General features: G+C 39.2%; 8 protein-coding genes and 2 long non-coding RNA genes across 25 annotated transcripts; 5 read left to right on the forward strand and 5 right to left on the reverse strand.

The window, feature by feature from the left end:
* Positions 1 to 35,130: 35,130 nt before the first annotated feature.
* On the forward strand, positions 35,131 to 40,923 carry alkal2a (ALK and LTK ligand 2a). The gene is made up of 6 exons (XM_008397772.3): positions 35,131 to 36,306; positions 36,505 to 36,847; positions 37,013 to 37,066; positions 38,081 to 38,161; positions 38,282 to 38,364; positions 39,540 to 40,923. Exons 2-5 carry the CDS (start codon positions 36,589 to 36,591, stop codon positions 38,344 to 38,346), a joined length of 459 nt encoding a protein of 152 aa, XP_008395994.1. The 5' UTR covers positions 35,131 to 36,306; positions 36,505 to 36,588; the 3' UTR covers positions 38,347 to 38,364; positions 39,540 to 40,923.
* Positions 40,924 to 47,614: 6,691 nt separating this feature from the next.
* acp1 (acid phosphatase 1) lies at positions 47,615 to 59,608 on the reverse strand. Of its 3 annotated transcripts, XR_014085510.1 has the most exons (7): positions 59,501 to 59,593; positions 58,517 to 58,590; positions 57,351 to 57,464; positions 51,496 to 51,557; positions 50,635 to 50,740; positions 49,141 to 49,224; positions 47,615 to 47,988 (listed from the first exon to the last, which is right to left on the reverse strand). XR_014085510.1 is itself a non-coding variant. In XM_081602155.1 (6 exons), exons 1-6 carry the CDS (start codon positions 59,541 to 59,543, stop codon positions 47,911 to 47,913), a joined length of 477 nt encoding a protein of 158 aa, XP_081458281.1. In that variant the 5' UTR covers positions 59,544 to 59,608; the 3' UTR covers positions 47,615 to 47,910. The 3 variants fall into 3 exon arrangements, 2 of the variants coding, with proteins under 2 accessions (XP_081458281.1, XP_081458282.1); XM_081602155.1 differs by lacking the exon at positions 49,141 to 49,224 and having other exon boundaries at positions 59,501 to 59,608; XM_081602156.1 differs by lacking the exons at positions 49,141 to 49,224; positions 57,351 to 57,464 and adding an exon at positions 57,172 to 57,285.
* A 4,009-nt stretch (positions 59,609 to 63,617) lies between these two features.
* LOC108165740 (uncharacterized) lies at positions 63,618 to 76,393 on the reverse strand. Its single transcript, XR_014085511.1, has 3 exons — positions 76,281 to 76,393; positions 69,981 to 70,037; positions 63,618 to 69,845 (listed from the first exon to the last, which is right to left on the reverse strand). It is a non-coding gene; the product is annotated as an uncharacterized LOC108165740 (long non-coding RNA).
* On the forward strand, positions 71,284 to 73,329 carry fam110c (family with sequence similarity 110 member C). The gene has a single exon (XM_017302056.2). It carries the CDS (start codon positions 71,898 to 71,900, stop codon positions 72,906 to 72,908), a length of 1,011 nt encoding a protein of 336 aa, XP_017157545.1. The 5' UTR covers positions 71,284 to 71,897; the 3' UTR covers positions 72,909 to 73,329.
* Positions 76,394 to 76,494: 101 nt separating the features above from the next.
* fbxo25 (F-box protein 25) lies at positions 76,495 to 88,238 on the forward strand. 3 transcript variants are annotated; one of them, XM_008397773.2, is made up of 11 exons: positions 76,495 to 76,615; positions 77,899 to 78,082; positions 81,857 to 81,960; positions 82,721 to 82,770; positions 82,888 to 82,980; positions 83,082 to 83,175; positions 84,023 to 84,207; positions 84,375 to 84,557; positions 84,873 to 85,016; positions 86,457 to 86,483; positions 87,385 to 88,238. In XM_008397773.2, the coding sequence occupies exons 2-11, from the start codon at positions 77,955 to 77,957 to the stop codon at positions 87,472 to 87,474; spliced, it is 1,098 nt and encodes a 365-aa protein (XP_008395995.2). In that variant the 5' UTR covers positions 76,495 to 76,615; positions 77,899 to 77,954; the 3' UTR covers positions 87,475 to 88,238. The 3 variants fall into 3 exon arrangements, with proteins under 3 accessions (XP_008395995.2, XP_008395996.1, XP_081458280.1); XM_081602154.1 differs by lacking the exon at positions 76,495 to 76,615 and adding an exon at positions 80,888 to 80,910 and having other exon boundaries at positions 77,981 to 78,082; XM_008397774.2 differs by lacking the exon at positions 86,457 to 86,483 and having other exon boundaries at positions 76,496 to 76,615.
* Positions 88,239 to 88,445: 207 nt separating this feature from the next.
* si:ch211-225h24.2 (testis development-related protein) lies at positions 88,446 to 103,200 on the reverse strand. The gene is made up of 4 exons (XM_008397775.3): positions 102,748 to 103,200; positions 96,519 to 96,572; positions 91,985 to 92,100; positions 88,446 to 91,022 (listed from the first exon to the last, which is right to left on the reverse strand). Exons 1-4 carry the CDS (start codon positions 102,832 to 102,834, stop codon positions 90,584 to 90,586), a joined length of 696 nt encoding a protein of 231 aa, XP_008395997.1. The 5' UTR covers positions 102,835 to 103,200; the 3' UTR covers positions 88,446 to 90,583.
* An 8,788-nt stretch (positions 103,201 to 111,988) lies between these two features.
* On the reverse strand, positions 111,989 to 116,351 carry LOC103457550 (uncharacterized). 2 transcript variants are annotated; one of them, XR_014085585.1, is made up of 3 exons: positions 116,249 to 116,351; positions 114,757 to 114,936; positions 111,989 to 113,822 (listed from the first exon to the last, which is right to left on the reverse strand). It is a non-coding gene; the product is annotated as an uncharacterized LOC103457550 (long non-coding RNA). The 2 variants fall into 2 exon arrangements; XR_532449.3 differs by lacking the exon at positions 116,249 to 116,351 and having other exon boundaries at positions 114,757 to 116,240.
* A 30-nt stretch (positions 116,352 to 116,381) lies between these two features.
* cmtr1 (cap methyltransferase 1) lies at positions 116,382 to 125,792 on the forward strand. 3 transcript variants are annotated; one of them, XM_008397778.3, is made up of 24 exons: positions 116,382 to 116,513; positions 117,639 to 117,740; positions 117,980 to 118,140; positions 118,278 to 118,436; positions 118,530 to 118,622; positions 118,723 to 118,794; positions 119,100 to 119,194; positions 119,919 to 119,991; positions 120,093 to 120,291; positions 120,398 to 120,516; positions 120,647 to 120,743; positions 120,833 to 120,965; positions 122,085 to 122,264; positions 122,349 to 122,405; positions 122,496 to 122,553; positions 122,755 to 122,823; positions 122,919 to 123,050; positions 123,163 to 123,288; positions 123,383 to 123,474; positions 123,737 to 123,805; positions 124,012 to 124,059; positions 124,195 to 124,307; positions 124,400 to 124,508; positions 124,822 to 125,792. In XM_008397778.3, the coding sequence occupies exons 2-24, from the start codon at positions 117,644 to 117,646 to the stop codon at positions 124,955 to 124,957; spliced, it is 2,487 nt and encodes an 828-aa protein (XP_008396000.1). In that variant the 5' UTR covers positions 116,382 to 116,513; positions 117,639 to 117,643; the 3' UTR covers positions 124,958 to 125,792. The 3 variants fall into 3 exon arrangements, with proteins under 3 accessions (XP_008396000.1, XP_008395999.1, XP_008395998.1); XM_008397777.3 differs by having other exon boundaries at positions 116,400 to 116,573; XM_008397776.3 differs by having other exon boundaries at positions 116,484 to 116,755.
* Positions 125,793 to 126,738: 946 nt separating this feature from the next.
* hebp2 (heme binding protein 2) lies at positions 126,739 to 131,509 on the forward strand. The gene is made up of 5 exons (XM_008397780.2): positions 126,739 to 126,858; positions 127,019 to 127,172; positions 128,466 to 128,601; positions 129,140 to 129,320; positions 129,854 to 131,509. Exons 2-5 carry the CDS (start codon positions 127,098 to 127,100, stop codon positions 130,038 to 130,040), a joined length of 579 nt encoding a protein of 192 aa, XP_008396002.1. The 5' UTR covers positions 126,739 to 126,858; positions 127,019 to 127,097; the 3' UTR covers positions 130,041 to 131,509.
* Positions 131,510 to 134,166: 2,657 nt separating this feature from the next.
* nhsl1b (NHS-like 1b) lies at positions 134,167 to 229,414 on the reverse strand. Of its 9 annotated transcripts, none has more exons than XM_008397781.3 (8): positions 228,857 to 229,414; positions 155,173 to 155,325; positions 150,018 to 150,145; positions 146,494 to 146,698; positions 144,869 to 145,000; positions 140,008 to 143,172; positions 138,712 to 138,850; positions 134,167 to 135,712 (listed from the first exon to the last, which is right to left on the reverse strand). In XM_008397781.3, exons 1-8 carry the CDS (start codon positions 229,173 to 229,175, stop codon positions 135,067 to 135,069), a joined length of 4,887 nt encoding a protein of 1,628 aa, XP_008396003.2. In that variant the 5' UTR covers positions 229,176 to 229,414; the 3' UTR covers positions 134,167 to 135,066. The 9 variants fall into 9 exon arrangements, with proteins under 9 accessions (XP_008396003.2, XP_008396005.2, XP_008396015.2 ...); XM_008397783.3 differs by lacking the exon at positions 228,857 to 229,414 and adding an exon at positions 191,870 to 193,377; XM_008397793.3 differs by lacking the exon at positions 228,857 to 229,414 and adding an exon at positions 184,905 to 188,431.
* Positions 229,415 to 230,773: the final 1,359 nt, after the last annotated feature.

The raw sequence follows: 230,773 nt of genomic DNA on the forward strand, positions 1-230,773 counted from the left end.
CCATCCTTATTTGTTTTCTCAAGATGAAGCTGCTAGGCATAGGCGTACATAACCCACATCCATCTGTCAGGATGCGTTAGGTGCGGACATGAGGGATTGGGCAGCAGTCACTGGAACTTATCAAAAAGGAGGAGGGAGGAAGAGGAATGGGGCTGTTGTTCAGTGGATGGTGCTGGTGGGCCTGCGTGCTGGCAGGTCAGAGCCTCCATCCCTCGTGTGGGAGGCTCAGAGGAGGAACGGATCACTTCAGAAGACATTAGGCATATAAAATCTGCCTCCTGACCTCACACTGGCGCGCAAGAGCAGGTGTCGACATGCAAAAACAGACTCTCCCTGTGAGATCACTGACCACACACACACACACACACACACACACACAGGGTACATCCAGCAACATCAAGTATGTATAATTAAGCCATAAAGCTTCCCATGCTTGGACGTGTTCCCCTTTTCACTACGAAACTTGGACTAAACCTCATCTGCCAAAATCCTCTTCCATGACTTGGTGTCAAAGCGGCAGCCAAACGTATCACTTCATGTATCTCTAGCGCACTTTCCTTTTGTTCACGTAACGCAGCACGTTGCACAACATTCGGTCAGCTGCCGTCCCGAGTGTGAAAACACTTGGGATGAAAACCTGGATGAAAGCACAAACACCTGTTACGTGGAGGCCTGCAGACATAACTTTAAACGGTACGTTACGAAGAACAGAACCTACTGGACTTTTGAGTCAGATAAGCTGCAATGTTCAAATGAGGTAAAGTCAAGAACATGCAACGACATCTGCCAGGTGAGTCACCACCAGGTTGCTTCAACAATAAAGGAAATTTAATGGGGGGAGGGAAGAAGCTCTGTTTCAAAGACTTGCTGCAAAAATGTAATTTTCCAGCTACGTGTATAATGTTTTAAAAGTAATTGTTTGAAAAAAAAAAGCCTTTCCTTGCATTTATTAAACATTTTAAGAAGCCCTGAACAGAATGAGACAGAAAGGAAGGACTGGGAACTGAACTGGTGACAAGTGTGTTCAGGATTGCAGATGATGCGCCTGCTCTACCACTGAGCCATGTGGTGCCCCAAACATTAAATAAACTTTTAACAAGTCTTTTTTTTTTTCATTTTGAAGCTCTGCGATTTCTCATTTGCTTTTTAACCCTTGTGTTTAGAAACGGGGTCCAACCGACCCCACACCCGTAAGACTTGCATCATTTGCCTCAGTCCTCGCACGCGCAAGGGTTAAACAACTCATTTGATTGTCTCTTGTTTAGCAGAGATCTTATGGGTAAAAAAAAAAGAAATTTTTTTTCAAAATTCACCTTTTGATTGACCAGCTAATCCTGATTTGCATTTAGTTTAAATCAGTATCTAGAAAACCTTTCTGGTGCTGCTTTTTTGGCTTTCTGTGGCTTTTCTAATAACTACGTAAATTGACTAATTTGTTCAGATTTTTGTGTGTGGATAGCTGGTCTTTTTTTTCTGAATGACATTGTAAATGAATTTCATGTCAACAGAAATATGTTTATTGAGGAAAAAAATGTAATATTTATCTTACTCTCAGCATGGTAAAGCGATACATCTTTAAAATATAATATATCACTCAGTTTACAGCAAGCTTTGCTTTTCATATAAATATGTATCTTTGAATTTCGGAAGGTTTTTTTTGTTTTGTTTTGTTTTTGTTTTTTGCATCATAAACATTTTTCCCTTTAATATTCATTGTTCAGTTGGACTAAACATGAAAACCTTTCAAGCCATGCATGCATCTCAACAGATGTCTCTGAGTGAAGTTTGATTTGAAGCCCCTGAATCTCCAGACATTGATGCATGAGAAAGCTTTCTCTGAATGATGCCGTTGCATGTGAGTTAATATCTGTTGCACAAAGAGGAAATAAAGACATTTATTTTGTGCTGTCAAGCCACCCCTTTGTTCTTCTGATGGAGTTTGTGTTGGCTCCCACTGGGAATGTCAACATCTGTTGCTATCTAATGAGCTTGTGTGGGTGTTAAGCATGGACTTTGTGTTTTTTTCAGGGCTACACTCATTAAAACATATTCCAACCACCTTCTCATAAATCTTGCGATGGCTCTGAATCCACACTCCTGCGTGACTGAGGAGATGTAATATTATTTACAATTATTAAAAACAAAATGCAAGATCTTTCCTGTGGAGGAACACCAAATGTGCTTTATAAAGTGACTCACTGCTTAGAAGAAATTGCGAAATGGAAGCAGAATGGAACTATCAAAATCCAGCAAAAGCATACAGTTGAAACACTGCTGGATCTTTTTCTTTAAACTGAGTTGCTTGCATGCATTTATTAAGTATGTGGTAATTTTTTCCTTTAAACACCTGCAATTAAAGCATCCCAAGAGAAGTGTAAGGTTCATCAATGCTTTTGCAGAACAAGAGGCACAACGTCAGTGTTCTTTACTTGAGCAGGGGCTCCGATAATCGGAAACAACAAAAGTGCACATCTTAAAACGAACTTCAAAAATCAAATTGAAAGAAACATAAATAAAACGTGCATAATGGCTGTTTAAGTAGCTGTATTTCTCATTGCTCTTTTTCCTGAGCATAAACCATGCCTTTTAAAAGTATGACCGAAATATATAAATGTCTCAAAGTGGGTTTGCAAAGTTTAATGTCCGCTGAAAACTGGAAGCGACGTACGGCTGTCCTGGAAGGGGTGTCGTATATCAACAGCGTCTCGCCGCCAATTGAGTCACTGTGTTACTGACCATGCTCTGTAAATGCAATGAACCGAAGAAGCACAGAGCGATGACTCAATCGGTGTGTGCTTGTGAATAAGTCTGTGTAATATGCATGATTATACAGAAACATTTCAGTTGACATATTATTCATCGTATAAGAACACAAGTTCAGCCGTTGTCCTCGTGTGATTCAACATGCAGCTGCCATGTACCTGAGAGGTTATGCTTTTATTTATCACCAAGATAGTTTAAAACAATATACTGTGACATTTACAAGATACAAATTCTATCAGTCGATTGCACTAATGTGTTTTTATGCTTTTTCAGATGCAGTCTGTCTCCAGGAGTCAGACTAAAAGCCACAGAGGCCTCAAAGTCATGACTCAAACTCAGGCTTATGCTCAGTGAGTCATCAGTCAGCCTTTATCAGTTACTCCAGTCCACAGAGAGGATGACCACCTTCTTTCATCATCACTCAAATCCAGTCTCTAGTACAATAAAAAAATTAAAATAAAAAACACAGCCAGGGATAAACAATCTGTTTCCAACAACATGAGGAATTTCAAGAAAAACTGGCTACTCCAGAAAGATTGCTAAAAAAAAAAAACTTTACAGAGACAACAAATTAAAGCAAACAATAGCAAACAGCTGGAAACGTTAAATGATGGGATTCACAGTCATGCATGCAGAAAAACGTGTAGAAATGTTTAGTTAACAAACAGGATGTCGGTTTGAAAGATTGAGGAAATGGAATGATGTTAATAATGACGGTAAGGAGAGGTATGGAGTAAAACAAAAAAAAACTACTGCTCTACATACATTACCAACTGGTTGTAAAATATTTGGTCATTCATTTATTCAATATTTTAATCAGATGTCCCATCTGATTAAAATATTTGGTGCAATATTAAGCACCAAAATAATAAGCACCATCTGTCCAGAGGTGCCGTTCAGTGATTCTGGTTGGGAGACTTCTTCCTAGAAAAAGTTCTTATGTTATCCCTTCAAGCAGATGTTCATTCTTGGAAGGAAAGCTATATATGGATGTTTTTTTTTTCCCCTCCCCCTCCAAATCCATTTACGTTGATTCTGTAAGATTTACTGTGCAGATGAGATCAATGTCATGCATTCTTCCAAGGCATGTTTATGCTAGATGGAAGACATCTAGAACAACTGATATATTTGGGATTTATGATTTTAGGTGAGATCATGACGAAAACCCTTCTCCCTGGAGCTCCATCTGAATCCACTCACTGGGAGCATCCATCCACTGACATTCCCACAACGATTCCTCTGTCACGGATTTCCAGTCGCGTCGAGAATTGCTGCACCGCTTCAGACGTATGGACGATGATAAACTCCTTACATCATCAAGACTGTAAATAGACGCAGTAAAGATGAGTCGGAGGTGAATATGATTGTACTGTAGACCTGGCAGTGAAATTTACTGTTTGCAGTCCTGCTTTTTCTTCCAGATGCTTATTAAGCCATGATATACAACTCAAATATGTGCTATATAAAGAACACATGGCAATTTGTCCCGTCTGAAGTGAAATCCAAAGGAAACATTTTCCTTTTCAAATCTGTGAGGATTACCAAAATAGTTTTTGTCTGTTAAATGCTAGAATAATGACACAGCATTTCTCTCTCTCTCTCTCTCTCTCTCTCTGTCTCTCTCTTTAGATAACTGTGTCTTTTAATGATTTGGGAAAGTCTGTGTGATGATGTCATGGCTTTGAATTTGGGGGACGCATGTAACTATATGTTAACGCAAAACAGTACAATAAAAAACCCCATTTTCATTTAAAAAGGAAATATATTGGTAATCCAGAATTTCCGTTAATTGCCAGAAATATTGATGTGGAATTTAGCAAGAAAAAAAAATCTAACCAACCAACCACCTAACTCACGCCAGTCCATCACATGGCAACACAGAGACAAAAAGGACAAACAACCACGCAGACGTGACATTCACAAATAGGGAGAATTTAGAGAGACCCGAGGAGAAATCCATCCATCCATTTTCTTGCACCCTTTTTCCCTCAGTGGGGTCGGGAGGGGTGCTGGTGCCCATCTCCAGCCAACGTTTCGGGCGAGAGGCGGGGTACACCCTGGACAGGTCGCCAGGCAACACAGAGACACACAGGACACACAATCATGCACACACACACACACACACACCTAGGGGCAATTTGGACAGGCCAATTAACCTGACAGTCATGTTTTTGGACTGTGGGAGGAAACCGGAGTACCCAGAGAAAACCCACACACGCACAGGGAGAACATGCAAACTCCATGCAGAAAGACCCCAGGCCGGGAATCGAACCCAGAACCTTCTTGCTGCAAGGCAACAGCTCTACCAACTGCGCCACTGTGCAGCCCCTGAGGAGAAATCATTTTTATTAATCGCAACTGAACTCAAACGTGTCACCCGTATCTCACCTTAGCTGTAGATCTTTTGCTCTATGATCTTATCCATCCTGATTATGATTCATGATTACTGAGGTTCAACTGGGAGGTTAAGTTGAAAGACAAATTATATCTGGAACCGCAGAGTGGAAAAAATAAATAAACATGTTTCCATTGGCCAACTTAAACATGAATTCAGAAATGTTTAAATGCTTTTTTTCTTTAACTGCTACCAGACTGCAGCATTCATTCCAGTCCCAGGGATCTTTGTATAATCCTGAGTTTGATCCCCAAGACAGTGGAAAGGAGGAAACCCGGCCAGAAAGCAAACGGAGTGTTGATCAGACGGTAATGTGGAAATTCACAGCCCATAAAAAAAAAAAAAAAAAAAAGAAACATTTTTTATTTGGTATGAAAGAGGTCACGATACACTTCGAAGAATTCAAAATGTTAAAGATGTTAGATGTCACAGAGCGAGACTCTGCGGTCACCCCCCCTCCAGCTTATCAGAGGAAACTGCTGTTTTGTTGTATCGACTTCCAGAAAGATGCGGCCAAGAGTGTTAAAACTCCAGGCGTAATGTCATAAATCTATGGGTGGACTTAAACAAGCCTCCTTATAAAAACACACAAAAGATACAATATCTGAGGTCACTGACTGTGCATTCATGCAGAAGAAGAAAAAAAAAAAAAGAATGAATACAGTCAACTTTACTCTCAATCCCACAATCCTGGAAGAGAATATGTCGTAGAAAAGAATAAAAAAAAAGATGTGGATGGAGCGTGCATGCTGAATGAAATCCACCCATTAATGTCCATTCCCAAACATCTCTATCTGTCTAGTCAACGTGTGCACTCAAGGGGACACTGTCTACATTTCCACTTATGCCAATTTGGTGCTAGCATCTGAAATGCATGAATCACGGCCAATTATTGTAATAGGATTTTGTCAGTAAGGACGAAATGCCAAATCAGTTCTTCCGTGCAGCGGAAAGTAAGAGAATCTATCGTTTTGCTATTTCTCTCACTCAGTCTTTCCACCAAACTCTATGTCAACACATCTGCTTTTTTTTTTTTTTTGGTGTCGCTCTGAGCTTCCTTTGCGCTTTCGTTTTGGCGTCATATCCAAGTTGTTGTTGTTGTCTCCAGAGGGTCGTTTTGGTTGTAAATGTTATGTTTGTATAGTATGTTTAAAAAAAAATGTTCACGAAAGACAAAAGTTAACAGGAGAAGCGTGAGAACGATGGCGGCGTTTTCTCAGCAGTCGCCTCCGGTGTCGTGCTGTTCGGGTGTTTGGTGTTTTTGTCACGGGGTTTTATGTTCCGTAGGTTTATTCATAGTCTTTGCTTGCTTGTCTGTGGGTTTGGGTTCATAGAATGTTCCGTTGTCATGTTTTGGTCTTTTTTTTTTTTTTTTTTTTTTTTCTGTTTGTGTTTGTAATGTTTTATTCAAATTAGATTTTAGCCTCCTGCTTATCTAGTTCTCATGCCTCCAGACTTGGTTCTGCTCTAGGCTTGGTTATCGCTCTCCCTTTGCATCAAAGCGAGCTGTGGCTGCGTAAGTTAGTTAGCATGTTGAGTCCTTTATAAGCCAAGTATAAAGGACTCAGTCGCAGGTCAAAACGATATATCTTCGTACTGGTTGTGGATTTCTACAAAATTCCCTTTGTAAAGTCTTTTTCTTTCTCTTTTTAACCAAAGCATGATAAATGTGGATAAGCTGCTTTAGCAATAACATTCCTGATATCTGCCAGGATTCAACAGCATAAATAATTGATGATTTCAGTGACTGTAGTTGCTATTTCATAACATAGAAACATCTGTGCGCTACACCGTCCGTTTTCTGGCAGGTGGTATGATGTCTGCGAGCAGCCCGAACCCCTGTCTCCCCTCCCACCTGCTTTTATAGGTCGCGTTTATGCACTAAATTCATGAGAGGAGACTTTTATTTTGAAGGCGTCCTGAAATACAGAGTGTTAGATTACAGCTCATGTCTAACAGATCAGAAATGATAAGAAAGTACATCTATAAATGTCACCAGGGGTGAAACATGCAGTTTCACCCCTGGTGAGAGGTTTTAATATGACACTTGTAGATCCTCCACGTCTGACGGAGATCGAGATGAGTCACAGGTGGAAAGGAACAAGAAAGACCATTCAAATCTTCTACGGAAAACTGAAAACACTCTGAGTTGCATTATACATTTGTATCTTCCTTGTCCAGAAAGTTGATTATTTAAAGGGCAATTTGTTTTTTTGGGTGTTTTTTTTAAACAAGTTTTCATTATTGAAAAACACAATTCTGCATCTGGAGAAAATTATCTTAGTGATAAAAATGTTACTGTTTTTTTCTTGCTTTTGAATAAAGTCAGTTTTCGGATTGATTCATCCATCTGCAAATGCAAGTAAAAATGTATGTTGCAAAGATTTTTATTTCCAGCTCTCTTCATGCTATTGTGGTCAGGGTTGTAGCTCCGGTTATTTATATTAGCTTAAATGTCCAAAGTTTTAAAAATATGTAAAAAGTATAAAAGACAGAAACCGAGAACAAGACAGCCAAGCAAGAAGCTCAGGAGGAAGGAGTAAAAGAAAGTCTAATGTGATGTAATTTACCACTTTGGTAAATGATCGCAAATTATTAAAATTTGAAATCCAAATCCACAGATTTTAGTGAGTGAGGTAGAAATCTGCCTTAAACAAATCTCTGAAACTTTCTCTGCTCTCTTCACCCTTCCCTCTTGCTAAATTTAGGTGACAGATCTTTTTTGCTAAAAAAAAAAAACTGTTGGTGTTTATAATAAGCAAACATGCTATAATGTTTCATATGTACCGTCATTACTCGATAGTGGTGATTCCATGTCTAGAGAAGTACAAAAAGCTTTTTTTGTGTGTCAGAAAAGCATATTTTAAAATCAGGTTTGCTTAAACAATGAAAAGAGGAAAAACAACAACCGTGAATCATTTGTTTCACAGTTTTAAGACATTCAGGTCGTCTCAGCATCAATTTTCATGTTCTAATGATATTACAGGAAAAAAACAAAGTTAAGAACCTTAGAAACAAATAACTCTGAATCATATTATTTATTTTTATGCTGACTCATTTCACATTTTATCCAACTTAAAATTGAAATAAGGCATTGTTGACGTTTCGAAGGTAAGAAAAAATACTTCTACATTCACAGGATGATTGAATAGTTAACACTAAAAAAAAACCTGCTGTCTTTCTTTATTGGAGTTTTTGTAACTGATAAAACATGTTTGTTACTAAACGGAAAGCTCAAAACCGACTCGCTCTCTCTGCAGATGTTCGCTCGTTGGTGCAATCTACCATTTCCCATTGGTGAATTGTTTGAATAAAAAGTATTTAGTTCACTACAAGGTTAAATATATATAAAAATTAAATCGTTAGAGGAGGAAGCAACACTTCTGATGGTAAATCACTGAAAGATTAGATGCATTTTTTTTTTTTTTTACATTTTAAGTCAACACACCACAAGGAGAAGTCAACATTTCTTTGATCGAATGCCATAAACCATTTAGGGGTCTGCAGATTTTATGCATGGCCTGTGTCCAAAGCAAGCCTTATCGCTCTGAGTGTACAGTGTACATGCATCAAATATAATACAAAACTTATGCTTCCTTATTTGTGTTCAGTATTCATTTCACTGAGCCATGTTGATTATAGAGGGATGATGTTTTTGTACTGTCTGTATGAAGCCTGTGATCAACTTGTAAGAAAACAACGGAGTTGACAGACCCATGGTTAATGCGGCGTTGTGCAAAACTGGTGTGGAACAGAAACACATTTAAACCTCCACATGATGTTGTTTGGTTTGGCGCCTCACCTCCAGCATCGGCATATTCAACATATTTGCTGAATTATCAAATTACATTTAAAAAGTGAAAAACAGAACATCGAAATACTGATGCACTATTTAGCGTATGAGTTTAAAAAAAAAATCTTCACTTAATCTTTACTTAATAAAACATGGCAGAACTTCCTTAAAAATAATATTAAAAAAATAATGAGAGTTTGTACTTTTTATTTAATATTGAGTTTATTGCCCTGGTTTGAAGGGGATCCTTTAACAAAGTCCAGATCTTGCATTGTGCTCATTTCAACAAATATGAATGTGTTTTTTAAAATTATTTTTAGATACATAAAACCTAATGCATTTCATTTTAATGATTTGCCACAGACCGTCAAACATGCTCAACTGTGTTCCCACTGTGTGGGACCCCTCTGCTCAAAGCTCACTGATTATATTTACTGATAATATTTGCTCTGTTTGCACAGAGCAACCTTAAGTAATACCACAAATCTTTTTACCAAATAAAGTTTTGGCCTTTTAGGAGCAGTCAGTGTGTCTCCGAAACCAGAAATAAACAAAAAGCAGACAAGGACATGAAGCTAATTTGGAGTTTACATTTCTGTCTATGTAATAATTTAATATCAGCAGCACAAAAATAAAAATGACGCAGTCAGCGTACGTGTGTGCTGTTCTAAGGAACGGCTCACAACTCCGTCTTTCTCTTTCGTATGACTTTTACAAGACACACTCTTATCGTGATTTGTCTCTTGAAGACACGATGTTCACGACTCCTTTTGCACCGCAGGCAGAGAGGCTGTTTTTTTTTTTTAAGAGAGCTTATTTTTGAGCCACGTCAAGGCATGGAGAAAAGCTTTAGTCAAAGGAAAACAATAAAAAATGAAAAAAGTTCATAACAAAACTATAACAAAACACAGAAATTTTTGGGGTTCTGATCCCTGCTTGAGAAGAAAGCAGCTAATTTGACCTTAATCAAAGGGGCAAAAAAACCAAAAAACAAAAGCAAATAGCAGATGTCAAACATCAACAAAGTTCAACATAGTTAGAACATCCAAACTAGAAAATGTTGCAGGATTTCATAACATGGTTCAATAAGGACTGTGCCAAACGGTTTGTTCCCTTCCCCCACCACACCTCTAAGGATTATGAATAAATTACAGCAATCCTTTTTGACTTTTATTCCCCCTGTACAGCCTGAACTTTTTCACATTTCGTCACATTACATCCACAACCTTAATGCATTTCATTGGGATTTTTGTCTGGCAGTCCACTAGCAGTGAAAATGATAGAACCAGCCAATCGCCTTAGAAGTCACGCAATCAGGAAATAAGAGTCCACCCATGTTTAATCACAGTTTGGCTTAAATGCAGTTGTTCTGTGAAGAGTTCAGACGTCTGTTAGAGAACAATTGTTACTGAACCGAATCATGAAAACAAGGAACACGTCAATTTAAAACCAGAATTAGATTACTCATGTTCCAAATGTTGTATGTTATGGAGGCCATTATGAATAATAATTATTTACTCCTCCAGAGTCACCATTCGTGACGACTCAGAATGAATATTTGCAGCATTCTCCATATATCTGACCCTTATTGAAGATGTTTCTTTCTTGGGTTTAATTCAGAGATTAAAGATTAAATGGTTAAACTTCTGTGGTTGTTCATTTTAATAACTACAAAATCTAGTGCAAAATTGATCTTTCTTTCACTGAAAACAAGACTCAGAAGAAGGCCTGCTGCAGGTTCTGATTGGTCACAGAAGTGATAAACCTTTAAATGGTTAATAAATACAGCGATATAAATGAAGACGTTAAAAGTAGCAAAATGTGACAAACGTCCTGGCCTCACAAGTCTTTGCAGATGCATTTTCTCAAACAGCTCATGAATCTCAGATAAAGAGAAACGCATTTGCTTGGTAACTTGACAAATGGCTCATGAAAAATAAAAGCCACACGAAATGGGGTGTGTGGTCTGGCAAGAACATAAACTTAGGTTGTTGCACAATCTTTATCCTTCCGCACTAATCCTGGAACTTGGACAAAATGCCACATTTACATTGCTGCTCAGGAACCAGACGACTCTGACACTAAAGAGAACCAGGTCCCCTCCCATCGGTATTAGTGTTACAAAATAAAACATGTATTCCTGCTTTATTTGGTAATCACTTACAGCTTTCCTCTACCCCTGGAAAACAACTCTATGCTTGTTTCTTTCACCATTAATGATTCATACTGATTGTTGATCCATCTTTATGTATTGCAAAATAAGTTTTACATCTAGATTTCCAATGAGCGTGAAAGTTTGATTGAACATTTTTACTTCAGGTAACAGTGTAAGATATTTTATTATTTCAGAACTAGCTGATTTACATTTAACCAATTTGAATTGTGCTTTACTTCCTCTTGTGCTTCAGCAGTGTGGTATCCACTCTGGTAAGATTCCTACCAAGATATCGTGCCATCTAGCTTAGGATTTTATCTGAATATACTTTTTACATGGCCTAAGCTTGAAGAAATAAGACATTGCAAGTGATTTTAATTTTGTGAAGTATCACATACATCTGGACCAAACTTATAAAAAAATTTTTTTAAAATGGCGAATGGTGACGATGACATCACCACTGACAATGAGACTGAACAACACGTGGTTTAATTCAAGAATACGCTCAAGCCATAAAGGTATGTAATTACCAGAATATAAATTTCTATTAATGCACTAAATCCACAAGTTGCACGTTAGAAACGGACGGTAAACGGTTCTCACCATTCTACGTTCCCAACTTGGTTGTTATGCACACAGTCTTGAATGATACTCATGCAAATCAATAGTATTTTGAGATTTGATTTCAGTTCTCCTTTAGGAAGCTGTTATGTTAGTATGAACTTAAATGCTGTTTCAAGAAACCACAGGAAATGTCTCCAAAGCCGAGGGTCTTGACTGTGCTCCAAAATTCTAATTATTTAGGTAAAGTATGCATCTTAAAACATGACCCTAAACACTTTTCCACGTTCTAGAATCCATATACAATAACCATTGAAAAGAAAAAGGCATCTATAAAGGGAGAAGAACAAATCTGATTACATTAATCCCCCTGGGGAGGCGCTGGCAAGTGCTTTATTTAAGCTTCGCTCTGCAAGGTCGGAGTCCTGTCGTTCCCTCCTGCGTCATCGTCCTTGTTTGCAGAGGTTTCCATCTGGGCTGAGAAGATCTCCTCTTCCTGGCGGTTCTCCTCCGAAGACATTCCTGTCACCGGGGTAATTTCCCAAAACAAGACCGACTGCAAACATCAGTGACCTCAAACACCTCCAACAAAGCACGGTGTCTGCTTATGAAGACTGACATGAAAGGGGAGATGAGAAAGGGATGCACAGCTTTTTAAGTGAAGGAAGAATTTGTTTGAATAATGATAAGTAAAGATTGGATTCTATCTCACCTATTCAGGAGATGTATTTACCCATTCATCAGCCACGCGCATCCACTGAGCTGTACACACACACACACACACACACACACACACACACACACACACACACGCACACACACACACACACACACACACACACACACACACACACACACACACACACACACACACAAGCTACAAGCATGCTGCGCTGATGAATAGCAACATGAGTCTCTGTCTGTGGGTCTGTGGGTTCCACCTGCAGTTCTTTGTCATCCTGTCAAACAAAATTATTGGTTCTATGCTTCACCCTGCCTGTCACTTTAATTGAATCTCTTAGACTTAGATGATATCATTTTGGGAGAAAAGAGAGATTTCAACTTAAAACGAAAAAAATATCTAATTCAATTAATGACCAGAGCTGAATAAATGTCACTGACGATGAGGAAAGGCAAAAATACCCTGAAAAGAAAATAAACAGTGATAGCTCCTGAATTACAATTAATAAGCAGTTGAAATTATTCAACCATTGTTTAAACCTGCTTATTTAGGATTGCAGGGGAGGAGCCTGGGGCCGGGACATGTTGTCAGAGACACAGAGGACACACACTCATACTTAAAGACAATTTAGAGTATTCAATTAACATAACTGTTGGCGTACACGTAATGAAACCACCAACGCAGAACAGACTAGAATTCAAACTCAGGCTTTTTAGCTGCAAGGCCAGCTGAAACCATATTTTTACATATGTGCTTTACAAAAAAAAATAAAATATCACATTAACACCAGGTTTAGTTCAAATTTCAATACATAACTTTAACGAAAATGCAATTTTACATAAGAAAGTCATGATGTCCTGGACAGTTGAATGTGACACAGAAAATTTATGTAAAGATCTGTTTTGCTGCTTGTCCGCATGGTCCACAGAAACTATGATGTCATAGAAAAGTACACCAGGAGTAGGTCTGCATTGACAAAATAAAATTAAGAAAAAAATACGCCTTGTCCACTTTGACGCTGACCGATTTCTGTTTGACATTAACTAATAAAACAATGGACGTCAATGACCCCGACTGGCAGCTCGTTTGCCTTCAGGCTGGTCACGATGTTCACGTTATCATCAGGCAAAGATGCAGAACACCAGTGTTTGATGTCCTGCAAATGACAACAGATTGAGCTTGAGCTGGTGCTTTCAGATGGCAATTTGTTAGATTCACCCACATCCAAAAAGGAATAATAACATGCAAGGAAAACGTCCTCCAGAAATTAGTGCACTTTCAGTTTGTCTTCTGAATTAATTGTAAATAATTAAAGTTTTAGAGATTACATTTAGGTTATTAAAAAAAAACTTAACCGTGGATTCCCCACAAGAACAAACCCCGTGAAAAGCCTCATTAATAATAGATGGAAGAACACAAACACTTCAGGAAGTCAGGTAAACAGCAACTGTTATGAGAAGATGAATAATTCAAATGGAGTTTAAAGAAGGCTTTGCTGAAATATAAAAAAAGATGTTATCTCCTAGTGTTTTGTCTGTGCAACTTTTATTTCTGTTGATTCTTGTTTCAACGAGTTTTATAGGAATGTGAACAAATTTTAGAAAGATGGACTTTTAAGGTGATTAATGTGCAGTTTGGCACTATATGGTGTTTTGTCACCAAAACAGAAAACTTCCCTTTATTCCTTTTTCTTTAGAGTAATTTAGTTAATTAGAAAAAAAAAAAAAGAAATAGCTTAATTTCACATTCTGAATCAGTCAGCAGGGAAGAAAAGGAAAATTTGTCTCTTTATGGTCTTAGTATGAGTTGGTAGAAAAAATCGGCAGGTTACACTGTCCTAAAGAGCTGTCCTTTTTAGGACAGGTTACATCTTACATTTTGTCCCATCTTGGGGATTTCTTTCTATCCATCCATTATCTTCCTCTCAATCCAGGGTTTTATTGAAGGGCCGCAGCATAAAAAGTGGACATTTTAGCAGCAGCTAGTTATCTACGGTACATAGCATGCTTGAGTTCAGTTTGGAGAAGCAACTCAAGACAGATTTCTGACACTCTGAGCTTAAACGTTGCATTTTATTTCACAAGAAATGCTAACTCAGTCCCCTCATGTATGGGACTGAGTTAGCATCTGAAACAAAAACACATCTTAAAGAAAACACTCAAACACCTTCGCTGGAAGGAAACTATGAGAAAGGCTGTCTTAATTATCTTCAGTGCACAGTAGATGTGCAACTCAAATGACACAAATAATGTTTTAATCTTTTCATGAAAGATCATTTTGAAAAATATTAGCGAAATAGCAGAATTTTACTGATTTTTAATGAGTTTGTTTTAGGAAGTGAAACATTGAAACCCCCCCCAAAAAAAAAGAAAATGGTGATGCCTTTGGGTGAAGAGCACACTTTTCTTTGCAATGACTCAGGATAACAGCGACTGTTGTTACTCCCTAAAATTCCTGCATGTCATTGCACCTCTTTACTAAACGCCCCTGTATCATCACTTTTGTCTTACGTTTTTCTCGGTTTCAAAGGAAAGAACCCAGCGCTGAGTAACGTCCTTTGATTCCAAGGGGCTGACAAGGCAGAGAAACAGCATAAATTTATGAGATGAGTTGTATGTCATGAATTTTCTTGAGACTCCCACTCTCTCTGTCTTGTGCACTCCCACAAATTGTTGTAGGAAAACATTTATGACTATTAAGTGTGCGTGCGTGCGTGCGTGCGTGTGTTGGTTTTGTAGCTTTTGAATGAAGTGAAAGAACAGGTTAATATGGTCAGTGTCCATCTGATACACCAATTTCTTGCTGTTACATTTCTACTTTACTATAAAATTGGAAATCTGGAAGATAAATTAAATATTAAGAGAGACAAAGAAAGTTGGGACATTAGGTTTTGATTTTGTGGGGTTTTTTGTTCTTATATAAAGTTCTGAATTATGAGCAGTTGTAGAAGGTCAGAGTCACTTGAGAAAATGTTAGACTTTTTATTGCTAAGACCCAGTTAGACATAAGTCAATAGAAAAATAAAACATGAAACATGGACAAAATATTGGACCTGGTTTTTTAGGCATTGTATTAAAGGGGGGCTGAAATACAAACCAAACCACTTTGTTTTTGTTTTCTTAAAAGTTTGGATTTGAATTATACATTACATTGTCTTCAACTGTCACAGAAAATGCCACTTAAAAATGTGCGATTTCCACTAAGCAAAGCTTTAAACTACACATGCTGGAGAATTTGCTTCTTTCCCAATGACTGAGTGAGAAGATGAAACAAGGATACCAAATTGAACTTTTAGAGTTGAATTAAAGCTAATCAGCTACATCGCTGTAGATGGCATTTCTGTCTCCAGAGTTAAACATCTATTAACGCACACAGATTTTAAGTGGGGGAATGAAGACGTTAACTCTGAACAACGTTACAGCATTAATACTGCTCAACAAGGTTTTTGTTCATAACCAGGTGCTTATTCTTCTCACATAAGACACACATACAGTTTTATAGAGGAGATAATAAAAATCACCAAAGGAAAGTCAAAATACATTGTTTAAATGTATGATAGGAAGATTTTTGTTAAGACTTGGTCCACACTCTATACCCTCCTGTGGTGATAATGCTCTATAAAGATATTTGCTAACCACCATTAAACAAAAAGTAGAAGAAGAAGAAGAAGAAGAAGAAGATTTTTAACAAAACATTTATTTGACAATAATTTTGATAACAAGGTGCATTTTTTCACATATCTATCAGTTTCACAGAAAGAAAAAAAGAAAACTAAATAAAAACAGATAAATAAATAAATAAATAGTTATATTAGCATCTTGTTAAAATTTAGTTCTCTTTCGTCACCAATGTTGCACAGCACACCGTTAAAACCCCACAGTTGTAAAAAACTATTAAAATCCCCGGTGGCTCTGTGGAAGTAAAACTCTAATCTAATCCTTGCTTTTATATTACACTTCCACAGAGCCACCACATCGATCTGAGGTCCTGCCTGCATTTTGTCTCTTCGAGTTATGTAAATTGCCATTTTGGCTTCGGCGATTAAATAGTTTAAAATGCGGGATTTAAAACTGGTGGCTCGGTTGTAATGCACACCATAGATAAAAACGGAATTTGTAAAAACCATATTAAACAGGCTAAAAAATCTCATTATAAAATTTAAAAAATTGGTTAAACGTACACAATCTATAAAAACGTGAAAAACACTCTCTGACAACTTGCAAAAAGGACACTCATTTAAAACCTCAGAGTTGACAACCGATAAAAACGCATTCGTTGCGATCGCTCCGTGGAGGATCCTCCACTGGAGGTCGCCAGTCCTTTTCTTGATTGGAGGCTTGTATATAGTTCTCCATTGCGGTTTTTGTCCTTTAAGCTTGTCACTCCATACGTCGGTTGATCTTTTGTGGAGAGTCCTTTTATTTAATGTTTTCACGCAGGATCGGTATATGGTTTTTGAGCCTGCCCTACACAGGTCCAGATCCGCCACCTCCAACAGGGGGCCGCTGTCCTCCCCGAGGTCAGCCTCCAAGGTCACATCTGGGAACGGGTCGTTCTGGTCAGGCAGGTGTTCTCCTTTTTTGTGCAGCTGCAGGAGCCGCTTCTCCTCAGGTGACAATCGCTCTTTGACCCGCTCCAAGAAGCGCCGCACCAGTCTGGCGGACCGGACCCCGAGCAGTGAGCCAACCTCCTGGATGTTTGAGAGGTCCGGTCACCCGTACTAGCTGCTGTAACGTCACCGTCCCAGACCTGGTCAGCGCCTCGTTCAGGCCCGGCACACTGCTGTCCTGGGCATCCAGTCTTGCTCCGTTCACCATTGGTTCTGCTAAAAGCCAATGCAGAGAATTATGCGTTTGTGCTCTTTTCAATTTAAAAAGAGCGCAGGACTTAAAAACACCCTGATAAAATTGAGGTAACCCCTTTAGCTTTAAAAGACTAAAATCGGTTAGAAACAGAGCAGCATCCAGCCCCAGACAATTAACGCGTCTGAGGATACAGCTGGCCACGTCCCTCCACACAGGGGATCCTGTCAGGTACTTTTGTATGAATAAAAGGCGGAAAGTTGCGGTTCTGCTGGCCAGGTGGACAAGGCCCTGGCCCCCCTCCTCTCTGGTTAAAAACAAGACAGACTGTGGCACCCAGTGTCGACCGCTCCAGAAAAAGTTCACCATTTCTCTTTGTATATTTACCAGCAGGCCTGCTGGTGGGTCTAACACACACAGTTTGTGCCACAGTTGTGTTGCTACCAGATTATTTAAAATCAAAACTCTACCTCGGTATGACATTTGGGAATGTAGCCACTTCCACTTAGCCAGTTTCTCTTTGATTTTTTGCTCAGTGGTCTCCCAGTTCTTCTTTACAATGTCCTTATTTCCTAAAAAAAACACCAAGATATTTAAAACCATCTTTCTTCCACGTGAGGCCTTGGGGGAGAAGCGGGAGTCCAGCATTCCACTCGCCGATGGCCAGGGCTTCGCTTTTCCCCCAGTTCACTCTCACTGCGGACAGTGTGGAAAACTTTTTTGTGATTGTGGTTAAAACATTGATGTCTTGTTGGTCTTTTATAAAAATGACAACATCGTCAGCATAAGCGGATAAAACAACATTGTTAGTAAAACCGGGTAAAAACAAACCATGCACACACGAACGTATTTTCTGGAGGAGGGGTTCCAGGGAGAGAGTGTAGAGCATCCCAGAGAGGGCGTAGCCCTGTCGAACGCCTCTACACACCCTAAAAGGAGCACACAGGTTACCGTTGATCTTCAGCATACTCTCAATGTCACTATACAGTACCTGGACCTTGGCAATAAGCCCCGCGCTGAACCCGATCCCTCTCATGGTTTTCCAGAGGAAGCCGTGTTCAACGCGGTCAAATGCCTTTTCTTGATCTAATGAGACCAAGCCTGTTTACACCCAATGAACCGGAGACTTCCAAAACGTCCCGAATCAGGTAGATGTTATCTACCATGGACCTGCCGGGGACGCAATAGGTCTGGTCCCGGTGGATGACCTGCTCCATAGCTTTCCCCAGCCTCGTGGCCAGGGCCTTGAAGAGGATCTTATAGTCGGTGCAGAGGAGGGACACAGGGCGCCAGTTCCTTATGTCCTGCAGATTTCCTTTCTTTGGCAGCAGGGTAATGACTGCCCTGCGGCAGGACAAAGGGAGCGAACCGGTGGTGAGGCTTTCATTGTATACCTCGAGGAGGTCTGGGGCCAGAAGGTCCCAGTAGGCCTTGTAAAACTCTACCGTGAGCCCATCAACGCCCGGGGACCTCTGGCCCTGCATGCCGAGGAGGGCTGCATGGAGTTCTGGAGTCCTAGGGGACGCTCCATCTCGGAGTTGATCTCCTCAGAGACCTGGGGTAGTTCGTCCCGAACTCCCCAAACAGTTTCTCGTCTTCCCTATATCGCTTCTTGTACAGCGACTGATAGAAACCCACCGCCCTCCTCCTTATCTCACCTGGCTCGCTCAGCTGTTGCCCTGTGTCCGATAGCAATGAGTGGATTTGCTTCCTCTGCCCGTGCTTCCTCTCCAAGCTAAAAAGAAGCTAGAGGGAGCATCCATCTCTGTGATGTTTGGATCCGGGACCTGACCAGTGCGCCCTGGACTTTGCTCTCCAGCAGGTTTGCTAAGGTTAGCTTTTTGGCTTTGAGAGCTTCAATATGCTCTCGATTTCCTGTGGATACACAAAGTTGTTCTAACTCCACTATGTTTATCTCCAGATCTCTGATAGATCCGGTAATGTCGCGTGTAACGTTGAGAGTATGCTGTTGGCTTAGTAGCTTGATCTGTACTTTCCCATGGTCCCACCACTGTTTAAGACTAGTAAAATCAGATTTCCTGTCTAAAACCGCACCAAAAAAACGCTAAAACCTCCTTAAAACTCCGATGTGTGTAATGCCGCGTTAAAGTGCCAGTAGGCGCTTCTGGTAAATGTTTCTGGATAAAAACACTACCTAAAAGCAAAGAGTGATCTGTAAAAGCTACTGGTAAAATCTGGCATGTTCTAAACACATTAAAATTGTGCTTAAAACAATAAAAACGGTCGAGCCGGGCTAAAGAGATTTTGCCTTCACTAAGGTGGGACCATGTGTACTGCCTGGCACCTGCGTGCATCCTTCTCCACGTCCACCAGGCCATTGGACGAGACCAGCCGCAGCGCACGTTGGGCTGCTGGATGCGGCTCTGCGTGATTGCGGTCTAAAAATTCATTCTCAGTGCAATTAAAATCCCCACCTATAAAAACGTAATCTCCTGACCCACAATCACCCAGCCCTTCCCCAATTTTCTCATAAAAACGCTTCTTCTCTGCATTGGTGGTGGGAGCATAAATATTGATAAAAACTATACTAAAACCGTCAAAATTGCCTTTACTAAAAGACACCTCCCTTGTACTATGCTGTATCTCAGTGGAGTTCGGGGTGAACGCTCTTGAAAAGAGGAAGCCCACCCCTGCACTCTGGGAGGTGCCGTGGCTTAAAACAACCTCCCCCTCCACTCTCTAACCCAGTCTGTTTCTGTTTGCTGATCACTATGCGTTTCTTAGATATATTACGTCGATCTTTTCTGATTGAGCGTTTGATAATCAGTGCTCTCTTTTCAGCCTCCCTTGCCCCATTAAGATTTAAAGATGCTATTTTAAAGGAATCCATGTTGGGTAAAAAGAGGCTAAAAACAAGAAAATAAAAAAACTATACAAAATGATAAAATGCTCTGCATCATTAATCAAATTTGTTTTCGAACTTTGTCATGATTTTCTTTAGTCGGAATATATCTCTGTCAGAGAAACCGATGTATCTTTGTTCGGATGTGACTTTTTGCGAGAAGTAAAATTTTGATCAGGGAAGTAGCTCTCTATTTTATCCTCTAAACCCTTTGGTGTCTCTTAAAAAGTTCTAAACTCAACTGGGTATTTGGTGCTCTACTTTGTTTGGGTGGTGATATCGCTACTATCTGAGAAGTAATCTCAGCGTCACTGCTGTCTGCCTCGTTCTTTTCAACAGTTAATGAGGCCTGTTTGCTGGCTTTTCAGCCATTACCGCTTTTCTTTTCGCCTTTTTGGGGCTGAAACTTCCATTCCATGTTTCCTCGTTTCCTGCATTTTTCCATTCGATTTCAAAGTTAAACCTTCGCTATTCTCGCCTTTACTCTTTCCTCCCACCTTCGCCTCTCTTTCTCTCCCTGGTCTATCTCTGACTGCTCCTTGCTGCCTCACCTCCACCTGTGCTCCCTTGCACGCTCACCTTTCTCTCACTTCACTCTCTCCACCACCGTTCATCTCACCACCGTTACCGTTCTCCCATCACCACACTCCACCGTGCTCTCATTCTCTCACTCTTCATTCATTCCACACTTCACCTACCACCACCTCAGCTCTCCTTCTGCTTTCTTCTGTGGTGGGTTCCTCCGCCGCCGCGCTGGGTTCCTCCGCAGCCGCGGCGGGTTCCCCCGCAGCCACGGCTGGTTCCTCCGCAGCCGCCGCGGATTTCTCCGCGGCCGCTGTGGATTTCTCCGCCGAGGCCGCCGCGGGTTCCTCCGCCGCAGCAGCAGATTTTCCCGCAGCCGCAACGGACTCTCCCTCTGCCTCACCCTGCGGGTCCTCCACCTGCACGGCAGCAGCAGGCTGTTGCTGGGCTGAAATCGGTGGTGTTTGTCCCGCTCTGTTGGGGCACATTTTTGCAATGTGCCCCTCTTGGCCGCAGCCAAAACACTTCATACTTGAAGATGTTGCAAACAAAATGTAATCGAAGTCATCAACTCTTACCTGGAAGCTTAGATTTAGCTCTTCATCTCGCCAGTTTAGGATCATGAAGAGTTGTCTCCGGTGAGAGACAACATGCTTCAGTAGGGGAGACTTGCACCCTGATGGTACTTTTTTTACTTGTGAAACCACCTTTCCATGTCGCGACAGTTCTTTCACAAGGAACTCGTCGCTTATGAATGGGGGGACGTTCGACAGAGTTACCTTTGTTGAAGGTAAGGCGAGCGGGGAGACTTGTAGGAACAACCCGTTGGCAGTCACCCCCACCTCCACCAACCGTTGGGCCTGCTCAACCTTCTCCACGAACAACACCACCGCACCATTCATCCGGGCCGCAGATCTAATTGCCCCGTGTCCGATCAGTTTCCCGACCGCCAAGCACACTTCCTCCACGCTGCACGGAGTACCGGGGTTATGCCCAGAAAATACTTTTTCTTAATACGCATCCCCTGTCTATTCTCCTTAAATATTATTATAGTGATTTAAAACGTATACCATCAGTTCTTGGAGCTACTCTCATTATGTAGAAAAAGTTATTTCACTCTTAACTCTCTAATTATTAAAATTAGCACAGGGATGCATTTTTGGGCAATATGGATTTCCAGCCAGCCAAAATATGCATCCCCTCTCTATTCCCCTCAAATATTATCCAATTGATTTAAAACTTATAACAGCATTTCTTGGAGCTACTCTCATTATGTAGAAATAGTTATTTTACTTTTAACTCTTTATTTCTCAAAGTTAGCACAGGGATGCATTTTTGGGCAATATGGATTTCCAGCCTGCCAAAATATGCACCCCTCTCTATTCCCTTCAAATATTATCCAATTGATTTAAAACTTATAACAGCATTTCTTGGAGCTACTCTCATTATGTAGCAATAGTTATTTTACTTTTAACTCTTTATTTCTCAAAGTTAGCACAGGGATGCATTTTTGGGCAATATGGATCCCAGTGCTAATTTGAAGAATTGAAGAGTTAAGAGTGAAATAACTTTTTCTACATAATGAGGGTAGCTCCAAGAACTGCTGTTATAAGTTTTAAATCAATTGGATAATATTTGAGGGGAATAGAGAGGGGTGCATATTTTGGCAGGCTGGAAATCCATATTGCCCAAAAACGCATCCCTGTGCTAATTTGAAGAATTAAAGAGTTAATAGTGAAATAACTTTTTCTACATAATGAGAGTAGCTCCAAGAACTGCTGGTATAAGTTTTAAATCAATAGGATAATATTTGAGGGGAATTGATAAGGGATGCATATTTTAGCAGGCTGGAAATCCATATTGCCCAAAAATGCATCCCTGTGCCAACTTTGAGAAATAAAGAGTTAAAAGTAAAATAACTATTTATACATAATGAGAGTAGCTCCAAGAACTGATGGTATAAGTTTTAAATCACTATAATAATATTTAAGGAGAAAAGACAGGGGATGCGTATTTTGGCAGGCCATCTATATTGCCCAAAAACGCATCCCTGTGCTAATTTAAAGAATTCAAGAGTTAATAGTGGAATAACTTTTTCTACATAATCTGAGTAGTTCCAAGAACTGCTGGTATAAGTTTTAAATCAATAGGATAATATTTGAGGGGAATAGATAAGGGATGCATATTTTGGCAGGCTGAAAATTTGCCCAAAAACGCATCCCTGTGCTAATTTAAAGAATTCAAGAGTTAATAGTGAAATAATTTTTTCTATATAATCTGAGTAGTTCCAATAACTGCTGGTATATGTTTTATATCGATAGGATAATATTTTTGAGGGGAATAGAGAAGGGATGCATATTGTGGCAGGCTCAAAATCTATATTGCCAAAACATGCATCCCTGTGCTAATTGGGGGAAATAAAGAGCTGAAATGATTTAATCTCTTCTACGTAATGACACTTGTTCTCTGAGCTAATGCTATAAGTTTCATATCAACAAGACGGATGCAAATATTTTCAGGCTCATAAATTAAGTTGCATTTCCTCCTACATTAACAGACTAGAAGTGAAGCATGATATAAAATGTTCTACATAATGGTTCTCTGTTGCAATGCTTTTGAGCTATTATGATATCAAAAGACAAAGCAGAGAATTTCAAACCATTTGCGGAGAACGTTTACAACAGACACGGACTGAAAAAAAGTTCGACTCATTGTGTCAATAAAAGTGTAAAAACCGTATTTATTTCAAATAATTTGCGAAATAAAACCCACCGTATTAGGGATTACATGGTTAGGAAACGTGATAATGTTACAAATATCTTTAAAATTTCCTCTTCGGTCATATTTTTATCCGTTTCCTCGTCAATATGCGAGCGCTTAGAGCGATGCGCGCTCCCGCGACAGGGGATGCAAATTTGGGCAGGCGGGCTTTTCTGGGCATAACACCGGCCAAGCCAGGCACGCCTGACGGCCACACCCAAAAACGTAAAAACAAACAAAACCCCTAAGAACGTGACACAAAAAAACCTTAAACCAAAAAACCGACTAAACAATTACCATAAACCACCAAGTGAAAAGATAACAGTACGAAGAAATACAAAGATATACGACAATCACTCGCTCACTCTTTCTCTCCTCTTCCGCTCTCCACTCACCCTCCTCTCACACGAAGAAGAAGAAGAAGAAGACAGTGTCACACCTTACAAAAAATGTGTAAAATGACCAATCATGAGCCCATCAAAATACCGTAAATATCTTGTCAAGATAAGAACTTTTGAATTATACTGTGATAAAAAAAAATTGCTCAGATAATTCCAGAGTTTTGTGCCACTGATTAAATTTATCGGTTCATCACTACGAGAAGAAACAAAGAGTACCAGGGAGTAATAAAAAGATAAAATAAGCTATGACCTTTTAGGCCTGAAAACGGGTTCACAAATAACACTATTTGGACTAAGTGTTCTTAAAAAATATTTTAAAAGGTATTTAATGATTTAAAAGAAATAATCGGAACATAAATAATGACCAGTTAGTAGGCTCAAACAGTCACATTAAAAACCAGAAAAGATAAGGTAGCTTAACTTCAATATACTGTGGATTTAAGATAACAAGGAATCCAGGCGCTGAAGATGAACAATCCCACCACATGCACTCATTGTCCACTAAGGGTGAAGCCAGGACACAGAGCACAAGGTAAGAAAATGACAGGAATATAGCGCTGTGGATGATGAGGTCAGTGGAAGCTGGTGTGATAATGAGGAATATAGAACATTAGGTGAAAAGGGAAATGGAGATAAGGATAATATTCTCAGGAGATGAAAAAGCCATTGCTAATACTAACTTTTTTTTATTTATTTCCCCAACAGAAAAAAATTGTCATTTGTTAAATTATCTAATGTCTTTTAAATCACATTCCCTTTTCTCCCATAACTGTCCGTATTTAATAAAGTTCAAATGAGTGCTTATTTTGAGAAAGACCCATAAAATAATGAAGTCAAACTGTGCAACCTTTTACTCGAGTTCTTGAAACCTACTTTAAGAGATCAGTGTTTTCTTAAAGTCCTTGGTGTGCGATATTTTTCAATTATGCTTCTCACATATCACTTGATGACAAGAGCAATTTTCATTTTCCCAAACAGATCATAAAACACTTTATTAATCATGATGAGATCTACTCCCTTCAGGAGAGCTTTCGGGGACGTTGTGTTTTTTTTTTTTATATCTTCCAAAAAAAGAACAGCAGCCTCTCTGTAGCCACTATAATCAGCTCAGTCATACAGTTTTTTCACATTAGTCTGTTCAGAGTGTGATTCTTCATTTCAGGAGAATGAGCAGCAAATAACCGCAATTTTATGTGAGACAAGTTGCTCTGAAAGATACATCTCCTGATGGCAGAGGGATCACACTGAACCACCATGGAGATGCAATGGACGCCTGAGGGAATGTGTGTCTCACTGGTACGATAGCGGAAGCATTTACTCTATTACTCTATTCAAACAAAGCTGCTAAAGAAATACTATCAGCCATCATAAGATTAACAAACAGCAACATCCTGAGTTAGGTAAAAGCAAAACACTTTGGGTCTGAAATGTGCTATGCAAATTACCTTGATTTGCCATATATATATACTGTATATGCTTCTAATTTTTCCCCCCTACAACTAGTCAATTTCACTGATTAAAACATAAACTTGCTTCTTGCTATGAGATCGCAAAGCTGAAAATCTAGGAATTGTGACTTCACAGATAATGGTACCACAGTTCTTCCAGTGAATGCTGCGTGCTGAAGTAACTGATCCAAGCCTGAGTGCATTTTCCGCACAGTGATGGTGAGACCTTTTCTCGAGAATGCACTGTTGTCAAGGAAGAGGCTTCTAGGAATTAATTAAAGCCTCTGACCAAATCCAAATCAGATACAAATTGTATTCCTCCGAGAGCATTTCAGATTTTTTCTTTCTTCCTCTGCTTCCTATCTCTGGCATCCTTCAGATATCCACGGGTGCATGCAAGACAAAGGAAGGACACGTTCCTTTTTAATGTGATACAAAACAATACCACTTATTTTCTCTGGGGAAATTTCATTTTAAAAGCCTTCACTCTCAAGCGTTCGCAGTACAAGTGTTGAGATGATGCAAACTCATCTTTTGTTTGTTGCTCTCTCTATGTCTCTCTCTCTCTCTTTCTCTCTTTCTCTTTCTCTTTCTGAGGCTTTTAGATCCCATGTCAGCAATTCTGAGTAACCTGGGCTGGGGGCTGAATTAATTGTTCTTGTGGAAGAATGCGTGTTAATCAGGAACTGGTGGTTGTTGTCTTTATTTTCCTCAATCTGCTCCATTTTAAAATCAGAATTAAGCAGAAAAATATAAACCAAAAAAATTCAACCTCAACAAATCCTTGTTTAATTATCCAGATTATGTTACTGTTATTTTCATTCAACTGATTGGTAGCCTTTGTGTTAGACATCAGTGACTTTATTACACATTTTGGGTTGGAAATCTACCTCTGTGTTTCACACTAACCTGCTGACTTAAATCAACCCAGGACTGCAATGGCTCTTATTTGACGAGAGTTGGTCAAATAAAGAAGCTTGTTGGGATCCCAGTTTCCCCCAGTCAGCATTTTCAGGAGTTCTCCAGCAAGCCAAGCGTGTAAATCAGAGCGTATGGTTTTACATTTGATTTGAGTGATCACTAAGTCTGGAAAACTGCTACGCAAAAGCAGTTCATTGACTTTTTGAAATAAAGAAGTATTGCAATTCTGCCAAAACAAGAAAACTTCGCAGCCTTTTCTTGTCTGTTTTATGAGACATCACCTCAAGACCAACAGATTTTGGCAGAACTTTGACTTAACTCCCCTCTTGCTGATTTGTTGCTTTGCAAGCCAAGCAGTGGTTCTGATACGCCGAAGGCAAAATAAGTCAAGACCAAAGAAACGGCAGACGGCCAAAGCAAATCATTTCACTATTTGAGCTCTCTGAGAAACTTTTATACAGTCAGATATACTTTGTATAACTGTGATTTGTAAATCATTGTGTTTTGAGTTTTGTTAAATGTGTTTTTATTTTGTTTGGTCCTTTATTAAACTGCATTCTTTGTTGTTGTTTTTGTCTTGTTTGTTTTTCTGCCTGGTTTTGTTATCTTTAATCCACTTTATAACTAATTTGGTTGAATGCTTGGTGTATTGCATATTTGGAAGATAAATGTATGCCTAAGCTTCAGTCACCTCACTGATGCATTGAGATTGCTTCAAAAAATTTCCCATAATTATGACGCCATGTTTTTTGTGACATGTACCAGTCCCTCCCCACTTGCAGCAAAACACCCAAACAACATGATGCTGATTCCCCCATATTTATATTCGAGCCTAGCAGGAAAGGTTTGGTCTGGCTGCTAAATGTCAGATATTGAGGGAAACAGTGCATGGTTATACATCTTTCCATACAATGAGTATCTGGCTTCTACTTTACCCCTTATTGATAGACGGGTGCAAAGTGAGACTAGCAGAAGTAATGACATGCATCCTCATAAGTGATCTAAGATTTTGGCACAAGGGCAAAGATGAACTTGTCCAAAATGCGGCGGCATTGAACTGGGGAAACAACAATCGTGGATTTGGGCAGGACAACTATGTTGAGAGGTCAAGAAAGATGAAGTTTTTACCTCAGAGAAAATATCTGATCATTAGAAAACCAGTTTGATTATTTGGAGACAATGAGAAAACACAATGGAACATGACAGAATGTCGTACTGTCCAGAGAGTGCATTCTTATTGTGATGAATAGACCACAACTCAAAACTGAAGGTGTATTTCATCACAGACATAGCAGTCATGCCTGCAAAACAGAAGAGGCTGGAAACTATTTGTTTCATAGACTGATATTTTTCACCTACTTAGACGCCTATTATCTTATCTAGTTTCCCTGTGTGTAAAATGCTTCCTCCTGCGCTGGTCTAATGGAGCACAGAAGGTCAAAGTTAAACGGTGGTGTAGCAAATGTCATTGATTACCCATATCGGCTTAAAGTGAGTCACATTTTGCAATATTTGGAAAATCCATTCCAGGCGGAAAAGCAGCGTTGGTGGAGTGAGGATGGATGCAAATCAATGAAGGACTCAGGCAGGTGGCATGCCAAGAGAAAGAGGAGGACTGTGATGATTAACAAGACAGAAAATAGGGATTTTGAGGGAATTTGAGAAACTGTGCTAAACCTCGTCTTTGTTCATGAGATGACAACGAGCAAGTGCAGCAGATTGTCAGCAGCCTCTCTATAGCCACTATAATCAGCTCAGTCATACAGAGCTCACTGTTTGCAGATATTTCGGCTAAAATTGTCTGTTTTTCATGCCTTTTTATTTCCCGTTCACCGTTGCAAATGGCACAAGTTGAAGGGACTGCTCTTTTCTAACAGCAGCTCCTAACATCTTGCAAAACTGAAATTGTTTTAAAGGGTTGTCAAAAAAGGATCAACTAATCCACCCTTCAGATGTGCTAACTCTAATCCTGAGGTTTGCCTGCACTTTTGAGGTGATCTCTGCAGCTTAAACAGCTAAATGACCAAGTTTTTGTTTTTTGATATGGAATCGATGTTTGGGAGTTTTTGTTGAATGTGTCATCCTGGAACATTTATTGACTTTGAACTTATAAGCAATTATTTTGTGAGCATTGATGGATATTGATTAAAAGAATTAAGAAAATAAGGACCTAACCAAACCCCAGAATTATATTTATATTTTTGTTACAGGTTGGAAACAAGAGTATAAGTAAAAAAAAAAAAAAAAAAAAAAAAAAACAAACAAAGCATGTCTTAGCAATAATCCCCAAAAGCCTCCCTAATAACGTGCTGCAAACAAATGGTCCATTCAAGTGTGGGCCAAAGACAGGATCCCAATCAAGTCTGCAAGCAAGAACGTCATGTTCAGTCCAAGCATCGCACACATGCACTCAGTGGGATAATCTGATAATAGCAAACACACATTAGGGGTGATTATTCAAAGAAAAGCGGGGGGGTGGGGGGGGGGGAGAAGATAGAGTATAGAATGATCAAAAGAAAAAGGCAGCCAACCGACAACCGAAAAGGGAAATAGGACAGTTGGCTCAAGTGGAGATAATTTCCTCCTTAATGTTTTTAACTGGAGAAGACTGTGGGAACACAAGGCCCAGACTTGTGCTGCATAATGTCGGCAGTTGCGTCGACAAGCATGAAAGACCAGAATCAAATTGATATCCATGTACTGTCACAAGAGCTAAAGTTTACTTCAAAATCTAATATAGGGTGGCTTTCCCCAAATGAACACAAGAATCTTCGGACCAATAAATCAAATGTCATGATTCAAACCATCCCCAGACCATCACACTACCAACTCCATGTTTGACTATCAGCAGAATGTTCTCTTTCTAAAAATTACTGAGATTTTTTGCAGACATATGCACATGATGTTGGTAATCACAACTTACTAGATGGTTTCCAAAGCTTCAACTAGACAAGGACTGGAATTTATTTCCAAAGAGTAATTTTCGTCAGTGCCTAAACTGGATCTTGTGGTAAGCGAGAAAGTTGTGTATCTGTTTTGTAAAACTCTCATTTTCTTCAAAGCACTAATCAAGTTCTATCAACTGATAAACATGAATTTACTGTAATTTTGCAACAAGCAAACACATCTAGGAACACATTGACAACAAAAGGAAGGTGTACACATTCTGCAGAAATGCACTGGAGAATCTGATACCTATCAGGTAGGATGTTTGTGATAGGACCATGTGAAGGGAAAGCCAGAAAACAAGAATAAGATGGATTTTTTTTTTATGGTGAATACTGATTTCACTGACTGAATCTGCTCTGCAGCCTTTCTTTTTTTAGGTAGACTGGGGTTGTACAAAACCAGATATTTAAGCATATCCTTCCACCCTCACTTTCTGACATTAGATTAGCTCTTAAAGATTTATATCCATTACAGGTTATTGTTGTTATTTTTAGGCCTTTATGGTTGCATGACAAACTCCTAATCTTTGTGTATTTGGAACAAGCTACTGCACTTTCTCCTCTTTGCGAACCTAACTTCACTGTGTCAAGTATTAACACGTTGCCTGCATTTGGCCGGTTTTGGATGAAAAATCGTATTTTCATAGCCGTGCCAAAATTGCAACCACTTGCAGCCTGTGTGATTTTGCTATCAGAAAATGCACACTCATTTTTCATTTTGACATCAGACATTTATGTTAAGATTATTGAATTAGAAATACATCTTAAACAAATTACGTTTGCATGGAACAGTAACATGTCATATTGGGAAATTGACTGACCCTTACTGGGGAGTCTACTTAAACCCCCTTAGATCTTTCTGGAAGCTGTCAGTCAAACACGGCCCCTACTTCCCTCCACAGTTGCAAAAAGATCAATCACCTGGCATAAGTGAAAACAGAAGTGTGAAAATAGGTGGTCTATTAAACTTCCTTATAATGACTTAACAGACGACTATGCAAGACACTTATAGATAATTGTAAACATTCCCTGCTATGCATTAAATTTCATTTTTGATTAAACTCTGATTTGACACATACAGTGGAGGACTGATACAAAAAAAAGTTAACAGCATTGCGGCAATCAGACTTCTGACATAAAGCAAATCAACTTTTTCCTATGACTAAATTTAAAATATTTATTTCTACATTGGTGTAAAATATATAAAAATAAACAAATTAACAGGCCATTCATCTAGAAGTTCCTGAATGGTCACATCCAAAGAGACTATCAACAGACATTATATTGAATATTAGAGACTAAAGTGAAGCATGGTCCAAGCTTTATGACCAACTTGATTTAGTTAATTCAACAAAATGTCAAACTCTTTCTCAAAAGCCGTACATTTGACATACATATCAAGTTTTGAAAAACTTTAATTGTACATTTTCTTAATCCAGACTTTTTTTTTTTTGCGAGGTGAACCTAAAATAAAAGGAAAAGATTTTCAATATTACTTTGTCTTACAAAAATATTTTAAACTATTAACTATTCTCTTTATACTCCTACCACACCATTTTAGCTGGTCTATGAGATGTTAGCTTGAAAAAACTATGTTGAGCCTTCAAGGAGATATTTGGTCGTGATTGTTATGGATGTCTGTATAAAAACCCCGATAAACACAAACATGAACTTCCTGAAGCATGAGAGCAATGTAAAGTTCTACCTATTTCACAGAGTAAGAGTTGTGATATTAAACACAATCGCCATCTACAAGTCAGATTAAATTTCTGATAGGTGAAAATAACAGCAGAAAAAATTTATCACGGTTTCTTCGTCAACATTAAATCTTTGTCAAGTATTTTGACTATTTTTCTTTACACTTAGAACACATCTTTTGTTAATTTACATAGCACATAAAACGTTTGTTAGTTTGTCAGCAACAAACTTCTGTCTTTTAATTGTGAGAAAAATTTATTTCGGACTCTGGTTTCTATGGCAACAAATCATGCTGTTTTTTAGATAACTGAGAAGAATGAGCAGATGCATTTGTTGCAAACATATTAGGATGCTTGATTTATATCAAACATTATAACCACATTTCTGCAATGGCTCAAAGTTCCAAAACTTTAACTTTGTTTTTACTTTTTTGCAATCATTTCATATGCACACGTGAGGCTATAAAGTCTTTAAAGTGTTTGAGATCGCACTTTGTAATCAGAGAACTGATTGTTTATTTTGGTTAAGTTACCGCCAAATAAAGCAGGAATTTGCACTTAAAGAAAAATAAAAAAAACTCTCATGTGGAAGAAAATTGCTTCCAAGTGTATTATGCATAAATTAAAGCTTTTAAGACAACAAATACTTCAGGATAAAAGTCTCAGCTGCAGTAATAAAGACTTTGGGAGTGTCCAACAAGCAAGGAACATACAACAGAATCATGTTCCCACTACAGTGTGTGTGAAGGCATCTAATGAGATTTGAACTGAAATGCGCAGCAGCGCGCTTGCATCAATTCCCGCCATTAACACACACCAGAAGTGTTGCATTGAAATATGTCAACACAAAACTAACAGCAGGAGTTTAACTTTTTTTTTTCTTCTAAATTGGCTTCTTTCAAAAATACAAGGTTCCACACACAGAAGAACCGATCCTGCCAGGGAAGACATGGTTGAACAGCAGCACAATTAGCTTCAAGTAACTGAAACCATTTCAGTGAAATGGTTACTGTTAAAAGTAAAAACCATTCTACCATATCAGAATGGTAGAATGATGTCACACATCACAGAAGCATGATCTCACACCTCAAAGCATTCCAGAATGATTTTAAAAATTCAAGGTCGTGACAGCAGAGTCTTGCATGTCGTAAAGCAATCCAGTCACAGTTAAAAATCTAAATTCTGGAAACCTCTGACTTTTGCTGATGTCACAAGCAAAAGTCAAAAGTGATGTCACAGGTAATGGCCAAAATTCCAGATCTTTTTGGCCAAAGTCAAGGTACACACAATGTGATGTCACCCATTTGGAGAACGATGATGTCACAAGCATAAGGCAAGATTCTAGAATGTGTACAAAATTTCAAGGACATCATTGTACACTGATGTCTCTCATAACAGACAAATGATGTCACAAGTGAAAGCAGAGACTCTAGAATTGATCTGCAACAGTACAGGACAACATCGTAAAGTGACGTCACACAACACAGAGAATTTATGTCACGACGTTCCATGTTGTTTTTATGACAAAATATGTAAATCAGAGCTAGACCACCAGCTCTGATTTACATATCTTTCTAAATTGCGGGTTTGAATATTGCAATACTTTCCTATAACAAAATAGACCTGCAGAAAGAAATTACTAATAAAATATCTTACATATGCATAGTGTTATGCTCTATATGGAGATGTTTGTTAGCTTTGATTGTATATCTCACAATTTTGTAATTGTGAGATATACAATTACAAAATTGTATATCTCACAATAATAGTTGCTATTAACAAAGCAACTCTGAAAGCTGAGTGGCTTTGTTAATATTCTGTCCTAGAATGCGGTTAGATGTGCCCTTTTTTGTTGTTGAGCACCTGCCCCTTTAGTGGTCTCTGCACAGCCCTGCTTACACTCATTATCCTACTTTATCTATTCTGAACCAGATTTAATCTGTGTTTTGGATCTTTATGCTTTGTTATGTGCCGTATGGGCGGCAGGCATTTCAATTGTTCTGCCAGGGGCACCCTGAACAAGTTTTCTATTGCTTTTCTGCACGTGTCTGCAAGTGTTGAAAGGCACCCGCAGATTACTGGGATCAGGGTTTGTTTGCTGTTAATCACACGTTGCTATAACGTATTGTGAGGCACAAGTTATTCGTTAATATCTTCTTTTCCTTTAGGTAGAGTAGGTGAGCACAGCCTTTAGCTATACTCAAATGTAAACTTCTCACCCATATTGTATGCTTTTGCAAAACTAATTGTTTTCTACACTAATTGTGAATGATTCACATCACTTTTTATTTGAGAAAAAGAAAAACAGAAATGAATTGTAAAAACATCCGTTTATATGAATATTCTTTCCACAGATGTTCACTTTTTTCATTTTTACGAAACACCAACTCCTTTGAGAAACTAAAAGTTCATGTTTCCTGTTTTCATCTAATTTAGAAAATGTGTTTTCAAGACCAGAGTTCACTTTAAAAGTCATTATCATTAGTGCTGTGAGTTTAGCCAACCCCACAGATGAAGAGGGGCAGTGGGGTTGGGGGGGGAGCTGATACAAAGTTAAATAAATTTCAACATTTATGAAAGGATGGAACAGTTCTGTTTTCTCAAACTCCAAAAGAGAAAGAATCAACTTGGACAAGAAACAACCACGTTCCTGGACGAATGATAACATCCGCTCATGACAAGCAGATAAACTGCAGAAAGGTCATTTGGAAATAGAAAGTGTTATAATACGATGTTGAAAGAAGCAACACAACCCAATAGGATCTGGGAATTTTTACAGTTCATGGTTCACTTGAACTCACATGAGCCTGACTCACTGAATGAAACATGGCAGAGAGCACTGTTTCACATGTGACCACTAAGAAAAGTTGACTACGGTTATTATTGAGGTTAAGCAAGGTAATATTCAAATGGTAAGCCTTTCATAACTTATTTTGCATGTAAAAATGCAACCAATAAAGACATAATGAGAAACAGAATGGATTCTCAGACATTTCCAGCAGCTGTGAACTGCAAAATGCGTGATTCGAAGACCCTTTTTGCCCTTTTCATTCATTCAGAATGCTAGAAAAAAATAAAAATATGAACTTTGTTTGTCCTTATTTGTGATCTAATCCAACCCTTATCTGGTTTCTGTTTTGTCTTTCCAGAAAGGTCAGACAAAGTTTCCAGGTCTTGTGTCTCAAACATGTTTTTTTTCTTTACTTTGCATTTAAGTTTTTCAAACTTCTCACCCTTCCTATGCTACACAGCGACTTCGGTGAGTGAGATCTGTCATGATGCAAGGCGCACAGCTGACCAACAAAGCAGATGTGGATGTGGTGCAATTTGATCTGATTGGTTTTCACAATGGTACTTTGGTAATCCATTTGTATGTAAATATCTCATGAGTCAAATTTTCTCAAACATGCTGGCTCAGTGCACTGCTGAGGGTTTGCTACTGTGAACAGCATGAGTGTGTGCAGCAACTGCAGAATGACGCCCTCTGCTGAAACGGTAAATGTCTTCACTTATTTGTAAAAAAAAATAAAATAAAATAAATAAAAAATTATGTCCTAGGCCAAAATAAACAAAAAAATCTAAAAAAATTCTATCTATCTATCTATCTATCTATCTATCTATCTATCTATCTATCTATCTATCTATCTATCTATCTATCTATCTATCTATCTATCTATCTATCTATCTATCTATCTATCTATCTATCTATCTATCTATCTATCTATCTATCTATCTATCTATCTATCTATCTATCTATCTGACGTGTTAACACAAATAGAGAATCAGCCAATCACATGGCAGCAACTTACACCCTTTGGGATGTAAACATGACCTGTTTTTCAGCAACTGTAGATCTACCAGAAATTTCCAGAAGAACCATCTCACTAATTTACAAATAAATGTCATCGTTTAAACACCTCAGCTGATACATTTTAAGATTTTCAGCTGTCAAAAAAAAAATATAAATAAATAAATGCAGTCAGACCCCATTAACTCTCTTCGTACGCAAATCTCTGCTCAAAATCTGCTGATACGTGCTCATTGGAAAGCAAATATGTTCCTGCCTCAGTGTTGTCGTTTTTTCTCATGAGCCTTGAAATAAGTTTGACTACCGATTCCCAACAGAACAGGGTCGAATCTGCTGATGACGGTGTGAATCAGCAGGGAAACCAGATATCACCTATATTTTGTCATCGTTTATTTGTAAAGAGTAACTCTCTCCTCTTCGGCCACTACACTTCTGGCCACCCTTTTAAAAACTTTGTGCAGACTCCCTTAGCCAGGAATGAGTATTAAAAAATATAAAATAAAAAAGTACAGTTCAGTAAAGAACTTCGGAGAATGGTGACAGTGCGCTGTCCTTTCAGCACCCAGTGTTTGTTCTTTACAGCAAGGCGGCAAGGTCGTTTCCTCGCTGATCTTTGCAGGGAAATTACAAGACTACCTCCATAAAATGCTCTTATCCGATTTTGACAAAAAAAAAAAAAAAAGCAAACTATGCGCCAGATATTTGGGTTAATTTAATAAAGATTCCAAATATATAAGCTTTATGTATCCCGCTTTCTCTTATTAGGTAGCGAAGTTGGGGGGTGAATGAATATTTCTTCTCAAAGATATGTATCCCCTTGCAGGTTTGTGAGATTTTAAAGTGGTGGGCGTGGGAGACACTCGCACGCCCCGACTTTTAAGAAAGCTCCTCCAGCCCCAGCAGCAGGCCAGTGCACACTAATCTCCAACGAGGACGAACCTCGGCTAGAAGGCTTTGCACTGTCGAGAAACCCTCCGGCAACGAATTAAAAAAACAATAAATTTTCAAAGAATTGCCCCTAAAAGGTGCATAATTGGGTTTCAATTTTCCATGATGGATGTAAAGCGCGCAATGGCTCTAAATGAGGTTATGAGGATCCCAAGAAGGATATGGCAGCATTTCCACTAAGATGAGCTGCATCTGCGCTGCACGCTGGGCTGATTGGAAATTTCAGTGGAAGTATTAGTGGAAGACAGACGCTTCCTGTAACCGCGTATATCGCACAGATAAATGGAGTAACGGAAAGGAGCAGAGGGCGGGGGAGGGGGGCCTCAGTAAACTTGACACAGCATTCAAGGGATGATCGGACAACTCGTGTTAACGCTCCTCTTCAGGTACCGTTTCCTATAATTACCACATATATTTGTGGAGTAGTCCACAGGGGACAGTCCTCTCCCCCCGCCGTCGGGGAGATAGAATAAAAAGCGACTGGACGCACAAGAGGGGGCAAACTTGGAACTTGGAGAGCCACACGGGATAATATCAGCTTCTTCTTCTTCTTCTTCTTCTTCTTCTTCTTCTTCTTCTTCTTTTGCGCGTTCTCTTTGCACGCCCGACGCTTGGAGGATGATCACCAACCTTGAGCGACCACACATATGACTTCCGTAGCTTTAACTCTACGCAAACAGGAGCCGACTTTTTTTTTTTTTTTTAAAAAGTGAACACTTACTGGGATCAGGACGGGAACTCAACAGCGAGAGAGAGAGAGAAAAAAAAAGTTACGCACATGTGCATCGTTTTGGCAGGACGCACCGGACGCAGTCAGCGCGTAAGAGAATTTTGAAAAGGTAACGACACTTTTCACAACTAAAACTGTACTTATTAAAAAAAGTGTTAAGATTATTTTATGTTTTTCTTGATGTTAAGATGTTTGACCTGACCGCACGTTAGGTTGCATGTATTATGTTAGGCTTCTACTTAAAAATGTGACTCTGGTCATTTAAGAGTGCCAATATTTAAAATTCGTCCTCAATCTCATCTCTCAGGTCTTCAAAAAGAAGAGAGCTTACTTTGCCCTCCTCCCTTCCCCCTCTGCATCCACTTTCCACTTTCTTCACTACACTGGAGCTATGAGCGCACCGCGCAAACCCGTTGTTGTGGGACTGCTGTTACTGATGTGCGCTCTGACAGAGCACTGCGGCGAGAGCGCGCCCACCGCGGCGCCGCGGAGTTTGAGGCGGATGGTGGAGATCATGAAGCACGTGGAGCATAACCGGGGGCGACACGCAGCGAGAACGGAAGCCCCGCTGACGCCGCGGGCGGTGGGCAGTGCGTCGGTAGAGCAGAGGGACCTCCGCGGCAAGACGGACAAAGGGAACCAGGCTCTGGGTGAGTGGCAGGACCATGACCCTCAAATAAATCACTGTGACAATAGCATGGCGTAGAACTTTATTAGTGCTGGTGTTGAGGGATATCTAGGCTAACACCAGCACAAATAAAAGTTTAATTTTAATTACTGTGTAACCTTTTCTCTCGTTTTCTCTCCTCCCGCAGTTTTAACCCCTACAGATTACAAAATGAAAGAAAGAATAATTAAATATTTCACAGGTAAGAACCTGTTAAAATGTTCTTCTTTTCTAAGATGTGTTTTCAGTTTGAGTCTGGTATTTTTGCCACCGAGGGATTCAAGTGGTCTATGGCAAGCTATTTGTGCCCATCATTGCACTTCCTGTTTCGGTTCAGCCAACGTATTAAAATAAAACTTTAGGTTTTGGGGGAATAAAACAGCTTTTTTTGCTACTCAGAGGTAAACAAGATGAATGCATTGTTTTTATTTGGCTTTTTTTCTGCAGTTTGTAAATAAGTGTTAATTGTTGAGCTGCTAAGTGTAAAAAGTGGTGTTCATTGATTCTACTACACTGTTCTCTGCTGCTTGGAAGTAAAAGACAGCCATTGTCACTTTTCCTGCCGCTATTTAAATTATGTCATTTGTTAAGCTGCATGAGACAAAACAAAGCTCTATGTCATGCAGCTTTGTACTGCAGGTCATTGATAAAATTGCCAAGTCATTTTGTCAATGACTTGGTAAAATTATGTTGTTTTTTGCTGCTAAGCAACTCATGAAGCATTTTTTTTTCTTTTTTTTTTCGTATTGCTGCTCAGATGGAGTCATGTAAACTTCATCTCACCGGTGTAAAATACAGCAATCTGGCTGACTAAACTGCAATTTTTACATAATTTTGTTACTAGCCAGTTTGAAAAAAGCGCTAATATTTGGTCCTAATGGCTTGCCATACAATGCTCCACTTTTAGTTATTAGGTGATAGAGAACAGAGTATCTGGAGTTTTAGTGTTTTTGTGGCTAAACTTAAATTTAATGTTTGATTAAAAAGAGAATGAAGAACTGATCCTGCTTAGCATGTTTTTAAATGATATATTTCCTAGTTTCATATTTTCTAGTACACCAAAAATCCACCAATTTGCATTTTAGCTTATACTTCTTTATGCCACACAAAATGCATAGTTCCTAAAGTTGGACTAAAGCCACAAAGCAGATGTTGATGAAGATGGATGCAGATGTTAGAAATGTGTTCAAAGACCCTGTTCCTCCTTCTCTGTCAGGTCCCCTCGTGTTCAGCTCCAAGTGCAGGAAGAACGCGTACAGACTTTACCACCACACCAGAGACTGCACATTACCTGCATGTAAGCCACGATTGCCCTGGACCTCCTGCACCAGGAGGGAAAGCTATCACCGTCCAACGTCAACACACTGCGTGAAAAGAAAACGATTCAGTCTTTCTCTTTGTGTTTTCTCTTTCTCAGACTTCAAAAGATGTGCGCGACTTCTCACACGGCTCGCGGGCAGCCCGCAGTGCACGGAGGGGTAGCGCGTGCATACTCAAAAGGTACTACAATGCTTCAACTCATACACACACACAGCGAGCCTATGATATAAGCTAATGAAGTCACTGCTGCTTGAGCTAATGAAGTCACTGCTGCTTGAGGCGATCGAGCCTCCAGCTGTAAAAAGATCTAATAACTTAACTTCTGTAGTTACAGCTTCAAGAAAACGTAAAAAAAAAAATTCAAATAAAAAAATAAATCACAGAGAGGAAGGTATTTGTAGCTTGGCAGATAATGTTACAATCAAAATGTTGTCAGTAGTTAAATCACCCTGTTGCTTTTGTCTGTGCAACTGCAAAGCAATCAATCAATAATTGACAAATAGCCTTTCCTGCTCAACTTTTCTGAATTGCATTGAAACATTATACTCTGAAAACTGTCTGAACAAATGTTTACAAGTCAGATAAATGACTTTGCCTCCACAATTTGTTTACTGCTATTAAATTTGTAAATAAATAACTTGAATAGGAATTTGCTATGCTAACTAAAAGTCTGTTCAGATGATTATTGGTCCATTTTTAAAACCGTGATTTTGCACAATACAGAAAAAGGTCAAAAGGTTGTGATGTAATCTTTTTTTTTTCAGAAATGCTCCTCAAACCGTTGGATCACTGGTGTTTAAGTTCACATCTGGTCAGACTATTTATAGAAAAGAAGCACAACAGTTCTCCAAATCCCTCTGCATCATGTTACAAATGAACACACTAACAATATAATTCCCAGATATTTTGAGCTGAACATCATCTTAGTAGGTAGTGCTAAAATGATTCAAGAACTTGCCAAAGAAGAATGGATCAAAACCAGTTGGGTTTTTGCATGCAGGCCTTTACCGTGCAGTGGAACATGTCTAAAACTGAGGCTTTTTCTCATAAATGAGGTGCTTCCCACCACTCTGCCAAACACTTGTAAACAGCAAATGATCATAATCAGGCGTAACTCATAAAATTCAGCATGAATTGGAACTGAGTTCAGAGTGTAGATCGTTGCTCAAGAAACACTCAGACATTTGCTCTTGGTTTTAACATGCTGGCTGTATCAACACACACAGGCCCTTGTAGTTGCACAGCGAGAGCTTCACCTCTGTTACAAATCAAGTTTCCTCATTTATCATTTGTGATTGTTTCATGGCGTTGCTTGACTGAAGGCCATGCTGACTTTTGCCTTTTCTGTTTTGCAGGTTGAAGTCAAACATGTGTGCTTCAGAAGAAAAGATACAAAAAAAAAAGAAATACATTGGTGAAAAAGTGCCTTTGGACAGTGAGAGGGAAGCCTAAATCTGACCGGCCTGTCTGACTTTAGGCACAGCGTTTTTGCTTCACTCGCATCCCTTCTGCTGAGGCGAAAATTGCTGCCAATCTCCACTTTGGCTGGACCTCAAGGGTTAGCTGTCATTACACGGGAGCATCGAGGCGAGGAAAAACACAGAGCAGGTGAAGAGTGAAGAGAGGAGGAGCTGGCAAAGAGAAGCAAAGTGGGGGCTTTTCTTCCACGCTGCACTGGAATTCAAAAGGATGTTGCTTCAACAAATAATAAGAAACAAGAATCACTTTCCTTTTGAGACATTTTTGCCCTTGTTGAGTGTTTCAGGCTGACATTGGCCCTTCTTCTACTGCACTATCACGATCTAAAAACAGAAGTTCTCGCTGACCCCCAGCAAGTGACAGCGTTAGTCACCCACTTGTGCTCAGAATGAACTGTTGTTAAATTATTGCAAGAACATTTTTTTCCTGCAAAACTAAAAAACACAAGTGGTGGCTTTAAGCCACAGGCAACCTGTGGATAGACTAACCCTGGGTACTGCGAGGTAAAGACCGTGTTTATGTATTTTACTCGTCAAATGGCTTAGTGGTACATAAATCATAGGTCATGATCTGTCCAACCAGGAGTGTAATGTATATACGGTAAACACAACCATAGGAAGAATCCACCATTAAAGAACGTGGCTGGTCTTTAGCAAAAAAAAAAAGTGTTATATATGTAAAAGTGTATATCTATATATATAAATATATATATTTAAAAATGAGATATATTTAAATAAATTATGAGATTGTTACAAAATAATTTGTCTTTGTTGTGCTGTGCTGTGCTGTATTTTCTCTTGTGTTCCCATCTTAAAATGAGGAATGCTGCCTGAGTGAGCGCATGACTGGACTGAGCCCTGGGACAGCTGATCCGGTGAAATTCCCAAGAGCTGCTTCAGACGGAGATGCTAAAAAAGTTCAAACTCAAATGAGAGCCAAGGACTTTTTTTTTCTTTTTTTTCTCTCGTTTTGTTTGAAACAGTGTTGCAAAATCAGTTTATGTGATCACTTTCCAGGTTGCGAGTGAGAATATTTTTCAATGTTTTATTGCATCGACACTGTAAAACAACAGATTTCTGTTGAGGGTTGCTAACTTACTCATCGAGTTCCCTTTATATGCAGTGGCTTGAAAAACTAAATACACCAATCATTCTTATTATTAGTAGTAGCAGTAGTAGTAATATTTTTTGTTGTGACAGACCAACACAAGGTATCAAATACTTCAGAAGTGTTGGGAGAATGATAAAATGTTTAAAAATATGAATGGTGTGGCATGGATTTGTATTCAGTCCCCCTTACTTTGAAACCCATACATCTTGCACAAAGACATGATGGAGAGGACGGTATCGAACCAGCAACCCACCACACAATTGAGAGAAACTCATACCACCCATGTATTCGTTCTCTTACACTGAAGTGTGTGGTTGTAAAGTGACAACATATTTTAGAAAGTTTCAAAGGTAAGATAAAGACAGCAAAATCCAAACATTTTATGCCCTTAAATGTTGGCTAAGCCTACAGATGTTCTGCTGTAGAAATGATAGTGCAGGGATGGAAATGTTTTCCATGCCAACATGCTGTCAACAGTTGTCAGAGAAAAAAATCTTTTAAATAAAGTTAAATCCTTTGTGAAATCTATTGGAAACACAAGCACCTGTGGCAGCCTTAGGCTCATTTTGCTGAGGTGCTCTTGGTGTCAAGACATTTCCTCCAACAGCTTTTGGATGGAGCTGGCTGTAATTTATAACACCTGGCTGGTGCACTATAAGGTTGTTTGGTTCCCCTTGAACTAGTACGCTGTATCAGTCTCGAGGTTGTCCACCATTTTTTAGAAACGCTTTGATTTATTTATTTTTTTCCGCACTGATTGGGAATTGTGCTAGTGTCAAAATTAACATAAAAAAAAAAAGAATTTGATTAGAAATTTCATTTTACATTTGATTTCCAAGATGAACAGGACATCGACTCTAATATGTATCATTTGACAGATACATGAACAGCTCTGGTATTTCTGGTCCTACATTTTTCAATAGATGGAGACCGTCCAGTAAGCAGCTGGTTCATCTTTCCTTCAACCCCACCCACATATGATTTGCATCTGTTTTCCCCATGTCCAACTGTGATGAAATCATAAGTCTACCATGAGGAGGCTGATAAGTCATATGTGTCAGTAGTGGAAAGACATAGCTTGTGGGAGTAACACCAACACTGATGAATAAGCAGCGACTGACAAAAACAGAATAACTTCATGACAGTTAATGGCAGTGATTAATTTTCTTCTTTAATGGGAATTATTTTTATTTTTTGTTACCATTATTCCAGAATATAATTTGGAAGGTCAGACACTAATGTTTGAACAAGAAGATCTACCTAACAGCCGTTGCTCTACTTCATCCCAAAGGTCTAATCAGATCTGGGAAGCAGCTCCACACCAAACTGCTTCTCGTGTGAGTGTGTGCACATTGATGCTGGAACAAGAGGAAACCATCATCTAACTGTTCCCACAAAGTTGGGAGCATTCAAAGGTTCAAAATGTCTTGGTATGTTGAGGAATTGCCAGATCCTTTCACTAAAACCAAGGAGTGAAGCCAAACTCCTGAAAAACAGCCCCGTGTCAGTCTCCACAGCATTAAACTTCACACTTAACATAATGTAGTCAGACTAGTGCTGCTCTCCTAGCAACTGCCAAACCCAGGCTTGTCTATTGGATTGCAATGATTTATCACTACAGAGAACTCAAGTGACAACCTGCTTTACACCACTACATCTGACACCTTTCATTGAATTTGGTGATGTGAGGTTTGAAACAAGCTTTCCAGGCTCCATTCTTAAGTTAAACGTAAGGCCATATGAAGATGGGAGGTGCTTTGCTGACTGCAGAAAGTTGGCAACCTCCAACTACCCTGGACCTCAGCATCAACTCACGCCGTTTACCACAAACAGACGACTGCTAAATATGTAATAGTGGAAAAATGTCAGTATTAGACTTGCTGCACAGGAAGCCATGCTGGAGTTTACTGATCTCCTGAAAGCGACCCCTTGTTTCACAAATTTTGTAGCAGTAGCATCCATGTCTCAGCAGGGAGATACTTTGCCATTGTTTAATGGCAAAGTATCTCCCTGCCATTAAACAAGGAGATACTTTAGTAACCTCAGCAGAAGACATAAGCAATGTCTTCAAACAATATTACGAAACATTATATACATTATAATCCCCCGGTTGTGATGGTATTCCATCAGAATACTACAAGGAGTATATAGATATTCTTTCTCCAGTGTTACAAAAGGTGTATCAAGAGATTTTTGAGAGAGGACAGCTGCCTCCTACTTTTAATGAAGCTCTGATATCCTTGATTCCAAAATAAGATAGGGATAGCACAGACCCGGCAAATTATAGGCCAATTAGTTTATTAAATGTGGACTGTAAAATATTAACCAAGGTGCTGGCTGTACGCTTACAACAAGTATTATTCACCAGAATCAGACAGGCTTTATGAAAACCCGCTCCTCCTCTGATAACATTAGAAAATTGTTACACCTGATGTGGCTGAGTCAGTCAAAGGAGGAGCCAGTCGTTGCCATCTCCTTAGATGCGGAGAAGGCATTTGATAAAGTGGAATGGAGCTTTCTCTTTTTGGCTCTCAAATTTTGGATTGGGACTTTTTTTTATTAAATGGGTCAAAATATTGTATAAGGAACCAAAGGCTGTTGTCATAACTAATGGCACTATCTCATCCTTTTTTAATTTATCACGTGAGACCCGTCAGGGTTGTTCTCTTAGTCCATTGTTATTCATCATGTTTATTGAAACTTTAGCAGTGAGCATTAGGATAAATAAGGACATCAAAGGGATATTATGGTGACAAGAACACAAACTGCTTTTACATGCGGACGATAATTTATCACTTATAACACGTCTGCTTACATCTTTGCCGCACCTAATGGACACTATACAGATGTATTCGACGGTTTCAGGGTACTCAATAAATTGGGCTAAATCTGAAGCCATGCCATTATCCATCCATTTTCTTTCACCCTTGTCCCTCAGTGGGGTCGGGTGGGTTGCTGGTGCCTATCTCCAGCTAACGTTCCGGGCGAGAGGCGGGGTCACCCTGGACAGGTCGCCAGTCTGTCGCAGGGCAACACAGAGACACACAGGACACACAACCATGCACACACACACACACACTCACACCTAGGGGCAATTTGGAAAGGCCAATTAACCTAACAGTCATGTTTTTGGACTGTGGGAGGAAACTGGAGTACCTGGAGAAAACCCACGCATGCACAGGGAGAACATGCAAACTCCATGCAGAAAGACCCCAGGCCGGGAATCGAACACAGAACCTTTGTGCTGCAAGGCAACAGCTCTACCAACTGCGCCACTGTGCAGCCCCATGCCATTATCCTCTTAATGTAATTCACACAAAGATTTTAAATTCAAATGGGTACCTGAAGACATAAAGGATCTTGGGATTAGACTTGGTAGGGAGATGGAGGTGTTGCCTTCACTAAATTTTAATCCGGTGCTTTCAAAAATTAAAACAAACTTTGAGAAGTGGGAGAAGATAAAACTAACACTATGGGGTAAGATTAATGTTATAAAAATGATCACCACCCCTCAGTTTAACTATTTGCTTATGATGCTTCCTATTACAATTTCACTCGATATTTTTAAAAGGTAAGAAAATTTAATTAAACATTTCTTGTGGGAAGGTAAAAGAGCGCGAATAAAACTAGAAACATTGTATGCTCCTAAGGAAAAGGGCGGCCTAGGACTTCCGGATCCTAAACTCTATTGCTTGCCATTTGAGATGGCAAAATTAGTTAAACACTGGGAAGGTGAGAACAGGCAGAAATGGTTACATATTGAAAGGGATATTTGTTTGCCGTTTGACCCTAAACACAAATTATCTCAAAAGATTGACACAACAAACTCAGCTTATGTTCATTCTTGTAAAGTTTGGTCAAAGGTACACAAACTGTTAAAGCTTCCACATCAGGTAGAGAAATATGCGTCTCTCTGGAATAATCCTGCTATATGTATTGGTAAAATTCACGCGGCATGTGCGCCATTGGTGATTTATACAAAGACGAGCAATTTATGTCCTTCAATGAACTTACACATTTAATTTGGAAGGGAGAGCAAATTTTTGGAAATATCTACAGATGCAGGGTTTCCCCCATTGTATTAAGCCTGGCGGCCCGCCATGCTTTACTAGCACCACTGCCAGGCTAAGTCTTAAGTCTTTGTTTATTTTCTTTTAGGAAAATAAAAAAAACAAAAAAAAAAAACGCTTTTTTTTTTTTAAGCCGGATTGCAAGAGTTTCTGTTGCTCCGAGCGTTTCACTATCAGAGCAGATTTATTCCTAAAATATATGTTTATAGTTTATGCATTTAAAGCCGGACCAATCACACCGCTGGGCCTCTGCGCGCTGCAGCAGCTGGATGTCTAAAGTTAACCTCAGCGCGGATGCCACGCTCCTCCTTTCACTCGAACTGGACACAGGCTGACCGCTATGGATATTTACATCAACCCCCTGTGAGGAATTATGATTAGTTATGAGGAGTTATTGATTAAGGTAAGAGTTTAAACCCACCGCGTTAGCTCTGGTTGCGCAGCTCTACGTGAACCGCAGGAATAACTTGTAGTCGCGCTTTCAGAGGTGCTTTGAGGTGAGAATGATGTATATTTATGAACAAAACATTATGCGGCGTTTACATCTCAACACGCTGCCCAGCGTTTGGCCCCGTCTTCCCTGTAAAGTTTAGGTCTGTGTTCCCAGTTAGCCGGTGCGTTAGTGGTTAACGACCCAGTGCTAATCGCTCATCGTGGTCCTCACCAGGTTTAACCCGGTGAGGAGCTTTCGCGCTCTCCTCGCAGTCACGCATCACGCTGTTTTTATATTATTTTATCATTACTAGTATTATTTTTTCCGGTTACACTAAGCACCAGACCGTATCAAATGTTTTGCCCACTTAGTCAGACAGAGTTAATTTGCGCGGCCACCGGACATCTGAAAAACTCGTCCAGAAACTCGACCAACCAAAATAGTTTCTGTGTCCCCTTGTTAAAATCTCAACAGACACGAAATGAAAGAGCTGCTAAAGCCACATTAGCAGCATTGAATTAAATCGGTCCAAGGGTGTATGAGGCCTGGAGCAGAATCTGACTTAGGGGCCCCCTTTGTTGCTAAAAACATCAGCACCTCTAAGAGCTTCTGTGTTAGATTTAGTGAAATCTAGGACAGGGGGAGTAGTTTAACTGGCAAACCTAAAAAGCAATAAATTATAACTGCAGCTTACTAATTTGTATTTGTGAACAAACGGAGCTGAAACTAAAAGATTAAACTCACAGCATCATATTGTAGCTGTGGTAACAAACTAATCCTACTATGAATATTGTTCTTTGAACTTCTACAAAATAAACTTGCCAGCTCCTTAAAATCTTAAATAATTTAAAGTCTTTTAATTTATTTATATGCTGAAACCGTTATGTCAAATTTAGCAGCAATGATAATCTCAATAAACAAATGCTATATTTATATATCTGTGGTCTATGTTAAAATATTAGCATTTATGGGGCCCCTGAAGCCCTGATGGAGCCGCTGACTTAATTTGGATTTAACAGAAGTAGACATATTTATTTATTTTAATTGTATTTTTTGATTAGTTGTTTTTAAGACTAGTTGTGAGTTTATATAGCAGTTCACTGATGATGTTTCCCATAACATATAATTACCCAGTGATATTTTTTACTTTTATTGTCTACTTAACATCTTTTAATACAAAAACACGGTGGACTGCCTCGGCACCCTGACCACCGGGCTTAGCAAGTTTTCTGGGGGAAACCCTGAGATGAGACATTGTGTTACCTCAAAATTTAAAAAGATTGTAGAAAATGATATATTGAATTATATTAAGATGCCGCGTGAACGATACACTGCCTCTCAATTTTATAAGATGCCAAGTTATAATCTGAGTAGTGAATTGTCAAATATTAAACTTCTATGGCAGAAAGATTTGAGAAAAGAGTATACAAAAGAAAGATGGTTGAGTGTACTGTCAGAGAGTGGTAAATATGTGAAAGAGGCCAGAAGTAAATTTATACAGTATAAGGTGCTACATAGATATTATCATACGCCTACTAGGTTGCATAGAATAGAAATAATGTCAAATAATATGTGCTGGAAATGTAAGAAAGAGGTGGGCACATATTTGCATTGTTTTTGGGGCTGCTCTGTGTTTACTGGGAGACAGATCTCAAATGCCAAACACCCCAAAAGGGGCTTTTACAGTTGTGGTGGTCAGTCTGGTGACAGCCTGCAGGATCATCTTAAGACATTGGAAGACCACAAAGTGTCCCGAGCTAAATGAGTGGATTAAATCAATGACGGATACAGCTTCTTATGAAGCCATGCTCAACAACATGGAAGGGAACAGGGACATGGAATGGGATAGCTTTTGGGACTCATTGAAAAGAACTACGGCTTTGAGTAATGCATCTGAATGAAGCTCGATTTTCCCGGACAACTAACTTTCTCCCAACTACTTAATGTTTTTGAATTAACACTGTAACATACATGATATATGTTAGAGATTGATTCCAATTGCAGCCATTCATAGGAAAGCAGGACTTGGAAGCAGTTTGTATGATAAAGTCAAGACGAAGCACAGTTCCAATAGGTGTTTGCTAATTGCTGCTGCCGCTAATCTACGGGAGTCGTAAGTGTATGGCGTGGGGCAGAAACTTTATTGGGTTTACAGCCACAAGGAAGAGGTTTGGGTAAATAGGCAGTGCACTGCATGAACCTAGGCTAAGGAACCCAAACGACTACCACAGGAGATTAAAAATGTTCTCAAATAAAAGCAACACTTCATGTAGAGGGAATAACATGACAACATATAAAGTTTAAACTCTGATTTTTCATAGTAAACACCATAAACGTGTCCCTTTTCTCCACCCATTTTTATTGAGGCTTTAACAAAACTACATTTAACCTATTGCGGAAATTTACACATGTGAAGAAGATGGATTTGTGAACAAATGAAACACCTTTTCAATTAGATTGATTCATTTTAATGATCCAAGTAAACCAGAAGCAGCAGCACTGCTCTAAATGTCACTGGTAAGACAGTTATATTGATATATTGATAAGTGCTTTTGTGACAACCAAGATGTAACAGGTTGGTTGATTATGCAGGTTCTTCTCTTAGATTTAAATGTGCTTCAGGGTGGGATCTTGTTAGGAGCTCTTCTCCAGGAAAGCTTTGCAGCAGCGTAGGCACTGTTCATACACATTTTCAAAGTCTGCATCGCTTCCCTGAGGGATAAAACACAAGACGAGCTTCAGTAAATAACACATTATTATATGACGACTTGCATTGGGTTGAGAGTTAAAAATGGACAAACACACTCTTATGAATGTAAATGGGGAAAAATGTGAAATGACAGCAACCTTTTCAGCCAGAAAATTGTTTTTCCCTCTTTCTGAGTACCAAATTAACTCAAAGCAGATGCCAAGAGGTTTACTGAGTGGTAAAACCCACACACAAACTCAAGACACATTCCTACTTTTCCGACATAAAGCCAAAAGAGACGTTAGTGTTTCTGAAACTCTGGTCTCTTCAGTTCATGAGGGTTTTGGCACATGCCTTGTTTTTTTTTGTCTGTGTTTTGTTCTTTATAACAACTCAACTCCAGAAAAACAGGAAATATTTATAATATTTGACACATTCTCTGAACTTGTTTTAAAATCTCCACTACTGAGATTTAAACATACATTTGTTAAAGTAAATGTCTTCATTCACCTTAAACATTTTGTCACATAAAAACCACAACACAAAAATTCTTTACTGGGAGTTTTGTGTTATATCAATATAGAGTAGCACATAATTGTAACATGGAGAAAAAAACAAAAATAAATGGATATCATAATATAATATAAACAGTTTCACACACACACACACATATATATATATATATATATATATATATAGTTCCTGTCATAAATAAATAATAAAATATAATTGCAACTTTAGCATAAGGTGGTTTTAAAACATTTTGACTTGGAGGGACTAAATGCAAATACATGCCAACTTCAAAAAAAAAAAAAAAAATCAAAACAAAGTCACTGTTCCTTTACTTCACAACTATTGAAATTGTCTTTGTCTCTTACATACTATCTAAATAGAACACATTTAGGTTTGTGTTTATGACATGCTAAAATGTGAAAAAAGTTCAAGGAGTATGAATACTGTGAAATTACTGTGAAATTGCTCAGCTGGGAGAATTTTGCTCCAAACTATAGGTGGTGTCACAAGTCTTTATGATGGATGTTGGAGGAAAAGCTCAGACCACAAATATGTGAACTAATTTGGGTGCAGTTGCCATCTGACAAAACACAAGATTAGAGATCGCTATTAAATTTTGCACACCTAGTACACAATCTGTTGAGGAGCAGAACGTAACTGACCCAATTTGGATAATGAACAGCAAAACCCTAAAGGAGGAAATGATGCGCTTTGTAAGGCGGCTGCAAGGCTTATCCTCATCCCTCCTGCAGAGAATAAAGAAACACATGTCTCCATTTATTTTGACACGGTGACACTGATTGTCATGCTGCTAACAACAAATGGGTTATTGGCGGCAGTCCACAACCAAAGTGGTGTTAAATATTCAAAGGAAAACCACAAAGTATATCAGCAGCTCTGGTAAGTAGAGCTAGAAAGCCCCTGAATGCTGCGCAATAAAGCGAGGCGTCCAAACCACGCCTAATATAACTGTCCACATTTATATATTGAGCCACAATGTCTTCCTCCAGCCATGACCCTAACAACATGATAACCGTTTTATTTAGGGCTGGCGTTCCAAGTAGAGTAACTGAGCCGACAAAAACAGAAACAAACACATCATACACAGCCAACAAAGATCTGCAGAACTTCTTCAAGACCACACATGACATTAGTTATTTATTGTGAGATTATTCTAAATACTTTCAGGAAACATAAGATTTATCAGTCGTCAGCGATATGTCATGAAGGTATATCAGTGTGTTATCAATGCTTTTGTGTGCTCTGAAACCTTCCACGACTTCTGCCTTTTTTCATTCACAACCCTCAGGAAAGATAAAAAGGATTCAAGAAAACCCAGTCCAAATCATCTGGCTGGGATTCCCACTGCTGAGAGAGTATGTAAAGAACCAAAGAGACGAGCCAGCCGCGGATCGTGGAAAGCCAAACCAATCGGAAACCAAAAAAAAAAAAGACAAAGTACTTTTGTTGCAGTCCAAGTAATTACAGTTTTGGAAAAAAAAAGAAAAGAAAAAAAAAGCCACTGCAATGAGCACAGGTCTGGAAAGGTTGTGAAACATGTTTTTTGAAGCTAGTAATTGATCCGTTTTATAACCGTAGTCTGCACTGTTTTGCTTTGGAGCTGATTATTGCAAGAAACGTGCTTATAAAAGATTGAATGTCTCCCTTTAGACTCTGAATTCTCTCTAGAGCTACCACATGCACCTGAACACGGCAAAGTTCACCCAAAGACAAAAATACTAACAAAAACACTATCCAAAATGTTGGATAACAAAAAATAAAAATAAAAAAAGAAGCAGCCAGTAAATCATCAGTTTTGTACGTGGAGCAATATGGTGCACATGACTTTTCTTAATATATAGTGGGAAGGTAAATGTATAAAATTCAATAAGAGAGGATGTGACTGAATAATAAAGACGTATGAACCGTATTAGTTCTGTTGCTTTGTTTGCAGACATTTGAAGGCAAAAATGTACAGAGACAAGAAAAACAGGCCTGCAGCCACACTCGTTTGTTTTAAACAGCCGTGTTCAAGACACAACCGCATCAAATTTAGGAACAATTTAATACTCAGAAATCTTGAAAATAAAGCACATGAGCACATGTGATTTTGTTCTAAAACTGAGCCAGGGAAAACAATTTAATTGAATACTTACATAATATGGGTCTTTGATGATCCGCTGGTTCTGAGGATCATATGAACCGAGAAGCTCGATCTTTGCTGTGGAGTTTTTCACAGACTTGGCCTTCTTGTTCAAGTCACTGTAAAGAAAAAAAATGTAAACTCATTCGAAGCAGAGATGAATAAATCTAAAGGTTTCAGCATGCAGCCTCCTTATAATAAACATCCATGTGGTCAGTCCTGCCTGCCTGAAATCCTTATAGAAATTTTACAGTTGCTTTATGTCAAGGCAAACCTCTGTGCAAAAGTTAGAGAAAGTAATGTGCAACAAAAACAAAAAAAAAAAAAATCAATATCAACACATCTCTACTACTATAGAATGTCAAATCTAAAACAGTACAAACATGAAGACAAACAATTAATGAACTCTTTGTCAGACAATAAAAATATGTGGGAGGAAGAAGGAGGAAGAAAAAATGGCTAAAGAGCAAAGACGAGGCATCCAAAGAACTCAGTAAGCAGCTTACAGATCAGATCTGCCATAGGCATGTGATCTCAAAATGATCCCTAAACGTTCAAAGTAGCAAAAAAATATCCCTCCCTATGACCTTTCAAAAGAGCTTAAGAAAGGCTATTGCTCATTAAAGGGAGGCATTAACAGGGGAGTAAGTTGTAGCTCAAAGTTACCAACGTTTCTTTCTTTCTTTTTCTTTTTTTTATGTGAATGAGCAGCATAGATTCTCAACGCAACACAAGTCCATTCTGAGGGAGTGTTTTCTCACCAAGACGAGACACTTAAAACATGACCCGGTGTTTTCAGTGCCTGCGTGTCGTCAAGCTGCGATCGACACTCGGAAGGGAAAATAAACAACGCTGCGAGCCGGAATAACTGTACCTCAGGTTGCTCTCGTCCATGCAGAGTATGTATTCAAAGTTCATGAAGTCATCTTTGGTCACCTGGAAGTGGGACAGAAAAGCAGAAAAAGGCAAATGTTAGTTTTGGCTCTCAGTGGAAACACGGTGAGGTGAGAGAGGCTCCCGCTGGGCTTTCAGAGAGAGGGGAGAATCCTCAGCAGAAACTATCAATTATTGTTAAGCAAAAACTTCTTTCATCCATATTTCATAATAAAAAAATAACCCCACCCCAAGATTAAATAACTTAATTCACAGATTAAACACAGAAATTCAGTGATTTACACAGAAGCAACAGTTTTAAATAACCAACTCTATTCAGCAAAATCATCTTTACATTTTATTGTGCATGCAATAATTATTGGCTAAACCACCACAATAACTTGGTCAAGAAATTTGGGTTAATTTTTAAACACAGATTACAAAAAAAATCCCACACATACACTGCTGTGAAAAAGGATTCGCTTCATTACACATTTGTGCTTTTGTTCCCCCAGGCGTAAAAATTCTCTCTGTAATGCTTCCTAGATGTTAATCACTTTGTTTTTGATCTTAAATTTCTGTGTATGATGGCGCTTTATGTCAGACAATTTTAATATCTTGGTTGCATGGGTCTGGCAGCAATTATTTTCGGGATATGCTTAAATGGCAAAGAAAGGAAATGGCAACTGAGAAACAGGTGAAAAAGAAATATTTTCTTTTAGACAATGCTACTCATGTAGGAGGAAATTAATTGTTACAGCTGAATATTCAAACAAATGAATATTCTCACTCTCCTAAACCTCGTCCTCACACATGGTGGTAGTGTGTGCCTGTTGAGGTGTGAGCTCAAAGCTGACCAGGCGCTCTCACAGTTTAAATGAAGCGGTGATAATCCGCCGTTTAAGAAAGAAAGTTCTCTTTACAAGTCCGACGGGGATCTTGGACTGATTTGAGTGGAAAAAATGTGAGTGAGCAGGGAGGATCCTATTGAAAATAAGGAGTAAGTGGAGTAAGACATAAGTTTCAAACCGCTAGATAAAACTCCTGATAAAGCCATGCTGAGATGGTACTGCTCTGTGCAAAAATAAACCGGTTTGCCTTTTAAAAGTGAACTCTTTCACCTGCAGAGTTTAGAATAGCGCAAGTATAGGAAGCATCTTATTGTTTCAGAGCACTTGAACTGTCATCATAATGTATTACTGTTTTATTTAGAGTGATACAATCAGCTTTTTATATATATATAAAATGCAGTGCTCCAAAATTTTTCATGGGAAAACATTGATAGTAATTTGCATCTACCAGCAGAACTTGTCTGTTTCACTGAACTGGGCCTGCTTTAATAGAAAACAGAAAAAAATAAAACAAAATGGATTCAAAACATAGAACAACCTCTGTAAAATTAAATAAGACTCACAGATCATTAATCAAAAAGTGTCCATCTATCCAGAGATGCATCCAATGTGTAAGAAATGTCAGAATTTAGAATAGGTTTGTTTTTTGTCCAAAGCTTTAATGCTATTGGCATTTTGTTTTTGGAATTTCATATTACGCCTGATATTCATACATAATAAAGAACATTTTGACAAATCAAAGCAATCTGTGTTGCTCATAGGGGCAAAGAGATGGATCCCTACATGAGGAAGGACAAATCTGTTCCCTCTGTCAGAATCTGGACTGTAGACCTTGACGATAAACTTCACTTGGAGAGTACAAGACATTCACTGAAAGACAACTTTAGGCAATTTAAAGAATCTAGAAACCTATCAGATCATATCCCATGGTTACAATCACAACACAACACTGCCCTGCAGCACTCTAGGCTACCAGGAGGTTTGTCAGCAGATGGTCTCACTGGGTTGAGGCGGGCTGATAACGCCATCAACATAGATAACTCCTTTTCTGATTTACTCTGTTATAAATAAAAATTTTATTTATTGGTGTGAATCAGGATTATGCAGCACCAGGAACAACCTTTTAGATCAGGGGTCCCCAAACTTTTTCCTGTGAGGGCCACATAACTTTTCCCTTCTCTGGTGGGGGGCCGGAGTCAGTTTGTAAAGAAAAAGTGTGACGATTGCAGGAGTGCCTAAACGTAAAAATGTATTGTTTTCCAGAAAGCACAATCAAATAACCCTCTGGGTTCTTTAAAAAAAAAAAATCCAGGAAATAACACTATTTATTAAATAAATACCGTATTTTCCGGACTATAAGCCGCAACCCCAAAGTAAAAAAACAAAACAAAAACGGTAAACATACATATATAAGCCGCAGATATCTCTGCCGCTCCAGGTTTTCCACAACGATGTAGCAGCAGCAGATGGGGGCGGACACCCAAAATTTGAGTCATAACAGGTCAATTGAATATCACATTTATTACAGATGAAAAAGAAAAAGTTGTCAAGTTTAGTTTTAACTGAACTGATTACGGTAGTTTCCGAACGGTAAATGTAACAGTAAGTGTGCTGATCCTTCGTGTCTGCTACTAGCATGTGCTAAATAAAAATGGGCGCTTCCTTCTTCTTCTTTATCATTGTCTTCTTATTCTTCTTCTTCAGATTTCAACGGCAGCTTGCATCCATTATTGTTGCACTACTGCAATCTACTGGATCCTAATATCTATACCTCAAATTCTCATAATGATCCCAGTATTTAAAAAAACAAAAAATCTTCTTTTTCCCATCAATGCTATTTAACTGATCAACAATATTCTCAAAGTTCAATGTTCTATTAAAACCTAATTCCGCGGCTTATAGTTTGGAAAATACGGTATATGAAAAGAAATCTAAATTCTCTCTGGTATTGTTTAGGGGGCCGGACCAAATGTGGAGGCGGGCCGGATCCGGCCCGTGGGCCGTAGCTTGGGGACCACGGTTTTAGATGAAAAGCTAAAAGCCTTCAAATAAATTCAATTTTTACTGAAGTAGAATAATCTCACACTGGAAAAAAAACACACAATTTTGTGAAAAAAATATCAAGAAATTAGAGCACGTTACAAAAACCCAAAAGCTTCACAATTATTGGTTCCCCAGCTGTACATTTCTTATGTATCCCTCCTTTTGCCATCAGGGCAGCATTCGGTCTTCTCCTACGACATTAAACTATTTTAGATGACTATGGCCTCTTTCTTTAGATCTGGGACTGAGGTCGTCATGGAAAAAGGCTGATTCTGTGTCTCGTGAGCAACTAAATGGTCCCTCATTTTCAGTTCACTGGTGGATTTTATTTAAGTCTTTTTCTGCAATCACAAAGCTTGGAATCAATATATGGTAGAACATCAGAGTTTATCTATAATGCATTCACACTGTATGTTCACATTGCATTTAGCCAGTTAATTGGCCTTAAGCTGCCCTTAATGCCCCCAATACATTTATATTTTTAGATGCTATAAATACGGAATATTGGAACAATGGCAAATAAAGAATAAGAGTGTGGAAAATCATAATTTATAGTGTTATTGCATTGTAAATAACCCAGGATACATCATATTTTAGTGCTTTTTTTAAATCAACATTTATGATTAACTTCCATTTTGAGTTTTGATGCTTTTAATTTGAAGGAACTACTTTCTGCTCAACTGTTAGCGCAAAGGCAGCAGAACAGCAAACAAAAGACAAAAGTTAAGTTGTAACAGAGATTATAAAAATCTCTTATTAGACATCCCTGTGATAGACTAACAGAAAATGGCCTCTGATGTTTGTAAAAGTCTCTAAAAACTATAAGATAAAGAAGTTACTTATATTACAAAAAGAAGATGTGATTTTGTTACGAAAATAAAATGTTTTATTTCGGGGATTCTCTATCCATCTTTAGCAGAGGTGCCAATACATCTCTTTATCTGGAGCTGCTAAATCCTTCCTACCTATGACAAATATTTCAATTTAATTTTAGACATTTCAATACCACAGCATTAATAGAACCTCTCACCAACAGATGGTTTAATGATTAAAAAAACAACAAAAAAAACAATATTTGGTCAAAAACATATTTGTACTCTCGGTCGTGGTGGAGAGGAATCGACTCCAAAAAATATATTTGTCCAACATCAAAACTTAAAAGATGATAAGCAAAATTAATGTGATTAAGGAGGATCGTGGTATTTTGGCTAAAGTTGCTCATTCCTCAAATGTTGACACAATGATAACATATTAACAAGGACGGAATCAAAATTTCAGCTCTCCTAAATCTATAGTCTTGCTGTTTTTTTGATAAGAGAAAAAAACATTCCACATTACTTGTTGTAGATGTCATCTGAGAATGTTTGTCTCGTAAAGAAAGAAAAAAACCCTCTTGTTTATTTGGGGATGCTATGGTCTCCAGGCAATATCCCAATTGGCCAATTTGCTTATTTGGAGATAAGCCTTACCAGAAGTTCAACTAAGTAGAACGGTGGAAGCAAAGAGAAGTGAGAGAAATAGGAAGAACGGACTGATAAAGGAAAAAGAGAAAAAGCTTGTCGAAGCTCATTGTGTGGATTTGGTTGAGATTAAGCCAGCGGTCTAGCCTTCTGATTTAAGCAGATTAAATGTGAGCCTGACTGAATGGGTTTATTGTGGGACAACGCAAGGAGACAGGAGATCTCAGGCAAAGGGTCAGACACCAGAGATGTCTCACGACAGAAGAGGGGAAAAAAGTGTTATAAGGTGATGGAAGATGGGGATGAGCCAGCATCACATAAAGCTTAAAGTCCTAAGATAAGTTTATGACTGGTTTCTAACTTCTGCTAAAATTGGAACATTATTTGAAAAGGACGCAGCTAAGATGGGAACGACTATATGTCATTAACTCTGCAGATATGAACATACTGTATTGAGCAACATTTTAGCATGTCAACAAGATTTATATTTTTATAAACAATGGTTATAATAAGTATTTTAAGGTCTTCGCTGCAAAGTAGATTTAAATAAGCCACATCCCATCACAACCATGAATAGCCTATTGCAATTTACATCATAACATCTCAGTCTGATCAACTTTTTGATTTTTACCAGGTCACTCCATAAACTTTTGTTATTCTTTTCTTAAAGTATTCAGAGTTGGACTATTTGGTGTGCTTTGTATGACAATCTCCCTGAATTACTAAGTTCATGAACCAATAGCTGGACATTCCCCTTCAGAAGTGTGAAAAATCCTCCGGGTCTTTAAGCAGAAAGGCAACCCCAAGCCATAAATCTTCTACCACAATTTGACTATTGGTGGTAAGCCCTTTTCAAAAAAACTTTTGTTAATTTCATGCCAGATATCACAAGATGTGCATCATCAACTCATAGAATATTTTTTTAAAGTGTTGAGGATCCCTGAGGGCTTTTTTTATTTGCAGATATGGATCTCCCCGTGGATTTCAATGCACGAAGACCATTTCACTCCGGTCTCCTTTAATTATGAACACTGACTTCAGCTGAAGCAAATGAAGCCTAAAGTGTGTTATTATTTCTCGATGAGTGTGTTGATGCACTTTTGCAGTAATTCTGGTCAGCCAGATACTCTTCTGTAGGTTCACAGCTCTACTTTTTCTTCATTTATGGGAATGACACACACAATTAAAAAAAAAAGAAAAGAAAAAAAAACAATCTGCAGCTCTGCTGGTTGCTACTAATGTTACAGGAAAATGGCAAATAACAGAAAATTATCAGAAAACACACTAAAGAGGTGAGTGGCGCCACGGATCATCCAGTTGTACCTGTCGAGCCCTATGGCTTGTCTCAATGCCATGATTCCTCAGGCAAGCCAGACCACGGGTGTCCGGTGAGCTGCCTGTATTCCAGTCAGATGTGGCACCACTGTCTATGACCCACTGCAAGAACAGAGCACAGAAAGGGGCCGCTAGCTACCGCTACGTGTAGAAGAGCGTGGTCGTACCTGCCTGGCCACATGACTCATGGGCACACCATGTCTCTTCATGCAGGCTTGACCGCGGTGGTCTGGAGTGTTTCCTATTTCATAGGTGGAGGTGGCAGCACTGTCTATCCTCCACTAGGCAAATCAGGGCATGGAGAATAACAATAGATAAGAACTGGGTCATAATGTCAAATGAGCAGAAGTTGAAGATGGTTTAGAATTTGGTGTTTTGAATACCTATAAGGATCATTGATTCATTTTTTAACTTAGTTAAACAAGTACACAAAAAGTGTAGAACATTTCTGATGACATCTTTATCTGATTTATTATACAGAATACTTACATGTACCGTATTTTCCACACTATAAGGCGCACCTGAAAACCTTCAATTTCCTCAAAAGCCGACAGTGCGCCTTATATATGGGCCAATATTGAGCCACAACAGGTCTAGCAACTACATTAAGCAGCCGCCGACTTCATTTTCGCCCGTAGAAGAAGAAGCGCACTGTGCATGCTGGGATAGTTGTCAGAACTCCGGTTTGTTAATAAAGTTTAACTGACCCATCTACCTACCGACCGTCTAGAATCAGGTCGTCTGCAGGTCATTTAGCACCACGTTCTCCACGAACATGCTGTGCGCGAACGGAGAAGGGTGACCATTGTCCGGCCACGCCCCGGCCCAGTAGCAGAAGGCTCTCCTCGCCGACCGGAGTCAGACTGTTTTGTTGATATTCACTTTAGTGCAGCTCCATCTAGTGGATGCATAACGTAACTCCAGCCTCTCCTGCAGCGTCTATTCTATGCACCTTATAATGCGGTGCACATTACATATGAAAAAAGTTTTAAAATAGGCCATTCATTGAAGGTGCGCCTTATAATCTGGTGCGCCTTATAGTGCGGAAAATACGGTATAATAAATCATAAAAACATGAGGTCAATACTTCTTTAAGCTTTCAAAGGTATCGACATCTTCAACAAAATATGATTTTGGAGACAGTTAAAGCATCTGCAAACACTGTGAAACTAGAACATAGTTTGCACACTGTAATTCCTATAGCCAAATTACTAAAATATTTCAATATATTCCTTACTACATTTGCAATAGCAAATCAGCATAAAAGATGGATATTTTACACATTTTTTAAACAGTTGAAAAGAATGTATCAATTAAATGCAGATGACTTTACCTTATCAACCACTCCAGAATCTGTTGCCATTTTCCTAAACACAGCTTCGGCAATGGGAGACCTGCAAATATTCCCTGTGTAAAATTACAATGAGTATTAATAGGATGTTTCAATATTGTAATATCCTAATTACATTCTCTTAAAGAGTGTAGTGTGATTTGATCAAAACTTTGACTAACCCAATCCTATTTTCTGGCATCTGATGAAATATTAACCAAAAAACTATTGTTGAGTTCAATTTTAACAAAACCTGGTGTGGAAATTGTTTATTGTGGGGGGAAAAAAGCAGTCCAGTTAGTTATAAAAATACACAAACTTAATCATCAACAAAATGCATATATCTTTTAGCCATTCCTCCTCAAACAAAAGTGTACAAATATCAAACAATGAAACGAACAAATATGGGGTAATTATATAAATTAGGAGCTAAAATGCTGGACCATCATACTGGGTTTATGCAAGTAAACAGCAGCGTGACTTCCCGTAGGTGGAATGCAGAATGCTTCCTTGTCAATGTTGATTTTCCAGAAATAGGTTTTGGTCATGGTAAGCTAATTTACAGCACGAGTTTGGATGTGGCACTAAATTTTGTAGGGGATTTAAGCCTATAAACGAGTTTTATGAAAAACTGTAGATTAACATGTCAACTTAATTAATGTTCAGAGTGGCAATGAAAACGGTGAAACCAAAACTAAAATGTCAATCCGGTTTACTGTCTCTATGACATTAAGTTCAAAATGTTCAAAATGTAGTTATAACGTTAAAACGTGTTTTATGAGCAAAGGCTATTTCATGTAAGCTTTATGGCCCCGAAGAGCAACTTTAATAACAGTACAGTGGAGACAAGCTAGCTGGAAATGTGACGCTAACCCGGTTTTAAGAAATAAACAAGTGAACCAATGAAAGCATAGAAGTTTGCATTTATTCTATATGTTGTGTTTTATTTAAACATTGTTGCTGATATGTTGTAAAAGACGCTCTTACCCAGACAAACGAACAGAACTGACTTCGAACCGGTGGCCGCCATGTTGCTGAGTAGTCTCCTGAATTACGTGACAGTGGGTGACCAGCTTCTGCCTGAGCAAAAGTAAGCTCTCAGGCGAAATCACAAAAAACTAAATCTCTTATTTTGTGACGGGGGGAGAAGGTTGTTAATTTTGTATTTTGGTGGTAACCACATTTTTTTTTTACGAAAAACAAAGAAATAAATGTAGAAAAAAAGACTGAAAAATAATCATGACTTAATGTAGTGCATGCCTGAAGATTTGAAGAAAATGTACAAGTCCTCAAAAAATTTGCATAAATTTCATTATTTTCCATAATGTAATGATAAAAATTAAACTGTCATATATTTTAGATTCATTGCACACCAACTGAAATATTTCAAGTCTTTTATTGTTTTAATACTGATGATTTTGGCATACTGCTCATGAAAACCCAAAATTCCTATCTCAAACAATTCGCATATTTCATCCGACCAATAAAAGAAAAATGTTTTAATACCAAAAAAGTCAACCTTCAAATAATAATTATGTTCAGTTATGCACTCAATACTTGGTCAGGAATCCTTTTGCAGCCTTCAATGCGGCGTGGCATGGAGGCAATCAGCCTGTGGCACTGCTGAGATGTTATGGAGGCCCAGGATGCTTTGATGGCCTTAAGCTCATCCAGAGTTTTGGGTCTTGCGTCTCTCAACTTTCTCTTCACAATATCCCACAGATTCTCTATGGGGTTCAGGTCAGGAGAGTTGGCAAGTCAACAGTAACACCATGGTCAGTAAACCATTTACCAGTGGTTTTAGCACTGTGAGCAGGTGCCAGTTTGTGCTGAAAAATGAAATCTTCATAAAGCTTTTCAGCAGATGGAGCATGAAGTGCTCCAAAATCTCCTGATAGCTGCTGCATTGACCCTGCCCTTGATAAAACACAGTGGACCAACACCAGCAGCTGACGTGGCTCCCCAGACCATCATTGCCTGGGTACTTGACACTGGACTTATGGCATTTCCTTCTCCTCAGTCTTCCTCCAGACTCTGGCACCTTGATTTCCGAATGACATGCAAAATTTGCTTTCATCCGAAAAAAGTACTTTGGACCACTGAGCAACAGTCCAGTGCTGCTTCTCTGTAGCCCAGGTCAGGAGCTTCTGCCGCCATTTCTGGTTCAAAAGTGGTTTGACCTGGGGAATGCAGCACCTGTAGCCCATTTCCTGCACATGCCTGAGCACGGTGGCTCTGGATGTTTCTACTCCAGACTCAGTCCACTGCTTCCTCAGGTCCCCCAAGGTCTGGAATTGGCCCTTCTCCACAGTCTTCCTCAGGGTCCGGTCACCTCTTCTCGTTGTGCAGCGTTTTCTGTCACACTTTTTCCCTTCCCACTGAGGTGCCTTGATACAACACTCTGGGAACAGCCTATTCGTTCAGAAATTTCTTTCTGTGTCTTACCCTCTTGCTTGAGGGCATCAATGATGACCTTCTGGACAGCAGTCAAGTCAGCAGTCTGACCCATGATTGTGGTTTTGAGTAATGAACCAGGCTGGGAGTTTTTAAAAGTCTCAGGAATCTTTTGCAGGTGTTTAGAGTTACTTCGTTGATTCAGATGATGAGGTTCATTGCTCGTTCAGAGAACCTTTTCATGATATGCTAATTTTTTGAGACAGGGATTTTGGGTTTTCATGAGCTGTATGCCAAAATCATCAGTATTGAAACAATAAAAGACCTGAAATATTTCAGTTGGTGTGCAATGAATCTAAAATATGACAGTTTAATTTTTATCATTACATTATGGAAAATAATGAACTTTATCACAATATGCAAATTTTTTTAGAATGATCTGTAATTCTGGCCAATTCTGCATTTCTAGCTTGCAATAAATTCAAGATGCATTGTGATGGTATGAGGTTTTTAAAAAATGATAGGTTATAAAAAATTTTAAAATCCTCCCTGAAGGCCTAGGAGCACAAAGATATTTAAGAACTGATGTTCTAAAAACGAGTAACTAAAGAAAATTATTTGTAAGAACACCGACATTAGCTCCAAACATACTGAATCACATTCACCTTGGAAATCCTGTTTTACAATTCCAGATTAAAACTAATTTAAATCACTTGCAAGACTAAATGATTGCTTATAATAGCAGGAAGGTTTTACTTTCTTCATGATACAAAAACGTCACCGAGCCTTTCTTATATTTCCACTGCTCATTTTTTAAAATGTTGCCTATCCAAACAATTTTTGTTTTTTTATTCACGGTTATTGTCTGTCTATGCAACCTCACGTTGCTCCTTTATTTTATTTTTGGGGGTTGATGATTTAAAATACCTCCAGACATATTTTTGTCCAAATAAAAGAGGTATTGAGGTTCATGTGACCTTTTACTTAGAAGAAGAGCAGTTCTTTTTTATGAAGCAGAGGTTCATGCTACCCCTTGCCTCCTACTTGTAAGTTATACATCACTTTTCTTTGTTTCAATTTTGGTCACTCCAACTAAAAATATTTTCATATCTGTGAGTATGTAAAGAAGCATGATAGATCATTTCGAGACAATTTTTTAAATATTTTATATGCTAAAACTGTGTTTTTTTTGTTTGTTGCCTCAGGGCAACATTGCACAGTTAGGGCCCTTTTGCTCAGACAATATTATTCTAATACGATGATATGCAATTGATTACAAAATAATTATCGCAGCCAATTTTTTTACTTTATTATTGACTAACAGCAACAGGAGATTGATGCCAGGTCATTTCATGGACAAAATGTGCATGGTTCATAAGTTGGGGTCATTCTTGATGAAAACATGAGGATCTACTGTCCAACCATTATTTCATTGTTTGTTTATCATCAAAACTGACTTCAGTCCCAAAGAGTGATAAACTGGTCATCAATAAACAAATGGCCCCATTCCAAGGCAGGCAAAGACTGAAGCAATACCTGCCAAACCCAAAAACACGAGTCTGCAGGGCACTTTGTATGGCTGGTGCAGATGGTGTTCCTTACAACCTTATATCTGGTAGATTTGGTGGCCGTGCAGCCACCAAATCTACCAGATATGGGAGCTGGTGGAAATGTTATTCTTTGCTTGGTTCAAATTCTAACAAAGAATCAGAACTACAAACTCTTTAAAGAAGAACCTGCACCCCTAACTATAGTGACTGATGTGAATCTGGTTGCTACAACCCATAGATAATCAAATAAACAGATGGTGATTCCCAGGTACGCCAATAATCAAGTGCCAAAAATGTGATATGCACTCTTTTTCCCATCAGCAAGAAATTCCTTCCTGATGTAAAAGACTGATTTCAACATCCTTAGTGATTCTAACTCCACCAAATATACACACGTACAAACACACAAATGTATGTTTTAGAAATTTGCTTAAATGTATGTTAGTTGGTCATTTTATATTTGAGTTGGAACCATGTCTGATTTATTTTTGTCAAAAAGTTTTTTTATGAATATAGTTTTTGTTTGATTTGTATTATATTTCTCATAATCACTGTAGAAAACTTGGCGTTCTAGACCCCTTGTAGCACAATGTTGCCCTGAGGCAACAAATCCAAATCCGGTTCCGGGAGGTGTCAGGGTCCAATTTTATGATTGATATGTAATTAAGGGCCAACAAGCTCCCAAAGAATGCAGGAAAATATTTTTTCCCCGACAAAATACAAAGTCATGCCATAGAGGGCTAGTAACCATTTAAAAGTTCAAAGCAAGGCAAACATGCTATGTAAATGAAAATGCAATGTATTGAAAGCAGTTGTAAGAGGCGCTGAAATTAAAGATAGTCATGAGCCCTTACCTGCTGTTTAATCTATGTGTTTCCTTACAGCATTTGTCCCGATACCCCAGAGAACACAGTCGAAGGACACATGTCATAATGCTAAAAACAATTAAAAGGAGACATGGCATCTGGAACAGACATTAATTTCTTGATGAAAGCTCCTGAAAATAGATAAAAATTATTAGTGAACAACTGCATGATTGACACTTAAAACCTCACATGTTCAGTGTATTTCTATTCTATGAACAAGATGCATTAAGATATTTTTTAATCTTAAGAAATCTTGCTTGACTAAATGATACAATTTTTGTCTAAAGAATGCATTGGCCCTATGAAAATATTGCTTGGCAGGGGGAGGGAAATGATTGCAGATGCAAAACAAACAGCCTGGATTTTTTTTCTCTGATCACAGTGAAAATGAGCAGTAGCAACTTTCTCAAGCCCAAGACAAAAGCCAAATTTTCTGGAGTAACAAAATTACCTAATTCAGCTGATACCCATACGTGAGGTAAACTTCCAAGGTGACATTTGAGTTTAATTAAATGCAAATAAAAGAAAGACAGCATATAATCTCTTTAGTTGTCTGCAGTTGCCAAAGTACAAGATTTAACAAGGTTGCTTTGAAGTCCTTTGCTTTGCTCTTTATCCTTTGGGCAAAATGTAATAGATCCAACATGTCATTCAGTATGTGTAAAATATCAGATTTGATAATATGACATATCTGGTTCAATAACCAGATATGTCAGAGCCACAGGGAAATTATTATGCATTGCTATAGGTGATGTAACCTTTGCCCCTGACACCACAACAGATTCCTTCCATATGCTGGCAGCTTTCTGTTATTCCAATGAATAATAGAAGGAATATTATGAAGTATCAGGCAGCTGCATGGCAAAAGACTTCAGTCATTTTTCATTCTTTACCGACCAGGAAAAGAGCCTTTCCTCTGTTGCAGAAGAAAAACAGATTCACTGAAAATCACCTCATTAATTTTAATGTCCAAGCTTCTAGCCGCAGCTATTAACAGTAGGTTAAACTGAAAAATCAAGGTTATGAATATTAGCCATTAGCATCAAGTTTGATGGAATAATTTGTCAGGTTTTGATGAACAAACACAATAATTATTCTTTTTATTTTTTATCTTTTTGACAGCAGATATAAGGGTTTTTGTTCTTTTTAAAATTCTGCATTAAATCAGGTCTTTCATAACGTAACGCTGCAAAGTAAAGAATATATTTTCCCACATCTTGAAGAGGTAAGATGTGTTTTCCAGGCACATCCCTCAGTTGTCATAATATGCTGTATATATCAAATATGACCTGAAGGAAATTTGATTGCCCAATTTAATGCCTTGAAATTGGGCTCCTGTCTCTTTAAGAAGCTCCTGCTCTTTCCAACACTCCCCCTTCAGCATATCATTTCAATAGTGTTTCTTATTAGTGCACTTACAGCTATTCTTTGGAGTCTTTAAATTATACGCAGTTTGCATGCTAAGTTCAACAGACTCGACAGGTTTTTGCTAATTTTCTGCCTGTTGTCAGGAATGATGTGATTTGACTTTCAATGGGATTCTTTCCAGGAAAATAAAGTAAGTTCCATGAGGTAACCTCTACATTCAGGGAAAGTAGCTGCATAGCCATGGTTCGACATCTTTTACACCATGTGTCACTTTTTTAAACCTTCATGTCTTTGTCCACAAATACTTCCCTCAATGGAGTCATCCACATTTACAAATGGCCTAATACAAAGAATACATGCTGCTGTTTATTTTGAACCGTAACTGCTGTTTTCACTCACATATGTAAATGTATTAAAGTTTGAGAACCACATCTGTGTTCATTCCAGACTTGGATCACGCCAAGTCTGCTGTTTCCTCTATTCTTTGTGAAATGACAAGTGAAAGGCAAAAATGAACAATGACGTGAAAGCAGAACCCCAAAGGCGCATTAAAAGGATTCATAGGCTCATCTGTTAGAGACTTAACACTGGAAGATTTTGCTCTTGTTTACGTGGTGCATATTTATGCAGACACAAATCACCAGGAGGAAAACATTGGCAATACAAGCTAAACACTTGTCAGCATGTTCACCAGTGGGTGTCCTGTATTTAACAGGGAAACAGACATCTGTGATCTTATGTTTTGTGTTTGCCTTGTGATCAATCTGTTTGCTTTTTTCATTTTGCAAAACTATGTAGAAGAAGCTTCATTTTGCTTTTAATCTTTTTTTGCGTGTGTGTTGTGTACAGATGTGTATCTAAATTTGCCGTTTTCAGCATTGTGGCCAGGTAGCAACAAGGTTTCAGGTTCCAATCCCTGCTGTAGTTGGAATATTTTCTCTTTCTGCACACATGAGCTTTCTCTGAGTAATTAAGTTACTCTTATAATTAAGTTACATCCACCTTATGTGGGCCACGCCACTCACCCACTGGCTACTTCAGTCACCATTCTCTCTCCGTGAGCCTGCATATTGCATAGAAAATGGATGGTTAGATAGTTCTGAGCTGTTAAATATTTTTCTTCTCGTAATTAAAAGTAACACACAAGGTCCACACAAAGTAAATCATCGCATGACTGAAGTTTTCAATATGGACTACATCTCAGTTTCAAAAAATGTCATTACTATTTGTTCCTTTATCTCCAAATATGTTTAATTTGCTGTAAATTCAGATATTTTGAGAACTTGCAGTGGGCCATGACTCCTACAAACTTTGAAAAGCTTCAAATCACAATTGCAAGGGTCAAACAGTATACAGCCAATACTTCTTGGCTGTATACTGCTTAACATGTATGACTCCTGTCTACATACAGTATGTATGAAAAGTCTTCTATTCATTTGATCTCTTGTTTATAAAAAAACATCATTCAGTTTTTTTGTTTTTTTTTTGTCCACATTACTAGTATAATATAAACAACTCTCAGTTTCAGTCTTTGTATTGTCTGTTCCATGCATAAAACCCCCCCTGCAAGAATACAGTAAGACGATTCAGTGATAAATAGACTATCACTCACTGACTGGAAGTTGAGCTGATATTTCTGGTAATTAAATATGAATACATAATTACTAATTATTCCTTATTTTACATACTTAAAACAATAATTCCAGGCAAAACGATGGACACAGCAATTGCATCTAATAATTAGCAAACGGTTTTTAATTGAGTCAGACCATTTCATTCACGTCTCAGGGACGGCAGTTAATTGTTGTCAATGACTCAATGAGAAAACAATTACTGGATGATGTTGTCACATTAAAGAATAAAATATGTTTTTCCAGATAGTGTAAGGTTTGAATTAAAACGAAGCAAAAATGACTCAGGGGATGAACGGCTAAATGATGTCAGTGTGTTCATGTTTACTTTCCTTTGTTCTATCACACACAGGGCTTTTCTAACAAGAAACAGATTTTACAGTTGTCTCAGACATGTAAACATGCTTTTGCACCGAGTTTCAACTCTGATATTTAGTTCAAAACATGAGACAGAGCCCATTCCAGGATCGTGTGATAATTGCACCCATGAGGGCAAAGGCTGTCTCAGTGATGTTTTGCATCTGTTTTTGTCACACATTTTGACAAATATTAACTCTGACTAAACTTTCAACAAATTGTTCAAAGAAATATTTCACATTTTTATTGTGTTTTTGGCCTTTGTTAAAAAATGTGAGGGAAACCCCTTAAAATACTTAGTTCAATGATATCTGAATAAAACAAAATAAATATGAATGCTTATTTACACTGGGTCCACAGCAGGGTGGGGCTGGACTTTTTTGTTTGTTTGTTTGTTTGTTTTGTTTTGCTGTTTGTTTGTGAGTTGCTGTTAATGTTATAGAAAAACATTAGGACCATATTGAAAGTAGACAAAAGTCAAACCTTCTGGGATTATGCTATTTTCATAAATGAGCTTAAATTGAATTCACTGGACAGCAGAATGGAAAAGACGTCATTATCTAAATATAGCACTCCAGGATGGGAAACTCATACCAACTGTAAAGCATGGAGGTGGGAGTGTTATGGTTTGGGAATGATTTCTTCCAGATAGGCAGTTCACCATCATAGAACTCACTAAAAATTGTATCATGTATCAAAGGCATCTTAAGGAGAACGTGAGTCCATCTGTGAAAAATTTAAGCTGAAGCAGAATTGGAAACTGCAACACGACAACAACTCAACACACACAAGTAAACAAGGGCTGGTTGAAATTTAAGAAATGAAAAGTTCAGGACAAAGTCAAAGCCCACACCTTTCTCCTTGATGGTCTGTCTAGTATACAGCCATTACTTCTTGTAGTGCCATACTTCTGCTATTTTTGGATGATAGATGGGCTGCTCTGGAATTTAGTTAAAGGAAACAGATTAAAAGGGTTGAATACATACACACACTGCAATTTTAGATATTAATAAAAAAAACATGAAAATCACATATCATTTTCCTTGGTCTATCACATAAATTCCTATTAAATGCTATTAAAATGTTCCCAAATCTTTTGAAGTTCAATAAATCTGGCTGTGATACGTTTATGACATAGTTTGCAGCCAGACTCCAGAAATGCTTCGTTTTTTTTTCTTTTTCATTATTATTTTTGCAAATATGAGAATTTATGACCGAACACAGTTCTTACTTTAACATAGGTCAGAAAATTCTTTAAAAAAAATTTTAATTTTTTTTTAAACAATTATCTGACCTGTAATTTAATGATTAATAGACATGTTTAAAAAACATGTCTACTATGAAGGTAACTTAAAGTTTATACTCATAAACTTTAAGTTACAATCATAACTTAAAGTTTATGATTGTAGTATGCTAACTTGTGAAAAAGTTAGAAGGATTTAAATACTTTGGGAAAAGTCCTACATGTTTTGTTAAAAGACTCAGCATCATCATACTGCTTGGTGTCACTGCCATCATTATTTCAATATGCAGGAAAAAACATCTAAGCATACAACACATTTTTATTTTATTATACATATATATGTATTTTATTCAACATAAAAAATATTATGGTGAATACACCAACTTGTTTCATTTGTACTTTTGCCTAAACCAAGGCATTAAACATATGCATCATCGTTCCAAAAGCATTCATTGTGTTTTTTAACAAAACAAGAAACATTTTTGAAACATTTCAAACATTTGTATTTCTGTAACAGCATGAATGTCTGCTTTAGATTTGCAGTCCTGTCCTAAAAATTAGACTCTTATCATCCCTGTAAACAACCATTAATCATCGTGACACATTCTGCATGCCTTTTGATCTGGAAATCATGGAATCTATCTGAGGGCTATCATTATTAATTCAAATTGGAGGTCAAGAAGACTGAAAGTACGAGTGAACCCTGATGAATTCCCAAGAGAGGGATATTGGAGGGAATCCAATGAAAAGAAATCATGTGGCTGAATAAATGTAATCAACACTAAAAAGCAGATGTGGTATGAAAATTATGTACAAAAGTGGTCTTTGTTTTCTTTTAGTTAATTAAACATGCAGGAGGATGCAAAGTATTCCTTCTGTACAAATGAATGTGGTGAGATATGGTGCTAAGGCGTGTTTGTGGCTAGAAAAAAAGCACATGGAAGTTACATCCAGTTGGATAAGCTTCACCCTGACCTTCAGACTATCCATTCCAGTGCTGCCCTCTGTCTTCTCAACAAGTAAAGCTGGTGTGCACAACACAGGTTATGTTTAGATTTCTACTTTAATGCCTGTTTTCTAAGTGAAGCAAATAGACGCCTGGATATTAATATTGAAACTTTGACTTGAGATTTATTTTTGAAATGTACTGTTTAAGTTTGAAAGTTATGTACATATTGTAAATAGTGTTGGGTTGTCACTACTGATATCTGGCAAGGCATAATGCAAATGTTAATTGTATCAATACTTTTACTATACAAAAATATGAATGTGAGGAGCTTTACTGCTGCCTGTAGGTGCCACTATTCATTTGATAATTTCCGTCAAATCAGTCATTTACAATGGCTTTTTGAGGAGCAGAACTGTGCCAAAGTGTTTGTTGCACTAGCTTTTCTCTGTTGTTTTAAGCACAATTAAAGAAGCTGGACCCGTGCGTTCCCAGTTACTCGTGTTTCCCTGGGCATATCTAGTTTTGTTGTGACAAATTTCAAAATGTCTCAAAAGAAAAGACGGGTTCAGAGTAGCTAGTCAAATGCAGTCGTGACTGTAAAGCAAAACAAAATTAAAGCAGAAAATCTCAGTTTCAGTTTACTCAAATCAAGTTAGATTTTCTTAGAATGTTTCAAAGAGCATGCAAAGCAGAGGGGGCAAGCCAAAACAGGATTTGGACGAGGTCAGAAAACGGGCAGAATAGAAACAGAGGGAAAGCAGAGGCTGTCAACAAATACCTGGCTTATATGCTCAGAGGTAAACCTGAGGCTGTCAACAGGTTTAACTCCACCAAGACAAGTGGCAGAACAGAAACTGCTTTCCTATACAAATCAAACTAGATACATGTACATTTTATTGCCTTAGATACGGTGTAATCTCGGAAGCATTTGTTTCCCTCCTCTCACGCAGTTCCTAATTTTTACTTGGCCTGTGCTGGGGAAAGGTAAAAAGCCATTAAGACTGATTAGGAACATTGATATAGGTTGCTGGGAGTTATGACAGATCAGATGATTCATCTGGCAGGAAATGCAGGGAAAGGGGGAGTGGAAGAAAAAGCAGAACGATTACCTTCAACAGGAGAATTGCCTCATCTTCAAAAGTACACATGTAGTCAACACTGTATGCCTAATAAACAATAAAAAAATGTTGTTTTGCTAATAGTTTTTTATTTTTAACTTTGTGCTAACTGTTAGCACTGTCTCTACAAAGTGTTGTTTATTTTCAACAGCATTTAATAATCATATTATACCCATCTACCTTTCTAATGGGTTTCCATGTCTCTAATGTTACAACCACATAATTGAATGTGTTTTGTTAGGATTTTATGCCAATTGTGCAGAATTCTGAAGTTGATAGATATGGATGTGACGTTTACTCTTTGTATCCCAATTAAACCTGGGAAAGCATGGTGTGCATTTGAATTAAATTCCCTTAACCCACTATTTTAGAGAAGCAGAACCAGCAGCAAGGTTTTCCAACAACAAACATCAGTAGATTGGAAATGTGATTGCTTCTGCCTTGAACAATAGCACAAACAGGCCAAATTGGGCAGAGAACATCTGTAAGGAACAAGTTTTTTTTTTAACGTGTCCTGTCCCGCAGTGTGGCTCTCAGAATTGTTGTCTGAATGCCAAGATGAATCTCAACAGACTTACTTTCACAGCCGGAGCTCTATGGTTTTCTCTCCACTTGCATTGTTAGAAATTGCATTGGGTTTATTTCAAATGTAAAGGACATACAGATTGAAGAGAAAGGGGACAAAAGCTTAAAGAAAAACAAGCAGATAAGATTAGAAGAAAGAACAGCTAGAGTACTAGTACTACAAAATGTATAGTGATAATCGCAGCCAATCAGAAAATAGCTAAATCACCTGTGGGAGCATCTGTACATATGAGAGAAAGAGAGGATGCTTGTGTCTATAAGGTTTCTCCATAAGAATGTTCGATAGAAGGTGTGAGGAGCCATAAACCCGTCCCTGGTACACAAAGCAGACATGGGGGAGATCGGAGCCCCAGGCCTCCATAGGCCTATGAGGTTTTAGGCACATTTTACCACATTCATATGCTTCCAGACCGGTTCTGCTCCAATGCAGCACATCTTCCTTTAAATTGGTAACTTCTACATGTTGCAGTAAAGCAACATGGTACTCCAAATTCTGCTCTCTAATCCTCAAATGCTCAATCATTAATACATCAGGCTATTTACCTCTGAATTCCTTCATTATTAATTATTAAGATCAAATCAGTCAAATCTGTTAATTACTGAAAGCTTAGTCCCCAGGGTGAATGAATCACTTTGATGATTTTAAACCTTAAAGAGTAACAAAAAAAAATAACTTTTGAAAAATGTAAAGGAGCGAATACTCTTTTACAGCACTGTGGGTCACAAATACCACAAGAAAATGCTCTTCCTGGTATTGCACAATGATGTGTTAATAAGGCTCCAGTCACCAGTCACTACCTTCCTTTATTTCTTGCATTACTCATCACATCCCCAAGTCAAGAGTAAAATCTTTTTGCACAACATTTACCAGCAATGATGAGCGTAATATATATATTTTTTTGATTAGTCAGTTTTCCAGGTAAACACCCCAATAAGAATTGAAAAAAGAAGCTTGGATCAGGTGAAAACTGGTTTTCTGGGTGTTTATGAAGGTTTATGTTTTATGTTGAGCAACAAGTTAAAAGACCCGCATTTCCATTTCAAGAGAAGGTGGGGAAAAACGTCTGCAGCGGTTTCAGCTTTCATTGTTCTAAGTATCAGGTGTACTTTGAACAGGCTTGTGTTTGGCTAAAACTACTCCTGCGCAGGATGGGTGGGGTGAAGGGATGTGTGTCTGAGCAGACAAGGTGAAGTCTCCTGTTCGGATTCATGCTCAGGCAAAGAGCGGACTTGAATGGAATCCTGTCGCTGTGACTCTGTACGGTATACTCAGGGATATTTGACTCTTTGGAAATAACAGCTTGGAAAACTTGTGAGTATACAATGGAGACAAGCAGTGACACCACAAAAATTCTTGGAAAGGGTCTGGAATACCTTCGGAAGCAAATGGAACGGGAAGGTGAGACAAAGGGACGTATGAGTGCCGTGGAAAGGCTTGCTGCGAGTAAACCAAAGTACGTCAAAAGTCAGCAAGTGGTCAACTCTACCCAGGAGCCAGTGATCAGTCTTGGTTCAGCATCTTTGAGTAGCACCGGGTCTTCAAGCCAAAGCATAAACCGCAATGGAAATCTTGTCTCTGGGAGTACCTCACCAGTGAATAAAGATGTTCCACAACTCTGTTTACCGGGACAACAACATCGGCCCACTGTCAAAAAAAGACCAGACTCTATTCTGCTTTACAGGCAGAAATGTGACTTACTTCGAGGATCAGCACTCAAGAACCGAAGGCACCCCATAACTAGAAAGCCGCCACTCAATTCTGGGGATAAACATGTTCTGGCTGCTGACAGGGAATGTGATCATGAAGGCAGCGAGGAAAAAATCAGCACACCTGAAGGAAAAGCAAAGGAATGTAGCATCGGTGTAGTTATTTCTCAGTTGGACAACAAGTCTAATGGAGCAACAGAGGAAAACAGCGAAAAGCCAACAGCTGGTGGTCTTCTTGCAGTTCCTGACATTGAGAGGACGACTGGCAAGGGAGTGAGCCGTTCCCACTCGGATATCAGCTCCAGATACTCTAAAAACTTTGCAGACTTTGATGCATTTTTCAAGTACTGCGGCCTGGACGGTGAGATGATTGAGACCTTGGGGAGGGAGAACTTCTCGGCACGCTCTGAAGAGATTGTGATAAACATTAGGAGCGTCAGCATCTCCACATCCGACGATGGTTTCTCAAGAGATAGCGGTGACAGCGATGGGCTTCTTCAGGACGAGCTGCACAAAAAAATACAGCAAGGCACGTCGGTAATTGAGCGCAATGCGCGTATCATCAAGTGGCTGTACAGCTGCAAAAATGCTTCGGATGCTGGAAAGACGTTACGGGACCTTGACTGAATGTTACATAAAAGTTACAGATTTTTTTGGTGGAACCTAATATGATTGTGACTGACTTCCAGTTCTTGCATTCCGGACAGTAAATATCACCAACTGATGGATTCAAGATTGTGGCAACATGTGTTGCTGCCACGTTGTCCAAAATTGTATCTTGAGCACAATGTGACTGACGTATGTGAAAACGTATAAGAAGTTGGAGATGTTGTTGTACAAACTTTTTTTCTGTCTTGAGATTAACTCAACTGACAATTTTGCAAATTATAGCTATATTGAACAGTTGTGAAAATGCCTTTATCATACCACTTGGAAGAATTGTGGTAGAGAGTATAGGGCTAAAAGTCCACTAAGCTCAGCTGTGGTTTAGAGTAATTACCGTGTACCTTGTCATAATCTTCTAATAAACCACATTATGCATTTAAAATATGTGTGAAGTTTTGACAAACTGTAGTGCATACCCTCAAATGGAATTTCATTCTAACAATCATATATTTTAGTATTAAATTTGAAGTATTACTATGTCATTTATCCTCAAAACTAGTTCAATTTTTTTCCACCAATGTTTTAAAAAACTAATGGTATTGTGAATTGGTATGAGTAATTACATAAAGATGAAAGGCTTTTTGGATTTGTGATTTTTGTTGGACACATCTGTGGATCATGTTCATAATTTGTGGATTTTTCAGATTACCTCAAACATGAAAGGGGACTCAAATAACAGTTTACGTAGCGTGCCTTTAAGGTTCATAGTCTGATGAGTGCACTCCTCATTCTTCCTCGGGTGAAAGGTATGCAGTCAATCCTGCACACACACAGACAAAAGAAATACAAATAATGTCAGTCTGTAAGACAAGCTGCTTTCTTACATGTCACTTAAGTAGCAGCAATTAATAAGAGAGTGAAAAAAAAACAGGAAAGAAGTGATCATTTCCCCAGACAAGCTGTCAGCTGGACCTTTAAGATCTGGGTGAGAAGAATGTGGCTGGTAATCTGATGGGCTTATGTCCAGTGACCCGTTGAAACTATCTCTACTTACCTCCCAGTTTTCGCCTGCTTTGTCTCTTCAACACACACCCCATTTTCTGAATCCTTTCCAAATTTGCTCCAGTTAGTTTGACCCTCAGAGAGTGTAATTGAAGATGAAAAAAAACATAACATATTGACTAGGGGCTCAAGCAACATTAACCCACAGTTTTTTCTATTAATTTGGAAAGTTATGACACTAATATTTTATGGACATGAAAGTAGGTTCTAACTACTTCACAATTGTAAAAATATATTTCACTAACTTGGAAGGTGTGCCATAACAAATCACTTCCTGCCATCTCTACTTGTCAGCTGCCAGGTCTTAAAGTTGGTTGAAAAACTGATCCATTAATACCTTAGTGGCATTATGATTTTTACAACGTCCTGACTTTAACATAACTCAAATCAAAGTTAAACCACCATTCCTTAAACTTTTTATCCAGAATGTGTGACATTCAAACAAAGCAATTAATTACTTAGTTTCCAACTAGTGTGCTACATGTGATTTAAAAAATCCATTAATGATACAATAGAATAATCGACCTTGTTGGTGGCAGCAAGTATCTGTCTGTTTTATAAAAATTAACAAAACTAACTTTAGGTTTAATTTATTACTATAGTAACACATGGTATTGTAAATTGTTATTTATTCCTGAGAAAATCTGCTGTCTTAGAAAGATTTACAACTCGCATCTGATGACATCACATAGGGCATAAAGCAATATCTCATGCAAACCTCTTTTGAGGATGACCATTATTTATTGTTTTTCCCCATCTTTTTTTCCATGCTTTAAAGAAATCTCCTTTGTAAAAATTTACTTGTATTCCAAGCACCTGCAGCAAAATATTGTAGCCATATGTGGGAGTAGACTTCAATGCTTCATAAGCGACATCAGCATCTATAAGAAGTCATTTGTCTACCACTGTGTTTACAAATTGTCAAGCTGATCAGCTTGATTCTTGTACATATTGTGATGTTGGCAAGCCAAATAAGATTCCATGTGCTTTTAAAGAACTTATTGCAAAATCAGTTCTTTATTGCAAAATCAGTGGGCATAGTAAAACACTACTGTATATCTTTGAAATATAATTGAGATCCTGATCATTTTTATCATATGTGGCAACCAACTACAAAAGATTGTTTAGATTCAAAAGGAGGGCTGGTCTACCTTAATATAATTGCTTATCTGAGCAATAGATTTTCCATAGGGAGTGTCTTCTAACCTCATTCCTGATTTGTGAGAACCATGAAACAAACAGTGGATTACAATCTTCCTGAACTGGCCTGCAATTTTTCAATTGAGTCTGAAAATACCCTAACAATAAAAACCATCATCTTACCATAATACTGCTGCTCCCATGTTTCAATATGTGGGGTGATGTGCGATTATTCTTTTCTTTCACACATAAGAAAATGGTCCAAAACGTTGTTCTGGACCGAGAGAGAAAACCTTTTCCTCATAGCTGCTTTTTCTTCTATATTACTTTTTAAAAGTTTAAGTGAGATTTTTTTTATGTCTTTCTTCTTGTCGCACTTCCATGACGGCTGTTTTCTGGAGTGGAAAATAAACAGCTGGGGCTTTTTATGTTAAGGCTGTGGGGTTGCAGGTCCTACAGACTTATGGGTCTCTTGGCTACTTTTCTGATTTATGCTCTATGTCAGTTAAGGATGAGGGCCATGTCTTGGTAGGATTAGAGCTGTCCTGTTATGTTCCTGTTATGTTTTCATTTTCAGATTATTGATTGAACTCTGTTTTGTCATGTGTTGCCTGAACCTTCTTTGAAGCTCTCTACAATGTTATCCTTGCCCTGGTGGTTGAACTCCCTGGTCTTCAAGATGTTGTTTATTTACTGATGTTCTCTAATTAATTTCTGAGCCCTTCGTGAAACTATGTAAAAGGAGAAATTTTACATAGGTGGACTAGTTTACTTGTTAGGTACTTTCAGATGGCAGTTGGTATAGCTGTGTTTTGTTTTTTTAGGATGTTAGGGTAAAAGAAAGTAAAAATACAAGAACACCAAGGTTTTTTTTCATTGTTTTTTCCTCATCATTATAAATTACCAATAAAACACATTCAAGACTGTGTTGTAACATGAGATAGTATGATAAAGTCAGAGGGAAGGGATTTTTTTTAATGCAATCTGTGATTCTGAAGACAGACATACTGTCTTTTAATTACATGTGGAAAAATATTAATGCATAAATAAAGGTCTTTTATCATAGATGACAATGTAGACGTTCACTACATTAGGAGAATTAAACCCTTGCTGTTAAATAAAAAGTACAAAATAAGATGGAAAATATTGGAGTTCTAATGCACATGAAAGATTGCACAGATGTTGCCTTACCACATCACGCACTTAGTTGTCCGATTGTCCTGTCCCCATCCCCCCATCTGCAAAATAAAAACAGAAGTACATGTGCGCAGTCCTCAGTCACGTGTAGGAGAAAAACCCCAGCAAAACACGGGATTAAAAAAAGGCAATGATTGACACCGCAGATTAGCCAATCAGATGCGTTGCTTCGGGTAGCAACAGCGTAAATTCGAACATATTGTCCAATAAGAAAGCAGAGGGGGCGTGAACGAATTCTCGGGTTCCACACTGTATTTACTTCCGTCAATATTTCCAGCACAGCACTGAGAGAGAGAAAAAGACCACAAAGGAACTCCTCGGATATTAAGGTTTGTTCGGTATTTTTAGAAACCCACAGCTGAAGAATTTCGTTATTTAGATATTTTACTTTATCTGCTCTCGGAATGTGCACGTTAAATCGAGTGACAGCTGGCTTTCTTCTTGTTTTTTTAACGTTAAGGGTTGCAGCGGCGGAGGATACTATGCAAAGGCAGAACGCCGAAAAAAAATGCGTCATAAACATGTTTATGTGAGATTTTGAAATTTACCTCTACTTAATCACATTCCCAGTGTTGAACCTGAAAACCCTAGAGAATAAGCTCATTATTTAAAGGTTTTACAATCCAATTGCGCCCCTTGTTATGTCACTTAGTGTTCTTACAGCCTTAAAAGTGGGCATAGATGTAAAGAGATGCTGCTTCCCCTTTATGCAGGTATTCTAAATATTAGACTTGGTGCATGCATAAAAGAGTTTATTCTGGAAATTCTCATGTATTTTAAATATAAACAAACAATATTCATTAATAAATATTATTTTATTTAGTTTATTAGTTTATTGGTTATTTCGTTTATTGGTCTTTGCCCAATAAAGACAGTTGAATTCTGTCCATGAAACTAGTGACTGAATATATTGACATAAAAAAAACGACAATAAAGTGGCAAGTTCTTTTTTCCTATGCCAGATCTTCATTTTGCATTCTAAAATTATTGAAGCAACTTCGTGATTTTTTTTCACTTCAAACCTCAATTTCTTTTGCTGGTACTTTATTTGATAAACCAACACAATTGTTGGACTGATTCATATATATTGAATCATATATTTTGAAAAAAAGAATGTGAAAATGTGACATGCCCCTTTTTCCATGTCTTTCTTGAGAAAAAATATATGTGTAAATGACCGCATCAAAAAAGGAGAAGACAGTTATAAAAGTGATGGAGGAATACAACAGTGCGAACGCAAATTTTTATGATGCAAGAACTTTTTGGCCTTCTTGCAAAAGGTCATATTTGGGAGAAAACTAACACTGCATACTACCATCAACACAGTGTCCACACAGTGCAGCATGGTGGTGGGTGTATTATGCTGTCAGGAGGAATTTGTTCACATGGTGTAGTCTCAATGGAAAACCAGTACATTTCTGAAAGTGTTAGTCTTTGACATAAAATCCCAATAAATTACAATTAACCATACGTTTATAAGAAATGTGAAGAAGATAAATAGATACGAATAGGTCTTAAATGTTCTGTAAATACAAATAACACAATCTTTAATTGAATATTCAGAACAATTAGGCAGAGAAAAATAAACCTTGTTACTGATTAACCCTTTTAGGTGTTCGCCGTGGCTTCGACTCTTCTCGGCTCACAGTCCGGCCTTCCCCAGTTAATATGCCTTTCTTGGGCAAAGACTGGAGGTCGCCTGGATGGAGCTGGACAAAGACAGACCATGGGTGGAAGAGGATCGTTTTCTTCGGTCACGAGCTGGAGGATAACAACAAAGATATAGACCTAAAAGAGTAAGCTTGTAAATTGTTTGTCTTTGTGACCTGCCCTATTTTTGCATTTATACTAACATGTTAGCTAATGTATACACCTTTGTACAGCCGCTAATGCTCCACATTTGACTTATTTGTTTAATTTTCTAACTAAATTAAATCGTTTTTTTTTTTTTTTATCTTTTTCTAGTTTGCATAATTACGAACATAGTATTTGATCATACCCTGAAGGCCACTTCAAATTTTAACTGGCATCATTACTATCCTAACAGAAATTATTTTTCATCTAGAGATGAACCTATAAAACAATGCTTTGAAATATTTTTTTCATTTTTGGTTATGTGAAGTTTTACTTCACAGAAATACTTCACAGAGAGCATTGACTGACTGCCAATGCTCTCTCTAAATTACAACTTCTACAAAATCTAGAGGTAAGAGGATTAATTTTTACGTCACGAAAGTAAAATAAGAGGAGAGCAGACGGGAAATTAATGGAGATCGAACAGATACAATGACGTTATGTTTTGATTACATGGTCAGTGTCTCCAACCCTCAGACGACCACCCAGGTTTAGATTTCTATCAGATGTGGTTTCATTACAGATGTGCGTTGATTTTGCTCCATTTTATTGCTTATGTTTATGTCTAATCTATTTGTTATCCTTAAAGATTATACTGTAAAAATAAACAAATGAGATCTGTTTCAGAATTGTATATTTACAAAAAAGAAAAGAAAAAGAAAAACAGAGTGTAACACCAGAGGATTATCTTACATGAGTAGTAATTTTATCCACCTAGAGTGAGATCCAAAGTGAATGCTAAATTAAGGTTTTTAGAATATGATTGTTGTTTTTTGCACAACAACAAAAAAGCTAAGTGAACTTACAAAGCTAAGTTCACTTAGCTTTGTAACCCTAACTAAGTGAACTCCCACATCCAAGTTTGAGAAATCTGCTACTATCATGATCAAGGAGAAATTAATTTATACAAACAGTAACAACAATGGCACAAAGAATGTAATGATGAACTTAGTTATATTTTAGTTACTGTTTGTATAAACAGTAACTAATTAATTAATTAATGTTAATTAATTGAGCAATTAACAATTGCTCAATTAGTTAATCATAGGAGATCAGAGGATTTGGGCATCCAGAAATAGTGAAGACAACTTGAAGAAGTTAAAGCCAACCAGGGTTGGGTTGACCAAACATTCTTGCATGCTGAGTATGATAGTCCATCACATACTTCAGTCCAAGCATTACTTGAAATATAATATATTGAATTTGCTATGACACCTGATACCTGATGTAATGTGCAGCCCTTTTGTGCTTTTGTAGAATAGTTTATTAAGGTTGGTTAGAGCATTTTTTTTCCCTCACAGTAACTGTAGCTGTACATCTGCTACCAGCTTACGTCAGCAGCTTTTGTGAGGCACCAAGTATGGGATATCTGGATCATATAATGCTATACACAATGTCTGTTACAATAGCTGACATCACAGTGCCAGTTTCACGAACCCGCAACAGAAACGACACACGTCTCCCAGGAATCCCAGCGTCAGCTGGTGACATTTCACTCCGGTCGCACTCTTTCCTTTTGTATTGATCGGCCAGCTAACAGTGACTCACAGCCCTGCACTATGTGGTTTCAGACAATAACCAATGACATCACTCTTCAGACTGGCTGCTGTCCAATCCCAGTCCACTCTGATAACGAATGACATCATGCAACACAAATACAGTGTTTGTTGTGTGGTTGAGTTCAGAAAGAATGAGTAAAATAAATGTGTCACTTTTTAAATGATACAACTTTGATATTTAAACCTTCATTTCTTTAGCACTGTTTAAAAGAAGCAGTCAGCAAATGCAACTATAATGAAGCCATCAATAGAAACGAATGTCTGCTCTTGTGTTGCAAAACTTACTGAATCCGATCAGTTCAGTTTTCTTAGAAGAGTTTCACCAACCGGTAGTTTAAGCTGAACTAGACTGCAACACTTTATAAATAGAGTCTAATTATAAAGTGTGTAATTGACTTTGTTTCTGTCTTTATGATTAGATTGAATTAGTTATTTCTGCATACGGGTTGGATGTGTTTTTTAAAGCTTCTTGAGATTACATTTGTTATAAATTTGTGCAATCTGAAGGAACTCAATTGAATTTAAGATGTTGGTTTTCAAAACAACATGGATATGTTTGGTTCAAATTTATGTAAGATCAGTACAAATCAGTCCAGATTGTGGCACAGGACTTCTTTTACCTGCCTGAAAGTCTGGGATGAAATGGAAAAGATCAGTCCATCCATTGTCTTCCCACATTAAGGGTAGCTAGTGTTTATGTCCAGCAGTCTTTGAGGGAGAGGTGAGGGTACAACTTGGACAAATGGCCAAATCATGACAAGTCATGGCAATGTCTCACCATCAACCAGTTGTTAAAAAGATGTGCACAATAATTTTATTGTGTTTGCAGGATGTCTAATCCATCAGAGTGAAAAGCAGTGCTACCAACAGTTTTGATATAGTAGCAAAGACTGCAGTATGAGTTTTGTTTGGTGAGTTCCAGCTCCTAACACAGTGATGGTGTGAACTGAACGTGTTCAGAAGGAAAATGTTCCGAGATCCTCATTCTGAGCAGTTCTAAATCGAGAAGATTAAAAACCTGAAAGCACGAGGACGGTGGATTTCTTGAGAATAAATTAGTATTATTATAAGGGGAAGTTCTACATTTAACATTTAATTTCCGTTTAGGATCAATGAAGTAATGTTACTTTGAGTGCAATTAGAGCAAAATAGTCCTTATAACAAAATACATATTTCCCTGTCCCAAAGGTCTGCTTGGATGCTATGTTAAGGTAGGATATAATAGTTGAAGTGTCGTTTTCATGCTCTGCATATCTAGATCATCTAACATTTGGCCAGCTGAGTGGACGCTAACTTCCCTTAATGCTCTCATTAGGTGTATCTGTTTAGAGGCTAAGATGCTAAAGCCCATTAAAGTGCTGTGGACGCTATGTATTTATGAGGAAAGTAAAGTCTGGGAATTGCAATTTACATAAATTGTATTGTAGTTTAATATTTTTAAGAAAATATGCAGCTCTAATTTATATTTAAATCCTCAAAATATCCCAAAAAATTTTGTGTTTTGTTTTTCTAATAGATTTATATCTGTCTAGTACATGTAAGATGCTTCCTGTTGGTGCTTTTCAAACCACAGCCGATGACAAATTAAGGTCAGCTCCCACAATGTTCAGATTCTTTTAAAAACAATGCAACTGCTTTAAAATGTGTGCCAGAAATAACAATAGTCAGCTTGATGCTTGATATTTCTGGCACAATAGATCTGTTAATGTTTATAGCTTTTTAGTTGACATGTTTTGCCTGCTGTCTGAGAAAGGACTGAGTCACAGTTTCTCAGAGTCTCGTGTGTGTGTGTGTGTGTGTGTATGTCTGCCATCTGCAGTGTCTCCTCCATGGTGCAGACAGAATGACTCATTATCAGTTCCCTTTCTGATCTTTATGGCTTCTCATAGCTTGCATATATCCTGTGCTGTAAATCAATATTGCGAGAGTAGTTCAATGACACGCCTGTCTGTTGTGTTTTCGGCTTCAACCTCAACTGAGGCTATAAACTTTTAATATAGCAGAAGACTCAGCTGAAGCCTTAAGCAAATTGCCAGAGGAAACTGCTGCACATCAGAGTCTTCCCAGTGGTTTGTAATTACAATGTTGTGGATCTCCTGGTCAAACCTGTATTCTTTTTTTAACTCAATACAAAAACTGTTCCCTCTGTGTGAACAGGCTCTGCAGTGACAACAATGAGAATCTGTTTGTTGGAGAAGTGTGTGAGCTCGCCAACACCAAGAGGAAGAAGGAGTTCTACAATAACAACACCAAATCCCAGTGTGAGTTTCAGACACTGCGCGGACTTAGTGGGGAGTCTGTGGAATGAAAATTAAAGGTCTTGTGCATAAAGCTGCACAAAAGTAAGTTTTGAATGCTGAGTGCAGGACTTGCAGGTCATGGAATGACAAACATCCTGCACTTTTATAGGTTCCTCCATAGTTATCAGCACCCTGAGAAAAGATCTGTAAAGAGGATCAAATAAACTATTATTTTCTTATAATAATGTAATCTCACACTAAAAAAAATAAATGTAACTAAATGTAAGAACATATATTTGAGAGGTGAAATATTTCTGCCAAATCACCAGTAGGAACCCTGCTGGTAATATTTTTTTACAACCCATCTTTTTCCAGCAGGTTGACACTTAGTCACCAATTATTTTTGTTTTAAAAGATGTTCTTTTATGGATTTTTTTTTCAAATTAAATAAATATTCTCAAATGAAATGGTTCTATATTTGTCCTATCTGAGATTATGTTTTTGCAGTGGAAGGTTTTTTAGATATCTTTACCGAGGGTATGAAAAATATTGTGTGCCAATATAAATATTTGTTGTTCCAGAACATCATTGTGAAAATCCGCATCTCGCACGCTGAAATAATCACAAGAAAATGACTAATAACGAGAGTAAATTAAAGGATTCTGAAATTCATCTAAGTAAAAATAAATAAATAAAACTATCATAGTTTCCCTTCAGAGGTTTTGATGTGCAGTGTAACAGGAAACTGGAAAACTGTTAACATTTATGTTTTCTGTCGTAGTTGTTTTTAGAGATAAATGGATCTACGTGCAGAAAGGAAGCACGAAAGAAGTGAGTCCTGAAAACTTTGAATTGTTACATTTTTGTGTTGGACCCTGCTGCTTGTGTATACAACGGAATGTAATTTTCTCACCTTTGCTTTATGTTTTCTTTGTCCTTTGCCAACAGCGACATGGCTACTGCACACTCGGGGAGGCTCTCAACCGATTAGACTTTTCCAGTGCTATCCAAGATTTGCGAAGATTTAACTATGTTGCAAAGGTGCGCAATGACGATCACCTATAGTCAATCAGTGTTTTATTTCATGGCCTGTACTGGTGTATTTTCTTACTCCATTGGACCTCTCCTTCTGTTTTCTGCAGCTTTTTCAGCTGATAGCCAGGTCTCAGTTAACGTCATTGAGTGGAGCTGCCCAAAAGAACTATTTCAATATACTGGAGAAGATTGTACGAAAAGGTAGGAGGATGACACACTTATACTCGAGTGTTTTGAGTATAGAAACACTTGCTATTTAAAACATAAAGACATCTGCTTTTTGCTTTATATCTGCACCGCCTTCAGAGCAGATTACATCAGAGACATGCTAACATAAACATTCTCATTAATCCTAGTGGATGAGAGCAATGTGCAACTAAATTTATGTTAGTTTTGGTCGCAGTTTTTTGTTAGTCACAAACACAACAGATGCAATAAAGTGATCAAATTTTAAATAAAGAACTCCAGGCCCTGACCATGACAATTTTCTTCTAAAAACTTTAAGAACAACTGATTAACAGAACCATGCAGAAAAGTATTTTAAAATAAATGATAATTATTACTATAGGAACACATTAAATCTTCAAAGTTTCTATTAGAAATGAAAAATAAACATTGGGACTTCATAACTGAGGGCTAAATATGCACTTATTTGTTATCATCTCCCTACATCCCTACCCTAAAAAAAATCATTATTTCTAGACACAATTTAAGCATTTTATTTAGTTAGAAAAATTATTAGCAAAAATATCATAAAATACACACAGGATGAAATCTACCTTGTGTAACATCCCTGATGTTGGCACATACGGAGGATGTTTTATTCCCTTTTTATTTTTCTATCAAAATTATCAGCAATTTTAGCAGACAAACTGCCCTTGTCTTTGAGATTTTGAAGCTATTGGTCCTGTTTGTAATTTACATAATGATGTATGTGTGAAGGGTATGGCAATAGTTAGGTCAATAACCTTTTGAATGAATCATTTAATTAATTTTTTTTTTTTGTAAGCTTTATAGATGTCTGTTTGTTTTTCAACCTTGGCTTTAGTCCTTGAGGACAACTATAATCCACGCCTTGTTAAGGAGCTTCTGCAGGACCTGAGCTCCACACTCCACAGTCTGACCATCCATTTTGGCAGGTGTGTCCTCGTGGGCAACGTTAACATCTGGTTGTGTCGCCTGGAGACCATTGTTAAATGGCAACAGGAGCTCAACAATATGCAGATCCCAAAGGTAAAAACTCAAAAGGAACATTTTATATTCGGTTATAGCTGAGTTTTGGCTGAGTCATTGTAGCCTTACAGAACCATTTGTAACTGTGTTGATTGTTTGTATAGTGCAAAGTAAATAAAGTTTTCAGTTCAAGTCTTAATCAGTTTTCGTGCCGATTGTTTCCATAGCAATTGTACACGGGGATGTCTTTCAACGACCTGCCGCTGCACATGCAGAACCAAATCCTCTGTAAGTTATCCGACGCCTGTGACATCATCAACCTGGGTCAGGCCACGCCTACGTTGCACATACTCAGTGAGAACATGACGCTCTGGAAGAAACTCTGTCAGTTTCACTTCTCGGACAAACCGGTGAGGAAGTTACATGTTTATGTCTCCCAAGTTGAAGTTGGAATTTCACATTTATTTGCTTAAACTAGTTAAAAGTTGCTGTGATGGTTTATAAAGCATGCAATTTACATGTCAGCCACTAGAGGGCAGTGCTGGCAAAATTAAGCTTTCTCTTTTAGCTGGGAAATACACTTGCTCTGAAAAAAGAAGCACCACAGAAAGATTGGTGTTAATTATGAGTTGCTCCAGTTGTAATTCCATATTGATCTCCTGTGACATTAAATGTTTGCTCCATGCTTCCTGTTCTGCTTATGGGCTTCTGCTGCTCATACGCAGTTTTGTAGGAATTTGGGTCTAACCAGGAGTGACAACGTGGACTGGAAGCTGATGTACTTCACCCTGCAGAAGCACTACCCCATGAAGGAGCAGTACGGCGACACGTTGCACTTCTGCAAACACTGTAGCATCCTCTTCTGGAAGGTAAACGAGACAAGCAGCCCATCTGTGTCTGCCTTATCTCAGGGATTGGGTTTTTAAAAAAACGCTGAGTTGGTGATAAATTAAAGCCAGAATGTTGCAGATGGCAAGTAATTTAAACTACATAACATGCTTTATCGCAATATAAAAATATTTAGAAACTTTGAAAAACATTTTGTTGCTTTTTTTGGCTCTTGTTAAATTAAATGGCGACATATTTCAAAATAACTTTAAAAAATGGTTCATCGTTCATTTTGCTTATTTAAACATGTATCTGTAAATCTTAAAATATTTTAGATGTATGTAATGTTTGTCACTGTTCCAATGCGAAATGGTTTCAAATAAAATAATAGTTTACTGAAAATACACATAATCGATTAATTTGACCAATCAGAATTAGTTTTAAGCATCATCAGTCCTCATTGCTTGTCCCTTATGAATTGAAAACAAAATGTTTTGTTTATTAGTTTTAAAAAATTATCATTTCAGAGGCTAAATTTTAAGTAAATGTTCTTTTTTGACTTTTGTTTTAGGATTTTTAATATTTGTTGACAAAATGAAAACGGATACTAAACAAATGGCATGACTGGTTTAAAACTAGACATTTTACTCAAGCAATCATGTTGGTTATTCTGTGTTTTACACTTTTTGACAATACTTTAAACACTACTTGAAACATAATGTATCAGAATAACTCAAGCTAGACAGTATATTGGACAGGATTGTTTTGACTTTGTTTATACTGCTCAGATGGAATTGGTGCTCAAAATAAACCAAGTCTGCGGTGTTTAAAATACAGATTTTAAGTGTCTGTGAATCAAGTGTTTTTTCTCAGCTTTTTACCAAAGGTCTTGGTCTGATGTTTGCTGAAGATAAAACCGAGGTGAAAATCTGTACAACAGTTTTTTTTCCTGGAAATCTCCAAAGGCTGACCTTCGGGTTCAAAAGTTCAAATATTTTATTTTCAAAAGTAGAAGAAAGAGATTCTGTGTTGCTTTTAACCCTCCTTAAAAATGTTGTTTTTGATGTTTGTGTGATGAAGTGAATCACAAACATCGGCAAACGTGAGCTCTGCTAATAATCCTAATTCTTGTTAGTCATTAGAGTGATGGATTTTGTGAACTTTTGTGCTCACATGTAGAAATATCTCATTTCCAAACTATTATTTTTGACCTCCCTGCCCCCAAGTTCAAGTATTGAAATATCTTGCTTGTACTGATGGGTTTGTTTTTCCTGCAGTTCGAGTGAAATTACTTGGGGAAATATTTCTTGAATTTGCAGAAACATGCAGAACAGTACTTAGAAGGAACAATTGCACTGAGTCGGACCGTTTCCTTCTTTGGAGCAGTTACTTTCCTCGTCGGCTGCTCCCTGTTTGGTTTAACTTCTTCCTTCTCTGCATCCTTTCCCTTGCTTGGCACCTTTCCTCCCTGACTCCTTAAGGATCGGCATGTGGCTTTGTTCCTCAAGGTACTCCGTGTCCCATCATGCCTTTTGTTCTGCCTGTTCTGTTCTCTGTCGATCATATCATGATTTATCTGTTCTCATGAGTGGAGCTTTTTTTGCGTGAGGTTCCAGGTTTCTCTTGATGTCATCTTGTTTTTCAGAAGTGGCGTTCTTTTCGCTGTGTTCTTATCTTTTCACTTTGCCAACTTGTTTTTGTTAGATCTCGGTTTAAAAAGGCGGTCAGCTGCCTCCTAATCTAACATAAACACCAAGATAAATGTTTGTGTCTGCATGCCAATGTCCAAATTTGGTTTACGGTAACTAATTCTATCTCTACCACTGTATTTATTTAATTTATTCCTGAATGCTATTCGATTAGCTTCAAATCAAATCACATTTTAAGATATAAATGAAAAAACTTTATTTCAGGAAAGACTGACACCTCTTGTATATTTGCACAAAATTTCCTCTTTTTTTCTGGAGCGAAAACAAACAAGAAAATGTCTGAATATAATGCTGTTTTAAAAGTGTTTCATTTTCTTCAGAAATGTAGGCTGGCCATTATTTGAATCATTTCCCCATCAGATCCAACTGATTTAGATGTGTTCAAGTGGCCTCTTCACTTTTTTCAGGTGGTTTTGTGGTGAAGCATGTAGGAAAGAAGTTTAGGATTTTTAATATTTGTTGACAAATTGTTTTTTTACTGAAAACTCTAGAAGTTTTCAGTAAACTCTAGGACAGGTTGCAGTAAAAAACATGAAGCGTACCCTCATGATAATGAAAAATGTTATTGATGCATCTGTAAAAACTAATTAATTTTATATCACAGTTGAGTAAACCTATTTTTAGTGAATGTGTGCATTGTTATTACCCTCCTTCCTGGTTACCCGTCCTTCTCACATTCTGCTTGTTGACTGTTCCTCAGGACTTTGGCCACCCGTGCACCTCCAATGATCCGGACAGCTGCCTGATGCCCATTTCTCCGCAGCACTTTATCGACCTCTTCAAATTTTAAACCTTCCACGTTGTTCTCGGACACGTCCTTTACTCTCTTTCAGTGTGTGTTTTTTTTTTTTTTTTTTTTTAAACACCTCGTTGATGTTTACCCAAATAAAAAAGGGCTTAAATTGTATGAAAATACATTTTTATCGCACAAATATTTCCAAACATAGAAAGGACTAAAGGTGTGTGTGTATTTTTTTTGTTTGTTAGTTCAAAACCTTAAAAATATATTTCATGTTTCAGCACAGATGTTGGTTTTGAAAACAGAAAAAGGCTTCTCTCTATAGAGGGAATTACATTATGTAAATATATAAAAAGGAGAAAAAATATAATGATGGAATTTCTTGTGCAAAACATGTTTCAGCCTGATGTTGGTAGCTTAATATTCATTGATTGGATGTATAAAGATTTACAGAGCGCTAAAAGAAAAAAACTAATGTCTGGTATTTATTCAGTGAGGTTTAATTGCATCCCGATCTGTTTGTTTCTGGTGGTATTTTTATACAATAACAGCTCGTTTGTCATGTTTGACTCCGTTTACAAACCGTCTGTCCTTTGTCAATGTAAGCTGTGTTGAGTGTGCATGTTTTCTACTGCTGTTAGGCATCTGATGTGGCAAACCGAAAAATATAAATGACTGTTTTAAGAGGGAAAAGACTTTTGTAATTCTCTTCCAACTTTTGTAACTTCCCTTTACCAATCCATACTGTTGAAGGTACTGTTGTGATTTTTACAGTGTGGCGACTAGATATGAATTAAAGTTATTTCTAAAAACTGCTTGTTTTCCTATTTTTTTTTCCTTTTGGTTTGGTTTGATGCAGATGTACTGAGGTTTTATAGTTCAGATTAATCTAATTGATTTTGACAAAAGCATACATGGCGTGGACTGGCGATGGAAAGTTTATATACTTATTTTTTAGATGTAAACTTCATGGTCATACAACAAAAAAAGTTGTATCGGGATGCATGTCAGACCAATTCTCCTTCAAGAGACATGACCCAGCACTTTATTGAATATTTACTGTAGGCATTACAGGGAGTGGTGTGCATTATGCCTAAATTTAAAGCAAGCAAGTTGTTTAAACATCTTAAAAGAATGAAACATGTGAATGAATCCTTCTGAACTTCGTTTTCTCCCACATTTGTCCTTAAAGACAGTCCATTGGGTTGAAATTCAAAGCAAATTGATATTTCTATTCTATGTAGAGGCACGCAGTAAAGTCGAATTAATGTTAGTTTGCATTTTAACTTAGTTGAACTTTGTATATTTTCCCAAAGATTCAAGTAAAAATATGGTACTGTTCTTTCCTCAATTGTGGGATCGAGTGTGATTTACCAAATTTTCAAGACTTAACTTTTGCTTTTTTTTTTTTTTATTAAAGGACTGAAAGAATGTTCTATGATCATTTTAACAAAGCACCACCCTCCACAATTATAATTTGAAGACATGTAGAAAGCCTTAAAGAAGCAAAACCTTCAGTAAAGAACAAAGGACCCTAGGAAGGGAAGGACATAGACACAAGGAATAACAGGAGGCCAAAGTGTACCAAATGACTGAAGGATAGAAGTGAGATGGGAATGATATGAGCAAAAGAGGGAAGAAGGAAGGAAGTATGTGATGAAGAAATAAAGGAATGACAAGGAGGAAGGAAGGGTTAACTTAATCCCTACTGTGAGGGAACGTTGCATAATCACTAGTGGTGTGACCTCTACCTCCAATACAGCTCCAGAACTGGAGATGAGAAAACATATCCAACCATCTTTGACGTGGTTATTGATTTGCTTAACTTCAAAGACACACACACACAGTTTCAAAAGATTTTTTTTTTTTTTTAATGATTGCACAACCCATTTCTGAGCTTTTAAATTAAGGCTTCAGACAGTTTCAGGGTGCCGCATTTGTAAAGAAAGGATGTAAAAACTAGCTACATAAACTCTCAGTAGTACAACAAGCTTGCATAATATTTGATTGTCTCATTGGAGCGAGAAATTATCTTCTCGCCTGTTGGCAAAAATTGCGCATTCCAGAAATTAAAACGGACATTTTTACAGTAGATTAAGGCTTTCATTTCAACAGATTTAGCATTTGAAAGTTATTCACAAAAGTCCTTAAAAAAAAAACTCATTTCCTTCATACCTAAAAACCTTGCATGTAATATTTAAGGATTAGAGTAGCTTCCTGGTAATATGATGCCATTAACAACAGATTGCTAGCCAAGTTGGAGGCCTAATTGGAGTTTTTTTGTTGTTGCTGTAACCATCATGTCCCTCTGAAGGACCAACACCACACTGTTTAGAATGAATGAACAAAGTGACTAAAATGTCTTGTAGTGAAATTAACTTGCCATTTTAGGGAAAAGTTAAAGGACAATACCACATTAAAGAAACAGAAAACCTACAAATATTGAAAGTATGAATCACAAATAAATCAGTTTGGATTTCTATTGGTTTTTTAAGCATTTTCTGATACAAAAAAAACTTTTGAAGCTATACTCTCTACAACAGACAGGCAGTCCAACATCTGGACGATGACCCTCCAGATGCACGTGCATTCTTAGCAACTCGTGCTCAGTTTCTTTATTCTTACTGCTTTTAAGTACTTACTTCGGATTTCAGACATGGAAATAACGTTCATCACATACAGATGTGAACAAAATTAAAAAGGAAAAGTTGTAAAAAATTATGATATACAGTGGACCCGCAACTATTCATGGTTCAGTATTTGCTGAAAACTGTAGATGTTGACCTCTGTAGTAGTGCTAAGATGGTTTCCACTGTGCAACATTAATGCATATCAAGGTATATTTTGTGTTTGAACTGTTAAAAAAAGGCGGCTATAGGCGTTTTTTTAGAGCATTCGCCGGCAGAAAACACCCTTGAATGCCGGGGAGAGGGGCGGGGGGGGGGGGGGGGGGGGGGTCCACTGTATGCCCTTTAATGCTCTCAACAGACACAAGTAGGAGAATAAGAAATCCTGGCATCTACTGGCCACTACTGGTATAGCAATTTAAGGCACTGCCTCTTGTATGACAGTCTCTAGCATTACGTTTACGTTTTCCTTCTGGAGTTAGACTAGAAAGAGGCAGAAATCTGGTTCAGATTGTCTACTGAGCAAAACAATGCTACTGTTTAAATCCTGCCCAAGGGCTCTCCGATGCGATCCCTCTGCTCATTCTGCTGATGCCAGCCAGCTTGACCTTGGCACGGGACGTCCACCTCACTGCAGCTGCTGGGTCATTGGAGTCCGTCAGGTTGGCATAGCGAGAGGAGTCCTCCTCAAAGCCCTGGCCACCCCACGAAGGAATTTCCAAGGGAACGCTTAAGGAGTCGGGAGGAAGGGACAACGCCGACTCCCCGTTCTGACCGTTCTCAATGAGGGCTTCGTCAGGCACAATCTCAGACACAATCGCCAACCGTGGCGGCTCCCAGCCCTCCATCTTCTCCAGTTTTTTGGCAGGCGAGATTTGCCTCATCGTCATCGTAACACTGTCCCAGAAACAGTGCCCCTTTTCCGGCTTGTCCTTCTTCTCTTTCTCACCTTCCTTGAGCTTTTTGTTGGACCTTCGAAGGAACAGAGGGAGGGAGAGAAAGAGGTCAAAAGGTGAAGTTAGAGGGAACTTTGTGGACCGCCTGTATTGTCACCATAAATAGAAGCGACCAACTCGAGGAACCGGTGTTTATCGGAGATTTCAACACTGGAGACCGGAGTGTTCCCCCCCCCACACACTGGGCCATTATGGAGAAATTCCTTTATGTTTGTCACAACAAGGTCATTAATAAAGGTTTTCCTGTTCATACATGTTCCACTTCCTCAGCAGGTCTGAAAGATAACGTCTTGTAAAGGGCTTACATATAAACACATCCAAGTGGCTGGGTGTGACTCTGTTTTATCAAGTGGAAACTGTAAATGCTTTTTTTTGCTCCTGACACTTGGGCATTAATGACTGATATACCTGACAAAATCCTGAATACATTTTTATGCTCATTTTTGTAAATGAGTTTCTGAGTTTTCGTAAATGAGTAAGAATGCAATAAATTACAAGTTGTTTTTCCGTATATAATTTAATGAGCCATCTTTTGCTCTTTAGTGGCTATAGATGACTTAAATATATTTTTTAGGGAACATCATAATTATTGCTAATAATCCACAGTTTTTGCCATAATTTATAACATGTAGAAAAGGTTATGAGCTAGATTTTCTTATTTTTCAATAGTTTTCATCAATTGTTGTCCTACCTTTCTGAAAACCTGTCAATGTTTGAAATTAGACTTTGGCTGAATTTTTAGCTCATTTTCAATCCAGTGTATAAAAGAGATTTTCTTTCCCTTTCTTCTACAGCAGTTTATTCTGTCATGGTCGGGTAAAGAAAAAGGGGTGCTAAAATCCAAACTAACTGTAGAAGACCTTTAAGAATGCTGTAAAAATATTTGTTACAAATTACAAAAAAGAAAAAGTATAAATGAAAGTGTCATTGAAGTTTACTCAGTTTGTCATAATTAGGAAACTACAATCGCAAACTCACACTTTGCGCTCTGCCGCCTTCACCCCGGACAGCAACAAGTGCTCGTCATCCTTAGAGGACAGCATCTTTTTCTCCTTCCTCTCCTTCTTTGACACCATCTTTTTCACCTTTGCCTCCTGACAAAAATTAAAAAGAATGAGGAAAAATGAGATTTGATTTTAAACATCACAGCTAAAAAAACATTTACAACCCCCATGTGTTGAATGTTAGTTGTCACTATTGCCTTATTTTGCAGAGATATGTTGCAGTTAAACCATGATAGGAATGCAAAGAAAGAGCCATTCGTTCAGCCTGACAGTTGCTCATATTTTGCAAAATACTTGAAGCTTTTTGAGTGCGTTCCAGTGGGAGAAAACCCCTGATCTACTTGGCATCAGAATTCCTTCCTGCGTTTCATACATTCCTTATCAGCAAAGATGAAGCAAAGTTTTGACTTCCTTTCTTGCCAATGGAGAACTCCTAATCTCAGCTGTCAAGGTCTCGCCCTCTACTCCTCCTCCTCTTCCTCCTCCTCATATCCGTGCCGGCCTGCTCCCTCAGCGCAGAAAGGAATATTTGATTAATGGGTTTAACCTCTTTAAACCGCTCCTGTCGTTTCTTTATTCTGAGGTCAGGTTAAAACTCCAAACAAGGTGCACAATGTAGATCCGTTCACGTTCTGGACAGGAAGTTGCCTCAGCCGCTACAACAAGCAAGCAGCTTGTTTGTCCAAGAAGGCATTCTTTCCTCAAGCCAAACATGGACACCTTCAATCAGCTCCGTCACCGGATAAGGCTTCAGAACGCTGCAGCCAAGATTAAACAAACGTCCGCCAGTAAACAGGCCCTGCGTGTTTAACATTTGTTCAGCGCGTCCAAGAACAGATGATTCTGCTCGTGCTCTTCTTGTTGACGAGCGAAGAAACGAGTACAATCCTCTCACTTGCATGATTAACATATCCTGAAATAAATATTTAACCTCTCAGTCTAAGCTCCTTCAGGACCAGGTTTCTCTCCTGCCTCTATTGTTTCGCACCAGCTTGTTTCTTCAGTAGAATAAAGCTTCTCTTCAGCAGTCTGAGCTCTGAGGCAAAGGAACCAGATATGCCAAAACCACAGGGGGCAAGGGGGGGGGGTCCTTCTTATTGGACGTGAATGTGTGTGCAGCTGAATTCCACTCGCATGCTTGCACATACAGTGGCTAAACTACTCTCTGTCCATCTCGCCGGCCAAAAGGAGCTCCTTGATTTGCTGTGGGAGAATTACCTGCAGCTCCACAGACAATCCAGCTTTTATTTACCAGATTTGCGACATGAAAGCCGAGGGAGGCGTTACGCATTTTTTAAATACTCAGTTTTATTTTATACGATACAAGTCAAACAACTGTAGATGTATTTGTGTTTGGTGACGCAAATTAGCATTTGGATTTTGAAACAATATTTCAGAACTGACGTCTTATCAATCGAAATATTTTCTCCATAGCAGATCTACAAACGCTGAATTTGAAGACAATGACCATCACAGATTCATGCGTACATAATTATCCTTTTAGTGATATTTTCTGCCATTATTTAAAACTTGACATTTTGGAATACACGATCTGACACTGTGGAGTTAATGCACTCAAAATGCAGAGGAAGCACCATTAAAAATGCTGCTGCTATTGTGCCTTGCTAAAAATATTCTTCATTTTGATATTTTACTAAGTCACAACCATAAACTAATGTATTTTTGCTAAAACTGATGTGAATGAAGCTAAACCTGTCACAAAAACCAATTAATCAACTAATTGCATGATGAATTAAAATGAGCTTGATAATTTACATTAATAATTTGTTATGGGCAATTTTGTTTACAGAGACATAATATTTATTTTTTTATGGTTTCAGCTGCGTTTGGTTTGTACTTCCTTTTTATTTCTCATTTTTGGTGGTTATATTTTGTTTTGGATATTTAAAATGTCTTCCAATTCTAGGGAGGAGTGTTCTGTACAAAATTAAGGCTCATCATTCTTAGAGAGGGTTATGCCATTACCAATATATTACTTAGAAATGGTTTCAAAACATCAAAATGATCATTTATCACAACAATATCTGGGACAATGGCTTAGATAAAAACCTTTTCAGGTGTTAAAGTCTGACAATCTGTTGCCAGACTTGAAAACAACTGATGTTGATTAATGCTCTCCCCCCAGGATGACCGGTCTGAAGCTCTGGGGCAAAGAGGCAAAAACTTAACTCTCTGGAAGAGCGACGCGAGTAGAGACATCGATGAGTAGATTCAAATGCACAACAAAAATTAAAACATCCATTTCTTAAATAAAAAAATAAACAAAACTTAAATATCCAAAAAGTTTGTGGTTGTGATATGACAATGTGTGAAAAATGTCAATATGTATAAATATTTGCAAGACATCAATCGTTTACACAAATGTTGCCACTGTGTAGATTTTTAATTGGTTTAAAAAATTTTTTAAACAGTCACTACTTTGAAACCCTTTTTGAACAAAAGCCCAAAATAATTATCTTGTAAGCACTGAGGAATTAAAGTCCTTCCAACCCACAACCTCTTCCAGGACTCCATGACCACTTTCTCTGTCCAAGTGCGAGCATAAAACAACTAAGCATTTAAGAGTTATAGCCATTCGCACCAACCAAACAGCGTGCGGCTATTTTCGGCTTTGTTTTTCCTCCGCAGCAATTGTTCCAGTCCAAAAAAAACGCAGCTCCTCAAAAGAATGCTGCATTTCCTTCCCTTCTCCGGCCAACTACTCCCTCCACCTCACCAACAGGACACATCATCAAATATGCGCTTCCAACGAGGGTTGCACTTAGGAGCTGGAGGCAAAATGCAGCAGCAGGCCAGAGTTCAGAGACAACGCGGCACCCCGTGTTTGACTTGCAGTCAATCTTCACGCATGCGGACAACCACACCTCTGAGTGAGGACTCGCTGTCAGCACAGAATATGAGACGATACGCATCTCTCACGAACTAGGCGATGAGAGACAATCACCTGCTCAGAGAGAGGCCGACCTGTTTGTCAAAACGCATCAGAAATAAAACGTTTCAAAGGCACGAGGATGAAATCAGGGTTCTTATGCAGCTTTAAAAGTGTGGAATCTCAAGCTGAGTATTCTCCCAGTCTGGATATGTTTAGAAAATGAAAACAGTAATATGGACCACTGTAATTTTACAGATTATCCAATTGTCTATAAGCTGTCTGTCCTTCCATCTATCTTCCCTTTTTATTTCCTTCCCGACTTTCTTTATGGTGTGCTTAGTTCCTTGTGTGCTACTTTGCTTCCTAATATATGTCCTTTCCTTCTTTTTCCCCCGTCTTGTGTTGTTCCGTCTCTGCAAAACAAACTGGTCAACGTTTCATTATAAATGTTCAGAGAGAATTTTTTCATCCACTCTTTGCACTAAAGACCGAGAAGGTGGTGAGAAAGAGTCATTATTTCCAGCGAAACAAGTTTTATATGGACATGAGATGAAACGACACGCAACGAAGAAGCCATTATTCCAAAAGCATAATGGCTTTTGGAATTATGCTTTTGGGTAATTGTTTCCCCGATCCCAGCGAGGAAACAACTCGGAGAAAAATAACTTATTTTCTGGGGATCTCATGAAACTAAAATAGAAATGTTTGGCCATTCACTTCACAAAATAGAGAGCATCAGCAGCAACATTGCAGCGGCTCTGAAAAGATACCATTAGTAGAGTCAGAAGGAATGGACCAGAGCTCCAGCAAGCTGCTGTAGAACAGTGAAATTATTTTAACCAATTTAGAGAGTTTCGAAGTATTCCACTGAATACATATGGAAACTTTTCAATTTAAAGAAGAAAAAAAATCACCTAAAGAAAGTCAGATTATTTATTTAGCCAACAGAAATTATTTTAGTGATCCTAACAGACCTAAAGCTGGACATCAGTGTGTAAAAAGCTGTTTTCAACTGTATGTAAGAACTGTTGATATCTCCAGCTTCTAATCATACAGTAATATGGACATTGATAACTTTAGTACCCTAAATCAGTACTAATATGAGAACACTGTATGCAGTTGACAAAACTGATGAGGTGATTAAAAAGAGCAGCAATGTAAAAAAAAAAAAAAAAAAAAACATCCAGTAAATGACATCACCTATGGCCACATGTTTGCCAGGGGTAAAGAACAACAGCACAATATGCAAAGATAGGGACGATAGCTGGTTTGTTTACAGATAAACACTGCGGCCTCAGCACTTCTCTCACCCTGCAGCCTCAACTCAGTGGGACAGTGTGTGCTCACAAGACACCGTCTGACCCAGTTTGGACATTATGAATTTACCAGCCCCGATGTCATTTTAAAAAATTTCGACCCCTTTTGGCAACGCAAGATTGCGTCTGCTGGTGATGCTGCAGGGATGTGCGTGAAGAGATAAGAGACCGAATGTTTCGTCCGTATCTTCGAGGACCATCTGTCAAAGCTAAAACAGTTGGAACTGCGTGAATGTTTGGAAGCTGATAGTGTGTTTTCATCGTTGCAATGTGCAAGCAGCTGTGACGTTGCCATGTACCTTGGCTAACGCAGTGCCAGCGTCCTCCTCCTCTTCCTCTCCCAGGTCTTTGTCCTGCAACACACACACACACACAGACAAACGCAATCAGAGACAAAACACCAACAGCCACCCAACAAAACCAGCTTATGCCATTTACTTTATGCTGCAACGACGGCGCGTGTGTTTGTTTTAGGAGAGCGTGCACGTTTTCCTGCAAAAGGGAAGGCAACTGTTGGAAGATAAACACAGTTTTCAGAGGGCTAGATGGAGGCACGGCTGGAGGAGTAGGGAGGACACGAGGAAACCACCGAGCTCCGAGGGCAGATTTAAACAAAGGACAAAGAAAATAAACCTTCACCTTGGGCATGTACGCTGCATTGTCGGGATTTGAGGATTATTTTTGGTTCAATTGTGTTTGATAGCTCAGACCGATTTCCCCTTTTAACCTGATATTTATTTTTTTTAATTTCTATAGTGTTTTCATTTGATTGTTCACTTAAAATATTTGTTAAAAGTTCCAATGTCTTGTCTGTTAAAACAGCTCATGATGAATACCTACAAATCAATGCAATGTATTGATTTGTAGGTATTCAAATCAAATTGATTTGTAGGTATTGTAGGTATTTAAAGAAAAGCTTTAAAGTGCTTTTCTTTAGCACTTTAAAGCTAAAGAAACACCATGGTGTTCATGGATGAGGCTGCAGCTGGTGGTGTAATGGTCTGAGCATATTTTCTTGGCGCACTTTTGTTTCTTTGGTTCACTAAGCAACATATGACAAAATTCAAATAATCTTAAACTCTGCTTCCTGCACATGACAATGAGTTGATTGTTCTCCAACTGCCTCCAGAGCCACCAGCTCTCAATCCAACTGAGCAACTTTGGGACACAAGATAGATGCCAATATGGACCTAATCCCCGATGAACGTTCCTGAAACCTTGTTGAACTTAAGGTTTCAGGAACTTAAGGTATTTCTAAAAACAAAAAGGTGTTTGACTCAGCCCTAATGAGAAAATCCTTTCCTAAATCTGACCAGTGATGTTCCATTTTTCTGTTTAAATAACTAAAATGGTTTACATTTTACAAATTATTGTTTTGTTTTATTGACACTTTACATTTACTCTAGCCTTTTAGACACCATTTCTACCATCATTACTCCAAATCTCTGCAACTGCATCAGTTATTTTTAATGTTTTCCAGTAATTCTCCAATGAATGATGCAAATAAGATGTACATATACAAAAATAAGTGAAACACACACAAAAAAAACCTTTTGATTGATATTAACTGTGCTTAAAGACAAATCTGGTTTAGAATCTCACCCAAGGCATTAAAAGACAGTAAATGATAAAAGGCAGGCAGTCAGAAATCATCAGATGTGCAGTCAAGTTTCGAGACTCCTAAAACAAAGCCAGAACGTCTTCAAAAAGAGTCTAAACCCCAAACTCGGCTAACATCTAAGACCGCAGAGGCAGAGAAGGAGGAATAACGATGGCTGGACAAGTCTGAACAAGGTTTTTTGAGTGTGTGCCACAGAAGCTGATCAAAGAAAACACACACACTGATTACAGATTAGGGTTAAAGCCTAAAGACATTAGCAACTTTAAGATGAGGGAGAAGGAGGAGTCATGGTGGGAGTAGTATGTTAAATATCCCTAACAAGAATCAACAGAAGTTTGTTTACTGTTTATAAAGGAGAAATGAACATTTTTATTTTCACGTTTTACTTTCATGTTTCAAAAGGCCATAAAGACACACCTGTGCAATCAACACACACACACACACACACACACACACACACACACACACACACACACACACACACACACACACACACACACACACACACACACACAAATAGTATTTACTCACAGTTCTTAAATGCTTCACATTCTCAAAGTCTGGGCTCAAAAAGAGTTTCACCATCACACTGTACCACAGTGTGGACTAATTCAACATTTTGGAAACACACCATTGTTTAGGTACCTGGTTACAGGTTCAATACACCCAACTGGAAGAAGTCTCCATAACTACAAGTGCCTTACTGACCCTAACAATGAGCTTTGTGTATGCATCACCGAGGCCTTTTTATTGAATGGACCTAATCAGGTCGACACTCAGCTACACCAAGACTGACCAGAAAAAGTCAACTTAGATAACATTATTTGTTTTTCTGGGGAAAAACCCACAGCCTGTGCCTGTGTTCAACCCAACCATATATTATAAAGGTCTATCAAAAGCTACGTCTGTCTTTACCGTCATGGCTTGGCGTCCTCTATACCCGAGTACCAAGCAAATTACTAATAAGTTCAAACATATTTTGCATAACTTACCAATTTCTTTCCAAAAGAAAAATGTTGGGATAGATACATTTAGTTTTTGCATATTGTTTTAGTTCCCTGTTCTCACATCAAATTACAATTTTAATATTGTCATTATTGTTACTATGATTGTGTAAGCAAACAAAGTTACAGATTCCTCCATTTAAACACCATGAGCTTATTTCCCTCAACACCAAAGTATATTTATAATTTTAAAAAGATTAACTTGAATTTAGGAGATGAGACAAATCCTCATTTAACTTAACCCTCTTCCCTTCATCAAAAGATTAACTTTATTTAATCTTCTGTTTTCCTGCTTTAAAGCCTAATGCTTCAGATGAGAGGTCGTCTTTAAGTTTAGCTCAGTTCCAAGGTAATCTTTCGTGATCTGTGAGAGAATTGCTCAGTATTCAGGTGCAATGCGCTTCAAGCTAAAGGCAAATATTCCCCTTCTTCAGGTCTACAGCTGAACTTCAATAGCGAGTGAGTGATGAAGGAGAAAAACAGACAGAGGCTGTGCAGATGGCCCAGAGCGGGATGGAGGCAGGAGGAGAACGATGGTGTCTTTAGAGTCTGTGTTTTATCCTCACTTTACCTTTTATCTTCCTTCTTATTCTCCATCTCAGGGCGTTTCATCCCTTTACACATTGTCTGAACCTGCCTGCCTCCAGTGTTTAGTTCTGATCTAACACAAACAAGCCATCCGTTTCCAAAATTAATCCCCAAGACCGTTTTAACAATAAGCCCTAAGAGATTATTAATAAACTACATAAGAAAGGTGACCACTACTACCATAAGTAAATGTATACTTCTGTTAGTTTAAGATGAAGAGAAAAGTAAGCAAACAATATCATAAACCTCTACTAATTGAATAATGAAGTCAGACTTGATGGCTGCAAGGTTTCCAGAATCTGCAACTTAAAAACAATCTAAAGAAAAAAAGGTTTTGGGTTACTTTTATACCACATCTGACTTTCAGGTCAGTTTTGGACAGTTGGTTTTTGATCGTATAAATACACTTTGCTAAAGTTTTGTCATCTTACATGTTTTCATACTTTTCTGTTCTACAGTGCCAATTACATTCTATTTAAAAAAAATCATTAATCATCTAACTTCCTTGTTTTTGAACATTAATATGCATATCCATCTTTTTACATGCCTCATGTCCCCAATCCCTAAACCAGCTTTATTTCATTAAAATGTTGGAATATTTTTGTTGCAGTAATGCTCATTTACTAAATTATCAAAATATAGAATCCTTTTATAATCAACTTCTTACTGTGAATTTTGTTGTTATTTTAACCCCAACATCTTTGAGTTGTGACCCATTTCAACAATTTACAGAACAGAAAAAAATATATATGAACATTGAAAACTTCTTTTGATTCTTGTATTTCTGCACACAGCTTTCTCATTTGAATAAGTGGAAGGAAAAACACTGCCTTTCCAGACTGTGCTATCATAACTTCCATCCTGTATCCCTGACAGGGTTGGCGCTCGCCTCTCCGCTGTGTTTATGACATTTTACGATCCGACCTCTTGACCCCTTGGACATGCTTTACTGCCACGGTGACTCGAGGAGACCTCCCCGACGACTTTTCCCAGGACATCATAGTCAGAGTTGACTCTAACTCTGATCTCAGAACTGCTGCTGACAGGCAAGCAACTCTAATGGTCACAGGGCAAACTGAACTCGGGGACGGACGTCACAAGTGAGGGGCGCGTGTATTCGTTCCCAGGATGGAAGTTCAATAAAGTTCAGTCAAGGGTCTTAAATGTTGACATTAGCACGGCAAGAGCTGAAAAAAGATGATGAATCATGATGCAGTAGCCTGCAATATGATAAATACTTGTCTGCGTCTTTGCTGGATGAAGGAAAGATTGAGCAAAAATGGACGATGAAATGTCAGATTTACACTTTTGAAACTTAACACTTTGATATACTCAGTGTTTTCTCAGATTACTTAAAAATCTTCCAAAAAAAAAACAAACCTTGACTTATTGCATTATTTACGCCAATTTCTATGTCACAAAGTTGATTAGATAAGCGTTCACATTATTTTAACTGTTATGACGCAAACTAATCCAAGAAAAAAAAGTTCCATACGAGTTTCAGAGATTAATCCATCGACAGATAGGAAACTGGAAAATGATGACCTCCCTTCTGTTTAACTGGAATGCTAGCTAGAAGCGTGCGCCTAAGAATATCACACTTTTATTCAAGTCGATTTCAAATTCCACCAGATAAAAAAGAAAAAATATTATATACACAAGACTCCCAAAAGATAAACATGTCATCTTTCTTTTTCCTATGTGCCGGGACTGTTGGAGGCCTGTCCTCCTATTTAGGTGTGGAGTATTCTGTGTGTGTGCTTCGTAATCACCTCCTTAAAAAAGAAAAAGACAGGGCCCAACTGCTGGTTAGTGCTGATACAGAGACTTTTTGGACCTCAGCAATACGCAGCTGTGGCTCATCTGGGATACATGGACACGATCGCATCACATAGACACAACAAGAAAAACAGGCTTGAAATATCCAACCTGCCAACTAAAGAAAAACAACATAAACGGCGGAGTTATATCTTCAATCCAAATCCTAGCTTATGCTGTTGGTTAAACACCGTGTTAAAGGTGAAAAGGTGACAAAGTCTGGAAAGGTTAAGGTTTCAAAACTTTGAAAAACTTCCATCATGCCAATCCTGCAGCTTAAAGCCGTTAAAACAAGAGGCAGGGGAAAAGAGTGACCACTCAAGAGTTTTCAGTCAACTGAAGGTTAATATCAAAGCCAGCAAATATCAGCCAGCGTTGACAACTTAGCAACTTTGTCTTGTTTTTTTAGTGACTTTTCAGATGCTTCTGGAAAAAGAAAAAAAATCACTAGAGGCAAAAAAAGAAAAACGCTTTCTGATGTCATCAGCAACACAGAGTTAAAAGCACACAGGCATCTCAACTGTTTATGGCATCTTATTATCCACCTCTTTACCCTCTTTTGAGATACTTTTCTTCCTCCACTAGCAATATAACGTCACAACCAGCACATCCCGCTGGCAGCTTGCAAACTCTATTTTTAAGACCATGTTATGCTAATGAAAGTGTTGGCTTATGCTCTTTTGAAGCATAAACATCAATGGAAAGCTGAAGTTGTATTTTCTGCCACCAAGGAAGAAGCGACGCTTTGTTCATCTGCGCAGAAACAGGTGGGGGAGAGGCTGATCTTAATGAATGCTCCACACAGCCTAAGAAACTTACTTCATGTCACATTTACCACATTAACATCACATTTAAAGGACTTCCGTAGGAGCATATGATGGAAATTTGTTCCAGTTTTAGAATCTATACTTTTTAGAATAGAATGGCCATGTCCAAAAACTAAAACTAAAACTATCAGCTTGTCAAAAAGCATGAATTTTAAAACTCAGGTCAGTTTGAGTGTAATAGTTTAAATCCAAATATGCAAACATGATATCCTGTAAAGATATACATTTTTTACAATAATTAATTGAATACACTAAAACAACGTATTCTTGCTTTGAACTGACGCAGAATCTCAACCCAATTTTTTTTTTCCTTCATTTTTCGCTGAAGCACCTGCAGTTCATCCAATTAAAATGCCTTGAAAACTACTGGGGTTCAACTCGTGAGAAGTGTATCTTCAGCTGACCTGACATGGCTGAAGGCACTTGTTCACCTCCTCTTGCTTCCTGCCCATAACTGCTCTGCACGTTCACTTTTAACCAAGTTAAAAACAAAACGATCCTCAGATTCGGGAGCATGTTCTTAAATCTAAAGATGAAAATGCATTTAAATGGGAACAAAAAAAAACATTAATATAATTGGCTGAACTACTTTAAAGCAGCAACAAAGGAACCAGTTGCGTTAATGAGGTTATTGTTCAGACCGCTGCTTCCTCCCAGTCTGTTTCATTACCTTGTAGGAGTGATGATAATGCCAGGACATGTCGTCTTCCTCTGACGCATAATCCACCAGTACTTTACTCTTGGTTTTCTTGAACATATCTCCACTTGTCGCTGACAAGAGTAGCCGAAAAATGTCCAGGTAAGGCAACTGTCGAGTTCGGCACACCAGAGAAAAAGTTTACCCCGCTCCGTTTAGTGCCCGTTTGTTTTTCGGGTTTTTGTCGCAGCGCAGCACCACCGCAACGCGGCCAATTGTTTCGGGTCTTCCTCCCGCTGCAAATCCAAACGCCGTACTTTTCCCTCCTCTCTCCTCTGAAATCAGCCCAACAACAGAGAGCTGCGGCGAGGTGGTGTGTTTCGTGAGTGTTTTTGCCTCTTTTTTTTTACGCTGCGTTTTTACGCATTTTGGACCACCTGGACTTTAGACTTTAGCTCCTCCTATGTCACCCCCCACCTACGCCTCCAATTCTGGTTCCTTGAAGTTGCCATGGCAGGAGGAGGAAGGGGGTCACACTTCTTATCTTGTGCCTAAACAAACATTAGACCGATAATGCATGTGAAACTATTCAACTTTTTTTTTATATTATTATTTTAGAAAAAATACTTTATAAGTCCCTTTTAAAATATTGATACCCCTTGAATTTTTCTGAAAACATTTTGACCACAACCAGATATTTGAGAGTATTTTACTAAAACATTATGGAATAGTTAATTAAAATGGACATAATTATGAAGTTCGAGGAAATTATATATATATATATATATAAAAACTTGGCTATTTTTGCAAAAAGCTGAATTTAAAGATACATTTTTCTTTGATTGTGACTTTAGCATCTTTGCACATCTATAATAAAAGTTTTTCTGCATTACAAAATTGGATAGCGAATATCTGTGAAAATGAATATTCAAGTCTTGCAAAAGATTCCCCAGTGACGAGTCCAATGGCGCACGCTTTCATGTAAACCATCCCATCGTCACTCTGGCTGTGTGTTTAGAGATGCCATGCTGAAAAATGAGCTTCTCCCCCATCTCGAAACTTTAGCGGCTTGTATTTTGTTAATTTATCCAGGAACTCTGATCTTGCTGAAGGAAAACATGCCCACAGCCTGATGCTGCACTGATGGTTTCCAAGTCCACTTTATTTCTAAAGCACATTTGAAACACAGAAGCTTAAGCCTAAAGTGGTGCACAAAAATAGGACAAAGGAGAAAATGAAAATCCGGATCTAAAGCAACAATGAAAATGCTCTCATTAAAACACTTTCGTAAAATCAAAGAAAGACGATAAAAAGAACATATCAAGTCATACTGGACAAAACTATTGAAAAAGGTTTTCTGATCTAAATCGATTACTTATTTCAATGTGTGCTCTGTCCTCTAGTAGGTTAGCTGCTTTCACAAGCTTTTACCATTTTTTGTAGATGGACTGAACAATACTCTATAAGATGTAAGAAGATTGTTTTATGAGCTACCCTGCTTTCAAAAAGTATAATTTGGATTCATGATTCTGCTCTACCTCATGCTGCTCTTGCTTCCTTCTTCTAAGAAGATACACTATGATGTAGAAATGTGGAAAAAGTTCAAGGATTATTAATTATTTTGTATCAAATACCAGTGATAAAGTTTAGATTATGTGGCATTCAGTTTGTGAGACTTGCATTTAGATCAGTTATTTAGCTCAAAGCTGTTCTTCCAGAAATCTTTTAACAGAGTACAAACAATTTGAGATGTAGGAGCAGGTCCAAGCAAAGTTTATCGGTTCTTTTCTCTCTGTCCTTCCTTTAGAAGCCCTTGGCATGGAAAAAAACTGGATCACAAGAGTTTAAGGAGTCAGGTTGCATATTTACTATAGACAGAGACTGTTTGTTGTATAAAGCATAAGCCGCAGAATTTACAGTGCTGAAAATGAAATCCCTTTCCCCCTCTGTGAGAGGCCTCCAGAGGAAACAAATAACACATTATGCTGGAGGGCTGACCCCTTAAAATAGCCACAGTTCAGCCACCTCCTCGGCTAAGACCCCTCACCTGATCCAAAGATTTGTAACGTCCCACTTCCACATTCAAACGGTGAGTCATTTTGGAACATGCAGGGAAAATAAATGTTTCCAGAGCTCTTCAACACATCGGACAGGGGTTGCTTTGATGATCCAGGTGACGTGATGAAGTAATAAATTAACCATTTGTTTCTCTGGGATAAAGTTTTTTAGTGGTGTTTGTGCTTTTGTTGGTGCCAGTTGACATAAACCATGACTGCCTGTTAAGATGAGTCTATCAACGCACATTAAGGAGGTCATTGACCTTTAACCCTGAAGCCTTTAGAGCTCTTCAAGGTGCAGCATTCCCATCCCAGTCTATTTCAAAAAGGCCAATTTAAAGTTTACGTGCGTCTTGCTGTCTGAGACAACCATCCTTAATCACTTCTTTAGGTTGTCTTCATCCTTTCCAGTGATATGCCTTCCTTTTTTTAAAGAAAACACCCACCGTCCATCTGAACTGATGGCCTGTCAGTTCAGGTGGACGGTGGGTTTTTTGTTTTTGTTTTCCTGCTGTAGATGAAAGCTGGTGGAGACACGCTTCAGATTTTTATTTGAGAAAAAGTCTGAAAGCTGTCTATTATTCTGCTTCCACTTCACTGTTATGCAATACTCTGTGTCAATGTATGACATTCACCAAAGTTTATGGCTGTATGTGATGAAATGTGGGAAAGGAGATGTACATTTCTGAGCTCCAGATATTTGGATGTTGACTCTCATACAGCATATGCGTCATTTCCTGCCTTTATTTTTTTCTACACATGCGTCTTTAGTGAGTTCATTTGTACTTCATTCGACATTAATTTCCACAAAACATATCTGTGAAATTATGGCACAGATTTTTTTTGGTCGATCCTGCTCACTCAGAGTTCCATGTTTTTCTGTTTTGTGTCATTTTTTAGTTTTTCTGACGTCTTCTGGTGGAATTACAACAACCCCCACAAACTGTTTATGTTCTTCATTTCACCCTGCTTGAGTCTGCTCCTCTGGACAACTTCCCGTGCTTGACCTCCACTAATTTAATTATATTTGAATTTAGGACTGTAAACCGTGGACTCATGAACCCTGAGATAATGCTTCTGTTCTTGCCCATTTTCCCATGCACATATATATCATAGTTTTGTTATGTGATAAATTAGAGTAAATAAATTTGTGCAGAACAGGCTAACAGATTGCTGTAGGTTTACAGATTTCAGATACATACTACTTAAATACATAAAAGGAGAAAATCTTAAAAGTGTAATGTGTGGTAAATTTTTTTATTTTCACAAAAAACACAATTTAACAGTTTTTGTGAAAAATCCTCATTTCCTAAACAAAACCAAAGCAAAAGAAAGAAATAAAAACTGAAATATTCTTCAACTTATAAATTTTTTTTAATTATTACAATGGTAGGATGAGTTGTGATAATAGCCAATGAGACTTAATATTTCCAAACAACACATCTATTTCCTGATTACATTTTTTAAGAGCCAATCCTAAGATGGTTGTTCAAATTGGATTGCCAAATTTAACTTTAATGTGGATCTGTCCAGATGAATATTTAAAGTCTGTGTGACTTCATTGTCGTCAATTAAAATTAGACTACAGAAATGACTGTTCATGGTCGAGTGTAGACTTAAAATTTATTACATTTCAGCCTAAAGACTAAAGATGAACCTAAGTAAAAATTAACATTGGTTTTATGTTTCTTTTTACTAAGTTTGTGATAACAGGATGCCCTCCAGTTTCAGTTAAATGTAATATCATCCACTTTACAGATAACTTCATGCCGCTTTTAAATCTTGAATTAACGTCATCCAATCCCCAGAAATGTTAGACAATAGGACAACAAATCTTCACCCAAGGATCCCGTAGGGTTCCTGATTTGAGCTGTTCTGATCTCTTTGTGGATCTTCCTGAACCAAACGGGTTTCATAGGTGACATGTGAGCAACTCTGATGTTTGAGACGCCAGGTCGAATCTGGCAGGGTCAAGCCGCCATGGAGGAAACAAAGCTGGGATTGTCCGCTGTACTTTTACAGTCACACTCGGACAGATTTAACACACATGTTAAAGTTAGTTTTGTTTTGTTTGTTTTTTCTTCCAAAGCAGAGTTCGTCATCTTTTTGGCAGTGCAGTTAATTCTGTAGTTATTTACTTTTGCCTCATGAGGATCTTGAAAACTTAAGACGTCTTTGGCAAAACCAGGATATGGTCGTTAGAAGATGGCCTTGTAATTATTTTCAAGCTAGTGTGATTATAATTCTGTCACATGAGAATGAAATGGATAAAAGAACAAGGTGTAATTTTAAAGTTAAAGAAAAAAAGTCCAAGGACACGCAAATTATATGAACATGTATTCTGTCTGTAGCTTTAATGGACTTTTTTTTTTACTTTACTTTATTGTACATCTTGTTACATTACTAATGTTCATGTCATGCTGTGAACAGAAAGAGCGCCAGCTGAGATTAACTGTGACTCAGCAACGTCTTGATGAGATTCTCAGGTCATCACGTCGGGACGTCGTTAGCCAGGAAAAGAGATTAGAGCTTTAATTACATTCACAGGCCAAGTCACAAAGATGTTCCTCAGAGACTCGGTTAAGCTGCAGTGAATGGCTAGGATCTGCCGAGTGACGCTCCAGGTTTCACTGAAGTGATGCAGCACATTTTATAAATCATTGACTTATTTGTATTGGAGCTTGGCTCTGCACATCTTGTGACCAAAATAGTTGAAAATATCGAAAACCATCAGTCATTTTTCTTCAACTTTATATGTTACTTGGTGTTGGTCCACAATCAAACCTTGAGCTGAGGTTTGTGCCTGTAATGTGGCAAGTTGAAAACCGAACACTGTCCTATTGTACGTTATCAATAAGAAGATACACTTAGACTTAAGCTTCTCTTCCAGAACAGCCCTCCATAATAATTTGATAAAAACATTTTTGTGTACTTTTCATGACAGTTATTAAAGTTAACTGTTGTTCTTGTGACAATAACACATATTTCCTCTTTTTTTTTCTGGCAGGGAATCTCAAAGCTGAAGTAATGCTGCTGGATGTTGTAAAGACTGGAGAACTGAATGATGAACTAAAAAAACAGCTTTGCAGGAAAATAGCAAAAGGTCAGAGAGAGGCGGTGCAGTGAGGTGGTAGTACCGCTCTTCATGCAAAGGAACTTGGAAAATACGTGCTCTTTTACACATTTAAGCAGCTTTTTAAAGTAAAGGTAACTCTTTGTTCCATTGGTTAGTGAGGCAGCTGCCCACAGGGTTGAATGTGTCTTTAGTGGCTACATTCTTCCTCAGCATCTTTTCTAATAAATCCAACTGAGGGCATTTAATAAAAGCATTGACTTAGACATATAATCTGCTGGTTAAGCACAGGAAATGTCAACATTTACTAAGAGGTAATTTTGTGTCAAGCCTCATCAGTCGTGGACTGCAAACCCAAAATAGATTAGGTGTGTCTCAGCATATTCACCTCCTTCTTAGTGTTTGGGGATAAGATGTCATGTGGGATTGTAAAGAATTTTCCAGGCACATTTGGCCATTTTATAGCATAACCAAGTAACTGTGATACCTTCAATTGTCATGAAAATGCTGTATTGAAAATCACCTGAAAGAATTTTTTTTTTATTTTACATTATAGTCATCTGACAACTTGAAATTGGCCTCTGTCTCTTTAAGCACTATCTGCCGTTTTCTGACACTCTTCACAACAATGTCTCTCCATGCTGCCCACTGATGCGATTTACAACTGTTCATAGGAGCGTTGGACTGAGAAGTAGTTCCACCAGGTGTTTGCTAATTGCTGCTGCCGCTAGTCTAGAGGAGCTGTGTGGGGATGCTCTGTGGGACGGGAGCTTGACTAGGGACTAATAAGCAGCACATTTTATGAGCGTTTAAGGACCCCCCAAATGGCTGCTATAGGATTTCTCAAACATGCACGAATGATCAAAGCAACACTCTATGTATGCTTTTGATGAGGGAATAACATTATAAGTTGATTTTGAATAATTCCCCCCCAGCTCCCTCTTGAAAAGAGTTCTGAAGCAGCAGAACAGAAGAGTTGTCCTGGATCTTATAGGGATACTTGATCCTTGAAAATCTGGAATCGTAGGCTCTGCACAGAGCATGAAAGTGATACATCAGACAAACTCTTGCTTTTCACTGTGAACAACAAAATGACCTGCAGCAGGTTGAATGCTCTTTGACCTAAGCATATTGGTTATATTCTTCTCATTTTTGTTTCCATAAAGACTTTGAATAGCCTGACATTCTACCGGTGATTTTGTGCTATAATGTATAATTTAAAACAAATGCCAACACAACTTCACACTCACTCCTCTTCTGCAGTAAAGACATTCAGCTCTTTGTCGTTCCCTGCAAGGCAGAGTAACAAGAGCCTCCTGAATGAGTTGCAATAGAAACACAAAGGGCCTCTGTTTGTATGTGTTCACATCTGTTAGCATGGAGAGAGTGAAGAAAGAAGCTGTCTCTGTCCAGGACTCTTCTCTTACCTGAGGGAGGGGAAAGTTGATTAAAAAAAAAAAGAAAAAAGAAAAGTCTAGCTCTACTCGTGTCTCCACCTGCACAAACCACGTGGATCTACTTATGTGTCTGAGTGTCAACCGAGGAGCAGGTCACAGCCGACATCAGGAACTCATGCAGGTCATTCTCAAAAAATTAGCATATTGTGATAAAGTTCATTATTTTCCATAATGTAATGATAAAAATTAAACTCTCATATATTTTAGATTCATTGCACACCAACTGAAATATTTCAGGTCTTTTATTGTTTTAATACTGATGATTTTGGCATACAGCTCATGAAAACCCAAAGTCCCTGTCTCAAAAAATTAGCATATCATGAAAAGGTTCTCTGAACGAGCAATGAACCTCATCATCTGAATCAACAAAGTAACTCTAAACACCTGAAAAAGATTCCTGAGGCTTTTAAAAACTCCCAGCCTGGTTCATTACTCAAAACCATAATCATGGGTAAGACTGCTGACCTAACTACTGTCCAGAAGGCCATCATTGACGCCCTCAAGCAAGAGGGTAAGACACAAAGACATTTCTGAACAAATAGGTTGTTCCCAGAGTGTTGTATCAAGGCACCTCAGTGGGAAGGAAAAAGTGTGGCAGAAAACGCTGCACAAGGAAAAGAGGTGACCGGACCCTGAGGAAGATTGAGGAGAAGGACCGATTCCAGACCTTGGGGGACCTGAGGAAGCAGTGGACTGAGTCTGGAGTAGAAACATCCAGAGCCACCGTGCTCAGGCGTGTGCAGGAAATGGGCTACAGGTGCTGCATTCCCCAGGTCAAACTACTTTTGAACCAGAAACAGCGGCAGAAGCGTCTGACCTGGGCTACAGAGAAGCAGCACTGGACTGTTGCTCAGTGGTCCAAAGTACTTTTTTCGGATGAAAGCAAATTTTGCATGTCATTCGGAAATCAAGGTGCCAGAGTCTGGAGGAAGATTGAGGAGAAGGAAATGCCATAAGTTCAGTGTCAAGTACCCACAGTCAGTGATGGTCTGGGGAGCCACGTCAGCTGCTGGTGTTGGTCCACTGTGTTTTATCAAGGGCAGGGTCAATGCAGCAGCTATCAGGAGATTTTGGAGCACTTCATGCTCCATCTGCTGAAAAGCTTTATGAAGATGAAGATTTCATTTTTCAGCACAACCTGGCACCTGCTCACAGTGCCAAAACCACTGGTAAATGGTTTACTGACCATGGTGTTACTGTTGGCCTGCCAACTCTCCTGACCTGAACCCCATAGAGAATCTGTGGGATATTGTGAAGAGAAAGTTGAGAGACGCAAGACCCAAAACTCTGGATGAGCTTAAGGCCATCGCAGCATCCTGGGCCTCCATAACATCTCAGCAGTGCCACAGGCTGATTGCCTCCATGCCACGCCGCAGCAGTTATTTCTGCAAAAGGATTCCCGACCAAGTATTGAGTGCATAACTGAACATAATTATTTGAAGGTTGACTTTTTTGGTATTAAAACATTTTTCTTTTATTGGTCGGATGAAATATGTAAATTTTTTGATAGGAATTTTGGGTTTTCATGAGCTGTATGCCAAAATCATCAGTATTAAAACAGTGAAAGACCTGAAATATTTCAGTTGGTGTGCAATGAATCTAAAATATATGACAGTTTAATTTTTATCATTACATTAAGGAAAATAATTAATTTTATCACAATATGCTAATTTTTTGAAAAGGACTTGTATGTGTTACTTTCATTCAGTATATTTCCATGCGTTCACCTCTAATCTGTAGGTGGCAGAACTGTAACACTTGACATGCAAGCGTTCGGCCACAGAGTTTGCCTTTATTAAAGCAGCTTACGTCCGTAATTGGGTCAGAACTCCACGCCTAAGCCTCCAGTAGCGGGTGGCAGCGACTAGCAGCTCTGGAGCTGACTGCCTGGTGAGCAGATCAGCTCACTTAAGCTAAACTATGTTTAATCAGGCTGCTATTTAGAAACAAATGCATTTCCAAGGGGTCGCAAGAGGTCAGGTGGGGGCGGGGGGAACACCCAACTCCAGCTCCAGTCTCGAATAGTCACTATCCTGCATATTTTAGATACATTCTTGCTTCAGCACACTTGAATTAAGTCCTCATATCAGTCATCCAGCTCTGCAGAGGCCTTTTAACGAGCTACTCGTTTGAGACGAGTGGGTTGGAAAAGGGATGCTTCCAAAGGTTGCAGGGTGGTATAGCTTGATTACTGAAGCTGGCGGCGCCCACTGCTCTATGTTTTTTTCTGAATGCAATATTAGACATTATATTTAGCGGAAAATTGTCTTTTTTATGTCTGTAATTGGGTCAGAGTCAATTACAGACGTAATTTATTGCTGGATCACATTGACTACATTTTGCAGTACTGTTCAAATTTATATTATCTGTGCATCAAATAAATTAGACACACTTGACATTATAGATTCATATTCTATACTGACTTTTATACTTGGGCTAAAATTATTTTCTATTTCTAAAATTATAATATATATTGGTCCCCCTTTTTAAACATGTTTGTTTTATCTGTTTACTTTAATTTCTGTCAAATCTTTACACTAGTAGAGACAAATTATACACGTGCCGCATGCTGACATCTAGTGGACAAAGCAGGTACTGCTGCCTTCTTTCATGTAAGTTTTTGCAAACTAGTAAATAGGCCTATGTCTAGACACCGTATGTCACAGAAAACACAGTCACACCTTAGCTGAGGTTTTTAATAATTTATTGAAACATAAACAATTGTGCACAATGTTTATTAAGTGCATCGGGTCCATAAGGGCAAACCGATAGGCCATTCTGAAAAATTACAGTTTTTCTAAATGTACTTTATTTACTGCACATATTTCAGTAAACTTGCAATAAGTCTTATATTGGCTGTAGGAAACATAAACACTGTCATTTAAATCTCTTAGTGCAACAGTTTTGCTTTTAATATATGTAGCAAAGGCATTGTATGCCTTCATACCACAATCCTGCATCAAATACATTACTGCATCATCAAATACAACTTTTTTTTTTAAAATCACACAGTGTCCCTATAAATATACTACTTCCTTACACTTTTTTTTCCTCATGTCTCAGTTGTAAGATGGTCTTAAGATTGTTTATATCTAAAGAAGATCTTTAGGGATCTTTTACAGTCATGCTATTGACATAACCTCATTGCTTTTGCAAAGAGGTTTCAATATAATCATCATTACAATTACAGTCTAACTGCTCCTATTTACATTCATTGTGCTGTCAAAGTTCATTTTCTCCATTAAAAATCGCATCAAACACAAACAAGTACACAGCCACAAAAAGGTACATTTTTTGTTAAGAGACCTCCAACGGTCATTCATCTACATTCAGATTATGATATGTGGAGTGCAACTGAGAGAGATCCATGCGGATTCAAATGTTGACCCAAGGTGGCATCCAGGATGGCTGTCCTGGTTTCTCTGCTCGGCAACAACAAATGAGCCCGGCTGGTTGTCTCCTGGTCCACCTTACAAAATAAGGAGGACGGACTCAATGTCCTGCAGCACTAATCTCATTTAGTGTTCAAGAAACACATGCATGGCTACATATACAGGTAACGTTCACAAATAAGCGTAAGAGTACACATTTGTTAACTTTCAAAAATTTTGACCTGAATAGATTTTTTTTCTCTCTTCTGAGATTTTATGAGTCTTCACAGCATGGTGAATCTCTGACAGGAAGTCTTTGCTTCATCACATATTGAGATAAGCATCACGACTAATGTTTTCCTTTGTTTTTTGTTTTTTTTTTTGCAAAATTGCGACTTCTAAGTGAATAATCCCATGATAAGGCACGGGAAAACTAGAGAGCTGAGGGCCGTGATCCAAGTACAACATGAACCAAGTTCCAAAGAAACATCATTAGCTGCCTTTCCTTTTGTCTGTGCATCTTTAACATTCAACAAAAAAAAATAAATACTCTTGCTGTGCAGAAGAAATAAAGGTACCTCTTATTGGGACCCATTTAAACAAAACTGTAAGGCAACACGCTTGTCAATCCAAACACAACAAAATAATAATACTAAATTGTTAGAACTTTGGTAAATGTTGAGCCTGAATCAGAAAACGGGAAACCGCAAACAGCAACATAAATATATGATGAGTAAGTTTGCAGTTGTTGATATTTTGGGAAATAATCATGTTTAAGTTCATAAAACTTGTGACTCAAAGACTGAATATTGGAATAAAAGCTGCCAAATGGTAGAATACTTCTGTCATCAGTATCTCTAAAGATTTTGTCTGGTTTTGTCAAAATCCAGAAAACAACCATCACAAGGAAAATACTTTCTAAATAACACAGATATATATATGTATATATGCATATATATATATATACAAAAAAAACTTGGTGTCTCCTCCATCTCTTTCATCTGAAGAGGTGAGTGGATGGCTTGCAATGGAGTGTGAGTTGGCGGGAGCTGTAGCTGGACAAACCCACACCAAGCAGACCCATCAGGAGGGCCAGGCGTGGCGTGGCAGTGCTCTCCCGGCTCTGCAGCATCGTCTGGGCTGCCTGGGTCTAGGAAAAAAAAGAGTTTAGAAGTATAAGAGCTATCCATTTCCACGAATTCGCAGCTTTGTCTTTCCTGCCACTGGCAAATGAAGAATCTGAAAAATATGACCCTTCAAGATTAGTCTAATTCCAGTAGTGGTCTTTTCCTATGTCTATTTGACTTTGTTTATATGAAAATGGAAGATGCTTTGCAAGTTTTTGTAAGTTATTTCTGAAGCTTGAGCAGATGCAAGACACCAAAAAGCATTCCTGATTGTATTTTTTTTAATGTAAAAATGCTTGCTCTAAAAGCTAAATTCAAACCACCTCCATCTTTTCGCATCTCATCAGAACATACAACAAATACTTCAGTTCATTCATCCTCACTTATGTTTGATTCTGCATCAAATTTCAGAACAACATCTCAGCAACACAAAAAATAAACCGACCTTCCAATCTTTTAAATGTAAATTTGCATTAGAGCTCTAAGGTTCATCTGCATCTGTCTGAAATAACAATCAGGACAAATGGCTTGGATGCAACTGCAACAGAGATCCAATTAGAGGGTATTTGCCCGACCTGAAGACAACTTCAAATCAAATCCATTTGCTACTGTGGTTCTCTATCCTAATCCTGCCATGACTCAGACAAATAAGCTCTTTGGAAATCAGGGTTGTTGTTAGAAAGAAATTTCTAAAAGATGCTATGTCGATTACCAAAATTTGCATTTTTGGTTGAAAAAAAATTTACTTTAAATATGCATAAGGTGCATATTAGTAACAAAATGTTGTGTAGCATAATTTATTCACAGCCACATAATTCTTCATTTAAAACAATCAAAAAATATCAACTCCTGGACTCAGTGCAGGCTTTGTTGGAATTTCTGTCCAACAAACGGCGAAGTCTAAAGCGATCTGAAATCTATCCACACAAGAAGAGCATCTGAAAGCATCACACAAACCTGCAGATATCTTATATATCCAGGGGTCAGGCGAGGGATGCGAAAAAACATTCTTGCTCCCTTCGGTGCTTTACAGTCGAGGCCACAAAACTCCTCTGCAACTTGCCCTCAGGAGCTGCTGCGGGGCAACTGTATCCCACTGTGTCTTCGTGTGGAGGCAGCAACAGCTCTCCCCGGTGTCTACAGGCAAGAACACTTCAATCAGATGATCTGCTCTAGGGAAATCTAGTCCCTACAGGTTGTATATAAACCTTGGCTGTATTGTCATTGCGTAAGCTGGAAGGTTGGTGCGTATCATTGTGTGTGTGTGTGTATTTGTGTCACTGATGGATTAGCAGATCCACTGGCGACACGGTGGATTATTATACCTGGGGTAGATGTTCCAAGTCTTTTGTCCACCAATTAAGAGTAGGGAAATATACACTAACATACAACAAAGGATAACAAAGCTACACTTCAGTGACGTCTACTGGGACACTGCTAAGTAGTTTTAGCAATTAAGAACAATTAAAGTTTGTTTCCATTCTGAAAGTGGTACAGAGGAATCTGGCACAGCTGTCTGAAGCAACATTTTCTACTCCTATTCATCATCTGTGATGGCAGAAGTCCACCAGTCACTTCATACATATGAAAAAAAAACACAAACATAAATGTTGAGGAACAGTTTTTTTGTTGTTTTTTTTATCAATACAAACACTCAAAATATAACAAGACAAAATAGTTCTTTGCGCAGAAATTTAACTTTTTGACATTTAGATATAACCACAAGCATCAAGATATTTTAATGGAACTACTCCAAACTGTGACAAATATTACAAAAAACATACGTTTTGATCTGAAATAGTCCATCTGGCTGTATTGAACCTCTGCCCTTGTTAGAGGCAGCAAAGATCTTAAGTTTTTGCAGACTCTAACAAGTTACTATTATTGTTATAACTACTACTTTATTTTATAATTGTTCTGTATTTAGGCGCATCCATCTACCCATTTATCCTGATTAATACTGATTGCTGTCCTTCCTGAAGAAAGCAAGGACAGCATCACATTGTCAGCATGATGTTGACAACACTATTTCACGTGGGGATACTGTGATTATGGTGGTTTAAAGTGTTAGATTTTTGCCACATATAGCACTTCTGCTTGTACTTATATTTACTTATTTCCTCCACTTTAAAAATCACAGTCATATTACATTCAGATTTTATTCAAAGTTTCATTTATTTCAATAACTCGATTCAATTAGTTTCCCAAATATTCTCCCAAATACAAGTGTTATGAATATTTTTGAAAGGCAATTTGTAATTTTCAATGTAAAAAATAAACAAGTTGCAGTTTTAAATGATTCATAAGACCCAACATCACAAATACTTATCATAAAAAACTACAAGGAAAGAAACTAAAGTAACACGTTTTGTATCCAAGCAGTATTTTAAAACCACTGTAAATATTTTTGCCACATCATACGAGAATTTAGCCTTGTTTCACTACTTACTGCTGAGAAGTAATCTAAGGAAGAGAAAATTTTATGTTATAAACACGCTGTAAGAACAAAACACCTCAGTTTAAAAAAAAAAAAAACTCCATGCCGTTGTGTTGGGAGCCTTTCGGAAGTTACGTCATCTCTATGCGTCCGTCTTAGAAGAAGGACGCTCTGATTACGGAGAGCGGGCTAATGTTAACTTCAGAAACTGCTTTTTTGGCACATTTTTCTATTCAAAATAAAAGTGTTACTCGAACGTTTTGAAACATTTATGACAGTAAGTCCCAGTCGGTGTTATTTCCCCTCAGAAGAGTGAGGCTTTCCCCCCTCCGAGCTGGTAAAACAAAAATAGTTGGCTAACATTGCACGCTAACGGCTAATGCTGCGTAGTTTCATTTCATTGAAAACAGACTGCAGTAGCCCGTTACATTTGTTTACGCCTGTTGGTGTTTTCTACAAAAACATATCTCGGAGACTGACATGGGCCTGTACTCAATACATTTACCACATAATCGATAGGTAATGGTTTGCATTTGAAAGTGTTGACTGTTTGTTTGTGTGCAGTTCCTGGCAGGGATGTTGGAAGTTGTTGGATTGGAGGGAGAAGGGCGATTTTATTCCTTGTTTAGCTGCAATTAAGTAACACAAACAACCTTTAAAATGTGAAATTAAAATTTACTATTATATCATATATTCTGTGGTTGCAATCATTGAAACACATGCTGTTCTTTTATAACTATTTTCATCTTGGAAAATAAATAGTACATCCTTTTCTCTCAAACATGGCAGATAATTAGACTTAGAATATTACCTTGCTTTCATGAAAACTCAAAAATATTCATAAATATGTGTTATGTGAACTCTTAAATTAATTACATTTAAAAATAAAACATGAATAAAAAATTTATGTATTTGTTAGGATAGTCACAAGTCAGATCTAATGAAGGGGAAATTATGTAATTCCAATTGCTTGTCAATAAATTGGTGCGTCTCCTTTTCACTCTGCATTAGAACAACAGTCCCCAGTTGTGTCTCCCCATATTTACACACTCAGTCTTCTAACTGTGATGTCAATAGTACCATGGAAAATGGAGCAGGAAATAATATAATTTTACATACTACAAGTTTATTATGAGCAAAGTGTTTGGTTTCTATTTCAGTTATGTTTGTATTCAAAATTTAAATTGATTATTTATACTCATCCATAATTTTGCAAAGTGAATCAGATTAAAACGTCCACTCACAATTGTTCGTTGTTGGCCTGGTGTTTATCTGTTGAGGTTGTAATCCCATTACAGAGCTTTTTTCTTTTTTTTTCTTTTTTAGCAGTAATTTTTGGTTGAAATCACATTGACTTGAAGCAGTTTTTGTTTTCACCATTGCTCTTCTGTTTTGTTTTTAGCTATAATGAAAAGAAGAGCAGATGCAACATATTCACCTCTGCAGGGGACGAAGAGGCGGCTTGAAGAAAGCAGCTCAGATGAAGAGTCATTATCTAGACAAGGTAAGGAAATTTATGTTCACCATTAACGAACAAAATGTGTTCGCAGTTTAAAAGAATTAAGTAAAGTGCTCTTTGTGTGCTAACCGGACTAACATCATGTGTGCTTTTGGATTTGATGAGCTAAATTTGCCCTGGATATATGTCAATTCCAGATGTTTTTAAACAAAAAGAGATAATATCCTAAACCTTATAGACTGACACACACCTATTGTTCTATTTGTACGTGTCTTTTTGTCCAGACTCGAGCCAAAATGACTCCCTCAGTGACCAGGAGGATCACAGGCCGAGCTTCTCCATGCCGTCCATATCGGCATCCTCCTTTGATGCCCAAGACAATGACGACTCCGCTCAGACCTCCTCGAAGTTCTCCATGTACAACAGCGTGTCGCAGAAGCTCATGGTAATCAAATCAAAACCTCATCTTTTAGTTTTAGATATTTTGAGATCTCTGAAATCTTACTACTTTGTAGTCAGATTGTTCAGAAGAGTATTAAATGCTGTGTTTTAATAATGTTTCTATCATGCCTTCTTCCACAGGCAAAAATGGGCTTTAGAGAAGGAGAAGGTCTGGGTAAGTTCAGCCAGGGGCGCAAAGAGATCGTGGAGGCTTCCACCCAGCGTGGAAGGAGGGGCCTGGGGCTCACGCTGCAGGGTTTCCAGGGAGAACTCAATGTTGACTGGCAGGATGAACCAGAGGTCAGCAAAACCAGTGCTCACCTTTTGTTGTTTTCACCACTTTTACTTAAGACATGTTTCATTGGAACAAAGATCTCAACTTTGTCTTAACAGCCCAGTGCAACAGAGAAAGTCGACTGGTTTCCAGAATGCACCACAGAGACCCCAGATGCAGATGAGCTGAGGGACTGGTTGATTCTGGGACCGGTAATTTATCAACATTTATCAACTTTGACACTTTTATTCTTGTTTTTTTTGTTTTGTTTTGTTTTATTTAAATTTAAGTTTTTGTTTTATCTCCTGGCAGAGAAAATTAAAGATTGAGGATGAAACAGAGTTTTGTACAGAAGATCTTCTTCACACGCTTCTACGGTGCAAGGTGATATTGAAAATACCAGTTGTTTATTATGTCTGATGTAATATAAGAACTGAAGGAAATAAAAGTGGATTGACTAATTATGGGATACCCAGGTACTAAACTCAAAGAGACATTTTGTCCTGATAATTTATGTGTATTTCATCTACAAAGAACATTTCAATCTTTAAAGTTTTCAAACCAAAGCTGTCTTCAATAAAAATCCAAAATAAACATTTAGCTCTTTTTTTTCCCCCTACGCTTTATTGTTAAACTTTCATGGTGTTGGGTTCTTTTTTCGTCTTAATCCAAAATGTTGCGGTATGTAGACGGTGTTTGATGATCTGGAGGGCGAGGAGATGAGGAGAGCCCGAACACGCTCGAACCCTTATGAGACGATCAGAGGAGGAATCTTTCTCAACAGGTAAAGGTTTATTACTAGCTGCTTTTTTTTTTACTCTAGATAATGTTAAAATAATCTTTTTTTTGTATTTTTACTCCATTGAATAGGTTCAATTTGTGCAACTCTAAATACTACTAAATACTAACATACTTACAAATTCGAACTATCTCATTTGTCATTTAAGAAATGTTGTAATTAGATGATTTTTATTTCTAAAAATATATTTTTTTACTAATTGTATGACAACTAAGTGAAAGATCAAAGCTGTATGCTCATTAACGTTCTCTTTTTTTTTTTCATTTATATTCTCAACTGAATGCAGCATGTGAGAAAATACAGAGTGAAAGTGTAAAAGCCGGGCTGATAGAGAATTGCCATCTATAAATAGCACATGGTAGAAACCTTTAAGATGTGTCAAGTACAGAAAGTCTCCTCAAGAGATTTTGACAGTAGGATAAAGATGCCGATTTACGTTTTCTCTAAAAGAAAATTAACCATTCTGAGCCCAAAAAACACATCTACAACAGTGAGGCAAGGTTTATAAAGATGTTTCAGCTGTAGCCACTATGACAGATCCAAATGCCTTGAAAGAAAAAACTAAATGTAATAACTTTCATTACCTTTAGTAATTAAACAGTTATTCCACAATTACAATTTTAACGGCATAAAAATATTGAAAAGCAAAGAATTTTGTGTTTAAAATTGTTCCCGCTTTGTCATCTCATCACGTTTTCTCTGTATTTAGAGCAGCCATGAAAATGGCCAACATCGATCACTGCTTTGACTACATGTTCACCAATCCAAAGGATTCGCAAGGGGTGAGCGTATTACACGTAATGCACACGGTATTGAACTTCGGGTTACAAAACGCAGACCCACATAAGCACATCGATCAAATAAACTCTCTCATATTGTGTAGAAGTCCCTGGTGAAGGACCGCGAGGGCGAGCTTCTGTACTTTGGCGACGTCTGTGCCGGGCCTGGCGGCTTTTCAGAGTACATCCTGTGGAGGAAACGTTGGCACGCTAAAGGCTTCGGGATGACGCTGAGAGGGCCGTGCGATTTCAAACTGGAGGATTTCTACGCCGCGCCCAGCGAGTTGTTTGAGCCTTACTACGGTGTGTTGACAAAACCGTCACGTCTCGGAGGGCAGAAGAGAGGCATCTTATATTCGAGATCATAAATGATTCAGTGGAAGCTTGACCTGTGCCGTGTGCGTCTCAGGTGAGGGTGGAGTGGACGGGGACGGCGACATTACTCTGCCTGAAAACGTGACCGCGTTTCGTAACTTTGTCATGGAGAACACAGACAGAAGAGGGCTGCATTTCCTCATGGCAGACGGGGTAAGACGACTTCTAAGCAATAACTGCCTGAGGTTTTTTTCTTCACATGTTTCAGAAACATGACGTGAGCCCGGAGCTTTCAGTGTAGTCAGCTGGAGATCGGTATTGATGTGATTTCTGGCATTGGTAGGGTTTCTCTGTGGAGGGCCAGGAGAACATCCAGGAGATTCTCACCAAGCAGCTGCTGCTCTGTCAATTCCTCACTGCCCTCTCCACTCTCAGGACAGGTACAAGTGTGTGTAAATGTTTTCCGAAAACTCAACAAAGTAGTGGAGCTCTCTCTAAAGAAATCTGTTATTTTTCTTTTTCCTTCCAGGTGGACATTTTGTATGTAAAACCTTTGACCTCTTCACTCCTTTCAGCGTGGGTTTGGTGTACCTGCTCTACCTCTGCTTCGACAGGATCTCTCTCTTCAAACCCGTCACCAGCAGGCCAGCCAACTCTGAGAGGTGGGCTCAGTGGCAAAATGATCCAGACGAGTTTATTTGTGAAGAACTCAGGAATGAGGCGTCTAGATTGCTCATACCTGAGAAGCATTTAGGCCTCATGATAATTAATCTCTGTATAGATCAGTAACCAGATTTCAAAGTCGGGTTTTTATGGCTATAACAACTTAAGATCCGCAGAGGTATTTTTTGTCTTCCTGCTGTTGGCCAGGAATCACGCAGCAGCATTGTAGATGAATTGCAGCTGTCTGATTGATCTTTTTTTTATTCAATGACACCATTGTTTACTTTAGTTTTAACCCCATTGAGTGTAGTTCAGTGCTAATTTATGGGATAAAACCAATGACTACAGCTTTTACTTAAATAAGCTGCACACTCCAGAGGTTTTAAGGTCAAAGTAATAGTGATTTTAGAGCATTTGAAGTGTTTTAAACCTTTGCCACATACAGTAGCTTTGAACATTGACCTTATAAAAGTTTTACGAGACTGAAATCTAGAGGTAATTTAAGGCTGGTTTTGTCACCACTGCTTGGGGTATTTTTTTATTTAATACATAATGGCTTATAGAATTCTATCTATCTCTTTATAGTTTTCTGTTTCCTGTTAAAATAGCAGTTGGCCTAAATATTACTCACCATTGTACTGCAGCTCAATTGAAAATTTGAATTTAGAAATGCTTTTAATTGTAAGTCTGAGCCACAAGTGCTGGTCACATTGTTTAAAGCATTATTTCCACCCTGAGGAGTTAGAAATGTGCTGTATAAATAATTTTGACCTTGAGTCATCAGTATTTTCTAGTTCTTTCAATGTTATGCTAAAAACCATAAATGATCATTACAAATACAAAAACAATCACTTTTGACTTGTTGTTATATATTCAAAAAATTTTCCATCTCTCATGTATGCATGATTTAAACTAGTCCAGTTAGATTCCATCAATAACCTCCTTGTCGTCTGTCGCTGCCAGCTCTGTCTGCAAGATTGACCTAAAACCAAGCTTAAAGAAAATTACTCAATCTATTTTTTATTTTATTTTATTTTTTTGCTTTTGGTCAGATATTTGTGGTACAATTTCCTCCTTTAAGTAAAGAAGCTACTGTCTTGTCTCCGTGTGACGTTCAGGTACATCGTGTGTCGCGGTCTGAAACCGGGTTCGGATGCGGTCAGAGAGTACATGTTCAGAGTCAACCTGAAACTGAACCAGCTCAGGAACAGGGACACCGATGTTACAGAGGTGGTTCCACTGAGCATCATAAAGGACGACACGGACTTCTTCCAGTTCATGGTCAACTCTAACGAGAGGTAGGGACGCCGTTTTCAACGTGTTTTACCAGCTGCTTGTTTAACAACATTCCTGACAAAGACTGCGTTCCGCTGTGACTTCAGCCTCTGTGTAGTCCAGATCAAGGCCTTGGCGAAGATCCACGCTTACGTCATAGACTCGTAAGCAAACACAACTGGGTGCAATATTTGTGTTAACTCATAATCAGATGACCGTCATGTCTGACAGCGACGGTGTTGCCATATTTATAGGACGCTCTCGGAGCCGAGGCAAGCTGACATCAGGAAGGAGTGCTTAAAGCTTTGGGGGGTGAGTGGAGAAACTGTAAACTCCACAGATTTACTGTAATTAGAACACCTTCTTTTGCTGAGAGAAATAAATAAAAAAAAATAGACATCAATATGTATATATTTCTTTTGAAAGAGCTGAATAATTAATTTTCTTACTTTTTTTCCCCACATAACTGTTGTTTTATACTGTCACTTATGGTTAACTGGTTTCTGATTCCAGGTACCAGACAAAGCCAGAGTCGCTCCTTCTTCCTCCGACCCAAAAAACAAATTCTATGAGCTGACAAAGGTTTGACATAAAAGATATGGACATATTTTTTATCTTGAAAAAGATCAAATGTTGTTGTGTTTAAAGTGATTTTTCTTTCCTCTGTTGTGCCTCAGAACTCAGATGTCGATGCGTTCCAGAGTAAGATAACTCCTCTGGACTCCAAGACACTGAGTAAGCTGCGACAAATTTTTGACTACAGGTGCATCGTGGGAGGCGGAGAGCAGATCTTCCTGCTTGCGATGGGGGTAGGTCTGAAGGGACAGGGCTTCTGGTATGATTTATTTATATCTAGAGCACTAGCAGAGTGCTAATTATGTGCTTTCTTTAAAACTCATTCTCTGTTATCTGACTGTGTAGAAGTCTCAGATATACACGTGGGATGGGAAAATGCCCCTGCGCTGGAAGAAAATTGAAAATTTTAAGCTGGAGCTGCCAAGGGAAACACTCCTCAGCGTGGAGATCGTTCAAGAACTGAAAGGGGAGGTGAGAACTGGGCCGAATCTTAATGTTTATACAAACATAACAAGTGGAGAAAAAAGATTTGAATCAAATGTAACACCATCTGTTTGGTTCTCAGGGTAAAGCTCAGCGCAGAATCAGTGCTGTCCATGTAATGGATGCACTGATTCTTAATGGCACTGATGTAAGAGATCAGCACTTCAACCAGCGGTAAGATGTCGGCTCTGTTACAAAGTCATCTGGATTTATCTTTAAAACACGTTGTTTTGTTTGTTTTGGATTCGCTCGAGGCATTTTTAGGAATCGGAACGTTTCTCTTGGGAACATGCATGTGTGTTTTTGGCCCCTCTAGTGACATCTGTACTGCAGACATCCACCACAACTTAAAAAACAAAACTGTGAAAAAGCTGAGAGATGTTTCTGTTGGCCGCAACTTTCTTGTTTATGCTTTGTGATTTTTCAAAATGTCCAGAATACAGATGGCTGAGAAGTTCGTGAAGGCAGTGGCAAAACCCAGCAGAACGGACATGAACCCGATCAGGTGACGACCGAACCAAATTCAGCCATTTTTACCACTTCGTTCACTTTTCACTGGAAAACTTTACACTTAAATTACGAGTATATTATTTTTTATTGTCAAAATTCATCTCAAATTTGAAATTGAAGTCATGCTGCCAAATTATTTTAACTTAAATGGCTCCTGGTACCATATAGTAAATATTCATATGCTTTTTTTCTCCCAACCAGAGTCAAGGAAGTTTACAGACTGGAGGAAATGGAGAAAATCTTTGTCAGGTAAAAAAAATTGATCTCCCATTGGCTACCTGTAGTTATAGGGTTTCTCTGTTTTCTTTACAACCAGTGATATTATAGTTGCTTTCATAAGAAATTGTCTCCAACGATGCAAATTGATCTCTTTTTCTTCCTCAGACTAGAGATGAAGATGACCAAGAGTTCAGGAGGCGTCCCTCGTCTGTCCTACACCGGCAGAGATGACAGGCACTTCCTTCCCACAGGCCTCTATATCATTAAAACTGTCAATGGTGAGTATTTGTGCTTTTCAATGTATAGCAGTGGATGTGTTAAAATATAAAAATAAAAGCAAAACTCTGTTTTTCTTCCTGTCGCCCTTCAGAGCCGTGGACTATGGCATACAGCAAAAACTCGAACAAGAAGTTTTTCTTTAACAAGTTAACCAAGGAATCGACTTATGATATGCCACCAAATGCTGCTGCTCCTTTCCGGTATGTATACGCCTTTCTGTTCGGTCCTACAATACAAGATGAAGGGGTGTGAAGTGTTAAAAGCTTTAACTGGCAATGATAGACCAACAGAAAGTAAAGTGGAAGGAAAACATTGTTCCCAGAGTGGAGCTTTGCAGTCCACATTGTTATTTGTGATAAACTTTTAAAACCAAGTGTTGTTTTCTTTCCACTTATAACTTTGCACAACTTTTTGGTGGTCAACTACATAGAATCCTAGTCAAAGACAGTAAGTAAATAAATGCAAGAAAAGTTTGATAATCTCTGAAAGATCTGGTTTGTTTTAATTCTGCAGCGTCTGTCACTCTGAGCGACTCTTCTGGGCCTGGGTGGAAGGGGTCATCGTCCACGATTCCCAGACCCGAACGGACCCAGAGAAACTGTCCAAAGATGAGTTTTTAACCTTCATCCATCAACATCACCAGTACTGAGCAAAAGTAATGAACCTTCAAGAGCTTCGTCAGCTGCAGAGCGTCCTCTGAGGCACAATGTGATGGAGCGCCTCGGAAAAGGCCGTGTGATCCATTGATCATTATTTATTTGACAATAAAAGGACGAAAAAGTCTTCAGATTATAAAACGTTTTTTTTATGTGGCCACTCAACTTATTGTTCATTCATTAAACTGCTTTAAGACCACTATCAAGCTCCTTGCTTTGATGACTTTCAGGGAAGTTTTTTTTTTTACTGAAGGTATGAATTATTGGGTGTCCTTTGAACCAGTTTGCTTCCTGAATGTTTCCTCCTCCCTCAGTGAACTACACTGAATCATACTGCCTTACACAACAATATGGAGACGATGAAAACGATGCTGTTGTTTTTACCATGCCTTGACCTCTTCTGTGCATCTGTGTTTTCTTAAATTCTTGATAGGTGATATACCTTGCTGTGCTTTCATACATCACTTTACCAATGATAGATGGGGTTTTAATGGTTAAACTATGCATCAGTGTCTGTATGGTCAGTGTAGCCTTCTTTAGAACTTATGTATAAGTTCAACTTATAACGCCATGACTCGTCTTCTTCACAGAAGATGAAGCTGGATACTAAAACCAGCCGCAGCTCTGCTTTTTCCTCACTTTTTCCCAGCCTGGTTGTAGCAGCTCACTGCGTGTGACCTAAAACTATGTTTTTAAGTTCGACTTTTTTTGCTTTTTGTGCCTGACAATTGTTGTAAATGCTGCAATGTACTTATTTTTCTGTTGAGTGAAATCTCAAGTTATTGGATGTAAATACTAAAGTTAGTGAATAAAGGGATGACACTGTTACCACACGTTGGTGAAACTAGATTAAAGTCAGATAATCAAGGATATTTTAGAGCTTCATTTTTACCTGTTTTGCCCTCCATAACTTATGGTGCAATCTATAAATAGGTGTATTTTTTTATTGCAGTGACATAATCTAATACTTTTTTTTTTTTTTTAGAAAAATCCAACTATTAATTTTATATATTTATTCACCGGGGTTAATAAATACCACATTAGGAAACGATTTCAATGAAAAACTTTACAATGCTAACATATAAAACAGAAAAGTAGCTGGAGTGGAGCATTATTTAAAATGTTTATTATTTTTTAAAGGGTCAGAATGTGTGGAACTTTTAACAATCCATCGCTTTTTGTCTCTTGGGTATAAATGTGATGTTTCATAATACCCAAATTCTGTCGCTATAATTATTCTAATTGTTCTAATCCAATTGTTCTACAGCAATTGGAATTACATAATTTCCCCTTGATTAGATCTGACTTGTGACTATCCTAACAAATACAGAAATTTTTTATTCATGTTTTATTTTTAAATGTAATTAATGGGTGAATAATATCCGTAATAATAATAATGCTAAAGGTAAGACAACAGGCCATTTAAGTAACTAAAATAAAATTTGATGCTAGCATGAATTTGCTCCATTTCGACAGTGACATATGCAATAAAAAGTGTCTCCACAACAACCTTGTTTAAGGTTTTTTAAACACTTCTTTACCATTGTTGGTTAAACTGAATGAAATGTTTTTACATTTTCAATGATTTTATCAAAAGTTAATCCTTGGTTAGAAGCCTTGTGAAGAAAACTGTGAATTTTATGTATTTGCACCAAGAAACCATTTTTAAGTAACATAAATCTAAAATGATTGACATTATTTGGAAACCTGCCAAAATCGCCAGTTTTGTAACTCATTATGTGACTCATTTTGAACATGTAACAATTGGGTCTTTTATTTTGAAGTTTGAGTCACTCAACCAATCAGATGTCAGAGGTCGGTGACAGGAAGCGCTGTTGTGAAACGCAACATTGCTCGTCGCACGGTGGAGAGGATCAAACGCGCTTATCGATAGGTAACTGCTTCATTATATTTGCAGCAATGTTGGAAATGAAACAGTTGGATATAACTTCAGTTGGGGATTTAAAGGTTGCTTAATGACGCTCAAGCTAGAAGTTAAAAACAGGGCGTTGTTGGTGATGATGTAACCTCCTTTTGTACGTTTTCACTCTTAGACCTTCAGCTGTTTGCAGAAGTTTGAAAGCTGAAGATTTGAGGATTTTCTCTTATTTGAGGAGAAGCTGCCCGTCAGTCATGCTGAAAGCTCTGGGACAAGCTTTTTTCTCCACCGGACTGCAGAGTCCTAAATTCACAGCAGAGGAGCCGAAGGTAAATTATTCTCACTTGGCTCATAAAACCAGAACTTCAGACCTTTAACTGCTCTGTCCTCCCGTCTGTCATGGGACCACTTTTCTGGGTGATGTAGATGAACTCAGCACAGTTCACAGTTATATTATTGAACAGCTGGTTTTATTATCTCTTAACACATTCACTGACTGAACCTCTCAGATAAAACATTTTTATCTAGTTCTCAGATCAAATGGTTCTCATTTTCTTTTTCTCCATCCTAACAGGCTTTATTTAGTTAGTCACTGTTGGGTAAATATGCACCTTGAACATGAAACATTTTTTTTTCTTTTTAATATGTCATTGATATATTAATAATAATACATAGATATAATACTACATAGAATTGTTTTTAGTTGAGTAAAACATTAAGATCAAACAAATAGGAATGGTGCTATGTTTTAACCAAGCAACATACTCAGTTTTACTATTGCAAACATTTTGGTCTATAAAATTTATTTATTAGTTTAAAAAAAAAGTTTTGGTGGAAAAAGGGACTTGAACGACAAAATTTACTATTATATATAACTTTCATATGCATAATGTCTGCTTTGCAAACACTGACAGACATACAGTCACTATATTCAGTGTTCACATACAGTGAGCATAAAAAGTGTATGCAGCTGTAATGAAATTACAGTTTTTAGAGATTTCAAACTATCGGCACACCAAAATTACCAAATCTGTTACAACAAAAATAACTCGGAGGAAGAAAAAGAAAATTATTTAAACTAATGAATCGTTGAAGTAACTTTCTATTCAAATCCAACTTTCAGTGTTCTTGAGTTCAGCCTTTGATCAATTTTGCTAAATCAGATTAAGCTGCATATAAAATCCAGACATTTACTCATGTCCGTCCTTTAGCTAAAGCCATCGTTCACATAGAGTTAACAAAGAATTAAAAAGGATCTCATTGTTCAAAGGTGACAGTCAGGAGAAGTATGTAAAATAATTCCCCTGATGTTTCCACAGCATCTATGAAACGCCGCAAAGAGGCCAATAGCCACAGATTTATTTGCATTTGACATCAATCTCCTGTGTTCTCCATAAGTTTGGGATAAGGAGAATTTAACATGGCGATGGCAGCATGATGGTTTAAGGTTGTTTCGTTAAGATGGATCAAATGTGAACCGTTTCTTGAAATAATACAGCATGAATCGATCCCAAATAAACCAAATTATCAGTTTTGACCCAAAACATTTGTCTTTCGTTTTGTTTTGAAGTGAAAACTCCACCAGCCTCAACTCTAATGACTTATGGGTCTTTGTTTAACAGGGTCAGGACTATGAGATCCGCACCTACCATCCCACTAGGTGGATGAGCACCACTGTGAGTGGGATGCAGGGCGACGAATGTACGAGCACCGGCTTCCGCAGGCTCTTCCGCTACATTCAGGGCAACAACAAAACAAGTGAGTCCGTGTGAAACTTTGTCACATGAATAGAGAAGGGGGGAATAAGCCACCATATTTTGTTGCAACTTTGTGCATTAAGTGTTCAGAGATGTTGTTTTTTTTGTTTTTTTTTTATCCAAAGCACTGAACTTTACAGAATATTAGACGCTTAATTAGAAAGAACCAGTCAAGTGAAGAAACGTGCAGATAAACTGCAGCTCAAGACAAAGAAGTTGATGAATAAATGCAAGAGAAAGGGCACTTTAGCTCCTGCTCAGCAGTTTGCGGCGGCAGCGTTGCTTTTGTGTGACTCAGCAGTTTGCAGTAGCATTATTGATGATGTTATATATTGTTTGTGTTGTTCTACGCTGAAGTCTGCGTCAGAGGGAGAGTCCTGCCTGTAAACACGGGGTTTAATCATTTCAATCCACCATCTGGTCAGGGATCGTTTTGCACCAAAGTTTTGATGCAAGCAACCGAACCCGATATCCCCCAACAAAAGCTCGTCACGTCTCAAACCTGGCACCTGTTGCATGCTTTTTCCATCCCTCTCTAGAGACCAAGGTGGAGATGACGGCACCGGTCACGTGCCGCGTGGACCCTGGAGCCGGCCCCGCCTGCGAATCTCAGTTTACCGTGTCCTTCTACATCCCAGATGAGCTTCAGGAAAACCCACCTGAGCCCACCGACGCCGACGTGTTCTTGGAGGACCGGAAAGAGTTCACTGCATACGTCAGGTAACGGACACTGGCAAGAAACCAAAAAATGCAGATGGGATGTCTCCTGTCCTGGTAGCATTGGCAAATAGACTTGTGGGTCTGGTTGCCATGGAGTGTGAGTTGTTGATTTGTAATTAGTTGAATTAATGGCATGTCTGGTTCTGGTGTTTGATTGAAGACGCTACAATAATTCTAGAGAGAAAAACATGATAGACATTGCATTGCATCATTCACATCAAACCTCCAGTCAAGTTGGCGTTTTTAACCTTTGTAACTCAAACCAGGTTGGTGTTGAAAGCACATTACTGCCATCTAGTGGACAGGGTTATGCCCAATTTGCATGTGAAATACCTTAATTTAGATCTGTTGTACGTGCCAAATATTAAATCACCACTTTGGCAAAAAAAGAAAAAAAAAGAAAAACATAGTTCAAATAATGTTTGAACTATTTTAGATAGTTCAAACAGCCCTTTATATTAGCACAACCATATTTTAGATATAGTCGTGCTAATATAAAGGGCTTAAATTCTAATTCATGATCCTATTTCCAGGACTTATGGTGGTTTTTCCAATGAGAACATGAAGCAGGAAGAGCTGCTGAAGCTTTTGGAGAGCCTGAAGAGGGACGGCGTCGAATTTGTCGACAAGCCGTACTACACGGCCGGATATGACAGCCCCTTCAAACTGACCAACCGCAGGAACGAGGTGTGGATCCTCAAGAAAGCAGAGCAGCAGTAAAGTTGCACCTAGCAACAACTTGACAAACGCCCAGACTAATGTTTGAAACGCATGAGTCGGTAATTTATCGTTTAAAAGCGCTTACTGACGTTGACAAGACCGAATACTTGGAAGATGCAGCAGTGATTGGTACTACATGTCCAGCAGGTGGCGCTAACTGGATTAAAAAGTGCCTTGATGTTTTTTTTTTTTTTTTTTTTTAAAGTACATCATTTTTGCTTTTGATTGTGAATGTTGTTTTACTGGTTTTAAAGGAGATTTTATTAACTAACAGAACAATTTGTTAACATGTAATGAATATAAAAGGGACCAGTGTGGTTTTATAAAGCATCTGCTGCTATTGCTCCATCTGGGAATAAACAGACCAAAAATCTTGTCCCATCTCTCGTTAGAATGTTCAACAACACTTGAAAATGATTTCAAACTTTTCCCATTTTTGCCACACTACAGCAAATTATTATTTTTTTAACCTAAAACAGTCTGGCAGGATTTCTGTCCAGCTTCCTAGAGTCAATATTTTGTAAAAAACCTTCTTTCACTGCAATCGCAAGTCTTTTATGGTATTTACCTTCCAGTTTTACCACTCTTAACTGGACTCGGATCTAGAAACTGGCCGATTCTAACAAATGAATGAGCTTTGACTGTTTAACTGTGAACCTCCACCACAATTTGAAGTCCACCCCTCCCAAAGTATTTAACCCCACCTTCCTATCAAAGCACTCTGCCTATAGGCCAAAAGCCTCATGTAGTTTTCACCTGACCAGAACTCCCCCTTCCACATGATTGCTGTGTCCTCTGCATGGCTTGTGCAGACAAAAGAAATGGGACTTCCTTTCTTTCTCTCAACACTCTCCCATAAAGGCCAGATTCATTCAGAGCATGCAGATTCTCCCACCTGAGCTGTGAATCTCTTCAGCTCCTCCAGACCTACTAAGGATCTCTTTTCTTTCCGCTCGTTCCGTCATCTAACGTCTTGATAAATGGAAAATGAACACAGATCATTTGCGTTGACTCATATTTTTCTACTTTTGCATTGTACTAGAAAGTGACAACTGTAGCACTTTGCAGCAGATCACTTGGCCCTGCTAGGCGTTTGTCAGTTTGAGAAATCCCAGCTTATCCGGTCTCAGACCTCACCCGCAGCCTCTCCTATCAGACCCATTATGATTAATGACCGAGTCACTATTTCTGGACGCGTCACACCGCTGAAGACTCATCGTTTGTCATGTTTCTCTGGAGCTAGTGATGGATGAAGGCATGTAAAGTTAGCAGGTGGTGCTGTGTGGCTCAAACCTGCGACACTTTTAGATATATAGTGGGTTGCCGATATTTACAGGAAGGTAGTCATAAGCACTATAACGTGAGCTTTTTATATGAGTAATTGTGTGATGCAATGTTCTTGATTAATTGCTTCTAATATGATGTTGAATGTAAAGCGTTTTCATCAGTAATAAAGAGAACTAATCGATGTTCATGTTTTGTTTTTTTTTTACTTTTATTACATTTACCTCCACAATTCATTTGGTGACATTTAATTCGTGATGTGAAAACGTTCCGATTGCCCCCCACACTCCCGACGATGGTGACCTTTTATCGGCCGGATCAGATCTTCGCCGCTGTTCGTGTTGCCCTCGTCTTCCTAAGCTTTGTCTCTGCTGAATCACTCGTTTTATTTATGGCTGCATTGTTCCCAATATCATGTTCAGATATTCAGCAGAATTTGTTTTTTTTTGTGTCTCTTTTGTTTTTCTCCTTTAGAGCACAAACTCAGTCTCAGTTTAATGTAATTTAAGTTGCCCACTGAGGTGTAGCGTTAATGCTGGAAACGAATACAGAGTGACGTTTCCTGTTTTAATCTCAATGCCAGAGAGATGCATACATCCATCATCTGTTGGTTCATTTTTAGCTGCCTCTCTGTGGAGGAATTGGTGAAGAATTAACTGAAACTTGAAAGTTGTTGCCTGTATTCAATAGACAGTTACAAGCCTGTCATTGGATAATTACTGTGTGGTCGATGACGTTCCAGCTGGCTATGGATGGACAAATGGCTGACATACATATTTGGACTGATGAACACACAAAAGGAGGGAAGAACAAACAGATAAAAGGATGTAAAAATTTTAACTACATGATTAGAAATAAAGTTTTGAAAATTTAAGTATCTTGAAAGATCAGCCATGCTAATCTTTTTCCATCCTTATTCTGACCTGTAGAATACTTCAAATTTAATAATTTCCCAGACAGTGTAGAAACCCTGGCTATGTACTTTATGCATAAATCATGTTGGGTAATCCATTTATCAATGACATGACGTGCAGCACATTTTTCTTATGTTATGCTCAGTGTTTGTTTTAATTCATCATCTAAATGTGACAAAGTTTACACAAATGAGTTTGCATGTATTAAAACCTGATAAATCTCATATCATATGTGCCAATACCTCAGAGTGAAATATTTCTCTTTGAAGCACGACTAAAAAAACCAGCTACACAAGGAAAAACAGGACATCAAATTTCCCTAAAAGCCTTTGGAGATTTTAACACGTTTAACGCGTACATTTTTAAAATCCATTAGCATCTCCTGGAGGAAGAAGAAGAAAAAAACAAGGTAAGTTATCAACAATTCAAACGGCACATACACACCGACTAGTTTTCCAACACTGGGGAACCGTAGCAGCATGTTGACCAGGTTGCAGTGTGTCGCATGGCTGGAAATATTCCAGATTACTCTGCTGATCTCTTTTTTTAGTCACACCCTGTGAAGATGCCGCGCAGATGCACGTGCTAACAGAAGGACAGCAGGAAGCGTCTGGAGTGTGATCATAGCCGGAAGGGGAGGGTATTGATTCCCATCTGATGGCCAGATGGAGGCAGCTTGTGGAGGACAGGTGACTGCTGAATCACTCAAAACTGTATGAGGAGATCGGATTTTCTTTTCCTCTGAGAATACCTTCCAGAGGGCTTTTTAAAAAAAATTTTTTTTTTAGTTTTTTACCGAACGTGTGGACAGTGTTGAGTCAGAACGGCTCACTGTTGCTCAGATCCCTAACGAGGATGACCAGGAGGAGATGTAACTGATGACCCCACAGAAGAGGAAGAAGGAGAGGAGGGGGCTGAGCTTTCCAGATGACAGAGGAGCGTGGCATGACCACGGCGCTAATGAGGATATGATTTGGTGCGTCAGGCAGCCAGATGGCTCTGCATCACACACAGAGAGAACTGACATATTTAAATATCACCTTGTTTTTTTTAAAAATTATTATTACAGACGTACAAATGGAGCCTGGCACTTCACTCCCACCCCTATCTGCTAACAAAGCCACAGAACTGAGATGTATCCAAGCACGAGACAAGAACTCGGTCATCGCCACACACAGGCCGAGAGGCACACAGGCTGGTACGGCTGGTACATCACACGCCTGTCAGTTCGGTTCATAAATCTGAAGGGAGCATATTTACCCAGCTGTGAGCCCCAGAAACAGATTTACACAAGTCAGGAATGAGGACAGGAGCAGTAGGAGGAATATTAACAGAAATGTCTGTATCAAACTACAAGCCTGCGCTCAACGGCTCCTAAGCAACCTGGAAATCTATGGAGTTCTAGTGTTTTTTCCAGGTCCTGCACTTCCAGATTGTATTCTCAGTCCAGTTGTCCAAGTTTTGCATACATCCATCATCTGTTGGTTCATCAGTCCATTGTAAAACGGGACCATCCATTCGTCAATCAATCTATACTTCATCCAACCATCCATCTTTGAGCCATCCATCCATCCATCCATCCATCCATCCATCCATCGTCCAACATTCGACCATCCATGTTACATATTTAATTCCCGAGCACAGAAAATTATTGCCAAAGTAATTCTTTGTATTTATACAGCAATCTAAATGTAAAGTATAGAGTACTGAAATTTGACATGAGAACTATGAAGTAACCCCCCTTATAATGAATAAGGAACAAAATCCCAACGCCCTGCAACGAGAAATAAACGATGTAAAAGTAAACACCAGGCTCTAAAATTTTATAGTTTGTAAAACAATTAGTCAGACATCGTAAAAGAAATCATTTAAGCTCTACAAACATCAAACAGATTTGTTGCCAGACAAAAACACACCCTCAGGCGGAGTTCAGATTAACAGCCAGTTCTGTTTAATAATAAACTCTTTGGTTACCCACATGAAAACTAAAAGAGCTGGACAATAAAATAAGATCTTTTAATATACATTTACAGGTTCATATTTAACTCCCAAACACAACTCATAACTAAAACGATCTTTAAAACATAATTCAAAGTCACAAACAGAAACAGATCTATGCACAGTGCAAAGTCTACAAACTAAAAGTCAAGATTTGTTTTTTATTTTTTCATCCAGTCTTGGTATCGTCCTCACTGATCCCATCTCTAGGTGGCAGCACTGAGCCCCTCTGCACGTCCAGTGGACCACTCAACACATTAACGGCGGAGCTGCGAGCACAAAGTAAAAAAGCTGGTGTTTCTACAGTTGAAGGTGTACCGTCAGTCTGTCTGTCTGCTGTACCTGGTCCTCCATTCACTGTGACTCTGTAAACGGTGCTGCTCTCAGTCACTTTCTAAAGCCAGTCAGCGAAACACAGAAACTGAGTTTTTACAAGCTGAGCAAAAACCACGTCTTTACATTCCAGTCTTTTCAAAAACCACAGCTGCAAAGTCAAATGTTTACAACTCTGATTCCTTCAATTTACCTTAGCTTGTCCTCAAATGCTTGTTCTCTAATTAAACTAGAGGGATGATTAAAACATTTAAATAAAAAGACACCAGATGTTAAAGAACCACTTCTTTTAACAGGAGGTGAGTCACTAGAAGACTGAATGAAATCAGAGGAGCAGAGCCATTTTTCCCCCACTTCAGACAAGTTTGCGTGGTTTGTGATCAGGTGACCACCGGCATCAGATCCCTCCTTCAGAGGCAGCGCAAAGGGGGCTGGAGCTCGGGGAGGCCCCTCTTCGGACCCCCCTTCCAGGTTATGTTCCACGTGAGCTCAGCTCTTCAAGTGCCATTGGAGTCTGTGAGCACGGGGAGAGTCCGGATCGCTGGGTTGGACAGATCTTCGGCAGTTTCTCCGTTCTCGCTCTCAGCCAGCTCTCCTTCGCGCTCGCAGATCACGGTCATGGGGCTGCTGAGGATTCTGTTCCGGGCGTTGTATTTACTGCTGGCGGCAGACGGCGGCGTGCGAGAGCGTCCGTACTTTGAGATGCCCATCGAGTAGGGCGAGGACGTCGGCGACGACGGACCCTCGTAGCGGCTCCACTCCACTTCGGATGCCCTCTTGCCTCGGCTGGGAGAGCCGGAGGGGCTGTTGGGGGTCATCGGCGAGGTGGGCGAACCCAGAGCGGGGTCCAACGCGCCGTCCGAGCGTGTTCGCTGGAAGCGAGGGTCAGTGGAGCGAAGCATCTCGGCGGCAGACATCCTGAAACTGGTCTCGGAGCGGCTTCCCTTCTTGAGGAGGAGGGCCTTGAAGGAGTCGCTGCTGGTGGAGGTCTTGCGGAGGTTGCGCTGGATCGAGCCCGCGTGGCGGGGCAGCGATGACCCCGGAGACAGGCTGGTGGGGGTCGACGGTGGAGACTGGGGCTGACTACCAGTTCGGGATTTTTCTTCTTCAGACTCCCTACGTCCCAGAACCTTCCGCTTGGACCTGCGGACACAAAGACGACTTTGGCTTCACTACATGTTTAGAGGAACGATGAGTTCAAGGGTTAAATTAACAACAACAACAACAAGTACATTAACCTAAGTACAACACATGTAAAACTATATAAAAATTGAGGGGATTTCAGGTATCGCTCAGTGCCTGTCAGTAAATTTCTTCAGACAGGGCTGTTTGCTACTCTGCATACGGCGGCCACTACTACAAATTTTGCTGGACAACAAATATTGTTTTGAGACCTTTTTCAAGAAATGTATCGATAATGTCATAATAATCATAATAACGTCCCCTCAAAGACTAATAAACTTCCCTTTTGCACTGAACAATCGAATCAATTTACGCCTTTTAAGAAAGAAAATGGAAATAATTATGTATAAAACAATGTAGAAACTCTGTAGAGCACCGTTTGTACCTTCTCACCTCTCTGCTATATTTTCATCAGCACTTTGCAGCCTTGCTCTACACTGCAGAAGGAAAACTACAGCAGGTTTGTTGCACCTCTGAGACGGCAGAACCTTGGTACTTTCAAGGAGACTCTCTGAGTTAATGTTTTGTTCTTCCGTTTTATTAATAAATTTTAGATAGTCACATATTTGCTGCTTTGTCTAAAGATTAAGTCAATACAAACTGGAATAAGTTAAAATTAATATAATTATTTTTAATGTTAGTTTCAGATGAAATAATCTAGAAATTGATAGAATTCAACTAATTTTAATGAGTAAAGATATTTAAAAAAAAAAAACAAGAAAAAAAAAACTGGTTTAAGCGCTTTACACAATTCTTACTTAGAAATAATGATTAATCTACCCAAAGCAGTTTTATTGATTTGCTTAACCAAGTTAGCAATTCAAAACAAGAGTAAGTTGTTAGGTTTTGGTAGCAACACTAAAAAAAGGACAATTTTAAGCAACCTTAAAAACCAACTCAAAATTTAAGCACTTTTAAAACAAAGAAAACACCAGGTTCAACTGCAGCATCTTTAAGGATTTCAAGCACTGGTGGGGATCTCCAGAACCTTTTTACAGAGTTACAGGATATATTTGTCTGTTGTGCACCACTAAATAGTAACAGAGTAAAATTTCCATTTAGACCAAAGTGATTAAAATCAGAACACTAAGAGTAAATGTTTTATTTAAAAGAGTCTGATCCCATGCCCCCAGTACGCCTACCAAGCGCCCCTGTGAGAACGTAATTAAATGCATTGAAAATGCAGAGCGGGAACCTGATGCTCAAGGTACCGATATGTGAAGGACATATGTGGATTCTGTAATCCTCCAGTCTTCGCAAAAAAATCCTCCATTTAGAAACAGGAGGAAAAATAAAAAATAAAAAAAATAAAGCTCTCGCTGAAGGTCATAAGAGGAAGGACTGAAAACATGATCGATTATTGGAAGAATCTCACTTCAAAATGCATTTTTGGCCTAAATTCGACCTCATCCCTGCAGCCTCCCTCTTCAAGTAGCTGTGGTCACTTGAGCATTGCATAAGATAGGGAAGCTGAATTCGGCGGACCGTGATAACGGCACACTGAACAGCATCAACGGTTCTAGAGGTGAACACATGTGCAATATGAGACCGAGCTCCGAGCACGCCATCGATCTCTTCCCGCTGGCCGGTTTGGTGTGTTTTATTTCAGGTAAGTTTTCTGCTTGGGCTCTGAAGACTTCTCACACAGGATGTTCATCAGTAACTAAAAAAAAAACCCCACAGAAACCAGATGTGAAAGCTAAAAATAACTTGGTGTCTCCCAGCTTCAATTGCTTGGTCAGAGTTTAAACTCGGCTAATTTTTCCTTTACCGTCTCCAGTCAGCGATCGCGTTGAAAATTCAGTATTTTTTTTTTTCCTTTGATGATCAAAAGCCTTAGATTCAAATCTAATATTTGACTTAATAAAAATCAGATAGAGGTTAGCGATAGAGGTTAATGAATCCATCTTCTTTTTACTCGACACTACTACCTCTATTAAGCAACCTGCTGCACACATCTTTATCGTCCTAGGAAAAAGAAACAGTCACTGAACATGTGTCGCCTCAAAATGTCCAATTTGTTTTAAATTTCTGCCCATTTAGCTGCTAAAAACCTCCAATTGTGATCATTAACAGGTGTAAAAACAAATCTCTAAATGTCTAGCACTTCCAGAAATCGTAATGTGAAATTATTCTTTACGCTCCGTCCCCCCCGAGGTGTTGTGGAGGAGGAGTGTGCCAAACAAATACAAATAACTCGCCTGCAAGCCGCATGCAGTCTTCATCTTTAATTAGGCTGCATGACAACAACACACCACCACTCTTGTACACGTGACGCAACGGGTGCCATAAACGCACCGAAAACCCCCTCTTCTGAGCGGAGATCAAATCCTGCGAAAATGAAACGCTGTGAAGCTCGGGGAGAAGTCCGACTGCCGCTGCCGACGCACGTGACCGTGGAGCACAAACTGGCGGGCTGCATGGGATATTTATGCGGAGCAAGGCAGAGCAACGTATGCAGAATGTGTCACAGAGAGCAGAAACGTGAAGACTGAAGATGGGAAAGTCTCCAGTGGCCTCTAACCTAGATTAGGACTTGAGGGTGTTCAATAGTTAATAATAAATGAAGAAACTGTCTTTTTTTCCCCTCCTCTCCTGTTGAGAGTGAGCAATGATAATGTGACTAAATGAACACAGATGCCTTCATGAACATTTAATGACTCATTTCGGCTTCTGAAATATCGCCTCTCGTCGTTAAACTGCCCGGAAAAGGCTTGCTTCAACGCTGGACGGTGCTGGATTGGTAAACTTATGTCGGAGAGGTGAAGGGGTGGAGGCGGAGGAAAAGAAATCGAGTCCTGAAGGGTGATGGAGAGGAAAGGAGCTCATTGGTTTGTGGGGATGAGGGAATTGGATGTTGAACAGAAGGTTCGGAAGCAGGAGCGATAAATAAGAGGAGAACGAATTACATTTCTGAAGTTGGACCCTGAGATTTGTGGGGAGTTGTGATGAGTTCCTACCTGTGAATCACAGCAAAGAGGTCCTCTGTGGTTCTGGGTCGGGTAGCGGATGGAGTAGGGGTCACCATGTTCTTCTCGGACGCCCCGTTCGCTGACGGGGCCGGAGACGATTCAGCCGTGCTGGGTTCAAAAACCTCACCTGAGGGCGAGGAGGGGGAAAAAGGCAACTTATTTACATCTTCACACAACAAACAAGACAAAAAAAAAAAAAAACAGTCATGTCTCCATCTTGTGGCTTTAACCTGGCGATATCCAAAGGGGTGGAATCCCTGACTGTCCTCTTACGTTCTCCTCCACTCCATATGTCGCCTTCTCATCCTTCCCTCGCTCAGGTCTGAGCATCAACTGCCTGCAGTCACAGTTTACACTCGCCCCGTCCTCCCCTTCATCCTCTCTACAGGATCAGTTCCCCTCCCTCCACACCACCATGTAGCCCCTCCCCCCGCCGATCTCCCCTCCAACCACAAAACAGCGTCTCCCCTGGGACACGTGCCCCCATCCTTACCTCATACGGAGAGAGAGAGAGAGAGGGGAGGAGGGGTGGAGCGGGCCAGAAAGGACTGATTTAGGGAGACGGAGTATGGAAGAATAGCCCAGAAAAAAAAAAGGAAGAGAAAATGGATATTTGGACTGAGAGTGGTTTATAATTCCCTTTTGCAGACTCAAATATCAAGTTCTCAGTCTATTTTTAGCCTATTCTTAAAGTTTTAAACAAAAAGGAATTAAAGGCATACAGAAGGCTCAATAAGAGTAGGATGGATGGATGGATGGATGGAGAGCAGGACAGATGTATAAATAAATGCCCTGACAGATGGGTTAAAGATTAGATAGTTGGATGGATGGGTTGAAGGATGGAGGAAAAGCTAAATGCAACTTTTAGACAATGAGTTTTGAAATCAAGTCTGGTAACACAATTATATTTGCAGCTCTCTTTTTTCACACTTTTTATTTTCACTTCTTTTTTTTTTTTACACTTCAGATCTGAAAGGAAAATCCATGATTTTCCAACCTTTGTTGGAACTTTCCAGAGAGAGCATGGTGGGATGGGTGGGGAAAAAAGGAAGTGTGTGTAAAGCAGAAAGTCTGATTTTATGCAGCAGCACTGCTGGCCCAGTGATAAGCCGCAACGTTCAGTTTTCATAACCAGAAAAAAAATAAGAATAATTTCAACTCAAACAGCAGCCAGCAGCTCAACTTCTAACCATAGAAGATTAACAAATAAAGCTTAAGTGTTGAAGTTTCTGGCATTAGAGTCTATCCTGTTAAAAATGAATACAAAATTGAATTGAGACCCACCTATATCATCATCCTTGGAGCTGATGGACCCAGTGGTGCTACTCAGTCCGTCTTCCTCCTCCTCTTCTTCGTCGTCAGAAGCCTCTCCATTTGCAAGTTCATGATCGACACTTGTGTCTTCACTTGTACAGCAGGAGTCATCCTGGTCTGGTGATGTCTCACCTCTCCCTGACAGCTCAAAGCTTTCTTGAGTATCCTCCTCTTCCTGTTCCTCACTCTCCTCTATCACCTCCTCCTCTATCTGCTTGGGTGGTGCATCCACTTGGTCATCTGCTTGGGTTAGAGGAGTTGCATCCCGAAGCTGCGGCTGGACATGTTCGCCTGTGCTAAACGGTAATATCAGAGAAACTTTGGGTTTCTTGGCGACGGCTGGGGGCTTTTGTTTGATGGGGGAGCTACGTTCCTTGTTTTCCTCACCGTTTAGCATACGGTAACTCTGCTCTTCGGTTTCCCCGTTGACGGGAGCGCCATCTGGTGTTTCATCTGTGAAACTGCAGTCCAGTGACAGCTCTTCCAGAAGCTGCGACACAGGTGACGGCGGGGTCTTGAGCAAATCCTGTTCTGGTGAGCCAGTCAACGAGGTCAGTACAGTGGGATGACCTTGAGAGTAAGACAACTCCTGGTCCTGATGTTTCAGACCCAAAATGGTTTCCAGACATGTTTCGATGTTGTCTGGTTTACTGTTGAGTTCATTCTCTGGCCGTCTAACTGAGCGAAGCTGAACACTCTGCAGCGCAAACGGGGTGATCAAGGGTTTGGGCGACTTTGAGGGGCTATTGGAAAGATCTGCCTTAGGAGGATCTTTTGCTGTCTTAGGAGGAGAGGTATACACTGAAGCAAAAGCAGGAAGTGGAGGAGGTGGAGGGGGCCCTATGGCAGGGAGAGGCGGGGGAGGGGGTGGACTGAGGCTCCCATTGAAAGATGAGCTGGTATGGATTAGCATGTCTGGGGACGGTGGAGGAGGGAACTCTGGGGAAGTGGAGTGAGCAGGGAAAGAAGTATCCTGCGGAGGTGGAGGAGTAGAACTTGGAGGGGGAGGGAAGGGTGGAGGTGCATTGAGAGGGGTGGTGGGAGCTGAGGAGGAGAACAGCAGTGGCGGAGGTGGTGGAGGGGGACCAGAGCACTTCAGACTGTCTGAGGTGTTGGAGGACAGCGATGTAGAGGAGGATGAGACAGAAACCGAGGAGAGGAGAGACGACTTTCTCTCCGGGACTTTCGGTCTAGGTTTTACGCCCGACGGAGACATGGACCTGACGAATGCGGGTACCGGCGTTCCAGCTGTGGGGGTGTTGGACTGACTGGAATAGCCGCTGGATGGGGAGGTGAGTCTGTGCACCCGGTCCGGTGAGGAGTTGGAGGGTTTGCTTTTTGCAGACACCTCTACTTCCTGAGATGGAGCCCCCTGGGTCTGACCTGCTTTCTGAAACTTTCCTGGATGACCCCCAGCTGTGACCCTATCTGCAGCGTGGCCAGGAGGTGTCTGGACCCTCTGGTCAACTTGGCTACGCGGGTAGTCTGAGTAGTATCCCCAGGACTCGGCATAGTCAGAACGCAAGCTGCTGGTGTCACTGGGGGTGGGCGTGACGTGGCAGAGAGAGTACACGCTTGGTATGCCAACACCGTTGGCACTGGCTGCAAGCGAGGCTGCAGAGCTACCTGCACTGATGCTGCTCTGACTGCGTGACCGCATCACCCAAGGGTCATCATAGTCACTGCTTGGACTGTGCGATGGTGAGGAGGGCGAAGCACCCTTTCCCTTTCCTTCTCTCAGTCCCATCTGTAAGCTTTGCTGCAAGCTAGCAATCAAAGTCTCACTGAGCATACTGCCATTCGGCATATTAGCACCGCTAATGGCGGCAACGCCTCCTAGGGGCTTCTTTGCTGCAGGCTTGCGTCTCAGAGAGTCTGTGCGAGTCGGGGGAGGCGGGGGCTTCCTGGACTTGCGGAGGGAGATGCTGCGGGAGAGGGAGCGGTCGCTGTAGAGGCTTCCAGAGTCTTCCTCACCGACCATCTCGCGACACTCATACATGCTGTGTCTGGAGGCTCGCCCAGCTGTGGCGCCTTGCCCGCTACCGTGACTTCGGGAGCGTAGACCCGAATCCAGGTGCATAGAGGTGTAGTACCCATCGTTATCCTGAGAGTAGAGGGAGCTTGAGTCGGTGGTAGTCCTGGAGGAGTGTTCCAAGCTGCTGTAGAGCTGGTTGATTGGGGTTGAGCAGCTGGAGGTCAGGGTGCGGTGTGGAGTCATCACATTTTCAGGTGTGTCGTAGATCCAATTCTCTTCTGGTAGGCAGGACGGTGGAGTGGGGGCCAGGGTGCTGCGGCTGTGGATGCTGCTGTCTGAGTGACCCGACTCACTAGCTGGCCTGGCAGGTGTGAGACAAATGTCCTGAGGTGTGTGCGTGGGGGTGGAAGTGGCCAAGGCTGGGCTGTGGCTGAAAGCGGTTGGACTGGACATCAAATGGTCGGAGTTGGTGGAGGAAGCCTGGCTGAGTGCTCGAGACATGGGGTAAGCTGAAACTGACTGACTGGAGGTCTTGAGGCTAATCACTTCGGTCGAGCTAGACAGCGTGGCATTGGGGATGTAGGAAGTGGAATAAGCAGCATGAGGGGAGACGACGCAAGCTGTGCTGCCACCCCACTCACCAGGGTGCGTCCCCCTCACTTCTTGAGACTTGGGCCTGGGTAAAGAGTTCATCCTCGGAGTATTCCTCATGTGTACCACCGTGTCGTCAACCTGAAGCTTCCCAATCTGCCTCTGAGGCTGGTCCTCTGGTCTTTTGGGCGTGCTGCTATAGATGGGATCAGCACTGAGGGACACTCTGGCACCTTGTCGAGGAAGGCTGTGAAAACGGGAGAAGTCGCCGTTAAACAGATGGGGCATCATTACGACCCCCGAGCTGTCGCTGCTGGAGATGGAGATGCTTCCCGTGGAAGAGGAAGCAGATATGCCGGCCATCTGAGCGGCAATCCCCTGTCCTCTCTGCGCCCGGATTCTCCTCATAGACGGGGGGACGATCTTCACTTCCTCCGTCTGGCAGCTCGAGTCTCTGGTCTCTGAATGTCGGAGAGTTGAGTTGACGCTCCCCACTCGGCCCAGAGTGGAGTACTGTCCTGGGATGAACATGGACTGTGGCCGAAGTTCTCCGCCTCGCCCTTTAACTGCTGTGTGGGGGGGAGGAAAAAAAAAAAAGAAACATGTGATGGTGAAATATCTTTTCTCCGGTTCAACAAAGCCTTCTTCTCATCGGACCGGATTTCAGATGAACTGGTCACAAAACGAGATTACTAATTTGATTTAGCGTAACCTTGTCGCATGCGTTAACAGAATCTGGTCTTTGTCATTAACGAGGAAATGATGATGGGAGACACTCTCCACTACACTTCCTCTCTGAATCTTATTGTAGCTCAGCCTAATAGATTACCGACCACTTCACCCGCATTAACATTTACACAAAAGACACACGAGCGTGCATTGCAAACATGCTCCTCCAAGATCAGAAACCCAAGAACATGCACCGAATGAAGATACTAAAAAAAAAAAAAAACGCATACTAACCATACTGGCTTGTGCACAGTCTGAGGAGTGAATGTACAGAGAGAGGATGTCTAATTTCATTTATGGCGGTTCTCCTGTTGATGTTTGTGTTCGCGCACTCACTCCTGCGTACTTTCCTTTCTCCTTCCTCACCACGCATACACCCTCTCCCTTCCTTCGCTAAAAGCTGGACTGACAGCCTGGCTGCTGCTTCTGCTGCAATAGATAGATTAAGCTACATCTCTACTTTGCAGGCAGCTCCAGTGCTAAAGGAGGGAGGAGACACAGCAGTGGGACAATTTCCCCGGAGCGAGCTCTCAGACGCTGTAGTCAAAGGAGGCACTAACCAGACTTTAAAGCTCCGTTCCGATCTATCCTGATTGATCTCGGTGACCAAAGAAAGAAATGAGGACATGAAATGCTGCAATCATGTGACAACTGAGGGAAATGTAAACATTAGTCATGCTGCACTGTCAGAACACTGTGTCAGCTTAAAGAGCTTAGTGTCGCTTAACAACCAGAAGAGTAACTAAGGTTAGAGAAGCATATAACCTTTTTATAGGAATGGTTCAGATCTTGGAGAGTCATTTATTCTGAAGCACAATTTCCAGAAACAAAACACTCAATGTCAGTAGACTTAAAAAAAAAAAAAAAACTCTATAAAAGCTAAATTATAACCACAAAAAAGACTTGCAGCCTCTCTAACTGGCTGCTGGCCGCAGGCTCAGTTTAACTGGGTGGAGGAGAGCAGAACTCCAACATTGAAATATGAGCAGCTGCGTGGCTTTTGTCAATTACCAGTAACTTAAAATTCATACACATTGAACTTTTTCACATTTTGTCATTACACCCATGAATGTCAATGGAATATAATGGGATTTTATGTGACAGGCCAACATAAAAAGCTGTGACCAATCTTGAAATTGGAAGGAAATTCCAAAACATTTTCCTTGGATAAAATGTTTGACAAGGAAAAATCTGAAAAGTGTGGTCTACCCCTTCTAAATAAAATTCAATGCAACCAATGACCTTTAGAAGTCACCTAATTAATAAATAGAGTATGTTTTATTTAATCTCAGTATAAATTCAGAGGTTCTGTGAAGAGCTCAGTGTTTTTCAAAGTGGGGGATGGAATAATTCAAGGGGTAAGATGACTATAGCAAGACACACTGTCTCTCTTTATATAAAAAAGAAAAGATAACCCACCCGGCATGGCTATGTTGGTTAAAAAAAAAAAGAGAGAGAGAAGCTTTCAATGGCTGTGACAGAGTGCAGGATGCTCATGCAGAGAGTTAGCACAGAGGGCTCCGCAGAGATCCGTACCTAGCTCCTGGTTGATGTTGTCAGGCAGCCCTGATATAGTCTTTCTGCGTTTGACCTTCTTGGGCCGGCGGGGCACGGTGTCAGTGTTAATGAGGGAGCGCCGGATGCTCGCCTGGCGGTCAAACACTGCCCCTGGAGGCCGGGAGGGCGAGAGCAAAGGCAGGCAAGACACACAGGCAAACAGCACTCGGTTAGTCAGAAGGAACAAACTCAACGACATGCAGAGGGATCCAGGGTTTTTGAAAAGCTCAACATGCAACATTAACAAGTCAGGAAGCGAGAGTAAGTTCAAACATTAAAGTATTTGTTATGTTGTTTCATTCTTATTAACTTAAATATATTCTTAAAGCGTTAAAAACGGATTAATTTAATCTACCAAATGTATAATTGAGACTTAAATCTAACCAGAATTTCTGAACTGTATTTTTGCAGAGAGCAAATATACACAATAATGCCAATGCATTAAATGCATTGTAATTATTCACTTAATCTATAACTATTACACATTTATAAGCAATTTAGAATCACATAGCAGCTTCAGATTATTCTTTTTAAAAAAAACTTTAAAAGCTGCAAAAAGTTCTTAAGGATGTTTGATAAAGATAAAACCCAAAACTTGAAGTTTAACATCTAAATTTGAGTGAATATAATAAAAAAATATGTTTATCATGTAATAATTCCAAAGTTCTTTACAACAAAATGGTTTGGCAATTGGTTAATGTTTATTTCTTTAAATGTGAGCAACTGAGGCAGATAAAGGTAAAAAAAAAAAAAAGAAAACATGCAAATGGCAGACACAGCATGACATGAGGTGTGCACATTCACACAGACAGTGCTTCGTTCCCCTCTCACTCTCTGTCTAGTTTCCCTTCAGGAAGACTGAAATGTCAGAGTAAACTCCCTTTCTCTGTGCTGTGTGGCTAGCTGGTGACAAGCTGCGGAGCGTCAGAGAAGCAGGATTTGATAGGAGGCCAGATAGTGTCTCTCAGGCTTCTCCTCAAAGTGACGGTAAAGTCTCTGATCTCTCCACGAGTCTGCATGTGCGCTTTGGAAGTTCGCTCGGCAACCTGAAGTGACAGCAGCTGAAGTCAAGGCTAAATGAGTGGAGTGAGACCAGATTAGGCTCTGATTAGTGTCTGCAGGAGCAGCTGTAGGTGAATAATGAATAGTGGAAAAATACAAATAATAGGAACGCTTCCATTTGTTTTAAACACCAAATCTTGCTAAATAAGATGTTCCTATTGGAAGGCAGTGAAATACAAATGACATGCCAACAGTGTTATGTCAACATGTTTTGCTGTGTGTTCGTGTGTCAAAAACGATAGGGATCTGACAAAGTCAGCAAGAATCTTCAGCCTCTGGATAGGCTGTCAACAGATTTTCACACACAAACACTCACTCACACATGCACAGAGGAAAGGTGAAGGTCAAACCCATTCAGATAGGATGGAATAGGAGATGGACAGTAAACCTCTGTGACCGACAGCTTTATTTATTTATTTATTTTTTGCCTAAGTGATGCGATACAGTTCCTGATTGGTTTCTATTCAGCTCAGAGAGACAAAGAAAGAACAGGCGAGGGAACTTGTTTCCCTTCTCAGCTATAAGAAAACAATGTAACACACCTGTAATGTTGATGGGCACCACATCTGTGGGCACGGCCTGAGCCGCCTGCCTCATCTTCTCCTCCGGGGTCGGGAGGGGCGGAGCCTTGTTCCATACCACCTGCCCGTCGACTTCAGATGCCTCCCCCGCCTCGCTCCCAACCTGCGGCGTCGGGGATCTCACGGAGAGCTGAGATTTGTCATCCTCCGCTGACGAAGCTGTCGACTGGAGGAGGACAACAAAACGAAAAAGGAAAGTTTAATGCGGCGGAAAATACGAAGCTTAAAAGGAACGGTGAGAAGCAGCAGGAACTAGTGTGACAAAACACGGGAGGGGAAAAAAAAAATGTGACTGGAAATTAAAAAAAACTCCAGATACTTGTCTTAAATCATCGATTGAGGGCTCTTCGTGGATTGACCTTTAAGAGGTTTCTGGTGCTATAAAGATTTTTTATGATCAGTCGGATCCAAATGAAATCAGTCTGTTGACCAAAAAGCTGAAGATGGCGCAATAAAAGCTGCAGGCCAGCAGCAAGGAGAGAGATAGAATCAGTCAGGCAGTCAACTGAGCTGGAACACTAAGAGCCCTCAATCGTAAAATCGCACAGGGGAACAGACAGCTATGTTAAATTGAGCCATTAGTCACCAGCAAATCAGTCATTTTAACATCTTTGTGTTTTCATCCAGAGGAAAACCCTCCACATTCATGGTGTCACACAAGCTCCGTTTGTTTGTACTGGATGTAGGGGGAGGGTGATATGGAACAAATAGAACATTTCTGAAGAAATTTAAATGGGGCCTGCCAAAGTGTGCCCATCGGTTGGAACCCAGCGTTCTGATGCTACAAATTAGCATCAATGCTAAAGTAAGCTGCGATGTACTCAATAGCATGTGGAGAATCACAAGCATGTTGAGTAACATGGACGTTTGACATTCTGTATGTTAAAATTAGTGTACAAGTTAAAATGAGCCAAGTTGCTAACATTAGCCTAAATGCTGTCAATAGCATGTGGGGCATCGCTAGCATATCGTTTTACATCTACTTCCTCCATTCAGTATACTAAGAGTGACTAATAAAGAAGAAAAATAGCTAAAATCTATTTTTAGGGAAAAGGCTAATGCTAATGGGGAGCAGCGAAATCTAGTGTTTTTGCTAATATTAATATAATATTAACCGAAAAGAGAGATGCAACTTCCATCATGAATATAGTTTAGCCAAAAATCCTATTAATTACAATGAAATACTGCTACCGCCGGTGGGCACCGGAAGTAAGACCCGTAATCGTTTCCAAAGTAAGAAAAAAAACAGAATTCCTTTAAGATTAACTTATTTTGTTGATCCAGAACGCTTTAAAAATAATTAACTATTTGCAGAGTGAATATTTATTGTCAATGGTGTTAAACTTTTGAGTGAATGCGGTGTTTAATATTCAGTGTGGCAAATGTATAAATCTTAAGCTTAGCTGCAGTTTGTGGAGTCCACACACCACTGATCAGAAAAGCTTTCTCAGCCAGAAAGAAGCTGATCTCCGATTCGCTAAGCCTGGAGTGCTAAATGTGCTTTCACACTCTCTTCACTGTAGTTTGTGTGAAACTGTTTTTAGATTGCTTTTTTTTTCCCCCTTCCACCCATTAAAGAAGCAGAATTAGTTTAACTGAACCGATTCAGACAAAAAGCTCCACAAACACACCCAGGTTGATTCTGAGAGGCGAGGAAGAAGAAACGCTGACCACAAGTAAAGGACTTTTCTCAGTTTGATCATGTTGGCTATCTGGTGCTGCCAATGTTGACAGGCCAAGATGTTTAGGTTCATCTTGTTCATGTTCTCCCTTCTTAGAATAATGTTAGGCATCAGAATTAGGCTATAAGCTCCTGGTAATCCTTTGAAATCAATTTTAAGCATTGCAGTTTTACTCGAAAAATTTATTATTGAGTTTACTTTAAATACATTTTGAATCCCGAGGATTATACAATGTGCTTTACTGGACAGGAAAATTATTTACTCTTCAGATAGATTTTAAATTATTACAAGTCTGACTGATTTAAAAACCTTAATATAATTTATAGTAGTTTGAGCTCATCACTGGTTACAGATTTTGGCAATTATTCCTTCTATGCAACTCTAAGAAGTCTAAAAAAAAAAAAAAGGAAAACAAGAGCTTAATGAGGGATTATTAGGCAAACAAGGTAACAGAACAAGTGAAGGGCAATCTTAGGGGGGAAAAAAGCAGAGCGGTACTTTGGTAACAAGAGTGGATTGTTATCTGCATTTTCTCCAGGTTAAACATAAACCCAGTTTCCCTTTCCTAAACAGACTGTCAGGTTGAGTTAGGATCAGGACAACAAGTACTGACGGCAGGGAAATGAGCGGGCAAACAGCAGAACGGACGACAAGCAGACAAAGAGGGCAAGAGTGGAGTGGAACTATGGCTGGGCCTGTTGGAAGTAGGTTAATGTGAAGAAGTGAAAATGACGAGAGAAAGGCTGACAAGCTACAATAACGGTGTTATAAAGGTCAAAGGTCAAAGCATCCTTAAACTGCAAAATAGAAGTCAGCTGGAACATAAAGTCCAAGGAGATGAATACAGAACTCAGAAAATTTACTTTATACTGGTGACAGAGTACATGAGTAACAATATATATATATATATTTCATGACCAAACCACATACTTTTCCACACTCAAATTAAAGTTCTCTATCCATTTTTTAGCATAAATACAACATTTATGCTTGAAATTGAATTTATTTCAAATAATTCTATTGCGACTACACTTCAAACGTAACACTTTTAAAACTAACTTTCAGTAGGACTGATGGACGGCTACGTGAATTTAAATGATAGAATTTAAATTTACGTAGCCGTCATTTAAATTTGACGGCTACGTAATTGTGTTAGGACGGGGATAAATAAATTTGGAAATACAAATATTTTATTTTATTCTCTGTTTATCATATCTACCAAGAGTTATAACATAGTTGGTCTGTTTCAGACTATATTCTGTTTATATAATGCGCCATTTACAAGATACATTCAATAATCACAAGTATTAAAGAAAACTTACGTTGTTTATCTTCATAACCCTTGTTGCTCTCGTTTGTATTTTCTCAATTTTCTATTTCCGTTTTTTTTTCTAATTTTGTTCTCCATTACTCCAATAAAATCACTATGAACAAAAAGCACACCACTCTAAGTCTGCACAAAAACGAGCATTAAGTGACCGACACTATGACTGAAAAGCTAAATAGATTAGCAACTCAGAAATGTCTGAAAATATGTATTTTCCTTTCTAGCCACTAGAGGGCAGACTAAGCTTGATTACAGGGTTCATAGCAGGCTTCAGCAGAACTTTACGACATGCTGAGATCATTAAATCATTTCAAATCAGTGAGTTTCACAGCATGGACACTGCAAAGACAAAGAGGATTATTGTGGTCACAAAGACCACAATAAGAAATCACCTTACACCGCACTGCTAATTCAGCAACTTTGCCCATGTTAAAGGCATATTTTCAGCATGTTAACTTCCACATCTACACACATACCTTTCTGTCATTTTCATCATCCTCGTCATCCTGTAGGCTGCTGGTGGACTGTTTGGGGTCAGAGAAAGTGGGACCCTGAGAGTAGTACTGAGAGCTCCGGAAGCCATCTTTCCTCAACTTATCACATTCTGGAGGACAAAGACAGATTAAAAAAAAAAAAAAAAAAAAAAAAAAAAAAAAAAGTTTTTTTAATCAGTGGCTGTAAGAAGGTGACACCAAGGTGTGTTCATGGCCAGCTGACAGCATTCCTACAGCTTGAGTAGAAATGTTAAGATTGTACACTTTTCAGTTTACAAAGAGTTTGTCTCAAATCAAGGCACTTAACTCAATTTTAGCTACAACTGGTGAACGGAGATCTGTTGAGATAGACAGTATTTCTCTAGGTACCGAACATCATTTTAACTTATTCAAATACCAGCAATACAAACACTTGCTGCTCTGAACTGGATTTTATAACCTATGACCCAAAAAGAGAAATCTTGGGTGTTGTGAACTGTCTTCAAGCACATTTTTTCCTTCCATTGAATTTCCGTTTAATACTCTTGGACACAGCACTATGAGCCTCTTCAGCATTGACCTTTGAGGTCTTACCTCTCTTATGGAGGATATTGTTGACTGTCTGCTGGAAAATCTGCAGTCTACCCAGGATTTAATATGAGCCATTGCTTACCATATCAATACAAAAATCATTCTTGTCTAATGTGATACTCTTATTTTGCGAGAAACCGAATTTAGTTTTTACATTGTATGAACACCCTAATCATTAAAATCAGTACAAACAGGTTTTTGAGACCGATTAATCTTTTCTGACTTAAATTACTCAAAGTAACTAATTATTTTTTAATGTACTGAGATTACAACACATTAAATATTGAGCTTTTCATCTATCATCCCTATTTTATATGGCACACACATCTGCTAAGAACATTTTCTGTTGTCCAAAGAGGAAAACATTGTAAACTGAGCTTGTTTTGCACATCTGACAGTTGTGTGAGTGTGATCCCTTTTGTACTCTGCCAAGTGCTGCTTCTGTGTCTTTTTGTCACCACCTGCTGTCATGAGGACATGATGTGCGTGTGCGTGTGTGTGTGTGTGTGTGTGTGAGATCTGAAGAGATGTGTACGTGTTTATGTGGAAGCAGAGGAGGTGATATCAGTTCCAGTCTGTCACACACAGATGGCAGAACCATCCCTCTCTCCCCTGCTTCCTCCAGTTCACTCAGGGGGCATTTAACACATTGCTGCTCTGTTTGTCAGTGTCTGCAGTTTTAAAAAATTTTTTACTAGCGCATCCTTTGTTTTGCTTTTTTATCGCACAACTTTTTGAGTATAGCGCACCTTATGTATTCAAAATCTTAAAACTCAATTTCAATCAACTTGCTTGAGCCTCGATTTAATGTCACATTAACCAGCATCCGCTTCTTTTTAAGTATTTATTTTTTTACCCCTTTTGAAGCTTTGCTAATTAAGACGAATGTAAAAGAAAACAAAAACAAAACAAAAAAAACGCTTTTACTTTATATATTTGTTTGTTTTTGATACACATGCAGAACCTCTTGATGAATTCTGTCTGCGTATCAGAGTGCGCCCACCTTGCTATTAGCTTGGCACCTCAGAGATCCTCCTTTTGATCCTGTTTTATATTTAATTCATCCCCACAGCTAATTACAGACTATCCCCGATGGAGAGACACACCGATGCATGTATAATACTGTCAACTAATGGAGCCTGATGGGGCCAGCTCACAGAGCTAATGTAAGAACAAGCTGATGAGGTGCCAGTCAGTGAGATGGGAATTAGAAAAGGATGATGGTAATTAGGAGGATGACAGAGAGAGATTGGTGGAACATGATTTGCTATGGCTGATAAAAAAAAAAATACACCAGAGAGAAGTGCTTCTAGTTGCTAGGCAGGATGGAGGAAGAAGCAAAGGAATAAAGCAAGTAAAAGATGTTAAGTGTGTTTTAAAGAATGACTAGATACACTGTCTAAGAAGTATTTTACATATTTATAGCTAAACTTTTACATCATCACATCTTATTTCTTCTCTATTTTTTTGTTGGTGAATTTACAAACCTATCCAAAGAAAAACAATCTGCCAAAATCCGCTAAACAATTATCAGATTAACTCTGAGCAATTATACTCTAATGCACAAGCAAAGATTTCTACAGGACGGTGCAACATTGCCACGGTTTATGTAAATGCATTATAACTGTGCTTCTTCCTTTTCCCTGTGTTTGCAGCAGGTAGGACAAGCCACTCATTCATACTTTAATTTGTGTAATCACTTCTGCTGATAGTCTCTATTTACACTTCCTGTACACATACAAGATGGGGTTTTTTTTTCATAAAAAAAAAAAACTTCCATAAAATGGAGATTAAAAACAAAAAAAAACACACACAGGCATGTGTTTAGAGGTGTATGCTGGTGGAGCGGTTTTTAGACTTTAGTGAAAATGTGTAAAACTCTCCTGTATTCTGTTGTTCTAGGAGCTGAACTCAAATGATTAAGTTTCTTCCAGGCAATTCAGTTCTTGAAGGCACTGAATATGATTATATGTAAATATTTAGGATAATAATATAAAGTGTTTATTAGTCTAATGACTGAAGAATCGGAAGCTCGTTAACGTCAACCAGCACGCAAGTTTCATCATGTGAAAAGGCCTCATATTGGTGTCAGATGGACACAGAGTATTGATTATTCAGAAATGTGGAGCAGTAAGCAGGGTCATGTGTCTATATTAATGTACTGTAGCTGGTTGGAAACTGCGACCAAATCTTATTTAATTAACCTTCTTTCCCCTCATTTACTCTTGCCCTAAAGCATACAGTAATTTCCTCTGGGTCACAATCCAACTAGAACTGTCTAATAATGAAAATATGAACCATTTTGTGCAATAACGGTTGCACAAAGAGGCAAAAATTAAAGTTTATAATACTCAATACTGATTGTATTTTTTTCTCCTGTTTTTAATGTTAAATGTTTGTACTGTCATTTGAAGTAAAATGTTTTTGTTAACTTTAAGAGAATTCTGAATCCAGAGGTGTTTTTGGTTTTGGAAAAAAAAGGAAAATGGTTCACTCTTCAGACCCGTTTCAATAAACTGATTGATTTAGTATAATTAAATGAGCTTTTTACTTACTCACACTGCAGCATGCATGTGTGTATGAGACTCAAATAGAAAACAGTAATGTATTTTAAGTCATCAACTATTAAACTGAGTGTGAAAAGATGCATGGAGGGTATGAAAAGTCAGATTGTTGATGGTATTAAAAGGCCAGAAGTACAAAATGGTGACATATGGAAGGTCTTTTTAGCTGCAAGAAAACTGAAATGACAGTACAAAGTTGTGACTGATGTGTGGTCATTAACAAAGTCTTGCAGGCCTCCTGGAATTGGACAGCAGCTTTCGCTGGACACCTGTTGTCTGTCAGATGGGACACCTAGAGGGTGGACGGTGTTGGGTTATGGGGGTTTCCACTCGGGCGATGTTTGTGTGGTTTTCTGCTTAGCAACATCAATATTTCAGGGAGTAATATCCATTAGTAATAGTTCAATATTTCAGGGAGTAATATCCATTAGTAATAGTTCAAGGGTAAGACAAAAAAAATGGGGAAAGAATCAGCAGTGAGACAGGGACTCCAAAAACTGAAAGCATCATGTTACAACAACTTGTTCCCCATTTGCTCCGGTTTCCCACCATTAACTCTAACACACAAGGCCAGACCAGAGTGTAAACGTTCTGTTTACAGTAGTAGTTCAGCACACACACACACACACACACACACACACACACACACACACACACACACACACACACACACACCCCCACACACACACACACACACACACACACACACCTGCATGAACTGCATCAACTTCTCTCACGGTTATCTGAGCAATGAGGCGATAAGGAGGATTTTCCAAAACGTCTTAGCAAAACCAGTTTCGGGATTCACCGGTATTCCTGCTTCCCTTTCTGGGAAACTGATAATTTTATATGCACTGTTGTGTCTGTGCTGCAATTTGACTCCATGTGTTTACTGAGGAACAAAGGTGTGCCTTGTCGCTAAGTGCACCGGACAAACAGGAAGGAGGAGGATCTCACAGTGTTGTGTTGCTGGATAAACACAAAATGACGAGTTTGGACATTTTTTACCGTGTCGCACACAAAGACTTGTTGCCTTGACGCAATGAGAAATGCTGATCTCTGTCTACTGTTCTAGTGGTCAAAACGGTCAATTATACAGAACCAGTAACACATTTAGCCACTAACACATTTATAATTACACAGAAAACTTGTCCTTTTTAAAGTCAAAATATTGTAAATCATTTGCATTTTGTTGTTTTTTTATGACAAAATCTATCGTCAGAGCTAGAAATTAAACAGCACCTTTGTTTATGATAAATACCCATTTTAAAAATAGGCTAAATATAAATTATTTCAAGTTAATTTACATTCTCTCGTTGACACTCCCTTTTCACAAGGGAGAAATTCAAATCATTCACGAATAAACATGACTAAAGGATTATCATTTGCTTTTCATTTGTTTGATTTTGATTTTATAATTCATAAATTCATAGGAAAACATAATACAGGAATCTATATTAAAAATAGAGGTGCAACAAGAAATCTAATGTAATCAGAAGATTGACACCTGGTTCAACCCTGAACAGTGAGAAGCTGGTTGGACATCAGTTTGATCTTTGTCCGGTTACTGAATGGATCATATTAAACACAACCAGGTAGTGTTGGCAGTAATGCTCTTCAATGTGAAGGTTGCTACTGAAAGAAGACGCCTCCATGTAAGCCATTTTCACTATTATCGAGTTGTTTAAACTGTGTTTTCTAAGTCACATCAAGACATGTCTACATTTTATTCAGGCTGCAAGAGAGCAAGGCTTTCATTGGATAACGGGAAGGCCGAACGGAGTGAAGTAAATCTTTCAACCTCACTCATTGAACATGCTAGCTTCAAAAGACTTTAACTTAAGGCTCTCATACTTCATTTTATTTTGCTACTGATGCTAACTGCCATTTAAAATAAAATAAATAAATATTACAAGCAATGTATGACCTAAGAAATGGTCTAACTGTGCATATTTTGCAGCTTTTTTCAAGGCGTTTCGGTGTTTAATTTATGTGACATTTACCTCGCAAAGCAGTCTTAAGGTTGACTTTTGCCTGCCGGTGAAGGTCTTCTACACAGGGCGGCCTGCTACCAGGGAGGAAGACGTTCTCCTGTTGATGCCAGGGAGCCGTGTAGTGGACCGTCCATTTGCTCTCCTCGTCCAGGTTAGACACAGCTGCAGAAACAACAAACACCAGGTTATGAACTTTGTTGAATTACCTGTGTGAATTATTTTGCACCTAAAGTGCCAAATCCCACCATGCATTTTCTCTGGGGAATTATAGTATATTGACGAAAACAATCAAAAATGCTAATGTAAAGTCATTATGATTTTTTTGATCAAGTAGGGTGAAATTCGAGAAATATCAATGAAATAGAGGAGATATACCGAGGCACTAAGAGAGCATTTTGCCACTTCTCTCTCCCAGTGTTACTTTGGTTTGGTCAGATACGTTTTTTACTACAGTAAATTATCCCAAATAGTATCTAGAAGCACAATAAACTGAAATAGGTTGTAGTATAATGTCTTTATAAGGCAATATATAAATGATCTTTGAATTTTGAGCATTTTAACGGTTACTCGTCTCCACAGTTTAAGAAAAATATGGAACTGCCAAGGGAAATAAGCCAATTACCCATGCTTAGTTAATGGGTAAAAAAAAGTTTGGCTCCCAATAAGAAATGGGAATGGGATGAGATGAAATGGAAAAGTGTGGGTATGAAATAAGGGTATAAATTAGTAATTACTGAAAAGCGATAAAAGGGTTTATTTTTGCACAAACTGGCGGAAAAGAAGGAAAGAGAGGATTTAGGTGATCTTCTAAAGAGGTGCCAGACTCCCCTCCATCAACTCGACACTTATTTGAGACATCGCAAAAAAGTTTCACAAGTCAGAGGGGGGCAAAGTTACAGCACCATCCATCTAGGACCTCTGTTCAACCAAGCCCTTTTCAACAACAAAATGTTCCTCCAAGAGACAGAGGTTGTGAAATGTACAGCATTGTTCCAAACAGAAAACTACCCAGACTGAAAAACGCTCACTATAGATAACCTTCAAACTCCGTCTACGTAACTTTTATCAGACAGACGTTTTCTTCATGGCACTGGAATGAAGGAATTTCTTCCTAATCTGTGCGTCTATTTCCATCAGTAGCCACCACTACCTTGCTTAATGAATGAACATGTGATTTAGACTCTTGAAGCTTACCGAGTGAGCGCAGCCAGGCCAAGGTTGGCGACTGTGGATGTAGAATCAACTCCATTTAGAGCAGCATCTGTTTCGCCTTCATGACCACTACAACTCTGAGATCGGCACAAGTCCCGACCGGAGCAGGATGAAGGGGGCCGGATCACAGCAGTGGATGTAGGTGTGGGGAGTGTTTTTGTTCCTTCCTACACAGGTGCAAATGAGCCACATAGAATGCACTGCATGTGTGTGTGTGTGTTGGGGGTGGATGGAGGCACTAGTGGGTCAGAGAGGGGGGCGTAGAGCTACAAATGAGTCGTTAAATAACATGTAGTCGCTTTGATATACTGTTAAACTTTTAATATGTCTCAACACCGACCATTACAAAAGGTGCTTCTGTGTGTTTGACGTTCATTAATTAATGTCTTTCTACCTCAGAGAAAATTGGTAGCAACTCTTAAATTCGGTACTTAAATGCCTCCACAGCTCATTCATAAACGTTCAACCATTCACTGCTTAAATGCTGAAGAGAAGGTTCATTGTAATTATTCATGTGCTGTCTACATTACTTCTTTTTTTCAGTTCCTCCATATCTGCTACGCGTGTTTTGCATGTGGTCATGTTGAATTGCAAATGGCCGGTACAGGCGAGGAGTCTGGGTTCACCCGCTCAACATTATTGTTGTCGAGTAGAATAGTAACATGGGTGAGCTTTAAAACCACAATTTAAAAAAAGTGAGGCAACACAAGCATGGCAAATGTGGAGATTTGCGCTGATTGGTTACCATCGCAACAGGAACTTTTTCTAGGCGGTTTCGGAGCCCTTTTTGCCCGATTGCGACTCCACAGCATTTACCAAAGTAACAACAAATTATCAGGGTACAATTTTTAAATGAAGTGTCGTGGTGAGAGGTTGCCAAGCACTTTGAACTGGTTTAATTTTTTTTAACATTATGCTATAGTGATTTCTGCTCATAGGAGACTTTGTTCCAGAAAAGTTGGTTTTGTCTGTTGAACGTCAAGAAAACTGCAAAGCAGCCAAAATGGAGTTTCTAACAATCAAGGCTGAAGACACGCATTGCCGTTGAGCAACAATAACTGGAACACCGATCAATATGTGATGTAAATTTGGAAGTGATTACCATGATGATGTAATTATATAATTAGTTACTGTTTTATCTTTTTAGCATGCAGGGTTTCCCACAGACGGGCTACCAGTCTTTACTTGCGCCCCCACCAGGTTATGCATTGTTTATTTTATTTTATTTTTTACATTTGCCTGGTTTCGGACTTTATAGTTGGTTACCTAATGATATTTTTCAGATTTCCTGTCAACTTTAAACATTTTCAAAAGCGCTGTGGGTAGGTTGTTGGATGGCTGCCCTGGCACCAACACATACAAAGCTTAGCAAGTTTTGTGGGGGAAACCTTGACCCTTGTTACTGAAACATGCTACACAAGTAAACTTGCCTTGACTAGATGTTAAATCATTAGTCTATTTACAGAAATCTATGAGCAAAGAATGTCAATCCTTTATTCAAATGTAAAAGTTTCATTTATTCTCTCTTCCCCTTCATTTATTTATGAAACACAAATAAACTATGGCTCATTAACAGATTTTTAAGTAAAGCACATCTGCTGCTCCAAGTTTGTGTCATTTAGACTCCTTTTGACACGTCTTTCAGGCATTATTAATAAAAGTATGGGAAAACAGTCGTGACAAAAATACTCTAAAATTATTTTACACCACAACTTGCATCAGATCATCCTTCAGCAGACTGTGAATAAGAGCTGATTTTAAGCTAATCAAAGATTTCCATAATTGTTTTGTCACTCACACACACACACGCACGCACGCACGCACGCACGCACGCACGCACGCACACACACGCACGCGCACACACACACACACACACACACACACACACACGGGACAGGTAGCCCCCTCCCCTACCATGGGTTTTGAAAAGAGTAGTGACCAGACCAAGGACATGGAGACTGGGGGCACAAAGCCTGTATTGTCCCACCGCATCAGTCTCCACATCAGGCGTTTCAGTGCCACAATAGCCCCCAACTCCCAAACACACACACACAGGACACTGGCGCATAAGTCTTTTTGAAAGTTCAGTAATCCCTCTGTCCACTGACATCCCAGCCCTCCCTAGGCTCCTACCATATAGAAACTGGGAGAAAAGAGGCTAGTGAGAAGTTTGAGGAGCACGTTATGAGAACCGGTAATGAGAAACAGGCTACAGGAAAATGGGAACATGGTGGACAGAAAACAGTTTGTACAATATCTATTTTCCCTCTACTAAGTCCTTTATTTCATTACCCTCAAATTAATACAAGTTACTGACATTTAAACTACATTCATGGTTCTCCACCTGCAAACCCAAATCAACTGGTGGGACTGGAGACATTTTTAGTTGTACTCAAGTAAAAAATATGATACAAATTCTTTGCAAACAACCAAAGAAACTTTGCAGCAATTAAGTTTGATGTGTGAAATAAAAGTTGCAGTAACTACTAAGAATATATTGGAGAAACATCTTGAGCCCAACATGAAAATGAACTTTCTTCTTCACGTGTTTAAAGGAGAACAAAAAAAAAAGTTGCCCAAGACAACCAACTCCAAAACGTTTGCAACTGGTCGTTTATTTTCCAGGGTACAAAATATGCTGCGAGGGAGCTTTTATTTGAACATGTGAGAAAAGTAAAAGGTGGAGGTAATGATTAACAACACCTCAGCCTCAACTTTGACACAAACATAAGCTATAAATAACCTGCAGATAAACTTTTCAAGCAGCTTGTCCTGCGTCAAGAAGGTCTAAGTCCTCACGTGCTTAATACACACTCATTGATTAAAGTTGTGCAATATTATCCTAAGAGTATTAAGCAGTCTACTTCAGCTGTATAATACATATGGCTTCAGTATTTTCTTTACTGAATAAAGAACAAAAACACTACATTATCTCTGGAAGCGAAAGGAATCCAAATCATCTGTTGTGATTTAAAGTATCTTAATTTTCTTATCAATGCTGCGTATCAGTACCACAAAATCTTTAACCAAAGGTTACCTGGTAACAGGGTGAAACACAGCGGAGGCAACGGTAAGGCAGAATGGCCACAGGAGACTATTAGTTGTAATGAAAATCATTTAAACATTATTAATTCAAGTATTTTATTTTATTTTTTTCCCCTTTGCAGAAGTTAAACCATGAACAGTTGCCGGAAATCCATATACAGAGCCAAAAATGTTGTTTTAATCTGATGACAAACAGCAAAATGTAGCCATTATCAGCATCCAAAGGAAAAAGAAGAGATAATCTTACCCTTCCTCTTGAAGTACTTAATTACAGATTTCAATGAGGTCCCAATAAACACCATTATTCCGACTGAGTGTGATATTCTTAAAAAAAAAAAAGTGGCAGAAAATCAGCCAAATCCTGGAATAAAACAGGGATATAGGAAGATGAAGGTGAGCTGCTGAGGACGCTCACATTCTCACAAGTCCACGCGGGCGTCTACTGTGCTGACAATACGTCTCTAACCCTACATCGCTCTACAAACACACACACACACGGTCCACCACTATCCCCCCCTCCATCACCAACACTACCACGCCTCCAGCAGCCAGTCCAGTCCTCAAGAGACACACACACACACCCACACACACACACACAGCGGGAGGGGGGGGCAGCCCCGGCCTCTCTCCTTCTCTGTGCGATGGTTACCAAGGAGTTCTGGCAGCCCAACCCTTTACTTCTCATCATTACAGATTCTTCTGCAGCATCTTTGTGCATCTACGCTGACAGAGTTCAAAGTCGAAGCTTTTTGTTTAAGCGCACAAGCTTTGACAGCTGATAATTATTCTAATATGTTTAGTTTTTTTCTTTCCCCAAGTTTTCCAACTTGCTCTTTGACTAAAAATCTATAACATCAGGACACTTAGACACTCCTACAACCTGGAAAATAACATGCATCAAATTACTGCAGTCACATTTATCACGTTAAATTTAATATTAACGAGCAATTTTTAACTCGTAAAAAGACCCAATTGTGTCTTTTCAAATAAACTCATTTCCCTCTATCTGGCTGTTCACATAAAACCATTGCATCTCTGCTACATAAAAATGGACCCAACGTCCAATCTGTGCAGAGTCAGTAGCACACGAACTCCAACACCACTCTTTCAGACACACACCCATTAGTTTAGCACAGCCCCTCCTTTAGTAGCCGTATTTAATTTCATCCAAAGCGGTTGAAAAATAAAGGGAGGTGAGGCTGAAGGGGTGCAACAAGAGCTCGAGTCAGACAGCAAACGATCCCCGACTTTGAGTAGAAAGGCTTTCAGTTCTCACTGCTTTCTGTATCGCTCATCACCGCTTTCAGTTCAGCTTTAAAATGCAGAGACAAAAGAATGCTGGCAAGTTGTCAGAAGATCGTTTACAAAGCTTGTTTCTCTAAATTCTTAAACCTTAAAAAATTTTTTGGTCTAACTGGAAATGAAACCAAAAACTATGCCTGTTGACATATACAGAAAGTTAGTGAAAACATCAGCAAGTGCCTCTGTAATTTCAGTGTTTCATATCATTAAACTAAAAAAAAAAAAAAGCATAATAAGCCAACAATTCAGTGACCCAAATTTAGTTAAAATTGTCAAGTGGCTGTAAAAGAAAACTGAGCAGGGAATGACAATCCCAATAAGAGGCTCCTTAACCAGAAAGAAAACATTCTCCAGTATCTTCATGCTGTTCTACACAATCTGTAATTCTCGTCTTGTATAATTCAAGACACCTCTCTGTATTAAGCAACAAAGAATGCCAACACCATAAATTATTTACAGTGTGGAGGCTGTTATTGTGTAAAGAAGACCGAACCTCGATTTGCTTTTGAAAATGCTGGATTGAAAATCTCAGAGTTAAGGAAAGGGTCTACCCTCTGCAGACTGCGTACACTGACACAGATGTTTACAGTTAGCGATGCCGTCGGCGCCAATTGCACTAATTGTTAACACGAGACGCTAAAGAGATCTCAAACTGTACGGTCGCCATTGATGCATGATGGCTGCCATCTATGGTCTTTAAAAATGAATTGAAATAGGCTAAAAATCAGCATACGCAGGACAAAAACCTACAAAAATCTGAGATCGCACACAACCAGTAAAGACTGATTTTGCAGTGTTAAGAGTTGGGTAGTTAAAACCAAGCTTGTACAATGCTAAGCTATAGAAAACATTCTTGACTACAACTGTAATGTTGGACTTTAAGCATTTAATCAGACTTAAAAAAAAAAATAAAAAAAATAAAAACCTGATATTTGGATATGTCCTTAGTTTTTTTTTAAACTTTGAAAATATCACAACAACTTTACATTCTGCATCATACCTAAATTAATCAATGCATTACTAAATAACCATACACAACCTTATTTTAGACAGCGAGCATCGTGGAAGCATTAAGATCTTTGCATAATGTTACCTTCTTGTTTTGCTGATAACCTTTTCATGCATCTACACTGTACCTCATCATGCTCGGCACGCGTACAGTATTAGTGTAATTTATGCAGACGCGAGCTCAAGCAGCTCCTGTCATTAGAGAGCCTATTGTTTCTGCAGGAGGCGTTAACAAGCACGCACCCACTGCCTGACAGTCAGGTCAACATCTCTATCTGCTGAGGGAGCGAATCTTCGAATCTAGGCCACCTCCTGGATTAGGGATATCCATTCATACGTTCATCTGCTGCGCCTCGCTGAAGAATGGAAGCCCCCACTTTAGCGCAGCCCAAACACTATAAATCTTTCATCTGTTCATACTCCACGCAGCATATGAAGGAAGCCTAAAGACTGTCTGGAAACCCTAGGGCCGAGAAAAAAAAAGAGGACAAAACAGATTAATACAATTAATGTTATTAAAAGGGAGTCCTATTAATATTAGTCCTTAGACATTTACTAAATTCAGATTATAAAAGCGTAAGCGGTTGTAATCCTTTTTCTTTCTCACACAGCCAATCAGTTTAGTCAACAAATAATGAAAATTACTTGAAATGATTTTCAGGAAAATTTGCTTAAATCGTGAATTTCTTCTCCAACTGAAACCAGAGGCGCTTCAAAAAATGTGATGACAGGAAGGCATTTAAATTTGCTCATTAAATTGTTTAGCAGTTGTGTGTTAAAAACACTTTTAGTATCCATGGCAACACTGCTGCAATCTTTAAATACTTGAAACGCAATCATGTCAAAAGTTGGCGATGAAAAGAAAGAGGGAGAAATCAGTGGGAGGTAATGTCTTAATGTCTCAGTGATTTACTGCGGCAACAGAGACCAGGCAAAGACCGATGAAGGACCGTGGATCTTCCTCCTGTCGCTGGGCTCGTATTTTCTTTGTCTTTCCCATCTTGTTTTCACACCCCGTTTGGATCTCCCCATCAACCTGGCAGAGGCAGCTGGACAATGTCTCTCACATTCGGGCCCGCCTGGAGAACAGTTGTCTACAAGTTGGAGGGTCGGTGGTTTAATCCCAGGGTTTCCCAGCACAAACCTCACAGTGTCCTTGTTGGAGAAACCGAACCACACACTTTGCTGGATGTATTTATGGGTGTGTGATTGTCAACTGTTTGACCTCTGTGGAGGTTCCTGACACATTACCCATGTCTAAAAATCTGTCAGTTTCTGCATGTTTTTTAGTATTTTAAGCACAACTTTTAATGTATAAAAACTTTTGTCCATGCAGATATTTGTACAAGTCATGTTTTAAATGCAGGGAAAAAAAAATCAGACTAGATGACAGGTGGACTGAGGGACAAAAAATAGTGGTTGGATGGAAAACAGATGATGGTTGGACGGTTGTGTGGACGGATGGACAGATGGATACGTCTTACAGTGACTTCCACACTTGTCCATACTGTTGCCTAAAGTAGTCATCAATTTAAGAAGCTTAATAAAGCTGGAACATCTCATGTCTAAACGGGCACAAACCTCGTCACGTCTCCCAGCATCTTTCCTAATTACGAAGAGTGAGTGAAGCCGATCCTTCAAACCCTCCAGCTCTGCCTGAACCACTTTGAGTCCAGTCCCTCCTGCAAATCCCAGTTTTTCCCCTTTTTCTTCAAGTGCTTTCATGACAGCTAATGTACTCGAGTGCTATTGATTTTACCTTGATCTCTTCTCTAGTGAACCCCCTCTAAGGCTCAAACCTTGCACGTCTTTATCTCTCCTACAGAAAAAAAACTAAATTTCCTGCTACATTTTGCATCAACGCAAGAGCAGTTTTCATTTTCTTGCACTCTAATTTAAAAATACCCAACTACTTTCATCACATAGATTTAACCGAACCAGTGATGGTTCTATATATGCTCTATATGCTTTAAATGAAAATCAATAATTCATAAAACGTAAAGCTGTGTATTTGTTCGCTAGCAGTTTTCCATTTCCACATAATCCGATATGAGGGCTAAACAGTAAGGCTCAGTAGAAACCCGATCACTTTGCTTCTCTCACTGCTATAAAGCAAGACATGAATAATATATTAGCAATGAGTCAGAAGGGTGAGACACACTAAAGAGGTAACATGACATGATCATGGTAGAGGGGATGAAACTGTAAACGTCTGATCGATGCAATGGACGTAGTTCGATGTGATAAGGTTCTAGAAGCAAGACTGAGAACATTTATGAAAAAACATGGATCTAATAAAAAGAAAGAAAAAAGTATTACATCTCCTCTCCTCTGGAAGTGCAATACCCTCATTGGAAACTATGACTGAAACAAAAGTTTTGAAGTTTTTTTCACCCTTCATAATTAAAAAATAAATAAACAAATAAAAACATGAACTTATACTTGTGGAAAAGCCTTTGTAGATCTGCTGTTGTAGGCAGTTTTACAGATAATAAAAAAGGGCTGTTAGGAAAAGTTCAACTTTTAACACCAACTTTCACTAAAACCTGACAAACACAGAAGCCGAGGTGACAGACAGACTCGGCTGAATAAACAAGTGCTGAAAGCTGTTCTTCCCCCCAACACTAATGATTTTACCATCAGGTAAAGTTCCCACACCACACCTCACCACACAAACACACACACACGCACACGCACACACACACACACACACACACACACACATTAATTATATACACTCCCATACTCACTTGAGTGAAATTTTCTCACTCAGCAAATCCAATATTTTCATCTCATCTCTCCTGTTTCCTGCAACTTTTCCATGTATTTATGTTGGTATCTTAAGTTCTTCACCTTAAACATTCTGCATTAATCCTTCTGTCTGACAGTATGTTTTAGCATAACTTGATTAAAATTAGAGATGCACTCATTGGGATTTTTCTTCAACAAGATTATTTTTGTTTTGTTTTTTTAAGTTCCAACCTGCTGATTGTATTTTTCAATGTACTAAAGCACACACAAGAGAAACACTGAGCCGCATGTGATTTAATAAAGTTTTCAGTTTTAATTCAAGCTGAAAATGTGAGATTTATAAGATGACAAAAATCCATGTTTGCGGCAAAGCTAATCTCTATCAGATTTGTTTCAAGTACAAAAAGTTCAGCAAAGTACACGCCTAGTGTTGATGCATTTATCGCTGAAAATTGAAGGAACACAATTCATTTTAGAAGCAAAATTGGATTCTTTATTTCCCAAAGCAGCCGACAAAGAGCGGTTAAAAAGAAACCATGATCCTCTGGGAGGTTCTGTGTGAACATTTTTGGCACAAAATGTAAACTTCTACAAGGTTTCTGCAGCTTAAACTCTTGATTTAAGATGAAAAGAAGAAGAAGAGAAAGAAGAACCAAGTCAGCAGTCTGCATGTGTGTATGTTCTCTGTTGAAAGGCAGGAGGGGCCTCCTTTTATAAGCAGCTCTTCTTTTGTGACCCATGAGAAAAAACCTTCACATTGGAAAGACAAGCTGCTAGCTACGCCCTTCTTTTACAACCGACGTTGCAAACATGATCGGACCGCGTTCTCAGTGTTTGCCTGGTTTCATTAAGCTGTTTTGATGTGGTGACAGATATACGTTGCTGTATTTTCTGGTTCAACACTGCAGAGTTCTCAAAAACTTAATGTGCATTCATCCTCAAGACGCCTTTTTAAAACACCACACAATACCAACGGGGTGAAAAATCAAAGCGAAATACAAAAGGTGCAGAATTACGCAAGAGCTGAAGTAGGATTCACATAAAAGTTGAGAGATCATTTGATGTGGTAGGACCTCAGATCTAAAGCTCGACTGAAAAGGTAGATGTTTGAAGATTAAAAATAAAAGAAAGATGAGATAAAGGTACCAGACGGAAAAGTCAGAGGTGCAGGGTAGAGGGGGGGGGGGGTGGAAAAGAAGAGATGAAAGTGTGAATCCAAAACACCCATTTGTAGGTCTGGATTGAATAAAAGTAAAAAAAAATAAAATAAATACACAGAGGAAGGCATACACACAAACATACACCATTGCCCAGCATGCTCTGCAGTCGTGTCTAATTTTCTCTCCTCCAGTGTCCGACCCCAACGCTCAACAAACTCCTTTGAAATTCAAGCCAGGATGAAAAGGCATGGGGGGCGGGGGGGGGAGCACTGAGAGCAGACAGAGGATGGGGCTATCTACGTTTGACTGTGTGGACAGGCAAAAACGTCAAACTGTTTAGTCTAAAATGAAATCTCCCAAAACAAGGTTGAAAACAATCAGCAGGAGAATCCGAAAAATGACAAGATGCACAACCGTCGCAAATTCACTTAACAGGCCTACTTTTGTTTCCTAATGTTCAGCGGGATAAAGGAGCAACCCAGGGAGTTAAAATGCTGTTGTTTCACAAGAAGACTGATGGGTTTTTGGAGCTTTCAGACTATGTGACAGTTATGTGGCTAATTTAAGACATCTAATACCCCGTCATGGTGCATTTGTAGCCAACTGTCCCTGGCAACGCCGTTTTAAGCCACCTGCCATCTTACTTCGCTGGCTTAGCGCTGACAGGACTATGAGCTAAAACTAAAACAGCAAAGCCAAAACTCTAGACGTCTGTTATTGAATCAAGAGGCACAAGGACATTTTTCTTTTCTCTCGTGTATAATTAGACTGACCATCTGGAGATTAAAGTTTAATGCCATCTACACAGGCCTACCATTGGTTCAGTAATTACTGGCTAAATAAAAAAAAAGTTCTGCCCTACCATTGAAGCTTGATTCCACAGACAGAGATGAGTGCAAATAAAACATTTCAGCATATTAGCTTTTTGGTGCGACATTTCAATAGCACCTGTCAATCTTTCGTCCTCAGTTTATAACAAGCTTGGTGATGACATTTACTGCGCACTATTTTGTCTCACTTCACTTTTTATTTTGGGTAACAAGAAGACATTCGAATTTCACAATATCACAGAAAAAAATACTAACAAAGGAAAATGTGAGATTATATTTCTTAAATAATGCACTGACAAGATTGTGAGTAACATATTTTCCTCACTATGTTCTTAAAGTAAGCACGTTGGCCTCTAAGATCAAGACCAGGTGTGGGAATGATCAACAGCAAAAAGTCAATCTAACTGGACAAAAATATAAATGAAGCACTGAATCAATAAAGCTAGTTAAAAAAGAGTGGGGCTAATTTGTTTAGTTAAGTTTCATAGAGAGGATATAAATGTATTGATTTCTTTCTGATGTTTGGCCGGTTACCCTCATGTAATAGTTCTCCTGTTCGTTTGTTGAGTGGCACCACCGGGACCAAACATTCACACAAGAAGCAGGTAATTATTTTAATAGACGAAACACAGCTAAAAGACACAAGTGCATTGCTCTAAAATGAATTGTGATAAAATATGGGTCCATCAGTATTTTCCTCCACCACATAAACAGACCTGAACGACATGTTTGACGTGATTCTTTAACACCACTGCAGTAACACAACCCTGCGATTACAATAGGATCCTTTACCATCCAGCCATGTTGTCTCCACTCTTATTGACTCTCGGACTTTCCGATTCTCCGGTGACTCCATTGAGGATCAGCCACATCAATAACCACATTCTAGTTTTGAGGGTAAAATCTATGACATAAGATGACTACTCCGCACTAGACTGGCATAAAGCAATCTTTATGAGGCTATAGACGGACGTGAACGCCATTGTGCAATTGTGAATAAGTGCCTGCAGCAATTTTTGCATTTAAACAACGTAGAATGAGACACATGAGCCTGGATAATAAAAAGAGGTCAGCACCGTTGTGCTTCAAATGTATTAATATATATTCTTTATCGGTTTGTCCTGTTAAAATAGAAGACTGTGGTTTCAGAAAAATAAAAGAGGTGGAGGGCAGAAACATTGAAAGTGCCCACAAACAACCCTGACATTTCCACAAAGCCGCATATAACACAATATTTTGGATTCCACCCTGGTTTCCTGCCCTACATTTCAGCACCAGGTCTGTCTGCTCTCCTCTCCTGAGGGGGTTTGTGTGTCTGTGTTTCCTTCCTCTTCCTTCAACAGCACCAAACAATCATTAATTCAATTCTATAATTAACGTCACACCTGAAATGCGATGAATCCGACCTTAGACAAAAAGAAGCGATACATCGTGCAGAACTTGCTACGGTCCACACAAATTTAGCTTGCTTTCAGTCATTCCTGATGAGATAAATACAAAAAAAAAAATCCTGAATTTAAACCAAAAATGTAACTATTGTCAGGCTTGAAACGGATAACATGCCAAAATTAGAGACAGACCACATGGCTGGATGTACAGATGGAACATTTAAATGACGTGATTAGGAGTTAGGTCTGCAAATACAAATACTTCTTCATACTAATTTATTTTTCTACACTCGTCCAGCCGTCGAAAGTACTTGAGTTAAATCCCATCCTTTGACTGAGAGAAGCCTGATAAGTGATTGTTATTTGCTTAAATGACACTTCAACTGAATGAGGCCCCTTTGCATGTTGCCATGGCCCCAAACATTCAGCTCCTACTGATGCAAATGTTTTTTTTAGTTTTTTTGGGGTTTATTTTTTCTGATTTAGACTGAGACAGCAGAGACGGGCCGAGCTAATTTAGGTTAAGTGCCTCCGATAGCTGAAGGGCACAACCCAACAAGCCGCCTGGAGCTAGCCTGTATCACACTGAGGAAAACCCTAGCAACATGTTTCTATCAGGCAAGCATAAGGACACCACTGGAAGGTGGATTAAAGCCACACTACTTAAAATGTCAGCATGTGTTTCATCTATTGTTTTCCTTCAAGAGAAGAAACGCTGGCAACGCATGCTTTGACCTATTTCTCACAATGGATCTCACTTTCCATTGCACTGTCCACTGCAAAAACAAACCGTCCAATCAACAATCAGAAACAAAAATAAATGACCAACAATCACAGCTAAAGGAAGTGGGCGAGACAATCCGCCCGACAACGGGGACACAACTAGAGGGGCTGGATATGAGACTGGATGCCGGCTCTGGTGGTTGGCATCGATTCTTTTTTTTTTTTTTATCATAATGCATGACTGCATTTGACACAGCTCATCAGACCTGCAACATTGATCCAGTCAGTGCCATCTCTCTGTTCATCGCAGAAAGTGTTACAAAGATCACCTATTCTCCATAAAGATTAGGGAGTAAAATATAAACTCTGCAGCCTTCAACGAGACATAAGACTTGAAATCAGCTCTGATCGATTCACTCCTTCTCCAGTTCCTAACCCCGATCATGTCATATATCTTATATTGCCCCTTCCTACCTCCACCCCAGGACTTGGCTGTCTCATGTCAACTAGTTTTGACTTGCTGTCAAATCGTAATCCTCAATTATTTTGAGGATTACTTTTAGAAACTTTAAGTTCTTCTTTGCGGCTAAGCTTTTGTTCCTTCTTGTGTTCTAGTTATTTTATTTAGCATTCCAATCAGTACGACGTGCAAAAACTATATTCATAACATTGATAGACATGCATGAATATTTAAACACAGCTTTACAAAGACAAGAGAGTGTCTCCCATAGGCATGCATGCCCTTGGGTGAAGGTCAAGTCAGTGAGCTCAAATGTAAATGATCTTCCTCCCCAAAACAGTGGAAACAAAAGAGAGTGGGGCTCTTTGGGAATCTCCATTTTGTACACGGTTTTTCAGTGGATTTCACCTTAGTGTCATTTTCTGTGCAATACAGATACTTCTAATGCAGTGCTTAGTGGCAAACTATGAAATAGAGGTCATGGCTCCCCACCTGGGTTGACCTTCTGTTGGTGGCTTTCAAAATAAAAAGTCATCTTTGTGCTTCAAACAAGTATTCTGTTGCTTATCTGCATGTCCAATTGATGGGCACCTCATGCAAAACATTAGAAAAGATACCACCAAATCTAAAGGGTCATTTCACTTTTTTTAAGGTCTATGAGTTTAGTGAAAGCAGAAAAAAAGAGGAGGGCTGGAGGTTTAGCATTAGTTCGAGAGAAGTCTGTAACCTGAAATTCATAGACTGGTCAAACATTGGCTGAATTATGCAATAAATACACAAAATATACAGTAAAAGTCAAATTTATTCATACCCCTGGCAGATTTAGAATTAAATATTTCCATTTTCTAATATAGATCTTCTGATTGTGTGTAATTATAATGTATTGGGGTAACCAATTCTAGATTTTTGACTTGAATAGGTGAAGGAAGTTAAAACTTAGAGCAACGATAAGGAGACTCTTTGTCCTCAAAAAGTTAAACTTCAAATATGAATGCCTCCTTTAATCTTCAGTTTTTGGTTGCTGATTTACAATATAACCCACCAAAGAACTTAAATATAACATCCTTCAAAATAAACTGACCAGGATCAGTTGGCCTAATATGAGCAAACTGTGTGTTGTAATCCCCGTTACTTATTTAAAGTCGAGCTTTGTGGCCCTAGGATAATTTGTAGAGTTAAGCAACACTTACAGACATACAGTGCCTCTGCAGTAGATCTTTCATGTGAAAATTTTGAAATTCACTATTTAGAGGTGTGCATGAGAGCACATGCATGTGTTAACCTCGACCTCTGCCAATGATAATCCCTTGTTTAGACCTCGTCTGAGGGTTAAAAAAAAGCATGACCCCGAAATCTACTTATCCATGCGTTCCCTCCCTCTCTTCCCCATCAATCCCCTCCTTCCTCAAAAAGCCGCCCATGCTTCCCTCCTCCCGCTTCCCATCCATCTTAGCTTCCCACCCCCCTCTGTCCCATCTGGGCAATAATGGACAGGTTGGACGGAGGCTTTAATTGAGAGTGTAAACCTCTCTTGGAAGCAAAGAGCGGCCCCCATCCTAATGGGACTCTGGGGAAATGATTACAGCTCCCTTATCAGATATTCCAAACAAATTTAAGACCTACATCACTCCAAATTAAATACCTCATGTGGCTCTTTTAGGCGTAGATAAATGGCCGCTCAGAGCCTGAGAGGAAACATAATTCTGTCGTTATATTTTCAATCTGTTAATTTTCAATTAGTTAATTTTCTCTTATAAAATATTCTGCAAATTTATTCATCAAAACTACTGAATGAAACAGTGATTGCTAAATACAGATTTTGAAGCCTCAAATTATTTCGTCTGACTGTACTCTTATGACCCCTACTGGTGAGAATAAGCAATAACATGAAGCTCAACCCCGGTTAGTTTCATGCAAAACAATCAACCAATTTAGCTCATTTTCACACAAAAAAAAAGAAAAGAAAAGAAATAAATACCACCATAATCAGCTAATTATCTCCTGCGGTCGCACAAATAAAGAGGCAGCTGCAGCTCGCCTTGTTTCTACATTTTACTTTGTCTGCGTCCCGAGTCCAAATATGCATGCATACGCAGGGAAAACCTTCCAATAAAAGATGTTGCCATGGTGAGGACAACTCATTAAGGCAACAGATTTAAAGAGGCTCTTAAAATCACTTTCTCTCTCGTCCATGTCCCTTTTGCTCTCTCCTTTATAATCAGACTCTATGGGGGGACATGAGCTTTTCAGAGGCTCGACTGGGCTTTGAATGGCTCAATGGAAGCCTCCAGCTGACTGGGACCTAACTGGGGTCTAGGACCGAAGCTGGGGATACACCAGTAGATAAAGAGAAATAAAAGATGGAGCTGGTTAAATGTGTACTCTCGGATTAGTTGGAATGTTCTTCAGTACTTGATCATAAGCCATGCGATTGATTTAATTCTGCACCGGGGAAATACCTAAACATTACCAATGCATGCGTTTTTTTGTATCATTTTTTAGAAACTATTAATAGAATAAGCTGCAGACAGGCAACAGGCAGCTCATCGGGGCAAGCGGGGCTACGAACGTCAGCGGACCAGACTCAAAGCAGCGTGAGGTGGAGAAATCTCCCGCTTATAGCAGCTCTCATTAAAGAAATGAGCTGCGACTGAGGTCTGTGCAGCCAGTGATTAAGCATGCTTAGCCAGCACCACCGCTCGCTTAGATTTTTGATTAAGACTGGTGTGGGATTTCAGCAGGCGAAAGCTGGAGTTGGAAGGGGTCTGGGAAAAAAACTTGCCTAGCTCACCGGCAGTGGATTAAAAATGTATTTAACAGGCTGTGCATGCATGCTGATTAATGTGCTTTATTTAATCTAACTCATGTGCGACGCTGATGAGACTAACAAAATGACAGGACGTCTTATCAGCAAAGTTGGTAGCCATCTTTTTTATTCATCACAGGTGTCTTGTCCGTCTCGCAGACACAAAAAAATGCAGTGAAACTCGAGTCTGATAAGAGAAATATGAGACGGCAGAAAAAGACAATAATAGTTGCACTCTAAAAATCTCAAATTCATTTTTGATGTTCTACCACAATTACACCACCAGGTGGCTCCAAATACCAGAGAGAAGTCAACAGGAAACCCAACCTTGACGGGATGTTCATTGAGTGAGTGAAGACAACAACTAGAAACACTAGAACATAAACCAAAAGGTACCATTGTCATGGTAATCTGATATCTTCATAAAAATAAAAAACGTGCGACCATCTGCTCTCCCATTCTCAAACCTCTGTCTAAATTAATCAATAATGGGATAAAGGTCCCAGCAGATCCAAGTGATTATCTGGCTGTTATGTCCTGATGTGATAATCATATCACCAAGTAAAACTCCGTTGTAAAACATATGGGGCCGAGAGTCTCTGCGACACCTGATCCCTTCATGGGATACTGCTGACTCAGTCCTCTCCTTCATCACTTCCAATCTCCTGAATGAAGAGCCCAGCTGAGCCCACACAGGTTCATTATCTGAACGTACTATCAGTGACTCACGTTCATAACAAAAACCCATATCTGTGACACATCCTGTCACATACGAGTTTAAAATTACATGGAACATCTGACGAGGTACTTGGGCTGTTCAGTGTCGGGAAGTTATGGTTTTGTTCAAAGACATAAAACGATAAAACCTGATAAACTGGATCAATGAAGCTTTAGCAATAAGTCTTCAAATGATGAAGAAGCGACATGTTTCACTTCTGAAACATCAATAACATCTAATTTTTAACAAAAGATTAAACTGCTTCTTTGAACAGCTATTACTGCTGCTCATGTGCAAATAAAGTGAATTCTGCAACCAGGGAGAACTAATGCTACATTCAATCTGTACCCAGGAGCCAGAATTTCCCATTTCTAAGGTTAAAACTATCAACTTCAATACCAAAAAGATGTCTAATAAAAAGAAAACAGAAGTTCTAAGAGTGAAATACAAAATACAGTGTTTTAGGAATCCCATTCTGGTGACCGACTGGTTGGGAATTTATAAAACACAGCACACTTATAATAGTGTCCAAGTGATGCCAGAGAAAGAAAAGCGATATTAGAAGATATTTAAGAGAAAACAATTTTCTGTGACACATCTAGACAGGTCTTCTGTTCATTCATGGTGTGAAAGAGTAAGAAAGAACAACAATTTCTGCAGATAACAGGAAGGGTGAATGGAGTTTTTTTTTACTTTTTGGAGCTTCCAGCCTCTGTTATGGAACATATTGGATTTAGAAATACTTTTGGAAATCTCAAAATTAAGTAAAGGGTTTTTATTGTCTTCAGAGACTTAATTACGCTAGTCTCACTCATGCTAACAGATGCTAAAGCTAGTTGGAAAAACTCAGCTGTTTAATAACTTTTAATAAAAAAATTATCAAGCGTTCAAAATTGTAAAAACGCATGATTAAAAAAAATCTGTGCCATTATTTCTCAGCTAATTTTTTTTCTGGCACCCATTCAACTGATAACTGACCATCTTTTCCCCATGAAGGTTACTGAGCTTAAAGCACCTCTTCCAGGTTTCAGTGATTATCTCTCACCTGAGATTATTGGAGCACCAAAGGTTTTTATAGTCAAAGTAAATTACCTTGTAAAAAATGACAATTTGGTCCAGTGAACAGAGTTGAAGCATTGAAGACTAAAAAAAAATAAAAAAATAAAAAATTGAGGCACACAGCTGCTTTGAAGAAACAGCCTTCACCCATTTTACAGTTGAATGACCCAAACCAACCCCTGACCCCTAAATCCTTAAAGTGTGTGTGAGAGAAATCCCCTCTCCTTCATCTCATTAAGCTATGTGTCATGCTCTCCACTCCATTGTTCTCCCACCTCCAACCTGCTATTCATGGCTGCTGTGCACATTCAGGCTAAGTGTGCACTTGTCTGTATTCATCAGTCTCTGGGAATGTGCTGGATTTAAGTCTTGAGTTCTGCAGGGGAATCTAACATTTCATTGTTCATTTATGAGCCATTTACAACTAATCCTACACTACTTACGTCAGGAAAAAAACAATGAACTGACGAATCTTCCATTTTGGGGTAATAAAAGTGTCCATGTTTGCTGAATTGCTGAAGATACAATTGTGAAAAGCTTCCAATTGAGCTGTTCTATTCTTATTTTAAAATGCTAGAAATGATGATAAAGTGATTATGTTTGTGTGTCTAAGAAACAAAGAAAAGGAGATTATGATGAAGAGCTATGGTCAGACCTCCTTTCCAATTCCCACAACCAAAATCATATTACCTTAACTGGATTTTAGCCGAGCTTCCCCCCATTCTAAGAGTCAAGAGCCATTTCATTTAGCCTCATCTCGTTACTCCATAAGCCTGACCTCTCTCAGGTGCCCTTCCCCAGGGAGCAATTGCTTTCATTGGCCAATAACTGACCCTGCCTATTTCCAACGAGGGTTTATGGGGGATCCTGTCAAACAGCTGCTCCAGAAAAGAGCTGGAGAAGAATAGAAAGATATATCTGGTTTAAAGAAATCTGACTATAATTTAAAGCCATAAACTCTCCTGTAAAAAAAAAAAAAAAAGGAGACCATTTTCTAGAAAAAGAACAAAGAAAACTGAAAATGATAAATCAGCATGAAATCAAGTAAGCAAAAGTGAACAAAGAACAAATTAAGCAAGTTCCAGTCTGGGGGAGTTTGTCTCTAAGGGGATCATTAATCCAGCAGTTGGACGCTGATTAAACGTTGAGAGCAGGGACAATACAGTAGCAAAGGCTGCTACGTCTTGACCTGTCAGGGCGCATTAGCCCAAGTGATCATGAGGACGATTCATGGTCGCTTGGCAGTACGCTGTTAAGCTTCAGACTTTTTTTTTTTAACTGTAGTTTACAGTTACAAAAAGTGCACGGACCAACTAAAGAGCCAAAAAGAAAAAGTGATTTAAAGTTACAACAGATCCTGCTCAGCACAGCTTCGATGTTTTTATTCACAGAGATTTGGTGTTTTGTGTTTTGTACAGTACACAAAAGAAGTCTAGACATAAGTCAAAGGCATTTCATTCCACCCCATCATGTCTCTCTAATGGTTCCTTTATGCAGTGGCAGAGGTGAAAGTGGGTCACCTCCATAACCCGAACCGGGTGTCAGCTCCATCACCCCCGGAACTGTCAGCTCTCTTACACACATCCCTGCTTGCCTGGCCCATCACCTCCAGCTGCTTGCCATTATGTCCTGTTCCCAGGGGTGGACACCCAGTGGATCGGCTTCAGTCATGTGTCCCAAGTGACACGCAGTCATGCATGTCATACGTGCATGACTGGATACAGAAGTTTCACATTTTGTCGCGCAACAACTACAAAATCTTCAATTTTATAAGTAGTTTATGTGACAGACCCATGCAAAGCAGCACTTAGTCATTATAGTTCGCCCCCTCCGAGTTGATATTTTTAAAGGAGTTGTTTCCAAATAACACAGGCCTGGTACTTAAATAATTACGCAACATTTTTGCCGTCCAGGTAGTACAGGTATACCGAGATAAAGATACCTTTGTATCATTATTTCATCCATAATCTAGAGACTAAAAGTTTTGCCCGTTGTTCTTTGCAACTAGACCAAGATCAATCAGATTGAATGGGGTGGATTTGGGATACGTTCAACTGGATTTAAGTCTGGACTTTGACTGGATCGTTCCAATACCTGGATATGCTTTGATCCAAACTAATAAATTGAAGCTCTGAGTGTTAGAGTTGGTGTCCTTCTAGCAGCTGAACCTCCACTCAACTTTTTTTGCAACCTCCAAGAGAGTTTCTTCCTATATTGTGCATGGCTAATAGCTGTAGAGGTTTGCGGTTGTATTGTTAAGCTCAATGGGTATGAACACTTTTGCAACGCATTGTACCTAGAATGTTAACATTAGCAAATTTCAAAGGCAGGTATACAAAACTAGAATCCCAAGTAACAAACTTCATGCATTATGAACAGTATTTATGCCAGCCTCTAGGTGAGGGTCGTTTGAGTTTTGCCTGGATGAACCCAATCATTACCAGTGGGTAAAGATGTCTGGAGTCATAAAGTTGCAATCCACACCCATCCAACAAAGGACATCCAGCAAATCATACAGAATCGCACACACACACAGATTTACCCTCAACGACAGACGGTACAGATCACTCAGTTACAGGAGGATGGAAATCAGCTAATAGGAAGAGACAAAGCCCAGCTTGGAAGGCTTCTCCTCCATGTGTTGTGACCGTTGCTCTGACAAACGGTGTGCAACTATTTCCCTCAAACAGTTCAGTGACTTCAAAGAACTGTTCAGAAGAAGCTAAATTATCTCCCATATCAGATGCATGAGAGGTCTACAGGCAGCTAACAGATAGCAGAAGGCACCGCAATCACAACGCTCTCTTGATCGACAAGACCTACATGACAAAAGTTGTCGTATCTTAATTTTGTACCTTTTCCCTCCAGACAGGTTGTTGTTTTCCCCGGTGACCCTTCAACCACAGGTCCCAGCAGTGGTTTGGGCGTCCAGAGCGAGTCCTGCTTCTGGTGCACCTTCGAAACGGAGAGGAAACGTTTGCGCAGGCAGCCTTCTGGTTTGGGGGTCCTGGGGCTGGGGCAGGCCTGACCCTGGAGGCTGTTCCCCATGTTGCTGCCGGGCTTGAAAGAGCACAGAGTTTGCTTGCCGCCCGGCCGGTCCTCATAGCAGGCTGTGGCCCAGCAACTGACCGCTGGCTCAGATGAGAGGCATTGTACGTATGTGATCATCCTGGACCAAGACCTAACCCCCTGCCACCTGCCCTCCCCTTCTCTCCAGGACCTAAGCCCCCCGACTACTCCTCCTTCTTGTCCAAGCCTCCTTCTCAGGACCCTCTGCTGGAGGTGATGTGGTTGAGACCTCCCACTGCACTCAAACCCTCAATAGGCCTCCCCCCTTCATTTCTAGGAGGATAGGATGGAGATCTAGAGGGGTTTCTGAAACCCACATGGGACTTTGTCCCCCCCACCACCTCGTCTCCTCCTACCGTTTTTGTCTTTGCTTTCCTCCTCTCAGGGATGCTATTGACTTGAATTGATTTGCCTGACAAAAAGGGCGTGGGGCAGGGAGGGTGGTGGGTACGAACGGTGTTCAATTACAGGAATCAGCTCCAACACAAATATTTTGCAGCGCTATTGCAGCACAAAGTTGTTGAAAACTGAGTCATGGCTGTCAGTGGGATGACTGAATCCAAGCATCTTGCAAAAACATGAGTTGTGAGCCACAAATTAGACCGCAGCGCATTTCTGCAGTACTCTTAAAACAGCAAAAGTACATTTTAAATCCAGTGGAAGTGAGTTATTTGAGAATACCTGTGGTTAAGACATGCTTTATGTTCCTCCCAGAAGCAATGTGATCCTTAAACACGTTATAAACAGAAAAAGATCCGCAAAGCTCAAGAAAGCAGTTATCCAAAAGAGAGTGTCTTTAAAGGAAAATCCAAACTTTCAGAAGAGTCCTCAGAAAAGCATCCACAAGCACCCTTCTTGCTCCTACTTCCATTTGAGAAAGCAGCAGCATTGTCCAGAGAAGTCCACATGGTCTCTCCTCTCAGCTCCTCCTCCTCCCGCTGCTCCTCGGTGCTGCTTTTCTAATCTGTAAAACCAGATTATCCAGCCACCAGACCCTTACGACCAGCTTCTGATTGTGACAGACATAAAACACAGATGGACACCAGGCTGCTGGTAATGAAGTGCATCAATTCTTCAACACAAACATGCAGAGCTTGAGGAAGAATCGTGCAAAACTTTTGGCAAACATGTTTTCCTGGGTCAAATATCACCAGATTTGCCTCCATGTAAAAAAAATTAAATAAATAAAATCTCATAAATTTAAACTTACTAATTACAGAAGCCCTCCCCTTTCGCCTTAGAGGCTGCAGAGGAGCACCATGTGGAGAGCAGATTGGGAAGTCTGACACTAACAGGTGTAAGCACAGCAGACACCAGATGAAAAGTTAAGTGGCAGGTCAGTAAATACTGAGAGATTAACAAACAGGGTGAGAGTAGCCATAACCAGAACCAATCTTATGTCAAGTGAGAGAGAACTACATCTAGATGGATAACATCTAAATGCCGACATGTAGACATGGACATGTGTTATAGAAAAATGGAAAATGTGGAGGAAAGTGGCTAAAAGAATTTAGTGGCCAAATGTCTCCCCCTAGCGGTGGCTTAAACAGATCCTAGCAGATTGTAGTCTTATTTGTTGAGGTACTGAGGAGTGATCAAGAAATAAAAGAGAATCATACACAGTAAGAAGAACAGTATAAATGTTTCCTTCATTACTTTGGAAAAATATGCAGATCACTTATGAAAGGAAGAAATGACCTATCTCCAGTAATGCAAGAAATTATTTCTTGCATGACTGGCAGCTATGAAATTCAATAATCCTATCTTTTTAGAATCGGTGAATGCGTCATAGAGCTCTTAGGTTTAGAAGTTACTTCTGAAAACAAGGACTTTCAGTATCACTTAGGTGCCAAAAATAAAGTCAGGGGAAGTACAGAGATATAAGGAGGTGGAAGGAAACCATTTCATCAAACATGCCCAGAAAATTCTGTTGCTCATTCAGGCTGCAAAAGAGAGCAAGACTTTCAGCAGATAATAATAAGGCTCAGCCACCTGTTTCAGCTTTCAAACTGGATTTTAGAAACATTGGCAGTTTTTTAAGGTAATTAGTCGTTTTCTTTTCACACAGCTTATAAAGTATTTTTCACTAGTCATCTATTTCCACAGTTTTTCTTAAAATTAATGATATATAATTGGAGTGAAAAAAAGGGCACGCATAAAATGACCAATTACCGTAGTCCAAAGTCTTAACAGAATTTCTGCAAAAAAAATCAATCAGATGCAAGATGAAGTCTACACAATAATGAAAAACATGCAACTACTCATAAAAACAGCAACTGTAGAAACTAATTGTATTGCTCGATTTCATTTTACATCATTAATACCCTATCACTCTTTAGAAACTTCAGCATTTCAGTGAATAAAATCTATATTAGAAGACTGTTATAATCTATTTAGCTAACCATCTTTCAGGACTAGAGCAACTGATTTTCTTTTTCAGTTTCACTCTTAAATCCTAAATTATTATTAAAAGTCAAGTAACTGTCTTAAGCTAAAATTTACTTTATTCTCATGGGAAGTCTATCTCAACTTGTAAAACTCCTAAAATAGTCCAGAAAACATGCTTTCCTCTGACTCAAATAGATTTCTGAGAGTCTCTGGATCCTTTTACTAACTTGTTTATTTTTTTATTTTTACAAAACTAGTTCAGTTTTCTCCATTTTATTTTTAGAAAATGTATGAGGTTTTAGTTCAGGGAGTCATTACCTGACAGTTTTTTTTTTTTTTTTTTTTTTTTTTTACAGCAGAGCATGAACCTAAAAAAAGGAAGAGGCACTGAGTGACTGTCACCGTGCCAAAGCCGCCACAGATAAACCAGGGGCTAAAACACCCATTACCAACAGTTATCATTTCCACAGCATTTGGTGAGGCAGCCAACACACAAGCCGATTAACCAAACCCTAAACCATGGTGCTCTCACACACAAATTATAAGTGACAAACCGTGGAGTGCACAGGAACACACAGACACAAAAAACAAAGTGTGAAAAAAACACAGTCCACAAACTGTGGCCTGAACTGCGCTTGTCCTCAATCCAGCTGCACACACGCATGCAACTGTGCACAACAAACCATCAACGCACAACCAACTGAACACATATTGGACATCATGTAGTTGGTTCTGTGTGTTCAGGATCAGATTCCCATCCGCTTCCTGTCAGTGGTCACGTTAGCGGCTCTGAATACTTGTGGGTCCTCTTCTGGAAGGATGCAATGCTCAGCTTAGGTTAGGATGTATAGACATGTTTTTACATTCTTGTGGACGCACACACACATTTGCACAGATATTGTGTGTTTGGAAGGGGGTGCGTGAGCGGAAGGCTGTAGGAGACAAACAATGGTTTCCATGGACACGTGTCTCTGAAAGGACTGAGAGGAGCACCTGCATGCTGAGTAAGTCCTCCGTCTGGGGAAGTCTTCCACTCGTCCACGGGGAGTCGGCCATTGTCTTCCCACGGTTCACTTTCCCACTCCGTCTCTCTAAGCTTCACACTCGCTACTTGGGAAAAGTTTTTCCGCACCTTTTAATTACCGCTTCAGTTTAAAAAAATACAATAAGATCTAGTTACTGACTTTTTAATTTCTAAAGTTACAATAAAAAAACTATTGTTTTGGTGAGTCTATTCAGGGGGACAAAAGGTTTACTGCAAACCCTGCAGATCCCACTGACAGCCAACACGGTTTACAGCTCAAGAACAAAATCTTCCTCTTGGGCTTTGACTTGTTTACAGGGATCACCGTTTCATCAAAGACTTCCTCTTAGTATCGTCATCCAAACCCGCCTGCCATTTATCAGACAGATAATTAAAAAAAGCGTAAGTGATAACTGCAGATTCATTTTAGATCTCCCAAATGAGGCGCATTTTAACTTTCAAGAAACTCAGCTGCACCCTACAAAAGACTACAGTTCCAATAATATAAGTACATTTAAAAGCTCAATCAGAAAACAAAAATGCTACCAACAAAAACTGCATTTTCTTGACTAATTTTAAAAAATTTTTCTTTGAAGATGTTAGTTTTACTTCTTTTTTTTTTTCATTTTACTTTAAAACATCATTATATCACAATATTTGAGTTTGGGTGTATGGCATATTTGTGATTTCTGTAGATGTAAAGGGATTCACCTTTCACCTGGATTTAAAGTATAATCCCGCTTCTCTGCTAGAAATATTTCTCCTCTCCTCTTTTCATTTCCACACCTCCTTTCTTCCTGTCCATTGCAGAAAATCACACCGTCACATCAAGCGTGAGAACATCCATCAGCGCCGTGATCCACGTCGAGAAGGCGAAGATATGGGTCAGCTGAGGGTCAACAGGTCACAGCCTCTACAAACAGGTGTTTTGGTTAGGGAGGGTGTCCATCACCATCTTACAAGTTCGGAGAGCTCAACACAGCGGGACATTTAAAGGGGTTGCCAAAATAAGGGTTGGCAAGTGGTCTAATTTAGACTTGTTGCTCCAGCCGAGGTGAAATGTGATTCAAACGCAGCCAGGAAAATACTCTTCTAGGTATAGAACTACAGTTTAATAAAGCTTATAAAATGTCATTCTTCAGTAATTCGGTTTTTAAAAGGAGACCGGCATTAAAAGATTATTAAAATGTCTCTTTTTCATCCTTTTTTGGAAGGATGAAACAATTTTAAACAAGAATTGCATCCTACCGCATATTGGGTGAAAACTAGATGGGTTTAGGAACGGTAGGCTGCTTTTTCCACTCCAAAGCCTAGCTAGAAATGTGACCTAAAGTTGAAATATTTAGTGGGAGTCATCCCTCTTTGTTCTGCCATCCATTTTGTGAACCATTGATTTGGCATCAGCCACACGACATGATGGTGCCACCTCAATACTGAACAGCAAGTAGAGTTTTTAGGCATCATATTCTTGCAAATGTGGCTAAATAATTCAGATTGCTTCGAATTAAATCTCCAGCTGACCTAAACAAACTGTAATTTCATGAAGAAGTTTAAAAATGCTCGTCTGAGTAAGAAATCAAGACATATTCCTGTGCTTTCATACACAAAGTGCTTTTATACATAGACTGACACAGATTTAGAACTAAAAGCAATAATTTTAGCATTGATTTTACAAAAAAAAAGTGATATGTACACACCAAAAATTTATAGATAACCCTAATATTTTGACTATTTGTTATAGGTTAATATTGTAAAAGGCAGTTCACATAAAACTGGATGAATGTCCACAGCAATGAGATCAGTGATAAACTGTAATCTCGTTAAAAGTCTGGATTGTTTTGCTGTTCATAATGTGAGCTTGACAGATTCTTCAGGACACTTTAGATTACACTTTCACTGCCTCATTTCCTCAACAGAAACATCAACGGCCACCATTTTCTCACACATTAGAGAGAATCGAAGAGATCAGCTACACAGCGGACCACATTCAGCTCAGCCAAAAATATGTTCTTGCGGACTGGACAGAGCCCAAGACGGCCTTAAGTAAACTTGCAACTAGGCGGTCAGTTGAACTCCAAGCAGGGCTTATGTTCACGGGACGCTAACAGAGATGAAGAATTTCTCCACCCGGCGTCACACGACAGGAAACCTCCTCATCCGAGTGACAGCTTCATCTTCGACTAATCCCCAGAACACATCCCCTCCCATGTTCACGTTCTCCACTGGGGCTCAAGCCCCGAGATAACTTATGTAACGCACAAAAAGCTGAACCGAATCGGGGAGCATAAATCTACCCACACACAGGGCTTACGCTCTCATACGAGGTTTTGGTTTTGGTGGTGGAAACAGATGGGAATTCATTCCGACCGCAGCTGGGAGTGCAGGAACATGGACAGAAGATTGTCACATCTGCCTCAGAACTGAGGGGGGAGCTTGTTTAAATAATATAAGCAATCATTCAGCAGCTGGCAAATTGTGTAATCTAGTGGTTGGATCACAGAATTTAACATGATGCAGAGTATTTGGGTCAGTATGCTAAAGAGTTTTGAAGCTAAAAAAAAAAAAGCCAAACTGGAGGCATTTCAGCTGATATGAACCAAGTGACGGTCAAAAATGTTCACGATCAACACTGCTTCAGTAATAAATGAAACTTAAAAAAAAAAAAAAGAAAATGAAATTGGCAGTGTTGGTGCAACATCTGTTTCTGTCCATTTTTTTAAGATTCCCAATCTCTGTGGACTGTCTTTCACAGCATGATTTAGTGCACACAGATGAAAAACTGGGATACTCAGAGATATAGTTGATGTGTTCAGTTTATATGATCTAATTTCCTCTGCTGTGAATCTACAAACAGCACCAAAAAATGGCTGCAGAGGAAGAATTTGCTAAATAGCAAAAACAGCAGGAATAAGTCAATTAAAAGCAGATTTGTTCCGGTAAACATATCATCCAGCATTATTTGGGCTTCTTGAAGACTGTATGGAAAGATGAAACACACTGATCAGTAACAATAGATAAGTATTATGATAAAGTGGGGTTTTTTTTGTAATTCAAGTTTTAGTTTCAAGGTTTTCTTGAAGTTTGCTTTATCATGTTTATGATGCTGTTCCAAAGTTAGATATAAAATAAACATTATGTTCATACATAAAGAAACTAGATTTAGTTTTAAAGCACACAGATCCTTACTGAAACAGTTTTATCAGCTTATATCAGCAGACTTATGAAGTGTTTAAAAGTTACCTTGAGAGTAAAACTATCATTTGGCCATATGTCAGCTTTTGGTATCAAGGTTTTAGATTATCACAGTCCTGCCCCTCCCCCACCTGTAGCTAGACACTGCAGGTCAGCTGGCTGAAAGAAGGCTTTTAGCAGCAAAAAAACTGAGCTGTTTGGAAATGTTCAATATTAAAACTACAGGAGTTTACGCAAGTTAAATTCAAGACTTTGTAATACCTTTTTTTTTAGATCATTATGACTTATTTTTTAAAACTGTTATGAATAGTACATAATGAATTTACCTTGACAGCTTCTATTTCACTTCAAACAATTCAAGAAAGTTAAAGCTAATATCCAGCAGCTGATATCCCTTATTTCAAATCCCTTCTTGACTAAAACACACGTTTTTCCACAGCAGAGGAGCTGGCCGTTAGCCAAGAACCTTTTTGACTTCATTTCCCTAAAACACTCACACAAGAGGCTGAATATCCAACTAAACTCCTTCTAACGGGGCTAAATGACCTAATTTCTCAGCACATGGAATGAATGAATGAGGCCAAGACATTTCTGGACAAAAGAAAAAGAACTCTGTAAACAGAAGAAGCATTGGATGAACAAATGTACAAATTTATTAGTTTGGGTTGGAAACCAGGCTTATATGTGAGGTCCGGCAGAAACCCAGACTTTACTCTTATCAATTTGATGCATTTAAACTCTCTGTTAGTGGATGATGGCTGGCTACCTTAGCAGATAACATGACTAATTATAAATCTAATATCAGCTCGTATTAATTAATTTACTCTACACACAGCAAGGCAAAATGGCATTAGATTCTGACCAATAAACATGTAGAAACTTCTACTGACCTGAATCAGCGTTTATTCTCCACGTATTTACACTAAAATAATGGTGCAAATATTCTTAATATAATAATGTGTTATTCAATCAGGAGTATGATTATGTGTTCAGCTTCAAAAGTTAAAGAAACAGACGCTATGCAGTTTGTGGTTTAGTATAAATATGATTATACATAGACATTCAACATGTTTTACGCGAGGTTATCGCACAATTTCCATTTTTAGACGAAGACGGAAAAACCTATTTTAAAGGTTCCAGAAAAAAAAAAAAAACACGAATTAGTTTCCTCTTACCATCAAGTAATGACCAACACATGGCTTCACTTTGCAGCTGCTGCTTCACCAGCTGTTACTGTGGCCAACAAGCTCACAACATGAAAGAAAAAAAAAAACGAGTTGTTGCTTCTTGAAGACCATGAGTAATTAATTCAAATGGCACCGAGGAGCGTGTAGGCTGGGAATGGTTAACTGAAAGGAAAGAGTAGGAATAAAGTTTATTAATGTTGCTAAATCAGAGACCAGAACAAAGAAAGAAGTGCTTGAAGAGGCAAAGAAGCTGAGATTTTTCCCCTTCACTAAAGAGACGCGCACAAGGAAGGATGTGGAACAAGGACTGACAGTAAGGGAGGTGGGAGTTTAACTTTTCTTTGTCTCACAGAGTCAAGAAGTTTGTTCACAGAGACAAGGACAAAGCAAACGCTTCGATGTCATGAACTCGCGCTTACCTTTCAGACAGAACATGTCCCTTCACCTCCTCATGCAACAACAAATTAACACTGGTTTCTTCCCTCTGGTTCCTTTCTTCCCGGTAATCCTCTGTCGTGCACTCTTCCTCCTTTCCCCGTTTCTCCAAACCACTCGCTCAAACTGTCCGCACGCCGACACTCAGATCCTGACATATTCGATCCACGCTCCATCTCCCTCCCTCTCTCCTTTCTCTCTCTCTCACACACACACACACACACACACACACACACACACACACACACACACACACACACACACACGCACACTCACACACACACACACACGCGTGCTCGCTCTGTGTGGCAGCAGGCCAACTTCTACACTGCAGGAAACCGCTCAGAGACCAACCCCTCTCTCTCTCTCTCTCTCTCCCCCACTGATATTCCTGCCCAATCAGAGGGTGGATGTGATATTGAAGCATAGCCTCCATCTAAAACTCAACAACCACAAGTTTCCGTGTTGGTCTCTTTAGAGCAGCTAGATGAAGACAAAAATAAAAATGTAACATACTCATAGTATTAGGTCAACAAATTCAATTAAAATGAATTTAATAGCATGGAAAAAACATAAAGAAGGCGACACCGCCCACCCTGCGAAAGCGTTTGGGATATTGGTTGTAGACGAGAATCTGGGCAGTCAGCAGTTTGCAGTGAGACGGGCGCCCCAGTTTGAGACTGATCTTTTGTTCACTGATCAAATATAATCGCTTTAATCCTCACAATTCAACTGTTTGTTATCAGTTGCAGCCATGAGCTCGGTAGATTGCAAGCCCTACGAACTTGACTGCCACTTAACACAAAGATGAGGACAGAGTAAGTTTATTAAAGGGGCAGTATTATGTATTATGTTTGAGAAATCATTTAATGTCCCATGACAACAATTCAGAAATGCCCAAACGCTTGATCAAACAAAGCACCGCCTACTTCCACAAAGCTCCTCCTTGGAGCTTCAGTCTCCAAGCTGAGCTTTCGCTTCACACAGTATCCACCCCCCATTCACTTTTCCCCACACAGTTCCTCCAGACTAGCAGCAGCATCAATTAACAAAAACCTGGTGGAACTTCACGTCTGCTGAGCTTTTCATTCAAGCAACACTTGTAAATGGCACAATGGAGAGGGATTATTGTAAATACGGAGGAGCCCCTTAGAAAGACAATTTCAAGACGACAAATTGCGACGTCAAATTTCTTTTACATTATGTTTGACATATAAAGCATTTTTATAACTGAAGGCAACACAGTTGCAACTTCATAATTTGATACCTTGAAATTGGGTCTTTGTCTCTTTAAGCAGCAGCTCTTTCCCAGATAAAGGAAACATTACAAACTGCCGGTATTCAAATTATCTTGGCTTTAGTCTCAACTGTTTCTCAGGGATCTCACAGCTATTCGTCATTTAAATATGTGACCGAAACCCTTCAAGTTTTGGTCAGGTACTTAAAAAACCCAAAATCATTCAGAATGGGGGACGTTTGTTTGCGATGGTTACTTCAATAAGTCTCAAATGTCTTTGGATAATTTCATAGACTTGATCCTTTCTAGAGACCAACTGAAAAGCACTTCAAATTAAAAAAAAAAAAAAGAAAAATCAAGAACAACTGTGTGCTCTAAGTTCCCAGGTTATATAAAATATTCGGAGTACAGGTAAAATTCCTAGGAATCTCTATTTGAACACTACAAGAAATAACATAAAACAGTGTTATTTCAGTAGTGATTAAAGGGTTGAAACATCCTTTTTGTATTTGGCTCTCATAAACAAGCTAAGCCTTTGTCAATATGGCCTGTGGGCTCCCACTCATCTGCCTTGACCTCATGTCAGTAATTAGAGGCAGATCACCGAGTGAATGTCTAAGCGTGACAGCATGACTGTCAGCATGAAAAGACCGTAAAAACAGAGTCCCAACTAAAAACACATGTAAAATCTCTAAATAAACCCACCTGACTAGCCCGTAAAAAAAAAAAAAAAAAAACCCTCATCAAGCTGCCACTTTAACTGGAAAGTGCTCAGCCATAATGGCTTCGGTTTTAAGCATGTCAATAAAAATAAAAAAACTATGCCTCAAAGGCAACTGCTTCAGCTGAATTAAATCTCCATTCTCATGGAGCCGAAGCTGTAAAGGTAAGAGGGAAATTCTCTTCAAATATTATGAACCGTACCGACATGATCAACCTATTTAAAAACATTTCAAAGAACATTCAATTTATTTCTTTTTGATAAAGAGACCGATATCTCAACTCTAAAACAAAGTTGACTCAATAACACAATTGAAAAGAAAAGCACACTTAAATTAGGAATGTTTATATTTAAATTTTAACAGTAAAACAAAGAAAAATACCTTAAAAAGTAGTTTCTCTTTTTTATATTCAAATACGTACCAAAGACATTTTTGTTTAGATTATTCTTTGTATTCCCTTGCTCCAAAATAAAACATACTAAATTCACCAGTTAATGTTGCTCTACTACATGTAGCCTACATATTAAAAACTGCATGTTTTCCCTTTCAATTTCCATTTACAAAAGACAGTCATATATTTATAGGTATACACACACACACACACACTTTTTATTTACCTTTTTATGTAACTTTTAGATTGTATTTTCCACATACCATAACAAAAAACACAAGACAACTTGTGATAAGCAAGTTGCTATAGTTTACTTAGAAAATAAAATTGTACTGATTTTGTGTTTACTGTTTCTAATATGAGATTTGTTGTTCACCAACAACAACAACAACAACAACTAATTCCTCTCCTTCGTGTGGTAAAGTCTGCTATCTGATTCTTACAGGACATTCAGTAACAACTGGCACGGTTACACGTTTCCTGATTGGACAGGCCCTCCTACCTGTGGTTCCTGAAACTTTGATCAGACCGCAGTTATCAGCCTCCAGGATTCTCTCTTTGTCTCCAGATAAAACATCATAAGTCTTGGATCATAATGGCCCATACTAATGCTTATCAGAGTGCTTCACATCTACTCTTACATGCAGTGCTGCACAAGCACATTATGGTACGATAGCGTGAGCTTTGTGCGCTGTGTCAGTGCGTGATAAGAACAGGCAGATAAAAAACACAACAAGCTCCTTGAAGCAGGCATGAAAGTTCAGACATGCAAACAGGGGGAAGTTGAGGTATGAAACATATTTAGGCATAAAGGCCTCTTGGTTAAGCATGTTTTTTGGTAAAAAAATAAAAAATAAAATAAAAGAGTGGGAGAAAAAATATCATCTGTCCCAAAAATGACCCGACAAAGCTTTAGTTCAATTGTTGACAGTTTTTACGCTGTTGGATTGTGTTTTGTGACAACATCAATGGATTGGATCCTATTAAAATAAGCTGCCATTCCTCTATCCCCTTTAAAACTGAAATCCTGTTCAACAAATATAATCACTTGGCTTTTTTTTTCTTCTTCCCTTTCCATTGTTCGTCATCCATTTGTACCATTAGGGGGAAAAGATACCAGAACAATGAGACGCTCAGGAACGAAAACCAGAAAGAAAGATGCAACTTACCTACAGGAGGTGGCATTTTCATCAGCACATAAAAAAAAAAGACAAAAAACGGCAATTAGACAAGTTTAAACCAATGATTTACCCATTTTTTTCAAAGGAAGCGTGCATGTTTGCTATTTTAATCATCTATGCACAGCCTCATGCTGCATCCATGTACCGGGAAAAGGGCCACAATCTAAGATTTCCGTGTCTGAGTTTTAATGAGACCTTGCAGGTTTGTTCATATCTGCTAATCTGGATTTACAAATGTTCTACATGGTGAGGATGAGCTTATTTCAGTGTATGGAAATGTGTCCCAAATGCTCTAAGACTGTTATGCAAGAGTTTCAATAAGCATCTCACAAACCATCAGTACTGTTCCAAGCAGACACGGCCAAAAATGTATAAATACCTCCTTAATAACATTTATATGAGACCGAATTCTGGTTCTGATTGCAACAGCAATTCAGTGCCAAGGTATAGTGGCAATGTAGGTTAATCCGTGTTCTCGAAAATATTACCAGCCGAACCGACATACTGTAGATCCACAGAAAACCTCAAGCAAATACTACTAAGCCTCACAGCACCCAACTTTCATGTTAACATGTTTTGCATTTGGCAAAAGTCAAAGTCTTGACTCAGAATTTGACATCTGTTACATTTTATTTGATGACCTCATGTACTGTAGATAACAAACAGCTTTATGAGAGGCAATAATGTAGACAGGAGCACAGACAGGCGTCTAGATAAGGAAAGTTTAGCTTTAAGTTAGTTAGCCTTGACCTTTCCAAATAAGATTTTTTGAAGTTTGGCCTTATGGCGAGCAGAAATCAAGAAAATGTCCAAGCGTAAGTTCTGTTGTAATGATCAGATTTGTTTTTAACGCTGAAAATAACTCCAGCTTTCACAACAACTTGCCCGAGAAAATGTACAACTTCACCAGGAGAACCTACAGCAGCTTGTGCACCAAGGCGGCTCAGGAAGGTCAAATCGAGCCCGACCAGGAAACAATCAGCTGCATACCTATTACCGTGACAACAGAGGCAAACGCTCAAAAAAGAGTCAGGCAATAGGCTGCGCCAAAAATTGCAGGCTTTGAATCTGAAGGCAGTAATTTTAAAGCTATATTTACTCTGAGGCAGTGCGCATGGCGGCCCACGTGTCTAGTAATTGGTTCTGGTGCGTGCATGAATGTGATCTCCAGTTGTTACACATGCAAAAGTGGAGAATTACTCTAAAGTTTCCTTTGCAAAGAATACGGAGTATGAGTTGTCTGGATGAGAACAATTTTAGAATGACCTGTCTATGACTCCGACTCTGGCCTAGCATTAGCTATAAAAAGACATAACGGCACATAACAGAGAGACAGGAAGAGACAGAAGACAGAGGGCAGCGCTAGATTAAGCCACCAGACCATTTGAATGGCAGAAACAAAGGGTTGCAAATGTGATGCACGTCATTGTTAAAGGTCTGGCTAGTAAAAAAAAAAAAACAAAAACACCAAGCCTGGTCTTAGTAAGGAAATAAGTATAAGTTTTTACTGCCCTCAAGATTTGTAGCTTGCCAGTACAACAAAGTTATAACAGTAAAACTGAAGATTGAGCAGAAGAGTTATAGCTTTTTGAGGAACTACATGTGCCGTAAACATGGATGATGTAGACAGACTGCATATCAAAAGATTATGCAAGAAAATATTTATTTGGCTCTAAAGACACTTTAGGTAGTTAAAAATATTCCGGTTTAATAAAATCCTATTAAAAGCCGCACATTAGAGCAACAGTCAAGCAATGGAAATTCCAGTAACATTTCTAAGCAATCAATGTTCAAGAAACTTAAAACAATGTGTTATTTTTGCAACACATCGTTTGTCTGACAAACTGCTTGAAGTGGTTGGAATAATACCCCATTAGCCGTCAGTTTAATGTTTTATGATAAAAACATCCAACATAAGGAACAATTTAAGCTCCACCAGGGTGCTGCTCTTTGACTTACAGAAGCATTTCAAGCCCTCAAATTATTCAAGTTATGTGCATCTCCGAGCTGTTGTAGGAAATGGGCATGTTCGGACGCAACACAGAAAATTGAGATGTGCAATAAACAACAACAGCGGTGACAAGCTTCACATTCCTGTCATGTAACTTATTTCTAGATTAAAATGCTCTCATTTGTTCAGAGTGACAGATTAAAAATATGGTCCAATTTGTAGTAGCTGTCAAATCGAACAGGGACAGTTAGTCTAAGTGAGGACCAGGTTAAATCAGAGCGCTTCAGTACTATTCAGTACTAAATCACAAGAAGAGAAGATACATGATACTGGAATTACAAGAACACGATTAGATAAGATTTTAGCGTTCTTGAGAGAAATTGAAGAATCATCGGTTTTTTTTGTTCACATTTCTCAAAGTATTTGTAGTCGGTGCCAAATGATTCAGTCCAGGTTTCCATGTATGAAAACTTTCTTGGTTGTCTAATTCTGAGGTGAACTTCATTTAAACAAAATACTGAAAATGTTTTCTTTTGTTTTCCCAAAAAAACTAAAGTTGTAAAGTATTGATAGCTGTGGCATAAGGAAAGCTTGTTCAGTGTAGAATGATTCTGTATCTTTAGTTTTTGAATTAAAGAGGATCAAATGCAGTCCTACTGTAATAAAAAAAAAACTGTCAAATAGTTCTTAATCTAGTACTGATACACTGTGTGACTGAATTTAGCCACATGAGATACTTGCGCTATTCTCACGTTGATCTGTATCTTGTCTGACACACCAAAATATTTGAGGCATTGCAGGACCATTGGCTCTTACTAAACCATTAGGTGGGTTATTATGGAGTAAATTTAGTGCATTTTCCATGAAGGGTTCAAGACAAAGCTACAGTTACAACCACTGTCCTATAACTCTCAGTGACAGCTGATTGATGTATGAGCCAAGATACAATAGGTGTATAACTGGACTAATCCCAGGCATAACACCCAAGAATCTCTATGAGAACTAGAAATGACATTTTCACGTCAGCCAAGATGGCCAAATAGGAAGCATAAACTCATCCATTTAGTTCACTTGTTCACAATAGTCAACCATCCAAAGATGACCCTCTGCCTGACACCAAACTCTGAGTAGTACCAGGCTGTGACACAACCATTTACATGACGTCACCTTCTTCCGGTCGGACAAGTCTTTATTTATCAATCGCACACACACGCGCACGCACAGAGCCCTCTTTCACCGCCAACTCGATGTCCACCCTCTAAACCAAACAGGGCTCCCACTCACTCGCCATAGCAACAAGGAAGTGCAGGTTGTAAACACACAGAGAAAGAGGCAGTAAACAGACAGATGTGTTTCTATATTTACTTTTCCGTATAAATAAAATGATTGAATCACTGGTTTTAGGGAGAACGAGAACGACTGCATGGGCATTTATTTTGCTTTTTAATGGTCTCTCTTCATTCTCACCTATTTTGTGCTGAGGTCTGTACACCCAGTTGTCATCGTCCTCGGCTTCGTCTTTTTGCGGCATGTGAAGATGAGTGCGTGAGCGCGAGCGGCGGTTGGGAACCAGATGGAGATCGCTTTGACTGTGGAAGAAGCGTCTCCCCTGGTGGGAGAGGGGGGACATGTTGAGCCAACTGAGAGCCCGCGACAGCCCTGCCGGCTTTTCCTTGTGGAATGAAGCGGATCGCCGGTCTCCTCTCATATTTGCTCGGAGAGGCAAGTTTAGGAGGAGGTCAGATGAAATAGTTTAAGGTAATTAGCCTCCTTGGACACTAATCCAGCGGTTGAATGTCTGTTTTAGGAGTAGCTCCAAATATTAAGGGAAAGCAATCCAAATCCACACACATTCCAATCAGATTCCACATTGAGGAGTAAATTAGTTTCAGGAGGAACTTCATCCATACTCCACATCACGACTTCGACTCGGCAGCTCCCAACTTTCGACCCCGTTCACATCATCCTCCTTTCACAAACTGAAATTCTTTCTTCAAACCATCCTTCCACATCTCTTCCGTTTCTTTTTGCCTTACGTCTTTGGGCATGATTCCAAAACCCAAGGGAGTAATTAGGCAATCCAGTTAGCTGGAAAAAACATCCAGCCCTCTATGCAGGCTTTCCGTTTAAAAAAAAAAAAAAGGGTGGGGAGAGAGATTTCCAAACTTCAAGAAGATAATGTTCAATCACAGCGAACTGGCAGTTGTAATTTACAACCACGCGTGTTTTCCAGTGCTGTTACCTCACATTGCTGGAGCTCATTAGGTGACACACAATCCGTCAGTGCAGCGGCAGACGAAGACGTTAAGAAGTGTCAGTCTCCCTGGGTCTATTCCCAGCCTGATGAAGGTATTTGCATGCTCACAGGAGAGCAAAAACACAGTCACATATCTTATCCTCCTGCCAAATAAAGATCTCTCGTCTTCTCCCGATTCTTCTTGTTTTCTCCTCCAGTATTGAAGATGCTGGTAAAGGACGAAGAGGTGAACCAAGCATGAGAAGAGTCTTTTGCAAAATAAAGAAGAGAAACAGAAAGTGCTGCAGGCGTTGGTAGCCACCAAGTTCAAGACTGACCAATCAGCTGATCAGCGCCTGAGATAAGAGTATCAGGAAGGCTGCACCTGCTGCACGCCCCAAAAAAACTCCAGACGGTTTTAAAAAAGAAAGCTCAGTCTGCTGAGGATTCCCAGAACTTTCTGCTCCTGGAGAGAGCAGACTGCAAGTGTATGACTGTGAGGAGCTGCTGGGAGTACACCCAACCCTAAAACACACTAAACTGAAATATGAGTCAGCCCTTCCCTTCTTCCTTATTTCCTGCCTTTCTGTTTTTCTGCAATCCCTGATCTCCGCCCTTCTCCCTCATCTGATAGCCAGCATGGCAACCACTCCCCACACCCTCCTTCGCACCTTGTTTTGCCCCTTCTACCTTTTCTGTTTGCTCTCCGTGTTATTCATGCTCTCCAGGCTCCTGCTTCCCTAATAAACCTGCATTTTGCCGCAGGACAATTCAAAATCCCGTAAAAGCTCTCTGCAGCTGGTATGCACTGCATGTTAAAGGCATGCAAAAAAAGTGTCTTATAGGTCACAGCATGTTTTGGTAGCTGGCTTCAGCTCACTAACATGCAGGGAGCAACTGGAATACCAGGGTAGTTTAAAAATCAACCAAATACAAAACACTTCTCATAAACACAAAATCACACACAGACCCTCAGGTACAACGCCTCCTACAATATTTATTAGGGAGGTGGAGTTTTCCCACCCCACTGTGAATGCAGAACAGACATGTGACCACCAAGGTGCGACAGCAGGTTGTTTGTTCAAAAACCAGTAGTCTGTCAGTTTCACAATGTTAAGTAAACTCAACCATAAAAAAGTTAGTGGATTACTTGTTGTTGTAAAATAATCTGCATCTTTAAGACACTATGTTCCATCTCGGGATGGATCGGTTACGTTGCTGAAAGCCGATTCCTCATTCGGTGTAGTCGTGTAGAGTAAACCAACACTCCAGAACTCGTTGCTCATTCGGGCTCATCACATTAATTTTTACTTTTTTGTTTTTCACTTTAAATCAGAAAATAAGTAAACATAGCTGTGCAGACAAGTTCTCAAATGGTAACCATCAGGAACAAATTCCATATTAATATACAGTGACAGATATGGCTGTGTTTAAAGACCTTTGTTCAGAGTGATGACACATGAGGCCACAGTCCTTTAATATTTAACCAGGACTATTTTCTATTGAGCGGAGACAGAGGGATCAGTTTGGTTGGCGTTGGAAGACTAATAACTAACAGGCCATTATGTTGATGAGGAAATTATCTGGTTCAAACATACAGGCATTAGACAGGGTACACTCAACACAATGGGTCCAAAAACAAAAAAAGAACAAAGTGCAATTTCCTTCAAAGCCAAACACCCCCCTAGAGAACAAGAAAGCTGAGAAGGTCAGCATCCTAGTTCAACCCCCTACTTCATTTTTATTTCATGAAATGTACAAGCAGTGCCAATAATCAATATAAAAATCGATACCAATGGCTGGATCTTTGCGCAATGCACATCCGGTCAATACTGGGTTGGCTTTAATGCTCAGGTACAGAAAAATGCAATAAATATGTTGTCAAATTGACAAACGTCTGACTATGTCACCATTTGTCACTTTGACATGGCTTAAAATAAAGCAGTTTGCAAAAGCTTTTATGAAGACTGACATGAATCTGTATTCATCCCTTTTTAAGCGCATACCCCCCAAATAAGGGCGAGGTTTGGCTAGGTGAGAGTTAATCAGAGAAGCAGCCAACAGGCCTGTGGTGAACGTGAGGAACTGGAGCCACAGAACGAGATCCAGGGCACAAGAACTGACGTGTCCCTCTGGGATTAATAAAGTATATTGGTTCATTCACTCATCAGCTTCCTCTGTAGGATAGCTGGGAGTCAGACTTGTAAATAAAAATAACCAGCTCTGTCACCTTAGGGAAGTTGCAAAGCATCCTGGGCATGCTCTGGCTCGTCCCACTGGGAGGAGACCCCGGAACAGACTCAGAACTTTCAGGAGGAACTTGATGTTCCTTCTGGCCTGGGAACACCGTAGGATCCCGAAGAATGAGCTGAAGAGAGTTATTAGGATGGGGAGCTGATTGGTACAATAAGCATAGGAAGTTATCCATCAATGGAGGCTCAACACAGCTGTCCTGGAGTCCACTCCTGGTCTGGTCCATTTACTTCATATCTTCCCTCTTCTCTCTCTGACCCCTGGCTTGTCTGCTAAACTGTCTAATAAAGGTATTTTTTGAAACTAGAGATACTTCTGGGTAATTTCCAACACAAATTAATTAGAAGATAATATCTAATACCATTGAGGGTAACAGAAAATATTTAGGACATAGTTGAAAAAAAAAATCTAACAATAATTTTAAGGTAGAGGAAACTTTCAAGTTTTTTGGTTTCATCAGTTGAAATTTTTGAAAAACTACTCCTGTATAATGTTGCTTCATTCCTGCTCCACGGGAGAAGATGTAAAGAATCACATGCTGCTGCTCTGTGTGCAGTAAAAAATAATAATTAAAAAAAATAAATCATACCAGTATAATGAGACTTTTTAACAAGACCTCTGACCGTGCAAGTTGCCGTAAAGAAAGTATGCATGTTCAGGTAAATGCCGACGGGCTTGTGATTATATCAGCACAGACAGTTAGCTGTGTTTACCCAGGAGAGGACACATGCCTTAGACACGTACAAGATAAACTCCAAGGATTTCTTTCTGGATCTTACCTCCATGATATCATAAGAATGGAGACAGGTTAATCTGAATTACTGGATAATTAAAGAAATTAAAGGATATCTAAAGATTAGCAGGATCCTAAGAAATGCAATATAAACATCAAAAACCTATTATTTGGTGACATTAAGACAATTATCGTAATTTGCAAAAAAAAAAATACAATAATTCAGATTCACTTTTGAATTCACCGACTATCTGGATTACACAAGAAAATCCTTCTAATTTTAGCCAACATAAAAGCGGCCCTGCTAAACTGACTAAATTACATATTGAGCTAAATAAACACCCCCAAAGATCAAAATATATCAGCTACTCCATGCACGCCCTCTTCACTTCTGCACGACACAAATGGCGACATGCGAGAGCGATCTGGTTGCAAGGTAACTCAATCCAACACAAGAGCAACCGCTGACACTAAATACACCCCTGATCAGACGCTTCTCTAAAGGATAAACATCACTTCCTGAGCTTTACGAGTGAAAAAACAGCCCACAGAAGTGCATCCGCACGTCCGCAATTGTCTCATCCACATAGAAGCCCTGGCCTGGCGTCCCTGCCAAGTTTCAAATCCCAGCAAGTCGAGTTCGTCTCTCAGCAGCAGCACGTCTCCAGAGCCAGTTAAACACAGGGGTTCAAGCTGCACCGCAGAGGAAACCTTTTATTACCCCTGAGCACCTCGCATTTACAGGGACGGTTTACGTGGGAGCCTGCGCTGGTGCGAGGCCGTTTCTGTCCAAGACCGCGTGTGGGAACAAAACTCACAAAAGCAGAAAGCGACAGAGTTGGTTGACTGTTTTTATTTTTGCATTGTGGGTGCAGATTTTCACACTATTAACAAAACGCTGCCTGACGTACGACAAAATGAGAAGCTAGACATCTGCCTTTAATTAAATGCCACAATTTATCTGGCCTTCGCTTACCCCCGCCTGTATCTCAAGAAATCTATGCTCGTGTTCGTTTCTGCACATGCCATAAATGTGACAGCTTTTTTTTTAACTGCAGAGTAAACAAATCTACAGTAGGAAGCTGAGAAGAACAACGCAAGGCAATAAAAAATAAGCTAATCCTAAATTGTTGCAACATGTTGTATGAAAACTGACCATGATTTATAAAAAATTTAAATTAAAAAATGAAAAAAACACTGCATGTTATGGATTATGCAGTTCTCTCGTGGGTAGAACTTGCTTTGCAGGCGATTGAGTAGTTATATTTACACCACGTCACATACATGTAATTGATATGTTCAACACTATTCCTGTTTTTCTTGCATGTCATAAATTGCCACGTAGTAAACTGTTCTATAATCAGGTGAGAGATTCTGCAACTTAAAGCCACCGGAGGCCCTGCAGGGCTTGTAGCTAAGCAACAACCCTCTGATGGCAGACAGGAGGGCTGCTCTGCTCTCTCGTCTTTCTCTCTATATATATATACATATACACTTATATAGAAGTAAGTAAAACTCATTAAGAAGGATGTTTGTTCAACTATAACAAGAGGAAAAAAAATATCTTAAGCTTACAATCTGGTTTCCATGGTATTTCGAAACTAATCGAGCCCACAGCCTCACAGATCCTCTATCGTACTTCTCACTGGAGATAAGTTGTCTATCCACATATTTTTTATAAATTTTACACCAAACCCATCTGGACATTTGTTTCCAAAAAGCTCAAGATTTTTTTTTTTTTACTGTGTTACAATTTATGAATGGGTAACAGAGATTATATAGGCACATTAAAGTGTAAGCCTCTAAACTTGAATCTCTGAATACTTTTTACATCCTTTATATGCAATTCCCTTTTCCAAACACATGGTGGCACTACTCGTTTAACTTTACTTGTCCCAAACTCTCTTGGGCAGTCACTTCAGTAGTATATTACCTTAATAGAAAGTCAAATGGGCCAGAAAATATCTGCAGATGCTGGTCTTTATTCATTTATCCATGTTGAGCACCACAAAATTAGGCTTCAGTTCATAAACAACGAAGGCCTGGAGGGAATAAAGTTTGTTTATTTACAAGACCCTCTGTCTGAGTGTGTGTTGTGTGACGATAGCAATCTATAGTGGGTGATAACGCAGTTATTTCAAACATTTAGGGCCTATCTATGGCCTCGGTGGAATAGCACTTATAAAATCACACACGCACACACTTTGGGTTTTGCGGAGTTGTTAAATGTTGACCACACTTCTGGAAACACCAAGGTCAACATGCGTCACCCCAGTTTGGAGAAATCCCTACTTCGTCTGGCCATGTGCTTGAAATAGCTCAAATCCAGCGGTCACACACTAGTGTTGCAAGAAAACAAATGTATATATCTATATGTGATGTTCTCACATTAGAACACAATGAAGAGAAGTCCTGCAGCTACAAACCTTTGACCTCTTACTTGTGACCCCAACTTGACAACAGACTCACAGCTGCTGCTCAGTATATGCGTAGACATGTGGCTGTGTGTATTTTAACAGTTATGCACTGAGGAGCTATGGATACTGGACCATTTTATGTGTCTAAACACTCTTGTACTTCCTTCAGACAAAGTTGTGTGTTTCTAAGACCTACATCTGAGAAGTAGCAAAGTGCAGCAAAAAGGTCTGGAAGCAGTTCAAATATACAGAATCTGTTCCGGGTAAAAGGTTTGTTCATGATACTGCCCCCCGCCCCGAGTATATTCGGCTAAATATTCTGACATGCAGGCCGTCTGAACAAAAGACGAGACGACAGCTCTGAGGTTAATCTTAAAAAGAACAGAAAGGAGTGGCGCTCCAGCTTATAGGACAAATGAACTCCGGTAATCCGAGTACACCCAGCAGGGCCGCGTCCAGCGGTTGAAGCAAGAGAAAGGGCGCGGCCGACTATGCATTCCTGATCAGTCAAGCCTGAGCGGAGGGGGCCAGACCGATGGACCTGTAGCCAGATGTGTTCTGCGTGGGCTTTGCGTGTTCACATACATTGTATGTTTCTGGTTAAAGTCTGGCTATTTTAGGAAGAATATGGGGCTGCGGTAGAGAGGACTGATATTTAGCATTCATAAACACACTGTCGTCATTTTTACCAATCTCTTTGCACTTCTTTGTTATAAAGCACAAATGAAAAGTAACTTGCTTCCTCAAGCAACAACAGTTGAAATCCGAGGAGGAGGTCCGAATCAAGCACGCAGCACTTAAAAATGTTCGGCACCCTGACTTGTTTGACTGTGTCAAAGGAGTTCCTGTTTGCACGCATCATCTAAAGAACAACGTGTTTGTCATTGCTACAGTATTCACCTGGGCTTGTGCCATCCTACTGGGTGGTTGAACCTGTTTTAAACTTCACTCAGTGGAAAAAAACAATCACAACAGCTTACATGAACTTATGAAATCAGCTCATTTGAAGGGCTGTGTAAGGCTTGACTGTATGCTAATGTGGGGCATTTCAGCCATTTGATGCAGGTGTCTTGGAACAGGGACAGTTTTAGATCATTTTAGGAGATAAAACACTAAAATAAAACCTCTTGAAATTAAACATAAGACAAGACAAGAAAAAAATTGAAAGCAAAAGTCAATATGTGTAACCGAACTGGAAGAAACCAGAATCAGATACAGTAACCTAATCATGACTCATCATTACTTCAATATAAGAAGGAAATACAGTAGAAACACCAACAGGTGTGCCATTACAGTCTATGGCTAACTGGGTGAATGATAAACTTGTTCATAAATCTTGTGACTATTGGACAGGGAGAAAAATCTGGAACTTGGTTCCCTGTAACATTTAGATGCGTCTTTGCTTTAATAAACCCAGATAAAATGATGAGGTCGCTAGCAAGACTCTGTGGGACTAAGGAGGCAAATAATTCAGACGCTTTGGTCCAGGCGTACGTCTGCAGTACGAGTTTCCCGGGTCTTGAGGGGCTGGAGTTTGAGAACTGGAGACGGGCCAATTGAAAACAGACGCTACCAAGTCAAGCACTCATCAACACACTTTGGTTTGTAAGTAGTTACTAAGTGTGTGAAGACATGCTTGCAGTTTGTTCAGGCTGTGAGAGAGAGCAAGACTTTCATCAGGTAACAGGAAGGCTAAACAGAGGAGCTAAGTTGCTCTGGTTTACCATTTTGAGCATTCAATCGTTGCAGAGTTGTAACAGTAGCGTCTTATATTTTAAATAACTTACAGCCCTAATTGAGCTCCAAAAACTGCCGTCCAACAAAGCTGACCTATTAATTGTTTACTAGAAAAAATACTTTTTATTGGTTCAAGCCCATGTCTCAAAAAGGGCAAATGAAAAAAAAAAAACTATTAGAGTTGGAATAATGGTTCATGATTAAATTTTTAATAAAAAAAAAAAATAATAAAGTTATTAGGATGTTTTAGAAAACCAGAGTACATAGCGCCCCGGTATGAAACCAAAGGACAAACTTGATCTGTGTGTTTGCCACAGAGCTACTTTGGTTACAAAGCCAGCGGATCTGTGGTTGCACTCCAATAATGCTGAACTTGTTACAGTGGTTATGAAATATAAACAACACTCATATTTCCAGCATTTCTTGAGAAGAGTCTTTTGAAACAGAAAATCCCATCCCATAATTTAATGTGTTAATTCTTTTATTGCAAAAAGTCAACTAAAGAGTTGAATTGTCTAATTGTTCAGTAACTATTTGAGGCAATAGCCACGTTTCTAGCAGCAAGATAAAAACAAAGCCTTTTTTTTTATCATGCTGTACTACCGCTGTTGCTGCACCCTGTCAGTCAGCTGCCTGTAAGAAGGCTTCTTTACAATTTTAGTGTTTAAAAGAAAGACAAATTTGGCTGTTTTGAAATATTTGTTGTCAGCACAGGAGTCACGGGGAGCCCATGCTTGGTCTACGGGTCAGTTAAATAGGCAGACAAGGGTTAAGGAAAAGTTCAGCTCATGTGCTGACAGCCAATTTGGCAACCCACCAGGAGTCAAATCTGGCAACACGCCCATCAAACCCCAGAGGGGCCTGCTTTCTGCTGTGTGTCTGACAGGCAGTGTGAGTCAAAGGGTGGGGGAAATACCAAGCACACAAAAAAAAGACCAAATACCCTCTTAAACAGAAGGGAAAAGCACCAAAAGAACAATGAGGGAAAAGGTGTTTTTGCAATCGGGACGTGAAGGCTAATATTTTCCAAGTGTTTTCATTTATAAAGCATTTTTAACAAGCATACAAGCGGCGAGAGGAAAACTAATAAAAGCCAGGATGTGTGAAGTAACAGTAGCAGAGTTTGTGTGGTCCTCGTCAACAAAACACTACCAACAATTATTCTGTTGGTGTTAACAGAGCCATAGAAAGAGGGTAAGACTCATATGTAGTAATAATAAAATGCAAAACAGACAAAGAATAGAAGAGACAAAAAAAAAAAGAGATAAGGAGTGACACACAGAATTATGCTGATTAGGCAGGCGGCAGGCCGACCGTTACAGAGACAAAAGGGGCTTGACTCAGTCTGGCTTTGTGCCGTCTACAGCTGGGAGCTGTCAAATAAACACACACGCACGCCCGCACACACAGAGTAAGCCTACCGTTACTATAAACTCTTCCCTCCTTATCTGGGTTCACATCAATACATCAACCATTCACAAACTTCACAAAGCTGGACTGAGATCAGCTTTAATTTACCAATACGCTCACATAAACATACAAGTTCAGGCTCATTCCTGTCTGCAGCAGCAGCAGCTCCACGCTGCTGGCCGACTTTCCTCCTTCCCGATCCAAGAGGCTCTTCGGCAGCCAATCTTCCTTAGAGGAGGACTTAAGGGCACAGCTGAGATCAGATCCTGGATGTGCTGCCTGCCAGCCGTTACATGCTGGGATTATAAGGAACATTGCACACAAACTGCAGGAGTAATAGCAAGCAAGCAAAGTAATGAAGGCAAAGAGGGAGTTCATATGATTAACAACGTAAAAAGCTGCTAAACGGGCCTCAATCCCCCGCCCCTTTATGTCCGCCCTCTGTGTATAGTTCACCTAAGGTTGATTTTTTTATTTTTCTTTACAATAAATCTCCCCAAAAAACAGATCAGTTTCAACATTTTCCCTCTTTCTGGACCTCTCTCTTCCTCATTATACGCTTCCTTTGTTCCCACACAGTCTCTCAATTCGGGGGAGGAACATAAACTCTCGGCCCACCTCGGACTCCGAGCCAAAGGCCACTGGTTGCGACCACCCGCCCACCCACAGCGCGGTCGGCGCAGCAGGGTTTTCCATGCGAGTCTCTGTGAGCGCGTTTCCTTGCAGCTGCCCTTCTTCACGCCCGACTGCATGCATGCGTGTACCTGCGCCGGCTTACAGGTGTGCGTCTGCCTACAGGCGTCTGTGTAGTTGTTTGTTCAAGCTCTGCTCCCCACCGTAATAACAGCACGCACAGGTTGTCGTTACAGGCTGGACAAAAATCATTGTTTTACTTTAATAAAATAGTGGGGACTGAAATTACAGCCGTCTCAGATTGGCACTGTGTGTTTTTCATCGGGTCTCGGGTTCCATCGGTTTGTTGGCCTCCTCTGGGGCACCTTGCCGTTTTCAAACCAGCTCAGATTTCGGGGATTTTTGAGAAGAAAACATCTATTAGAGGTGGGTTGACATATCTGTTATTCATGGGTAATCTTTGCTTGGAGGAGCAGATGAACAATGAAAATCATCTTTCCACCTTAACTAAGATTTTGCTGCTTGTTCCACTGAACCTAATTCAAAGTTGAAGGTCTTTTTTTATTATTACTGAAAGCTTTTTAAGTGTTTATCTAAATGTTATTGAAACTAATAATAGATAAAAGGGAAACATAGTTACTGCCAGATTACCTTATTTAAATAAGTGACGTTCCGATCATTTTGGCAGATGAAAATCGGATAATTTTTTCCCAAAATATTCCTTCCGCTTTAGTTAGAAACTGAAAACCTCCTCCTCTTATGCCACTAAATTCCTCACCAAATGCATTTTACTTGATGTGCTTCTTAGTTAAAATCAGATAAAGGTCAGAAAACATGCCTTAATGTTTTCTGATCATTAAAGCAGGAATCCTGCAACATCATTTATGTTTCATCCTCTAACTCGAATGTTCATTTAATTAGCTGGTAACACCAGAGTTAATAACCTGTGGGTGCAGAGAGAGGTTCCTATGGTAGCCAACAGCATTGAAGCGGACAAGCAGACACATGCAAACACACACTTTGAATCATTATAAGGGGATGAAAAACCCTAAAGACACTTTGGAGGTAAAAACATCCATCGGTCAATGAAACCATTTTCCCCTAAATATGGAGGGGGGAAAAAAAACGATCCGTCTCACACACATCCTGACAGATAACTGGAAACTAGTTATATAAAATGAAATCCTTACTTTTCGGATGAAAACCTATGACAAGCTAATAAAAAAAAACTAAACAGAGTAGAGTTAAACTGATCTTCAATAAGCAAAACACTGAAAAAGACACAGATATATTTACATACGCACAGAACATATTCCTTGTTTGTCCAATTGGGAAAACAGAAAACAAGCAATCCAAACAGGCAATGATGTCACAGACCTGTGAAAAACAGAAAAGAAAAGAAAAAAACAGGATGCCCACTCAACACCTTCCTGACCCCCCGTGCACCGCCCAGATGCTTAAGGTCTCAGAGTTGAGGTTTCCACTTCCTTAAGAAAAAAAACCCACTTCTTTTCCCCATGTGAAAATAATGGGATGGGCAGTAAATCTGGATCCAAGTGACAAGTCAGACTGGTTGGACGAGTCAGCTGGAGCTCGAGACTGCCGGCGGGAGAGGGAGACATGAAGACGAGCAGCGTGAAGAGGGGTGATGTGGGTCATAGGGGTGTGAGAGCGGGTCAGAGTACTGCAGCGAGGAAGCGTTTTATGACTCAGCATGAATAACGGATTCTCTCTGGGCAACTCCTAAAGGCTTTCCAAATGTACCCGACGTTAAAGATAATGACCTGACAGATAACAGGTTTTGTTTTTAGTTTTTGCTCCCATGTCAGTGAAGATACCCAACGGGTAATTTCCAGTTCAGGGTATTTGACTACATCCACTTTATGGTCTTTTAATTATTCTGAATAGTTAGAAAATCAGCTCCGCATTTTGGCTCGGCAGCCACCGCCGAAGCATCTGGGAAAGCATAAATGACAGAGTTTCTGTTTTTCCTTTAACATCTGGCTTTCTACAAAGATAAAAACATCCCGATTCAAAAGAGTGCACTGCAGAGTGTGAGTGGCTAATCTCACAGGACTACAGAGTGTCAGATAAATAAAGCACTTACCTATTGAGATGTGGAGGAAGGGTCAAAGAGAGGTCAGACGAAAGCAGGGTGAAGTTCATGTGGAGAGAAAAAAAAAGTCTGTTTATTTGTAAGATGCATTGGTTCAAATGTATAATGTGTGTCCTTTTGAACTTGACAGGAGATAAATGTCACTGCAAACTGGGGCAAGGCTAGCCTGGGTATGTTACAGAAAATCAAAGAAAATACACTAAAGAACCTCAACACTTTACTTAAAAGGAAAAATATATAAAAAGAAAAAAAAAGGCAAAACACAATTTTAAATCAGTTAAACTGAGCTTTAACTTAACTGACAATGATCAGGTGAAAATTTAAAACCAAAAACATTTGTGTCCGATCCACAAGATTTTATAAGATTTTGTAGTTTAATTTCACATTTTCAGTTAATCCATTTTTTTTTTCCAAACTAGCATTAGCAAAATTAGCAACTAAGCAATTGGCTATTATACATGTAGACTATTATTGCTAGCAAATATCACATCCATGGCTCCAACCCCTGTTTTAACCATGTGACCTGATGCGGACCAAAGAGAAGCAGCAAAAGCAAATGAGGTGGATTAGCTGTGCTTCAGTCAGAGGCCTCATCAGATTTGCTACAAGACTGACTGCTACTGGAGACTCTCCTTCCCCACTGCACCTCTACCCACAATGACTCTTTGAAGCTACCTGGATGAAATGACTCACGACATCATTAAATTTTTGGATCTGAATCATTGTCATAAAAATACTACTGCTACTGTCATCCAACCTCTTATTCATACAGTGAAGGACAGCTTTTTTTGTTTTTTGTTTTTTTACGAGCAACATTTGTAAACTATACATGAAATCAATGTAACAGCATCAGGAAATGCAGCTGCATTTCTAAATCTAATCGGACAGTAGCAACACAGCAAGCAGCCGGCACATATAGAAATACAAACTCCCGGATGTGAAATATGATCTCTGAGTCAAGCCTTCTGTGTGCAAAAGTTAAATAGTTCATGATGTCAAGGCCTATACAAGCTACATTGATGCTGGAAACCAGCTGACGTGACACAACCCTTAAATATTCAGTAATTCAAGTGTGAGAAAGAGGAAGAGGAAAGGCGAGATGTTTCAGCTTTTGATATCCTCCTATTAAGTTTATTTAAAAATAAAACAAAGTGATACAACAAAAACGTCGCTGATGGAACATTTTGGAGAAATGACTGTTCATGGCCACAGGAAAACACCACACGTAGAAAAGGCAAGAAAACCGGTAACAATTTAAAAAAACAAAATGATCACCAAGGTGAATTCAAAAAAGAAAAGTCAACCCGAATGTAAAGATCTAAGTCAGTTATGAGCTAAAACAGAAACTACTCTCATGTGAAAGGTTGTTTAAAAAAAAGAAATGAATAAAAGTGTTGATGAATACAATCGTCACCTCAGAGGCGTGGACAGTCGACTGGAGAAAGCTGGTAAATCATTATGAGTGTGTGTGTGTGTGTGTGTGTGTGTGTGTGTGCGTGCGTGCGTGCGTGCGTGTGTGTGTGTGTGTGTGAGTGATCAGGACAAAGATGAAAACTCCCCGGGGGTTTGATACGGATGATTTGAACTCTTCCTGCTGCTACAATGAGACATGACCAGGCAGTCGCTGCTGCTCAGCTGAGTTATCCTTCCAGGTGAATCTAGGTCAGCCAAGTGGACAATTAAAACACTTGCTTTTCACAACTGGTCATATAATAGTTGCAAATATTAAAAAGAGTACACAGATAATAATTCTCTTGATTTTTCCCATTATTTTTTGGATGATGCCATTTCATGCAGTGATAAAGGGCCATTAAAGAGTATGTGTAAACAGAAGTATGTAACTTTCCCTCATTTATGCACATTTTATCAGAGGACTGTATAATAATGATTTTCTAATTAATCTTCACGCAAACACAGCCAGTTCTTGATAACGTTTGTAGAAGGCTAATATATAGGGAAAAACAGGGATCATTTAACAGGAGTTGTGTCCTGCAAGTGAACGATTAAAAAAAACAAAAAAAAACAATCAACACACCATAAGTAAGCATCAACAGGTCACAAAAAGCCAGGCACTCTTCAGGGCAGAAGAAGTTACTGTGTAAAGAAGATCTGTAGTTTGCCATTTTAGTGTCAGCAAGGTGATTCTCCATTTTATCCTTCAGAGATTTCAGCCTTTATCCAAATGCTCAGCGTGCAGACATATGGAAATCTCTAAGTCAACTTCCTACATTCTCTAATAAAGGCAATACAGACAATGTTCATAAATAATAATGCCGGCACCTCAAACTGTGTCAATTGTTGATACAAATTTCTTAGTGCAGCATCTGCACCTTTAACATCTGATGTCTCAGGATTTGACAAATATTGCATATTCCGCCTCTTGCACGCACCTAACTTACTTGCAGCTGTGAGAATGATCTTCCCATTGGAAGATGCATGTATTAAAAAGCAAATCTGAAAAGTCTCTATAAATGGAGCTTCACACTTTGCTGTCTTTAATGTTAAAAGAATAGAAATACATGAAGGACCATCACCTCTGGCATGAATTTGCCCCACAGCTGAATTTCATCTATTAAGAGAAGAGCAATGAAAAGTCCGTCTTCCAGTTCGCTGGTCTCCATTCATTCTCGCGCGCTTCTTTCAACTCAGTCCTGACCTTGTCCTGCCTGCACACCGCCAGCCTGAACAATGCAAGCTCAGATCCCACACTGCAGCTCCTGCTGATCACCGTCGTCTTTTTGTCCGTCTTCCAGTCCACACATTTCTGTTCTTACTTTAGCTCCTTGTCTCACTCTCTCAGTAGTTGCATTCTCCCCACAGAACTCGCACCATGTCCCTGGTAAAAGACTGCTTCATATTTAAACAATGTGTTCTATTAGGTAATGTTTTATAAGCAAGTATTTGCCAAGATGCTCAGCCAAAGAAACACATGCACAAAGATGCGTACCTGTGCAGGGGGTCTTCTTCTGCTTTTGGGATAAAATCCTGCCTGCTTTGACAGGCATGTTACCTGATTGATGCACATAACACTGGCAGGACGACGTCAATTCTAAGGCTACACACGAATCGGCATCCAATCTCTGCACTGCCTCAGTGCATGTGTGAAGAGCCCCCACACACACGCTGACCAATCAAAAAACCTGTTATGAAGAAAGAAGAGGGGGTGTACGGCGAGTGGTGAATTCATAGGAGCCCCTAATGGTGACCCCTTGCAAAACTCAGGGTTGCTGCAGTAATGTGGTCGCTATCTGCCACAGTGTGCGGTTGCCAGGGTGACATAAGGCAGCTCTCTTAGTCAAGTTTAACGGGACCTCCGGCCCCCTTTGAGATATCAAGTTGGGGGTCAATGGCAAATACTTCAAGGTTCTTTGAAGAACTAAGCTGCAGAACAATACAGCCTGATGCATGGGCAGGTTTCATTTGATGTGTATCTGCTTTGTGAGGGTGAACCTGGCTGGTACTTTGCCTCCTTATATGTACTGGGAAAAGAAAAAAAAAAAAGTTAAGTGTCTTCCAAAATTCACTGCCCTTGAAGTTTTACCACATTAAAACCAAAGTGACAAACACAAGTGGTGTACTGTAACTTTTAGATGTGCGTCTGCTTCATCAAACAAAAAAATTAAGTCGTAAGCAGGACTCTGCAGAAACTGAGTTCATTCAATGATCTGAGCCGTCTCTCATGGTGCCTTAACAGTGATGGTTTTCTTACACATGAAACATTTTCCAAGCAATCCAACAACTTCGAAATTCATCTCATTTGACCAGAAAGCCTTCTTCTACGTTTCTGCTGTTTCCCCTAATGTGACTTAGAACATCGCAAATGAGGCTCCTCGAGGTTTTTCTTCCAATAGTGCATAGCTAATCGTGTTCCTGTTAACAGATTTTCCCACCTAATCTGTTTTTCCTGCAACTCATCCAAGTTGTCATGCACCTCTCGCTTATTTCTCCTAGTTAGACCTGTCAGCTTAGGTAGACGGTCAAGCTCTTTTTTTAGGCTTGTAGTTGTGCGATCCTCAAATTAGGGTTATTGAGACATTCTAAGCGTTGGATATTGCTTAATAGCCACATCCTGCTTTGAAACTTCTGCTGTTTCCAGGTTGACCTGTGTGCCAAGTATTTTTCATAACTACACTGCTTTGTGTTACTCTAACATTTCTAATAAAATAGATTCCAGGCTGCAACTGTAATGTGACAAAATACTTTTGCACAAACTGCATGCCCACATCTCCAGTCTCATCCCACAGGACAATGTCTCCCGTCGTAATGAGACGATGCGATTGGCTTATACAGCTCCACATCCATCTTGCATACCGTCATTTCAGGTTTGCCTCTAAATACCGTCAACTCCATCCTTTGTTCAAAAGATAATTACGCAAGTGACCGACGTTTAGCACCGGTTGCTTTTTATGGTTTGCTTTAATCACAACCTGTGATGCTTCGCGGAAGCCTCTCGGCTAACCCTTCCCCACAGACAAATCCATCACTGCCGCGCTCGTTTTCCGATCCAGCAGGAAACAACTGCGAGAGACGTGTCACATCCTGTTGCTGGACATAGTGACAATCACAAAGAACAATCTGAGGGGCGCAATTGGATGAGGCAGCTGTCTGATTAAAAGCACTTTTTCCTCTGAGCTACGAGGAGGATGGCGGCAGGGGCAGGAAGTAGAACAGGATATAGTTGACAGCGCCATCTCCCACAGGATGCTGGGACTTGTAGGGTTGACAAAGGAGAAGTTCACGAGGAATAGGCTGGAGGTAGACGAGGTTAAATCTAAATATCAAAAAAAAAAAAACAAAAAAAAAAACAAGCAATCAGTTTTTAAAGAGATATGCCCTAATGTCCACAAATCATTTCAGTTGCACCATGCTCCAACTAATGGTGCACCATTTGTGCTCAAAAATAAATAATAAATAAATTCTTTTCACTAGCAAAGTATATTTTAAGAACTTGGTTTAAGGACTTTCTTCACTAAATTTACCTCTAAATGCATCACTCTCCTCCAACTTTCCTCCATTATTGCACCGTTAGAAACAATGAAACAACAATCTGGTTTGTGTTTGAGGACAAAAAGCTGAGATCTTAACTGAGACACAAAAAGCTGTGTCTTGTTTTTTTTCTAAAAATCATTCAGACTGTGCTATAAATCTGTCAGCATTTTCAGACAGGACTCCAAACGTTGCTTTTCTGAAAAGTTTAAAGACATAATTGTGCTCTACTCGATCATTTCTCAAGGACAATTCACTAACAGCATGCAGAAGGGTGCTCCTTTTATGATCCATTGCTCATTGATCACTGTCTGCATGCTTAATTTTATGATTTTGAACATCGGAGTAGAACAATAAGCTGGCAACATAAAAAAGCAGGATTTATCTGTTCTCTGAAAGGCTTCATTTCTGTAGTCGGAGAAACAAATAACTCTGATTCTATGCATGCATCCATCACTGAATCCAGCATTTAAACATATAATCAGCCCATTTTGGTAAAAAGGTGCATCTATGTTGCACCTTTTTACCCTGTGATCCCTGTGCTTCATAGTACAGGGATCACTTGTCTGTAACAACAACCATAAATCCTGGATATGCATTGGAATCACCAAGCTGAGCTAAGATAAAGTTGACCTCTACCTGTATAGAACGGTGGCATAAAGTGAGCTGATATTTAGATTTATGAAGACAGAAAAGGAAACCATCCAAACATACACACAGATTTCTACTCACATTTTCTTTAATCCCTATAGCTGACAAAACCGAATAGTCTCCAACTTTATTTCTGCCATTAACTCTGTGCACACAGTTGCTTCTTTCAATAGAAAGCACTCCTAACTCAGAGATCAGGTCTTTTAGCTGTTGCTCTTTCTTGGACGAAGTCATTGTTGACGCCATTAGCAGAAATTGATGTGTTCCGTTTTTCTTTAACGCAAATAATGCTCCTGGTCCAGTGATTCCATTTGCAGCTGCGTCTCTTTCCTGCATAAAGTCACGGGGCAAAACTTTTACCGTCATTAACTCTGTGCGCTCTTCACATAAATACTGGAGCTGGGCCAGTGCTTCCAGGTTTCTCTGCTTCCGTTCGGAAACAAAGCCCGGTTCTGCTGAAAGTGTCTGCATTAAAAAGGAGTGGTTTCTTTTCACCGTCGTCTTTGCTGCAAAGCTAAAGAGTCGATGCCAACACCTGGTTTTACCAGCTGGCATTATACAGCATAAGCGGTAACATTTCCCAATGTTGCATCAGATGTAGGACTGACCTGTGTGTGTAGCTATGTGACTATATGATTGTAATCCAGTGGAAAATCCAGGATTTGTCTTGAGTTTGAATGTAATTACATTCTACGCCTGAATATTAAATAGATCTCTTTGTCTTATAAATAGCCTTAAGGTAACATTCGATATAATGTGACACTACATAAACAAACTGAATTAAACCAAATGTCATGCATTAATTTATTGGCTCTTTATTTGATGTGCTGCAGAAACATGTCACTGTGTGTGTGTGTGTGTGTGTGGTGTGTGTGTGCGTGCGTGTGCGTGTGTTTTTGGTGCTAATTTATGTAAACGTCTCCCTGTCTGCTTGATGGGCATTAATTATTTTATGTAACATCTTTACAAACCTAATGTACGATGCAGACAGAGCAATAACAATTAAATTATGTGTGTTAAAACCAAAACATTTAGACTAATGCCACTTATCGGTGTGACTGACATTATCTGCAAACACCTGATAAACAATACATTCATCTGCAGAAAATAGCTTCACGTTTTTGTGGTATGATTAGACAATGGGAAATATTTACCAGGAGAAATGGGGTTCATATTTCTAGGATTTCATAAACACATCATGTCAGAGACTCATTGTTTTAGAGTTAAAGTTCACCATTCATTTATGGTAAATATTTTTACATTGGGCAAGCTTTAAAGTAAGAAAAAAAAGGACAAGAAAAACAGATGGGAAGAAGAAACAATGGGAGGAATGAGATGTGAATAGAGGGAAGGACACACAAAAAAAGAAATCCAGGAAGGATATAAGAAAAGGAATAAGGAAACAAGGAAGGAACAGAAAAGAAGAGAAGAAAGAAGGGCACAAGTAAGGAAGAACGGGAGGAATGGAAGAACTCAAAGATAAAAATGGAGGAAGGACATGAAGTGAAATAAAGAAAGTGGAAGACAAGGAATAAAAGAAAAGGAGTGAATGAAAGAAGGAATAAATGGAGTCAGGATAAAAATATTAAAACAAAAAAGGGATGGCAGTAAGGGTTCAAGGAACAAAGAAAGAAAAGAAGGAATGACCACAGAAGAATGGAGGGAAATGAGGAAAGAGGGGTGAATTTGAGGAAGTTTGAATGGAAGAACATGACAAAAAGAAAAGGAAGGAATGAGGGAGATAAGAAATGAAGAAAAGTAGAGGCGAGAAAGAAGATAAAGAAAAAAAAACAAAGAACAAGGGGAGGAAAAAAGATTTATACATTGGAATAGCGTCTGGAAATGCAAACCTTATTTTTCCACACTTGTTTTCTTTTCCCCTACTTTTCCAGACCTGGAAAGTACTGAATTCAAATTCTTCAGTTTTCCAGAGACTGTAGGAACTCTGCATTAACGAGAAGTGATGCCCAGTTTGAAAAACTAACCATAAAGTTACTATTTTGTAGCATCATTAGAAATTTGACAAGATTCAAGTAGTAAGGAAATTAGCATTTTGCTATATCCGGTGTATTTAAGGCAATATTGTACATTTGCTAAACAACTATCCCATTACAATAAAATCACATTATTGGAATGGGATACCAATGTAGACAGAGTCAGCTCCAAAGAATATAGCATGTTAGTGTGTGTATGTGCTTTGTGGTTATACTACATTTCATGCTGACTGGGGCATGCACTGCACTCCTGCAGAGTTGAAGTCACACAATGGGCTTCTGTGTGAGACTGTGTGATGGCGAGAAAAGATAAAAAAAAAAAAAAAAGACGGGGTCGGGGGAGAGTACGGAGTCGACTTTGTAGGCCAAAACAATTAAACATGCAGAGGTTAACTGTAAGAAGAATCAAACATTTATTTACAAAAAATGCCCCCTTTTTTTGAAGTGGTAATCAAATTAAAGCTCTTATGTGAAGAATTACAGAAATAGACAATGACCTGTCAACAAAATTAAATTTTTGTGAGAGATAAAAAAAGGGGTCAGAAGAAATATTGGGGGTGCGACCTTTAATTGCTTAACCGCACATGTGGCAAAACTTAGTCAACTACACCCAAAGTACTCCACCCATTCTGTCAGCAAACTGGAAACTATTGGGGTCGTGGCCAAACCGCACGTTGCTCTATTGCTTCAAACCAAACGATAAATATGAACCCCAAGCTGGGGAAGCCATGAGCTAAAACAAAGAGAGCGAGCGGAGCAGAGAGGAAAGCTGCTTAGGACTCCAGTGTCACCTCCTTCCCTCTCATCCCCAGCACAACCCACAACCACATGAGAGGACAACTGGGTTGGGTTTCCACATGAGGAACAGAGACAGGAGTGTATGGATGTGTGCATAGACAGCGTAGATGGTTATGAGGAGGTCCCTCTGACCTTACGGCCCCAGTTTTAAGAAGTAGAAAACAGCTGTTTTCCTGAAGACCTTCTCAGTTTCTCCAACACAAACAGACACTTCATCCCTGACCAGTTAAGAACCTATCTAGGCCATTAGCAGCTGTTTACCGTACACTCCCCTGCATCGTCTTTCCTCTCCGCTAATCTCACTTCATCCTTCTTCGCTTCATAACCTTTCAACTTTCCATTTTGTGATTCTTAAAAATGTTATTTTATTACACCAATGATTATCCAGCACTCAATAACTGAGTAACCTGAGGAAATTGAAAAAAGCCTCTTCACATAGCATTATTTACAGAAGGAAAACCTACTTCGGTCCTTTGTGGAAAAAATATCCTGTTTGCAAAATTAACAGTAACCAAGACCATTTTTTGGACATCTAAGTTACATTTTAACATTGCTCAAACTGAATTAAATTCCTTTCATAGAACCTGTCTGATGATGACATAAAATAGGTGAAAAGATTTGAAAAGGAATCATAATGTGAATTCAATTGAACTGCTGAGAAACATACAGACAGCAGGCAGTGTTTCCCAACCCTATTCCTGAAGGCACACTGCCTTGCGAGTTAAATACTTCCCTGCTTTAATACGACTGATTCAGCCGATTGCAGTTCAGCATTTTCTCTGCGTATGTGCAAACATTGTGGTGGTGTTTAAATCTTCAAAAGTCAATTGAAATACATATGGAATTTGATTTGTTTTTAAATACACAAGTCTGGTTCTGTCAAGAAAAAAAAACCAGACTTTGCAAACTTGAGGAATATTATGGGTGGAAGCAGAGCTACGAATGGAGAATAGGATTCTGTATTTGTTTTCTTTCCGCTTAAGATCGATTGATAAAAGTGTTTAATTACTCAAGCATTTTAGATAACAGCACTCCTCTTCTTTTGGTTACATGTTGCCCATCTGTGTTGCTTAATATGGTTGTCAACTCTCCATCAGGCAAATGCAAAACATTGGCAGTTTTTATTTCTGCTTCAGCTTTTAAACCAGGGATGGGCCACATAAACCCATTTTGCCTTAATGTTTAGTGGCATTTATTGATGTGATGATAAAATGGTAAAAAAAGAAACAAAAAAAAAACTTCTGTCTTTTGGTAATAAATCATTGCTGCCTAAAGTTAGAGTCCTGAAACTCAATTTCAATAGCTGAAATTTAAGTGTTAGACATTGTATACTAGCAAAGAAAAAGCAGCAATGTTTAATAGCAAGTTGATGGAGTCGTCTGATTTTTTTTTTTTTTTGCGCAAATACTGTAAAAGGAGTTACTCCTTTATTCAGAGACTAGAGTTCCTTATCTCACATCTACTCCTAGAACTCCTTCATATTTGTCATTTCAACAGCAGAAACTTGCACAAGGTAGCTCATCAAAGTATTTATCCCAAAAAAAGTCTGCCACTTTTTCTAGATTACTTGCAAAAAATACATCTAAAAACTATAAATCCACTTCTTTCCACCTGCAATATGTATTTTGTGTTGGTCTGTTACAAAAATCTCAACAAAATACATGGAAGTTCATGGCTTGTACTGGTTTGTTACATGACACTTTGGCCATCTCCCTTTCACAGGACACTATGTAAGGAATGTAGCAGGGTTTTCAGTATGTTGCAAGATCATAAGGTCAGTCATAATGTCTGTTTTTGTGCTCATCGTGACATTTTGCTTATGTGACTATGCTGGTCAGCTGAAGGGAATGAGAAACTGTTTTTTTTCTCTCTCTGACAAATGCAAAATCTGCTCTTTAAAAGGACACAAAAAAGACAATAGGGAAGAGGGATTAATCTCTCTTTGGAGATGAGTCAGAGTGAACATAGGGCAGAGAGGTGGACATCCCAGCAGCCTGTGTCTGTTTTGCACGTGAGAATAACAATGAGGTATCAGGAAATAGCCACCACAAGTGTGTTTTCAGACACACCTAAAGATTATGGACTGCTTTCATCAATATAAAGGTTAAATCCTGAGGTTAAATAAGCTTCCGTGATGTTTTTATTTTACTAATGTGAGCATTTCAGTTCGGTAAACGATTAAAAGACAAAGAGTGAGAAAACACAGCAAACAAAACTGATAGAAAACGACAGAAACACAAAGACCAGATTTGTACATAAAATATATTAATAAAACAGAAAGATTGATAGATTTGTCTTTTCCTCTCAGCCCTGGGGGATCTGACATTTCCATCCAGACCACTCATCACTGCCTCGCTTTTCCGACAACAAAGACCCTTAGTCTCATCTCCAGACTTGCGAGGTCTCAGTGGGGGCACAGCATTGCTCCCCGAAGAACAAGAGCTCTCACTTGGATCATTACCTGCCTAGCTAACCCAGTCTCATTCAGGACCTTAGAGCCTCTAGAATGAGCTTCTCCAACCGTCCCAGGAGGATGAAGGCGGAGGTTTGCAGGCCTGGAGGTTTACATCTCCAGGCCTGTAAACCTGGAGATGTAGCTGATCGGGCAGATTCAGTTCAGCGTTAGCAGACTTTAGAGCCACGCTGTTGGGGCTGAGGGTGTTTAAGTGTAGAAGGGGCATGGTGGGGGATTTCTTTTATGTGGTGCGGCCTTGTTAGCAGCTTTGGGGCCCCACTCAGGCTACTGGATCAAACGAAGGAGGGATGTGTGTGTGTGGAACTGTGTGTGTGTCGGAAAAGTAGAATAAGAATCTAAAGAAGAAGAAAGGTTTATTCCCCCACAAATATTTCTTTTAACAGAATCAACCTCCGATTTGCTGGCTAATCCTTGCTTTTTCCCCATATTGTAGACATTAAATTCCAAGTTTTTCAGACTCAAATTAGTCGTGTTCTCAGGCCAATTGTGGCCAGAAAGTTCTGAATTTACCGCAGATGTTCAATAGAAATTAGCCTTAAACTAGGATGGTTGGCATGGATCAATGGATGGTTGGACGGACAAAGCAAAGTTAGAGAAAATGTTGACTGAAATTATACATTAATCATATCATATTGGAGAAGCACTGAAACTTTACACACACAAAACCAGAACACATGAAATTGCTTTCAGCTAGAAACCATCAGAGCCAGCAGTGAATCCAACATGAGTGAAACTATCCAATGAAACAGCAAAGATGATGCGACTGACAACAATAGTTACCTGATATGCTGGTACCACAGAAGTACATTATGTCCTGCAGCCTGCAGCTAGTCCTTCAGTTCCTTTGACTCATAATCCAGTGTGCAAATATACACGCCAAACATAACAAGGTAAATGCATTGACCTAACAACGAAAGCTTTGGTGTACCAACTATTAATTGGCAAGCCTAAAGATTGAATATGAAAGAAAACACCCAAATATAATTGCAACAACCGGTTCCTATGCTGCAAATGAACCCAAATTCTTTCCACACACAGTTGAGACAACATACCTTAGCTGGCAGTGACCTCAGTACTCAAGATGGTGGCCCAAAGCTTTGCCTATTTTCAAATTCAACCCCTTTTGTCTCGACACTCGGATTTGTGATGTAAATGCCACCAGTCTCCAAAACATCTTTTTTTTGCCCTTCTTTCTTTTAAATCTGGCATCCTCAGAATGTTTAGACAAGAAAAAACCTCAATGACTGGCACAGCGGAGAAAACTCAAGCCAACAGCAGCAGAAAAAGCTCAGACAGACCCTAATATATTCGGAGGATATGGTTTGCAGAGGAAGCACTGAAGTCAACATTTACAACAGCCTAAAGCAACATGCAATTACTCATATCCATCATTACGTCCTTCCACAGCCATAATTCCTATAAACCAACAGGTAAGACATCTGTAGACATATATACGCTTGGTTTCCCATCAGCTATTGTCGTCTGATCTTTTTACTCTTTTTCTGCTCCCATTAACGGCTGTTCAGACTCCAGCAGGGATTAAGAAGATTTAACCACTCTGTAGTTATATGAAATTATCCTCATCGTAATCCTCACCAGTGACTCTGAAAGTTTAGTTTTACTGTGTGGTAGGAGAGGACATCTCTCAAAAGCACACAGGCAAATGCTGGATTCAAGAAGCTCACTCCTAAGCAGGTGCACAGCACGTTTTAACAAAAAATGTTCTACTGAAAGGTTACGGGAAAGGTTTTTCAGAAAAAAAAACACACGTACAAAAATGCCCAGTTTTACAGGGTTAAAGGTTGTTGAGGTCGGCAACTTTCTGCAGTCATGAGCTAAATAACTCCAAAGTTCCTGTTTAGTAAACAAATGGATGGGTCTAGGTTTTCAGGTTGCCACCTGAAAACTTTGTCAGAGGTTCAGTGTGCAGATGAGATGAGATTATGGCTGGGGTTAAGGGGTTAAGTTTCAGGTAAAGATAATCTTAATGCTGCAGAGTACCAATGGGAAAAGGTTTGGTCATGGCCTTTATCTGTCCCAACATGACTGTGGAGGAGCTCTGACCTCAATTTGACAGAGCACTTTAGGGATGAATCAGAACAGCGACTATTAGGCAAGCCTTTTCGTCCCGCATCGGTGCTTAATCTTATCCCTTATAGACGGTCTTCCTAAAAGAGTCTAAGCGGTTGTAGCTTCAAAGTGCGTGTCAAATTTTAAATTTCATTAAAGTTTGTGTGTGTGTGTGTGTGTGTCTGTGTATATACAGGAAAAAGGCCAAATACTTTCAGTGCATCTCTGTAGATCATATTTATAAGGGATGTTAATTCTTCGTCCTCCACTTGGTAATTCTCACTACATGTTTTATTGAATGCTGCCATACTGAACAAACATTGATAAAGACCTTTTTATATAGAAAACCATGCCTTCTGTACAGCAGTGTTCTCTTATAGGTTAAGAGAACAGTTGGAAAGCAGATTTCTAGACTTTAAAAAGAAGGACCAACCTGACTACGACTTCCGGCCAAACATATGAAATCACCCGACACCACATCTTGTGCAAACAGGAGATGCTGACAGTGACTAAGAGCTGTAAACCGATAATCGTCTCTTCTATCACTCTGATGGAAGCTTTGAAATGATCTAAAGTTTTGAACACACATCCATACATGACCTTAAAAAACCCCACACAATGAAGTCTCTGTAGATAAGGCAGACAGCGCAAACTGCTTCTGGGGAAAAAAATTCAGTGGCCAATTGGGATTCCAACTGGCAGTATGTCATATTTCACAGAGCAAGAGACACACAGGCACATGCTTTAGTGGGACACAGCATTGCAGGGAAGTGGGAAGATTGATGAAACACAGAGGACCAGCATCAAGAAAAGGGTGGAAAAATAAAACCATAACATTAAAGCTGATTTTGTTTTGTTTTTTTCATTAATTAAGAAATTACCAGTAAAAAACTAACTGTAAAGTTGCATATAGCCAAGTCTGCAGAAAAGTCAGAGCTATGACAATGAAAAGAGTTAGAACCATGAGAGGAATGGATCAGCATGTCCAAACATGTTATTTTTAACTGAAAACATGTGCAGCATTTCTAACTAAATAAAATGCAGATTTATGTCAACATCTAACACACCTCTGTATGTTGAAAGTTCCCTCCTTGCCTCCTCCAAGTACCCTTAAGGTAAAAGTCTAATTGAAGAAAAGAAATCGCTCTAGGCTTTATTGATTACTTTATCTTTTCGCAACCTTTGCAATACAATCAAGGCATCCCATGCTGAGCATCCCAAGACATGTTCTGCCCTAAAGCAACTCCTAATGTTTCACTTTTGACAGGAACGTCTTGCATCACCTTGAAAGCTCAAAATAAGCTCAGCAGAAATAAGCAAGTCTTTTCATATTCTACTCACCTTTCTCACTAATGCATTAAACAGTCCAGTTGGGATGAGCCCTTTCCTGCTTCAACCTCTATTCCAATCACACTTCATGGACACAATCAAAAATTCCCCTGTCGCCACATGCTTGTTCAGCAGGAGGAATTGTGCCAAAGTCAGTAACTCAAGGAAATCAGCTGATTTTTACGTTTTTTTTAGATAGAAAACCTTTCACCAATTGGAAAATAAACGTAACTTCTTCAGTGTTTCACAAGGACCAAATTGGGATGTATGCAGTTCACTTGGAATGTTACTGAATTAAGCTGACTTTATATTCTTCTGATGCAAACTGGACTTGAGATGACATTTGACGTGAATCACTACTATATACTCTGCAAATAAACTACGCCAATGGACTACTTGGATGCTATTTTTTGTGGAATATTTTAGGTGGCATGCATTGACATTGTGTTCATCAAAAATATATTTGGACTTGGCTGAATGGACTTTCCAACTTTGTTTACCCCCATAGTTCTAACCTGCTAAACTCGCGGAAAACTTTGGCAATATTGAAATTGGGGAAAAGAAAAAGGCTGAGGGAGCTCGACTTGGTTCTACACAGTTATACAGGGTGTTATATTAGTAACAACTATGTGATACCTGCCATTTCTTTCGTACCTACTTTGTGGGAACTTTAAGTCTGTCAATCACCGAAGTAATGTTGTTGCCTCCAGCATAAAGGCTGGAGACTTTTATGTCTCCAGCCTTTATGCTAGCTAATATACCTAGCTAGCATCAATGCTAACTCCCTGATCTACTTGGATTTTTCGCTCACTGTTTCTTACATATGTTACAATTACAAGTTGTACTTAACTTGTGAGGTTCTTCGTTCCAAAAGTTTTTGAGTGATGTCATTACAGTATTCGACAAAAATTTATTTTTTTCCTAACATTGCACAACCCCAGTCTGTTTAATAATTACACAGTTATATTTATCACCAGTCTCAATACTTGTTTGTTTTTCTATGCAAAAAAAAAAATAGATCATGTTACACAACTTTAAAAAAAAATAATTTGTGTGTATGTACCATAAATCATAGCATTTTTTTACTTCCGGCTATATTCCAAGAATCTCAAGAAGACCAAGCCAATGTCAAACAAACATTTCAAAGGGGAAAAAAACTGCAATCACTCAATAAACTACAGTAAAGGGTGCGGTATTTATACTACGATATGACAATATGATGATGATAAACGCTTCAGTAAGAATTGAGAACAGCGTATTTTACTGTTGGTCTGACTAACATACAGACATACAAGGTGGTAGCAGACATGAAGTAAGCTTTTTCTTTTTAAAGAGAGCTAAATTATGGGTGTGATAACTTATTTTTGTCATTAAAGTGGAAAAAAGTCTTGCCATGTTAAAAAAAAAGTAAGTAGCAGTTGTGGAGTGAATTGTTTTATGTGGTACTTTCTCACCCTGAAGGGATTTCTCTCCTTACAAAGCTCTTGATGCAACAGTAAACAGAGCTCACCTCAACACTGTCAACACCCTGCTTCAAACCGCCATCATCACCTCACTGTGGTGACAGCTGATGAAAAAGATCTTATAGACCTATAGAGGTGGGACTTTTCTGTCACAGAACTCTGGATCTAGCCTAAACTAAAATAAAGCTAGTCCACTGAACTGTGGCATTGCTCCATGCAAACGATGGAATGCACAAATAATGAAAACTGAAGTGTAAAAATGGCCTCTTGCGAAAGAACAAAACAACTTAGCGACCCTCGTATTAGCTCCTCTTGTTTATTCAGCTGAGGAAGTTCAAGTTATGCGAGGTCACCGATGTTTGGAGGACTAAATTTATGTCTGAAAACTCTCAGCCAACAGCTGTTTGCAATGACTTCTCTGCCAATCCAAATATAACCGAAAGAGGCTCCACCCCAACTTCTCATCTGTCTGTATCTGGATTTAAAATTCAAATGTTTCATCCAAAGCAGTAGAAGGTTCCGGGTTTGCACTATGGACTTCATTCCACCAGTGCTGATATAATTACATAAAACATATTCTAACGTCCTTAACAAAGATGGATCCGGTAATAGTCACTCAGTCACAATGCATAGGTGTGTAAGTCTGATTTCTATAAAAATAAAAACCGTTGTTTATTTTCCATAGAGTTAATATAGAAGTGAGTGCAGTAAAGTGCAAATGCAGGACAACAATAGCCTTAAAGCTCCTATTATATGAGCCACCATCTGCTGCCGTTTGTCATCATATACTGTATAGAATAGATGCATGTTTGTCTGCCATCCTGTCTCCCTCCTGTACTCACCACTGATGGGTTATAATATTCCACACTGGATGTAGTGAACCATTTAAGTTGTTAAAAGTAAAGTTGATAAGACTCAATGATTCTTCTTCTACAATCAAACGTACAAAAACTCTGCAAATGTAAAACATAACCATGAGTCTATGTGGACCTCCGGCTCTGTTTTGGATCCCGAACTTGGGGTTTTCCCCCTTAGATGATTATTTGTATGAAGGAGATTTAAGATAGGCTGTACACAGTGGATGGTATTGTATTGTAGGATCAATGGGAAAACCACTAAAGGGTTAACCCTAACATGCACTTACGCAAAGATTAAAACTTTTGCGTGCATGTGAATTAGTATTTCCTACGCTGCCTGTAAATCAAACCACTCTGGTGACACTTGAATAACAAAAACATAAACTTGAAACAGTGACACCTTTCTACTTTTTCAGAAAGAAAAAAAAACAAGCCGGTGTTGAACTCCATATCCCCTCATCTCTTCCTGGTCACAGGATAAACATCCAATATATCAAGGCAGACAGACAAGTCAAACTATAAATTGCATAACTACACACAAATGAAAACAAAATCCACATGTGAAAGCTATCGAGTCTGCAACAACAACAAAAGACAATATTCCTTAGTGATTTAAGGCTCCTGTGGCATCGGGGTTGTGCTGGAGAATCCTCCTCTTCTCCAGCACAATCATGCAAATCTAAAACAACAAAAAAATGCAAACATATCAACCAAGTTTAGCCTTAAAATGTACTCCAAATATAATTTTTCATGTGGTAATTTTGCTGTTTTCTGTGTTTTAGGCATGAACTTGAAATAGGCATGATTGCTGATATAAAGGATTATAGAACCAGCAACATTTTCCATTAAAACGATTCCAATTAAAACAATTCAGTAAAAAGTGCCAGAGACAAGTTCTGACCTTAGATTGTATTAAGAACAGAACACTGCTTTGTTGCCCCTCCCCCACTTGTTGCTACCACACTCTTCCTTGGCTTAAAATGAGAAAGAGAGAAAAGTTAAGCTGTTTGGAAAAATTTCCAGCCACAAAACACAAATAGCCATGCCGTTCTAACAATAGCAATAAAACCCACTGCTCCTTGTCAAGCCAGTTATTTTAAGACCAAAGTCGGCAGGACTGCAGCCCGACTAATTAATTAGCTAATATCAACTTGTTAGTGCTAGTTTATAAGGAGCAGAGAGGCAGAAAGGTCAATTGTTCCGAACAATTAGCTCATATGAGGCTACTACGTTCAGCGGGTGTTGAAATTTAGACTTTTGCTAAAGCCTATGTAGGAAATCCTGAAACAACAACACCTTTTCAAGATATTAACAATGAACGTATTCGATTATTTTACCTTCAGTAGGAATAACGACTGTCTCTTCTGTGTTAATTAAAAGCAAGTGATGACATGGAAACCACAAGCTGCCTAAAGCCCAACACATATGATTATCTTACACACAAACATATCCAAGTAATGGCGCCATCTGTGACATAATCAACTATAGCAACAGAAAAACAAAACCATTTAATTCTTTTGTTTATCCGGAAACTGGTTTCAGTTCAAGATATTTCAAATAATTTGGAATATTTTATTAAAAACCACTAAAATCTTCTATCGTGCAGCGTTTTATGACTTTTTAGCGGAAGAGAATGTAGAAATCCCACAAAAGTTGTGAGCAACGTAGAGTAAAGCATCTGTGTGTGTGTGCATGTGTGTGTGTGTGTGAGCCACTTTAATCATTTTCACACAAGCAGAAAAACAGGCCGCGCATACTTCTTCTGACATGATTGCGACTGCGGTGGCATGCTGGTGAACAGTTCTGGACGTCAAACACAATAATAAGAAGGATTCAGGCCAAAAACAAGCAAATATGGGGAAGGATTTTTTTTTTTTTTGTAAAATAAAAATGAAGTCACAGAATGAAAATTTAAATTGATTATGAAAGAGTCAAAGCAAGCAGAAGATGAAGGGAAGCAGAAGGCTCGTCTTTGTTGTGGTCAGCGTGACATCAAAGTGCTAAAATGGTTGAGATGAGAGAGGAGCGCTGTGGAAATCATATGAAGAAAAGAGAGACAAAGGATGACAACAGATAGAAAAGAATACAAGCATGCATTATGTGACATCTCTAGTTAGAGATGACATGCAAACACTGAACCTTTTTATTTTTTTTTTAAAGAATCTATCGTCTCTTTAGAATTATATTTACTGCACCATTCCAGTCTCTTGGACAGTATGTCTTGCCTTTAATTTGCCCTGTGGGAGTTGAGGGGGAAAAAAAATATCATCCGGGCTCATCTGTCATAAAGAGTTTTCACCAGAGATTTGCTGGCAGCTCTGCTCCCGTTTGTCTTTCGAGGAAGTGTATTTCGTCCCAAACATCTGGTTGTGTCTGATACTTTTCCTCCGTAACAATAGCTGTGTAAAAATCTGCAGCGTGACCTCAAACTGGAACTCTTCAACTGCACTCTAAATAAAACCTTTTGCAGTGAAAAAAAAATAATGTAATTAAACAAACCTCAACTATTTGGTACCACTGTAATGGCAGAACAATCTGCCGATGAGCCCCACTAAAATCTTATTTTGACTTATAGAAGGTATGACGACGTTTGACTCCAAATTTAGTGAAGCCATATCTTTTTCTTTTTTTTTTTTTTAAACCGGCTTGGCTCTCAGTTGTGAAAGAAGTGCGTTAAACTGCAAGCGCATTTCTAAATCTTGTGTAAAACAGAAGAATCTAACGTGTGCAAAACGATGAACATGTGGAAGCTGAGATTTTTAGAAAAACATCAAAACAAGCGAGATCCAGCATCCCAGGGGACTCTCGGTTCGTCCTCTCTCTGAAAACCATCACCGCAGCGGGGATTAAACCGTCTCCTTATTGGTCGCTTATTACCCCACAGCAACCTCAACTACCGAGGAGCTAGCAGACCAGTCCCACATGTGGCTTCTCTAAATGTGGGAACATACTTACGCGTATGTGGATATCTATAATAAAACAAAACTAAACAAAACAAAAGAAAATAACATATATGCGCTTTGCAAAGTGAACCAGTTTACAGTGCAGCTCAGACCTTGTTTTACACCCAGTCATGTCAGCGTGAACAGACACTGTCATTTTATTTTGGGCCCACAAAATTATTGGAAGGTTTTTACTGAATAAAATTAGACAAGGCCACTGTTGTCAGCACCACGGATGATGACAAACAAGTGTGTTATGCCAGGATTCCTGGACTCCTCTGAGCGTTGAACAGGACTGTATCCAAATTCAGGGAGGTCTGAACAGAAGCGTGAGAGAGGGCAGCTGTGAACTTCACACACACACACACACACACGCACACACACACACACACACCCACACACACACACACAAACACACACACACGAACTCTAAAAGTCTAAAAGTTAATCATAAAGTTAATCAAGTATCTCTACATTGTTGAGAATGTAAAAATGAAACCTGCAAAATCCACAGAGTGTAAGGAAGAATGTACAGTAGGAAAAATCAGAGGAAGGAAGCTAAAGATAACAGGATGACGGGAAAGATAGGAAGCATAACAAAGGAATGAAGGTATCACACAAGGAAGGACGGAGATCCAAAAGCGCCCTGGAGAGGAAGGATGATTGGCAAGTAAATGGAAGAAAGAAGGACACGAGAAAGAGATTAAGGAAAGACACAAGCAAACAAAGAAGAAAGAACAAAAACAAGAAACGGAGAAAAGGAAAGGGACACAAACAACAAATAAAAGAAAAGGGAGGGCAGAAGGACAAGAGTAGGAAAGAAAGAAACAAGAAAGAAAAAGGAGGGGGGAAAGGTAAAAGAACACAAAGGAGACAGGATAGAAGGAATAAAAAAAAAAAAGATTTGACATATTTCCATATTCATTTTTTTTTATTTTTCCATATTTCTGTACCTGGAAAAGGCTGGAACTCTGTCATACAGTCAACATCAGAATCGCCTCCCTATCAATTCTCCTAAAGCTGTGGCTCTTTCTCAGTAATTCCCCCCTTCGTGTATCTCCCCTCTCACTGATCCCTCTCCGTCCGTACAACTGGACCTGAACCTTTTGTTCGCCGTGGGAGCAGGTCGACCTCCAGAACCAGGCCAGGCTCCTCTCTCTGGAGCGAGTTCTGTGGGAACCGACTTGTGGATTCTGTCAGCGTAATGACTGCCCTGCCATCAATGAAAGGCGGGGAGCCGGGGTGAGACGGAGTGAACAGCGAGCAACGAGAAGTGAAGCAGGAATAAATGCGGCTTGCATGAGCATCGTTGGGTGGCAAACCGGAAAAGAAATAAAAACAAAACGGTGATTAGCTTATCCAGGCATGACAGCGCTTTGCAAGGAAAACAAACTTGGATCTCAGCCAAGCGAGTTTTTGCAGCCCAACCGGAGTAGTCCCTCCCCAAGTAACAACTGTCCATCAGCAGACACTCGTGTATGGTCCCACAGACACACAAGGGGTCTTAGACGAACACTTTAGCATTGCAACACACCCTCAACATGACAGCATGGAGCAGATGAAAGATAGGGCAAAGACATGCGCCTATAAATATCTGAGGGATAGAGGAGGAATGCTCGGTGTGGAAGAGTGCGAGGGAAAGGCAAGATGGACTATTGGCGTTAGTGGGTCAGCTGGAAACAAGTCTCCTTTTTACTGTGTGTGTCAATTTGTGTGTGTGTGTCTCCAACGTCCAGCTGGTGGGCATCAAGACGTCTGACAGGGAAGCCCTGAGACTCATCCAACTCCAATTAACCTTCACCAGTTTGACCTAGATTCATTAAAAATAAAACACTCCCAGTTCAACACAGGGCTATATTTGGCCGAAGGACTGGGAGTAAAACGTATAGTTAAAAACAGTGCTCACTGATACATACAGTGCCTGGCAGAAGTATTCACACCCCCTTGAACTCCTTGAATGTGTCATACAACTACAGACTTTAAAAACTGTTGTATGATTGACCGTCATAAAGTTGGTGCTGTCGTGGGAGGAGACATCCATGCTTTTTAATTAGTTTTTACAAGTGAAAATATAAAAAGTGTGGCAGGGATTTCTGCTCATTTCTGTCAGTTAATACATTATAGAGTCACCTTTTGCTGTAATTGCAGCTTTAAGTGTGTCTTTGATGAGCACTTTTTTTTTTAAGACAGTGATTCTTACTTTCATTTTGGTCTGGACTTTAACTAAGTCTTTCAAGTAATCTCCTCTATCCTCTGATTTCAACTGAGAGATTTCAAGCTACTGTTTAGCCTAAACAAAATGGTCGCCTCATTTCACACATATGGGTGCAGCAGGAAACACTGTTTATCCAAATACGGATGACTCGGCTATTTTGGCCCAAAGCAGAAATCCAAGCTGGACCATTCAGCTTTGTTTAACTCTTCACTCTGTGCGTGTCAGGTGCTCCCCCCCTCCCCCCGCTGACGTTCCACAGGACGACCTGTGAACTTTGCCCTGATGGCCTCTGCTTCAGCACAAATGGATTAATGGTAGCAAAATACACAAAAGTAGATGCCCCGTTTGACCTGTTCAGTCCAACCTTGATTACTTTAAGTCGATGTACACACATTTACTATGTCTGCACCCCCCCGCCCCTTCACTCAATAGTGGTCTTCCAGCATAAAGGGGCCCCTCACCAGTAATATGATCCACCTCTGAACTAAGGTAAAACCTCCAGAGGAACTTGTCAATGGTAAATATTTACATGCAAACTTTAAGGGTGCATTATGTAATGCAGCTAATTCAACACCGCAGGCCAGCAAAAGTCAACACCGGATTAAGTATTAAAGATAGAAAGAACTACAAATCCAGCTTTGAAAACATGTAACAGCATAAGTTTGGCAATACCACAACCTGCCTCTGCTCTCTGAAGTCACACGACGCTAACAGCAACTTTCATTCGGAACGCCGCCAGCTGATCTGACATATTCAAATGCAGCACTGGCTTCCTGGAGTAACGCTGCAAGGCCCCTCAGAAGGCAGGTGGTGTTTTTCTCCTTTACGTGCGGAAAGATTTAAAGTAAAGCTGACAGGTCTGTGCTGTAATAAATTGGAAGTCAGAGCTTCTGTACACTCAGGGCTGCGCTTGGGGCCATGTGTGAGCTCTCAGCTGGCAACCGAGAGTCTTGCAACGCAACACACCACATTCCTGCCTGCTCTCCCTCACCTCGTCTTCAGCTGCAATGAAAAAGCATAAAGGAGTTTCAATGGGAAGAAACCGTGGTCTTGCATTAGAGATGAAGAAGTCATGGTGTGTGAGTGCGTGTGTGAGAGAAGAGTGTACTCCCTTGAACACGCCTGCTTCACTCCCATGTTTTTATGCGTCTTCCAATGCATTGCTCATCATACAACACTCTCACTCACGTCTGGGATCCGTCAGCTCAGCTTAAATTCCCACAACCACTTTTGACTCTCTGACAGTGACTCACAATCCGACCCAAGACAGGATGAACCAACTACTGTCACAAGGACGGAGAAAAAAGGGGAAACAAAAGCCTGTGAGTCAGGACCGAAACCGCCATCTTTCAACGGTGCTTAGTAGAATCAGGGCTGGACGTCTGAACACTATTTTGTAGCATTCTTTAGAGGCAAATTAGATGAGCAAAAGAGCCGCGCTGGAAAGCAGGAGGTAATATGATTCCATAATTAACGTGCTCATGAACATTAGAGCACAATAAAGGGTTAAGTTAAAGGCACAGACACAAAGTGACTTTTACTTCAGATTTATATCTGAACTTCCTAATGTTTCTTTTTATGGAGTGCTGAAAGATGAATAAGCTAGAACTTATTAAATGTTTACTTTAATGTACATTAATGATCACAAATCTAAAACAAATAAATTAAATAATTGTCCTTTTTGCAAATTTTATATTTTATTAAAATTTTTAGCTGATGATTGTTGCCTGCATTAAATAGCTCTAATCTGATCAATATAACTGGTCTGTGCTGGAATCGCTCTGCTTGTTAACCAATTAGATACAAAAGTCCATTTGATAAGCCATAGCAAAACATCTCACGGCTCACTGTTGCACAATAACCATGAAATAATTAAATACTAAAATGGTTTTGCATAATCTTTACATTGTTGCCCTGTGACAGACTGGCGACTTGTCCAGGGTTTACCCTGCCTCTCGCCCGAAACGTTAGCTGGAGATAGGCACCAGCAACCCTCCTGACCCCACTAAGGGACAAGAGTGCAAGAAAATGGATGGATGGATGGATGGATGGATGGATGGATGGATGGATGGATGGATGGATGGATAATCTTTACATAATTTTAAAACAAGTGTGCACATGTATTGCGCATTTTCCCTATATTTTACAATGAAGAAAAAGCAAAACGATTTTTGCACTTTTGACATTCCACAGAGATTCTAGCACCATGAGTCCATTTTTGAGTTTACACAGAATTTTATTAAATTAAAAAATTATCCAGCAATTTCATAACTCAATGAATTCAATGTTAACTTCAGATATTTTTCTAAAAATGTATTTTAAAATGTCAGCTGATAAACAATACAATTAAAACACGACTTGAAATCTTCAAGTAATGAAATGACTAGTCTAAGTAACTGATACATTTATGCACATCGTTTTTTGTTGGTTTTTTATTGTAATATATAGTGTATATATATATAGTGTGTATATATATATATATATATATATATATATATATATATATATATATATATATATATATATATATATATACTGTGACACTTTTGGCATTCCATAGACAATTCAGGCACCAAACTATGAGTCATTGTCTGAGTTAATATATAACCACTGTGCTGGACAAGCAGCAGCTTTACGATGACAAGCAAAACAAATTAAACCCCTGGAGTCAATAAATTGATTTTCCATTTACCCCTCTGCTGACCAACTTCGTTGACATTTTTGAAACTGCATGAAGAAGCAGACGAAAGGTTCTCTGAAAGGCTTTCTGTGATCTTGTTCTCCAACAAAGCTCTACAAACAGATGGTCAATAAGATGAGAGGAGATCCATCACTTTTGAAAGGACTCCATGCCCTCTCTTATTAACATAAGTTTGAAGAAGGACAAAGACAGCAATGTGTTCAGAGGACACAGGTCAGTCCTCGCTGGTTGTGTCAATAGTCAAAATGTGAGTCACCTTGGACTTGAACAGAATATAGACACCTGTCTGATAGCTGCCAGTTGTCCAAATGACTACGACAAAACTTTCAGCAACAATTTAAGCGCAACAATAAAGCCTATTGCAATTCACCGCGCATTTTCCGGTGTTTGGTGTAATGTTTACAATGAAGAGAGGAGGCAACCCGTGTGGAACTTACGGATCTTAACTTTCTTTGGATCCAACTTGAGGACCTCATTCTGCAGATTGTGCAGGCGCCCCTGAATCCTGCAGGACCTTCTGAACACCATCCCCGCCTCCATTTCGATGCCCAGGAAGATGTCGCTGGCATGTCGGGAAAGGTCCGAGAGTTGCTGGATTAAGCTGGTCAGCGTGTGACAGCCGACCTCATCCAGAGACGAGTATAAAACAGGTCTTCGGAGTTTGCGTCTCCCGCTTCCTTCCCTCGGTTTCCAGCCGTCCCTCGCCGATAACCGACTCACACGGCGCGGCTCAATGGTCCTCTGATGAAAGGGCATATTTAAATCATACCAATAATCTCAGCGGGGATCGAAAACTGCACGTGAAAAAAAAAAAAGCCGCTTCAAAACAAAGCTATACGTGTATAAAACTACATTACGGCGAAAAGTAATATTCCCAAGGCTGTGGAATCCCTCAATCCCGCCATATTTATTGTTTTCAAAGCATGGCACTTTGTCCTGCTGCTGTACACCGGAGACGTTGCCTCTCAAAGTCTATTCAAATTCAACCAGACACAGAGCAAGCTGCAGGAGAAAGAAAAAAAAAACACAGCAAGGGAAAAAGTCGGAAAGGAAGTCTGTATCAAAACCCGGAGAATACTACAACCACCTGTAGCAACTGGAGAGGACTCAGTTTACCTGCCCTCCTTCTGGGTCAGCGGCTTCACGGAAAAGCTGGAGCGGATCTTCTCAATAACGGAGCACGGAGGGAAGGATGGGTAAAATACATGGAACCCAGAAGGAAAATACAATGTTGGTGTTGAAATGCAACTATGGTCATTTTTTAAAAAACTTCTGTAATATATGTATGTTTATTTATGGCAGGCTACATCAATCTAACAATTTTTATATGCATTATATTTATGCTCTATTTGAATTTCCATATAAAAGCCAGAGTAAAAATAAACATTACAATAATGTTTATTTTTGTATTTATATTTGTGCATTTACATGTTCTGAACAAGACTTTACTATTTCCTTATCACAGCTATTTCCAGATTTTTGATTTTTTTAAAAATATTTTTATGACATTTACTGTTTTCTTGTAAAACACTTTCCACTAGCAAGTGATGAATGGTGCTACGGAAATAAACTTTCCTTTTGCAAAACAAGCATGTGCCTTTAAGTTCATGCTTAGTCTCTTTGTCAGTATTATAATGAGTTGTTCCAAACAGAAGCATTTTAATGGATCCAATTTAATGAATGTTTTCTCTGTCATCGTTATCTAAACCATTTATAATTCATGGGTTTCTGTTGTAGCATGTAAGTTTAATTTCCCCACATTTGTGCACTTCAGATTATGTTTGGAAATGATCAGGGATAGACATAGCATGCTTCGTTTACTTATGATGTTTAAATTGTCTTTTGTTTTATATTACATTGCTGTTTTCTTTTACATGGTTTATATCACCATAACACCACTGTAGTTGACCCTCAACAATAAAAAAAAAATGTCTCATCTGCTCTTTCAATTTAAATTTGTAATAAAGGGGTGGAGTACCTACCTATACGGTTCAGGATGTGATACTTAGTTGTATTGCATGAATGTATAAATCAGCAGACAGTGCTGGAGCAAAAAAAGAAAGAAAAAAGAAAAACTAATGGGGATTATGTACTACTATGCTGAGGTTGAAATTGTTTTGTCCTATAGTACAAAACAAGAACACACTGAAACAGACTGAGTTGAGGCTGCCTCCACAATAACACTTGAGCTGTTTTCTCATAGCTTTGAAAATAAAATAAAAACATATTTTTAACATTCCCCTGTACTGCATCCCATCTCTGCTTTGTCCACCATTAGATATTAACTTTATCAAATAAAACTCTTAAAAGGAGATGGATATATATTGTTTTTAATGGTTGCACGAGGAGCAGTC

Source organism: Poecilia reticulata, chromosome 21, assembly GCF_904066995.2.
Source record: "Poecilia reticulata chromosome 21, P_reticulata-male-v2, whole genome shotgun sequence".
NCBI classification, from domain to species: Eukaryota; Metazoa; Chordata; class Actinopteri; order Cyprinodontiformes; family Poeciliidae; genus Poecilia; species Poecilia reticulata.

Excerpts from the sequence above, each read along its gene's own strand:
- si:ch211-225h24.2 (XM_008397775.3), bottom strand. The coding sequence starts at position 102,834 with ATGTTCAAGAAAACCAAGAGTAAAGTACTGGTGGATTATGCGTCAGAG. Across the intron at positions 96,573-102,747 it reads ATTATCATCACTCCTACAAG|GACAAAGACCTGGGAGAGGA; the intron begins GTAATGAAACAG and ends TGTGTGTTGCAG. Across the intron at positions 92,101-96,518 it reads CTGGCACTGCGTTAGCCAAG|GAGGCAAAGGTGAAAAAGAT; the intron begins GTACATGGCAAC and ends AATTTTTGTCAG.
- hebp2 (XM_008397780.2), top strand. The coding sequence starts at position 127,098 with ATGCTGAAAGCTCTGGGACAAGCTTTTTTCTCCACCGGACTGCAGAGT. Across the intron at positions 128,602-129,139 it reads TCAGGGCAACAACAAAACAA|AGACCAAGGTGGAGATGACG; the intron begins GTGAGTCCGTGT and ends ATCCCTCTCTAG. Across the intron at positions 129,321-129,853 it reads GAGTTCACTGCATACGTCAG|GACTTATGGTGGTTTTTCCA; the intron begins GTAACGGACACT and ends TCCTATTTCCAG.
- nhsl1b (XM_008397781.3), bottom strand. The coding sequence starts at position 229,175 with ATGCCCTTTCATCAGAGGACCATTGAGCCGCGCCGTGTGAGTCGGTTA. Across the intron at positions 146,699-150,017 it reads ATGATGAAAATGACAGAAAG|TCGACAGCTTCGTCAGCGGA; the intron begins GTATGTGTGTAG and ends GTCCTCCTCCAG. Across the intron at positions 143,173-144,868 it reads CAACATCAACCAGGAGCTAG|CAGTTAAAGGGCGAGGCGGA; the intron begins GTACGGATCTCT and ends CCCCCCACACAG.
- acp1 (XM_081602155.1), bottom strand. The coding sequence starts at position 59,543 with ATGGCGGCCACCGGTTCGAAGTCAGTTCTGTTCGTTTGTCTGG. Across the intron at positions 57,465-58,516 it reads ATTCTGGAGTGGTTGATAAG|TGGAGGATAGACAGTGCTGC; the intron begins GTAAAGTCATCT and ends TGATTTGCCTAG. Across the intron at positions 51,558-57,350 it reads TGAGTCATGTGGCCAGGCAG|GTGACCAAAGATGACTTCAT; the intron begins GTACGACCACGC and ends TCCCACTTCCAG.
- cmtr1 (XM_008397778.3), top strand. The coding sequence starts at position 117,644 with ATGAAAAGAAGAGCAGATGCAACATATTCACCTCTGCAGGGGACGAAG. Across the intron at positions 118,437-118,529 it reads ACTGGCAGGATGAACCAGAG|CCCAGTGCAACAGAGAAAGT; the intron begins GTCAGCAAAACC and ends TTGTCTTAACAG. Across the intron at positions 120,292-120,397 it reads GTTGTTTGAGCCTTACTACG|GTGAGGGTGGAGTGGACGGG; the intron begins GTGTGTTGACAA and ends TGTGCGTCTCAG.
- alkal2a (XM_008397772.3), top strand. The coding sequence starts at position 36,589 with ATGAGCGCACCGCGCAAACCCGTTGTTGTGGGACTGCTGTTACTGATG. Across the intron at positions 36,848-37,012 it reads CAAAGGGAACCAGGCTCTGG|TTTTAACCCCTACAGATTAC; the intron begins GTGAGTGGCAGG and ends CTCCTCCCGCAG. Across the intron at positions 37,067-38,080 it reads AATAATTAAATATTTCACAG|GTCCCCTCGTGTTCAGCTCC; the intron begins GTAAGAACCTGT and ends CTTCTCTGTCAG.
- fbxo25 (XM_008397773.2), top strand. The coding sequence starts at position 77,955 with ATGCCTTTCTTGGGCAAAGACTGGAGGTCGCCTGGATGGAGCTGGACA. Across the intron at positions 83,176-84,022 it reads GGAGAAGATTGTACGAAAAG|TCCTTGAGGACAACTATAAT; the intron begins GTAGGAGGATGA and ends CCTTGGCTTTAG. Across the intron at positions 84,208-84,374 it reads ACAATATGCAGATCCCAAAG|CAATTGTACACGGGGATGTC; the intron begins GTAAAAACTCAA and ends TTGTTTCCATAG.
- fam110c (XM_017302056.2), top strand. The coding sequence starts at position 71,898 with ATGGAGACAAGCAGTGACACCACAAAAATTCTTGGAAAGGGTCTGGAA.